Source organism: Poecile atricapillus, chromosome 4, assembly GCF_030490865.1.
Source record: "Poecile atricapillus isolate bPoeAtr1 chromosome 4, bPoeAtr1.hap1, whole genome shotgun sequence".
NCBI lineage: Eukaryota > Metazoa > Chordata > Aves > Passeriformes > Paridae > Poecile > Poecile atricapillus.
In genome coordinates, this window is record NC_081252.1 from 34,998,043 (window position 1) to 35,286,400 (window position 288,358).

At 37.8% G+C, this 288,358-nt stretch overlaps 3 protein-coding genes across 3 annotated transcripts in view; 2 read left to right on the forward strand and 1 right to left on the reverse strand.

Moving 5' to 3' along the window:
* Positions 1 to 11,761: 11,761 nt before the first annotated feature.
* Positions 11,762 to 132,219, reverse strand: PDGFC (platelet derived growth factor C). The gene is made up of 6 exons (XM_058838574.1): positions 131,856 to 132,219; positions 62,479 to 62,674; positions 44,021 to 44,201; positions 18,605 to 18,812; positions 13,037 to 13,254; positions 11,762 to 12,395 (listed from the first exon to the last, which is right to left on the reverse strand). The coding sequence occupies exons 1-6, from the start codon at positions 131,971 to 131,973 to the stop codon at positions 12,279 to 12,281; spliced, it is 1,038 nt and encodes a 345-aa protein (XP_058694557.1). The 5' UTR covers positions 131,974 to 132,219; the 3' UTR covers positions 11,762 to 12,278.
* A 188-nt stretch (positions 132,220 to 132,407) lies between these two features.
* Positions 132,408 to 225,794, forward strand: GLRB (glycine receptor beta). The gene is made up of 13 exons (XM_058838573.1): positions 132,408 to 132,778; positions 134,119 to 134,315; positions 160,328 to 160,484; positions 163,925 to 163,999; positions 178,366 to 178,519; positions 190,206 to 190,312; positions 192,554 to 192,621; positions 199,111 to 199,340; positions 202,629 to 202,711; positions 205,419 to 205,559; positions 208,821 to 208,973; positions 212,347 to 212,639; positions 223,095 to 225,794. The coding sequence occupies exons 5-13, from the start codon at positions 178,398 to 178,400 to the stop codon at positions 223,389 to 223,391; spliced, it is 1,494 nt and encodes a 497-aa protein (XP_058694556.1). The 5' UTR covers positions 132,408 to 132,778; positions 134,119 to 134,315; positions 160,328 to 160,484; positions 163,925 to 163,999; positions 178,366 to 178,397; the 3' UTR covers positions 223,392 to 225,794.
* Positions 225,795 to 242,895: 17,101 nt separating this feature from the next.
* Positions 242,896 to 288,358, forward strand: part of GRIA2 (glutamate ionotropic receptor AMPA type subunit 2) — an 86,408-nt gene continuing 40,945 nt past the window's right edge. The window contains exons 1-4 of the mRNA XM_058838680.1: positions 242,896 to 243,044; positions 243,367 to 243,507; positions 281,446 to 281,685; positions 285,822 to 286,018. Of these exons, the coding sequence (XP_058694663.1) occupies positions 242,957 to 243,044; positions 243,367 to 243,507; positions 281,446 to 281,685; positions 285,822 to 286,018 (666 nt within the window). The 5' untranslated portion in view covers positions 242,896 to 242,956. The remainder of the gene's footprint in view (positions 243,045 to 243,366; positions 243,508 to 281,445; positions 281,686 to 285,821; positions 286,019 to 288,358) is intronic.

Here is a 288,358-nt window from a genome sequence, read left to right on the forward strand (position 1 = left end):
AGCACCAAGAGCATAATGCTGTTTTCCAGCCTGAAAGGTTACCAGCTTGAAGGTAGAGGAAAAGAAGATGATGTTATTACATTAAGCCTGGAAGCACAATCTTTGCTTATAAAAGCACAGAATCTGTAGTTCATAATCACAGTCTCAATTTCTCTGTTTTCTTGTAGTTCAAGAAATGTTTTGTGTTCTGGCCTGGAAAAAAGAGAAACTTTCCCTTGCAAACTGAAAGGGCAATTCATTACTATGTAATCTGCCAGTTCATTAAATGTGCTTATGGAATATTGCAAGAGAGATAATAGGCATACAGTTTAGAATGTGTCTTTGTCATCAAAGAAAATTTGATTTTAAAATCACTTGGAGCTGATAACAGTCTAACTCCAACCTTGGCAGAGAGTACATTAAACAAAAATCAGCATTCATTTGGACATTTTTTCCTTTTTCATGCTAGTAAAAAAAAAGATTAAGAGGATCTCTCTGTAACAAATATTCAAACTGGTAGCCTTCCAGCATTTGTGCACATTCATTTGTGAAGGAGCTATAAAGGAGCACAGTGATCTGCTGTACACAACCTGTGTGTTTAGGTATTTACATGCATTCCTGCCTCAAAAGGGCCCTCCTGCTCTATACACTGTGCAGACAGAAGACCACGTAGAAAACAGGGCAGACTGTTTGATGGGCCCCTGTTCACTTCTTAAAAAAACCATGAAAATAAGATGGTTTCAGTATCTGCACATTAGGGGAAATGTCAATATAAAGACACAGCAAAAGCATTAAAAAAAAAATGGAGAAAGGTCTCCAGCCCAGCTCTCCCCAGCTGAAGGAGTGCATGGTAATAGGACTAAAATTTCACTTTGTTTCAGAGGTGTCATGCACCAGAGGTGAGGAGGCACTTAGGTCAGGCAGCTCTGTAAAACACACAGCCCTTCCCTCAGAGGCTCCCCAAAGCGTATTTGTGCCTGCCCAGCAGGAAAGAGGGTCTGTTTGTGCTTGTTATTGGGCAAATGAACCCATGGCCAGATGTCTGATACAACTAACTTGACAGCCACTAAATTGACAGGCAACAAATTTAGGAAATAGTTTTAAGCTCTCAGTTTCTTCCAAATGGTCAAATGTATTAGGAAAAAAAAATTGTACATCAAAAAGTTTTCTAACTTTAGGTAGAAAGCTGAATATCCCACTGCAAATAAAAAAAAAAAACAACCAAACTTTTGAAGATTTCTTGTAGAGTGAATGCATTATGTTATTTTCCCATGCTTCCCACATGAACCAATTTATTTCACTCATGGGAAACCCAGGAAAACATACTTCACAGTATGTACCTCTGGTAAACAATTTTGCTGGAGCTCTAGTAAAAAGAAAAGTTTGAAACAGCAGAAAATTAAACATAATACCTCTGATTACTGAAAATACTGTACCTACAGCAAAAATGAAATCAATCACAATAGGCTGAGGGAACACCAAGAAACTTCACACAGCAAACAGAAGACTAAACTTTCAAAGTAAAAAATTCTTGATTGCACAGTGGAAGCAAATTTCTAAGAGATGTATCCAAGCTAGTTTTTTAAAATTAATTTCCTACTTTCTAGACTTGAGTCTCAAAGTACTCATGTCACTTAAATAGAAATTGCAGCAACTCATTCCAGCTGCAAAGGTTTAGGATTTACTGAATTAAATGGTAATAGACTGAAGCCAAAGATTACATGCCCCAATAATTAGGAAAGAGCCAATACATTTAAACATTTCTTTTTCTGTTTAGAACTAAATATTAGCCAGTTGCTCAGTCACAGTAGACTTAAATCATAGGCCTGATCCTAAGTTTTTATGAATATTGAATATTTTAATCAAATTTCAGCCTCTTGAAATCTTCTTCAGCCATGTGCAACCACAATCTAGCTCTTGCCATTAGAGTCTTCAATGGCTTTTCAGCGAACAGCAGAAAACCTCTCCAAATCCCTGCTCCTTCCTCCTTGCAATGTTTCCACTATGCTTTGGAGAAAATGGGCAAAGCACAACATGAAATATGAACAGCTGAGCATTTGGCTCACCACTGGAAACTGCAGCTCAAAACAATGACATACTCTTATGGCAGAATGGCAAAGAGAGCAAAGCATTCAATGAAAAGAAGAAAAGGACAGGAAAACTTTCTGACAAAGCCTTTGTCGTTTATGACTTGACAAAGTAATGACAACCAGACAAAACCTTGGGAGAGGTTTCCTTCTATGAGTTTCCTTCTACAGCCCGAAAGATGCCACACCTCACAACACATCCAAAGAAACATCACCCACAACTGCACACTTGGTAGCCAGGTGTGAAGGCATGGCAGATCACTCCCAGACTAGCATTCCCTCTGCCTAGATGCTTTCTGTCCCTGAGGGCACATCCTTGCAAAACCAGTCAGGAGTGCTCCTGCCTTTGTGGCCTTGGAGAAGGCTTTTACGTAGGCACCAGTGACATCCCTTCAGCCTGCCAGTCAAGGTGCCCATTAACAGCTCTCTGGTGCTTGTTTTTGGCATCCTACGCTGCCAGGCAGGCTCAGAGCAGGGTAAAATACAACTCATCTTTCTGTGATGGAGATACCCTATCCCTTCAGAGCTCCTCAAACAATGAACACCACCAGTTCCCAAACACCACCAGCTTCTTTTGTAGACACCACCGTTTGCCTTGTGCTTAGTTTCTTCAGTCTTCCTACACCCCAGTCCCTTTTCAAAGATTAGTTTCTGATGCCAATTTTCTTTTGCTTGAAGGGGAGATTTTCAAAGGCAGTAATACTATCAAACCCTACAGCCCGCTGGCTCTCAAGAGATATTTATCTTCTATTTGTGTAAGAAGCTCCTCTGACTCTTCCGAGATACTGAGTTATAATTTTTTATTTATTTTTGGCATGGTCCAGCTGTTCTTCTCCACTTACAAATTCTACTGCTTAACTACACTGACACTGATCTCAAACATCCAAAAAAGACTGTTTCTACTTTCTGAGACCCATTAGCACAGCTTGTAGGCAGGAAGAATATGCACAGGCTCAGGCAGTCCTGATGCATTGCTTGCAATGCAGAAGGATGTACAAAAAGAATATATGAAAGCAAATAAAGTTAAATATTAGATCACAAGATTTCTATTTCAGTCTTGTTAACATTTTCCTATGAGAGGGAAGAAAATTTACTTTTTAAGAGACAAACCAATCCTAGCTCAGAAATTGGAGTCCCCTTTCTGCCAACAAGGAATGGTGTTTCAAGACATCTTCTTGAAACTTAATAATAAATCTGTACCTGACCTCTTCTCTTACATTTAAATAAGATTGCTGTCATGACCTCACTGTGTAAAACTGTCCCAAAGATCACAAAGTTTTCACTGCAGCCATCACTCAGCGTGACCTCCAAGGATTCTACAAGGGCAGCCAAAATTCTAAAATCCATTAAGGTTGCTTAAAAAAAGTTGTGAACTGTGCTACCATATTTAAGGCAACAATTTTAACCCACCACACAAAGTGTTTTTACACGGTTGGTTGTGGTTAGTATAGCAGTGATATGTTAATTCAGGTACTTTTATAGGGTAAATTAGTTATATAGGGAACCTTGTTCACTGTTTTCACACTGGGAAGAACACTGTCTTTACTAATCTAAATGCCACCTTGAGCATGGGCATGGGGAACTGCAGCATTGCTTCAAAGCTCTATTGTCTTTTCACATTCCCATGGGGCCAAAAGCATTTTTAAGTATTAGGAGAGTTTAACTAGCTCTTCATTTCTTTTTCCCTTCCAGGAAGGCTAGGATGATGTAACTTGCCTTTACATATTCTCAAGGAAAATCAAGGACAATTCAGCCTTGAAGAAGTGCATCCTTTCCATGGTTGACTCCCAGGGGTACTGGTCCCCAGCCATGCATCCTGTGGGTATTTACATAGCGGCCTATCTGTGAGCTGATGGTTATCAGCATCCTGTGTGGCACCATTCCTGGCATTGCTGTTCCTGGACAACACGCCATAAAATTGCTCTGATGTCATTTCCCAAATGACCAGAAACTCACAGTCTATTTGCTCCTGTGAGGTACCTTTTGCAAGGGCAAAGTACATAGCAAATATGAGGGGAAAATGTCTATGTTCTTATATGCTACCTTAAGCAAAACTAAAACACAGAGAAACTGTTAAGTAAGAAATTTGGTAAGAGTTCAAAGACTATTGCTTATACAAGAAACTTGATCTTACTTGAAAAATAAAGGTGTGATTTCACACAGGATATTGGCCTAGATATGGGCCATTTCCTATCACACAACGTACTATTATTTCACATCCTTATCTTCAGTTTTTATCTTGAAAGCAATGATTAACAAAGCAGATATAAACCCTTAGAAGCTTTTTCTGGGAGAAACTGAAGAATTTATCAGATCATAAACATTATGAAGCAATTTGATGCCTATGTATATCCTTTATAGCATAAGAAAATACTTGACTGCTTATTAATTTTTTTTTTTTCTATGATGAGTTGAATTTCTCAGTGTTAAGATGAAGATTTAATGTTTGTGGAAATTATATGTGTGCTACTCACAGAAAGGCTGAGGTTGGAAGGGACCCCTGGAAATCATGTGGTTTTAGTCCTTCGCTCAAACTGGGCCCCATGCAGCCAGTAGGCCACATACATGTCCAGGTGGCTTTTGAATATCCACAAGCAGGGAGATCCCAAAATCTCTTTGAAAACTCTGCCAGTGCTTTGTCACCCTCACAGTGAGCCTTTCCTGATGTTCAGAGGGCAGCTCCTGCTTTTCAGTTTGTGTCCATTGCCTCTGGTCCTGTCAATCACTGGGCAACACTGAAGAGAACCTGGCTCCATTGTCTTTGCACTTTCCTTTCAGGTATTTGTACAAATTGATGAGATTCTCTTGGGCATTTTCCTCTTCAGGCTGCACATTCATACCTCTCTTAGCCTTTTTTCATACAAGAAGTTCTCCAGTCCCTTATTATCTTGGTGGACTTTTGCTGCACTCTCCCCAGTACATCCACGTCCCTCCCGTACTGGGGAGCCCAGAACTGGACACAGCACTCCAGGTGTGCCCTCATCAGTGCTCAGTAGAGGGAAAGGCTTGGCTCCCTCACCCTGCTGACAACACCCTTCCTAATGCAGCCCAGGACACCATCAGCCTTCTTTGCCAGAGGTGCACATTGCTGGCTCATGTTCAGCTTGGTGTCCACCAGGAAGGACCTTCAGATCCTTTAATTCAAAGCAGCGTTCCAGCTGGGTGGCCCCGGCCTATATTGGTGCCTAGGGCTGTTCCTCTCCAGATGCAGCACTTCGCTGAACTTCATGAGGTTCCTGTAATCCCTTTCTCCAGCCTGTCAAAGACACAGCAGCACAGCTCTCTGGTGCATCAGTCACTCTTCCCAGTTAGGAGTCATCTACAAATTTGCTGAGGGTGCACTCCCAGTGCCCTGACATCCAGATCATCAATGAACACAACTGGACCCACTACTGACCCTGGGGGCACACATACTGCTCTCCTACTAGAGTTTCTTCTGGCTTGACCAGGTGTTCAGTTTTCAATCCACCTCATTGCCAGCTCATCCAGGCCACACTTTATTAGCTTCTCTAACGTAGCTGTCTAATTTAGTTTCATTGATTGCATAAAATAAATCCTTATTTTTACAGGTAGGAGAAAAGCTACATTACTTCAGCATTAACATGCCGCACTGCTAAACCACAGGAAACGTACAATTGCCAAGGTGACTGAAAGGAATTCCTCACAGCCACTGATTGTGGTTTAGGCCACAATTTTGTCTCTTTTGTTTAAGTTGTTAACACATATCTCTGTTTAGCAATGGCTATGCTTTTAAGTTTGCATCCAATATTTCTTGAATTATTGTTTTTGTTATAATTCAATTGTTATATAGTTATATATATTATTATATAGCAATAGTTAAAATTTCAGCACCATAAAAATGCTAATATTTTAATTTATCTGAAAGTTATGGGGGAAAAGAATGAATATACCAAATGTATGAGAAAAGACTGTTCAAGTCTGAGTGATGAAGTTCATGAAGTTCAAATCAAGACTGAGTGATGTCTTGGGTACAATGAACTGTACAGTTGGAAATATATATATTAACAGTGCTTTGTAAAAGAACATTTAGTAACTTTTTTTATCCCTCCTGAAACTAATTATTCTGTATGACACTTTTATTGCTTTTATTGAACACTTAACAATGCATGCAAGAAGTGTGCTGCATCTCCTGTGTAAAAGAGTTACTTCAAGATCCAGCTGCCTTTTTGGTAGTGAAACAGCTGATCTGTTCCTTTTGAACCTGTTCAGCTCAGGTGTGGCAAAGGAGATAAAGTTTAAGACACTTATGATAACCATCTTTCTGTGAGGCAGAACCTGTGCTGAATTTCAGCACTCTATGATCACATAAGGCAGAAGACACATCCATTTATTTAAATGGGCTGCGTTTTACAGCTGCTCCTGAGGATGTTATGGGCTGTAATTCAAACTCTGGCTAAAAGAATACTAAACTGCTGATTTATGGAATTTGGAAAGCATAGCATACATATGCTTTCATCAATGATCACCATGAGTAGAGAGACAAGAACACTGAACTAGATGAGCACTTGGTCTAAGGAAACACATGCCTTTTGCCTATTTTCTTATTCATAGACTCCTAATTCTTCATAATCAGTGACCAGTTTTCTAAGTGGAAGCCAGCCTGTCACCAAGGACCACATGCAAACCATATCTCACATGTACGTACAGACTGCTTCCTGAAGAGCCAGATGCCATAAAATTATCTGGAAAGGATGCCCTCTCACCCTGCTCCCCAGCCAAGAGGAGATTGTTTCTGACTGTTATCAGAAATTTGTGCTTAAGCTCCAAGATTTACCTATACAGCATAAGACATAGTAAGATTGTTGTTATACTTACTTGTTTAAGGCTCTGGATGGAAAAGCTTTTTATAGCTCAGATATACTTTGTCTTTCAACACTTCCCTTCAACATGAGACATGAAAAGTAACTAAAGTGAGTCACAGGTAAACAGATTTATTTTTGAGGCTTTGCATGTGGGGCATATCCTTCCTGGCACCTCCTCTCTACAAGTATATCAAAAGTCTGCTTAGCCTTCAAGCACTGAGATGCTACATGGTACACAGGTCACTGATTTCTCCTCACTGAAAAGTATATTAGTCACAATAAAAGAGATGTCATCCTGAAGGCTGAAAGAATCAGGGGGTCCAGCCTGTTAAAACCTCAGGAAAGAGAGACTTATGTGTTTGCTTTACTGTTTTTGAGGGTAATCGCTCAACTTATGACAAAAGAATACAGATTTAAAAAACTATTAATGAGGGTGAAAAGCAGCCTCTCTTCTGAAATTCTGGAAAACCTCTAACGGAGTGAAATCAAAGTTTAAACATTTTCTTCTCAGTCTCTAAATGAAGCCTTTTGAACAAAGTAATGAAGTTAATTTTACTATATTTTGAGTCTTAAAGTTGCTAATTGTTCTGATCACTGTGTGATGCTGTTTTTCAAAAAATAACCCTAAACATTATGGCCTTCACTCTTAAATAAGTTTCAGGTACTGTCTGAGACAAAGCCCACCTGACGGAGATGTGTGAAGCAAAGACAAAGACAGATACACAAATTTTCTTCCCCACCTTGCTAATTTACTGGGATTCTGCACAGTGAAAAGAAAGCAAGACTACTGAGATGTGGTTTATCACTCATACTACACAGGAAAGACACGGGATCCAAGTTGGCTTGGGTCTGTCTTCAATGAAGGAGAAAGCAATACGGGCTTGAGTCAAACTGGCACTTCTGTCTTTAGTTCATTAGGCAAAAAAAAGCTGGCCAAATCAGCTATATGAAAAGCCATTCCAGACTCAAAACTCCTTAAGACTCTTGGAGAAAGCAATGTTTTGTTCAGAAAACAGGCCTTTGTATGAAGTATTCCCACTGATGAACCTTATGCACCTAACAGAGCTGCCTCATCTGGGAGGGCCAGACTTTGCCTCTATACTTGATGAAGACAGACCAGCTCAATGAAGGCTGCCACAAGATTCGGAGCAGGAATACAGATTATGTACTATAACAACTTCAAAAAAAGCTGGCATCTTTCTCCCATGATTGTGCTGTAAACTTATCCTTCTTTCAACAGTCTTGAAGAATTCCAGTGAGGCAACAGGCAAACTGTCTTCTCCAAAAACTTTGCCCAATTTATGCTGAAATAAGCAGCCATACTTTCACATTGTGGTATTGTCAGACAAACAACGCCACTGTTCTTGGGTTTAAAAGGTGCATAAAAGGACTTTCAAAGGAAAACTGATAAAGCATCCCGTGCAAAAAGTGATATGAAGAGCAATCCTGCTAAATGCAATTTAAATAGCATATCACACAGAGTAGTCAGAAAGGCTGTTCTGCTTAGCTTCAGCACCTGTTTGAACAAGAATCTTGCAACTATGATTCTTTAGTATTTCTGCATGAGGCTTTGTGAGAGAGATTTGAATAGCAGCACTATTATTGTATCGTAAGAAGTCAAACAGAAAGTAAATGTTTAGAATTTTTATTTTCAGAGTTTGAGTAGTCAAAATGAGACTATTTAAGCAGCTAGCACCTGAATTGCAAATTTTTAAGAGTTTCAACACAGTTCTCTGTTAGAAAGGAAATCAGGTAACAGCTTGCATTAGCTGATGCACTAGCTAAAAAAACCAAATCTTTTGTGCTTCTATCTTTATTCTCCATACACTCTGTTGTATCATCTGCATTTTTTTTTCTCCTCTTTTGCTGAAAAGGAGCTGTAAGCCTGTTCAACCAGGCACATATAGAGCAAAAACACTTAAGCTCTTTTAAGAGCCAAGAGATCTGCAGTTAATGCCCTTGGTGAGTAAAAATTTGGTGCTTCTCCACGTGACTCCCGTGCTGGCCACAGCTGACAGGAGGGTTCCAGGAATGTGAATACCTACAAAATCCATAAAAACAAGGCTCAACATCAGTCATCAGCTCCCCCACCTATTCCTCTGGAGGTAACAATTGCTTTTGACTGAAGACATTTATTTGGCATAGGATAAAACCTACAAAATCCAGACTATGCTATTTGGATTTTGTCTGTTTACAGGAGCAACTTTATTCCACTTGGTTGTTTCCACTGTTTAGACCCACTAGAAAAAGCCATTATTGCCAAACACCGGTGCTTACATTAATGCAATTCAGGAATTCATGGATTAAAATACACAACAACATTAAAAAAAAAAAAATCTCCACTAAGATGTAAGATCAAAATTTGCAACTTTTATTCCACATTAGAAAATCACAGGCTTACTAGCCACTTTTGTCAGTCTTTTTCCACACATCCTTGGCCTTCAGCTGCCATTACCTGTAGCTGTGAAAGGCACCGTTAGTTGCTTGTTCATAATTCATTATTAATATCTTCAATCAGATTTTACCACACCTTTTGCTTGGATGTCCCCCATGGCCAGGGGCAGCTGCTCTGCCTGGCAGGACCCGAGATGCAGCACCAAGCAGGAGAACCACACCCTTCACTGCTCCTCTCAGCTGGTGCCTTTCCCCCTCCTGTAGGAGAAATGAGCCTGTCCAGAATCTTTCAGCCAGGGAAGAGGTGGCGTGCCAAAACTCCTGAATGTCTGAAGAAAGGTGGAAAAATGAAGTCCTGGCAGAGGTAGAGAGAAGACAAAGCCTGAACATGGAGCTGAGGGGGAGGCACAGAGCTCAATGATGCTTGGCAAGAGGGCGGCAAACAGAAGCGGTGCTGATTTTGGGACAGACGAGAGACAGCCCTGTGAAGGGGATACAAGGAGCAAAGGGGTAAGGAGCTCAGATGCAGGTCCATATCAAGCAGTTGGGAAGGAAACTGGTTCAAGAAATTGGCAAGGAAGAAAGTGAGCCAGAGGGGTGCAATAGAAAAAAAACTACTTGTGATATTTGGAAAACATTGCTCTCCATATCACACAAGGTTCCAGAAACTCCACATTCCTCTGCTGCCATCAAATACCTACTCCAAAATTCATGACCAGTCTTCTTCTCCTAGCAAGTCTACAGAGAGGTTGAGACCTCCTGCTTTTCCTACATTAAAATATTCTGTAATGGAATTACAGTTTTTTTCATTCTTCTGCTGAATTATGATGCCAGAGGCCATGATTTCTCTGTTAAGCTTGACTTGCTTTTCAAAAACTCTTAAAATAAAAAAAAAAAAAAAAAGGGATAACATTAATGCAAAACATCCCTGACATCCCTTCAAAACACTTCTGGTCAAAACTCAAGTAAACTTGAGTCATCATAATTCTGTATTCTGATACACGGTGAATAAATATTCAGACTGGACAATTATATGTCACATTTACACCAGATTTTTTTCTTACTGAGTAGGAGTTTGAGGGTGGGGACAAAATAAGAAGCCACCTGAGTGTTTTCCAGAACTGGTATCAGGAAGTCATACCAACTTACAAAACCCCCAAATTTTCATCAGAATCCGTTTTCACTATGGAAACAATAACATATGATGTTATTTCAGTCTGATGGCTTCATATCCACACGATTTTGAACATTTTGAATATTTATACAAATAGCATCACATTAATTCCTTTCCTTTTTCCTCTTACGGATTTACAGTAATGCAGAATTAATAAAGCAAGTGGAAGTCTTGGCAACAGAAGACTTTTGTTTTCAGAACTGACTTTCAAAATGGTAAGGAGAAAATCACCATCCTAACTTTTCCCATTAAATTGTATATTGACAAGTACAAATATGCAACCACACTGAAACATTTATTCTCCAAAAATTAGCAATATTACTTTATTTTGTGATTCATTACAATCTGAAAAACCAATAGTCAAAAAAAAATAAACTAGGCATAATGTTAAAGCATTTTACAAGCAAAATACTTTACTGTTTCCGTTTCAATTTGCATAGGGTGGGATAAGTGTATTGGTTAAAGAATATAACATACAGAAGAACGATACCATAGAGTTCATCAAACTGCACTGCAGAGTGTTACGTTCCTGTGAGTCAACAGTACTTAAACAGCTATTTCTGTCTGGGGAAAACCATACACTTCACCATTGACAAGGCTGCCTTCCCATGACCATGATGTGTCATGATGGCTGCAAGCCACTGGTTTCTTTTCTTACACTGTAGGTCATTCTCCTTTAAAGAAATTAGAGTTTAACAAGCCAGAATGCATCTATCTATGCCCATTTCTTTTCTACCTGAACAAAGGCCACTATGGAGAGAGGGAATTTTTAAAGTCAGCTTCTTTATACTAACCTCTGTCTCTCATATTTTCAGTCTCATGGAGCTAGCAAGCTTAGAGTTTCATCCACACATCTCTGTCTACTATTACTGTGCATCCAGGTAAAAAACTGTACTTTTCACTTTGTAGAAACAAACTGCAAAGAGATCACGCTTCTTTAGCACTGTAACCTCTGTTCCTCCAACTGTACCTGGCTTTAAAGTCTCACAAAACTAAAAAATAGTTGATCTAGGTTGTAATAAAAAAAAAAAAAAAAAAAAAGAATATTAAATACCTTTGGTAAAAATAGATATATTTAACAAGTTTAGAAAAGCAAATAGTTATATCGTCAAAAGGAGAGTATAAAAATGTACACGATAAAAAATAACAAACACACAAAAAAAATCATCAGCCATAGTAGTAAGAATAAAGGCGCTGTTCTTTTCAATGTTTGCTTCTTTAGCTCACTTTATTGTCCAGTCTTCCTTCTAAAAGGCAGGAGCTTTACTAGAGCATATGGAAAAATCCAGTCCTTCCTACCAGCATTAGACAAATTAAATTTAATTCAGGAAAAGACAGTCTGTTTTAACCCAAGTTTATACAACAGAGAACATTTTGATTTAGAGTACGTAGGAGTAGCTGAACACAGAAAGATTTCAGGTGTTTTCAACCAGAGGCCAGATGTACTTGAGCTGTAGAAATGAGACAGCCAGCAGGATCAAGTCTCCATGATGTCAGCCTTCTAAATCTATTATTTACTCCTAAATTATAAATCCATGTATTGCCAAGAAAATTGTGGGGAACAACAACAATACATATATTTTAAATCCCTCATTGATGCCTTTCTCCCATCCTTTCACTGGGCCTCCAAACAGAGCTGTCACACAACATATAATCCCAGTTTGGCTTCTCCTCTTTTTAGAGCTCACTGTAAATCTTCAAGATGGAAGATCCCCAAAGCAAACAACTGAGATTACAGAAGGAGATAATGCACAAGCCCCATAATAGAATCAGCCATTGATTGAATGTGCTTTGAAAGAAAACAGCACAAATAAATCATGTTTATCCTTCAGTATTCCCTTTGCACACACAGTCACACTCCTCGTGGTGTTCCAAGGGTACATCTGTCAATGATTTATGCAATCCTCGGACACCAATCCTTGGCTTCAGCTGAAGAACCTGAAGGAGAAAGAGCCAAGCATCAAGAAACCAGCAAGTGTTTCATCACGTACCTACACTACGAGGCGAGGTAAATTGCACTGGAAACCCACTGCATTACAGGAAGCATATTAAAACTGAATTTCTTAATTAATTCCACCCACTCGTTACTATTTTTGCTTTTACCTCAAGCCATTTACAAAATTGATTAAATCATGTTGAACATGATTAAATCATGTTGTTTTACCAAAGAAGAGTCTTGCAGTTTCAGATTTCCACTTAATTTTATTTAAGAGCAAACAGTAGAGTTAACCCAATTAGATAATTCTATAATAAATAATTTTAGCTATCAATTTATAGCAATGGAAATGAACAAACATTTCTTTCTTCATAAAGTTGATATCTACCACAAGAGAAAGAAGAACAAAAGGTATGGTTGTGATGTGTCTGAACTGCACCAGTCAATATCACAGAAACTAATTAATAGTTGCACAGGAAAGTATATTAACAAGGAACTTTTTTAAATGCAATACCTAATTAAAATGCTAAATAAAAGTGCAATACATAAAATATTAATATTGGTGTATTCATTTTATTATAAAATAAACACCTTAATTGGCTTTCAGTATTTCCAAACCTGCAAATGTAAAGCCAGTGCATACCTCATGGTATTTTTTGGTGACTTTTGTTGGCACACATTGGCACTCATTGCAGCTCTGCTGACAACAGGCACAGTTTCCACCACAACGTTTCACCAGCAGACACAGTGGCCAGAAGATGGTGTCCGTCCTTTTCAGCTCCTCCCTCAGCGACACCGAGAAGTTGCGCGGGGTGCAACTGTAGAGCCGCGCCTCCTCCTTCAGGAGGTTCAGGTCCACCACTGCAAAGAGACGGAGAGAACGGCGCGTTCCTGATTTGCAATCCGAGTTCATTTGTGGCAAATCAACTTCAGCCATGCAGAACCCATGGGGGAGGTTCACTTTTGTGCAGGAGCAGCACACAAGTATAATACTGCTGTTCCATGAATACCACGAAGCTTAAATGGAGTGATCCCTGCATAGTGATATTCACCAACTATTTAGTAACTCTGGCAAAGTTGATTCCAATTAAAGCAAGATTTGGCTACTCTGTTCCTGTACATGTTTTATCAAATCAATCCTGATGCAAGTCACTTTGTTCACAGTAATACTCTGACCTCCAGTGTTGCTATTCTACAGTCATTTTGGATTGGAGAAACACGCACAGAGCAATTAAGAACCCTACAAAATTTCAAAGACATTTTTAATTCACTTGCAATAAAGCATTCAAACTTATTCCTTGTTAAAATTTCAGCTACTGCTTCTTTGCTAGGGCACTATAATTATAAAAAAGATTGCAACTATTCATATCTAAGCAGAGGTCATTTTTATGGACTTCAAGAAGTTGTCATCAGGGAATTCTGCACAGAATAAATAAGTGCACAAGACTGTATATCTATGTAACTATTTTCTCCTCCTTCTTCATAGCAGCATATATATGAATTTCTGTTGTTTCTCTAGGTTTTCTTTTCTCCTGATGTGTCTTAAATAAAAGTTCCTCCTTGTAAGCAACTAAATTGAAGTGCAAGTTGAAGATATTAATATTTGGCGCCAGTTTTCCTATAAACTGGTTCCACTGTATTGTACTATACTTTCACTATGCTAATGGTTGAACAGCAAGTTCATGAAGATATCTGAAAGAGGAAAAGCTCCTTTATGCTCATCTTAGCTGCATAGTCAAGAACTAATAAGCTTTGAAAGAAGCAGTTAAAACTGGGAAAAAAAAAAATTATTAAGACTGGGGAAAAAGAGTGAGAAGCAACATAAACTACATTTACTACAGAAAAGTCAGACTATAATGATCATGATCTAGGATCTTTTGTCTGAACTGTTTTTTTCCACACCTACCATAAAGGAACAGATGTGATGTCTAATTCACAGGGATACTACTCTCTCTAGTAAGAAACAAAAAGATAAAGAGAAAACCCTGTGATAATGTGGCTGTTGGGATGACTGAAACAGAGGCCCTGAATAAAGTGGAAAAAACTTTTAACCAATTGGTTTTAAGCTAAATCAAGAAAAAAAATATGGGGGGGAAAAATCCCAATGCACTTATATTGCTTAAAAAATACTTTATTGTTACCCATTCATAAATAAAAATATATACAATATAGCTAAAATAAGTTTATGATCTGAATCACTCTCTAGAGAAATACCTTTTTTTTCCTCTCTACTATGTAAAAAGCCTGGAAAGGTCATCCAGGAGAACTTCAGCCTATTAAGGCAAGATAATGCCCCTTAATTCTATTTAAACACATAAGACATAAAAAAATTTAGAAGCTCATTTCTTTGGCGGAAATGCTCACTTGTACTCTCCCAGGAGCAGATCTTTGGGAAGGAATTTCAATCCATGTTCCTTCAAACATTTCTTTTGCAGGCCATATCCGTATACTGGCATCCATAAGTAAGGATTTATTGTTGTGAAAGGTCAGTTAAACACACTGAAGCCTTTTCTTTGCTTGCACTCACAGCGAATGCCAAGCTGGGGCACTTCATTCCATCACTATCGGCTTAACACAGGCTCCTAAATAAACAAACTGAATTTTAAGAGGGAGGAGTGTGTAATAACTCCAATAAAGTTACTGATAGGACACCAGCCTGCCTCCCACATTGCAAGAGCATTCCTTGGAGAAACTTGAGAAGGGAGCAGAGGAAAAGAGAGACAAAACTTCCAGGGGAGAGATTCACTGTGAGAAATCAGAAATTATTTAAGCTCTTCTGATCAGCTAATAGCTCTAGGCTGAGTCACTTTAAAGGTGGATGTGTCTACCTCCATTAATCAAGGACTGTGGACAGGAATGGAGTACTTCTTCCTTCTGTTACGTTTTCAAACATATAAGTGAGCTGTCTGAATGAGGATAAAATGCCTGAAGCACACTGTGAGAAGTGCTAGTTCTGCTAATACTTTCTGCTGGAAGATTGTTTCTGCAGAGACTGATATACTTGTTCCAGCAAATTTGAAGGAGCTAAGCTTATGTGCTGCTCAGCCCTTCAGCATGAGATATTGAAGGTGGAAACTGGGCACTGACACCTCTTCCAGCAGGCCCACGGAACAGTAGGAGAGATTCTTGTGTGGTGATGTCCTTCCCCATTGCCTCCTGCCTTCAGGCAGCAGCAGAAGAATGCATCAATTTCCATACCTACAGCTAGGTGTAGTTATAGAGAAAAGGGCAGTGCACTAAAATAAGCAGCATGTTACACATCTTGTCACAAAAAAGTAATTAATTTGATCTCAACCCCCCAGACCTGCAGACATTAATTTTAAAAGGGTTCTGTTGGAGAAAACACAGTCAGCTCTTGGGAGATATCTTTCAGTGTGCTATACTTTTACAGCAGGCTTCAGGAGAGATGAACAAATGTCATGTTTGATTTCCATGCTTTAAAATGTACTTAGGTATATTGCTATGATACCTCACAATGAACCCTTGCCCTACCTTATGTAATTCAATTTCATTAAAAGGTCTGTGGCAAATTTATCTAGTGCTTATATAATCACTTCTTTGAAGTGTGTGAATGAAGCTGTTATTTTTTCAAAGAGTAGCTGTCTGTTCAAAATTTATTTTAACACACTGTGGGCATGAAGCTAGATGAGAGAATGTATATATTCCCTTAAAAGTGTTTACTTAACCACAATAAAAGGTTATGTGGATTTCCCAAGTGCACTGAGTTACAGTACCTGCTATAATGTGAACATTTAAACACTCCTTCAACTTGGCTTCCACTCATGTATCATGTTTGACACAACAGTCAAGGTTCTTTTGTCTAGCACTAGCTCCAGAGGACTGAAAGGCTCTGCAGTAGCACATAAATGGGAAACACTAAAATAAAAATAAGTGAAGGAGAAAAAAAATGTAGACGCAGGTAGGCCTACAGTAAAGTGTATTTCAAGACACTGGCACACACAACTGAACTAATCCATGTTCACAGCAGCCTGAAATTAATTGTGTTATGCAACGGGCAATGCAATTTTCTGGCATCTTCTGGATGTGTATAGAGTACCACAGGGAAACTTCCTCCCCAGAACATTTTTCCAGCTGGATACCACTCTCAAAGTCAATGAAACAAATTAAATTCTGGTTGGGGCACTTGTGTGTGAGCACAGATAGCAGCAGAACTGTTTTCATTCCTAAGCACTTTGGAGATGTTCCTGGGAATGTAAGTTTCTTACTGGCTTCTGCAATAGGAGCTGTTACAAAGTCTCAGGCAAGAAGCGGGGTATAAAAAAAGAGAAGTCACATAACTGTACAAAAACCACAACTGCTAAGGACTATGCTTTGATTTTTTTTCTATCATGTAGAATATTTTTTCCTCCTTACGGAGATTTCAGAACATGATCTAATGATTATAACATAGATTTCAGTGGGAAGGAATGGGATAATTTTCTTTGCACAGCAAAATATATTTTATTTTTAAGCATGTTTAATAGTATAAAGGAATGTAGGACTATATTTAGACATCAAAGCTTCTGAACTTGGTGTTTCTCCTTTCCTGACTAGAAGTTTTTGGAAACATTTCATCCAGAGAAAACATCAGAGACAGAAGTTCTCTGGAATTTAGGTTGTCTAAATATAGTCTTTTTATACAAATTATTACGTAGGAGTAGAGGACATTTCTCTACATAAAATGAGATACAGTTTTAGTAACTTGTTTATGAAAACAGGACAGTAATTTAGCTTTTACAATGAAACACTGTAAAAGTTAAACTGATCTAATCATGAATCGAAAAGTTTGAATAAAACCAAAAATTTTAGGATAGGCACTACTGACAAACATTTCTTAAAAAGGTTTCAAAAGACAGCAAACATGCTGCTTGAGAGAGTAACATGGGAAAAAAAAAGAAAAAGGATGATAACGGTTTTGCTTCTCCTTTCTATAATTCAAGTGGACATATTTTCCACCTCAGGCTATTATATTACAGACTCAGAAATACAGTCTGAGGGTGGTCTCTAAGACAAAAGTAGCAATACCATGATATGTTTATTCAGTGAAAAAAATCTATTTCAGCATCTAATTAGAAGTCTTTAAAAGATTTACTCTGATAGTTTCTTTCTAAGATGAGTCTTGCAGGGAATTTCTTTTCTCTATGTTGATGTTATCCAACACCTGCATTTTGTTTTTCTCCCACTTACAGTGTGCTTATGGCATGCATTTGGCAAATACTAAATCTCTTTAATTAAGGAAGTGTTAAATGACTATTTGAGAGCTTCTAAGATATTTCCTCCTCTTTGGCTTATAATTTAGCTTCTCTATGCACAGCTATAGCAATGTGATAGGGTACAAAGGTTGATTTCTGGGCTCTGATCTAAGAATTAGCGGTCAAACCCTTAAATTTGAGCAATGAAAGGCTCTACTTCCTCCCTTTTCTTGTTGATCAGATGATAACCTTTTAGTTTACATTCACCAACAGGGAAGTCTGTTCAGTTATGCTCATGTTTTCCTTTCCATGCTGTATGGTGGGCAAGGAAGGTGGTATTGCCTTCACACAATCCATCCACGTGTTATCCATAAACATGAAATAGTGGGTAGCATCTGGATGGGATGTGGCAGGAAATTCATGAGTGTCAGATGTAGAAGGAAGAAAATGAGTTGCTGTTCAATAGATCTACAAATTTTGAAAACACAATCTACTTTACTTCTGATGAAGTTGACAACTGCATGATAACCCAGCCATGTACACATGGTATTTCCTAAGCTGTCATCAAACAGAAACGTTCGGGTAATTGCTCTCAATTCATTTCATGTAGAGTAAGACATTACCTACCTCAAAAATAAAGCTTTTGCCCTCCATAATAAAATAAACCCACAAATTTAAAATATTACCCCATCAAGATGTCCTGCTTTCGGGAAATAAAGATCTCCCAGATTCCCTACAGGAAACTAACTACTGTGTTTGCTGCTGCTTTTTTTTTTTTTTTTTTTTTTTTTTTTTTTATTCCCATTTGCTGCCCTATCCTGCTAAATTCCTTTACATTTGGAATTTAGCTATTGTCCTTTTTCAAATACTGCAATGGTGAGACAGCTAACAACCACAGTATCTGCTCTCTCTTCGTATTCCTTTCTTGGAATCAAAAATCAAGGTGAAGAACATTCTAAATTCTTTGTCAAGAAATCATACCCGTAAAAGCTGTAAGGCCAGACAGAAGAGTAAATTACCTCTTGACTTCCTTCCATGAATGTATGCTTTCCCAAGAAGTTGCCACGTTGGCCTGTACAAATCTTCCAAGTCCAGTTGCCATCGATCTGGTTCAAGATAGCGGATAAGGTCTTCCACAGTGCTAAATCCAGCCACGGCGTTGTTTAATACATCCAAGGGCAAGGCTGATGGGGGTAGCAGTGATGGGCTGGGGGCTTCTGTGTGGTGCTGCAATCAAACCCAAGAGAAGAGCACCAGTCAGAGGCTTAATGGATCTGCTTTGACAAAGTGCTGTACTTTACCAAGTTACATAGCTGGGAAAGTTTATAAGTGGATAGCTTGTTTCCAAAGTACAGTTTATCTAATAAGACAAATGACAAGAGTCAAAAAGTACCTAATTATTCTTTAGCAGTAATTGTAAACAAACTCCCACTGCAATTTGCCTACTTCTTATACTTCCAGCCTTACAGCCAGCATGCCACTACACCTGTCCTTTGAAGATGTTCACTGAGTGACAGATGGGACTTTAGAAATAGAACAAAGGGTGATTTAAAAATACGGCCCCATTTAATGGCATTTCCCAAAGCCCTCTAGAAATATGAAACATTTCACATTCTGCTTTTCCTCAGAAACTTAGCCATAATCTTTGTCTTCTTCTCCTTCAATGCAAAATATTAACACACCCCAGTATAAAGACAGCAAATATTCTTGCTCTCATCTATAGATAAAAAACCCCATTAGTTGTGTTTAATACAGTAGCAAGAATTATGTTTCTGGTTAAACAATAATGAACAGAGTAATAACAACATCTGGCATAACTAAAATTATTTCTCCCTTATGAAAAGAAAAAAATGTTCCAATTTAAATAAAAAGTATTTAAACATTAAAATTGAGTCCTGAAAAAGTACTTTTCCACAATGCAAACTCAGTGGACAGAAGTACTTAGTCAGACAATTCAAGCAAAGTGAGGCATCTGGTTTTGTTCACTCTACAATCTGTTTAAAAATTATGTATTGATTTATATTTAAAAAAAAATAAAGAAAGGCAAGAAGGTAAGCCTAAGTAGGAAGCTGCTTCTGAAGTTTAGGCTTTAGGCTTTTCTGCATGCAGACATTATCTCCACAGTACTGCACCAGAGCAATTCATCTGCATCATGAAAGGAAGATGAAGAAAAATTTGAACCTGCTGCCAATTTAGGGGATGGAAAGGACAACAATACGTGTTTATATAGATATTTATATTTAAAAATCTTCATACCACTTAGTGTCAAAATGGCACTCTCTGTACTGTAATGTGAAGTGTGAATATACTGTAATTTTTTCCATCAATGGTAGGTAGTCATTTACCTTTTCAAAATGATCAAGGAAATTGATGAGAAATGTAACATTTATGCTGGAAAAGAAGATTTAGTAAAATAATTCTTGCAACACTACTCACTCAGAAGAAGTTTTCAAAAATATATATTCCTGTGGTAGCTATATCCCATACCAATAATAATATTTTATTTTCTGTCCTCTAAACTCTATTAAATATGCAGTTTTGGTTTCAGCTAAATATGTGGTTGAAAGAGCAGAAAATGGGAGTAACCACCATGGCCTTCCTATTTTTTGCTTCAAGGCTTTCTCTCTCCACATCTTCAAGAAATGCAGCCACTAGAAGGATTTGTACTGCTTTTTAACTGGAAGTCTTGCAAAAATATTATAAAACATAGATTAAGTGTTCTGCTACTGTTAATTTTACAATATTTTCATCTTGCTACTCATTTCCAATAGAGTTGGTGAAACAGTTGTTTCCCATTCTGGATGAATGTGGTTTTCAAAATATTAAAATATTTCTTTGCTCCATTGCCTGCATTAAAAATAGTAACATGTTGATCCTTCTATTACATTATGATAATAAATCAACAGATTCTGGTCTATAATTTAAATAGTTTCTCTTAGCAAAATACGCTACTTAGCAAGGTTCGGACCAGTGCTGTGACTGTAATTCAGATGGTCAAAAAAATAAACATTCCAAAACTTTTCTTCCTGTTTTTCTCCACAATGCTGTAACAGCCACATTTCCCGGTTTGCAGGTGCAGAGTTTTACTAATGTGAAAAACAAAATAAGTGGTAGAACTAATAACTGAATTAAAAAAAAAACCAAAAAAAACCCCAACTATTTTGTTTCCAGCTGAAGAATTTACTTCAGTGTCTTACTTCTGCTGAGATTTTTGTTGCCAGAGAAACAGGTGGATTCTAGAAGAAAATGTATTGATCTAGAATCTATTCCCATAATTACAACTTATAACATACACACTAAACAATATATATATAGCAAGTAATCCATCAGTTTATGGTATTCTGGATTCAATAAGCATTTCCTTGAGTCCAAATGTTGTGAGGATATGGTGAAATCATTGCACTTAATGGGAATACAAAGTTGCCATCACTTTCTAGTCATTCTCACAGCCACCCAAAACAGAAAGAAAAAGTAATTAAAACAGCAACATTATACAACTTTGAATGTCTTAAAATGAAGTCATTAGGATCTCAGGATTAAGAATGATTTTTCCAATAATCTTTAATGTTAGCCAATTTATGTGACAGTTAAAATGTACCAAAGATTAAAGATAATTGATATCATAAAACTATAAATGCTGTATATTGAATTTGTGACATAATAACCTTTATGAAATCTCAATTCAATAAACTGTTCAAGATAAATGGTACTTCTAATTATACTTTACATTGTTTTTACTTGCTAGTGGACATTAATTATTTTATAATTTAAATCTTTTGGAAAGAACATCCAGGGCAGCATAAGTGGTACTCCTTCCAGTGACTAAAACTATATATTTGAATTCTATACAATTTATAATTTTACTTGACTTTCTCAAAGTTTGACATCTATAGGCAGAGTTTATACATGCAATAAGGTTTTACTCTCAGAGCAGAAAGCAGAGATTACTTGAAATTAAAGCAAGAAATTGAGACTTGACTTCATTGATGGTACACACTTTTTAGAGCAAGCAAATGTGGAACTTCAGCATAATTCTGAAAAGTAACACCAGAGCAGCAACTCAGAAATGCTGAAATGCTTCTTACTTGAAGTTTTCAGTCACTTTATAGTAAAGTCTATCACTGCTGCTGCAATTCAATGTGTATTTCTCTAGGCAGTCCTACAGGGGTGCCTCACCCCACCTGCACACCTGACACTCTCTGGTGTTCTCAAGGCACTCTCTGTGCAGAGCTGTGATATCAGCATTCAGTGGGTGTCAGGGAGAGATGCCATTGCACAGCAGAATGGGGGTGGGAAAGCCTCCCAGGAGGACCACTGATAATCTCTAGCTGTTTTACCGCTCAACATTGATGGAGATAATGATCTGATAATGAAGCAGCCATCTGTAAACTGGACATTTATCCTATAGATGGCATCACTTAATTTACTCAACAGAAATTTCTCATGTCTTCTCTAACAGGTCAGCTAAAAAATAATCAACCTTTGATTAACATAGATTTATTTATCTGACAGGGGAGATACAAGCCAAGACCACAGACACTTCTGCTGTCCAAATACTGCAGCTATCCAAAATATCTTCCTTGATGGAAACCATTTTCTGGGAAGTGATGTTCTCCAAGCTCTGCTATAATAAATACTAATTGACAGTAAACACTTTTTCTGCCATAGCAACACATTCTCAACTCATACCAATGTTTTAGGTTTGAGATCACCTTTCTTATTTTTCTCCTGAACATGAATAATTTGTCAAGATACAGTTGACAAATACATCAAGTTCTCTATATGATTCCTCTAGTTAAAAAAAACCAAACAAACTGTGGTTTGCTTCTGGAAACAATTTCAAATTACTTTAATAATCATAAATATGCTTAGAACCAAGACAGAGACAAACAGTTGCATATTTACTGCTAGTTAAAATGATTCAGGATGAAAATCAGAGCAGAAAATACTGAACTTCTGCTAGCCTGCACAACAGCCAAGAATGACAATTAGTGTTGGATCAAACAGAAATTTCTTCAGGTTTGTTTACACTGTATTTCTGTACATGCACTTAGCTCTGTCAAAACAAATACCACATGGAAATCCCCTAAATTGTTTACAAACATGCAGGACAGGACAATAGGCAAACTTTAGACAACAGTTAAAGATATGGGCTTGGAAAAAAGGATGGAAATTATACAGACTAATGTCACAAGACTATCTAGTCCGGAACATCCCACATAACAGTGCCCCAGAAAAGATTTAGGGACTAAAATGTGTCTTATGGTGTTTACAATATTAGTTGTGCCCTATTAAGGAATCAAAACTACTCCATCTAGCCTCTTTTTCAAAGGGAACAGAGACACTGTTGTAAGTGGAATAAGAAGTCAACCCTCACTGAAGCAGCAGATCTGAACAAAAATTTCAACAAACAAATTCAAAATTATCAAGTTGAAGTTCAAGCCTAAAGTATGATTTAGTATGTAGCCTAACTTGAAGACTTATGATTAATTTCTTGTTCTGACACACATTTCTTGTGTTATCCTGAGCACAGTATTTAGGCCAAACATTCATAATGTAAGGCATCTGAAAGTAGTATCTCCTTGCTATGCCAGCATGACTGAAAGTACAGTAGCTGCTAACACAAATACAGTTTTAGATTCACTCTGGCACCAGGAATTTCACAGCATACAGGTTTGTATCACAGCCTTATCAAATCTGTAAAATAAGCATAAAGGCAATTCCTTGATCTCACAAGTTCTGTGAGAGAATGAATACAACCAATGTTTTTAGATACTCATTACTGGTTTACCTGAAGAGCCCAGAAATGTGTTAGACAGATACCAGGTATAAAACTGGGTATGAGACTGGATGTTATAACCTTTCCTGTTTGCCAGTATCTGTCTGTTCTTCCCTTGCACTGTACCTGCTCCAAGGCTAAAAAATTCAGCACATAACAGCACTGATCTACAATCTACACAAGATCAGCTCTTAAGCACTATTATGATCTAAGAAAACCCTTTAATTTGTTCTTGTTTCTCAGGATAAGAGTCTCAAGGTACTAACACTACCCTCTTCCAGTTAAAGGAGAGGCAAAAAATAGTAACCTAATGCTGCCAGGAGTAAGGAATTTAATGTTTAATAATGCAAGCACTAAGACTGGAAAAACAAAAACAAGTGAGTCAAGTACTTGGCATGACAGGACACTTACAAGTACTGAATACTATGTCTAAAATAATTACCTCCCCACAAAAGAAATCCCCACTTTTTTTCCCTTTCTTGTCTTGAAGAAAATATTGTCAAGCAGTTTCTGAGTTATGACCCATTCAGTGGGCACAGTTCAGAGGTGTTAATAAAGATCAGTGTAGTTTAATCAAACTAGAAGGGACTCTATAAAGACCTCAAAGGAACCTAGTTTCCCCTGAAACCCAAGTAGGATCAGTAATTTGAAAGAAATAACATATTTCTTTTAATGAAATATCCTCAGAGTTTGTTGGAGTTTTTTTAATTATTATATAGGAACACTCCAAGTCCTGCTTAGATCTAAAGATATGCTTTTGAAACTTATAGTACATGCACATTCTTGTAACACGCACAATAAAGAGCCTGTTTTCTTCATTTACAATCACAGGCAACCCTCCTAGAAGCATCATTAGAAGCTAGGAGAGAAAGCAGATATCCAAATCCTTCCAGTTTGCCCTGAGGACACAAATTTCTCCGCATAACAATGGCTCTTTGTTTTCTCCCATAAGTACACGCAGTAATAGGTGTGAAAAGACTCCAGGAATCCTGACCTAGCTGAAAAAGCACACACTTTTACTTGCTTGCATCTATGCAGTACAAAAGAAAAAGCACTTGTCAAATTCTCTCATTTTATGAAGACATGTTCTCTGTGCAACATTAATGAGCACTGCTAAGAAAGTGTTAGTCCTTCCTGTTCAAGTTGCAAGGCAGAAGGAAGTGAGATGATCTGTAGCTGGGCCTGTGTGCAAACACCCAAGCAGAGAAATCAAGTTCCAGGATCCTCTTCTTATGCCTTAAGCAAAAGAACAGGGGGGAAAAAAAAAAAAAAAAAAAAAAAAAAAGGGAAAAAAAAGAAAGAAGCCACAGAGGCAGATAATCAATTTAGGCTGCCAAAACCAGGAATAAGGTAAGGATGTTTATTGCACGTGGCAGAGAAGGAAGTCAGGAAGGCTGCCACAGCTCCCATCCATTGCAGCACTTTTTACTGCTTCAGATGAAGTTACTATCACAGCAGCAAGAATGGCTGCATGGGAGGCACATCACCCTGGGGCTCTGAGCCGGTAGGTTTGGTGAAATAAGCTCCAGCAGCACTGAATTCAACAGCTCTCTCTTTCAGCTGGCCTCGCTTCAGGGATGCAGCCTCTGCCAGTCAAATGACACACAGATAGAGGGGTACCAGCCCTCCCCAATTTAATGCTTCTGCAAATGAGAACCAAACTGCAGGATTACAGCACCCCTCTTTCCTGGGCCTTCAGCTCTCTGCCTTCCACAGGCTCCCTAAATTCTCTGTTCCTAGAGTGTGCTGCAGCCTCTTATCAAAAGCTTGTTTAGGCTCTCCTCATGTGTGTGCACTTTCATCTCACTGAGGACCTCATTTGCTGATGAGTATCCATGCATGCCCTTGCACCAATTTACATCTTAAAGCCAGAGATGTCTTTCCAAACTCTACATCCATATTTTGGTAACTGCATTTTGAGGATTGCCTTCTGAATAATATGTAAACTCTACTCTCCATAATCATCAACAGGAGAAAGATCCCAGAGATCACAAGGGAAAATGAACACATTTGCGCCTTTCCGGTTTTGCTGTCATGGGTAAGAATAAAAGAATAAAGACATGCAAAAGTCTTTAGCATTGGATGCTAGCATTGGATAGTCTGCAGCATTGGATAACAGTCTTATAGCTTAACTAACATCATAACATTTCCTCAGGCTAAACGTGAGATAAAATGTTTTTTGAAAATGCTTAAATATTCCCCTAAACAGAGTTTCTGTGCAGTTCACAGAGAAGGCCTGGAATTCTAATTGGGCTGGAAACAACTGCAAGATGCTCCCAAGGAAGCATGGAAATAGCACAGGATGTCACTAACCATCAGCATTCCTCTGGCAAATTGCAGCTTTTTGCTTGAAGTCTATGCACACTGACACCTTTTGAAATAGACAGTATAGGTGTGAGAGACACTCTGTGAAGACAGAGCTGACACATTTAGAGTTAGCTCATTAACTCTCAGATGATGCCACCAGTAGGAATAATCTCTGGAAGCTGTTTTCAAAAAACTTTAGTGATTGGTCACTTATCATAAATATATATAATCATGTATGTGTACATAAATAGTTGTGTTTATATATGCATAAAATACAGTGTGATTTTTTTTCTGTGGTTGCATGTATCAGTAATAAATCACAGTAATTCAGTTTAAAGGCAAAAAGAAGAAAGCTGATGCTCAGCACTGTATTGTATGCATATTATTATCAATACACTCCATCATGATAGTTTAGGGGTTTCCATTCCTAAGAAATATATACACAGACACAACTATCTTGGATGCAGGTGCAGGTTATTCATTTTTTCAGTGCATCTGCTAAGTCTCATTGAAGCAGCCTGTGCTACTTTATGAGTATTTCATTAAGCACTACCAAATTACCTGCCTCTCCTTTACTGGAAGCATTTGTTTTTTTACAAAATGACCCAGTGATTCTTGTATTCTTTTTGGTAAGAACTTTCATTCACTGATTTATTCTTCCAGCTGATTAAGGAAAGAAGAATTGTATAAACAACTCTTTTTGATCAAGCAAAGCTGTGTTGCCAGCATCTCTGGCAACTGCAGAGATCTCAAGCCATGAATCATGTAACCTCTGCAAACCCCAGAATCCAGGAAGCTTGCAGATTCAATCAGATACTTGCAAGGGAAGTCAAATTCTGATGCCATTTTTCTACCTTTCTAATGGGTTTTTAATTGTGTTTGCTTGTACTCGGAATTTGTGGACATGGTAGTGAATAGGATTCCAGATAGAAGATTCAAACAAATGTAAGACATCTCATGACTTGGTCAGTTTTTGACTCAGTAGGCAAAGACCCAGCCTTACTATTCTGAAACCAAGACCTGATGAAGTTGAAATTCACTGAGTTGAACAAAAACCATTTAAAAGCAAACACTTAGCCTGTGATAATAGTATAGAACAAGTAATGGCACAGATTATGTCCAAGACAAGAAACTTCAAAGTCAGATCAGTATGTCAGTAATGTCATTAACTCAGTAATCCTGAATTACTTCCTGAAATAATTTGTCTTTTTTAATAATTTTCAAATTACTGTAGATATACAAACTATAGGTTTATTATCCCAGAGTCTGGGTTCCTATTAAGTGTGGCAGAGTAACATTTAAACCATAACTAATTCCAAAATCTTAATTTTAGTGAGCACTCTCTCCTTTTTATACATTTCTTTCTTCTAAATGAGACTTTAAAACAAAATTTAGAGTGAGCTCCCCCCACACCATATAACTATATATATATATAAATATATATATTTGCCATAAGAAAAAGTCTACCCTTTGTATCCTAGTAACGACTGCTAAATATTTTGATTTCTGAACTTCAGAGTAACTTTCATTATAACATTTGCAAACCAAATTTATGATATGCATTTAAAACTGGCTGTTCCTGTCTCATGCATGAGCACATGGGAGGGCTATACCTGCAACTTCAAAAAAGCTATAGCCCATAGATAATGCTATGTCTTGGACAATTTAAATTCTTAATAAAAATATTTAGTCTAATTCATACCATGGGCAATATTAACTTCTATATACACATTTTAAAGGGTATAAAGTGTGTTTGTGTGTATATACAGATAAAATACCTGCTGAAAATGACTGAAAGTAGGCTGTGTATAGGCAAAATGAAGTACCAAAATAATTTATTGAAGTCCAGTTTTTCTCATCACAATCTCACAAAATCTTTCTTTGGAGAAAGGTCTTGTTATGTGCTTACAGCAAGGTGCTAAAATAGGCAAATCCCCCAATGTCTAAAATTCATAACCTTCATATCTTAGCATTTCCTTTTTTATATTCACAGAACTGTCCTAAACAAATTAGCAGCTGCAGTGAATCCTTACAAGGTGTGGAACGTGTGAGGGGACGTGCAGGACAGGTGCTCAGCTATTCACATCTCATGGGACTGCTGCTGATTGCTGCAGGTTAAGTTTTGGAAACAGAAAATATTTTCCCAGGTAGTAACTCTGTCCTCCCTGTCTTAGTGCCTTCCTTTCAACTCTCCCTTATTAACTACTCATCACAGTATTTAAGGACATCTAAAGTTTATTCCCTGCTTAATCTAGCTCATTGTTAAGAGGTCATTGCAGTCTTGTACCCATTTGCAGGGCAAAACTCTATATTGGCTATTTGCTGACTTTTCCAAAAAATGTGATATTTTCTCCTCATATAGCTCCCACTGAAGAGTAGAAACTCTACAGATTTCAAGTCGAACTCTACAGAGACCCTTATAAAACCACACCAATATTTCATTGCTTGATGACTTTCTGAATATACCCACAATTACATTTTTATGTTTCAACCCTAAGCTCTTAAGGGAGCTTCCTTTTTGTTTTGTGCTTGAACTGTCCTTGTGATTAAAGCGATAGGGTATTTAGTGACTGCTTTAAATAGCAGTGACATCACTTTGCACTAGAATATTCCTTCATGGACATTCAAATGCATGTGTTGACAGCTAAATAAGAAGTGTTTTTTTCAAATGCTGCTATAAATAAACCCTTTACTTTCATTTTGGAAATATAAAGTTAAATGTAATTTTCTAGGTTGTCCTATTTTGATGAATGTTGTATTATACCTCCAATTCCCTTCTAAAAGGGAAACTTTATAAAGATTTATATATCAAATACAGGGAGCAAGAAAGAGAATATCTCTTCTCAATATTTCTAATGATATATTTTTAGTCTTTTTACAGTTTATATTTATTGTACAGAGACCCTGGATCCAAGATTTAGCTGAATTTTAGCAGAATAGGATTCTACCACAGCTTAGGATGGTCCCCTGAAACTTTGATACTATGCAAGTCCAGTATACACACCTGAAGGCTGAATTGCAGAACACCTTTTACTTCAGTCAGGAGAACAGGACAACCTGAGTTTTGTTTACAATATGAAATTATCATCAAAAAGGAGTAATAACATTGTAGTTGAACTGACAGCAAATAAAGTGGCCAAATGAACCAATGCAAAAAGAGATTCCTGCAATCAGATGGCAGGGGGCACGTAGATGTAATCTACATCTGATCTGTTTGCTCAGATCTTACTGCAAATAGGGTTACTGGGACTGTTAATCACTGCATGTATAGACACACCTAAAATTCAAGCAGGGAAAAGCTGTGTCTGCTATATTTATGACTTACAGAAGCCTTTCTTTTATATTCTGTACACAATGCTCTAGTTCTTAATTGACTGACAGCAGCTGACAAGGAATAAACAGTCATCATAAGTGCAGCTGTTCTGAACAGAAGTTTTTGTACACTCTTTCATAACAGGGGATATGGCCAGCCATATATTAGAGGACACCATGTCTGCAGACTTTTTTTTAAATTCCTCATTTTACTCAAAACACATACAACAGCTTAATGAAATTAAACAACAGTGTTTGGAGTTGGTGAATGAACCAGTCTTTAAGTTCCCTCTAGGAACTTCCCCACTGGAAATGGGTAGGTGTTCTAAAGAAAATGTTTACTTATCCCAGTATGCTCACAGGAGGTTCATCAAACATTAAATGGAATTGAAGGAATCAAACATTAAAGGAATGACCGTTTGTTACAACTGGAAAGTGTATTTGTGAATGTACAATGAAAATTACTTCTACAGTGAATGCTAATTTGACCCTTCAGTACACATGTAAAATTGCATTCCACAACAGCTTTCTTTTCATTTCATATCACAATAAAATGAACACACCCAACATTCCTGTATAGCAGACATTGCAAATCAGAGCTTGTCCTGCCTTAAGGTAAAAAAAGTCCTTGAACAAAGCATTACTTTGCAGGGAAAGAACCTCATCTCTGTCCCAATATATCCATTCTTAGTGTCATCAAGCATTTCATGTTACCTCATTATACTTTGATATTTAAGAAAAAATATTTTGAAATCCCTTGTGTTTAGGAGTAAAATATTAAAAGCTTAAATGCCAATTCATAAGTGGAGTCTGAAGCAGAATAAACAGTGTTACAGAGAAGACCAAAACCTGAATAAGAGAGGATGGGATCCATTCAGATATTTTCAGAACAACATCATAAAAACATATATCGAGCTCCTAGAGAGGTCTCAGCTGAAATGCAGTGTTCAGATTTATCTCCAGCACTTGTGAGACCCAGGCAGAGAGAAACAGGATATTCACATGAAAGAGCAAGATGAAAACAAAAGCGATAAAAGATTAAGTGATACAACTTTCTTTCATCTTGACAAGACCAGGCTGACAGGAGATAACAAACAAGCAAAAGAGCATCAGATGATCAGCTGTTCCCTAGTCCATCAATGGCAAGAATTATTTATGTTAAATGCTTGAAAAAAGTTTTACACAATGTAAAAGTGTGCAACAGATGATATGGGGGATCTCTGAAATCTTCATCCCTGGACTACAGGACCAGCACTAGAATCTAGCAAGAATGAGCTTAGTGTATCTGCTCCCTGCTTGGAGCAGGACAATTGCTCAGAAAAGGTCCAGTCCCACTGAGTTCCCTTCCAGCCTTGCATCTCTGTGACTGTCTTGCAAAACATCTACCTGGTAACCTTGATCTTTCTAGAAGATCTGTAAAGTTATGCTGAGGGACATGCTGAATTTTAGAAACAAATTGATGCTAAATACTTTTAAAATCTTTTTTCACTAACTATGCCAGGAGCTCTCCTGAATACATAACCAAATACTTTTTTTCCTCAGTAACTCTTCATCCATTTGAACATTTTAACCCTTTGGATTTAGTAAACTAATGGTACATATAAAAATAAATAACTGCATACCAGTATACCTAAATATAGAATAACTGGTAGAAAAATACATATTTTTTTTTAGCTGAATGTCAAACCACAAGCCCTCAATTAAAATGAAAATGAAACTACTCCAATTTTGGACTTTAATTTAGCTACTTTCTCTTGAAGAAAATTAGGGAGTCACAGACTTTTTAATAAAAGTTGTTTCCTTGGAGTAGCAGAAGATCCTTTGGCAATATCATTTACAATTTCTTTGAAACCTCAAAATAGCATGTAATATAACACACTTGAGAAGATGGTTTTAGTATCAGCTATAAAACAAAAGTAGATGCATTTCTGCCATGCTCTACTTTTTCAAAGCTATTTAAAATTGATCCTTCAAAGATGGTTTGAAAGCAGACTGCTTCATTCTATTTCTATTAGTCTCCCATGAAATTTGGTGCTGCTTACAGCATGAACAAATCCATTAAAATAGAACAGGCTGAATTTTAAGGCACCACTATAAACAACTGCCTCAACCTGATTCTTGGTGTTATTAAAAATGAAATAAATCTTTGAAACAGTCTAATTACTTTCACTATAATAAATAAATATATGTTTTCCTTTGTATATGCAATTCCTTTTCAGCCCTTTCCTTGACAAAAAAAGAAAAGAAGGAAAGAAGGCATCTGCCAAGTAGTAAACCCATAGTATCAATAAATCCAGTATTTTTTAGAGAAAATATCATTCTCCTGATGATTGCTAGTTAATCAGCTGTCTTCCATTAAGCCTGATATCTTCAGCTATAACAATGTCACTGTCCACAGATGTGACCAAATTCCCTAATAATCTCTAATTAATTTCATGGTCAACTAGATGAAGTATCTTGACATAGATAGACAGATAATTATATTCATTTGGGCTTGCTAACATAGTATGGGTGTGGTTACTCTTTCTAACAGAAATGATAAAAAATTATTCTGCTTAACGTTCTCAACCAGGCCATTAATCTTGCTTGTAACATTTTAAACGAGGCTATACAGGCATCGATCGTGGCCCCAGTCCTGCCACCAGACTGTTTACAGCAGCCACACTGACTTAAAGGGATGTCCCTGTGTGCACAGACCTTCATCTGGTTTCCTCCTTTCACACTACTCTGGTTTTGCACGCTCACTCTGCTGGAAAGCTGCGAAGTCAAAACACCTGCACAAGAAAGGAAGTGCTGCACACTAACACTGCACTAATCAGAATCCATTTACAAATCACTATCTGGCTATCTGCCATACCTTACTTTTTTTGAAAGAGCTGAAGGTTTTCTTCAATTTAGTATTTCAATAGCAGAATTTTAAAAGAGTTGCAAAGCCTTTTAAAGATGCACCTCTCATTGTATTCCCCTCATGTACCCTTTTTAACATCCATTTGAAAAATTAATATTTATGCTTTGAATTGCATATATGCTTAAAATATCCCCATGTCTCTTATTTTCCCTTTCACTGATTCAGCAATACTGTCAGCTTCTGATGATTTAACGTAGAATATATGGAGCTAATTACAGAACACAAGACATCAAAAACTGTGGTTTTCTAAACTTTATTTAATTGTGATTTCACAAGCTGCTATTCACTGCAATCTAGGAAGTGGTTAGATGTAGGGCTTATGATCAGTTTAAATAAAAAGCCAAAGTGTGAGGCACTGGTTGTACCTGAATTTTCCAGGTCATAAGAAATATGACTTTCTGTAAACTGCAGACGCTGGGTAAAGTGGGGTTCAACAGAAAGAAAACGAAGTGATTTGCTGCCTTACCCTACTGGACTGAAAGATACTGGCTAACCACAAGTTTCTGACCAAGTCAGAAAATGCTCTTCTGCATCCCCAACAAAGCACTATCTCAGAAATAAGCCAAATAAGATAATTTGAGATTATATTAAAAAGGCATTATTTACAACCAATGATCACTGAATATATATTGTGGTATGTTTTTTCCAGGGCATGATGGACAGACACTGCAAGAAGAGGGCAAAAACAGGGGAGGCAGGGGAGAGGGAAGTGACTTTGCAAGGACACTCAACCGAAGAGATCTCTGCATGGCTAATTCTGGTGAGATTTCTCCCACCTGCTCCCACAGGGAAGCCCCATGAGATTTTATTTTGTCTAAATAAAAACACATTCTGAAGGTTATCAATAACAAAAATGAAACATAATTGAGATTTTCTTCATGAATTACACTTTGTTAAACAAGTTAAGTGACTGTGGTCACTGCCCTGCTTTGCAGAAGGAAGACTCAGTCTTGTATTTGGAGAAAATATTTTCTGTTTTTGTAAATGTTTATACATTTGAGATACCTAAATGCCAAGAAGATAGTATTATCATGTTCTTAGCCTTCTTTCATTATTTACTACTTAATTTGAAGCTACTTTGCATCTTTCAGATTATCTGTGCAGTCCCAGTGGACCAACAAGGATTTGAATGAACAAATTAGGATGCGTGAGCACTAATCACTTGGGGAATGGGAGGGAAGACAAATTGTCATTTCCAGTACATCACCATAAACTTAATGTAAAATGCCTGAATTTAGATGAGTATAAATTACCTTTGTAAGGCTATATTTCAGTTAGGAAATTAGAAGAAGATATTTCGCTATGTAACAATTCAGGTTATATTCTCTTCTCAAACAATATACTAGTATTAGATATGGGTTACCTTAGCAACTATTAAGTTCTTAAAGAGAATTCTGAGAAACCAGGATACTTTAGTAAGCAACTAAAACATTGACAACTCTTTTATTTTCTTATCTCCTACAATTCAACTTCTCCCACAGAAAAGTAAACCAATTTTTTGGTATAACCACTGACTAATCTCAGAATGAGAGCATCAATACTGTTTTTAACCTCATTAGCATCAAAGCTTAATTCCTCCAAGCAATCTCTACTTCATTACTGAATCTGGTCCATGGTATATAGTTCACTTAATTAGGAGATTAGAGGAATACATAGATGCTGGGCAGAACATTAATCTCAGTGTAATAAATATGTATAGGGAAACAATTATTTATCAATTAATTAGCTAATACATTTAAAAAAAAAGAAAAGAAACAAAAACAAAAACCCCACCAAAATCTATTTAGGATCGAATAATGAGACCATTATTGTGATGGTATGGTATTGTTTTATTGTTTTTCAGACTCACAATACCTAATAGTTCCTGTTGAAGGCAATGGGAACAGCATGTTTAAAAATGTGTCACCAGTCACACTGTAAATGACAAAAGTACTAGAATCAAAACTTTCAAAGATTTCAAGCCTATAAATTGGAAAGTATATGATTATTATTGAAATTTCTGTAGCGTTGTATATGAATAGAAATAACATTAAAATGGCATGCAATAATAAGTTCAAGTTGGTGCATTGTTAAAATAACTTTAAAATACAATTATTCATCCAGTAAAGCCCGCAAGAACACCATTTGTAACCAAATGACCTAGCCATAACAGTTTGGTATTATAGCAACTGCCAGTTATCACCCCTTGGGTAACTTGACTATTATTTCTCTTTCTCCTCTGAACATCAATACTTGGCAGACTGTAACTGGGGACAGAACACTGTGCATGACAAAGTCAGAGCAGGGTATAAAAGATCTAAACCAAAAAATTCACATGCTGTACCCTATGCAAGATCCTTGCTCTCTTGGGGGATTCTCTAATTACTTGATTACTGACTCTCTAATTGCTCGATTAGGAGATTACCTTTTGTAAGTATTTAACCAAGGACAATGGAGAAGTCTTTCAAATGTAATTGTACTCTCATAATTTATTAGGGAATCAAATTTAGAAAAAATAAGAAAATAATGGTGTTATTAAAATTACTTTTCTCTGGTTTCAGATTTTCACGATGACTACACCTTAATTTTTTGTTACTCTTTCAAATATGAGCCACAAAATTTAGGCCAGTTCTATCTATGAAGTATTCAATAGCATTTTTGTATAGCACTGGTTTAGTAAATTGTGGCTTTGTATGACTTCTTTAATGATGCTCCTTAGAAGGATGTAAGTGTATGAAAAATATCAACAACTTTTTCGAAATGGCCTGCACAGAAAACTTGGTCCTGTTCATACTTTGATACCTTTTAATTGATTTGATTTTCCAAATTCCTTTGTAATTTATAGGTTTCAGGTGATTAAATATCAAACTTTATAATGGAAATTTTAAGGGTCTTTTTTTCTTCTTTAAAAGTAAGTCTCTTCTCCAATTTAAAGAATTGAAAAACTTCCTGAAAATTTTTAGTTGTCTTTATATTGTTAACTTGACTATGTATCTTTGATTTTTTGGTGAAGAAATGAGCTGTACTCTGAAATTCTTATACCAACAAACAGTTCCAAAACACGACACTTAAAATTTCTTATGCACCTTAATTCCACATTAATTTTGCATCAACGATATACTGCTATTTTAGGCACCTAACTGCAAAGGGGATTTTTCCTCCATGAAAGGTGCCTGTGACTTTCTTAAGCAAAAAGGCAAATAAACAAAGTAAATATAATATTTAAAGTTATAGACATTGACAGAGTACAAACAGAAGGAGGTCAATGACAGAATTTAAACTAAAAGATTAGAATTCCAAACCAAAAAGGCATTACACAGTAGACTTAACAAGAGGAAGTATTTTATAACTAACTTTTGATTTCCCAGAACACCTCACACTGAAAAGCCCAAAGACAAAATCTGAAGAGTTCAGCAGATCAGAACAATTTTAGAAGATAAGCAAAGGCAACCCTATAAACAGATTACACCTTAAAAGCTTACATGTATGTGGCTAACTGTCCTTCCAGTTAGAAAGTTGCAATTTATTTGGCATTTGATTGTTTCCCCTCAAGAAATATAGATGATGACTGAGAGGGTTTGATAATTTGGCTCAGCTAAGTTATCTTACTCTCCTTGGCTACCTAGTCATTTTGGTTCTGTCAGTCAGCAGGGAAGTTCAGGGTCAGTTGCAAGAGTTAATAAAAATTTGTTTTCAAATATATTTTAAATCTTAGGGGTTTTCAAGCTTCGAAGACAGTGGCCTTTTAAACATGCAGGCCCAGCAAGAAAACTAGTGAAAATAAAACACTTGAAAATTCAAATTCAGGAATTGCATTTACTATGCCAACCACTCACTAAACTATGAAGATACTGATTTCTAATAAAATTTCCTTAGCAGAGGATCTGTCTTTCTAAAGATAGGCATGATTTTTAAAGCGTGCTTGTCATACTATTAGAAAAATATTTAGAATAAGGGATGTCCACCGACAAACTCAGAAGCTAAGTGCTATCAAAAGACACCAGAGCTAGATACTGAACAACAAATCACCATATTGATTTAATTATCTACACCACTACACTGAAAATCCCCTATCCTCCTAACACACTCAGATGAGACCAGGAACTGCTGTAAGGGATGTCACGGTAGAGTTATTACAGAGTTCCCCCAAGAAACCCTTTTGCCGCTGAAAGGGAAAGGCTATTAGAATCTACCAATCTCCACAGTGCCTGTAGGATTATACACAGAATTTCTTGGAAAGGCTGTGACATCTGCTTTTACACCTCCACCTTTCAAGTGCCTTTAAACTGTCTTTCATGCATTAAAACATGCCCTTCAATATGAAGCCCAGCATTCTATTTCTCCTTGTAAATGATCTTTGCTATTTTTTTCCTTTGATTTATTGCTCAGCTCAAAAGCAGAGTGAAATTAATATCCAAGTCTCTGGAAATGTCTTTGGTCAAACAAACTGCCTTCCATTTCCACATGTAAGGTTTTTTAAATTTAGTTTTGTTTTTAAACAATTACAGTTCTTCAACAACATCAGCCAGCTAGGAGCAAACATGGAAGCAGCCTTCCTGAATTCCTTGTCTACTACCCCAGCCTGAGAAAATTGCAGGAACAGATGTGACAGCTTTTGATTTTCTAGACATTCCCATGAAAACAAAACTGAATGCTTTTCAACAACAATCCTGGCTTCTTCAGAAGAACCTTTCATCATCATCATTAAAAAGGTTTTGAGCACTTATAGAAGCTAACAAATGACAGCTCATAATCCCCATCTGTAACACCAGAGGCCAGGTACTGCAAAGACAAGACAGGTGCAAATTTTGGTATTCCCATAGCACTTATTATCTATCCCTTTTCAGAAACAAAAGGATTTGTCTTAACACCACTACCAGTATCCCACATTAATCTTCCCACAAGCAAACTTTAGCCTGAAGCTACTATACAGTGTTATTACTCTGTCAAGAATTTTTCTCCTGAATTTAAAGAGGTGCTTCTATCAACCTGTGGAGCTAGATTCTGCAGTAAACCATCCACAGAAGCTGCTCCACAGCTGGGTTCATCTCAAATGTTTACAGCTGCCCCCATCAGAGCTCTACCATGTGAAAAATAAATTGAGAAGTTGTACTCTTCTATCTCAACTTCTTTCATTTCTGCCTTTTGCCTACCAGAATCATAGTAAGAAAATTCAGCACGGTACAAACCACTCTAATTAGTTACTGCTTGTTTTGTTGGGGTGAGTCAATGGATGGGATTGTGGCATGACTAAGACACTAATAACACATAGGGACAGAGCAGGAAAGCACCTAGATGGCATAACTGAAAACTGTGGGGGTGCCTGAAACCTAGTATCAAATGTACATTTACGTACCTTTTTTTTTTTAGTTAACAACCTTGTCAGACACAACGTCTCAGTATTCAAAAGAACAAAAAAAATCAGGACTATGCCAGTTACATGGGGATTACTTTGAGAATGGGATAGAATCACTTCACTTTGGAATTTGTAGAGAAGACATCATCATGCTTTCTCAAAAATGTCAATCCTGAAAATTGGAGAAGGGATAGTCAACTAGATTATTCTGTAGTATTTAAAGTATAAAAAATAAGGGGTTCCTAAAAATATTTTGGGGAAGAGGAAGGTGGTGATGGGAATTCTTTGGGTTTTTTGTTTGGATTTTTATGTGGGATTTTTGTGTGTTTTTATTGCTTTTTTTTTGTTCAGTTGGGTTTTTTGGGGAGAGGATGGTTTGGGTTTTTTAAACCAAACATATCAAGTGAAAAGTAGCTATAAGTAAATATAAGATATTTAGTAACGGATTAAATAAAATTTACAAATAATTGAGACACTGCATTCTTTAGGATAGATATGATCAATTAGATTGAACAAATAAACTTGAACCATGACTACAGAATAATCTTGAAATACTAAAGGAACATTTGAACATCACTGAAATATTTCTGTTGAAGTAGCATCCAAAGCTCCATGACATCACTGAGTTTACATTTTTATATACATACAGGTTTCTCTTAAGTCATAGCCTTGCTTGAAGTGTTTTTTTGTTTGAGGACCTTCATAGAAAACCTTTAAATTTTTGAAAACAGCAGAGCACACAACATTAAAATTTACACTAGAACACTACAAAAAAAGTAAATGATAGACCATGTAAAACTCTTTTCCAAGTTAACTATGCATACATAAACTTTTCTGCTGAAATGCTATGAGACACTAATAAAGTTTTCAAATACTAAAAAAGAGTCCCTGACAATATAAATATTCATTACTAAATGGAAATGTTATTAAATCCTTTGGGTAATTTACAGAAAATGGAGAAAAGAGTATGTATGTATGAAAGGAAATGAGTATGTCTCATGTATTTGAACTACTTTTCCAATATGTTTTCTAAACTTTTTCACTTTTTAAGGCATTTAATTATTTCCATGGAATCATTCTATGGTCTGCTTTCATGTGGGAGGAGAGGGCTAATATGAGATCAAACACCTTATTTGGTACAATGAGCAATAAAGGTCGCCAGGTTATCCTGGACAGTTGCATTATCCCATCTCTTGCTTATGGTAATAATTTCTGCTTGAAACAAGTTGACAGAGAGTAATCTAGCTTGGACATAATGCTCTGGACAACTAAAAGGAGAGTAATTTTCATGAGCTCTTGTCCATATCATTTGTTGTGATTGCCCCTCAATACCTTCGTTCAAAAAAAAAGCTCCCAAACTCAAAATTAGGAGTTTTAAGATTTATCTCAATGTTCCATAAAAAAATCCCACTTTGATACTTGAACATTCCTGATTTTTTCAGAAAGAAAAATTGTATAGAACTTGTAAATAAAAAAACACCAAATCATGACATTTGCATTTAATTTTGAAATTACCATTATTTATTTAGAAATAAGAAAATTAGCTGGTTTTTTTATCTCTTGCCTCAGTGATACAGGACATGACACTCAATGAAGTTCCCAAATCAATGAATTTAAATCTTAGTCAAATATATGATAAATTTGTAAAAAGGTTTAATCCAAGGAAACTAAATTACTTTTTCCCACAAACAATGAAACAATTTGTGATTCTTTTCAGCCTGAGCCATTGCAAAACTAACATCACAGAAAAACACAAGGAACACAAAGGAAATGGTTTACACCACATGTAGTACATGAGAAACTCCATTCAGATTTTGGCCAAAGGGAAAGGAACATTGTCCTTCAAAGTGCAAAACTTGCTATCAGACAAGTATACTCATTCCTTTTAAGAACTAAATGACAGCACCAAAATGGTTCAAAATGTCATTCTTCCTTTTGGAGTCTCATAATATCCTCACTGACACCACAGCTTGTGAAGGTTAAGGATACACTTCCATGGACTTCTGTGGAGGTCCAAAAGCTTACTAGATTCCTGTCTAACCTTGTCTCTCTGCAAGACTGCTTCACACACAGAGATCTTTACACTCATGATGTCCCTGGCACAGCATGAGATACGGTCACAGGAAAAAAAGGCATTATGAATTAATTAGAAAGCATACTTCAGAGGTTCTTTTGCCTCGACGATTTTTTCCCCCCATCACTCATTTTAGTCCCACTCTCAGTTTGAACTTTCTGCATTTTTTTGGTTAACTGAAGCATTTCACTCCTATCTATGTACTTTGGGGTAATATTTAATGTCTCACCTAAGAAATTATCTCATCTAAGACATTAAACAAATATTGAATGCAAAATGGAGTCTCCAAGGAAAGAATTAGTTCCAAAACATATTGATTATTGATTTATTTGAACATATTGATATTTGATTTACAGTGAATTTTGCCACACATGGAATTTGCACTGAAGCATCTTTAGTAGACTCTTCAATTATCTAGACTAAGGTTTCACTGTACCTAATCAGTGGAAACCCTGAACACAGAGGTTTTGTTTTAAGAGTCCTTTCCACAACATGAAGGGTTTTCACAGTTCTTTTTCACTTCATGTAGCATTGCAAAGTGCTACATAACACTCATCTGCTCTGCTGATTCTTTGTACCACCTTGGCTTAAACAACCCTTAAATAATTTTATTTCTGAAACCTTTTGACCACTTCTAAAGAGACTGTAGAAAAAAACTTGTTTAGGAGATCAATAATGTCCTTTATGATGTTTCCAGATGGATTTCCAGGTATTGCAGACATAGTTAAGCATCTCTTGGGCTTCAGCACAAACATGTGAGAAACACACCTGATTGCTGTAAAATTGGTAGACTTGTGAGAGTTGTGAGAGGAAGTGCATACAGGGATGAGCTTTCCTCTCTGTTCTATTTTATGCACTTTTTCTATTAGTATTTTAATTTTATTTGCCTGTTTCAGTCAAGAAGCTCAATTTAAAAGATTGCACCCCCAAAAAAGTAAGATGCTCAATCTTTAAAGAGCAAAGCTTAGCCAATTTGGATGAAATAAAGGAAGAATTATTAGACAGTTCTAAATGAATATTTATTTAATTTTCATTACTGTTAAAAAGCAAGAGCAATACTAACAAAACCTCTACATCAAAAGAGGAAAAAGGAAAAGCAAATCAAACCAGACTACACTCTTGGATTGACACCCATGTAGCCAAACAGGTACTGCACCAAAATCCCAAACCACCTGCTAAGTCACTCTTAAACCAGGTCGGTCTTTAGACAGCTTCTTGAAGTTTCATCTTGCATAAAAGAGAGTTAAGTCTGTTCTTTTCAAAGATCTTTGGCATGATCTTTGATGACAAATGACATGCTCCCATATGCCAAAAAAGAAGGGGAATACAGTCACCCCCAGCTTCAACTTTAACTGGAGCTGCTTTGTTCTGAGTGCCCTGAATAATTAATAACTACTTTGGCAATCAGTCATGCATTCCTTAATGGCACCTCAGGCATCAAGTATCCCATTCACCCGCCCCCCAACTAACAATGGACTTTATTACATCAAGTTTTCTCTGCCAAACTTGTAACTGACATAGTTTAAACTAAACAAGTCACTAGGAAGACTGAGGCCCAAATGTGTAAGAGTTTATAAGATTTCCCTCAATTTCACGTGGCTACTACAGGGGGCATGTGAAAAGAAGGGAGAAAGGAATGAAACATGGATTGTTTTGCAATAGAGCTCTAGGAGGGTTTAGGTGGCACACTGCTGCTGCCAAAATCATGAGTTTTAATAAATGGATAGCTGGTCAAAATTGAGAACCATCACTAGGCAGCCCTTACTGAATAAAGCAGCTCACCAGTAAGCACAGAGTAAGTGACTGGGCAGAGCATAAAAGAGTGACAGAATAACAGCAGTGCTGAAGGGAGCACAATAATTTTAGAATAATATAAACGATGTTTGCTTAATAGGGGTAAGATTTTTCAACACTTGCTTCCACTTCATGGTATTCCAGACAAAATTAAATTTTAAGTATTAAATAGAGGAAAGGAACTGGGAATAAGACCAGAATTACAGAAAGTTCCAGATGCAATCACAGTACTCTATTTAAAATGGAAGAAATTCAAATTATTAAGCTCTAATTAGTTAGGACCCAAAGAAAAGTGTCATTTTTTCTCAGAGAACATTCTGCTTGTATACAGTATGTGCACTGCTTTTATGGAGTGCCTTCCAACCCCACATCAAACCTTTCTAGAGAATGATGTTGCACCCACTGACACTGGAATGGCTGTGGATCCTTTCTTTAGAGAGACTAAATCCTAGAAATAAAGTAATCAGATCAACAGCCATTCTCCTACTACTTATCATGTGAAAAGTTGGTTTGAAATATAATATACAAAGTAAAAAAACAAACTAAAAAAATTATATATATATATACATATACACACACAATAAATTACAGCAGATCTAAACAAAGCCATTTCTCTTGCTCTTTAAAAGACCTGAAAATGTGTCCAGTGCCCCTCTCTGTGTGTGGCCTTCAAATACAGAAACAAGCTTGCACTGTTTTATTTCAGTTTTGCTTCATTTCTCCCCAAACAATCTCTCACTGCTAGTCTACCAGGCATCTCCCCCTCCCCACAACTTGTCAAAAAAAAAAAAAAGAGGAAAAAAAAATTAACTGTTTAGGACCAATTCATTGAACTGAACCTCTTAGTGAGTCAGTTATGATTTTGCAAGAATTATTTAAAATTTAAACTCATTCTCCTAGCTGACATATTTTTTGTGGGGATGTGGGAGGGGGCCTGTAAATTTTATTTTCTCTTGAAAAGCTGGATGAGATAACTTTATAGTTGTAAAGAAATCTACTGTTTTTTTGGCACTGGTTTTCAACTGCTTTGGGTACCAGAAGCAGATTTAATCTTGGAACTAAGCAATATCTGTTTAATTTACAATCTGCTGTCTGAAATATGTAATTGTATTCTGCATGACTATTAGGACATATTTTGTTGAAAAAAAATCACAGCTCTTTTTAAAGGGAGATTTAGAAATTAACTGATAAGCAGTTTTGGGGCTCATTCCAAATTCTTATGACAGCAAGTGGGCTGCTCTTGTCCCTTGCATGTGTTAGGTGTAACTATTTTGAACATTAAACCATTGCTTTGTGAGTGCTGGTAATTTAAATTTTCTAAGTTGTTTTCCTCATCAAATATTAAGGAATAAATTCAGTCCATTTGTACAGCATGACACAAAAATAATTACACATATAATACTATTTTCAGGTGCCTTTGTTTAAGCAGTTCCACAGAAATGGGATCATACATAAGTTAGATACATCACAGGTAGGGCGTGATACTAGAGCTATGACAACTGAATTTGGCACCAGCCCCACAAATACATGTATTTAGTGATTTTCTTTCACTATTTTCTAAAAGTAAATATACTAATTACATCCTGCCCTCAGGTGTACTGAAGTTTAAACCTGGCCTTATTTCAAGTTTGGAGACTGACATTTTATTTAATTTTAAAGTTTACCATTTTCAGGTCATAGTATTCTACTAGCAAAAGTTATTCCAACTCATAAAAGAGTCAAATATGCAGATCAAACCTTTAGTCCCTTTAGAAGTAGTTCTTCCTTAGGCATAAGTAGTTAAAAATATTTATAGGAAAACAACCCACATAAATTATATATATATATATATACACACAAACATCCCACCCTCAGTGCACTGACACCATCATCAGCATGCTAAATATATTCTTCTCAATAACTGAAATTTTGCCAATGGACAGAAGGAGCAAAAATAGAAGAAAAATAAAGCCAGCCAAGTGCATTCTGAGTGAAGCACATGTCAGTGGAGTTACAACATGGATTCTTTTGATCAATTTTTCACTGACCTTCAAGATATTTTCCACCAAACAAATACCACAGACCACAAGACTACTTAAGAGATTCAAAGTGAATTATGAAGCATTTGACAAAAAAATACTCCTTACTTTCTTTAAATATGGAATACCTATAAGTCAATAATAAGTAATAAGTCAACTCCTATTTTCCTCCATTTTAATGTTTCAGGACATTATCTCATCCTTAAAATTTTGTAAACATTTTTTGCTGTCACAGGTCTTTCATTTCATGAAAATAGTAACAGAAAACTGTTGACAGTGCAATTAGTCACATTTTAGACAATGACTAGTTTAATATCTGTGATTTCCAAGCTTTAAGCAACATCCAAGAGAAGCCTAAAGTACAGTTTACAAGGAAAATGCAGTGAAAAATGAACATTATGGATTGTTTTCTTTGTCTCTATAATAAAACTATCTAGAATCAGAAGAACTCTTCTGTTTGGGAACTAAGTATAATCATCTGGTTGGGTATGTCTAATAGCAGCTGACTAATGAAAACATTAATCTCTTCAGTTTCTTTTTTGTAACTTGTCAGTCCTCTTTCAACATCACACTGCTGATTCATAAACTTATCTGTCTTTTTCTCAAAGCTGGATTTCTTTCTTTTTTTCCACAGTATAGTATTAGGAATGCAAACATTTTACTGAATTTTCCACACAAAACACCAAGCCCACAACTTCCTAGTCCAAAGCCATCCAAAAAGAACCACAGGAACACTCAGTTAAGAAACAGAAACAAAATGTACAATTCAGGAAGACAGATTGCACACTGTTGTTATTATTATTAAGAAATAAACAGTAATTAATCTTACCCTATTAAAAGATTCTTTTGAGCCACCACTTCAAAGATTTTGTATCCTGAAATATTTCGATCTGAAACATGTTACTTACTGGCATAAGAAGTGTATAATGGATGCAGAATCCAGGTTCAGAAGGAAAATATTCATCAGACACAAATCTTATTCTGATCTGGTTTCCTTTGGAGATTTGTCTGCTTGGCACACTACTGGAACCACACCAGCGCCCTAAAACAGTGCCATCACTGGGCTCTTCAACTTCTACAAAGTCATACCTGAACAGAAAAGACAATAAAATGTTTATTTACTTACAGAAATTCTACAAAATTCCTAATTTAACCAATAAACTGACTCTGCAATTTTTTATTATTTGAATGCTAAAAGTATGCAGCTAAAGCCAGCTATTTTAAACTTAGCTCTCAAGTTGCTACTGACTTACATACATAATAAAATCATGCAGTGAGGTTAAAAAAATAAAAGCAGAGTAAGCATTTTGAAGAGACCCAAGTGTATGGCTTTGCTTCTTGTACAGAAAGCAATTACCACATGTGTGACAGGGCAGAATAAAGTCAGAGGAAAAAAAGGCTGTAATTGCCTGAGTGGCACTGTACCTTGTACTGCAATTTCACCAGCATTACACTGCATGCCCCCAGTGAAAATCTGGGGGCTTTTTGGGATGGAAACTTCCCTCTCCTATAATGTCCATGGTGAATAACACATTAACTAATCCTAAAGGTTAAGTTAAGGCTCAACAAGACGTTTGTTGAGCAAAAACCTAGACCTCACCACATGTCAGAAAGAACCTGGTATTGTAGAAATACTGACAAGAGACATATGGGTAGGGAACTTTGAGAGAATGAAACATATGAAGTTTGATTTAGTTTCATTGCTTTTAACATGTGGTCTGGATATCCCTGTGGATCGGTGAACAACATGAAGGTAACTAAGACATGCCAGTCAATCATCAATAAGCTTCAGCATGGCATACAAATGTCTTCATTTTCACTGGAAATATTTAGGGGGTTCCCAAGTCATAAAAACACGAAAAGCCACTGCTCTAGAAGGTACATCTGGTTTCAGTGCTTTAACCTGCTTCATGTCAGCTGCCCAGCTGCCCAGTGACAGAATAAACACTCAGCCTTGCAGCTGCATTTTCCCTGCCCCAGCGTGAATCCCCCCGAGCCCCAGTGGCAGCAGAGCCCGGTGGTTTGGGAAGGTGAGTGTGTGCAGGGCAAACCCTCGGCTGTTCTCAGCTGCAGCCTCCCGAGCCAAGCTTTTACTTTTAAGCCACAATTTGTATCCGAAGCATGAGCATAACAAACCCCTGAGAAAGTTTTGAGGTTTCTGATATTTTTATGTTCTCTTGAATGCGAAGTCATATATTAAACACATCTCACATAAATCTAAATTTGTAAATAGCAGAGTCCTTTTCAACGGTACAAACAGTCCTAACTCTGATGATAGCAAAGGCTCATATTTTAAAAAACATGCACACACACACACACTCTACCAAATATGCCAAACTATATTTAATGTGAAAATTATTACCTCATAAACATTTTCTACTAAAGCTTTCTCTGGATTTTTTTTTTCAGTAAATCTAATCTTTATAATGATTCCCAGTTCCCTAGTTAGACAGCAGGCAATAAATTCTTGTGTTGCATGTTTGTGCAAGACTGACTTGCACATTTATTATCTCCATTTAAAGGACCACTATTTTTTCCACTTAATTAAAAATGAATGCAATGAATATGCTCATTAACTGTGCTCAAAATCCATTACTGCCATGTACCATAGTTTTAAATCTTTGTTGAACTTATGATACTAATTACTTTATCATTATCTTTTTTCCCCCAAACACAAACTAATTCCTTTAACAGATCCACCAGTGTTTTTACTTTATGATCGGGTATACAACCTATTACAAAGGCAATGTGTACATTAATTGTACTAAGGCCTCAGGGCTCAACACATTTATCAAATTTATTTGGAGTGCTGAGTTTTTTTTGCTTTTTAAGATCAGCTTATGAAATTTCTAAAGATAACTTTTTTTTATTTTTCAGTTTAGGATATGAAATCATTACCTACCTTTCTGATTTTTAAAGAGTGACATAAGCTAATATTTACATTTATTGACTTAGGTTTAAGATGTTGAGGGGAGTCAGGGGACTTAGTGCCTCTACCTAACTTGCAGTACTTTTTATTGCACCCTTTGGTCTTCTGGTACACCTGAAGTAAAAGAAAAACTCAAATTCCACAGTTTAAATCCTAGACCTTTCAAATAAAAGCTGATTAATTCCATTAGTAGAGAGGTAAACTCGAGGGAAACAAGTATGCTGGAAAACCAAACAAAATTCAGCTTGAATAATGACGTTTTTAGCCAATAGCTTTATTCCAGTAAGTTATCTAGGCTAAATGTGCTACAAGAGCCTGCCAAAAAGCCTTCTGTGTGACTAAAATTCCGCTCATCACATATCTGGACTGATGTCTGAACTTTCTGTAAAAATAACAAACCAAAGTTGTTCAGATGCTTTAGTATTTACATTATTGTGCTACGTAATTTTGCAGCTGATGTCACCGGGCTAAGGAGCAGCAGGGACAATAGCATGGCCATGGAAAATTATTTTCCAATGAAGAGAAGCTTGTACTTGAAACACAAGAGAACTATGATAAATAACCAAGAACTGAGATCCCATTTTACAACTTCAATGGAGAAAAAAATGTTAAAATGCATGTTGAACTTACCAATGCAGAAGCCTTATTTTCTTTGCAGCGTGCAAAGGAGCAAACAGAAGCCTATTTGAAAATGACTAAAGAAATGCTCTGGTGCTGTATCTGTAATATTTTTTAAATATTACTAAGTATAATTCATGCCAAAAGGGCAGTCCAATACACTTTCCAGGGACTAAAGATGCTCTGGCCTTTAGGCATGATGCCCACAATACCTTCTCTTATACCTGTTGCAGAAGATCTTCTCCCCCCAAAACCTGGGTGCCTGGGAACATGGATTGAATCAACAATCTGAACAAAGACAATTTACTGGAAAGGAGCAAGGAAGCAACATAAGCAGCTCAAAGCTTCAACATCATTCCAACCAGGAAATGTATTTTCCAAGGGTATATGTTTTCCTCTCCTTTCTATATGTTTTTCTGTGGTTTATACTGTCATTTCCTAAACATATTCTGGCAGGCTGTTTACCTTGGCTTGAAGTTTTGTGACCTTTCTATGGCTTCCCTCTGCCTCCAGAATTCCACAAATATATCAAAAAATGTAAGAAGCAAAAATCCACAAGGCAAAACCCTTTGTCATATCAGTGGTGTTGGACCTTTCCATCTGTATACAGATGCATGCTAGACAAAAATCTAGAAAGCCCGTTGAAACAGTTTGTGAGAGGTGAAATTTATTTTCCTTCCCCTTTTCATAAAAACATGTTTCTTTTTTTTTTAGTTAAGAAATAAGAAATTGTTAACAATCCCTATTGAATTTTTTTACAGCATTTTGTGGGGCAATGTAATATTTCTATTCCAACTTGTTTTAAAGCACATACAGTTCAGAGGTTTTCCTGGTGTTGACATAGCACACCCACCTGCAGACCCAAAGCATCCAAGCTCCTCTGGCAGTTCACCAAACTTGTAAAATAGCACTGAAATGGTTTGGACAGCTTCAATTTTGGAAACACTGCAAATTACTAGAAACTGTCATCATGAAAATATAACTCTAATATTTTACTAATCAGAATTTTAACACCATCATTCTAAAGGAAACTTTCCTTCCCTCTTCTACCTCTATCTGAAATAATTTTAACTTCTGCCATTGAAATATTTACATTTCTTATGGAACAAAAGTCGTGGTTTCCATCATATGACGTAACTGTGCTTTTGTATAGACAGAAGTGCAAGGTACTGGTGATACCTTACATAGTCTTCACTTCTTAGATCACTGTCAAATCACATTTGTAAGTAATAATATTGCTCTTTGTAAAATAAACATATTTGCCTGTAGATGAAATTAAGGCCAAACATTTAGCTTGACGACATTTTTTTCCAAAGCTTGGCAGATTCAGATTTATCTGAGTGGAAAAGGGAACACTGGAGCATGACAGAGGCACTCAAATCCATGGTATCTAATAGCAGCTTTGTTATTCCCTGCAGGCCAATATGCAGCAAAGATGTGTGCTAGGACAAGAGGAATGCAGAGTTTATGACAATGGGCAGAGGGAAAATGGGAGGACCCCAAGAAGGAAGAAAAGGACAGAGTGGCATGTTGAATTAAAGAAAAAAAATGTATTTCAGGAAAGCAACAAGCCTACAGACATCCCAACACAGTTGTAAAAAGAAAAGCACACACCATCATTCATTCAACAGGTGGAGAACTTTCTTTTTTACTACCAATATCGCCCCTCTCACTGAGACAAAATTAAGTTTTCCTCAAAGACAAAGGCATAGACACAAAAGATACATCATGTGAGATGAAAATCAAAATGACACAATATTTAAGTCATTGGTCATAACGAAACTGCAGGTACTTGGGCACTACTTTTCAGTTTATGTAAGATAAAATTTTAACTCAGGTATTACTTTTTTACTTTATAATGTGACCAGGTCAGGCAGCACAACAACAACCTATTCCCCAAGTTTGCAAGCTTCAGGTGAGCTGTTTAATTAATTCCATTGCAAATCCATTCATTTACACCATACTATTCTGCATTTGTTGCCAGACAGAAATATCTTTATGCATGTCAGACTGGTCCCCCATTCAGTACAGTAGATACAAGATTCCTGGAATTGAAACCCACTAGCAGTGCACATCAGTAAAAGTTACCTATTAATAATGTCACTTGCCAAATAGGCTGTAGAGAAAAGAACACAGAAAGAAGATTTCCTGGAGGTACAGAAGGGAAACTGCACCTTGACTGAAATGGTGGCTCTGTGACAGCACCAGCAAATACTCCATACAGGGTAAAAGTTCAGTAAAGATTATTCTGCTCAACATCATCAGAAATATTTAACTGGGGCTACACTGAGTCATAGCAAACTCAGGATACTAGGAGAAAATATTTTTCAAAAACTAGCCAATATAAAATTTTAATTATTTAAAATATTCCCTCTGGATTTTGTCTTTTCAATATGAATTTCCAAACAAAGTTACCCAGAGTCATTTGACTGCAGTTCCTGAGGCTCACAACATGGGTAATTTACCTCTAAGACTCACTCTTTAGGAGGATTTGGCAGTGTCTTCTCCTGCAAGAGGAAACTCCTTTGGATATCATTACAGATAATCCAAAAGTTGAGAAAAGACTTACGTTCTGTGATTTCTGTCAAGATATCATCATGCTTGATGTTTTAACGTATAAACAGATAAAAGATGATGGAACACCAGTGATTTGATGTGAAATAAATTTCCATAGTAGTTTCTGTATTTGCTGATCTTAAACACACTGTGTCATAACAGTCACTGGAAAGAAACAACAAACCTAGATATAATCCAAATAAATAACTCATGAGGTCAGTTTTTGTACTCAGAAAATTATGTTCAATTATATACAAACATCACTTCTAGCAGTAGACATCACTTCCAGCCAACGAATGAGCATAAAACCCCCAAGTATCCGCCATGTCTACATTTTCCATGAAATAAAGATACTCAAGGTATAAACAGAGAACATATCTAACCGCCATTCCCCAAATATGGATTGTAGTTTCTGCGCCAACCTACTTTGAATACATCTATTTTAGAATATGCAGTACTGTGCATTAGGAACTGCCTTATGGAAACACAGATTCATTCACAAATGTTACATGGTTGCCATGGTTCTGGCGTTTAATCTTTTCTCACACTGATTAATAACAGCCTGAGGCTTCAAACACAACCACACAGCTCTCTCTGTATTTCTACCTTGTTATTTAGGATACATGGGGAAAGAAAGTTTAATCCTCAGATTTCAATTATCTTCCCTTTCATTCACTGTAAGCCACTTTGATCATAACATAGCACTTACCACACTACAAGTGGAAAGGAAAAACAAGACAGAGATCAAACCCCCAAATTCTACTCTTCAAACAGTCAAACCCTTTTCATGAAAATGATGCGCTAGTTGTTTGAATTGGAAAAATTAACTGCTGCATTACCACACTATGGTCTACCAGAAAATATATTTCTATTTTCTGTGGATCAGTATCATATGAAGGTGCGACAAACACATTTTGAAAAGCAGCTTTTGTCCCTTGGTGATTGCGTTTTGGCACTGCATGCAAAGATAAGAAGCCCAAAGAAATGTGTCTCTATTCCCCAAAACTCCCATTTGTATCAAAAGTTTACTTCAGTGCCAGTTAATAAACTGTGTATTGCTGAAAACATTTCCCTGATGACTAGGAAGTTGGCACAGAACTTCATCTAGTAAATAAATCCTCATGACTGGTATCTAGGTGCACTGATGAACACTTACGTGTCTCCACCACAAGCAGATGGAAATCCCATAGCCTCTGAAATTGACATCTGCCTTGTGGGGATGAAGGGACAAGAATGAGAAATTGCAAACTAGATACATTGGTAAATGTACTTCAGGCTCTGAAACAAAAACAATTCTATGTTCGGACAGCAAGCTTTCAACTATTTAAGTGTATATTAAACTACAGATATGGACTAAGAACATAAGCAAGTAATTTCAGGAATACATAAGCACAGAATACAGCCTCTGCTACAAACTAATTTATACCCATACAACTCCTATTGATACAGCATTTCAAGCACTTGAATAAGAATCTTATAGGAAGAGACAGTATAATCCTGCAGATTGGAACTGGAGGTTCTGAAGATGGTCTCCCAAAATCTTCCCTTTAAAACACTGATTGTCAAATTTCTTAGAAGCTACCTATGCTTATCTTCATTGTATTACAGAATGACAGTATTCCCAATGCCAGTCAGAATAAGACATAAGTTTAGCTTTTTTAAAATACAGATTAAATTTGGTCCAGAAATGGCATGTTATATAAAGCATATAAAGACATATAACGCAAAAAGGCACATGATATTTCATGCCATCACTATTATATGTATTATATTATATGTATTACTACATATCAAAGAAGAAATTGGGAAAAAGAATGAGCTTGGAAAAAATGTACACATGCAAATAAGCCTGCAAATGATGCCCCAGTCCATGTACTAACTTTGGCCTTTATCTTTAAACAAAAAGAATGAAGTACTGTGTAGACAAAGGTTCCAAAGATTTCCGACACTCACAGTTAATATACTACACTTACTTTTTTCCTATCTGACTACAGATTCTCCTGTATTCATAAAAATACAGTAAATAAAGATTTTCCACAAAATAAGAAGTCACTTGGAAAGGTTATTTTTCAGGGACTAAAAAATGAGTAACATCTAAAGGAAATCTTTTCCTGTTCTGTTTTACATCCAATTCTCTACTTCATGCTATTCATTGCATATGTGGACCACAGATCTCTTTAGTATTCTGCACAAGTTATGAATTAAATAATAACATACACAACAAAAAATGGTAATAGGACAAAGTATTCTTACTGTTTTGTACAGTACTTCTATTATTTATTCTTGTCTTCTGCCGTGCAAGGCATTACCTGAATTGTAATTCTTACTACTGTTCTCTTACAATAGAACATCATGTGGAGATGACCACCAAAGTTCAGGGTCTTGCTGCAGTGGACATTACAGTCTCCAAAGCACTTTTGCCTTCATAAAGATGCAGCTGCTGTCTCTCCTCACAGAACAAATCAGCTTAATAAGTATCCTGCACTGTACAGGACTACACATTCCAGATTTTGGAGCACTAAATGCCTTACCAACTTTTTCCCAGGACTCCTCTCTACAGTCTGGTATATTTTATCTTGGGAATTACAGCCATCATAATAAATCTCATGTTCCTACTGTACAGATCAACATTTTGTATAAAACCAAAAACTCTAATGGACCTTAGATTTCACATTTACAGCTAAGGCTGTAAAGCACTATTCCTAATCCACTATAAAATATCTTCCTCTACTCACACTGTTCACAATGGTCAATGTATCTGTTCCAGCTTCTGTGAATCCACAAACACATTTTTTTTTTACCATTGTTTTTCAAGCAGCATTAGAAATATTTATCCTAGTATCCCAAAGAGTAATTTCTTCTTTATGCACTCTCCAAGATATTCTAGGATATAAATCCTGGAATGCAGCAATGACTCCAGCCAATGATGTGCAAACTGCCGGTTAAGCAATTTCCTAACAATATTCAAAAGTATCGTTTTGGGTGAAAAAAAAAACCATAAGGAGCAAAAGGGGCATTTTTTAGCAATGTGAAGATTCTGCCAGGGCAGTGCAGGCTGCTGCCCTTCCCCTCAAGCAGCCTCTGATATTCGAACACCATTACATGCCTGGATAAGTTTCTCTTTTTCCCTCCCCACCTGCTGCCTACTTCAGGGGAGGCTGAGATTCTATCTATGTTTATTTAAATGAAAACACCTTTATTTTCTTTAGCTCAGCAATACAGTAACATGTGGCCTTTTGACAGCTACAGCTGCACACAGGATTTACCAATCCAGGACAGACCAGTTGTCACAAACTGTCTGACATTCTGCTTCAGGACAGGCTAGTAATCACTACTCAAACAGAAGATGAAAAAGCCTGTAATGTAACAGAGCAGTCTGCATGAGCCAGAAAAAAAATGTATTCCCAATCCTAGCAGGAGATCACTTTTTAAGGAGTGTAAGAAATTTCCTCTCACTTCAGTTTTACTAGTTATAAATTGATGGCCATAAAATTATGCAAATCTATTTTTAGTCCAGCCACTGTATATGAATCAAAGGCTAGTCTGAAGAGATATGTCTTAATGATTGGTGCTACAGTGCTGGTCTCCCTCTTCACACGCTACTTTCAGAAAATGAGATGATCTAATAATTTTACCTTATTCTAATTATTTTACCTTAACCCCTATGATGCTCCCACATGACCTCCTAATACTTTTTTTACAATAATGCATCTTTCTTTCTGCAGTTTCTGATGCACGTGCATCTTCTCAGATGTCCTGATGATCAGATTGATGTAAATTGCATTACATTTTAACTTAATGGAGCAGCATTGAGTGCAAGACCAGATTGTTACTAACTTGTGTGACTGAAAATATTTGCTGGTACTGCTGTCTGACTACAATTGCACGTGAGAAACATCCTTTGTTAAAATGCTGATGATACACTTAAAGATGCAAGGACAGGGTTTAGTGAGAGGGAGAGAAGAATGGAAAGGACAAGTGGAGGAAGGTAAAAAGGAAAAGCTGCACAACAGGTGAACACACACACTTTCCATCTAGGAACAGGACACTGGAATGTCTGCTATTCCTGTTGAATCCTGCTTATATATGCGATGGTGAGCCTAATATCGTAACTGTACTTAGACCTTCAGTACTCAGAAAACATCAGGAAGGGAGAGTATGCTATGCTTAAACTGGCATATTTAGACACTACACAGGGTAACTTTAGATTATGTTGCTGGGCCTGACTCTGCAGCTTGCATTTGTCTTTTGCCTAAACTGAGCCACAGCAGAAACTACAGGTGGCTAAAGGGTCTGTCTGTGTCCCTGAGCTCAGGTGGTGATGACTCACAGTATGTTTTTCTGCACCTGAAAGTAGATATTTACTGCTATATTTTACTAAGTGGTAGGGTGAGAGCAGACGTCCATCAATAATAACTATTTCCAGAGCACCCTAGAAAGAAGCAAGACCCAGCAGTTCCACATTCACATTCAAAGAAAATAACTTCAGTCTCCACCGTTAGAAACACTGCCAACGATGGCAACATAAAACAATTTTAGAAGCAATAAATTAGGATTAGGACCGTTTACAAAAATATTTTGATAGGGGGGATACAGTTTACTTTATTCAAACAGTTTGCTTGAGATTGAGAGGACAAGGAAGAAATTTTAAGGGGTCTAAATTTTTTCTAAAGTCAATAACTGTAGTCTCTGGTGTGAAAAAGGAGTAAGGGATTAAGTCAACTTCCCACTTATCAGCAATCACTCTCCTACACACTCATCTGGGCTGTGAAAACAGGTGTCAAATTACTTCCAAAATAATTCCTATTATAGTGTCCTCTAGCAAGAGTGGATACTAAAGATGAACGCTGCATTTACTGAAATTGAGGGAAAAGTGGGTGGGCAGGAATGCAGTCTCTAGGTTTGTGCAGCGTGCCATTCTGATCACATCACCTGTGCTCTGCTGTCCTCCCTATCCGCTCAGAGAAGCATCTCCTTCACTTTTCCTTTCTTATGTTTCATTCTGATTTGCTCAGAGAATACAATCTTGCAGCTTTAAGACCTTTCTGTGCAATAGAGTTTACTCTTGAAGCCTAGGAAATGTGTGTTACAAAGTAGCCTAAGTTAGAATAATACTGAGCTTTGCTTTTCTGATTTGTTTTTAACGCCTTTTATTGCCTGTGCTATCTGCTTTGTCACACTTATAAATCTCTTATTGTGAGAATGGTATTAAGCAACTTCTAACAAGAAGTAGAGAACTCAAAAGAAAGGATATACTTCTGGACACACCTCTGCCATGCTGTGAACAGCAGACTGTAGCTAAACCAAAAGGACGCGACCACCTGAAAGATGAGTTTATGTTTCAATTAGATGGAAATTTTTTTCTGGAACCATGCAATATCCAAAAGAAAGATATTTCAAAAAAAAAAAAAAAAAATCCAAAAAACCAAACCACCAAAACCCAACAACAAAACAAAACAAAAAATCCCACTATAGTTTTGTTCAATAGAATCAGAATAGAGAAGAAACAGATCCAAACATTTCTTGTTATGCAAAAAATTCACTCTTTTTTTTTTTCTTCAAAACACTAGGAAAGCAGGAAGCATAAGTGTTGGATTCTTCATTAGAATTCTATTCATTAAATTGAAATAATATTGTTACATTTCAACTCAAATGACAGAAATAACCTTTGTAATATAAAACTATTTTCTTATATATAAAAAGGACAATTTTTAGATAATCAGTGGACTCTGCTGCTAAATCAATATAACTTCCTACAAATTTTCATCCCCATCCCCCACTCTCATCCTCCATTTATCTATTTAGCATCCAAACCTCTCTTGTACTGGCACTACTTTTCAGTTGTCATGAAAATGGATTGAACAGCTAAAAATCAAAACCATAAAAAAACCACTCCACAAACATCAGAAGAAATTACTCCATCAGCCTGTATAAACACAAGTTTATGTAATTTTCTACACACTGTTCCTAAAATGCCACCTTTCTGCCACCGATAAAACATCAATGCTGCTACAAAGGACTTTAGATTAAATTAGCTACTTCATACTAATTCTCTGCCATCAGTATTTCAATTAAACCAAGGCACTTGAATGCTAGAACTCATCCCAACCATTTAAATTATATGTCTCCCTTTCAGACTTTGAATAAAAATGATTAACAAGTTATTTAGTGTTGGGAAAAAATGAAATATTTTGTATTGAGGAATGAGAGTTATTATGCTTTTTATAACCCTGTGTATTAATGAATCATTCCTTTCTAAATAGATCTGAGTCACAGAACAGAGATATAATAAATTTTAATTCAGTTATGGTTTCATTTTTGCAGAAGTTACAGCCAATTATGAGACACTTCAATATCACTGAGATGTAGAGGCACCTAAGCAGACCTCAGCCCACACATGTGTCAAATCTCACAGAATTACAGAATATCCTGAGTTGGAAGGGTCCCACAAAGATCATCGACCCTGCACAGGACCATTCCCAGGAGCCACACCATGGGCCTAAGGTCGTTGCCCAAACGCTTCTTGAGCTCTGTCAGGCTTGGTGCTGTGACCACTGCCCTGCGGAGCTGTTCCAGTGCCCAAACACCCTCTAGGTGAAGAGCCTTTTCCTGAGATTCAATCTGAACCTGCCCTGACACAACCTCAGGCCATTCCCTGGGGTCCCATGGATGGTCACCACAGAGAGGCCAATGCCTGCACCTCCTCTGCCCATGAGGAGTTGTAACTGCAGTGAGGTCTCCTCCAGGCTGAGCGGACCAAGTGACCTCAGCTGCTCCTCACACAGCTTCCCCTCCAGAGCCTTTGCCATCCTTGTGGCCCTCCTCTGACACTCACTAACAGCTTAGTTGTTTGGGTTTTTTTTATATATATTGAGTCACCCAGAACTGCACACAATGTTCAAGATGAGGCTGCCTCAGAGCAAAGCAGAGTGGAACAATCCCCTCCCTTGCCCACTGGCCACGCTGTGCCTGATGCCCCCAGGACACGCTTGGCTCTCCTGGCTGCCAGGGCACAGTGACTCACGTTCAACTTGCCATCAACCAGGACCCCCAGGCCCCTTTCCACAGCACTGCTCTCCAGCCTCTCATTCCTCAGTCTGTCTGTACATCCAGAGTTGCCCCATCTCAGGTGCAGAATCCAGAACTTGCCCTTGTTGAACATCCTATCATTGGTGATTATCTCATAAAAAACAGGTGGTTAAAATGGAATATGCTGAAATTCTAAGGTAATAGCTGTAAGAAAAGAGTTTAAAGGATTAATCTTAACTATAGCTTTCATCTCTGCTTTCAAGATTCTGTAGGATTTGGTACTCAGTGTTTTGGGGTTTTTCCCAGTTTGAAGGGAAAATTTTTGGGGACTCTTCTGAATTCTCAAATAAAGATGGCACCAGCAACCTCTTCATCTTCAGAAGTATGTGGGGAAGCAGAAAAAATCTCAGCAGCCCAGCTACTTAGCAACATGACTCACCGTGAACATCGTCTGCACCAATTCCACTTTAAATACAGAGTTCACTTAAAGGTCCTTATCCAGCTATTCAAAGCCAACTGGAACTTTGTACTTGCTCAGGAGATAGCTTCATCCTCTGTAACCACAGTCAAGAAGAATTTAACACTGATAGTAAAGCCAGCCCATCAATTGTGTCCAGAAAACAATTTTCTTGGGAACTAGACCTTGATAAGGAACTTGTTGCCCTCAAAAGTCCCAGAAGTAATATTTATGTGAAGAGTTGTATTTCTTTCACAGATCTGTGCTTGGTATTAGTGTGGTCTTCACATATATACCAACATTGACTTTATAAAGGTAAAACAAGAAAAACAAACTTTTTTCTTCCCAAGGGAGCAGGGTGTGGGATGGAACTTCTTCTGAATAGCAGAAAATGATGCTGATATTATCCTTTCATGCATGCACTCTCTTGATGTTGCAAGGTGCTTCCATAAAAAGGAGCAAAACAGAAGCAAAATTTATGTTGTCTTTTTTTACTGAGGCATTAGAGAGTCACAGTTATGCATCTGTATTTTACTCCACATAGCTCTACATGGTACAAATAACTCATTGTGTCTTGTATTACACAGAAAGGTCTCTGGAAAATTATGTAACAAAATGTTTAGTCTTTTATCATGTTTACTATAAATTATCACTGCCTACCATCCATTTGAAACAAATTATGCAAAAAAAAAGAAAAAAAGACTGCTAAGCAAACATGCTCGTTCTTCATAGCCACAGAGAAAAGACAGTGTCTTTATGTTTCCTCTCTAATACAGTTTTTTCAGTATTATCAGCCTAAGCCAAATCTTCTAATTCTTTAATTCTTATCAACAATTTCCTAACAATACATTCATTAGGAACACATATGACTGTTGAAGCAGTCTGGATTTCAGCTTCTACCACAGAATCTTGGTGTTCCATGCATGGAAAGCAATAGCTTAGTCACAACAGATCTGCAGTGGAGGAAAGTAGCCTAAGGAAACATGGAAAGGGGAGGTAGTGAATTTAATACATGTGACACTGAATAATAAAGCATCATCCTAAGAATCCTCAGAGGAAGAATATTCCCAGGATTAAAAATTAAGTATTTAAGAATTAAATATATAAAATAAATATCAAATTAATATGACAAGTATAAATAAATAAATAATTATATTTATAATTAATATAAAATTATAAAATTATATATATAAAAATTAATTAAGAATTTGACAGGAAGAGGATCCACAAGTTGCATAGATTTTACCCGATGTTAGCACTGATGACTGCCTTCAGATGAATTTTCTTCATGAGAAAGTTCTACAGATTGCATGTATCAAGTAGAAAAGCTTTTAAATTTCTTTCAAAACATAGATTAATGCTTTACTTATACATGTAAATGAACAGATTCACATCTGCAGCTGCTAAGAGCCTCCCTCCCCCCCAAAACAAACAAACGAACTATAGCTGATAATTAAAATTATTAGGGGGCTAAAGAGAGTTGGAAATTAGTGTAACCATCCTAATATGAAAATGCTGGTAAAATCGTATTTATTATTCTACCATCAGTTTGTTCCACAGCCTTTTACTCATGTATTTTATCCTTATCACCTTATCTACAGTAATTGCACTTTGGATTTGTGACATATTTCTGTGTTTTATTATATATAATAAAAGTCAGACTGTAGTCATCAGATGATTAGAAAGAACAGCTGCAACCACAACTCAGATGAGCAACTAGAGCCACTCCAAGCACAGGGAGAGAGCAAGTTTAATACATGTTCTTGATGGAAATAAGATTCTTTGCTTTCCCTTTCCTATTTCAGCCTTGCACTGTAATGCTCCAACGTACAACCAACTCACATCATCAGACTTCCCTTCTAGGGCAATTGTAACATCTATGTTCTTGCTGGAAGAAAGCTAAATCTGTCTTCCTGTCACAGAGGAGTTCATCATAAAGCTGTTATCACTTTCTGTTCTTATTGACAGAAAGCAACAAACTTGAACAAGAAGCAACAGCTGAGCAAAAGTCAGTTTCTGGTCAAGAAGAGTTACGGCAGCTCCCTGGGAACAGGAGCTGTGTGGCACACAAGTCTAAAGGCTCTATGATTAAAAAAGGATTGAGGGGCTAGCATCATGAAAATAATCTGTCATATCAGCTACCTTATCAACAGCAGAAAAACTGCATTTTTATTTTGGCAGAAAGGGCAGACATACAATTCAAATTTGCAATGCCTCTGCTAGAAATTCACTGCCACTTCTATCATGTAAACAGTACTGCACAGAACACCCAAAAGTTGCATACTTCTCCTTTTTGTTTGGTTGGTTTGAAGGGGGATTTTTTTGCTTGTAACATTTTTCTTTTACAAGTCACAATTGAAATCAAACAAAGTGTATGAAACTGAAATTACCGTAATATTGCAGAGATTAATATATATCCCGACTGTCAACCAAATAATCTAAATCTTTTCTAGACATGTGCATGGATCTAGTTTTCAAATAAAGTGGAGTTTGTGCTCACTTTAGAAAGGACACAGTGGGATTCTTAATATTTTGTTCAGAGGAATGATGAACTGCAAATGAAGTAGAAGAATAAAAAAAAGGCAAAAAAACCCCCATTGACTGCTTTTAAAAGAATGCAAACATGATGTGCATGAATTTCAAGTACATCACAATTTTAAAACCAGGATAAAAATCACCTGGTTAAAAACAGGCAAAAAACCAGAATTTTATTCTAAAACCCCTGTAATTTAAACTTACACAGCACTCATACTTAAGACTGTTGAGAATTAGCAGAACACGCAAGTTAATACCATTACAGGTAAGGATAAGTCAGAAGGGCTGGCCTTAAACACAGAATTTGTTGTAATGGAAATTTGCTACATTAGTAAATACTGTAAGTTGAATGGCAAGTAAAAAACAGAGTGGGAAAAAAAAAAAAAAGCCATGTAGGATCACTTTGATTTGCATTTGGGAAAATATCTGAAGTAGAGGGTAGGCTGGTACCTGCAAAATATCTGTAAAATGTGATATTTGCTCTAGATGAAAAGACTTCACTGAATAGCTTGAAATGTCAGAACTGACTCTGAAGAAATCTGAATGTGGAGGTCAGATACAGGAAAAAACTTGCCATAGCTTCAGGATACATCTGCGACATTTTTTAAGTACCACTACTATGTATTCCTCTTATAGAGCTATGTTAAACAAAAAACACTTGTACAACTGGATATGTTTGAGTTTTATTTTTCTCCAAAGTATGAGCCATAGTTTGAATTACTATGAGATTTAAAAACTAAATCTAATTATATTATATTATTATAACTAAATCTAAAGCTAATTATCTTAAACTGATATACTCCAGATTATTCTCTCATTGGCCCTAGGAGCTGCCATTGCAGGGCACCATAGTCTACAGAGATGATGGAGAAAGTTCTGGCATTACCCAGACTGTGACAGTGACCACAGCAGGTAACTCATGAGGTTCCCTCATACACTACAGAAAGGAGAAAGTGATATCCTGATACACACTGTACACTGCAGAGAAAGTCTAATGTTTCCGGGCTGCAGTTTTTACTTAGTTTCGGTCATATTTCAGAGTTAAAGATAAAGAATTATAATAGATTAAACTTCATGTGATGTTTCACTCTGTCCTTTGTCATATAAACTTGGTTTTTGAGAAATCGTTGAGCACTCTACATCAACAATACTGATTTGTGTGTTTGAAGATGGCAGAAACCCAGTATAGTAATAAATACTGTGGGATGTAGTCAACAAAACCCCTTAATTTTTCTACAAAAAGTATTGGAAGAAGTGTAAATAATTTTATTGGGAACTTTAAGAGGTAAGAAATGCGAGACATAACTCATAAACAGATATTATTCAGGTAACTGGTAACTTATTTGACCTGTGTAGAATTATTTTACATATTTAATCTGTCTGTGTTTTAGTTATTTCTTCAACTTATTAGTTATTTATACTTCCTTTACATCAAACAAGGTGCAATTTCTCTTCCTTTACTGAACTTACTACTGCAATTAAAGTTCAGAGGAATCCTAGAGGAAACCTGCTTAAAATCAAAAATATAAATCTTTTTCACAAAGAAATATAACTCTCTTTTTAATCTCCCAAGACAAAAGGCCCAGTATTTTTTCAGTACGACATGTATAAGGAATTGCAGTCATACAACTTCCTGGTATCCCTGCACAAATATGGGCACGATAAGATTATAACTGAGTGAAGATTATGAGTGACTTATTACTGTTTCTTAATTTGTCAGTCCTCTTGTATTTAGCACATTGTTTACTTAAAATAAATGTACTCCAATTAAAATACTATTCTAGTTATAATATTATAAAATATTTTAACTTATCTTACTTCTCTTTTTGCAAGTGGTCGAATGAGTCACCCTACCTGGGTTTTCTTTCACTTGCCACTTCACTCTGCCATATGCAAAGAAAAGAAAAAGCAAGCTAAGTTTTTACTTAAAAAAAGACTTATTGTGCAAAGGGAGTGCACTCATTCAAGCAAACATACAGTTTTAGTGGTTAATACAGTACTGATATGGCCTTGGTAATTACTTCCTTTAGAATTATGAAAGAAAGGTATTTATCTGTCTGTTATGAACGTCTTCTCCCTAATCAAGGATAAGTGCAAAAATAACCCCTAAAAAATTCAAATTTGTTATCAAAAGTTGATACAAGATGTAAAACCAATGCAGTAACAGTTGATTAGAAAAACTGAAAACAAGAATCAAGTCAAGTGTGTATATGCTGTACACAAAAATAAAAATCAAACCAGAAAAACAAAAAAAAAACCCCAAAATTACTTTGAAACAATAATCTTGTGTGAAGTACGTGTCCAGGAATGCATCAAAGGAAAATATGCCATTTAAATGACATATTTTATCTGCTACCTAATTTACTGAAGAGTCTAGACAATGTACCACTATTCACACATCAGGACTTTTTATGATGTGTTGCTGTGACGACAGACAGATACAGGATACAGGAGTTTAGGATCCCTCCTCTTTCACCCTCCCACAGGAAATATACATGTCAGTCCCACTGCCTCACTAAACATCCAAAACTATCAACCACATGGCTTAGTTCAGAACTACATCTGTGCTTCTGCCTGTTATGTCACCACTGTTTTTCTCCTAAATTACAAAGCCTTCAGCTGACAAGCATGGAAGGAAACAGATTCCACAAGTCCTATGGAAACCTTTGCCAGTGACTGCGCACACAGATACTTACTGAAGTCAGGGGGAAAACAGTACCACTGAAGAATGTCAATTAGCACAGTACTTTAAGTGCTGTTTTTCACAGATAACTTGACAATTTAAGGCCATTAAAATTCTGTAGAGTAGAGTGTGTGGGTGTCCTAAACAGCAGTGTAGTACTTTGTGTCATGACCTGAATTCTGCTTCAGGTAACTTACTCACCAAAATTTACCCTGTAAATATTAGACATTCATAATCCTAACATTCTGTCAAGAATATTTTCCTAGATGTCAAAACTTTTACTTGAGAGGGAGATGAAATATATTACATTTTTGTGTTGCAATGTATCTATGGCCTAGATACTGAATGCAGAAATAAAAATGAGAGCACCCCAGAGCTTTCAAGCATGAAAACCTCCTCTAGTACTATAAAAGAAAATCATAAACCAAGACTTTAAAAGATGCATTTTATAAATAAATTAACATGCAAATGTTGATTTTTGCAAAACTCAAGCAATATTTTCCTTCATCTCAAATCACCTCCTTTCAGAATTTCCTAAGTGAAAGGGGAAGTAACTTACTTGCAAATATCATCTTCTGGGTCCTCAAGCCCAAATCTTTCATCGAAAGTAAGTTGTATCCACACGTTTTCATCCAGTGCCACTAATCTCCACACTAGCACAGTGTTGCGTGGGTATGTGTGTGGAAACTTGGGGCTGTGAATACTCCCATTAGTAGTCACAGTAATTATCTTCTCATGGTGAGGGTCCTGCACACCTACAGGAAGGACAGAAAAGAGAGGTATCAATACTCACTCCTCCTTTTCCCAGAGTGTTGGTATAGTATACACAGATAAAGAAGCTTTTGTTTTGTTTACTTTTCTTCATCTGGCAAGAATTTCTGCTTGAAAAGCCCATATAATAACAGTAACACTAAAGTTTTTCTAAAACCTGTATATTGTCAGATTGATATTTTACTCAGTAAATTACAGGAATTCTCAGAGGTAGCTATTAATAAAATTTGTAACAAGGTGGTAGCTTTATAATGGAGGTTTTATGTTACTTTCTTTTCAGCTATTAATTGTTTTTTTCAGGTAGATATTTTACCTTCTTTTTATGACTTTATAAGCAGCATTCTGATGAACATTCATTTGAATTTATAAAAGACATACATATTTCAGTCTACTATGAAAACACACACTACAACTGCACCTTAATATAGCCACATATAAAGGTCAACAGCTAAATGAATGTAGTGCAAGAAAAGAAGGCCACAGACACTGCACTGGTATTTTAAAATAATCAACCTATATTTAAATACAATTTAAAGTCTGACAAACTTTTGCCTTCTCTTCTTCTGGACTTGTGCCTTCAACTTGCAGTATGAAAATGGTAAATGTTCTTTTAAGTAGAATGGTTGCTTATATCAAACTAATGGAGTGTGGTCTTGCCAACATCCACACACACTTGCAAAGGACTGACTTCAGTAAGAGAGGACAGCATGCAGTAATAACAAAAAAAGGCACAAAACCAGAATTCCTAATTTAGATACTTCATTGGGTTTTTGTTAGCTGAGTCACAAACATTTTTCTATAATGTACAGTCTGTCAGCTGAGAGCTGCATGCTAAACACGGGAGCCAAAAATAATACAAATTACTTTCCCAGAGATTAGTGCACCAGAGTGTTATTTCCAAAGCGTTCAAAGGACCACCATTTCAGATAAATATGTCAAAGTGTGGTATCTTATAACACTATACTTAGTGGTATGTTTTGTCTTTAAAAACACTAAAAGGATTATGAACCATGATGTATTTCACAACATATTAAAAGGTGCTTTCTTTTGCATCATCAGGGCACTGATAATAGTAGCACTGCAAGTGCTATGTAAATAGTCCAGGCATATCAAATGAGAAGTCAATAAAAAGGGGAAAGGAATGAACTCACTACTTATTTACTGAACTGTATCTCCTGTACCTTCAAGTTCCCCCATTTTGAATGGAAAAATATCTATTTGCTTTACATACAACAGTGTTACATGAACATATCAAATTCCCACACAGACCACTCGCTCCATTTCAAATATTTGCTTTTGCACAGTGGAATTTCATCTCTAACAAAAGAATTATTTTGTATGACTACAAAGGCAAGTTATGGCTGTCATTGGAGAATGAAAATTGTTATTTCTCTTCAGAAAAGCTGCAATATTCCTTTTTATCTGTTCTACAGAATTTGTACCAGTGTACCTCAAAATTCTAGCCTTTTTCTACTGAGTTCATGCATGGTCTGAAAACTGCTTTTTTTGAGTGGCTGTGTGAAAACCACAGCTACCTGTGAATGGCTAAGATGAGACCACGGTTTTTGTTCTTTGTGAAATGACTTTGCAATTCCTGGCTTTATTTTAGGTATGAATGAGTCCAAGTTACACTAAAAAGGCACTAACAAGCTCACTCAGATTTACAGCAGTCATCTGTAGAACTCCAAATCTATATAGCTGCTGTGGGCTGTCTTTCTATGAACATCCATCCTCCCCACCCTCATCCTGATGTCCCTCCACTGTCCAAAAAAAAAAAAGGGGGGAAAATAGAAAAAAAATATTACTGTACAAACAGCTTTGAAAAACTCTGAAGCATCAGTTTAGGCAAGAACTGAGGTAGACAAAGTACCACCTCAGCCAGGAGACAACTGGGAAAATGGGGACAGACAAGTACCAAAACTATATATTTGTATCTTCAGTAAAAAGCTTCAACAGCTGAAGAGCAACTGAGATCATCTTCAGGAGAAAGTCCTGGAAATGAGTCAAACTAGACAGGGAAAATCCCTGAGTTGACCTAGAGATATGACACGGTTACACTTATTAGGAAAGGACGGCACACGCTTAACATAGCCTGAAGTTGAAGAATGAGTGGCCGCGGTCGTCTTTGATGTGGTACAAGATGCTATCACCAGATTTATATATCCTTCAGTGCAGAAAGTCTGGCCCTGAAAATTACAAGATTCCAGGCATTCTGAAAGCACAGCAGTGCCTAACCCTTCCACCGATGTAGTAAAGCAGATGAAAAACCACAGTATCACCAAACAGATCAGTAGATGCCACTGTAAACTGAAATTAAACCCACCAACTAGACAAGCTCATTCCTGCCTACTTCAAAGTAAGTCTCTTCCCCCATGGGCACAACACATTTCACAAAGATCAGTGCTGACACTTTTTAAATATAGCAAATACCTCTTTCTTAGTACATTGTAATCCCTACATTTTAGCAAGGGTCATGGCTAAAACTCAGACAAATTGCATGCAGTTCAGGAGACAGAAAAGGAACTGCAGAAGAAGAGAGGAGCACCACGGATGGAATAATGACCTCGGCACTGATTCACTTAAAAGGTCACACAGTACTGGAAAAATTATTTTTTAAATCCTTTTGCTAAAACTACACTTTTTCCACAACAGGACAACAATACTGCTAATCATGCAGTCTTAATATATATTATTTGGTTAACTTCATCTGATAGCCCTAAATTATGAAAAACAACTTTTAGGCCTTCAGAAAGAATATTAGCTAATGTGTGGCTATCACTGCTTCAAAAAAAATAAAGCCAAATCCAAAGATAAAAAAAGTCTGAACTCCAAATATTTACCAATAAACATTAGAAATTTTTCAGACATACAGCAGTGTTGCAGTTTGTGAATTTTCTGTTTTAAAACTGAGAAACAAAAGATGCCAGTAACTACTTGGTCATTACTGTAGAACTTGAGAGGCAAATAGGGTTTTTTGATTAATTGAAAGGATTTCCGGACACCATTCCCATATAATTTTTACAATGAACACATCTGTACAGACACCGAGACTTTGTGAAATAAATTCTTTGAAATGTAACATATGCTATTTCTTCCTCTTTCACCAGACTTTCAAGAAGCAGTAAGCCTGCATTCAAAAGCAGTTACTCAAGTCACTCCATACAGGAGTACCTCTTTCTGTCCTGTCTCTTTTTTTAGTTGCCTCCAGGCACTCTTAGCTATTATCTGAATACAACAGTCTAAAGAAGTTTAACCCTTTTTGCCAGGCACAGAAGAAAAACTGGAAAATCATCTGTTATTGGCAGAAAATTGAAGACAAATAACTCTGTTCTACATTGTTTGCACATAAATTGAAGAAATATCAAGGCAAAGTCACTCAAAGTCACACAAACACTGCAATGCAGAGACCACTGGAGACCTCCAGACCCAGCTCCTGCTTAGGTTCCAGTTCTGCTCACACCAGAGCAGCACAGTCACTGGAGGCTTGGCATTGTCTAGACAATGCTCAAAGCCCCTCACAGATGGAAACTCTGCAATGCCTTGGGACAGCTTGCTCTGTTGCTGTACCACCTCTCTAGGTAAGGTGTTTATTCCCAGTATTAAATTTGATCCTCACAAGCTGCAATTTTTAGCCATAATTATTTTGTTGTCTTTGTGAGGCTTGTTTGTTTATTTTTTTGGGTTTTTTTGGGGGGGAAAGGGGTTTTTTTTTTGAGTTTTGGGGATTTTGTTGTTGTTTTGAGGGTTGTTTTGGTTTTTTGTTTATTTTTTGTTTGAGTTTTGTTTGTTTGTGGTTTGTGTTTGTGATTTTTGTTTTCAGGATTTGTTCTGGTGTTACACTCTGTACCTTCTAACAGGAAGAGTTTAACCATTTTCCATCCCTTGTAACTGCTCTTCAGGCAATTGGAGGCGTTTTTTGACCGCCTCACATGATTCTCTTCCTCAGACAAAACAAGCCCAGACTCCTCGCTGTCCATCACGACCTGCTACCAGCTAGCCTGGCCATCCAGACCATTTTCAGCCTAACTAAGCAAGCAGTCTGTTCTTCCCAAACTTTTGCCTCAAGTCACACAAGAAATGTTTTGGAAGCTCATAGAGTTTGCTTTCACCATCCACTTTTCCAGTACTAAGAAAAGGAAAACTTAATACTGACTTGCTCTATTTCCTAAGAGAGCTTCCCTAAGCAGTACAGTCTGCAGCTTTTCTGGGATACATTTCTTGAGACAGATCTTCTGTGGATTTTCCATTTTCAGTTGCTTCTATGATACAGCTACCTATTTTAAGTCTTGACATGATTCTTCAAGTATTAGTAAGCAATTAGAGAGATGAGCACTACCCATAGTGCACACACAATATATACATGTGAGCTGTCAACATCACAGCACAAAAATCCAACCTCTAACTAGAACTCTGCTAATTTGCATAGTTACATATTAACCCAAATTAGAAAATGTAAGAAATACAATTTATAAAGTATCATATGGATATAAAGTAACAAAGTGGGAACATGTAAGATAAATATTACATTTTGTTTACATTACTCCTCCCTCTGACGCATACTTAACTCACACACTTGGAAAGACATGTGAAAAAATTCTAGTTCACAAAAGCTCAAGATGAATGTATAGAAGAACTGTATTTGTTGGGTTTTTTTTCATTCCTACAATTTAACCTATTCCTTTTTACTTCAGTTACTGTTTTGGGTTCAAGCTTGTACTGTTACCTTAGGCACGAATATTATACACTATTTGACTGCAGCCTAAAGGTCTTTCTGCCTTTCACATTATGTTTAAGACCGAACACAGAGGAAGTGAGCAGAGAAGAAAAAGTTTTCTAACGGATCTTCAGGAACCCTGAGTTTTGGCAGCTGGCCCAATGGGGAAGGACAAAAAGAAGGAAAAGAAAGGGAGGAGAGAGGGGTGGAAGGGGGAAGACATCAAAGGGCGACAGCATGGAACTGCAGTAACAAATTTAATAAAGTTTCCACACATCTATGTGACAAGGTCCTGCAGAAGATGATAATGACTAATCAGAAAGAAACAGACTTTTTATTCAGTTCCAAATTGCATCAAGAAACAAAAATGAATTTGTATTTTTACTTTACAAGCTCATACTTTATAACCTTCAAGTATTCTGCCAGCACTTTTCCTAGTACTCTGGCTTCTGCTCAAAGACGAGAATGGCAATTAAACAGGGGTGGTTTTTTTGGTGGAGCTTCTTTGGTAGTTTTTTTGGGTTGGTTGGTTGGTTGTTGTTGGGTTGTTTTTTTCCTGCAGTAAATCTTCTTGCATTAAAAGTAACCTCTATTGAGATCTGTTTTCAGACCAAATTCTTTTGGAAGGCAGTCTTGGTCCTGAACTTCTCAGTATCTTTTAAAACTAGATAAATACTACATTTTAGCCAAGATAAAGAATTCCTTTTGCTAAATGTTAGATGAGGTAACTTTTTGCTGTTATCACATACTCAAAGATCTAATTATTCTAGAGTGTTTCAATAAGCATTTATTCCAATGTCCCCAGGTAAAGCCTTGGCAACACAAGAATTGATATTAAAGCCCCTGATGACTTGAATATGAAAGGAATCTATGCTAATATATAAACCTGTTAGAATTATTTCATAACAGACTGATAATAATATGATATGCTTTAATCCTGAAAAAAATATGATTATTAGTACATTGCATATTCATTAGACAAATACATATTTCAGTCATTCAAAAATTAACAAAGTACTCTGTAATTTAAAAAGTAGCAGTTAAAGTTATTATACTAACATCCTTCTTTTCTCTTATGGATAAAATAAATATCAAGCTCATCCTTTTGTTTTTTGTTGGGGTGTTTTTATATTTTTTCTTGTCTCGGTGGGTTTTTCCCTAGTAAAATTATTATACTGTAAGTAACCATCACATAAAGTACAGTCTCTAGTCAAGTATTTCTCCCTGTCTCTGTCCTCTAGCTTGAGTGACTGGAGTCATCTCAAACAGAAGAGGTATCACTTAAGGAAAGAAAATTCTGGCCTCTTCCTACAACCAATGCTATTAATACACTTATCAAATTAATCCAGAACTATGATTTCTTTCTGGAGGAGCAAAGCCATAAAGAGAAACAGATATCAAATGTCCAGCAGATAGTGTTTTAGAAGTTTTAAAGGCACTATATTACAGTTAATTCCGTTCCCCAGTATACAGTTAATATCCACTGGCAGACAGTAAATAGCTGCATGATCAACAGCATGCAGGGCAGACATAAATCAGCCTAAATACCTGGCCTTCACTCATCAACACATGAGCTCTTCAGGACTTCCTCATCTTCCTGCAACAAGACCAATCTTAATATTTTTCTTTTCTGCTATATTCTGGAGTATCAACCTGCTATATAATATTCATTATGTTTTCTGTTTCCTATTTTCTCTTCCCCTGCTGAAGGGGGAAGCATTTTACGTAATGTCCACTCAGAAGTCCCTCTGTGCAAAATTATTTCAATTGAATATTGTTGAAGCTGAAGCAAAGCTTAGCAGTATACAGTGATGGATCCATTTTCCAGGTTCATCTCATGGAAGGCTAGAACATCAGACTCAGTCTTCTTTAATAATGAACAGGTAAAATGGGTGGTCCTGAATGATAAGAAAACTCAGGAAGGGAAAGGTTTTGAAAGTTATTCACCCAGGTTTTAACAAACACGTGATTAAATGGTGTGGGACCGAAGGAATTACAAGTCTCCTTGGAAAAGTACAACTTGCTCTACATCAAAAATGTCAGTAGAAAAGACACACAGGAACATTTAATGTTGAGAGGGCCGGAAGCAAACACAAACACAACAGTTAACCAGGAAACCAGGAAAAGGTTTGCCCAGCTGGAGATAAAAATATCTACCAAGAGATAGCAAAGTTATTTATTTACTTTATAAAGGAAAAAAAAAAAAAAAAAAAAAGCATTTTTAAAGTCTTATGCGTTTGGGAAGGTTGGGTGAAGAAATATTAGTACTTTCAAACCTGTAATCTTTCCATTACTATAAATAATTGTTTCTTTTTCCCTATGGGAACTGATTTAGAAAAGTTTTGAAAGACGTAATTCTGAAATGTAAACAAACATCAACAGGAAGTACAACTATAAATAGTATCTACAGCAACAACAGAAAAACTCAAGTAAATGTAAAAACCATCACATAAAAATGTTTAAGCCCAGTACTTCCAATTTGTTTTCAATTTTATTACAACAACACTTGGAAGCTACATCCAAAATTATCTTTGTTAGTACTGGAGACCACACACGTGCCCCACAGTCTGTCTTGAAAAGCTGTACATATCAACCAAGATAGGAAGGGACAGGAAAACAGAGCAGTATTACCCTGATTTTCCAGACTGTGGATGGCACAGAGTGGTTACAAGTGCGAGAAGATAACTTCAACAAAACAGAGAAATGAACCTGGATTTCCTTTCATCTCCATTAAAAGCATTAGTTTCAATGTCATATATTAAAACCTACTTGTAGCTCATTTCCTAAAGCTAGCTATTGCTCTTCATATGCTTTTAAATTCATGTGATTCATTTCCTTTATAGAAAAAATTATTTAAAATCCAAACCACTTGAAATTTGCACTTCTTGATCTTAAGTCAGGCTTTGCTGAAAAGGCTTAATTTTATTACGTGTCTTTTCTTTATGGTGCCTTCAGTTTATATTGTGCAGCACTTGTTAAGAGCAGATACTAGTAAACATTTGGGAAAAAGATTATCCATGGTCCATGTGGAATTCAGTCTGAATAAATAGACTCTATGGATACGGAATGTGTTAAACAGTTCTCTCTCTTTTTAGGTATTATTCACAATGAAAAAAATAACCCCAGACTGATCAAGTTTCAAGAGGTGGCAAGAAGAAAAAAAAAAAAAGTTAATACTACCACCATAATCTTTAGAAACACCAGCCCTGAAATGCTCTGGTTTGCTGTTTGCATTGTTTTGCTGTTTGTATGGATTTTATTTTTGTAATTCTTTACATAGTAAAGTATGTTATAAATATAGCAACTCATTTATGAAGATCATCAGTCATATTCTAAGCTCTAAAAAAACTGTGCTGCCCAAGACCATTTTGAAAAGTATTACTGCAAAGACTTTTACTCAGAAAATTAGTGATGAAGTCCTCTAAGAGGGGACATAAAAGGAAACCAGAGATTGAAGGGTTTGTGTGCTACAATTGAAGGCAGGAATGCAGCGCATGTAGGGCTAGTTTCACCTACACACACAGCAAGTGTAATTATAAGAATGAAGCACATGTGGCATTCAGTTCACTGTCAAAAGTGCAGAGGAACCCTAAGCAAAACTCTTAGTGCAGAAGTGACATTGCTACTGGAAACTCCAAAAACCAGCTGAAAGTTGTCTCAGGCTTACCTCACATACACACAACATGTATCTCCAGTATATTCTGGTGTAAAAAAGGCAAGATAAACAAAGAAGATATTATAAAGAAATCATTTGGTGTCTCTTTATGTATTTAATGTACTGGGCTACACTACTTCCAAACTCAGAGACATAAAAATGTTACATCTTTAATATCCATTTAAACAAAAAATATTTTAGCTGGTGTTAGCCTGTTAAAACAAAGCTTTTGGAAAAAAATGATGTCTTCACCTTATTAAAATTTTATTGCTAGAAGATGATTTTGCAGGAAGTAGTCATGTACTATGAATACAGATCTGCAAAGATGAATGCAATGCAACAGTTATTGATCTGGAAGACCTTCAGGCAGACAGAACTCAGCACAAAATCAAATTTGAAACATTCATTTCTAATATCTTCGAAAGGAAGGTTAAATCATGCAACACTTAACAGTATCTGTGTGTGTAGAAGAAATTTAGAAAGGAAGCACAAGTCCAGCTAGAGCAGACAGTCCTTTGTGCTGCAAGGACAAAATGAGAAAGTTTTGTACAGTATAGAAACACCACATGGAGAAATAATGCTTTTAAAAACTCAGTAATCATGCATCTCTGATCCTGCTGGCTATTAAATTCATGTGTACATGGAAACCAGGATCTGTTTTCACAGACAGACCACAATAACAAGAATCTGATGTTTAGACAAACTGATGAGAATTTTCTTAGGACAGAGATTTTTCTAGCTTCAGGGAGACACCTCTTGCCATTCTCTGTAAATAAGTAAAACACTTTCCATTTTCAGGTAATTGCCACTGGTGAATCTAACTGATCATTTTGTCCTTACTCTTCAGGGAAGTCAGGTGAACAACAATCTCACATTTGCAAACAATTTATCCTTATTTTCCTGCGACCTTTGTTTTTTTCCAAAGACAATAAAGGCGTAATGGAGCATCCATAAGAGACCTGTATCCTATAGGCTAATGTACTGTACATGCTATTTCATGTAAAAACACTTCCAAAGGACCCTTTTGCTAATCTAGTACAGCAGGTGTCTTTGAGGAGGACTGATAGAAGGGTCCAAGCACCATCAGTCACAATTTATGCCACCGAAAAAGTTATATGCAGTGCTGCAGTCTTCAGAAACTTATTGATACACTGATTTAGGCTTTGTTCTCCAGAGCTGCCAACGTTCACCTTATATCCCATGTTAACTTATGATTTTATTTGTTCACAAATAATTTAGAGGTTTTTTTTTTCTTCACACAATAAGCTCAAACTTTTATCACTAGATGATTTAATGTTTTTTTCTGCTGTCTTTGATATAAAAATCCTCTTAGAGAGTTATGTTTAATCCAATATTAAAAAAACTCTATATAGGTGCATCTGAAAAAAGCTTCATAGTTACAATATGAAAAATGACATTTGAAACTCTTAAGTCACTCCAATATCTCTAGTCTCAGATAAGTTTTCCATTTGTCAACCTTTCCAAAACTATAAAAGTTTTAAAGCTTTAAAACTTTTAAATCTGTCTGTGATCTCCCCAAGGATCTTGGCAATGCTATACAGAGCTATATTCCTTTAACATCATTCGCTCAATCAGCACTGCTTATTTTGAAATCCAGCATGAGAAATATGCTGCTTTCCACAATAGTCTTGTCCTCAGTGCCACTAAGGATCAGAATGAAGACAGATCTGTCACTTTACCTTTCTAGAAACTTTAACCCTTGCCAAACCACCTATATCACCCTTCAGTATTCTTCAAATTCTTTGGAAAGCACAGACTTCTGCCCATGTGGGAGGGTTGGGGGAAATCATTACTTAAAATTCATGTTGATTGCAGTGCCCCTGCAGTTCTGGAAAATATGAAAACAGTATAAAAGGAAAGTAGACCTTAGCAGGGAAGCTCAAAGACTGCCTGAATGGATCGGCTTCAGTCTGGACTAAAAGGCTTTGCCTTAAGAGTCAATGGTAGAACAAACACCGATGTGTGATGGAAACCCATCTGTACACCAATAGAGACCTGCTTTCCTGGTAACTTATCCTAGGTGAACAGTGAACTAGGTTAGGATACTTGGTGAAAACCACTTTCCAGTCTCTTCACCCACATTTTGGAAGGGGTTTTGGGTGCCAGATTTGGCTCAGTTTGTATTGTCATTTGAACTCCTTGGGGAGAAAAGTAGAACTATTAATTTCACAGGCACAGAACTGGATTTTTTAAGAGCAGTTTGGACAAGTGGAATTCAAAGTTCACATCACATCACATGAGTCTCAAGACAACAAGGAAACTGAATGCCAGAACTCTATTTACCAAAGAGATGTTAAATAGAAAGAATTTTCCCCTAGTTACACTTGGAGTCACTAGAGAACGACCCAAATGTTAATCCCCGTGCTGTAATTATAAGAATTTTTTGTATTTTAAAATAGAAGAAAATAATAGTAATTTCAATTAAATGCAATTGTGCCTTATATTAAGGCACAGCATTTGTCCAAGGCATAGCAGCAAGTTTCTATGAAAGACAACAGCTTTTATAAAGATTCACATCTTGATGCACACTTCATTTATAATTTTATGCCTAAGAATTCCAATGCATCCCCAACAGAAGGCATTTATCAACAGCTTTGACACTAGTGAAGCTAGTAATTCATTGCAAAACAAACAAGATAGGAATATCAAGCCCGCAAGCTTATGCTTTCACATAAATTAGAGGGAACAAAACAATTAATACATGCATAATCTATAATCTAGCACTGCAATTAACAGGATGTCTGAATCACTTGGTGATAAACGCTCTGCAATAACTAAACATATATATATATTACACATGATGGCTGAAGAAGAAAGTAAATATTTTTCATATTTAATCAGTTTTCCTCTGCAGAAATTTAGCAATATCAGTGCCTACAAACTTTGATGGTCCATAGTGCTGTTTACTCAGTCCACCACAGCACTGCATGAAAAAGAATTCTATACACATACAATGCTTAAGATGCATCTAAAGTTTGTTCATTAATGTCTTACTCAAATTTTTAGCCATTTTATTATTTTCTTCTTATTTCTAGGCACCTTAGCAGAAGTCTATTTTATTAAAATCTTGCACAATTAAAAAAAAAAATAAGTAAAAAGGTCCAATGTGCTATGGCAGATGTTTTGTTTGAAATTGAAAGCTTGAAGTTAAGATTATAATATGCCACAGGTAAAGTATTATCTGCACATCAAAGCATCACTGCTATAAAGAAAAATGAAGCACCAGATGCCAAATGTTGACTATCTCCACTATGAAGCTGAACAAGAACCAAAGACAGCTGAATGAAAATCAACTGAGAATGTTTAGGGGTTGAAGGGGGGGGGTTGGGTGGCCTTGTTGTTTCAGTTCCTGGTTATTTTAGAGGTTTTTGAAACATCAGACAAATTACACTGTCACACTGGCAAAACTGTCTTGATGATTGTTGATTTCACTCTTTTAGGACTCCTTCCTCACTGACTGGATTTGAGGGAAGTAATTGATTTGCCTCTTTCTGCTTGCACTTTAACACAATTTGGATTTGTAGTCACCAAATTAAGAAGTTTGCTTCTGAGAACATTATTCCCTCAGATTATTTTAAAACATGAGGATCATATACAATTTTTTTCAGGATGCTCAAAAAAACAAGGGTCAGGATTTTTTTTTTTTTTTTTTTTTTAAATCCAGAGAAGTTCATCTCACTTAGGTTTAGGTCTTCAGAAGAAGCAGAAAGAGGAGGACTGGTATTTCATGGTATCACCTATTTGCAGAGAACTGAATGTAACTGAAACAGATGATTTCACTGAAAGTTTAGTAGATCCTCTGCAGTCAGAAAAGTTTTCAAAATAGCGTTTAAGATGAGGTGTTACTGTTCAAAGAACAGTGCTGGACTGTGAGCACTAAAAATCCCACTTCAAAACACATCTTCTCTTTTAAATGTAACAAATACAGACTTACTAACAGATATCCATTCCTTCATAGGGCACTAACTTTATTCTGGTTTCAAATTCGTTATTTTGTACATTATAAAAAGAATTAAAGCTCACTCTATTAAAAATAATTAGACTAATTCTTTTTAGATTATCAGCAGGATACACACAATACAAAGAACTGGTGGTTTTAATTATTATTTTTTAAAAATACCTATGTACAGAACTTTCACTCAAACTATTTAAACATTCTTTACGAGTTATGATTATGAATTGCATTGCTGGAAAGGAAAAACACATGCATCCATATACAGGCATTTACTGAAGAACTGGTGAAAAAATAGAAATTCTTCCATCATTTAATACTATTTGTTATTTCACAGTTCAGAAGAAGTAGCTCTGTGATGTCTTTTCAGATTTCATGCTGTTGTTTACAATAAAAAAGTTTTCTTGGATGAGGATTTCATCCTAATCTTTTAATTTCTTATGGCATGTCTAATTACTTCTAAGTGCACTTCTGGAAGTAACATCAAATCTACTTGTAAGACCCAGGGAGTTCATAGCACAAGGGAAAGTGAGAAAATAATTAAAAGGAGTAACAACAAAATAAGCCATCATCTCATTTTGAAATCGGCCAAATCTGATGAAGGCTAAAGTGATCACATACTCTCAGCTCATGGGAATGCACATTTGCCTCTGGAAGATTCGTGTTGTACCAAATTGGAAGAGGAGAAACCGTTTCTGCTATCTTTGAAGCTGCAGGCCTAAAACTAATAAAGATGAAAGTCTTTGTGCCCACTTCAGAAGGGATGAATGTGAAATATATCAAATATCAGAGGCATACATGAAGTCAACAGTGCTAACAGATGTACTAAAACAAGTCCATGCCATTAGAATCATTGCTAGCAGAAAAACTAATTAAGGGTAGAAATTAAAAATGAGCCAGATTCAGACTAGCACAGTTCCAGGGATTTTTCAAATTACAACCCAAGGATGTCCTCACATCAGAACTAACCGGTCTTGGTATGGAAAGCTCCAGTTCAGCAGAGACTTGGAGAGATGTTAAACACACTTTAAGAGTAACAAAGAGAATGGGTAAAAATCTCACCACCAGCAGCCCGAGTGATTCCATACATCAGGAGAACAGAATGTGCCCCCTTCTCCTCCTGCAAGCTGGATTTCTCATTTGCTCCATTATTCTAGCACAGCTTTCTGCAGCTGTGAGGATCCCACAGCGGGGCCTTTCCGTGGGGCGCAGGAGGCGAGGCCAGCACTGCTCCTGCTGCTTCCTCTGCCATCCTCACTGGAGCCTGGCACCAGCTGCACTCCAGCAGAATTCGGGCTTTAAGGCAGCTCCCATCTCTCAGCAACAACACCTATGCACATCATCAGAGAGCCACTAACATTCTGGTCAATAGCTTCCTCTTCACACACTTAGAAGAAACACACATAGAAAGCACTTTGAGTTTGCTGGCTGGAGTTAGCAGAACCCCTCCTTGCTACAGGTACTCATTCTAGCGAGCTCAGAGTGTTTCAGCTGTTCTGGGTGCAGTTTTCCACATCATAATCATCTCATGCACTAGAAGAATGGTACCTAACTGTGAGAGAACAGATAGAAGATTGAAGATGTCTTAAGGCATTTCAATTTGCTGTATTGATATGGTTACCTTTAGGAGACTTCCCACAAGGACTAGAAGTTTCTACAAGGGTCTGCATTTGCACTTTGTCCAGTGCTGCTTCTTACTCTCACTACTTCTAGAGATTGGTCTAGGAAAATGTTAGGCAAAAGCCCAATTGAAACAAAGTAACTTTTGTAACGTAAAAATAGTATAGATTAATAAAGGGGCTGGAAGTACAGTTTCTTTCTTTATTTTGGCAATTCTTCATATACAACTCCCTCCAACCTCCAACAGCTGGAAGACTGGGTTTTCATTCTGTTTCCTGGTACATCCTGCAGACGACAGTAAACCCACATCATCCATTTGCAAAATCACTTGCTTTCCTTGTGACTGCTGTTAAAATTCAAGCTGATAACAAAACCACCTTTCTTCTCAAGGAGACACACAGCATTCCCCAGAACATACCCCTCAAGCGCTAACGCCTGGTGCAGAATGGGATTACCAGGGATCAGAAGTTGGCAAATCTGGGTATCTACTCACAGCTTAGCCCAAACAAAGTCATTCATAAAGACAATATTCTGAGTCTCACTGAAGGCACTGACTTATAACTGTTCTTGTTTCCAATTCTAATAATTCCCTTCATAGGACAATTTCTTTTGTTAGTGCTACTAAAAAAGTGCCACATAAATTTTAAGCAACATCAACACTTATCAGCGACTCCAAATTAAACATCCCAAGGACTTGTTTAATTCATCCCCTAAAGATTTTACAGTTACTGTATGAAGAGGAAAGCAAAAGCCACTTCCTTTTGTGTCATAAATTTCTCTTTAATAATATTTATTCAAATTATGGTTACAAGCCAAAGTAATTGTGTATCATTGTGAAAAGTTAGGAGTTAAAATAATAATTATAAATGAAAAAAGGCAACAAATGATAAATACTTACTGTGCCTGTCTACTCATGGAGATAAATCCTGAAAGATGATGAGAACCCCGTCCTCTTTTCCAGCAGAGCATGTAATTATCTTTTCACTCAGCTCATATTACCAACCAGTCTGGGCTAGAAGACCAGTCTTATATTGCTAACATAATAAATTCTTACACTTTTAGTACAATGGAATTTATCTTAAGCAAAAAAAGACAAAAAAAAACAACCAAAAACCAAAAAACCCAACCAACCAATAAAAAAAAAAATACACCAACAAAAAAAAAATCAACCTGAAAGTATTTCATTACCTCCAAAGCTAAAGAAAACAACTTTTTTATTTTCTTTAAGTGCACTTAAAAGTTCACAATTCATGTCTAGATTTTAATACTACCTTAACATGAGAACACCAGAACTTCATTTCATCCTCCTTGATCACTGTCATTTATTACTATCATTACAGGGGAGTGTAAACAGGTAGATGTTTCCTTTTTTTTTTTTTCTCTTTTAAATTCAGAGTACTGAACCACTATTAATACCTGGATGTTTAAATTAGTCATAGTCATTTGATGACACAATATACTGGAATCCTCCTCTTCTTTTTCCCTCTTTTATTCCATGTACATTACAGCTGGTAATGTGGATGAAATCCAGATGTTATGTAAAACAGCTGCAAATATGTGCTTCTATTTAAGCCTGCAGTACTTTTACTCATATACAGAAAATGCTTATGCACTCAATGTCTGTGAGATCAGTTCACTGGAAAAAAAAATATTAAGTCAGCTGCTATGCCTTGTTAACCTAAGTCAAAAAGAACCCTCAGTCAAACTCAGTTCTCAAAGCTGAATGCCACTTGGATTATGAACTTTTTCATTCAATGACAAAATAAACGATTTTTCGTATCATTTTTGTGCCTTTATTCTCCCTATGAACTCACTAGTCATCCTATTTTATTTTTTTATTATTTTATTTTTTATTATCATCCACATGTACATAACAGTATACCTGTTCTCTTCCAAGGTTTGGCAAAGTTTTACCTAAATCTGCAGTCCTAGTTCATTAAGGCAAGTGAAAACTAATTTTTCTCCCATTCAGTTTCTTTAACACAGAATCATATTGTTTCTATGCATAACATACTTTTTAGGTAAATTGAGGAAGGAAATACTGATTAATCACAGTATAAAAATAAAAAAAATCCAATAAAAGTCTAGCACTAATACATGCAGAGAATAACACTGCATTAAGAACATTTTAGAGGGAAAAAAATAAAACAAAGAAGAACACATTGATGAATTTTATTTTAGTCTCAGATTTGTGAAGTTCAGTGTAAAGTTATCAAGTATCAGTGTTTGTATACTTGCAATTACATCAGCAACAAAAGAAGGGCTATGGAGAATCTCCATTTTTATGGATGCATGGGGAAACATAATGAAAAAGCATAAAGAAACTTTAAATGTTAGTCATCATGCCAGACTGTTTCCCAAGACTGGCTTCTTTAACAAGGAACCAGGAAATAACCAGGAAATATTTGCTACCATTTACTATGCAGAACCCAACAAAATACTTTGGCCAAAATAAGATACATTGCTTTTTTTATCCATGCATACACACACACACACACACACAAAAACACACTATGCACAATTCTAAATAATCATGTTTGTGAGGATGCCTGTGGATATATACTCTGCAGAATGAGAAAAGCACACAGTTCTGTCCAAATAGCTCAGGAGGGATCACCTACCTGCCTGCAGCACACAGCCCCCAGAGGAGTGAGGTATCATGCAGGGACTCTGAATAACAAAGCAGCTTGCTACAGAGAAGTTCTGAATCCCCAGATCTGGTCTAACGTTACAGGAACAAACAAAACTACAAAAACAAACTTTTCTACAAGTTCAGTCCTGCAGTATCCTTCTCCTGTATGAGTGACCAAGATCAGACAGCGCATTAAAGAAAACTTTGATAGGTCACTATCCCCTGATTAGTGGGGATCTAACAAAAAAGAAACTCATCCAATGAATAGAGGAACAATGTGTGTCACAGCAGAGAAAGCAGTGTAACAGCATTACCCTAAGAGTGAAACAACCAGGACAGCAAACACCTACAGCCACCTTTCCCATTTCCACACTGCCACGCAGTAGGTCTGTGCAAAAAAAACAGATATAATCTGCCACAAGTTATTTATTTTTTTCCTTTGTCAGATCATAATTTTACTTTGTTTGGGTTTGCAAAGACAGTAGATTGCAAAGGTTTTCCAAGGAGAAAACTATTTCATGGGTAATGAGGGTTCTCAGTTTCGTCACTACAGCAGCAAAACTGGGCACTGGTTAACAAGTACTGACCGACAACACCGTTAGTTATAGACAGGATTATTATTATTATTATGAATTATTATTATGTTTTACATTGAAATGTAGGTGAGAATATCAAAATGGCCACCTGCTTAGTTTGTGTAGTAATGTCTTACTGACTGCTGTGTTCAGGAAAAACATGTAGAAGCGTGAAAATGTAACGCAACATTCATAACATTCTGAATTCATGATTGTTCACCGGTTTGAACTGTAAAAAACAACTTTCAATTTAATTCCATATTATCCTACGCTTTTTGGTTCTTACTTTTTTTAGAATAAAATACCATTTTTACATGACATAATTCATTATATCAGTCAGCACTACAGTCACTGACAGTAGTGGTGAAACTTTTCCATACATGAATTTTTAATAAAAGGCCTCTTTTCTCCCTGAATTATACTTTTTCATATCACATTACTCATTCTTTCCACTTCCATTTCCAAAAGCAGGAATTTAAATTTCTTACTTAACAAAGATGAAGCTTTACTCTTTCTCCTTATTTTATTGATTTACCTCCCCTTTCAATTTTGAAAAATGTTGAAGTGAATGGAATGGGAAAAAAAAAAAAAAAAGTAGGTTTGAAAAGAAAAAGTCCCTGCTTTCTCTTAGGGGGAAAAAAATAGTTTAGAAAATGTTTTCAACAAACACTTCTAATTCTTCCTTTCCTGTAAAATGAATAAGAAAATAAGTACAAATATTTTAATGAGTAATTTAAAATATGTACAAGTTGACAACATTTCTGGTTTATAAGGCCATAGCTTTAAAATATAGACTTAAAACTAATTTTCTGTTTTCCGCTTACATGTGCAATTATGTTTCAAGTTCCATACATGGGAAGAAACCATGGAAATCATGGATGCTCTCATTTAAGAACAGAAGTTAAAGGTTTGGTTTTTTTTTAGTTTAACCAAATTACACAGACAAAAGGAGAGCTCTACTACCCTACATTTTGCAAATTAACTCTGTTTTTCAAAATAGGACCTCCCTCAAGTAGCTTTCCATTGTTTTAGCAGATTCATTTAAGCTACTTTCATCTCTCTTGAAAGATAAAAATCTAGTCAACAGCAGAATATAGATCAAAAAGCCTTTGCCTTCAAAGGCAAACAACTTCAACTTATGGCTTATATAACAATAACACTCCAAGTTTATTCACTGCATCTTTGTTTCAGAAAGGTGTTTTTAGGTATTCTTCACACACGTTCACCTTCTTTTCTCCTTCTACACAACTACCCTTGTCACTAATAAGCCTAAAAATGCAGTGAAACCAAATTATTTCTGGGACTTGGAAATATCTGGATGGAGGATTACTACACACATGCAAGTGCACAGGTGTTCAATATTTCTTAATTTAAATTAGCACTCTCTGGGTGCTTCTTCAAACACCAAGAAGGTGCTTATATCTTTTTGAACAGATATAAGGATGAAACATTTCCATACCAGGTGCCTCCCTCCAGAAGGACATGTGTGTAGTTAGGAAGCAGGCAAGCTAAACAAACTATTTTTGCAGCTTATTCTTGCAGCTGTCTTCATTCTCCTAATACAGCTGTGAAAGCCATGAAAAGTCTACGTCATAATTAACTACCACGTTTTTACTTTTCATCTCCTCTATAAAAGGCACATAATCAGTCACTTTTATGCTGAAGCTTATAATACACATCAGTATAATTACTGCTATGGTATTTAAACAAAACTTAACAAGTGCTATTTTAGTCGGAATCATAGTGGCGCTTACAGTGTTAACTAATGGCTGCAGCTAGTGACAAATTACTCTCAGCAGATACTTTATACAGCAAATGTCCTTTCTCTTTTGGCTGCATTACTATCAGATAATGAGATTTCTTGTGCTTTTTAGGTTTGGTTTTTTGTTTGTTATTTAAATAACTCCCAGAAGAAAAACTCCTAAAATTTTAAGATTAATTATAGGATACTTATGTCCTGTATTGCTTTGGTGCTGTTCCTATGCTCTAACAAGGGTAATTTGGCAGGATTGTAACATCCTGCTGTTACCTAATTTTCTCTGTCAGACTATAGGTAAAAATTCATGTTTTTTGATAGCTGTATTATATAAATACACTTTTTTTAAGAAGTCTGTTTAAAATATCTGAGAGCTTTTCCAGTCTAAATATTTATTCTCTCTACTACTTTTGAGGTCTCCAGTTTCTGTAGTCACTCTCACAACTTTCACCAAGGTCCCACTGATGCACAGCCAACTTCTGCCATCTCCTTGGGGATTACTCTCAGACTAACACATTCTTCATAATGATTAAATCCAGTGGGATGCACTCCTCAGGAATATCAGGCAGTCTGAGTTAGCAGCATCTTCAAAGAAAAAAGGTCTTCAGGGTAAAACTATTTTTTCAGACTACATCTACCCAAAGCCCAGCAGACGTCTAACAAAATTTAATAGTTCTGTGTTTGTGAGGCTCACAAATGGCAAGAGCCAACCTTTGTCTCACAGAATCCAAATTGCAGTCAGGAACATTATTATGAGCACACTTGCCATCTGTACTCAAATGCTAATGGCGCAACTGGATTGACTGTATATGGACAGAAATGGTCTCAGAAAGATTTGGATTACAAAACAGATAAAATATAACAGATGTGCCCATCAGCAGGCAGGCTGGCATTCGCTCCGCAGCAGCTGAAGCTTCCAAGAGTGAGCATACTGGAGTAATTCATCTCTTTCAAGCTTTCAAGTCACAAAAAGCACAAGTTCAAAAGTACCCTAAATATATAAGAGAAGAAAAAAAACAAAAAACGGGAAAAAAAAGACGACGTGTTCCTTGAACCATGGATTGATGATAAACAAGCTCTAGCTCCAAGCCCTGTAGTACTATTCTGCTCTGGATCCAGCCTCAGCCAACCCATTCTGCAATTGCTGAGTGTGCCTCAGCTCCGTGGCGAGCTGGGCAGAGCGGCTCCCTGCCCACGGGGACTCTGGGCACATCAGAAATGGGGTAAAAGGTGCAAACGCGGCGGTGCCAGCCTGCAACAGGCACTCTGGCACTGCCCACTCGACTCGGGTAGGTTTGGGCACTGCAGTGGCCACAGTCTGCAGTACACCAGGGCTGAGCAGCAGACTGGAGAGCACAGCAGCTTGGAAGAGTTCTTCCCCACAGGGAGGGCACTGCCTGCAGCTTGCTGAGGGGGCACAGATTGCACCACTACGCAGCCAACTTTGGCCTTCTGCTTCAAATGAAGGTCAGCACTGCACATTTCCAGCAGCATCAAAGGGCCACCTTCCTCATGGGAAACTGGAGATGTTTGAAAATCCTGGGAAAACCTCTTCAGGCTAGGACCTGATCGGTTTCCCAAATCCCACGCAAGTTTGTTAAGGGAACAGCCACCATCTCTTCTTGTAATCATCTTGCTAAATTACTAAAGCCAGGGACAGATTTAGACTAAAATTTTTTTGACAGTATGTTCAGATGGTGTTCCACTTTCAAAGACTGTAATTTATTGTGTATGTCACCATGTTCAAGGGGGGGAAAAATTTAAAAACCCATCTTTCAATATTTGCCAAGCTTCTACCAGAGTGCAGGCACATCTGACAGTTTTATCCTGCTTTACTACTTTTGGGGAAAAAAAAAAAAAAAAAAAAGACAACACATAGAAATACTGTTTCCAAATTGAAAGACAGAATTTTGGAAGAATCCCAACTTTCTTCCACTCTACTGATCTGAAAATGACATAATGACCTGATGAAGTCAACTGCCAAATACTTCTGAGGCAGACTTCAGGAGCTCCAGATGGCATTATTCTGAAGTTCTTATAGCCCTCACCCTACCGGCTGGCTCAACAGCATTAAAAAATTGTCATTTTCCATATGAGATCCTCCTTCTGACCATAGTAATACTTCCACAACAAAAAGGATACACACTTAGAGATGACAAAAGGCAGATTGGATTTTGTCTAATACGTCTCCAGTCGTAAAGAAAATTAACATGTCATTAGATGGCATAATTAGTATTAAAATTAATATTGTATCTATATTAAAATTCTAAACAAGTACACAATTGAAAATCAGATGTTGCAGATTATATGCATTCCAGTCTTGTCTTGCCAGCTCCAGCTCTGGAAAATTCAAGTTCTCAGATTATTCAGGCTAATGCCAGCATAGCTTCTAGTTTTATATAAGAACACTTTATTATGCCTCTACAAAGGATTGTCCAAAGGTTATCAGAAGATCTGAATGTCAGGGTCTAAAGTCAGAATTCAAGTACTGTAGAAATTGGCACTAAAAGCAGTGCAGGTCTCAGTTTTCAAAAGATCAGCACATAACCAAACTGGTGTTAATATTTTATGTAAAGGAGGCACTTTCAAAGTTTTTCTTCTCTCTTCTCATACCAAATTAAATAGCAGCATAATTCACTTTACTGGAAGTGACACTGGGCTAGCAGAATGAATGCGAGGTAAAAGAGCTTCAGAGCTTGATTTTATGTGGTTTTCTTGTGAGGTCTGGCCATTTACTTGGAAAAAAAGTCAAAGGCTAAGAGGTAATAATGCTGTTGGCTACTACTATTCCACCCAAGGACTGATGTTCTGCTGGACATTATCTTTGAGAAACAATGCATAAATACACAGAATAAGAATGCAAGCAATTTACAAAAATAATGAATTAGCAGTTAATTTTAAATCAACTGTTTTGCAAAAAGAAAGAAAGGCTAATGACAATACTCTGGCTGTGAAATACTTTACCTCCTGTTCCTCTTTCTCTTCCCCCTTCAACGTGAGGGAAAATTTTAGTTTGACCTTCCAGCAACTCTAGTCTCATTGCTACAAAACCTGCTGATCTTATTTCAACATTCCTAACTTTTCTTTGCTCAGATCTCGAGTGGCCATTTGTGAAGCAGAGCAGATCGACAGTGCAGATGAGAATTAGCAAACTGGCTGAACAACATGAAAATACCTCTAGCATATGGTCTCCAGGAGGCTGCACGTGGGCGCAGCTGCCATTTCCCAGAGGGGCCAGTGGGACACAAGGCAGATTGCACTTCCATCAGCAGCCCAACATCAGACCCTCCAGGGGAAAATCAGAGGTGTAAGCACTCCACTGCAAGGTAACAATGACAAGGAGACCAAAACACCAACAGAGAGCAGTTTGACCCAGAATGTTCCTGGAAATATTTCAACCTATTTATATGAAATATCCAATAATGCTTTTGAAAGGTACTGAAATAAATTAATATTGAAGGCATGCAGTAGCTGGGGAAGTCTGGTATTTAGTAAGGGATCCTCATTTGCAGGTCTTATTTCTCTGAAGTCTGCATAAGCAAAAGTAGTGCAAGTTTTTGTTCTTTGAAGATTATTCTGTGCTCTTAATTTTGATCATTCTGAAACAAGAAAACACTGTTGCAATGCCTTGGCATGTTAATGGTGACCTTAATAAGGTATTTATGTGAACTGTAAATTTACAAAATCCTTCAAAACAAACAAACAAAAACCCACATCAATGAGACATATTTCTCCCTGTGAAACAGCTTATTATTTACAACCTCAACTTTGAAAACACTTACTCATGTGCTCAATGTTAAAGACTGCAGTTAGCACCACAAAGGTCAGTGAAATCGTGCAAGTAAATTTAGATCTTCACAAAGAGCAGGCACATAAATGAATAAAGTGGTTTTAATGGAATTTTTTGTTTTGATAGAATTGATGTAGAAATCTTTATTTTTTATTATTTTTTAGATGACATTTATAAGACTGCCTTAGGTCAGAAGTGGTTTCCCCAAACACTAATCACTGGCAAAACACAGAAAATGAAGGGTGGGTATTTGGGAGGTTTGGGAGGGATATTTTGTTATTTGTTTGGGGTTTCTTTCTTGTCTGTTTCTTAATTTAGAGACAACCATGTGGTCCCTCAAGAAACAGTGCTGAAACTACCATTGTTGGTCTATTAGTGAATTTTTTTAATAGACCAGGGCAGGCAGGGGCAGCCACTGAATAAGGCTGTGGCTCTGCAGTCCTGAGCATCGTGGTCAGCAGCAAAAATGAACAAGCAAAAATGAAAAATGAACAATGAACACCCCTGCAGCAATGAGGGCTGAACACCCACCTGGCTGCTCCTGAGGGTGGGACTGCTCAAAGCACTCCTGTGTTTGCAGCAAATGGTGCAGGAGGAAACACTGAAGGACCTGGGTTTGATAAGCTTGGAGAAAAGAAGGCAAAGGATGTACCTCACAGCAGTCTTCCACAATCTACACAAGGGTCACAGAGGTGTGACTTGGGACTCAAGTAACAGGACAAAAGCCAGGGGTGGTCAGCTGCAGAAAGACAAGGTCTGGCTGAACATGGGAACAATGAGGGTTTCACAGAAACCATCAAGCATTGGGATAGGTACCCACAAAGGCTGTGAATCTTCATCCTTAGAGACTTTGAAAACTCAGCTGCATAAGGTCCTGAGCTACTCATCTAACTTTCCCTTGGTTCAAGAAGGAGGGACAAGGACAAGGTGAACAGAGTTCCCCAGCTAAAACTTCAAAGTAACTGGCATGGAACAGATTGATTATGCTCCAGTGAAGCTGGAACACAGTCAAATTGCAAGACCAAAGACTACAAATGAACTTATTAAATCTATTACAGAGTGATTTCTTTAAACTCCAAATACTCCAAACAAAGAACCACAAGCATGATCACACTTGAAGTCTGTTCTTGGTCTACATTCTGCAGCACATCTTACCTGCACGCAGGCTGGCTCCTGACAGACTCAGGGGTCCAGGCACAGGGACAAAAACTGCAACAGTTGACTGCCAAGTAAACCTTAAGTCACACCACATATTTCTCATGTACTCCTTTAACTACCTGGAACACTGATCAGAACATAAAAAGAACCTTCAGAAATATTATTTTTGCATGTGTGCAGAACTACCAAGAAAGACAAGTTTAAGATTAACACAGAGCTTATAGAACTGGACATTATTCCTGAGAACTTTAAAATGGTTTCAACTTCAAATTATATAATTGCTTCACACAACATAGTAAGACAAGAAAGCAGAACTGCTTGAAAAGTTTTATGCTAACCTAAAACATCAAGAAAACCTCACTATAAAAAGAAAACATATTTTTATTAGGTGATTCTAAACCGCATGGGAAATTCGAGTAGTGAATCCCAAAAGCCAAGATACCAAGAAGAACATGCTCCATGGGTACCAATTACTCTATCCTTAACAGCAATATTAAGCTGTAATTGCTGCATATAAACAGAAAACATATGCCTATATATTAATGTATACACTAGAAACTATCAAATGCAATTTCTTTCCAGGAACATAGGTTCCAACTTCTCACTCCACAGGCAGACTGAGCAGAAGAGAAAGCAAAACATCTTCTGAAGTATGCAACAACATTAGTTACACGAAAAACAAAGTTATAAAAATCTCACAACCTGTGCCCGTACTAAAGGAAATGTGCAGGAATTATTATGTGATCATGAGTCTTTAACAATATTATGTGTTCATTTAAGTCTTTAACAGAGCTGTAGATATCATAAAACCTTATGTCCAGTTCTGGGGGGAAAAAAAAAAAAATCCACAACTTTATTTGGGGAGAGCAATATTAAAAAAAAAGAGTAAACAAAAAATTTTCCAAAATTCAAACCAAGTTCTCTCTCCATCTCTATTTTTGAACTCTATGCACCAATAATTTTTTTCATGTTTTGGAACTAAATTAAAGATAGGAAGGTTCTTTTGCTACATATATATATATTTATATAACTATACCTGTCCCCATAATAAGAAACGCAGGCACTGCATATGCTATGTGAAAGATAGTGGAATGAGTTCTTCTGCATTAATAGCCTTTTGCTCAATTGTTGTTGCCTTTAATTTTGCACAAACAGGATTTACAAAAGGACCAAATATTGAAAAAGGAAGAAAGATATGTAATAGAAAGAAAACTTTTAAAGCTGCAAGTACAAGACAGCTCTTCCCATTTAAGATATTTCATGCAGCAACATGCAGGATTGTCCTGCAAGATAATCTGTAAAGTTCTCTGGAATAGCAAAGAAACAGACAAAACTATTATTACTGAAAAAGCAACAGCTTTTAAATCTGCTTCAGAAACTGAAGAAGGCAGAAAAAACCTTAAACACAGAGAAGTAAAAGAAGAGTAAGAAAATGTTTCCCATGGAATTTCTCCTTTTAAAGCTCTAGAATACATTTCTGGAACTTCATACACAGGCTTTGCTGTGCACATTAAATAGTGAACAGAAGACTCATTATTAAACCTCACAGAATTTTTAATTAACCAACATTCTGTGATTCAGAATTATGACCAGTTCTGCCAACCAACACACTCATCAAGGTTACCTCAAAAACATGCCAAAAAAAAATCCTTTGAGAATACAACTCTTTCTCTGAAAATTATAGATTTACTATAATCTGTAATCTCGCAAGTTGCGAGAAATAACTGCGTTCCTTGCACCAGCAATGTCCTAGAGCAAGCTGATTAAAAATTAAAAAGGTACATTCATGAAACATTTACAGCCAGGACAAAGAGGAAATGTTCCACATCATATGGAATTCATAAATGAATGTGCTTTAGAAATGTTCCAGTGAAACAAAGGAACAAATAAAAAAAGCTGGTTCCACCAGTCAAAAGACTTGTACCTACACCACAATACTAAAACATTCCCTAAATATTGGTTTCTAAATGGGGATACAGTAAGACTTCAGAAGAGATAAACATCCCTCTCTTAACCTTACCTGCCACTGGTCCTACTTCACCCAAAAGAAGAAATGTGTGACTGATTTTATTTTTAACATGTAATGTGATCTAATTATCTTTTTTCTTTACTTTTAAGCTATTGTATTTTTGGATTCACTCAATACATGGCTTTTGCATTTAACTGGGCCTGAGTACAAAGATGGATCATTTCTCTGCATCCAAAACCATATGAGAGGAGACAGAATAGCTCTGTTTCTCTCTGTTTCCTCATTAAGCATGCCACTTCTTGAGCTGAAATGATGCAGGGGGAATCTTAATTTGCATAAGCTGTTCATCATTCTATGCTCAAATTTTTGTTGAGAATTTGGAAAGTCACATTACAGGGCAGATAATAACCTATTTCATATGGCCTCTAGCAATGACCAAAGTGTGTGTGTGCAATTTAGTAGATTCTAAGTGAAACATCTACAAAACTCAACTGCTCAATCAGTTTCTTGAACTTACCTTCTGTCTCATTCCATTTATCTTATATCCTCCAGTCACTGATACAGTATCTAATTTTACACCTACCACCACAAACATTTACTGCCAGCAATTGTCACAACATGATAAATCGTAAAGTAATTGTACACTGCCACAAACTTTATGACTCTCTAGGCAATGAATGTTAGGAAAGACCAATAAATAAATGAGTAATCACAAGACTTATCAAAGGCACTGAAAATACATAGAACTGGGTTGGAGAAAGATAAAAATGGCTATGATAATATCGAATAAAAAAGGTTCTCTTTGCTAATTCAGAGGACTTTATGTTGATGGTGGCTGGGGAAGTCCTTGAGATTGGCCATACTAAATTAAATCCTGTGCAATCCCAACCAGAAATTCTCTCTTCGGACTCATCTCTTTTCCTAAATAATGCCCAGCTAGTTGGCAGTAAAGCAGATTTATAGAATAAAAACAAACTGCTATTATTTCTTCCTGACTCTTGTTTTCTTCTGATTATCTTCTGAAAGCTTTGTAATAGAGTTAAAGGTAATTTATAGCCAAATTTAAATGAAGTGAATAACAAGCAACTGCAAAGTATTAGATTTCTTTACAGAGTAGCACTCCAAAGAGGAGACAAAACAAGCTGGCCTACGGAGGCAGCAATAGTAAATTACGCTTCATTAAACACATGAAGGCTTTATTTCTATTCAATAAGCTTTTGTTAAATTTCTGCTTCCTTGAAATCAAAATGGTCATAAAAAAGGCAAAGTGAGGTAACATTAAAGGATTATACCAGGAAGGCATCTATTGTCCCACAGACATTGAGTGCATTCTTACTCGATTAGTGAAAGGGCTGAGAGGATGATGGAAATCTCAATTCTGCAGCACTGCAAACTACAGAGCTCTTCAAACTGGCCTTCAGTGGGATGGTCAAAGGAGGTTTATGATTCTTTGAGCATGCTTCCCCAAAACCCATGCTGTGATCATTGCTCCTAGCATCAGGACAGCAAAAAAAACCTAAAAGCATTTCCACCAAATTTTATGCTATGAATGACTGAAGAAATGAACCTACCAACACGTCCACACAGTAGTCCAAAAAAAAACCTCACATTCCCCACTTTTTAATGCATTGTATTGCAAACAGGAATTTGCAAAATCACTGCTACAGTGCTTCAGTCATTCTCACTCAAGGTAAACATGAAGTTTCAAGGACATTTACTCCTGCACTTACCCTTTACAGCATTGCCATTTGCTATTCCACAAGTCAGATTTGTTACATGAATATATATTTTCACTAGCCTCACATTCCTTCCCAATGAGCCACAAAAAACATTCACTTATATCTTCAGGTGCAATCAGACTGACAAGTAAGAGTGGAGGGAAAAAAAAGCACATACACAGAAAAAATAAATAAGTAAAAAAAAGCTAAAAACAACACAAATGCAAAGGATTTTTTTTTTTCCCTCTTAAGGGCCACAATATTCACTTGTAAGCTAGAAGTGACACAAATTTTGCAGAGCAGGGCCAGGCACAGGAACACCCATAGGAACACTAAATTGGCAGCTAAGAGCACGGCAAGGTTTGTGTCTGTCAAGTATTTCCATTTCCTTAGGATAAGACTGGCATGTAAAATGGACAGGCTCCTGTCCAAGGCACAAGGTTCACAGAACAAGGTGAGGAGAGGTCCAGTCATTGAGAAACTGCAGACAGTAGGCTCAAAAAAACCAAAGAACAGAATTCTTTACAAAAATCCACGGCTAACCTGTAAACATCTTTACAGCAGAGTACTGTGGGTCCTGAAAAGATACCCAGAGTGAAGTAGACTGAAGGCTGGACATGTTACCAGGATGGAAGTTTACTGTGAACAGGAACTGCCTCTGATTCATGAGCTACAGCCTGGGAAAGAATTCATACATAGGTTATGCTTATTCTCTTTCATATTTACTGATCTGTTTACCTTTAGCCACTTCTCAGAGAGGACACATACAGGCCTCTGAACATGCCTATGCTCATGTTATAAAGAAAAGGAAGTTACACGTGTATTTGCAGATTTTTCTTTTGATTTCCTCCAATATTTCATATTTCTATAATAAAAAAAAATTATCCTGTGTGACAGACTAATGTAATGGATAACTGATTTTTACACTGTTAACTACTTTAGATCAAACTGAATTTAAAGAGTATCTTGTCCTTATTCAGTAAAATTTGGCACAATAACATGGAAAGATTCAGAAAAATAAAAGTTACTGAGTTAACAAACAATGACTTCTAAACTGCATCACTGTTAGACAAAGTGATCTAACCATGTTGCAGCTCCTCCACAGTACAAAAATCAACCTAGTCTAGAATTACGAAAATATCTCATTTTCCCAACCGGTGCATTTTTTTTAAAAAAACCCAAAACTATAGAATCACAGATAAGTTTGAGTTAGAAGGGACCTCCAAAATCATCTAGTTCCAACCCCTCTGCCATGGGTAGAGACACCTTTAACTAGACCAGAGACTCAGAGCCCCATCCAGCCTGGCCTTGAACACTGATGGGGAGGGGCAGTCACAGCTACTCTGAGGAGCCTGGTTCAGTGCCTCAACACTCACTGCAGAGAATTCATTAATTATATCTCATCTACATCTACTCTCAGTGTAAAGCCATTCCCCTTTGCCTCATCACAACACACCCTTGTGAGAAAGTCCCTCTCCATTTTTTTGTAGGCTCCCTTCAGGCACTGAAAGGCTGCAACAAGGTCCTGCTGGAGCCCCCTCCTCTCCAGCCCCTGCTCTCTGTGTCTGTCTCCACAGACCAGAGGTGCTCCAGTCCCCTGGTCATCTCGGTGATCCTTTGGACTGACAGATCCATGTCCCTCCTGTGTTGAGGACCCCAGAGCTGGATGCACTACTCCAGGGGTGAAGTAACTTAAATATTTAAAACACAACAAAACACTATGTTGCTATCAATAATAAACCAAGAATTTGTGATACTCTGCAGCTTAGCCTACCAAACCTGTATAATCAGACACCCTTCAACAATCCAAAAGAGTATTTTGAAAGAAATATCTTTCAAAGAAGCTTTCTAACATGAATATTGCATATATAATAACTGAGGAGGGCTCATCCCTCATACTAGGATGAATTCTCCTAATAGTAGAAAACCATGGTAAAATATGAGAGTCGGGACCACTTCCTCTTCCAGACTTCTCCCTTTCAGGTAGGAATAAGGTACTTTGCACATAAGGCTGCCTCACACCAAAGCAGGCATCCAACTATTGCTAAATTTTATATAGGATATGATTCTTAGAAGTTCAAGGAACTAGGTTTTTACTCGGGTGAGAGAGGAGATCAGGAAGAGTAAAGAAATAATTGTTTGGTCCTATTTTTACCCAGGCAGGCCAGACATTGTGCTTTCTCCTTTTCAGCTTGATAACTAACTACGTATTTTTTGCTGCCTATGATGAAAAAAATACATTATTTAACCACAAAAACACATTCAGTGTTGACAAGATATTGAGATACAATTCACAAATAAAATGCAATACACATGGCTGGCTTTCTTCACTGACATTTAGCTGCCATATATGAAAAGGGCCTAAAAACCAACTAGAGAAATTGTAGGCTAAGAAACATCTGTTTAAAGAACCACTTTATTTATAGTCTATTAATTTTAGGCAGATGTCCCCAAATCAATATTTATAGTATTTTTAACCAAGAGTTGTTAAAAATAAATTATTTTATTCAAAACCTATTAAAAATAAATCCCACAGGCTTGCAATCTCTGCAATTTTATTATGGCAGCTCTAAGCATTAATAGCAGTGTGAGGAATTCAGGTGTTGAAGAAGAGTGGAGATGAAAATACAGCCCTTCAGAGAGTTTGCCTCAAATCTGTTTCAAGCTTTGAAGATAAGAGTATTTCATTTCTCCTCCAAATGGGGGAAGGGGGACAACAAACAATCTTAACTCTTCTCTTTCAACAGGTGTTTGACTAATAGGGGTAGTGGTCTCCTGTGCAAACAATATTTGAGCCTGGGTTCAAAGTATTCTCAGGAATACATGGGCTCCTTTTATAGACGACAGACTAGGTCTGCTCTGTAGTTAAGCACACAGAGCCCTGTATTAACTTCTCAGAAGGGCAAACTAGACCATGCAGAAAAATCCTGGTCCTGAGATTCCTGGATAATACTGTACAGGGCAGAAAAAAAGCCCCTGCAACTCTACTGAAGCACACCATGGATTCACATCACTTTAAAACAAAACAAAGACCCCCCCAAATCTTTTCTGCTATCCAACTACACTTAACTCTGCCAACACACATGGGGAGTTGTGCTTTCTCAATTTTAATTTTCTCCTTAAAAGGAGATTTTGCCTCAAAGAACATTATCTCCATGTCCCCAAGAAGTCACAGAAACCAGAGCAAAATTCTATTTTGGATGTTAATAGATTATTTTACTTTCTAATTGAAACAGTTATAAGAAGCACCAAGTTCAGATTTGGTTTACATGCATCAGATGCTATTTAACAAAAACATCTTCCTTACATTCAATAAGGATTGCCATGTCATTTTTAAATGTATCTGGCCTGTGCACACTGACCACAGACAGTCATTCTTAGCCTGAACTACTGAAGTCCTTCTTTCCAATGTAGCAATGACTAAATTACCACACTCTCTTCAAACAGCAAGCTCGCCCATCTCAGATACTTCTAATTAGAGGACAAAACTAAGCTGCTGTCTAAATTTAACAAGGAAGGTCAGAGCTGGGGATCATAATTCTGGTCTCAAGGGCATTCCAGTCATGTCCACTGCCTCTAGCCAGAACCCACAACTCTCACATCCTCCAGCTAAGTCAGTAACGCAATTTTAGAAAGTTCCATCTCCTCTGTCTGCAAGGCACAATTCTGCAGAAAAACGGTTCTCATCAGCTCTAAGACAAGTAATAGAAAGTCAAGTCACTAGACCTCTTACCTGCAATTTTACTCATCATCCCAAATAATCTGTAAATTCCTGAGAGAATCCCTGCAGAAGGAATTCTCAAAGAGGGTGATTTGTTCTATCCACCACATACACACATATAATTCAGAAAACACTGAAAAAACAATGCAAAGCATTGTGCTCCATCCCTACTCCCTTTATCCTCAGATACAAAATATGGGTGGAACATATTTAAAAGAAAAAAAAAAAAAAAAAGAAGTCACCAAGAAAAGTAATTAGGTGCAATCCCTGCAGCATTACTTTAGATGATCTGCAACCTACCTGAAAAACAGAATTTCTCAGAAATGTTTGTTAGTGGGTATATGTTAAAACACTGAGCTTATGCCCCATCCATACAATTTGTGATACAGTTGTTAAGAGCTGTGGCCTAACTGCCACTGTATCACTCACCACGTATCAGACAAAGTATTACATAAAAAAAATAGAATTTATATAACAGAGCTTTCCAAAATGAGAAATAAAGAGAATATCTGCAAAACATTTAGGTCTGAGCAAAATACAAATATGCTTGAAAAAGACTGACTGCTTGAGTCAGGCAGGGCACTTGAAACATGGTTGTTACAGACAAATCAAAGAACAGAAGCACAGTCTCACCAGAAGATTTAGAGTTGGATTATCCATTTTGAACTGTGTACCATCACAAAGTCCTCAATTCACTGCCTTTCAAACTGCTTGTTTCCACAGTCTTCTTGATCTGCTTATAGTCCAGAATCATTTTGTTATCATTCACGTCATTTATCAACATTATTTCATCTACATTTGAAGAAGTGCTCCTCAAAATATGCAATTTTGCAAGAGAAAGGTGTATTATTCATTTGAATTAAAAGAAAAAAATGTAAAAAATTAGAATCACAAATATGTTGAGAGGGCAAAAATTTTCCTTACACTTCTTTGTTTTAAAGTCTCACATTTATTTTTCCAAATATTTTTTTTTTAAATTTGACGTATCCTAAAATAGAAGGAGCCATTCAGAATAACCCAGGGTTTGCCCAAACTGCACACAACCATAACACCCTTCTAAATGGAGAAGGCAAGAATAAGCAAGGTAAATTTCTTAAACTGAGTTGCATTGTAATTAAACATGGTGAGCAGTTGTGAGAAAAATATTGGAAAGAAAGACTGATTTATAGCTACTAACACCTGAGAGGAGGACAAAGGCTGTTCTTTGAAGCTTGAGGCAGGCAGGTATTATCGCAATGTTGACTTCAGTAACCCCTGCTTTGCAATTAGAAGTCATATTTCTTACATGTCAGTCTTAGCATATCTAAGCATTTTGCTGATAAAAGGTAGGATAACCTGAAATCATTCAAATTAAATTTGAACGGTCCACTGAACCTTTAATGACGTCTAATCCCTTCCTTTTTGAGATTGTGGATGTACTTCCAAAAGGCTGTTGAAAAGACTATCTTCAAATAAGCCTGAGAAGCTTCTTAAGTGTCAAAGAGATTCAGAACAAGACAGTAGGCAGAGCCAACGTACAACCAGGAAAAACTGGAGTGAATAAACCTACTTGAAGCTGGTATAAAACACAATAAATTGTATCATAAACAGTATGGTTTGCATACATGATTTAAATAATTACTTCACAACATTTTCCCCTGCAACAGCTGTATAATAATTAATTAGTTTTACCAGAATCTGAACATCTGGGATACGTATTAAAAATTGGTTTGGATTGCAAACTTTTGGAATACTTTTGCTGATTTTGGTGACTACTATGTCAAATAGTGACCAAACCCTCCTAGTTCTAGTCACAATTATCTTAGCATTATTTATTAACCAGCTTGTTTAGAAAACTTCAAACTTCAAAAAAGAGAACCGATAATTTGTAGAAATATTTGAATCCATGTTTGTGCTTGTATATGTAGCATAAGCAATAAACAAAACACAGCTTTAAAGGCAAACATTTTCTCCACCAGTTAACAGCTCATGAGACTAAAAAGCACACAACTCAATTAATCCAACATATGTGTTTTACTACTTAGTAATGTTACATGATAGCATCCAAGAAACTCCTGTTTTAGTGCTCTTGGAGAGACATTTAAAGGCAGAATTTCTCAGAAGAGGAAAATACTGTTATTCCCTGTGCATATTTGGGTGCTAGAATAATAAACACAAGAGAATATATTCCAAATGACCAGAAACTCAACAATTCCTGAAAAGCAAAAACAAAAAAAAAAGAAAAAAGAAACAATCTAAATATTGATGGTTGCTATTATAGGCACAGACCCCTCAGCGAAGTTCCCTACGAAGGAATCTTCACTAGGATACTGACACAAATCCCTTTACTGAAAGCTTCAGTTTACCTAGCAGACAGTAAAAGAATCATCTTGTACTTCAGGTAATTAAATTCTAATTCATACCTACCTACCTTAGCTTTTTATGATAACTACATTACTTAATACACTCTTTTTCAAATGACTGTGCTTTTAATAGCTATATGTAATGTTCTACATGCAATAATGCATATATTTATAATTTTATTTTTTGCTATAGGAAAAATGGCTAGTCAGATTTTAAACATGAAGTAATTTATCCTATGACTTTTGGAAATGTGTTTGCGTAAAACAGCTCAGTTACTGCTGAACTTTCACAAGATAAATTTGTTGATAAAGTATTGAGATTTCAAACATTGCTGAAAACATCTTACAGGCTAGAGAATGGGATTGTCAGTAGCCACGTTCTCTAGTGGAACACATTAGCCCAATTTTAGCATAATTACATTCTATAAGCAGTTCAAATACACCTTACATTTGGTTCAGTGCCACATGGAGAAAGGTTGGATGTACATCAATATATTCTCCCTGCTGCCAGTTACCCTAGGAAAGACAATGTCAGGCTTGCTCAGACCATGCCTAGTCCCAGCACTATCAGTAGGTGACTACTGAAATTGCAGCTACCATTACAATAGGTAAATCTTACATTACTTTTGTGAAAATTTGATGACTTATCATGGAACAGGAATGATTACCAAAAGCAGCAGCTCAGTATTACGCATTTTCTAACTAACTGTATTTTAACATCCAGAGTGGCATGGCCTTAAATAAAAAATAATTGCAATTCTTTATAAAGATTGAATTATAATATAATTGCAATTCTCATAGTGCCCTAGGGACCAAGGCCTCAACAGACATGATTTTTAATCCTGAAAGCTATGCTGGTTCTTCACATTTTATGCTTGTTGCTGCTCAATTTTTGGTTTTTATTTTTTTTTAAATATTTGGCCATCTTATATTCTACAACATCTTTTACTAGTCTCCAGAAGGCATGCTTAAACAGGTGCTCAGCTTCCAGTACTGCTTACACTGTACACACAAATACCATTCTGAACCATGTTTAATAAATGTGATATATTTCAGACTTTCCTCACTTTAGGAAGCAAATGCTTAAAACATCCACCTCAGAAGAGATTCTGCAATATTGCTGTTCAAAGAACTCAGAGTGATTGTGTATGGGTGTGCATTCACAAAGACCATCTCACACTCTGCATTTCAAAAAGTTACACCAGAGTAGAAAGCTAGGTAATTTCAACTGTTAAGGGGACTCTCAAGGGAATCACATAAATCAATAATCTCTCAGATGACATACCCCCATCCAGTTATTAGATCCTCAATTATCAGCAGCTTCACGGAAAGCACAGTTGATAAAAGGGGAAAGTTAATATCAAGTCATAAAATTTGCAACAGGAATAAATTCTCTCTGTTAAGTCACGTTACAATCTTCATTTTAAATCATTCCTGAGAAAAAAATGGCATTTGCAATTTTCATCATCAGCTTAATATTCTTTAATATTATTTTAAAAGAATTTTTAATAGAGCAGGACTTCCTAAACTTCCAAAGAATAAGAGGCAGCCCTGAGAAAATTGATAGTTTTCCCCTTTAAAATATATGTTTGTGTAAGCTTTCCTTATTGTTTACAACTCCCTTAATTCTCCTTCTCCTACTGCAGCTCCCCAGGAACTTTCAACAGTCAAAACCTGCAATGCTGACCAAAGGGGTCAAACCAAAGCTGACATTGGAAAACTGAAGTAAGAATTGTCTGTTGTACCTCTCGCTGCCTCAGGACCAGTTCTGAACAGCAGGAACAGAACGTGGCAGGAGAAAACAGAGTTATAGGAATGAACATGCACGTAGGGATGCTTAAAGCTTTCACAGAGCTACTGCTCTGCAGCTTGAAAAAAATATATGCAATTATTTGGCAGTCTTCTGAGTGAAGTGGAACGAGCATCTTCAACCCATCGCTCAAAAACCTCAGCTCTTCCAGGTGCATTCAGCAAACTAGCAGGACAATTTGTCACTTTTCAAGCTGCTGTACACTGACAGCATGAACTACATTTCTTTAAGAGCTCTCAAGTTCTCTAGGCCTTTTTAAATAGCTGTGAGTTACTCTGCAGACTTAGAAGGTGAAGTGCCAAGTATTAATAGATCATTACATTTTGAGATAAAGACAACTGAACTTTTCCCTCTGCAAGTTCAGTGGGCAGAACAACAGTTGCCCTCCTATTTCTTCTCAGGCAAAATGGAAACGAGAAAAAGCAGGAGAAGAAAAACATGTGCTGCTGCAAATTTCTCCAGTAAATAGATTTTCCACTTCACTCAGAAAACCACCACATAATTTCATGTATTTTTTCAAACTGCATTTTATTCCTCATAATAAGGTCTCATTTTTTTTCTTTCTTCCTGTCTGTCTAGCTACCATTTCTTCTCACACCCACCTAAATAAATTTCCTTTTTCCCTAGAACTGAAGCAATTTCAATTGTTTTCTAAGGTTTATTACATTTGCCTTAGGTATTTCTTAGCTAAAATACACATATTCAGCTCATAATTCACTATAAATAACTCTGCAACCTTCCTTTGAGCTTTATCCAAGTCATAACAGTATCTAGCTTCAAAACCAAGCTCATTGGAGTCCCATACTTTAGAGGAGGGAAATTAAAACTGCCCAGCATCTCTGGAAGTTGAAAAAGTCTGTCTTTGCTACCACATGGTTTCACAGTCCTCTCTGACACCGTTTTCACTAGGTCTTCCTCAGACTGAATTTCTGTGTTCCAGTGCTACCAAAGCAATGTCTTCATCGTCTATATTTGGTTCTTGGCTGTCAGGTACTCATTTTTCTTTATCTGTCTATGAAAAACTCTTCAGAGAAATTCTTCACTTTTGATTCTACTGTAAGTATTCCTTTTGTGGTCTTCACAGTTTGCAGCACACATTTTCCACCTCTTTTTTTCTGAAAACAATGCCAGGAAACCATAATGCAATCATATCACTGTGCTTCAGTCTTACCCTTCTCAGATCTACGTGAACTGAAGTCAGCACTTCTGAGTTTGAATTGCCTGCTAATTTGATATTGCATAAAGTAAACTCAGCAGCAAGCATCTACTCTGTTTCGTTATGTGCCTATTCACCTTCTCTACACTTTTCATCTCCCTCTGGTCTTCTAAAGGAATTTCAGAGACCAAAAAAACCCAGAATAAACCAAAAAACATTCTGGTGGTTTGAAAGATAGAGTTTGATTGATTTATCAAAAAGATTGTGCAATGTAAAAAAGAACAAGCTGAGGCATCAAATTCCTTACTTCTATAAAAATAAGCTACTTTTTAACTACTAAAACTTACAATGGTAGAATTTTCAACATAGAGACACAGAACATCCAGTCACAGTGATGGTGAGGAGCTGTCTGACTAAAAATACTTTTTCTACTGCTCTATACCACAATGAGAGTTAAGGATCAACCACTACACATTCAAAACTCAAGAACCCACAGCACACACAAGAAAAAAACTCATATTTTTTCTCTTTTGCCCTATTTCTATTCTCTCTTCCAGTCCACTATCTAAAATAGTCTCAACTTTTAAGGAGTAGGGATCTGTGGGGCTGTTTGACTTATCCTTCCATTATAGACCCACTGCAAAGTAACATGAAGATGCACACAGCATGGCATTAGGGCTGAGCAATACTTCAATGCCCACAGTTTTCAAACTGTGTATTTAAAACAACTGGATGTGACACTTAGTGCTATGGTCTAGTCACAGGAAGGTGACCCGGCAAGGGTGGGACTTAATCTTAGGGGTCTTTTCCAAACTATATGATTCTGTGATCGCTTCTTACACATAAGAAGCATACACATAATTTCTTCTTAGAAATATTGTATGAACATATAACAAAACATGACACCATTAATAGGAATTACTGCATTGAAAGAAAAGTCATCCTGTGGAAAAACAACATTTCTTAAGGAAGATTTTAGATATAAATACACACACATATATATGTAAAGTCTTCCAAATCCTTCTTTTGTATATAAATGTTTTAGCAAAATGCTTTGCCCTAGAACAGATGATTAATTTACATTAGATGAACCTTGGAGCCTTTCAAGACTGAAAACATACGTGAATGTAACTCTGAGGTAACATTTTGCCATAATCCAAGACGGAGACTTGGAAGATTCAATCTTTAATACCTCAGAAATTTGCTCCACAATTTCTCCACATTTTTACTTCAACTCCAGTAAAGTACTACTTCATTATAAATTGTCCTACTGTTGTTACTTATGTAATCTCTAAACTGTGGACCTAACCTGCAGAAAGAAAAATAATAATTAACAGTAGAAAAAAGCTAAATCACACAACCCCCTCACAATGAAATCATATTTGCAGGGTTTCCAAAAAGAGAAAAAAAACCTGTTGTTAAATTAATGTGAGCACTGGAAAAGAGCAGCTAACCTCACAAGAAATATCACTGCTACTTCAGTTTCTCTGTATCCTTATGTTTCTGGAGATGTCAAAAAAAATGCAGATTAATGCAAATGTTTTCAAAAAACAGCTGTGCCTCAAACAGCAGCCATGAAAGGAAGGAAGCTTAAGTTTACAAGGTCACACGATACAAACTACACAAACACATTTCCCCCACACACCAGGTATATCTAGCAAAAATACAGATACATCAGAACAGCAGGTGGTCTGCATCAGGGAAACTTTAACAGACACGTTCCAGTGCCAAAAAGCCACATTTTCTTACTACTGAGAATAACTGGTCTGTACTTTACATTCTGAGGAAATTATAAACTGTGTTTCATTTTAGAAATCTGTGTTATAAAGAAAATCTCTATGTATGTACCACAACTCTGAATAAATAATATTGTTTAAAAGTATTTACAACAATAATAATAATGTAACTGAAGTATAATGTCAAATCAGTTATAGTTCTTGACTGATATTTCATTTATGAAAAAGGGTCTAAGTAAAAGAAAAACCATTTTTAATTGTATCTGTAATATGAATACACTGAAATATTAAACAATGTCTAAAATGCCTTTTTTAGTACAGCAGTCTATTTCATCTTTTCAAAATGATCCCTGAAAATGGGCTGCTTTGCAGTATAGCAGCATATCTGCTTTTTCCAGATTAAATGTTTTGACCTACAGTAACCACAAGTTAAGTTGAATGACACCAAATTATTTCAATCAATTGCAATTTTATCCTAGTCATCCCAGCTTATCCAGTATTTTGCCTTTCCCAAGAAGGTGTATTTATCATCTTCTGCATCTGTGCTTCTTTATCTCCCATTTCTTTCATTTTGCCATTCCTCCACAGGAAAGGAACTGAAATATATTTTCTCATGCTCCCTGATTAGTTCTTACATTCCTTTTCATATCTGTTTCTCACATATTCCCTATCTGTCTATATCCTTCCATACAGGAAGTCATAGGGACCAAACTTAACCACCAGACAGCACCACTTGCTAACACATTTTTATCTAGAATTTTTCCTGCTGTGAATTCAGCCTAATTAATTTTAAACACTTCGGGATTCAGAACCAAACCTCACATAAGCAGCCTCATAAAATTCTTCAAGCGACTATGCCACTATATGCCAAAACTGCCTAGTACATTATTTGAGAAAAGTAATTGATGGGGTGAATTTCTTTTTTTTTTTTTTTTAACCTTCCTCTAGTAGAGCAAAAAGACAAGTGCTATTGGCTGCTGAAAAAAAGCAATGAGCAGCAGGAACAAGGGTGGATGAAAATACAGTGTTATGAAGAAACAGAAGACATTCTTTTAGAGCTCAACACTGGACTTGTGACCAGGCTAATGAGGAGCACCACAAAGATGCACCGCGCTGAGGCACAGTGAGAGAATCCTCTGTTTGCAGGAGGAGAGCACAGAGCTGGAGCTTAGCTGAAATGTTTATCTGCAGAACTTCAGATTTATTCAGAGATTAAATCCATTACTTCAGAGCACTCAACCACTGCTTCTCCACGGGGGGCCTGGTACCAAGATGTGCGTGGTGGGTCTCTGCTGCGGAAACAGCTGATTACAATACTCAGGTCAAAGAAGTCACCTCCAACACACTCAACAAGGCAGCTGAGCAGCACTACCTATCGAAGGCTACCCCATACATGCACAGATTAAATGCCAACTTTATCCTTTCAGCTCTGTTTAATAAGAAAGGACCCCTTAGGATTTTTAAGAGGAAAATGTTTTCAAGAAACAAATTCTTTGTCTCTGTTTCCTGAGGCGTACACAAGAAGGGACTCCTTGGTCAAAGCCATGTTCTGAGGTCCAAAGAAGTAAAATGAGGATCACTGGTTCACTGGGGTCAAGGAGAAGATTCCCAATGATTTCAGCAGGCACCAAATCCCATTTATTTGGTTTTTAAACTACTAGTCTGAGGTTACTTGTAGGTTAAAAAAAAACCCAAACAAAAAATGCACAACTAACCAAAAAAATGGGTCTTCCATAGGTGTGAGGTAAAAAAGAAAAGACACACCCAGTGAAGCAAAATGTAGTTTTTCAGGCCAACACATTCACAAGCTACTATATTTTCCAGTAAAAGAATTAACTTGAATTTCACACAAGCATGTGAACTAAAACAGGAAAGGCAGGCTGAAATCAAGAAGCCAGAAGTTTGTCATTAATACAATAGTCAAGTATACAGAATCTTATTAGAATTTTATCATTAGCAGGAGATACAGTACAGGCACATTTACTGTGAGTGACACCAAAATTGTTACTTTCAGGAGAAAGCAAAATTACAACCAAAAAAAAAGAAAAGAAAAACAAAGCACAGCAACTATGTCCTTATAACAAGCATGAAACTCTCACCAGGTTTAACTCTAATATGACCAAAGAAAAAAGAGAATCTTTAACGCAGGATACTCATGCCATGTTTTATTCTGCAAAGATGGTAAGGATGCTGTTTGTTCACTGCAAGTTCCTGAGACAGCAAGGCTAAGCCAGGTGTCCTAGACACTGCTTGTGGCCTTTGTCATGAAAGTCTCCAGAAAGGGCTGATGAAGAGCTAGAGCAGGCTACAAAAGTACCAGCTCAAAAAAGATAAATACCCATTATTATACCTGTAGTACTTTGCAGATTTTATGTCGCAGACGCTAATTAGGAGACTGATACTTTTCAAGGCATTTAATTAAGCCTGAAAATTAACAAGTCCACCATGATAATTATCGGACAATGAAGCAGGTATCCTGAAGCCATTAGGATAATTTTCATGCAGTTAAGACATCCTCACAGAACCCACATGTAATGCAACTGCAGCAACTACACGGCGTGGAAGATCTGACCACTGCAGCTATTGGCAAGAAAATTAGCTTTTTATATAATAGCTGGCACAGACCTGTAACTCTTTTCTTTCTTCCCACAGCTCGTGAGACTACTTGTGTCAGGTCAGGCAGAACCACAGAGCTACAGGATTCATCCAGGTAAATGTTGGAAAATGCTGCCTTGTGACTGCAACAATCTTACACAAGCATAGTAGACGACAAGAAAAAAAAAAACAACCTACATTTTGTTTCCTGGGAAAGAGTCATCTCTGTGTTTTCCACATCAGATCAGTATGGGATCTAAATCCTAAGTAATGGAGTACATAATGCAACAACAGCACTTTAGTGAAAGCTGAGATTAATACTGACATATAAAAATTTAAAACCAGTTCAAAATATTCTTAACAAACCTTTCACTATTCTGCTGGATTTTGTGGGTTTGGTGGGTTTTGTTTCCTTTTTTACCCTTAAAAAAAGGCCTCAGTAAGCCTTCTCATATATTAGCTTTTGGGAAAAACGTTTATGGGATTCAATGTTTGCTGTCCAGTGTGAAGTTTTGAATAGCGCAATGTTAAGCTGATAAATGTGTGACTAATTCATGGATTATTTAAATAGCATGCACAATATTATACTGACACTGCTCAGATTTCTAGTACTAAAGATTTGCCCATGTTCCTTCAGTAAATTCCTGCTTTTACAGGGCTAGAGATTAGTATTTTGTAACCAATCTGGAATGGAATGGTTTACAACATTTAATTTCAAAAGGATTGCTAATTTTGTGCATTTACATACATATAGGACCAAAGATTCAACTGTATGCATAAATATATGTATGCATCCCAAAATTTGTAGCACATTGTACATGAAAGTGCACATTGTGTCACTTCGCCACATTTATTTCTAAAAACTTTGCTTGATTCTAGACAAGTTCAAAAGCATCATCTAAACCCCAAGTTTTTCTGTTACAGCATTTCACATAAAAATATTTGATATACATACATATATATGCTTTTTTAAAAAAATATATATACAAACATGTATACACATATTTTCCCTCTCAAGGGAAAAAAAAATCCAGGCTTTCTCCTATTACATTTTTTTCCAAAACCCAAGTCTTATTTATAGTAACAAACTAAAAATAGATTTATTTATATTTTTTCAGGACAGTTGTACTTCAGAGTGTTTGATTTTATTTTTCATTGGGTTTTAGCTTAAAAACTACTCTGTATTTCTCAAGGCCTGCCATAATCACGCAACTATAACAGTGCCTCTGGATGGGCCAACAATCAAAACAAGAAGCTGTGCATAAAACAAAGTAGCAAGGTTTTGCAAAACCTTTTTTTCGGAAAAAGCAAACTTACTGTTGCCAGTGTCATGGACTTTCAGAGTCTGCAGACTACTATTTTTTGATTTTTCATTCATCCAACCTACTCTACATTGCAAGACAGTTGCATCAGAACAGTTTCTTAATTTCCCATTATTTTCAGCACTTATGAAGAACAATTTTTTCAGAACATGTCCATTTTAAAAAATACAAACTTCACTGACAGTAAAAAGTAGAAACACAAAAAAAACAGATTTTAACACAAACTCATGGGCCACAGAATATAGATATTATAAATTTGTCCCACACATTCACTTTAAACAGTTGATTTAATTAATAACATGCTTAACATATCTCAAGTTACTTTTTTTTTACTTTCAAGCCAGAAAAGCCATGGGCTGAAAACAGAACTCCATCAGCCACTGGTCACACGATCCTGAGGACTGTTCAACAAACTTTACCCCAAAAAATAATATGTAAAGTAAACTATCACCGTTATTAAGTGGTAAACAGGAAAGATTGATGAACCAATTTGCCAGATACCTTAGAAACATACAACTCATGGGAAAATTTTTGCTGCTGACTGATCTTGTATCCCATGTGTATCCCAGAATGTTTTACAAGTTACATATAATTTATTGCTCTCTTGCATAAATCCTGTGTAAGGGTTTCTGAGCAAAATCAGTCTTAAATGCAAAAAGCAGCATTATTCAGGCAGTCTCTTTATATTGGTCAAGCAACTACTTTTATAGCCTGACAGGACCACCTGTGTGAGCTTAAGTAATAAAAGTAGCATTAAAAAAGAGAGAAAGAAAAATAGGGAACGTGAAGAGGCGACAGGACAGACACAAGAGGGAGGATAAGAGTCCTAAGATTTATTTTGTAGATGCAAAAACTTTGTGCAATTTGTAATCAGCTCTACTTATTTAGTGGTTTCTCACCAAAGCAAGGGACAGAGTTTCAGGACTCCAGTCACACTGCGAAGCCTACTAACTTAGAAAAGGTAGTAAGTCAACAGCCCAAACATAACAATTCAGTTGTCTTCACCTTCCTGTGGAGAAAAAGAAACTCATCTCATAGTTAACATCACACCTTTTAAGTTATGCAGGTGTTATGAACTGTCTCTTCACGGAGCACAGCAGACAAGGTATCTTCTAGATTCACAGATCTAGAGCACCATCACAACTTACCAGCTCAGCAATTACATGTGAAGACCGATCCTATAAGCTCTCTGCCAGACATTTCACTGGGACTGGCTCCACAGGCCTTGAATGATCCCATTACTTGTGTAAAACTGTCTTCAAAAGATCAGAGGCTGGTGCTGCCGAGATGTGCATGCCCAACAGGGTCTCATTCCTCTTTTATTACAGAGGAGAGCAAAGACTGAAGGGAACAGTGCTCCACTGCTTCACATGCAGAGGGCCAACTTTCACTTTTCCTTCATGCCAATGCAACATTTTAATGCTGACAGCATGCCTTTGATGATAAATTAAAAAGCTTTTAAATTTTACACCTATCTCTCTGGTTTACCATCTCGATTTAAAGCAAAAGAACTCTCCTTTTATGATTTATACAATGGGTTTCTGTAGTGGATGGGTTCCGTGAGAATTCAGATGTAATGGCTTTCATCAAATTGATTATGTGAAAATCCAATTTTTTCATATACTTGTCAAGCAATTAGAATTTTGTGGACACTGAAAATCTACATATTAATCCATGCTCCAGTTCTTAATAGGACCACCACAGTAACAGTCTACTTTTCTATTTACAAAACAGACCAAACAAAACAAGAGTGTTGGTACAAACTTGTATGTTGAAAAAAAAAGGCCTATGTAAAATGTCTCAGAAGTCAGTGATATTTACATCAAAGGAACCTCAACAACATGAAAGCAACAACTGGAAATTGGAGCTACCCATCACCTTTATGAGAAGTTGCAAAACTCTCTTCTTTATATATACACTGAGCTTTCAAAATTTGTAGCAACTAAATTCAGTTTTAAATTGGGATAACACTATGATAGTCAACCCCAACCCTGAGTTCAGTTGAGCTGGGTACATTTCTAGCATCATATTAACTACAAAATTAGAATCTCAAAAGCCACAATTCAGAACTGCCTTAGTTGACTTCCTTCCCACTTAGGCCAAAAATGGGTTTTTTTCAGAATAAAAGCAGGGCACCAAAAAAGCCACCAAGTCACAACTTTCAAAGTATTTGTTTTATAGGCCTATTCACCAGCTGCTATGAATATTGAATGAAGCAAATAAGGTATAATCTGTTTATTCACATTTAAATTTTTGAGTTTGGAAGACTCACACTTAATATTACAGAAAAATAAGACTACATTTGTTGCTTTATTTGTTTAGATCTCTAAACAAGAGGGTTTCATTATTTTACATTCAAATCTATAATACATTTAAAAAAAAGTATCAATACATCCTAATAAGTACAGAACTATTATTTCACACTCTCACAGTATCATCCAAACTGTGATAAATACTCTGTTTCATAGATTTGTTTTGCTTGTTTGTTTCTAGAAACCAAAGCTGTATCAAATTCTTTGGAAAATTTCTTGAGTTCTTGAAACAAACACCAGAGTCTCTGAAGATAGTAAAATACTTCAAGCATTAAGCTGTAATTATATTTATTACCTGTTGCACAGGCAAAATTCTCTAAGTTTTGTATTTTAGCTTTACTCTTAATAAAGCACAAAGGGTCAGCTGCAAAACAGATTTCTGGAAATCTCACAGTCAATGGGCCTCAAGTTACACTTCACTGTAGGCTTTATGCAAACAAGAGGGGGGAGAAAAAAAGGCTGGAGGGGAATAGAATAATGGTGAAATGAAGTCTAGAAGCTAAAGTGACTGATGATCTCTGAAGAGAGTTTAGCTATTTTCTTAAGTTTGTATTTAGCAAACGGAATAAAATGACAACCAATGCATCTCACCAGCAGCAATACTTACTATCTAACAATATTGAAATGTGAATTAGCAAAGACTAATATTTTAAATACTATAAACCTATCAACATGACTGCATTTTTATAAGCTCCCTGAAAACTGAGATCTTAAAACCACATTTTGCAGATTTGTGCTTTTTTTCCCTCACTACAGACTATTCTTCCAACAGATTACATTCATTTATGTAACAATCTAAATCAAAAGTGTAAGTCTTACTTTTACCAAACATAATGCCAGACAAATGCATGTGCTTTGTTTTTTGGGGTGACAGGGTATGTTCATTGGTTTTGTTTGCTGATTGGCTTGGTTTTTTTTTTTAAAAAGGAAACTACTATCAATTTTTAGAAGAACAATATAAAAATTGTACATTCAAAGTATGAAAACATTAAAGTTACAAGAAAAAAAAATCTCATGTACATTGTCATTGTTTGGCACATGGTCTGGTTTCCAAACAAATCTGAAAACCTGTATTAGTCTGCTGGAAAGAAAAACTTTATTTAAAGAACAACAAACCACACACTCATCCCAGTTCAAATCAGTATGTGTACCATGAAAAGACTTAAAGCAAACTCAAGGAAAGTAAACATCGTGGTGGAGGAAGATGTGCTTTTTGGGAGTTTTGCTTTGAAAGAAACCCCTCTTCTTTCAAAGACGTCAGTGCACCAGTCAGAGCTGATCTACTCAGATCTGGAAGTCAAAAATCTCCTCCTGAACTTCCTAGGGTATTTAAACATCAGGACTATTTAAGTCATATTTTAATTTTACTCAGAGATGTGTTCAAATTTATGAAATTATATACTCCTGGAGGGATCCTGAAATGCCATGCTACAGCTTTTCTCCATGGAAATCAGACACAAGGTTTGAAATCCCTCTGATAAAGGAAAAGTCTTGTATCTGTCTCATCACATGCTAAGCCTGAGGAAAGAACAGCAGATTTCTTTACTGCAAGAAAGAGGCACTGGCACTGTAGTTTTCTAAGAGCATACATAACATGTATGTATGTATACATAACATGTATAACATGAATAAAGTACTCAATTAAAAGCCATCTGGGAAGTTCAGCAAAAAATGTCATCTGCATTTGGAGACAGCTCAGATGATGAAAAAGCATCACCTCAGCTTGCCAGGAGCAGAGTGTTTCTGGATATACACAGGAGTCAAACTTTTTAGGTAGTCAGAAACTACTAATAAGAAGAGTATCAAAACACATTAGCAAAGATAGGTCAGTCGTTTTGTAATGACATAGATGATATGCACAAATGACAATAATTACCTAGGCCAGAACTGCAGGATTAAAATCCTGGAAAACCTTGAGATTGAAGTAAACTTTCCAGCCAAGGTCAAATGCCTCAAAATACAAAAAAACTTACCTTTCCTCCTGCCTATTCTGTGAACTGCATGTACTTTAACAACAGAAGACAAAGAAAATGCCTCCATCAATTACTTCAACTTTGAATTATGTCATCTCCAAAATATTCTTCAGTTTCATTACAATTTTAATAAATGAATAACCTTAGTCCTGAACTTGAGCAGTAACTGAGGATACTATTACAAATATAAAATTGGTAATAAAATCAACTTTAGCTGAGTCTAACTTAGCACACTCAGTGTCACATTCCCTGCCTCATCAGTATAAAAACAGGACTTCAATTTTCCTGTCCAAAACCTTTAGAATCCTATTTCCATACAATTTTTCTGCATTCCATTAAAAACCCCACACATAGTAAGAAAAAGCCCACCCACACCACAAAAACCCAAACCAATCACTATCTGGTGGGAATGCAAAAAAGGTTGACTCTAAACAGACAAAACTGAAATGAATTGTGAAAGCAAAGGATGTAACAGCGCCAGTTTTGACCTTTAGAAGGACCCAGCTTTTCAGCAAACATGAATTCCTTTGTATTGGAGGTGAAATGGCAAATATTTCCTGTTATTAAGGAAAGTTTTGGATTACCTTCTCCTCACTCAAATACAAGTCTTCTGATAACTAGCCACAATGACAATAAAAAGACTTTTAAGACTATCCTGAAGCTGTACTTAAAAGCAGATCATGTTGCTATTGGGAAGAACAATAACACTGCATACATGGCCATCACAAAAATTGCATTAAGCTTTTTTGATGGTGAAAACAATTTCAGGGCTCTGACAGCTAGGAATTTTTCCTCTCCTAATTTCAGATATAAAACCAACAACCATAGAACATAAAAACTAATGACCTGCTGCTTTAAAGGTCAAAAGATCTGAAAATAAAGACTGAACTTTAACCCTTTGGTGCCATCACAACCACAGCCCCCACAAATATCCCAGGCTCACAAATGTAGCCTTCCTACCAGCTTAATTTGGAAAGAGCCACCAGAATTTTTAACAAGGCTTTGAATCACAGAAAGGTTTTGTCTTTGGAACTTTTCATTGATGATTCTACAACTGCAGAGTTTTGTTCCTTTATTCCCTCCATACCATGTTTTCAACTTCAGTGGTAACAGAGATACCATCTGCTTCAGTGTCATTCAAAGCAAGAGGCAGCCTTTAAGTAACCAAACAAATTTTTGTGTAGTTCAGAGCAAAAACTGATGTTATGCATACAAAGTCCACTAAAAAAGCAGAGATAAGATGCAAAACAACAGAGCTCTTCAGCTGAATATGAAATCTGATACTTTACATGGGTAGTCAGGTTCAAATTACTATTTTGCAGCCATATTTGAGTATGCAGCTACAATGCACAGGCTGCAATCTCAACACACCTTATTTTATCATACCTTTACAGTTTAACTATCTCTAGTCACCAGAGCAGAAGAAATAGATCTGAATCTACAAGATACTCCACACTTTGACCCCAATCTAGCATTGCACAGAAGCAGCAGCAGATCTTTCAGCACAGTCCCTCTGAAGAGTTTCCTGATCAGATCAAAGTATTCACATCGTACCTAGGGGAAGAGAATCAGCTCCTGTCTAAGTCATGCATGTGACTCACACCTAAAACATGAATTAGCTCCACGATATTGAGCATGGCTAACTGAGGAACAAGTTTGATGGGCAATCACAGGAAAGAGAGGTCAAGAAGACCTCTGAGAAATCACCTAGGTCATGCCTTCAGCAACGGCATCACTAACCAACATCAACTACAAAATCACACAGAGGAGACAACCCATACCATATAATGATACCAGTAACAATCATCAGCAGCTAGAAATGGAAAAAGAGTACAAAAGGTAATTAAATTGACATAAGGAAGCAGGAGAAACAAAAACTAAAGAAAAATGGAAAATAAAAAGATGGTGTCCTGGTTTCTAGAGTAATACCCCATAGAAGACATAGTTTAGTCTAATATCAAAAGGCAGCTTTAACTCAAAAATTTGTGGATTAGTTATTTGTAACTAACTCCAGCTAATTGCACATGGCATGCCCTGTGAATCGAGAGATAATTAAACACATTAAGTGACAACAATTGAATTCTAAGAATACACTTGATCCCCTTGAGGCCCAATTTTCTCTGTTTTAATCCTGCTCACTTATTTCCACTTAAATAATAGCTTTGCTTGCCTCTGGCTGAGCAAAGTTCAGGATTACACCACTAATTAACTAGTGGCACTGGGATTTCTAGGCCTACACAAAGTAGCAAAGACTTTAGTTCAGCAAGTACCCTAGAAACTCTGCTATGCCACTGACTGTTACTTCCTTGGAACAGGAATTACTTTCTTGGTTCGTCTGTGGTAGGGTTACATATTTTCAAAGACTACATAGCACCGGTTAATGCAAGAACATGACCTTGGAGAGAAAGCTTTCTGTATTATGAACATCTGCAAAGTAATCTTAATTGTCTGAATTCCTACTTGTATGGACTGATTCTGAAAACTTACACACAGCCCACTTGCAAATTTTTAAGCCTAATTCTTTGTGTCTCCACTGACTGCAAACTGAACTTAACTGTGGACTCAACTGCACCAAGTCTGCCTTTGCAGAACGGTACGACCAAAGGCAGCCTAAGTGAAAGGGAACTGGCTATTACATGCAATTCATCTTTTCTGACTAGAAAAAAAACTCGAGCTTCCCAAAGACTATCTTGATTTGAAACAGAATATTTTAAAACACCTAAAGGCACTATAACTGAAAATACATGCTTAGCAGGTATGACACATAGAGTTATTACAATGTTTTGCTTGTTGTCATTTTATTTAGACCAAATTAAACAGCCCTGAAATAAAAAAAACACTTCTATGGCAACTCTCACATCACACTGCACAAAGATACATGTGGTACAATGCACCTTTGGGAAACTAAGTGGAAATTTTGAAACCTATCCCTTTTAGTATTCAACAAATGATTATTCCTGTAGGCATTCTTCTTTTCCAGAAAGTATTAAAGGGTTTTTTTCTGATTAATCTGAAGACAGCAAGTAACCACTTTTAAGAAAATCTATTTAAAACTTTTTATTATAAAAAAAGCGTGGAGTAGCGTGTACATCATGGCATAAGAACTAAAAACTGTTTCAATACCTAAAAAATTCTCTAGCTCTTGTAGCATAGTTCAAGTGTTTCCAACTGTCCAGTTTCAGATTATTTGCAGTTTCCAAAACTGCTGATGTAAAATTAAATCCCACCTGGACACATTTTGTAGGGCACATTACAGGTTCCCTAAAACACTTTACCATTTCACGTAAAAGAAAGAACATACTTCTTATGCTTTCTGCAGCTAAATTGCTACACAAGTGAATTATTTCATTTGTGCCTTCTCAAGACAGTGATACTTTTTGACAGTGACATTTAAGTGTTCTACATTCATCTTACAGGGCTGGAGATAGCTCAAATTGAATCAAGATTTCTTTGATAAGTGAAATAGGCCTGCAAGCAACTATTTTTTAAATACTTCCATTTCGTCTAGGTGAATTTTTGTTCGTTTGTGAGGTTTTTCTCCCTAAGAATATTATTTCTCAATAGTATTGATCCATTATGATTAACTGAGTATCTAGAAAGAGTTTCAGATATTTTAAAAAAACATTATCAACTGAATCTCTTGATAAATAGACATTTTGGAAAGAAGACAGTCATGAGAGCTTGATCCAAGTGCTATATTTATAAGTAAACCTGAATGAGGCAATTTAGGCTAGCAAAAAAACATCAACTTGAAAACCTATTTGTTTATCTTAAAGTATTTTACTACTGGAAAAAGAAAAAAATCACTTTTTTTTGCCTTTAATCCCCCAAACTTCTTTATTTAAACTGAAGTTTACAACGTATTAGCTCTAAGTTTCTGAACTGCATACTTGGAAATGTGTAGTTCTCTGGGCAGCTCACAGACAGAGGGAAACACCCCTTCCTGACCATAAAAGGTCCGAGTGCATGTTCTCAAGCGGAAAATGTGTGGGATCTTATTTACAAACGTATAAATACATGCCATTCCTTTGCGCTCACAGGCACGGTTGAAAGCGAGCCAGAAAAGGAAGTACTAGCAACTTGATCTGAGATTTCTACTACATTTTGTCTGGCATGGTACCACTTCAGCCTGTATTTTCATAAATGTCTAATTATTGCAGTGAATAAGGTCAGAAAATACTGCCCAAATCTGAATCGTATTTTTCAGTTTGTGCTCCAAGCATCTATTTCCCTTTATTCCTCCCCCAACACCTTTACAGCCTCCTAAGGCAGCGGGAAAAGGCTCAGGAGAACAGTAGTGGATCCAGCAGCAACCCAGAAATGAATCTCACAGCAAGCAGTTTTTCCTTTGGAAAGGGTTTCCAAAGAGCCACTGGCAATCAGCATGGCACTGGCACTGTCCTCAGGGACACCAGTCCCTGCTCTCAGCACTGCCTACCAACAACCAGGCTTGGGTCACCGCAGGCTTGACTTAATAGGGTCATCCAAATTTCAGCAGAGCATGCATTAGGCTGTTCATGATTGCAGAATTCACTCATTCTCCCAAAACCCATTAGAGAGAAAAAAACAAAACAAATAATAGTTCAATTGCTAGGGTCTCCCTAAATAAGAAAGGCAATCTTGGAAATTATTCTTTAAATTATCTCAAATTAAATTACAAATAATTTTCTGGGGTGAATTTAAAGGTGACTTTCAATTAAACAATTTAAACAAAATAGTGCCGTGTTATCTTCTAGAACTGCTGAATTTAAAAATACTACTAGAAAATAAGTATCTAGTTCTTATCTTGCCATCTCTATCTGACAAAGTTAATGAGGATTATCATTTGAGTAGGTGTTACTTATTCCATGCATAAGAATTGGAACTTCAGAGCACAGAAGAAAGCAGAGGTAGACATGTTCTCTATTAATTTACTTTTCTAAGAATATTTGTTATTTTGGTTGCAGTCAAAAACCCCATTTCTAAATGCAGAATGGCATCCAAATGCTGGCACCAGAGACAATTGAAAGATAGTTAGGTGAAGCATCTGGTAATCTAAAATGTTTTTCTTCATGTAAAAAACCCTAGAAAACATTCTGTTTAAAGAGGAGGGCGGAGTGGAAATCAATCACAGTGCACACACAAGGTAGACAAAGGTGGGGTTACCTCATGAGAGAAACTCAACAGTAAACAAATAAAATTCAACTCTAAAATAGGGCAAGGAACAGGATGAGAAATGAGCAACTACTTTGCAATATCTTAATATCCCTGGCCACACTGAAGAACCTGCTTACCCCAGGGGCAGGTTCTCCTGCAAACTAGGATCTAAAATAATCAGCAAGGACTAAAAAAAACCCAAACCCTTAAATCTCTGCTCTTCTTAGGCAGAGGCATAATGGAGGAATAGATTCCAGCTATTAAGGTTTACAAATGAAAAAAATGTCCAAGGGAAGAAAACCAAGGCCAAAACAAACAAAACACCACTTGACACCACAACCTAATGCTAGGAAAGAACACTTGAGAAAGTTTACTTTCCATTTTTACAGTCACCACCTGATGTACAGCATCTTTTACCCATATTAACAATGATATACTTGAAGTGGAACATTGAAATGTCTTGATCCTGTGAAATTTATAGCTTTGACCCGCTGGAGTCTCTATCACCTCCAGATCTGAGCACAACACAAAGCAATTTCTGAGCATCTTCCCCATGTGAGGAGCTGCTGTCTGTCCTACTGGGACAGGACTACACAGCTGAGAGGAAAACCTGAATATTAAGAAGCTGAGGCAAAAGCATGGAAAATCAGAGAAAACACTATTACTGTGTAAAACCAGGGTCTACTTGTATCTTGAATACTACTTCTCAGTATTTTTGATACTCAAAATACATGAAACAACCAAAGTAAGATATTTACCAGTTATGTGGTTAAACTTTCTCACTAGAAATTGCAAATAGCAAAAGTTTACAAGATCTCAAAAGTCTCTTGGGCTACCAAACACTCAAATTCTGCCTGCAACTTCTAAAAATTTCTGACTCCTACAACACTGTAAGGCAGGAGAATAGTCCAGGGAATGATTGTTACATTCCATGCTGGGTACTGTCAAACAAAACACATTGAGCCAACTGTACCTTTAATTTGGCTGGGTATAGCTGCTATTACTTTCTAGAACTTTCTCGGGGAATTGCCTTGGCACACAGGTTTCATTACTAGCTTTCTTTTAATCTACAGTCTTGAGATCACAGCATTATATTTAACCTTATCTCTTCCTTTTGGCCTCATTACCATTTGATGATATTCAAAATTCACATTATTTCATATCTTTAATTACATTGCCTACCTTTAATAAAATTGTTTCATCTCAAATACAAAGCACTTCTTTCTGAGTACAGTCAACCATATTTTTTTATTGAATTCTCCTCAGCCTAATATCAATTATATAAGCTACCTACCACTAAGTTTTACTTCTTTAAAAGTATCCATGTTTACAAGGTAGATTGATAATTCTTATTATTTAATTTTTTCATGGTAAATAGGAGTCCTGTCTGAGTGAACTTCTCAATTTATCTGCCCATAACTCTGTTCCATTTCCCTTCTCTTTCTCAAAGACTTTAGCTCTGTTTTCAAGCCCTGGTTCCTATGGCTTCCCCAAGTTTAAAATGAAATTAACAAATGGACATTCAATCAGATCTTCTATGTGAGTATCTCAAAAAATACTAAAAAAGAATCAAAGTTGTATAAAGTTGGGCAACAGAATAGCAACTACATTCTTAACAGATGTAAATGGTAGATAAGAACCTCAAAGCAGTTAATAAAAGGTTGCTCTAACAGCAGACATTATTATAGAGCAAGAAAATTAAGTGTTTAGAAAGGAATTTATGGGGACCAAAAGCAATCCTCCAATTTGATTTTGGTCAAAACTGTGCTAACCTGCAGCAAGTGATAGGGGATGTCAATCTCCATCTCAACCCCCCAGCATGAATGGGGGGAGAGAAAGGTAAAAACATAACAAAACAAGCAACAAAACTCTCACAAACAATTAAAGAAGAGCCTTTGTGTCCCCTCCAGTATCAGTAAAACAGATGTAAGACAAGCACAGTCTTCAAACCTTCTTCATCTAACATTCTGTATTTATTTGAAAGCTGACTCAAGTAGTAGCTAAACCTAATTTCAGCCAAGATACAAGAATAGAACCTTAACCTTGTGCTTTCAACTGCAGGCTGCTCGTGCTTTGTTACTACATAAATGATAGTAAATGATGCTGTGATACAAAGAAATATAACTGAAGTTTTACACTGAGAGACTGTCATTAAATTAAGTCCCCGGCAGCATTTTTGCCTCAAGGCAGTAATAAAAAGGTCTTCATTATCCTGGAAGATTTCTGTAGGTGCTTCAAGAAAGTTGTTGACAGTACCTAATATAGAGCTACAGCTTGCTAAGTGTATATTTAAATTGCATATGAATACAATTGTTGGAGGTGGCATTGTCATCATTAGATAACCCTCTGCAGAGAGATGAAGATAGTAAAATTCTGAAGCAAATTATGAGAAAGCTATGAAAACAGAATTATATCTAACCTCAGAAATTAACAACATAGAAATATTTTATTTTACCTTAAAAAACACAAGTATCTGAACCTATTTAAAGCTATTTTCTGGACACAATCTCTTTGAATGTAATATTGCTTAGTTGAACCAGTATTTGTAAATAGAGGTTTGAAGAAGTAGGGAAAATATTGCACCTAGAACCAATGTACCAGATACTCTATTCATAAAGGAATAAAATTCAGAAAAGCTGAATTACATGCAGAAGGCTTCAGTTCTGAAGGAAATTTCTGAAGGAAATTTCAGAGCAGGAAGAATTTTAAAAACAAGGGTACCCACCTTAAAAATAAAACAGAAGCGTAATTTTCAGAGAATGAAAGCCATTTCTGTGAATTAGATCTTGTTTGCTTACATACATTCTTAAAATCTGCAAAGTATTACTATTTTTTTCTAGCTACTGTCCCTACTTCTTAAACACAGAATTTATGAAACTGCAAAAGACAGCATCTTAGCAGTATCTCTTTCTCTAGTGAAAAGAAAGCATTTATTCACATTACCTGGCTAAAAACCATCAACATTTTTCAAGGAAAAGATCTAGAGAAAAAATATTTACCAGATACAGCATTTTATTGGACCTTTTTTTTTTTTTTTTTAAACCATCTTTCTTTTGGTGTTTCTCTATTGTTTGCTGCCCAAAGTAACAGTAACAAACGTCTTGGTCCTTTGACCAAATAATCCCACTGTGTTTATGGGGTGTTCTCTGTTATCAAGTCATCTTGAACGGAGGGAGTGATGATTTTTTGTTTTGTTCAGTCCTCAGGAACTGTACCCCAGACAACTCCAGTAGGATGCCAGATCTTTCCCTCTTGCCATTCTCTGTGACAGAAAGCAGATGCTAGCCAAGCTCTCAAACCCTGATGCCGACCATTATAACTTATTTCTGTAAAAGGTGATTTCAGAGGCTCCAGGGCTGTTCACAGGCAGAGAAATTACCAAAGCTCCTCTTCCTCCTGTTTTCCTTATCCATATATAAATAAATATTTAACCATTTCTGATCAAAATCTTTTTGCCAGGTGCAAGCTGCTGACCTTTCTAATCAAAAAAACAACCCCTTAACCACTGTCTGGTTTGCACACCATTTTGTTAGGGCTCCGTTTATTTAAAAAAAACTTCCAAATCGCATGCATCCACACCAAAAAAAAAAAAAAAAAAAAAAAAAAAAAATCAGGAAGAAGAGAAGGGAAGCCTTGGATGCAATTTTATTTATCCTCAGAAACATTTCAGGAATTAAGAAATAATCCACTTAAAAAGTGCCAGGAATAACAAAATAAAAGCTTGCAGTGAATCCATCTTGGCACCAAGGTACCACTGAGCAGTTTGTTACATTCTCTCTGGCTTCAAGGACCAAGTTCCTAGTGGAAACATAAGCACGTGCCAGAAAAGTAAATATATTGATAACTTTCAGACAGAGATATGGTTTTCCAACTGCCATCAGGTTTCATTTCTTAAATGCTTTGGTCTTGATTTTTAGAAGTATTACAATTTCCTCTTGTTTAAACTATTATTGGTACAAAGCCATCCCTGAAAGCCACATTTACTTGCCACACAAAAGGCAAGCAATTTCAAAGGCCATGTCTGATATTTTAATTTTGGTGCACCACAAGAAAACCACAAGAAAATAGAGATTGCTTATGTTATGAATCCAATATTGATAAAAACCCCAAGCACCTGCTACTTTATCTGTAGTTCATCAGATATAAAAATGCTTACATGACACTGAAAAATGTTTTACCATGAAAAAACTGTAATAGCTGAAAGAATGTTTCTCTCTTCACTCCCTGGAATATGAGCCCTGATTACCTGTTCATACCACCACCAACACCATACACACACAACATACACTGTTTGGAGTGTACAGCCCATCAAAAAGATGTCACTAATGCTGAGGACAAACCAAGCCAGTATATTGCAGTGTTATGAATTGATCACCATCTTTTCTGTTTACAGCTTTATGTCCTGTACCAGTGAAAAGTCTTCCAAACTTCCCTTTTTAAATACTTCTACATGATGGAAGAATAAGGTGATACCAATCTAGCAGTATAAAGTAAGTTCTTCATGCACAACAGGATGAAAAAAATAATTAACCTCATTCAGTAATCATCAAAGAAGAGCTACTGTGCTGGAGCCCTTTTGTTCATTCTTCTACTACAGAAAGGAAAAAGATACAGAGAAAAATAATTTCTAAGCAGTGTTGTCACAGGATCTTGGTTTCTTCTGTTCTTAACTTTCAATGCAGACTTTTCATATTTCTGTCTTTACCTCTCAACATACACCACTTCCTTATGCTTTAATGCATTTGATGTCCAACTATTCTGAAAACTGCAAAAAAGAGCATTTCTCCCTTGCCATTAAGGCAGAAGCATGGGGAGTTTTGTTACAGCTTTTATCGAATTTTTATCAAGAGCACAGATATTCATGTCTGTCCATTAGTATTTTACTGTACATGGAGAAGAGATCCTGTTGTTCAGCATACAGCTTGGATTCCTCAGCTGAGTATAAGAGAGCTTAAAAGAAAATAAAACTCAAAATACAAAAGCATGATTAGCTTTTATCCTTCAAATACTATTTTACATAAATAAGCTTTAATATACTTTAACCATTATTAGTTGGGTTTGGTTTTTTTTCAGATAAGAAGAAATTCAGATGCAGTAAATGATTTTTATAGCTAGACAGGCACAGCCACCATAGCAAACATGATCACAACTCCTGCACTTTATTTCACACTTAATGGGCATAATCAAAAATCTGAAAAAGAAGTCAAGATATTTCCCTTTTCCAGGCTTTGAATTAATGCCAAGGTCTTGATCTTGCAAATGTGCATCATGTAATTTTTTCATTCTAACTAGATCAAATCACTTCCCAACTTCAGTGGAATTCCTCATACAAAAAGGTCAAGCCTTTTTATGTATCTTAGGGAACAACTCTGCAATGTATCTTTGCATCTTTTAATTCTATCCAATGCAAAGTATTGTCAGTGGGGAAGTTCAGCTGGTAACACACTATTTATAAAAAAAGTATACATGCTCAGTAGGCATAATAAATTGTTAGTAAATATAATAGCATGCTTTACAGTAATTAGCAAGTTTAGAACTGCTTTTATGCTAAGGATTTGACGAAAGCAGGGACAGAAATTAATATTTTTGATAACAGCTTGCTTTTAAGTATCTTACAAGATATCTTTTAAAGCAGACTTTGAGCTTCAAAGTAATGAATGTTCAGCAAATCAATGGAAAAAAAAATAAAAAACAGCTACCTTTGAAAAATATTATATTTTAGTTGACTCTGAAGTCTTAAGTCAGCCAAGGGAATGCAGTAGAGGCAAAAATAAAAACTTGTTTTTAATAAATTAGTTATTAATGAAGGATCATGCACTTTAAGAAAATCACAAAAACTTAAAAATCCAAACAAAAACTACGTATTTCAGAGCTATTTTTGAAGATCCTAAAGTAGGGCTGGGGAATCATGACTCAGAAACTAATAGCTCCTTTATTCTGTATTCAGTAGCAACATTTGTGTACACACAGATTCCAAAACCAGACAGTGTGAACCCTCTGCAGCCACACATTACCCCTCTGTGGAGTAGATAGCTCAATATGCAGCTTGGAGGTGGCTAATGATACACATGTTCAACAGCCACTATCGCCTGGAATTAAATGACTTTAAGAACAGATGACATGCAGAAGAGCAGAGAAGACTCTGTTCTTCCCAAACCCAAGAAAATGAAAATCAAATGTAATTATTGTCACATCACCTAGCATTAGTTGATGTCCATGTACATGTAAAAGATTACTATTTAAACTCTACACAATTTATTGAATGTTTAAGACCTGTTAACACACTGATAGCCCTTGAACTTAAATTCAGTCAAAATACTTCTTAGCTCCAATGTTCACCATTGCTTGCCCAAGCCAACTTAAGAGATTCTCAGATTCTCACTTTCTGAAAAACTACAGAGAACATATTCTCATCTGAAATGCAAATACTGAATGTAAAGTTACCAAAGATTTCCTAAAACTGAGAAAATCTGAACAGGTCAACCTAGCCCAAGAACAAACCTCAAGAAAAAGAATGAGAACAAACATATATTAAGCATCTACGTACATAAAAATGTCAGAATACACCACACAAGTGAACCATAAATTTGAATAATTAAAGACCATCTACTGAGCAGCTGCTGCTAGAAAGAAATGTTGGGCTGTTAAAACTGTCCCTGAGAAAATGAAGACTCCCTTCTATAGTGAAACCTTTTAAAGACTTTCAGATGAATCAGAACCATTAAAAAATGTGGGTGTTTTTTTCCCATACTGAGCAAGAGAAATCAACTTTATTCAAGGGCATTGATCCAACCTGCAAACAGCATTTTTAATATTAGATAGATCGCCAAACTTAAACTCAAGGAGAAGCTAAAAATCTTATAAACTCAATGGTCAGTGTTACATATACTACTAGCACATCATAGTTTCTTTCCCCAGTGAGAAAGTCTAACTGGGTCCCAATTTTGGTAATGTAACTATGATAAAAGCAATAACAATTTGGAAACATTTCTCTGCTACTTCCTTGAGTATTACCACTACATCAACCTCCAGATGCATCTTGACAAATGAGGCCAACCAGAGTTTTGTAAGATTATTGCTGATAAGGCCTGCACATGCTTTAGAAACATATTTATCTTTCTACCTGACAATTATACAAAACCATCTTTTTCCCCACAAGCAATATGAAAATTTTGCAAATCAGGCAGGTATTTAAGCAACAGAGCTCTCTTTACTGTCATACTCTGCCGAGGTGTGGCATTCTTGAGGTGTTAGGTAATACCAGAAACAATCTCAGTGGTCTCTCTTCAAATGAAAATTATTGAACTCAAACTCTGTGCCCATACTCTTTGGGCTCAGCCTGGGACACCCACTTCCCTACACACATACCAGTTCTTGCAGGTACTGGGAACAAGTACAGAATAAAGATGCCCAAGGAAGAAACAAAAGAAATGGCTGTTCTCAGCACCTTATGCCAATCTTTATAAAGGTAAGGATTGGTGAAAGACTTAACTGTCACAAATTCAATCTGCATTTCAAAAGGAGTAACTACAAGGCTGCATTAGCACTAAAGGCAAGTACTTTGTGACTTCTCATAACAGAAAGTACTGTGAGAAATATAGTGAGTGCTCAGCAGAAATTTTTGAGTATTTAGAGTTTCAGGCTCCAGTCTGCCTAAAAATATGCAGCACACCTTGGGCCTGGGAGTTTTAAATGACACAAAGAAAGCAAGGCCATCAAGAATCATTAGCCATATTTTAAAATAGCAGGCAAGGTCATATCCAACAGTTTAATCTCCTTTTATAGAGATAATGTTTGTTTTGGAACCATTACTTGTTAGCTGACAATTAAAAGGTTTTACCTCACTTTCAGATCCACTATAATTTCACATGCAAAAGAAATTTTGGCAGGTATGAACCTCCCTGTGTAACAACAGACCAACTAAGTAGTAAGACATGGAAGCCTTGAAATATTAAGATAGAACACTTCCCCAAAAATTATTTTTGAAACGCAAATTGGCAACAATATACATACAAGCCTTTTACACTTGACACTGTCTGATGCAACATTCATTCAAATCCCTTTCTGAAGAACTTCTTCAAACGCTGCACAGAGATATACACTTTCCAGGTAACAACTGCTAGTTTCACAGGCACATTATCAAGCATTCAAGAGATACATCAACAGTTCTTTACTTAGCACTGTACATACAAATACAGAGCTTCACCCATGTACAGTTAATCACGACTAACTCCAAACTTGTGCTTAGCAAAATTATTTTCTCTCTGAAACAATATGCAGATTTTAGTGCATGAAGAGTTATGAAAGGCAACTGAAGTTGCTTTGGTAGTAAGAAAGCAAGCATATCTCATGAGAAGGGAATGCATCTTAACATTCAGAAATCTTCGGTATCATATTTTTCACTCCACTTTTTCACTCCTCTCCAACAAGTGATGAAGTGAGTTGGGAGGGCCTTGTGAGGTGACACACCATAGATACGATGTTCAGTGCTTCAATGAGATACAACACACATTTCTGTGACTAACACAGCATAGTTTGGATCACAGTCGCTGCTGTTCTGTGCAAACCTATTTATACTAACAGAGCAGAGGGCCAAAACGTTTGTTTTGTAATTGGTCCAGGCATGTTTGAATCCAGAAGGGAAACTCTTTTAGTTGATTTTCCCTGGGAATACTACAAAGTTCCACTATGGCGTCACAGTGTAACCATGAAGATCAAGAAAGGCTCCTCATTCACATAGAAAAATAACACATCATAGTACTGAATTGTTCTCCTGCATCTTGGTTTTACTTTGAATGCACTGAAATGTTCAAAAACACTTTTTCTGAAAATTTGTCATCTGTAGTGTCAAAGGCATTCCTGGCAGAGGAAGAAAATCTCGTTGAGGGCAAAATTCAGTCAAGATGACTATAAAAACCTAATACACACCTTTGAATTCGGACTGAATATCCATCACTTAAACATCTTGTAAATGACCCAATTTGTTTACACGCCCCTGTAGCTTTTTATGACTTTTCCATAAAGAAGTTATTACATCCATTCCTTTTATTTTGTTTTAGAGCATTTGAATGAGCCCCAGAACCACAAGCAAGTGAAACAGATTCTCTGCAGATGGAAGTGGCCTCATATAACTCCCCACTACCGGTGAAACAGTCAGAACACTTTCAATTTGGAAATGCCGTACCTTCACACACAGCAGAAGAATTTCCTGGGCCATATGTCTTTTTTAATGTTTAACAATTGCATAGAATGAGTGCTGGTTTCCTTGTCAATCCAAGGAGGAACTTGGAGCCTCTAGGACTAATGCCTTGGATTGTTTGGAACAAAGGTGAGCACAGTTGGATGGTTGCACAGAGAATAACACTGGCAGAGAAAAAGTAATAAAATAGAAAATAATAATAATCAAACTTAGATATTCTAGCTGCTTTCATACAATAGCTCATCCAGTGAAGCTGCCTAGATAACAGTTTAGTAAGAGACTGGACAACTAAGCCGTGTGAAAAAGACTATAACAAGATCACAATTGAAACAAAAGCTATACTGTGCATTAGTTCAGAAATAAGTACTTCTTCCAGCAAAGTCACTCTCTCACTTCATGTGCTTTTAAACAAATAATGCTGAAAAAAAGGCATAGAGAAATTAGGAGCTACAGATTAACAGGGAAGGTGTGCTAAGAGCATTTCCAAAATCATTTTTCCAGTATAAACTACTCCTCAAACATGACACTCACTGGTATCTTGCACACAAAAACTTAGAACTTTGCTGATATGTGCCAATGGTTTATAGGCGTAGAATATTGAAACTACAAAAAGGGCACCACTCCTTTATCTTTTACTGCCTGAACCTAGCTTGAAGCCCATTTATCAGATTACAGGACCAACTCCCTAATTAACTGAACCATCTAATTCCTTGCCCCCCCACCTTCTTACATGATTTATTGCCAATTCATAATAAGAATACTACAGCAGCAGCAATGTAAAAAGGAATTAAATGTACAGAAAACACAAGCAGCATTGTTTCCTCTTCCCAAGACATTCTTTGCTCTTCAGAGACAGACAGATTAAGGTTTCAAGAAATTCACATAAGGGTGATAAGTGATCCAGCACTCAAAATTATCACTGACTATGCCAGACATTTACTGAAGTTAGGAAGACCCCCCTGCTTTCCTTTAGTAGTACTGTAATATCATAGGGAACATATTAGGATAGGTACCCAACCAAAAGCACTTTTCATCTAGAAAACCAAGCCCTAAAAAATTAAAACCAAAGACTTTTAATTCCAGCTACAATGCCGGCAAAGTGCATGACCAAAGTAAAGCCCCAGCCTGCCTCCCTTTACCAAGCTTTATTCAGGATCGGTGGTACCCTCCCCTTCATGTGGAGAAATCAGCATGACAGTGATCAAACTGAGCCATGCCTGCATGCTGTTTTAATGCAGCTAATAACCAGTCTTGATTAATTCAAGGAGAAATTTCAGTGTTTTGGGCTTCCAGGGAGGTAGGAACAGAGGTGACCTTTAGCCTAGAAGAATTTCCTTAAAATGTCCATTTGAAAATGGTACCTTGAATTTACCACAAAATGCCAAGTTTAATGAATAATTAATGACGATTAATTCACTAATAGGCACATTGCCACAGGAAAAAGAAGTGTTATTGATTATTCCCTTGCAATTCTTATTCTCAACAGTATAAAAGGATGCAACTTCATGGGAAATTTTCTTATTTCATTTCTCCTTCTGCTCGTATTGTATTAGATTCATTCATATCCTCTTTCCCCAGCTCCAAACACCTGTATATAAAAATGGCAGAAAGAAAATAAAATTCCAAAACCAAAAGCAGCAACCATCACTGTGAAGATCCTCACTGCAGAGTTAACATGCATAGTCTTAAATTAGCTCACAAGAATGAGAATAACCACACAGTGAAATAATGATCCAGTGGCTCAAAGAGACTTAGCTAAACAGCTGAGGAGTTCTTTCAACTTCAGCTGAAGACAGCTCACATGAGGGTCTGGTCAGCAAAGGTGAAAGCACATTGCCATGGCTTGGGGTGGACTCAGGACTTGTGAGTTCCACAGTGGCAAGAAGCCAAGTGGGCTCCAAGCCCAGGGCAAACATAAGGTCATGCCTACACAAGGTGAACGCCAAAGTCCAAAACTGAGGGCACACTCAACAAAGATAGAATAGTTGGAAGAGAACTAATTAAACCCAGAATAATAACCAGTACTTGCAAACCCTAACGCAGATGGTTTGCGGGAGATTAAGGAATTAGCTAGGCTCTCTCTTTTGTTTATATTAGTTTTTAGTATTTCTTATACTCTCTGTGTGTAAGACTTTCTCCCAGAGCATCCAGAGTCCTGCCTTTTGTCACCCAGCCAGCCAACTGCTGTGGAAACTGATTAAGTTACAGAAATGTAGTGAAATGTGTTAATGTACACACACTTTGTAAAGATGAGGTGCCTTCACACATAAGACTGCTTAGCATGCTGTAGAATCATGAAATTAAACACAAACAGACCAGTGTAACACTAAAGATTTGTTTGAAAAAATCTCAGTGGAATTATGTCAAGAAGAGGTGATCAGAAGACAGATGAACCTTAAGACTAGGATGTCTATGGATGGAGCCAGGAACAAATTTTCCAGGCATTGTCGCCTTAAAATAGCATCCTACAGTCTAAGAAAGCCCCTTCAAAACACGAATTTATATTTCAGCTTCACAATAACACATTATGAATTTTCACTTACCTACTAGAATAAAAGCATTTCACATTCAAACACAAGCTGAAAAAGTTCTCCCCAAAAGGGAATGGCAGGGCTGGGTTGGTTTTAACATGCAATTAATTTCTCAGAAACACTAAAACAACAAAGCACTCATATAGACACTTAAGTGCTACTAAAATAACTATGTTTCTATGTTTAAGCCCTACTTCCTTTCTGTTCCAGTAACTTTTTCTAAGTCACACTGGTTTCTGCTAAAGGGCTACATCTGTACAGGCCAATTCTTAACTTGCTTACACACCAAGAAGTCTATTTCCCATGGCATGCACTTTGTGGCTAAAAAGCAAAGGCATGGCTCTCTGGCAAAGCCAAGAGCTATCTATAAAGCAACTGAGGAGGCTCATTTCTCGATAAGGGAAGTGGGCTTGCTCAGCACATCCTCTTTCTAGCAATCAGGAACTGCCAGACACGACAAAAAGCAAAAGCAGCAACCATCCAACAGAGACAGAAACCCCCCAAACCACTGCTATAATGCACAACCACTGCCATACGATGTAAACCAGTACATAGCTATTACATGTTGCCTATGTAATAATTAAGACTCGAAGGGTTTGGATAAACTTAAAATATATAAAAGCTATTATATTTATGTGAAGACAAAGTTCAACATAAGCTCTTTGGCAATATAGCTGTCCCTGACTCAAGGTATGCCTCATGCTTCTTCTCCATTATAAAACTCTATCTGACTGACAGACAAAACCCCCCAAACAACATGACATAAAGCTTTGAAGTCCAATCTGAAAACTTAGTAAGAACTAGTTAATGCAAAAATAAGATTTTACACTAAATTCCATTCAAGATCCCATTTTAAACTAAATTCCATTTTACACTAAATTCCATTCCAACCCTAAAAAATGCATGGACAGGTTGGAATGACTACATATTTGGGAGAGGAAGTAAAAGTTCTGTGCTTTTAAAACCCTTATTTCACCTAACAGAAGAAACTGAGAGAAGCAACAGGACTAAGGCGAAGTCCCATGCATCACTATGCTGGATGACAAACAATATGCCAGAAGTCAACTACAAACACATAAAAAAACCAGTTTTAGAAACTTTCTTCCTCTGAAATTTATTGTAGTGTTGAACTGCTTCTCTAATTTGTTACAATCTTCTGCTTAAAGTCAAAAGAAGATGTGCTGAAACTCATCACTTTCCAGGAAAACAGCTTTAAAACATTTCAAAGCAAGACTTGAACTAGGCAGAAATAGATTTAACTTGAGAAAAATTGCATCAGTAGCAAGTTTCCCTTTAGGTGACACAACTTATCTATTATATTTCCTTATCTTCTCAAAACTAAGACAATTTCTGCTACCCAGCTGTACTCATTGGGCTGTGCTGGCACTCTTCAATTCAACATGAGCCAGTGGAAGTGGCAAAACACCACGATAAAGTATCTTCAGTTATAAAAGATAATTTTGCAGTCAAATGATTACCTTCAGGCAAAAGCACTGACATGCCTGTCTGTAAGGATTACATGTGCTGCATCACTTGGACATCCACACGTTTTTCTGATGTTCAGCCCAAATTAAAGGAACTTAATCAGAAACTCTTTGTTGTGATGCTGTTCCTCTCCCTGAATTAACTGGGAGCTCTCTTTGGAGACACACAAATCAGGGAATCCTCTGTGTGGTTTAGAGTAGGTGTGGCAGGGCACACACACTTTGAGGTGATGGGACAATCTTCCTCTGGCACTTCAGCTACTCCCTCAGTTCCAGCTGCATCCATCAACTTTTCCCAAGGATGGCCTGAAATATGCAAGTTTCAAACTCTCTCTCAAGGACACACTTATGCGTTTGGTTGTTTTAAGCTACATAAATCTTTCCCATTTCAGAAGATTTAAGAAATAGATTATGAAGTGTTCAGTTAGTGCAACTTATTATTAGGAGTTTCTATTCATGTGTAGGAAGAAGAAAACCAAGCTAATTTCTTTTCAGATCTGTGAAAAGACAGATCATGACTGACACGTTACCTGTGCTGCGGAATTGAGAGAAAACAAGTAAGAGCTTCAGTTTTCTAAGATTTACTTCAGCAACTCTATTTACTGCAGTTCATTAATTCACTTGAAACTGACTACTGGAAAATGAGTCTTTTTAGTTGGTCCTGGTGATTTTCTAACTGACCTAAGGTTCTCAGCCTTCTGAAGTCATTCAGTACTACACTTGAAATGTGCACACCACATAAGCTGTACGCATGGCTTCCAAGAATAGTTTTTACATTATGTTCTGTAGATACACTCGTATTTCTCATAGAAAATGTAACAGCTGATAGCTTAGCAAAAATTACTTTAAACATTTACTGCATCCTGTTCTAAGGCAGCCAAGAAAATAGATCTTAGATTCTCCTGCCATCCCATGTTGTAACCAAATCCAGATTAAGCTCATAACACCACATAAGCAGGTGCACTCAAGGCTACCAGAGTTGAGTCACTAGAATTAAGTCATTCACAGTACTCAACCTACCAATAGTTCCCTCAGACATTTCTGAAGCTACAGAAACAGCATGAAGACACTATGTCAAAAACTGCAGTCAAAAGTAGACAGAAATGAAGCAAGAAAGTAGAAGTGAACCATCCAATTAATCAAATTCAATATACAAGACATTCAGTTTTGTGATTTAAAAGAAATTGAGCATTCAATATTTTTTTCACTCCTTGCTTCAATATGGAAAAATGGTAGTAAATATATCAAAGAACCATAAGAGAAATGATAAAGCCACCTAAGCATGAAAAACCCTTCAAAGCATAATCTGACAAAGAACTGTATAAATGATATCCACCTAGATAAATGGGAGCCCTCACTACATGCACTATTTACTACTACTTTACTTTCCAGAAAACTGTTGCATAAACTTCTTTGATCCTCCAGATGATTATTTACTAAGTGGAATAAAATAAAAGCATTAAATATAAATAGGATTTTTTTTTCATAGAAATCATATAAAACCCCTTACTGTCAAGCAGAATTACAAATAAAACCCGTTCATAAAGAAAACCTCACTATAACAGAGGGCAGGCAAATAAAAACATGGTGATAGTTTTAAGTGGTTTCAAATGGAGCTACACTGGCCCCACAACAACCAACACACTGGATTTCCAGGAGGTACCAGCAAAACACTGTGTTCTAACATATTTAATTTACAATTGCAAAAATACATTTTCACTAGGAAATTGCCACATAAAATAATATTCACTGTGCAGCCAAAACAAGAGAGCTCGTTATGCAAACAATTAGCAAATAAATTGAGTCAAATTGTAATTCTGAAGTTAATATAATTCAGTTATTAAATAAGTGAATATTAGTTAATCCCTAAGCACATGCTTACCCTTTGAAACACAAGTAGTCCCACTGAATTAATAACTGGTCACAGGCATCTTCAGCATCACCTTGAAGCAATAGCTATAGCACCCATGCGTGCAGCTGAGTAACACTGTAATCCATTCTACTGCAAAACTTCTTGGCCACTTAGCAGTTTTACAAGTTGAGGACAGAATTTTTATTTGTAGACTGCGTGAGTAAAAAATCTCCCTCTCTCTCCTGACCAGAGATTATTTGGCACATGAACAGCAATATCTCATTCTCATACTCCAGGGAGTTTTAACCTGCCTCTAGCTAAAAGCTATACAATCTTTAGATTGCAGCAGAGTGTAAAAATCACTCTAATTAAATCAAGTAAGAACTGGTTTGACTAGTGTTACTGATCCCCCAAATAATTAAAATCAGTTAAGAAAAGTCAGAGGTTGGTACTTAGCTATACTTAAACTTGTGCTAATTTTTAAAAGTAAGTTTTGCAAGTGAACAACTATAAAGCAAACCTAAAGTAAGCTGCAAGAGGAACCTGCACTGTTTCAGAGGTTTTCACACAATAGTTTCAGAGCTATTTTTTAAATAAAATTTCTCCTGGCTTTGCATTTGTTCTAAGATGTAGTGACTGTATCTTAGAGCATGCCAAATTTCATTACAAACCATCTGAAACCTGACCTAAGGCAGCCGCATTTCTGATATATGTGAACAGAATCTAGTTTGTACTGTCACCTATACTTACACCTATTTACACTAGTTTTGCTTCCGTGCTGTATGATCTACCTTTTACACCATTGTGCTCCCATTGTTGCACCCTGGAGGCCTTTCAGGGCCCAGCTGCATTATCCTGGAACAAACCTTTTAGAGGAGACTGACAGCATAGCAGGTTACTTTCCAGTCCTGACAAAGTTAAAGCAAAGCAATGACAATAATCTGTGTGTTGATAAGCTCCATATGCACACCATGAATTGAGAGAAGGCAGCTTAACAGCATAAGACATCTCAATATAAAATTGCCAAGCCCATTTTGTCACAAACTGGTGCCCTAAAGCCTCTAAACACCAGGTAGGATGGGAAGGGGTAGAAAGTGAGTGATTTCTCACACAGAGCAGATAATTTCCTGTACTGTGCACAAAGTCTGATTGGTTTCCTGTCAGAATAGCCTGGTCTCCAAGTCTTTTGATCACTTTCCTCTGGCCCTTCACAGTTGCTCTGATTAGAGATTGATCCCCATGCTGCTCTTTGATCAGCAGCTCCAGCAGTCTGCAGGTGCCATATATCATCACATTAACAGGCCACAGCAGTATTAATCTCCCCCTTTTAAATTTATTAGTCCACTGCATATTCTACCCACTCACAGAGCACTGGCAGAGGTCTCTGAAACTTTGCTTTCTATTAGAAGATATGACGTAGAATAGTTTTATCTGGGGAGTCCCAAGTTCAAAGTTGAGAGAATTGAATTAGCCTCGAATCTGAGTTTCTGCTTTATTTCATTACAGTTCAGAGAGTTTTGAGAGCTCCCAGCTTGGCCTTTTGTGTTGGTTTGTGCCCAGGGAGAAAGCCTGTTCTAGCTGACATGCTAAGTACTAAGTTTTTCAAACACACCCCCCTGCCCCGTACATTAAACACCAGGGCTTCCACGAATGCATGCTAACAGCATTAATTTTAGATATTCTACAGTAAGTGTGGTTTCATGCAGTATATAACATTACAGTTTGTAAAGTATTCTTTAAAATGACTTCATAATAGCAGATCAAGAGGAAAGGCGCTTAAAAATCTGAATAATGTAAATCATATGGAGTTCAGAGGCTAAGCAAATTACACACCCCGAAGCTGCCCTTGCTGTATGAAAGGAGTCTTTCTCCAGCTCTGCGCAGCCCCAGCCCAGGGGAACTTGCATTTGAGAGTTTTCTAAACATTTCAGGTACACTTGAAAGTTGAAAGTAATTCTCATTTCCTATGCAGGATTAGCTCGTTTCCAGCCCGTACAAAATACCACTCATTCACGCGCAGACACAAAAACCCACCCCCCGAGAGCGAAGCATTTTAGGGTACAAAGGTGCGGGATCCCTGTCGGGTTTAGCTTGTTCTCTAGTTTGTTTGTTTGTTTGTTTTAGCAGGGCGAGGCGGCGGACGGGAAGGGGACACATTTTGCACCTCAAGTACCGCAGAAGAGGGAGCCGCCGGGCTCCCCCCGCGGCCGCCGAGCCGCCGCTGCCCTTTTACCCGGAGCCGGCGGGCAGAGCAGCGCTGCCCCCGCGCCCACCACCCGCGGCGGGAGGAGAGGAGAGGAGCCCAGAGGGGAGAGGAGCCCAGAGGAGAGGAGAGGAGCCGAGAGCAGAGGAGCCGAGAGCTCCGCTCCGCGCCGGCCGGGCGCCCGCCCCCGCCCTGCCCCGGGCTGCGCAGCGGCGGGCGCTGCGGCTCCTTACCGTTCTGCTCCTTGGCGCCGGAGAAGGCGAACTTGCTGCTGAGATCGGACTCGGCGACGGCCCCCTGCCTCCGGCCGGCCAGGGCAGCTGTCAGCAGGAGCAGCCCGAGGAGGAGCATTGGGCCGGCGGGGCGAGGGGCTCCGGCACAGCAGGCACTGGCGGCGCGGCACCGAGGCCCGGGCGTCTCTCAGCAGCGCCCGGCGCGGGCTGCGCCGCTGGGGAGAAGGCAGCACTGAGCCTGCTCTGGCAGCGGAGAATTGCAGGGTAGTTTCCACATAATCCCATCCAAAACTTTTTCCTAGAGCCCTTTTCTGTGTCTCCAAGTTTTGTTTCCCTTTAGCTTCTTTTTTTTTTTTTTTTTTCCTCTCTCTCTCTTAAAAAGAAAAAGAAAAAAAAAAAAAGGATCAAAGGAAACTCTGGACCTAGACCAGCTTCCCAAGGACTAAACAATCCGTGGCCGTGGCGGGCGGGGGTCGGAGGAGCCGGGGCTGGCGCGGGGCCGCAGTGCCGCCGCGGAGCAGCGCGCACCTGTCAGGCGGAGCGGGGCGGGCGGGGGGCGGGCAGCCCGCGCTCACACACCAGCGCTTCCCTCGCCCGCAGCTCGGCGGCCGTGCTGCCGGCGCGGGCCCTGCCTGCCGGCTCCCCCCTCCCTCCCACGCCCGCCGTCCCATCACGGCGAGGGCGGCACCTGGCGCGGCCGTTTACGCCCCGGGAAGTTGTCGGGGGGAAGAAGGAGGCTGGCGGGCGGCCCCCACTGCTGCCCCTCTCCTGCGGCCAAGTGGCGGCGCAACAGGTGCTGGGAAGGGAACCGGGGCGGGCTCCCCCAGCACCGTCTGCCCCGCGGCTCCCTCCGCCGTCCCCCGAGGAGGACCCGAGGTCACCGCGGTCCGCAGTCGGTTTGTGTATTTGGTAATTAGGGCGAGGTGCTGACTTACCACTATTTGTTTACTGGGTTGTTATGATGGTAATTGGGTTTGTGCTTGAAAACTTGATGCTTGGGTAAACGTTTCATCTAAAGGATGCCCTTAAAAATTGCAGTTTTCAAAACACTGAGAGGTTTTAAAAAGTCTCTGAATATTTTTTGTTTTTTCTTTGCTTGTTTGGGTTTGTTTGGTTTGGGGTTTTTTGTACTAGAAGTTGTTTTGGTTACCCTGAACTGGGACATCTAATAGTTACATAAGCAGATGAAAACGTAGGTTCAACTCTGTAAATGTCCAATTTGTTCCAATGCTGTGTGATACGAGGTGAGGTAAAGCAGACAGGATTGGGCTCCTTTTTGCTGTTTCACCAGAAACCAGAACTGAGATTATGCCAAGGATTATTCCCCTGTTGATGCTGGTGAGGACTAAAAGGACTGATGATATTCAGCACCCATGTAGATCTTTGCTAGAGATGGCATTTTTAGTTTCCTGGAGGACTCAAACTGTGGCTGTGTGGTGGATCTGGGTAACGAGGCCAAAAACTAACTGGATACCAGGAAGGCAGAGGAAGCAATAAGGACAAATCTCTTTGTCTTGATTGAGAAGTTTTGGGAGGGTTTCTTAAATTTTTAACTTCAGCCCCTGAAGTTCTAAAGTTGTTTCGGGGCTGGATGGGGGACCCATACAGCCTTAAATATTTTGGGGGGGCCTATATAGCCATGATACGTGCAAGACGTACAAGAGAGAAACTGAGTCTGCGTTGCCAGAGTCTCAAGCACGTACTAAATAAATTTCTTATCCTTTGACCTGGCTCTTTCCATTATATAACTGAGCTGTTTCTTTGCCTCAGCCAGAGTAACCCTTGAGACAGTGATAAACAACCCCTCTGTTCCTAATAAGTGACATATTTCCAGTAGCAACTGAAAGCTGTCCAGCCAAGCTGGGCTGTCTTCTGAAAAGCAGACTTGGAGCATACCGTAAATAGCAACCCTTCACTTAGAGAGCATGAAGACAGAAATGTACTGCGCAAAGCAGACTATGTAGTTACTTTTGTTATTGTTATCCTTATAATTTTTTTGGCTTAACTGTTGTTATTTTTAAATGGAAATAAAAATAACATGTACAACTTTCCAAGTCTCCTACCCTGATGATTACAAGCAGTGTTTTGGGGTTTTTTTAATCAAATAAATCAAGTATTACACTGTAGCTTAACCTTCATTGCCTGCAGATTTTGTGGGATTCTTTGTATTTTGGAGTACTGATGGCAAGGTCACTCTGAAAATCATGAACCTAATGTCTTACGCTGAGAACATGAAAAATAAACTATCCATTGAAAAATCTAGGCTGCGTCAGACCAGGGTTTCATCTGGAGGTGCTGGGGCATGCCCGGAGAAGGGCAATGGAGCTGGTGAAGGATCTGGAACACAAGCCTTATGAGGAGTGGCTGAGAGATCTAGGGTTGTTTAGCCTGGAGAAAAGGAGCCTCAGGGGAGAGACTCTATTGCTCTCTTCAGCTGCCTGTAAAGGAGGCCGTAACAAGGTAGGGGTTGCTCTCTTCTCCCAACTAGTAAGCAACAGAACGAGATGAAACAGCCTCAAGTTAGGTCAGGGGAGGTTTAGATTGGATATTAAGGAAAACCTCTTCACAGAAAGGGTTGTGACAATTGGAACAAGCTGCCTGGGGAAATGGTGATCATGATTCCTAGAGGTGTTTAAAAGATATCTACATATGTCACATAGGAACATAGTTTAGTGGTGGACTTGGCAGTGCTGGGTTTGTGGTTGTACCTGGTCATCTTGGTCTTTTCCAACCTAAATGATTCTACAGTTCTGTGGTCCTGGCTCAGGCTTTTCAAAGGAAGATGCAAGAACCCACGTAGTGGATGAATATGGAATAACAGTGCCTAGGGAGGAAGCTTCCATTCTAAACCTCTTGTAATTAAAGGTCAGGGTATATTTTTGATCATTAAAGCTTTACTTCTCTAGAAAAACGCTTTTGTTGCAAATTCCACCCAAAGTATCACATGCGGTAATCTGTATCCTTAAATATGTCCTCTGAAATTCATGCTAAGCATTTATCACCAGCTATGTTTATTTTTAATGTTACTGCTCTCCAGTTTCATCAGGTATATATATGTGCTTGAGTTATGAAAATAGATAATTTATGTTTGCTTTCTTTAACCTCTTCATCTTCTGTGTCACTGCTGTATCACGTCTTTCCCAGCTTGGCATTTTTACTATGGTTTTCACATGAACACCTCTATACTTTTAAGGCTTCTCAAGTGCCATCTGTTTTTGTTGTGTTTTATTTGGGGTGGGACAAACAAAACATGACATTCCAAGGGAAGGCCTAATCTAGCATTACATAGTGAATGAAAATAGAATGTTTAATTGTATATATTATCCATGTTCATGCCTTCAGCTTTTTACATTATCCACTCATGTAATAACCCCCAGAAGTATTGGCATTAAAAAAGTAAATGTCTAGGTAATTATGACAAACTAATGTATATGTAGTTCAGATAATTCCTGCCAGTGCATATTGCATTGCCCATACTTAATTTCACTGGCGATCACAGTGCCAATACAGCTAAAAGTTCTGGTGACTCAATGCCCAGTACAAATTTCTTTGGATATAATTTTTTTCTACATACATTATAAATATTTTTAACTAGAGCTTTAAATAGAGCTTTATGTTCCTAGGCTTTCTCCATTATTAGATTTTCACTTCAGGTTTTTTCTTTTTTATCAGTTACCTCATCATAACTCAACTCACAATTATTTAGTTGGCACTCCATAGTCTTTCAAAGGCTTTTTTTCCCCAAAAGTTTTGTACTGTAGTCTATAAAGTGTGCCTCAAGTATTTTTCAACTTAAATATTGCAACAGATGTTTCTCTGTTTTTGAATATTGCAATATTCAAATTGTCTGAGATGCCAGCTTTGCTCTGTAGAATAGCCTCACTGATTTGACATATTTTCAGATTGTTTTATGACTGTTTTTTATCATCCTCATTTAGAACTATCTTTGAAGGAGTATATCTTTTACTTGAATAAAATTTGAACTATCTGGATTATCCCATGGGAATTTATTGTGTTGAGACTTAGCACCATAGAAGGGAACAGAAATTTGGCCTGTTAGGATATCAGAGACTTAGTATGATGCTATATAGCCTTCCTGAACTATAAATATCCTTGAAATGAAAAGGCATTCTCTCTATTATTAACTGAAAGGGTTACCATTAAAAATCACATTCATTCATCACGCAATCTTCAAAACCTTCACTTACATCAGAAAATAGATTTCCTCACACCAAAGTCAAAATAATATGGTCATAGTGCTAACAGAGGTGGACAGTCACATGTGCTCCACACCTTGTCCCTTCACCACTTTGCACAAAGAAAGGTTCCCCATTACATTTGGAAGTGGGCTGGAACTGGCAAGGTGCATAGATGCACTTGAAGACTACCCTTTATGGTTTGAGCTGATGCCAAGAGATATGGACTGATTTCAGGGAGCTCTAAATACCCAAGTTCTGTGAGGAAGTGTACTATTTCCTTTTCCTAATATGCTGTTTCAGAAATACCCTTTTCCCCTCCAAAAGCTTTGCAATGACATAAGCATTTCTCTCATGAGAAGGAATAGGATGAGAAATACAGAGTTTGGGGGGAAAATAGCAAAAGGCTGAGATATAAACCCATGTCTCACAAGAGTTAGAGCTAAACATTTATGTAGCTTTGCAAGACTACAACCCACTGTTGGGAAAAGAAGATGGATTGATTTACTTTTCTCTCCAAAGCTTGTTTCACTTCTTAATAAGGATAGAGAAAAAAATGAATCAATATATATGTACTTCTATATTCCCATATATTCCAAATCTACCTGTATAATCCTTGTCTGTTCATACTAAAGGAAAAACAGTATTTTGCAAAACTTAGAATGTAAGTTAGTGTTGCACTGTATTAGGAATGGCAATAGTGATGACACAGGTTAGTTGCAAAAGAGAGCTAGTTTTTTTCTTCAGGATCCTTTTTTTATAGGCAATTCCAAAAAGGGGTCTGAAGGGGTAAAACTTTCTTTGGGCATCAAACCAACACATCACCATCATTGGACAGTTAGCAACAACACCCCTTGCCCGTTTCTTGCAATTAAACAAGGAGACAAACAACACCTGCAAAGGTTGTTTTCCTTCTCCAAGGACTGTTTGAGTTCCTCCTCACAATTTCTCAAGCCACACTTTCTCAGGCCAGTGGGAGAAAGTTATGTGACTCAGTTTCACACAGACACTGTGCTACCTGTCTGATCTCTCGCATTCAGCATCCACAAATTTAGAGCCAGTTTAGAGCTTAGAGCTGCTCATCCAGACACACAGGCAAGTATCCACTTTTGTGCAAAGTGCAACTGATTTCAGTGTAGTTATACATAAATTTGCTGGTATTAAAGGGCTGAGCCTTAAATGCTTATATTCATGTTATGGAATTTTTTTAATTATTAAAGTAGTTATTAAATATTATGTTTTGTTAAAATATTTTTATGGATGAGTGATAAATATGAAAACAGAAATTGTGTCACATTGATTACCTTTCAGAAAAGCAATAATAAAATGTTCTGCTCTCATGATCATCGAGCAATTGGAAAAGAGGCATTTGTACAAATAAACATGACTCTTCTAATCTTCCTCATGTGTAGTGCGAAAGCTGTGTATGGAATTGAATAGAACATCATTCCTGTGTTAGAAAGTACTCCTGTAAATAAGGTAATGATAAATTTAAGTGGTTTAGTCTTATTGTCTGTTTCTACTGAAATTGTAAATGAGCTGATTTGTTGTCCCATTTCCATGCTGCATTTGAAAATATAATAAAGAAAAATGTGAAGTCCAAAGATGCTTCAAAGTTATTGATGCTTGTGTGGTGTGGACTGCTCAGACATGAAGAGAGGAGAAGGAGCTCCAAACGTAGTTTGGTCACTTGAATCACACCTCTAAATAAAAGGTGCCATTTCTATTTTGCAAGTCCTAAAATACGACAGGTCTTAAAAATACACCTACGAATAAGCCTTTGAAAAGAGATTTCTAAGCATATCAGTGTTGTTCTGCTCGATGGTGCATAGCTTAGCCATTTTTCAAAATGTCTCAAACATTTGAGATCAAAGTCCTTATTCTACTTTTGTGTGGTTTCCACTTATAAGCATTGTTTTAGAGCAGTCACATATAAGAATTCCAATGATTCAGTCAATTACATACACATATATAATCCAATGCAACTTTGCTTTATGTAGGCTGTGGGAGCTACACCAGGAGACAAGGAAGGAGGCCCACTAGAGGTCTCCCAAACTGTGTAAAAGAACCCTACCCCCTTCTGGCACCTGCTAGCTCATTTGGGTCTTGATGGGCTTCCAAAGTCAGCATGTAACATGTGGGATGTGGAGGTCACTTATGCTTCGTAACGTGTTTGCCGAACTTCAGCATGGACTACATCCAGCCTGAAAGGGTGGCAGTTGCCAGTCTGAAGGTCAGTGTTTCCTCATGGGGATATGTAGGAGTGTTCTGGGTGTGAAGGGGTCTCTCTCAAAGCATTCACTTTGTTCATTTTATTCATCTGTATGCTTTCAGAGTAGAAACTCCTGTCATTTTACACCCCCGTTCAGATGCACCTCTGTTCAAATGCTGGACATTTATGCAAGTTTGTAAGGACTTGAGTTAAGTGCCCAGAGAACAGGCTTGCTCAGGTACTCATAGATGTTTATCTATTTATGACTATGTGTGTGATGACTTTGGTTATTTATGTAACCAGAAGTAAGCTTTCTGGCTCCTTTTCAATCAGATGACATCACTTACTGATCACTAACATCTTTGGTTCTATCAACATGCATGAAATCCTGACATGAGCAATACTGAAAAATACAACTCTTTAGAGTTGTGTCAGCTCTAAAGAAATATTGAATTGTGGATAACTATTGGTCTTCCTGCCTGTCTGCTGTAACTGAGCTTTGCAAGATACAGATATGCAATCAGAATACAAATTCTGGTTAGTATTTCTAAGCATTACTAGTCACTGGTATTAGAAAAAATATGTGTCATGTAGTTATAGTCACATCACTATATCCAGATTCAGTAAAATTAAGGGTAAACTGTATTATTCAAAACACATATAGATATAAAGAGATTATTTCAAACACTGATAAAACCCACTTATAGCATTACAAGATTTTTTTTTTACACTGAAATAATTCTAAGCTATTTATATATAAATATTCAATGGCTTTGAAACTGCTCTTCAGAGAAATGAAACTCATCTGAAAGTATTTGTGGCACAGCAGCCTAATTTTGCTACCAGTATTTGCATTTGTCAAGAACTTAGCAGCCTGAATGCAGATTGTCTATCAAATAGTTATACTAAGATCTGTCATATTTATTTGAATGGAATATTTATATCTATTGAGTTTGAAGCAGAAAAATAACATGTCTTGATTTACTTTATGTTGCAGGAATTTTATGTTTATAATATTTAGAATAGTATTAAGAATTTTGGTTGTTGAACATGTTTAATTGAACCAGATTTTTTTGTGTAGCTGTTGAACTTCAGCTTTAGTCTTCTGGTACTTCAGTCCACACAGAGCAGGAGTAATGATGAGACAATTACATAGCTATGAGCCTTCATTTAAGTACTAATTCAGCTGAAGAGAACAGGAACTGTATTGAAGACATCATCTTCCAAACAGCATTGTTTAAAGGCTGAACTGAATTACAGTTTAATTGGTTAATGAGATACATCCAAGAAGATATGGCAAACAAATCCATAGGTTAGAGAAAATCAGGAATCTAACAGGAGTAGGGGAGTAAAGGTGAACTGAAGAGCAGAAACAACCACCCAGGAATGATGAGACACTGAAGCAAAACTTCTACTACATTTGGAGTGTCTGTCTTCCCTAACCCTTGCCACTTCACATTTCCTCTCATTTGTCGTTTCACTGTCTCTTCCCTAATCTTCCTCTCTTTCACCTCCTCCTTTTCATCCTTCTCAATTAATTAGTTACTACTTCTACTGCACTCATTATTTAATTAAAGTTGTCTTCCTAATCTTATCTCTCCGCACTTAAGTCCTGTCTTTCCTAATCCACCTCCTTTCCTTCATAACCAGTCCACCGACACTCCCTAGCACTCAGATTTGTTTCCTCATTGTAGTTTGCCCTGTTTTATTTCCTGTTCATCTCCAGGCCAGATTTGCTTACCACAGCAAACCTTTTTATCCCCATTTTCATCTCACACAATGACTTTTACACACTTTTATTCAGGCCTTCATTGCATTGATCGTTCAAGATAGGCTAGTGGAGTGAATCAATTGGTGCTGCAGACCCAGCACCCACACCACTGATATGTTGGAGGTCTCCCAGTACACCTCCATGGGAAAGTTATAATTCTGCAAGATGGCTATGAGGTGATCATCAGTGGTAAGATTTCTTTCAGAAGGTGTCTTTCTTCTCAAAACTAAACTCCTGTGTAAATATCCCCGCTATTCTGTCTGCCCTAACTCTTATGACACCCTTCCGAAATCCCTCTTATTTTAACTTACAGTACATACATCTCCTTATGGATGGAGTATCTCTGCCTCTGAACAGCTTCCCTGTTCCACACTGCACAGAGTCAAATGGAGAGAATGTGTTGTAGCCATTCACCTGAATCTAGGCTTGGAATCATCTACAGAAGCACACCAGAGTTTTATTTAGGCCATCTGGGACTTTTCCAGAGAAGAGATGAAAAGCTTCCAAGGAACTGATCTGTAATATTTAAGAATGTACAGATCAGATTCAAATTTTCCACGTTTCTTAAAATTGATTAATTTATGTTTAAAAAAAAAAGGCATCAGGCTCATATACAAAGTAGTTGCTAACACTTCCTAAAACTTTAACTCATCAGAAATTTTTAAAAAGCTTTAACATGGGGGATGTAAAAAATCATAAACTCTGAGTTTCTCATCAGTTGCTTCATTCACAGAACTATCTAAGTTATTTTGGCAGAAATAAAGTTCAAAATGGAATATGAAGGCTTTCATCCCATGTATTTTTCCAAAGTCAGAAATAGTAAAAGACTTTTAAAATATCAGGTCACTTTAGTAAAAAGCAACAGTCTTTATATTTTCAGAATTTTAAAAATTATATTATTTAACCCCTTCATTCAATAATATGTTTTAAAAGCAGACATAAATACTACAATTTTTTTTTTTTTCCCATAAGATAAAATGTTATGGGTAAGGGCTGAGCAGCTTAATTCTAACAATTTTTTTCTAACTCTTCCTACATAAATATAGGTTAAATTTCTGCATATTATAAATATATTAGAATAATCTGAAATACTGAGGAGCAGTTAAATTATTACTTAGCTATACTGCAAAAGAATGTAGAGTAAAGCCTACTTCAGTATTATTATTTCAAAGCATACATTGGTTTTTGTATCTGGAAATCCAGGTAATGCTGCAGCAACTGGACTGCCAGCTGGACAAGAATATGAAGATGATGTATGATGAAGTATGATATAAATGATGCATTATTCATACCAATATATTCTCATTGTTATTTCCTTGCCAATTCACTGACTGGAAATACACTACAAAGGAAAATAATTTTAAAGCTTTTTCCAGTAATATTTCAAAGCTATCCCATGATGAACCACTGGAGTTCATGTCATCCAGTTAAGAATGCACAATATTCCAGAGTATTGCCAACATTTTTCTTTATTGGTTACACACTAGTCTCTCATTCCCACAGCACCATAAAAAATTAGAACTTCAGCTTCACAGCCATGTGGATCACAGATCATCCTATAAAATATGTTTAGGTTGACACTAGGTTTTTGAACTATGTATTTCATGTTATGTTTCTAATACTGTTGTATGTTGTGCCCTGTCACAATATATTTTGAAAAGAATACCACTCCATTAATGTTCAAATTTGTAAAAAATACTCTTTTCTCCTTAGACTCCTTAGTCTAGTTAGATATTTTGAGTGGATTTGTAGATGTAAACAGTGATATTGTCATTCCCTAGTGCTCCCTCAGCCTGCCAGTTACTGTCAATAGCCCAGAATTTAACATGGACTAAAGGAGATAGAGGAGCTGAAGATGCTGAGATTGTCAATATCTTTTTGGGTGGAGCTCAGTACCTCACAGGATCATTCCTTCCTTCAGAAAGCAAATCAGCAATGCCCAGTATGAATGGTGTGAATAGGGGTGGACCTGAAGCAGCTCTTAATCAATGCAAATTATGAATATTATTACAAGGACATATTCTGAAAGAGTAAACCGGTTTTGAGATGATAGTTCTTAATTTACACAAGGGCTAATCCTGATCTAAATGGATTTGTAGGACCAGATTCTTAGTCCTTGCCCCTACACTGTTGGACAAGAGCCTAAAAACTCTTCTGCACGAGGAGTCCTATCACACACATAGAAAGAGTAAGCCTGTTCATGCCTGAATAAAGCAAATATGACTTGATCCTTTGTAGCTCAACACATTTCTGCTCAATCCTGTGAACCACTGAACTGAGTAATGTTAATTCCATTCATTAAAAAATCAAAAACAAAGCTAAGAAAGAGTGCTCAGTCCCTCATGTAATTGGAAATTAATGAGAAAGATACTTCAGTAGTGGTTCCCTGCATTCAATTCAGCTGTCCTGTTTACAGCCTGATGAATGGATTTTGATCTTTTATTCGTGCAGGAAATAATGAAAGCTCTTATTTTCAGTGCCATACCTGGTCATGACCAGCTAAGTCATACTAAAGCAAAATGGTCACTGAGATCAGGTAAAGCTACAGAAGCTGATTTATTACCTTTTTGATTGTCCAGTTGGTATTCTCCTCCTCAGTTTTCAAGCCTCTGGCATTTCTATTTTTTTCCACTCATTTTATTATTAATTGCTTGTGTACTTACTGCGACCTACAAAAATATTTTGTCACATAGAATTAGTTGTTATGGTTGTATATTTCAAGCAGAAAATTTCTGTGTGCAGTAAGTTTTAACAAGTGATTATAGTAATAGCTTTCTTGTGCCTGTTTTATATCTTACAAAGGCATAAGGAATTTTATTTTGGCAGAGACAGGAGATGATGGCAAATAGACTGTCCTTTTTTCTTCTGTTGTAATGCAGCAGAATTCTGCTTATGGGAAGATAAATCAGTGCTGGTTTTGTAGTGGAGGCTAGTTATTATTTTAAGGGCATTATAAATCTCTTCTATCAAATTTATAGTCATGGACCGTATTTATTCTTCCAATAATTTCCAGGAAAGCTGTTTGTGAGGATCTTTCAATCAAACTGGGACTACTCTAGCTACTGAAAGATCACTCAGTCACCATGTCCCTTCACCCTGCAAACTATGGGCAGACAAAGACCTTGTAGTCAGAAGTACCACACTATTGTAAATGTACCTTTAACATCTGCAGTTTTTGTTAAAACTAATATATAGCTTTATGTAACTTAGAGAAATTAATGCTAATTGAATAGATGAGAAGAATGTTATTCATTGCACAGACTAATTCAAAACTGCTAATGCAGTTATCAGATGGAAGTCAGATTTCTCATATCAGTTAATTCTTATATGAATATTATGGCACTAAGAATAGCTGCTACATGTTGAGACAGTGGAAAACTCTAAATGCTTTTTGCATTCCTGTTCCATTTCTTTTTCCAAGGTTGTTAGCTTTGATTTGTAGTTCTTTATCTTATACTGAGTGAATTTTTTTTCATGCAGGACCAAGTGCATTAATAGCTTAGGGCAATATAATGAGTTATTTTAGGTAAATCTGCCCATAGAACAATGTTTACAGCTGCTAAATAATACCATTTTGGTTTTCAAGGTTATTAAATCGGGTTCTAACTTGTAATGACACTATAAAAGGAAAATAAACTATAATAAAATATATAATATTTTGAAAATTAAAGAGTTTAAGAATCTGTCAAGTATTCAGTGTATAAAATAAACATTTATGCGTCACTTTGCAGATGTGAACTTGTTCATTTTAATGTATAGCAGATTACAACATCCAGAAGGAAAAAAGAAAAAAAAAAACCCAAAGCCTTCCAGCAACACATTCCCTTTTCTATAGTCACTCATCACTCATCTCTGGTGTATCAGGGACAGAAAGCAAAAGGAGTAAAGTATAGGAATCACCAAGTGACATCTGACATTTATTCACTTGGAACTGCTGAAACAGCTACAAAAAAAATGAAAGCAGAATGGAAAATTTCACTACAGAGAAATCACTATGGGGATTAAGCAAAGTCTAACTCATTTGCATGCAAAGTTGTGCTAGCATGATCGTGCTACTTTTCGAATGTCAGCTTGTGTATTTTTGCAGTGCTGCATTCTGCCTTCAGGAGGTATCAGCCTCTAAAATAGCTGGAGTTTTTTCATCTTGCCCAGATCAACTTAAATCCAGGCTAATCTTGTTCCTCCCCATGACAGGTTTGTCTGGATCCTCAGTTTGACAGCACCATTGTGGGGCAGTCTGCAGGCACCCCTGGTACCTGGCAGCACTATGTGGGCAGGTAACAGCTTATCTGTTACAGCTACTAAACTGCAATTAGGAAAAGTGTATGTAGCCAGGTAGAACCTTCCAAAAAGGATCTGTCTGTCCAGACCCAGTCCTGTGCAATGTGTTTGGGCTTATCAGTGGTACCAGGGACATTGCAGAAGTAGCCTGCCTGCAGTGTGAACCACCTTTTGCTGGTGGCTGAGCTTAGGGAGGAGGTTGAAAGACTAAGGAATATTAGGGAAAGCAAAAGGGAAATAGATTGGTGGAGTTCCACCCTTCCATCCTTGAGGGAGGCCCACCAGGAGCCAGAGGACTCCCATGCCTCCCACTGTCAGGCAATAGGAGGACACCTGGTGGATGAAGGGGAGTGGAAATGGATCCTTACTCAGGGAGGTAATAAAAATTCCTCCTGACCCCCATCACCTACCCAGGTGCCACTTCAGAACAGGTATGAGGCCCTGGATTTAGAGGATGAGCCAGATGACATAAAAAGAAATTATCTGCCCAGTGGGCCTCCCAATTACACTTCATCTGTAGGATGGATCACCACCTCTGACATTAAAAAGGCAAAGAAGGGTAGTTGTAGTAGGTGACTCCTTCCTGAGGGGAACAGAGGGCCCCAAATATTGGCAGGACCCATCCCACAGAGAGGTCTGTGCCTCCCTGGGACCTGGGTACGGGATATTACCGAGAGACTGCCTGGGCTGATTCAGCCTTCTGATTATTATTCACTGCTCCAGGCTGGCAGTTATGAGATTGAAAAGAGGAGTGTCAAGACAATTAGAAGGGATTTCAGGGCACTGGATCAAGTGTTTCATAGGGCAGGAGCACAGGTAGTGTTCTGCTCAGTCCCTTTGGACTCGATGATCTTGGAGGTCTTTTCCAGCCTAGTGATTGTGTGATTCTGTGATCTGAAACAAACTTAAACACAGGATTTTGAAGCGTTATGCTAAGATATTACCTAAAATTCTGGGGAAAATAGACTTGGGCCAACTCAGCACTTTGCTTGCTTCCTGCACTGAGACCATTGTGCTCATAGGATGCAGCTGGTAATTTGTGTAGCTGACTTCCTTGGCTCTAGTTTAGGCTTTCCTACATGACGCTCTGTTAACGGGATTTTAGAATCATACATTTTGCCCGTTCAATTGTAAGTTTACCGTCACCTAAGTTATGCTTTAGAATACTTATATTCCAGCCTAGTAAATTCTCCTGATATTCACACCAGATGAAAAATAAATGCTTCTGCAGGTATGGAAAAGTCTGTGTTAGTACAGCATCTCCAGTGAACACACTACACACTTTCTATTCCCAAAGTAACTGAGGAGACTGGTAAGCAGCAGCTACTAAAAATAACCATCTAAATCTTACTGACTGGTGCCCAACCCAAGAAATTTCCTTGTCTCAAGGGAATTTCCATACTTGTGTTGCTTTTGCTTAAGCCTGGACTAAGAGAGGAGATTTATAAAACTAGAAAAAGCAAGTGGTTATAGTTCCACCTTGATGGGAGCGGGATATAACATAACCATTGCCACATAATGACCTGTGACAAATTAAAGTCTGAAGTTATCTGTAAATCTCAAGTTCCTTAAAAAGGGGATGAGTGGAAAGAATGATCCAACTCAGAAGAGATGCATTAACTTGACTGTGATAAATTAATAGAGAACTAAGGTTGATTATATTTTTATCCATTGAAATCATTCAACACTGTTTATGGCAGAAAGAATTTGATGCCTTTTTATTTTTTAGTAAGAAATACACACTTTGTTGCTAAAAGTAATAGTGTTATTAGTGTTGATGTAAAATGCCTCATAGAAATTTAAGCGTATGATGTGGTACAACACAACATCTTGATTACAAGACTGGAATGTAAAATCAACAAGGAGTGGAAGAGCTTTTTGGAGCCCTAAGGGCTGAAGGCAAGAACAGTATCTTAGAATAAGTTCTCAGCTTCATGATTCAGCTCAGGAAAGCAATGCTTCATGATGCTGTTGAAATTCTCAGCCAAGACACGTGACCTAAACTGACCAAAGGGATATTCCAGACCAAATGGCATCATGCTTGGTATATAAGGCTGGGAAAGATGAAGGAGGAAAGATTTGGAGTGATGACATTCATCTTCCCTACTCACCATCACGTGATGGGGCCCTGCTCTCCTGGAGACGACTGAACATGTGCCTGTAGGAAGCAGTGAATTGATTCCTACTTTTGCTCTGCTTGTGTCCATGACTTTTGCTTTCCTTATTAAACTGTCTCTATATCTTAACCTATGATCTCTCTCGCTTTTGCCCTTACAGTTCTCTCCCCAGTCCCAGTGGTGGGAGAGTAAGCAAGGGGCTGTGTGGGACTTGGTGGCTGGCTAGGATTAAACCATGGCACTGAGCTGTGAAGACCTCCAGAGGACAGAATGCTTAAATAAGATGCTGCAATTCTCAATTCTGTTATGAATCTTCTAAAAATAGTCCTTTCTTTGATTACCAGGTCATTTTAAGTTACATCACAATGTGACCATGGAGATCAGACATCATGTACTTATTAAACCTGACATCTGAAGGCTTTTCCAAAAATAAATTCTCCCTTTGCAGAGAGGATTTCTCAATCACCTTAATCTTTTGTGGTATTTGAGGATAAAAAGGCTCTCCAATGACTGGAAAATTTCCAAAAGGATGTCTGGAAATTTTCAAAATAAAGACCTATATATGATTCATGAATTGACCATTCATTCATGAGATTATCCTATCATACTTCCTAGCTGAGGACTGAGGGAAAGAGGCACTGCATTATTCAACTTTTAGGTTCTATGTCCCCATATATTAGATCCTTCCCTGATATATCAAGAGATATTCTTGATCTTGATCTTGTTTCTACCATGTGAATCACCCATAAAGGATGTGCCTGCTCTGCCTGCCCCATAGGAAACCCCCTCCACTGCTGGCTTAGTGGTTTGAGTACTTAGGAAACAGAAAATCTAGGTTTATTTACCTTTTCAACCTGATGGTGGCCTAATCACCCCTATTCCTCTGAGAGGCTTTGAGGAAAGTAAGAGATGTTCTCTAAGTGACCAGGTAAAGTGATGTTTGTGTTCAGTAGCAGATCCCAGTTTCACTGGATGACAGGAAGAAAACATTGGCTGCCTAAGTCCAGCTAATATTGCTTAGTGTGAGCGAGAGAATGCTGAACCCTTACTTGCATATTTCTTTTTAGAGTTTAGTGGAAACTACAAAAACCAAACTAGGATTTCCCAACTCTGTTTTCTCTTTTCAGTGCTGTAACAAGTAGATAATAGAATCATTTTCCTGGCTGTTGTTTGGGTTTTTTTCTCTCTCTTCTAATCTTGTATCCTTTGCACAGTAATATATATTCAACAGGAAAGACTTTAGATATTTCTGTTGTTTTGTACTGGAAAGGACTCATATTTTGTGTATAGAATGGGAATTCCAGGAAACTCTGCTATGTCCTCTGCTCTTTCCAGTTTTGCTTAAGAAACACTTAATCTCCTGACTGTTCTGGAAGCCCAGGAATCTTCCCAGTCCACATTGGTTCTGAACAGAAACAGTGCACTGAGCATCTGAAGAAATTCAAGAGCTCATAAAAGGACACAACTGTAAGTTTAGGTGCTGCTAGTGTCTACATTAAAGCTACATGGTTTTATTTTCTGTAGCTGTAGTAGCAAGTAGGGTCATAAGCTGTGGTATTGGACAGAGACAGAGCAAAGTGTTTCATTAACCATTCAGGCTGATGAGTATTTAATTAGCTTAATTATGTTTATAAAACTGGGTAAGCAACTTCATTGTTTCTCAAATGGGGAAGTTGATGCATAAGGAAAATAAGGACCTTTTTTATTTTAACTGTTCCCTGCTCTGAGTTCAAATCAAAGACCAAATGTATTTTTCCCAGCTTTTTCTAGTCAGGCTTTTAGTGAATATTACATAATAAAATTATACAGTGAAGTTTGCAAAGAGGCACAGAAATTAATACCTAGAAGAGACTTCCAGCACTACCTCCCTTACCTGATATCGTTATTTTAGAAGTGTTTTCCTAGAACATTGCATACAGTATTCCAGATGAGATTTCCACATGCTTTAATACTTCTCCATCACTACTTGAAATACTACATCTAGTTGGAAACCACTCAATGCCACTGATGTATTCCAATCTTTTCCACATTGCAAATCCTAATAGGCCTAATTCTTAAAATTTCTGCTTTAGCAGAAATTCTTATTCGTATCTTTTCCTCTGAGTTTAAATTAATATTATTTTCTATTTCACTGTTATTTTGCTAAACCTCATGATCATTCCTCATGTATAATAAACTATTCTCCCCTTCCTTCATAATTCCCCTCATCTTCAGTGTCATAATTTTTTTCTAACACAAAGCCATTAAGGAAATAAACATCACTTAAGGGAAACATAAATTAAAAATATAAATAAAACACACCTCCAAAGTTAGTTTAAGACAGTGAAGAGGAAATCATTATTTCTTTAACCTTTTGCCTCTCAGAGGAATATATTCCAATTGTGGGATGGATTTAATCAGGATGTTTACAACCATAACTTGGAATCTTGAAATAAACTACATACAATCAATATTTCAGAAGCTCCATGCTGCTGTATACTTCTTGTTTGGGGAAACAAGACAACAGCATATAACAGATTATTGTTATGTAAAAATCCCACTTATAACTCAAAATACAGAAGAAGAAAATGTTGGTCCTAAAGTGCCATCATTTTAATAGGAAGCAAAATTGGGTTTGAAAAAGTCTGGAAAAGTAGCATCATAACTACTGCATGATACAGTCATTCTTAAAAAACCAAGCCAATAATGAGCTCATCTGCCAAACTAACTGCTCACTGTTTATGCTACTGAAAAGATGTTTCAGAGAAAACTGAAAGAAGCTGAGGGAAAGGTTCTGAGACCACTTTTTTTTTTTTTTTTACCCCAGTATTTTGAAGAAAGGCGCAAACATGATTTAGGTACTTAACTTTCATTTAAGATGGGTTGATATTTTCTCACCCAAACAAATGAATTTTTCTAACTTCTTTATGATGAAACTATACACCATTTATTGAAATTTAATCAAGTAGTGGAGTTAATTGAGCTCCAACAGGGCTTGCCAGGCAGGCAGATTGGCAGCAGCAATAGCTATCCCTGATGTTTTCACAAAGGGTTTGGGTTTTCATTGCCCAGAGATCCGAAGCAGATCTGGCCAGGCTGTGTTTATGTGCTGCAGAGCCATAAAACCTGACCACATCTATTAACTTTTTAGCTTCAAAGGGAGAACTGGAAAGCTGTGTCTCACCAATGCAGGCAGGTTACATTGCAAACCAGTGCCAGCTTGGGTTTGCCTTCAGTTTTCATCTGCAGCAGGTCAGAAGCAACTCAGCATTAAGGTTCAGCCTCTCTGCCTGCTGTGGAACTGAGGGGTAGTTGGACACGTTAGGAGAAAGAGACTCTTTTATCTCTTTAATCCCTGTAGCAGCCATTGTGGAAGCTCAATTCTACGTGTGGGCTCAGGGAACAAAAAATGGAAGGAGTGCAGCTGGCTCACCATGCATAGTGTTTACTCAAACGCTGCCAATGCAGTTTCTAGTAGGGAACTTGCCTGGAATTTTTGGTTGCAGGTCCCTGGAATGACATTAAAGTTACAAAATATTGGAATTTCCCACTTTTACTCACAGTATGAGTCAGAAGCAGATCCCAGAATTAATTGCAGTTTGAAAGAAACCCCTTTTGCAGGAATTGTTAGTAGGAGATAACTTTCCACCCCACAGCCCCAAGAATGTCAGTAAATAAAAATGCTGTACAGAGACCTGGAGCTTAAAGTTTAGTGAGAGTCAGGGCCTCACATTGGCATCTACATGTCAATTTGACCAAGCTCAGCCGTGAAATGGCATTGCCTCATGTAAGATCAATCTCCATTTCTTCTTTCCTCAACACAACCCTTGATATTTTCAATGTTTCTTATTTCTCTAAACTAAAAGAGGTTTGGTTTGATTTGGTTTGGTTTGATTTGGTCCGGATAATGTGAAATACAACTGATAACCCCATAGAATACATAATTTAAGTTTATTTGATGACATTGTGAGGTAATGTGTTTGAGGATGTTACCTGCATTTCTACATCTGTTCTCATCACACACTTTCACGGTTATTTCAGAATGACTAAAAGCAAAAGATAAATGATTGATAGATAGATAGATAGATAGATAGATAGATAGATAGATAGATGGATAGATGCATACATACATACGTACATACATAGCTAGATAGATAATGTATGTCCAAAACTAAATTTGCTTAATAATGCTTATCTCTCCCTGCTCTTAGAAGCGTTTTTTTCTGCCTTTTTTTCCTCTTATTAAACATATCTGTGTTTCCACTTCCTTTTGAACTGAGATCCAAGTTAGAGATCCAAGTTACCAGAGCTGCAAACAGTATACAGAAATCCTATATGTTGTTTTGGTGGTGCTGTAGCCAGGAAAAAAAAACCAAAAACACAGTAATTGATTAAACAGACATATGTTGGTAATCATATCTTAAACTCTGGACTCTAAACAGTAAGGCTAGAAGGATATACTTTAAATAAAATACTTTTAAAATATTTTCTGTTTTTCTCTCTTATTGAGACCTTTCCTAAGTTTTTTTAAAGATTGCAGACAAGAGACAATAATTGGATTCCCAGACCTGTCTTTATTACTTGAACTATAAAAGAGAGGTCCAGAATGAATGGTCTAACTTTTTGCCAGAATGGATTCATAACTTGTATGAACTGACTCTGGTTTTGCTCATCTAGGAAAAGCACCCTATCACACTTATGTATTTAAAGGCAGTCTGCTGCTCAGAGAGCTCAGAGAGTTGTCTTTAGAGATGTAACAAGCAAAATAGTAGTTTTAATAGCTTACAGATCTGCAACATTTATGTAGATGCTCATTCAAAATTCAAAAAAACAAACCAGTAAATCAAAAATAGAAAAGGAGAAAGACTGAGAATAAAACAATAATTAATAGCTTTAAAAATGCGTAATTTTTTTTGTTGTTTTTAAAATTATGTCTTTCTAAGCTAGAAATGTTTTCTCTAAAAGCATACTCAGTCTGACACTCTGGTACATTATTTCTTAGCAAACGTGCTGCTGTCTCAATGTAGCAGAAATCTGTCTTGTTCATTTTCCATCAGAGGTTTCTTGAGTTATTCCTAAGAATGAGGGATTCATTTTGGACAGAAAACACCAGCTCCTTTACAAAAAACATTTAAAAATTAAAAGGATGAAGAAGCATTCTTTTCTATGTATACAAAATTAATTACTTCCTTAGATTTCCAGTAGACTTGACTGATATATATATAAGTGATTTTTAACAATGCACTGCTGAATGTTATAGGTTCCTTTCTGTACTGAGAACAAAACATCTTTTCAGATTGAGCTTGTATTCCTAGCTCAGAGAATTTCCATTATGTCCACTATAGTCCACGTACCCTCAAGGGGAATGGCTCTGACATTTCCCTGATTCTGTAGAGCTGGACACCTGAATGGACCCCAAAATATGTCAGTGAAGTGTTATGTCAGTGGCTTCACATTCAAACTCTTGGCTAATATCAGAATTTCCCAATTCAGCCTCTCATCAGATCCATCAAGGACTGAAGTTGAGTGGTAATTTTGGTTCAGACATCATCATTAGAGCATGACACAGAAACATCTCCTTGTTTAAAATGTTAGTAAATATGATTATACTGTTAATCTAATTCTATGCATGTAATAGGTGTCTGAGGGAAAACTAATTTACTCACTCTACTCTACTCTACTCTACTCTACTCTACTCTACTCTACTCTACTCTAATTTACTGGTTATACTAACCAGATTAACATGCAGATAGAAAAGTAAACATGTTTTAATTCTGATTGCACTGGGGTTATATCTTCATACTACATAGTGCCAACTTTATATGACTGGAAATACCCTCTGAAATTACAGATGGGCATAATATTGGTTTCAAATCTTTTTTTTTTTTTTTTTACACATTCTTTATAGCTTTTTCATATCCAGCCTTAGATTAGAAATGTAATTTTTAACCCTGAAAAGCATTAGGAAAGACATACTCTTAATTGTGGCCACAAAATGTGGCATACATGCTGGACAGATAATGAAAAGTTTTCACATGTTTCTAGCCCACATCAGTTTGATGGTCTTTGACTAATTCAAGTAAGCTTCAAACAAACCCCCTTCTTCAAATTAAATGTAAACTTCAAACCTCCTTAAATTTGCCTAGAAAAAAATATCCTGGAAATTAATATTACATGAACTTCTATGTGATGATATTATTTGCATTGACCAATGTCCAGGGCAATTACTTTTAATCTGCTTTGCTCCAAATCAAACATAACTGCATTGAGAGAATTGCACTCACAGCAACTTGAAGTTATCATGGTAGATTAAAAATATCTTAAGACTTCCTTCCTTTTTCCACCTGCAGCTAGGAACTTGATTATAGTGTCCTTAAATTCCATCTGAATCTCTGATAATTTTGCCAGAAGTACTGATTATAAAGCAGCTGTTACATATAGGCACAATAGTGCCTATCTCTTGGTGAAAGAATATGGTCATATACAAAATATAAAACGGTATCAAAACTTAAAAAATAATGCACTAAAAGAAACAGAGGTGGCAATAATTGTTTCTTTCTTGGATCACAATGTTCAAATTACTAGAAAATACATTTTCTTTTCTTTGGAGTGTGTCTGAATGGTACTTGCAAATCAATTGTACTGGGAAAGAGAAACTTGGCTGGGATATCACAATCTTCAGATAGTTTACGTAATTTAAGTATAAATTTATAAACTATCTTGATGATGCCTTTAATCTCTTTCATCTCTTGAACTAGTTTCGTTTTTAATCTTTCCGATTTTCCAGCTTCATTAGGTGAAGAGTCACTTTGCATTATAGAATAATTTAGTCTATCCAGAATGAATGCTTCTGGGGACAGGTGCAGCCAGGTCCATCTACAGAAAAAACTCTCTGCTGACCATAAGTGGTTTGGTATCAGATCTCAGCCCAAGTGCCCTGTTTTCAGTTGTCCAAAAAGGAGAATCTATGCCAAAAAAAAAAAATTAAAGGAAAAGAACGATGTTTTTGACTCAGCAGATATTAACACACCTTGTAGGAATTCCTGGTTAAGGAACCAAACCTGTTCATTCTTTGTCATGTCCTTGAACCGAAAGAAAAAAGAAGAGGGATGTGTATCAGTATGAAGCCTTACATTTCTAATACCAGGCCTGAACTGAAATTCTCTAAGCAGGAACAGGGTTCTTTCATATGAGAGAATGATTATGACTCCTCAGCTTACATACTGGCATTTGTTCTTCTATATTTGAAGATCATTTTATTCTTTCTGCAGTGTTTTATTGTACTCTGTCAGTTTTTTTAATTCAAATCCTCAAAGGGTCTTAAGTCTGCAATGGAAAAATGTAAAACTACAGAAAATTATTTTCCTGACTAATTAGAACTTCTGCAGGAAATGTTTTACCTCATTATAGAACAACACTTGCCATTCAGTCCGTCACTGTTAAAAGAAAGTCCTGGTCTTTCTCTAATTCATTGCTTGCAATGCACACCAGGACCCTTCTTTTTGGAATTGATTGGATTTTTTGTCCCCTTTTGCTTCTTGTGTACTCAGAAATCACCTTGAACAAATCTCCCCAAGGAAGAGACCTGTGTGACAGCAACCTGAAATTGACCCCTGGAATGAAATAACATTTAAAATTAAATTATGTATTTGTTTACAAAAATGTTGACTGACTAAATGCCTTAGGACTGCCAAGGTTCTCCTGTATTACTAAAATGATTTTAGAAAAATTGTGGTCGTGTAACATCTGCTTTCTCCTGCTCATTCATGTCCAGTCTGGTCTACCTGGAAATCCCTCCATGACCCTCTGCAGCCAGTGCTGCCCCTCTGACTTTGTCAGCTCCTTTATCTGTTGAGGATGCCCTGGTTCAGAATAAACACACAAGGCATTTATCATGAAAGGAGCATGGCTGCTGGCCACAGACATGGCACCAGAGGAATCTGTGTGGTTCTTGGCTACAGTCAATTCCAGCCAGGAGAAAATATTTTTTCTTCCTTCATCTTACAACTCCCAGTTTTCAGGGCAGGAATTTCATTATAATTTTGATGGGTGGAAAAGCTACAAACAAATACCTGTTTTAGGCTGCAGGTAGACAGGAAGGGTGCTATAGGCTGTCAAAGCAGAAGAAACAAATAAACAACCTAAATGTTTCAAGAGAAACAAAAATTTTTCTAAGTGTGTTTTATGGAGCAGCACCTATTCTAGCTCACTCAGCACTGTCAGGGTTGATGACTCTGCAGCCATCCCTGCTGTCAGGAGAGAAATGAGAAGTCAGAAAGAGTCACTAGCTGTGTCTATTGTGAAACACTAGGAATAAATTGCTTTGTATTTTGAAGCCACAATGCCAAATATTTGTTTAAATGAAAATTTAGAAAAAGTGAGTGGAGGACTTGCCTCTCTTAAATAATCTACTTACCTAATTAAGAACTTCCAATCAAAACAGGACTTGCACTTTAATAGAAATGCACATATTAGACTTCAGTTTGGTCTGAAAGCTGTTGGTAGGGTCTAACCTTATGTTTATCTTAATTAATATTTCCTATCCTTACAAACATCCTAACTTTTCCCTCATCAAAATAAGAGGCAACAAACTTGAGTTGTGAAACAAAAAGGGAAAAAAAAAACCAAACCAAACACAACAGCAATTGGGAACGTGTGGTTGAAAGTGAGTATTTCTGCACTTGCTCATGTGTGGCTTTGAGCAGGGAGCCAAGAGCAGGACTGATGCTTTTTCACATCAGCATTCTCACAGATAAGAAGTTCTGCATCATGCCCTGTCAGCTTTCCATGAATCCCACTAGGGAGTTACTGGCTCTTCTTCAATCCCTCCAAAATCCTCCTAAAATAGAAAAAGACCAAACAAAAGACACTTGGTCTTCATTAGACCTTCAGTACAGTATGACAGGGCATTTTCTATCCCATTCCTATGCAGCATTGTGGAGGATTCCTCCATGACTGGAAGTCTGTAAGCCTCTGCTGAAAGAAAATAATGCTCTTGTAGATATTTTGGATAACAAGCACTTCTAATGGCAAGTTTTATTGTATGTGTCTATATATATATATATGTATATATATATTTAAGTTCAGATTTCAGTTGGTTGAGCTTATAGTTTTGAAATCTTAAAACCAGAACATGTAAGTTGTCAGCTTTCATTAAAAAATGGGAAAACTTCTAAATGTAACTCGCATATTCTAACCTAAAGGTAACTTCTCTGTCTTGTTCTATATAGACACTGTGCCTCATAAGACCTAGGTCTGAAATTATAGATATAATTTTTATCACATGCTTTAAAGCACGTAAGATAGACTGTAGCCAGACCAGTTGTCCAAGTTTCTATGTAAACAAAAATATAACAGCAACGTTATTAAGATGAGAGCCAAACTTTCTCATTTAATCCTTAACAATCCTATGGAAAATTCTTTGTTAATTTTTGTCTCTCCTTGAAATCTGAATCACTAATTATAAGTAGGAGTGAGATGGGGTTGTGTTTCTTACAGACTCATAGAACAGCCTAGTGCTGATGTGTTTGTGAACTGGTTCATATAAGGAGTCCCACCAAGGTCACTACTGAGGACAGAAATATGCACAGCAGTAAATGCAGAGCAAAATATTCTCACAAAATACCTTCCTTCTCTGATTTGAGTACAGTTGCTAAAAACACGCTTCATGCTTTTACATAGAGAATCACTTTTACAAGTTTGGAGTCACAACTGTAAATATATTATTCAGTTAGAGAAAGAATAACCATGACCCAAATTTCATGAAGAAATAACCATTTTAGTCTGAAATCTTACTCCTACTTTATACCCTTGAGCTTCTCTAAAGTTTGTACTTAAAAAAAATAAGACAATGCATTGCAATACTTTTCTTCCAATACAGAAAAACAAATATTCAAAGAATATCTGAATATTCTTTCAAGGTGGCAGTCTAAAAAGGTAGTTTGCAACAAGTCTTGTTGTCTGTTTATTTGCCTTTATTGCTCTAAGGTGATAAACTGGTTTACTTTTAGTAACTTTTACAATTGTTTAGTCTGACTTATTATGAGGTAATTTAGTCTTCAGGAAATTAATTTAAACCAATGGAGTTTTTTGTTTTGGTTGGTTTGTTTTTTCTATAAAGCTTCCGAAAAATCTTGTTGACCAGGAAATTTCTAAAGGGTTGGGTAAGGTTATGAAGTCAATAGCCTAAAGAGGAAACGGCAGCTGGCAGTTTTGGGTATATTGAGCAATTGCATTTTCAAGAAATCCTTGTTTGTTTTTAGCCTTTATGGTAACCATTCATGAGGCTTCATGTGGCTGGTGTTTCTTGTGTAAGGGAAAAACCTGCCTGAGAGATTTATTTTAGATGTTTTCTTTTTTGTAACTGGAAAGTAAATAATAATTACTTTTGTAAACACAAAAATGCAGAGTTTCAATACTAAGAGTAGGGAGGGGTAGAATACTCATGTGCATGGATATCAGAAATATATGCAATTAAATAAAGTAGTTATGGGAATTTGGCAAATACTTTCCATTTTTCTCACATCCTTCTCTTTTCATGATATTCCTTTGGGACTTGCTCATAAAGAACCCCAGGCAAAATTTCCCTGAAGCCCCTCTGGGACTTTCTCAGCATTTTGGTTCAGAATAAAACTTGTGCTAGACACCAAGGAAGCAAGGGACTGGACAGCAGCTCTGCAGAAAGGGAGCTGGGGCCATGCTGATGGCAAGTTGAATATAAACCCTTGTGCCCTGGCAGCCAGGAGGGCAAAGTGTGTCCTGGGGGGCATCAGGCACAGCATGACCAGCTGAGAAAGGGAGGGGATTGACCCCCTCTGCTCTGCACTGAGCTGGGGCGGTCTCACCTCGAGTCCTGTGAGCAGTTTTGGGTGCACAACATTAGGAAGATATAAAGATTTTAGAGTGTCCAAAGGAGGGCAATAAAGATGGTGAAGGGCCCTGAGGAGCAGCTGAGGTCACTTGGTCTGTTCAGCCTGGAGGAGAGGAGACTGAGGGGAGACCTCATTGCAGTCTGCAACTTCCTCAGGAGAGGTAGGCACTGATCTCTTCTCTTTAGTGACCTGTGACACGAGCTGAGGGAATGGTTGAAGCTGTGTCAGGGCAGGTTTAGGTTGGATACCACGAAAAGTTTCTTCACCCACAGGCTCCTGAGGAAAGTGGTCAGAGCACTTGAGTGACCACAGAGTTCAAGAAGCGTTTGGACAATGCTCTCAGGCTCATGGTGTGATTCTTGAGGCTGTGCTGTGCAGAGGCAGGAGCTGAACTTCAGTGATCCATGTGGGTTCTTTCCAACTCAGCATATTCTGTGATACTGTGGTCAAGACCAATAATGAACACTAGGATGGACTGCTCTACAGACACTGCTATTTATCAAAGTCAGCTAGGCTCTAATATAAGAAAAATCTGAGATTGTGCTTTCATCTACCAGTTTCAATTAATATAAATTCATAGATTATGGCAAGGATGATCTCTAAAATGAATGTGTGAGAGAAGTGACCTTGTTTTTTTATTTAAAAAATAACTAATTTTAATAGAATATAAGCATCTAATAGTCATTCTAATTTTATTCTTTTTTTTGTGGGTGTGATCTAAACAGAAGATAATCTAGAAAATATATATAAAAAGACACTTTGAGCTCCCATATCAATAGAATCCATTGTTCAGAATTCTTAAGCTTTTGAATAAAGAAAATAATCAAGGGATGTTAAAGAAAAATACCATATCGTAAGGTATATGTCAAAATGCAATCTTTAAAAAAATCAAAAATATCTAGCCAAATTAATTGTGTGCCTTTTAAAATGTTACCTCATATCTTAGAAAGCACTGGAACAAGTTAGTATTTCCATATGGAAAAGTTCTGTCGCTGGTGGGGCCTTGCATCATTCATCACTTTCTTTTTTTTTCCATTGAAAGCAAGAGGTAAGGAGGGTTAATTATGAGGAAAGGATAAGTGTAATGCTCCAAATAAGAAAGAGGTATAGCACATGTTGATAAAATCTGTACTCTGTATTAAACATGTGCAGCCAAACTCAGGTCTAGAAGCAAGCAAAATATTTTCAGCTTTGAGCAAAAGAAATAGGTTAAAAATCCAGTTAGTGAGTAAAAAAAAAAACCCTCAACTCAAAAACAAACAAAGAAACCTACTAAAAAGTGTATTAAGTTAAATGTGTTAAGTTATCACTGGAAGAATCAAGCTAGCTGATTAAACATAACTCCTGTATGTGAGAAAACCCATCAGCCAGCATGACAGCCCAAACAATAGTGCTTTCTACCGAAGTAGGACTTATCTCTAATTAGGGTCTAGTTTCTCTCAAATTCCATTCAAGATAGAAGTTAGAATATTTGGTAACTTGAACTGGTAAACTCTCATTTTGGAGGTCAATGACATATCACCATCATGACAACTGCCTGAGAATGTCTCCTTCAGCCTGCAGTCCTGTAAATAGGTATTCTGGAAAATATTTCTAAACTGTGTTTCTGTCAAAGCATTTTCTCATTTTCTTCCTGGGAAAGGTATGTATTCTGTACTTCTTAAGGTTTATCTAACTAGAGATTAATACCCAATTTAATATTATTATTAGATTGGGGAAAATAATCCTGTAGCTGATTTCATACTGACCATATACTGATGTTTGATTTGTGTTGTTTATTAGAATATTATAGCCTTTGGAACAGAACTCAAAAAAATATTTCCAGGAACTTCATCAAACATACTCTGACCCTAAAAGTCTCTACCAAGCTTTCCAGCAGAGCATCTTGCACAGTCACATTTTCCAAACTATTAACATGTGTCTGTGTTTGTCTTTGAAATTATTCACTTGTGTCCACTGGAGCCTGGAAGTTTTGAACTGAACCTAAGCAGAAAACAGGGACTGCACACTGGCCATAGTCAGTGCCAGGTGTCACCAGTGAATGGCATTGTGAGCAGGCATGGATTTCTTTAACAATGTCTGTTCTTCTAAAAGGGTGGCTAAGGTTGTAAAAAGTTTTACAGAACAGGTCTCTGTGTATACTCTTTCTCATTGCTCTACTAATACAACTCCTATGGACATCAACAGGAGTTATGTCTTGGCTCAAAAGCAGGAAATGGAAGAATTAGGGGCTTCTTTTCTTAGTATTTAATTAGTTCCTGCTTGAAAATTGGACTTTACCTTTTTTTTCTCTGAGCACACATTAACAGATAAATACAGAACAATACAGGTAGAATCTGTTGGTGGTCATATGTCCTTAAAGATGGAAGGAAGTATTTGCTTGTGCTGTTTGCCAAGTGAAAGGATTGCAAGATTAATCAGTGTCTTCTGCCTTGGAGGCCTGCTCTTCTCTGTCTGCTCATCTGCCACACCAGTTTGCATTTAACTGTGATTTCTACCATATTCTTCCTGCAGACGGTGGTTTCTTTAAACTCTTGACCATTCCTCTTTGTATACATTGCACATTATTCAAGACACAGGCAAGAAGGCTCTGTCTTTCTTCATATATGGTAGAGACTTAACAAAACAGAGTACATAAGTGCCATTATTTTACTGTGAGGCATTAGATTGTTTTTTTATGGAAACGACCCTCCTTTTCAAAGAGAAACTCAGAGAATGAAGGAGAGCTATTGAAACGACATCTTATCTGTCTGCTGTGAGTGATTTAATCTCATAAAGTTTATAAAGCAGGGAAAGTTATTATTAAGCTTTCCAGATCTAAAACATGAGAGCTAAACATTTCATAAGTATGAGAAGCAATTTTGGCAGAGGAGAAAGGAAATGTTACCAGGTGCTGCACTGTCTTCTCCTATTTTTTGAGGTAGCTGTTGTGATGTCATTGGTAACCATGTTCTCAACCACACAGGGTTTTCTGCCATTTTCATGCATGAGGAATTGTTTAGAAAACTGCCATTATTTGACCAGACTGTCGTTCTTTCTTTTAAGGCTCTCGGCTGCTTAAGCCATTGTCATAATCCACCTGTGTGTCAAATTCAGGGATTGTGTTATAATATCATTACATACATGGAGATGCCAGAGACTCTGGAAAAATCTCTTTACTTTGCCAAAGCAAATAAATGAAGAAAGTCTCCAAGGACAAGAGGTAAGTAGAACAGATGGGATAGCTTTACTTTAGATTTGCCTGCCTCAGACATAGGTGCCACTTCAGAAATGTTGTTTGAGTGTTGTTATACTCAGCCAATAGTCAGCAATAGAAAAGGCTCTTTTAGTATGTGGACAGCCACATTTAAGTCATGTCAACCCTAACACTGCTGCAAATAATTCAAGATGCTGAAATTTGGATAATTTGCAAATCTCCTTCTGAGCCGAGGCATACAGATCAAGTATTACATCACTTGAAAGGGGAATTGAATTTTTATCCTTGTAATCTTGTGCTTCTACCTTTTTCACCCTAATAAAGTGGGATTTTTTTTTTTCCTGTTGCAAAACACAAAAGAGAATGAAAGAAAAAAGAAGTTGCCAACTGGCTGATTTCCAGTTTGCATGGGTATAACTGAATACAGAACCAGCCCAGTATTTGGCTTTATTTAGAAACACGGGCCCTTTTCCAGATCCCATTAAGACTGATGAAAAATGCACTTCATTGATTTTGCTGACAGTGGATTGAGTCCATTAAGAAAAATGAGTTTGGTGTCAGGATAGTGAGAGTTTCTGTGTAAAACAGAAAGAATGTAATCATTTGTAGACCAAAAGAACGTATTTTCACAACTTTAATACGAATTCCAAACAAAATTTTTTAAAGTTAATTCAAAATTAAGCTAGTGCCATTGCACAGCTTGGTTTTTCTTACTGAGAAACACTGCTGGAGGAATGTAATGTGTCTCTTGGTTATCTATCAAGAAGACAAATATTCATAAAGATTATCTTCCCAACATAGCATTCACTGTGGCTGCAGTAACATTAAAGAGAAAACCATTAGCCGTGGTACACTTCATAGAACATTTAGGTTGGGAAGGACCTCTGAGATTATTGAATCCAACCATAAACTTAGCACTCCCAAGTTCACCACTGAACATCCATGTGTCTTTTCAGTGCCTCCAGGGATGGTAACTCACCCATTCCCTGGGCAATTTCACAACCTTTCCTGTGAAGAAAATTTCCTAATTTCCAATCTAAACCTCCCCTGGCACAACCTGAGGCTGTTTCTTCTTCTCCTGTTGTTTGTTATTTGGAGAAGAGACTGACCCTCACCTTGCTACAGCCTCCTTTCAGGTGGTTATAGAGGGTGATAAGGTCACCCCTGAGCCTCCTTTTCTCTGGGCTAAACATCTCTGGCTCCCTCAGTTGCTCTTCACAGGACTTGTGCCCCAAACCCTTCACCAGCTCCATCGCCCTTCTCTAGATACACTCCAGCACCTCCAAGTCCTTCCTGTAGTGAGCAGCCCAAAGCTGGGCACAGGACTTAAAGTGTGGCCTCACCAATGCTGAGGGGAACAGCCACTGCCCTGGTCCTGCTGGCCACACTTTTGGTGATCTAAGTCAGATGGCATTGGAAATTCTTGGCATCCTGGGCACACCCTGGTTCATGTTCAGCTGCTGTTGACCAGCGGCCCCAGAGTCCTTTTCCACTGGCCATCTTTCCAGCTACTCTGCACCCAGTCTGTAGCCCTGCACAGAGTTGTTGTGACTCAGGTGCAGGACCTAGAACTTGGCCTTGTTGAATCTCATAAAATTGGCCTTGGCCCATGATCCATCTTCACACAGAATTCACACAGAATGACTAGGTTGGAAGAGACCTCCAAGATCATCGAGTCCAACCCAGCCATAACACCTCAAGTAAACCATGGCCCCGAGTGCCACACCCAGTCTTTTTTTTAAAGACATCCAGGGATGGTGACTCCACCACCTCCCCAGGCAAACCATTCTAGTACTTTATCACTTTTCCTGTGAAAAACATTTTCCTAATATCCAACCTATATTTCCCTTTGTGCAGCTTGAGACTCTGTCCTCTCATTCTGTGAGTCGCTGCCTGGTGAAAGAGACCAATCCCCACCTGCCTACAGCCACCTTTCAGAGAGTTGTAGAGAGTGATAAGACCACCTGTGAGTCTCCTTTTCTCCAGGCTAAACAACCCCAGCTCCCTCAGCCATTCCTCACAGGGCTTGTGTTCCAAGCCCCTCACCAGCCTCGTTGCCTCCTCTGGATGCACTCAAGTGTCTCAACGTCCTTCCCAAACTGAGGGCCAAAACTGGACACAGCACTCCAGGTGTACAGGTGTGCAGTACAGGGGGAGAATGACCTCCCTGTTCCTGCTGGCCACACTATTCCTGATCCAGGCCAGGATGCTGTTGGCCTTTTCGCACACTGCTGGCTCATGTTCAGCTGGCTGTCACCAGCACCCCCAGGTCCCTTTCTGCCTGGGCACTGTCCAGCCACACTGTTCCTAGACTATAATGCTGCAGGGGCTTGTCCATATCCTTCTGCATCCCTCTGCAGGTGCTTCTCACCTTCCAGCAGATGAACACTCCGACCCAGCTTGGTGTCATCTGTGCACTGACAGAGGGTGCACTCAGTCCCCTTGTCCGGGTCATTGATGAAGACCCTACACAGGGCTGGCCCCAATACTGAGCCCTGGGGAACACCACTGGTGATCAGCTGCCAGCTGCATGGAACTCTGTTCACCACCACTCTCTGGGGCTGGCCACCCAGCCAGTTTTTTACCTAGAGAACAGTGCACCCATCCAAGCTGTAAGCAGGCAGATTCTCCAGGAGAATGCTGCGGGAAATAGCATCAAGCTTTACTGAATTTCAGGTAAACAACATTTAGAGCCTTTCTCTCATCCAGCAAGTGGGTCACTTTGCCAGAGGAGGAGATCAGGGTGGTCAAGCAAGACCTGCCTTTCATAAATCCATGCTGTTTGGATGCTAATAGGTTACTTGTATCCCACAGTCTTGGGAGAAACAGATAAAGAACTGGTATTTTCTTTTACTGACACTAAATGGCTAATGTGAAGTTAACTCAAAATGACTGTTTTGCTCTGGGGGAAGAATAGCTGCACATTTGTTATTTAGAGTACCAGAGGGGTTGAATATGCCTTGCACTTATGATTGGAGTCTTGCAGGATGTGCCGGAGTGTGTGACTGCCGTGTTGGGAAATGGTTTCTCCCCTGGTGGAACCAAGGTCGAAGCCACTTATCAGAGTGCCCTTGGCTCACCTCACTTGCAACATTACCTCTTCACGCATGTGCAGTGTGTGCCTACAGCCAGAGGTTTGCACAAATATAATTTTTCTTAAAAGGACATATCCAGTCCTAGGACCATACAGCAAATCTGCACCACTTAGTAATGTCAGTTCAACACCTTAGTGTCCCTTAAAATAGGATTTTCACTTCAGCCACCAGACATGTACAAAGAATGTCTCCAATTTTCAGCAGCCTAATGGTGAAATCAAAAATCACAAATCACAGCCCATGATCTATACTTTGTCAGAATCAAAGAAATGCCTGAGTTTCTTAAAGAGAACAAGAACATATAGACAGATGTATTATAGGAAAGGTAATATATTAACTTTTTTTCTCCAGCAACACAATTTTCTTATGGCACAAGGATAATAATAATTTTGAAGACTTGATGCTCACCAAGACACTGAAAACAAGGTGAGTCTCACAGAAGTCCTGAAGAGATTTTAGTAAAGAAAATGCTAATAGGAACTTCACTGCTAACTCATCTCAGAAAACAAACAAACAAACAGGTTTGGGGAGCCTCTCTCCCCACTGATGTGGATTGCCCTAGCTATCAAGTCAAGGGGAAAAGGTCATGTATAGGGGGTCCATTTATATTTCAGGGTCTTATCTGGGAAGACTGTTTTTGTTTTCCTTTTCCCTTTTCCCCTTCATTTCCATTTTTCTTTTTTTTCTCCTTTTTTTTTTTTCTCCTTTTATGTACTCCCCTCTTCCTCCCCCAACACCCTGTAATTGCTTTTTTTTTTTGTTTGGTCTTTTTCTTTTTTCTTTACTGTCTAAATCAGATCCCAGGCAGAGTTTGAGCTCATTCAGGAAATGACAAAAACTAACCCCACTTCTGAGCTGAAATCACTGGGAGCTGAAATGAGCTGGGATATATGAGGATTGCAACTCTGTCCCAAGGCAAAGTCAAACAGCTTAGCTCTGTGTGGGTTTCCCCTTTGACAGAGGAAGAAAGCAGTGCTTTCAGAGCTGGAAATCATCCCTTGCTAAACATCAGTGGCCAGTAGAACTATCTCCCAGCAGATCTGGATGGGAGATCCCTGGGTGGTCAGAGTTGGGTCTGCTTTGGATAGTTGGATCTCCTTCCACACAACTGCCCTGTGGTCAGAGCAGGCCAAGTTGGGAGCCATGCTTGGGTGCTCTGTCAATCAAATTGCACATGCAACTCATATTTGGACTGAACCATCAGTAAAGATCAGTGTCTAGTTTTACAGAAAAGGTAATTTTTTTAAATTAAGATTTTTTATGTTGCCTTTTTTTCTGGCTAAGTTAATAAAAGGTTTTAGTTGTATTCCCTTACACTTTAATGGTTACATCTGTTTATTTTCCACCACTTTAATAACAAAACTGTTGCTCTGAACTTGTGCTGTAAATATTTGACAGGCAACAAAGCTGTTTTGAAAGACAAGAAAAACAATAAAAAAAATCCTTTAATCTACACCCACTAAGATATTCCATAACTAGAGCACAAAATCCTGGTTTGCATGTACCAAAAGGGTTTTTTTTTACTAACTGTGTCTGAGCAAGGGCTGTCCATACTTTTGAACAAGCTGTCAGGTCTCTTTTTTTGTTTGGTTTGTTCAAAAAGTTCACTGGAGCATTTCAGAGATAATGATAATGTGTCACATAGAGTGATATCAGTTATATATGGTTTTTTAATTCTTAGTAAATCGAAAATCATGTGAGCATCTCAAGATTTCAATGTTTTGCTGTGATCTGTATCTCTGCAAAGCTCCAAGCCAAGGTACTTATTAAAGGGAACTGTTCAGTTAATTTTGATATATTTAATAAAATAAACAATGGAGTTATGCATTAAGTGTCCTTATATCCCCTTTATGCAAAGGGTCCAGTACTCAAAGCAGATTTAATAAGACAATAAAAAAAGTAATTTTCATTTTTGGAGTGACTAACCTAGCTACTGTTCTGAAAATTCAGAGAATTGGTATTAATCTGACTATTAGTATTTGTGAAGGTAGATGCATATTTAAAGACAGGAAATTAACGTTGCTAGAACTGTGAACCTGGTGCTGGTTCAATTCTATTCAACTATCATGAGAAGAGAGCAAAAGAGGAATGTGAAATTCTAGAAAGGAAATGGCATACCATATTTGTTTCATCAAATTGTATATACCTAAAAGATGAGGTGCTAAGAAGCATACAATATGGGCTTGTCAAAACACACCTCAGCAACCATCCGCTGGCAGCACACTAGCCTGCACTGTAAGTGAATAAAGGAGTGAAATCATTTGACATTATGTCTGGGCTGTGTTTTGTATCTCAGCATAAGCAAACAAGGAAATGTGGTCTAGTACGAACCTTATTAGTGCTAATTCAATCTCCTCTCCATCACGTCCTGCCTCAGCATAAGGCCACAATTTGTTCCCTCTCCCCATTCTAATGCCCAGTGCTGTCCACTCACCATTCAACTGGAGACCTTCCTAGCTTGTGACTGCCAGCCTAAACATCTAATTTAGGCAGTGCAACTCATCTCCTTTATGCCAGTCATCTAAAACTGTTTTTATCTAGAGGTCTTTAATTCCAACCAAGGCTTCACTGATGAGCCCACCCAGGCAGTTTGGAACTGAGTCCTCCATGCTGACAATGGGTGACAGAGCCCTGATATCTCCCACATGCTCTGTGTTAGTGTTCAGGCCCTCAAGCAAGACTCAGAGAGTGGGATTGGATAGGTTGACAGTAGTCATTAAGATTAGATTAGATTAGAGTGGGTGCTGAGAGGCTGGACTGGGAAACCCCATAATAGGAATTGAGGGAGGAATATAGTGACTGATAGAGAGTAAAGCAAGGACATCTTGTGTGGTAGACAAGGTCTAAGCAATCTGAGGTCAGACAGCTTGGGATGTATGCCTCAGATCTGCAGATGGAAAGGCTGGAAACAGCTCTGGACAGCAAGCTGCTGTGTTTGCATCACACCATATTGCAGCATGCCACTGCAGCATGGCAAAACATTCAAAAGTAGGCTGAATGGCAGCAAAATGTCTCTTGTAATCTATTTTTCCTGAGTTTCATAGCTGAGGAGTGCAACTGCAACACTGATCATATTTATTCCTTGTGTGATTTTGAAACCATCAGCCTTGGATGCATTTTATTTATGTTATCATTTTTCCAGCAGAAAACATCACCCTCAGCATCTAGGCCATTAAGTAACTAGTAAATAATGTCAGTAATTAAGAGCTTCCAGATGGTCACTGACTGTAAGGAGCTCGATGAGATGAGCCACCAGAAAAGAGGCCTCCCTGGATATTAGAGAATGTAGATGGGACTCATAAATGTTGCAAAACCCATTAGAGATACACTTCTGCTATCCTTGCTGCTGACAGCTATATATAGCTACTAAAGTGGTTGTCCCTAAAGTCACTGTCCAGTTTTCTGACTTCTTTACAGGTTCATTATGTTGGTAGACAGTACCATGACTCAGTCTCAGCTTTTGGTTCACATTCCAGTCATAAAAAAGTTGACCAGGTCCTTTGTTGGTGTGGTCTCAGCAGACTCTGTGGCCTTTTGCTGGCCAGCTGCACTTCCAGAAGCAAGGGACTCTAATAAAATGGAGAGCAGCTTCTGGAAGCTTCTCTCTGGGATGTGCTCAGGGCAAGTTCAGAGACATATTCTCCCAGTCACTGGGCTGGAAATCAGAATAGTTATTGCTTGGTCTGTCTTCACTCGAAATCTATATGTTTGGATCTAGATGCTGGCATGCTAACCTGAGATCTTTCTTCACAAACTTATTGGTCAGACCACAGAAGAAGCAGGCAAGGATCAGAATGAAGATTGAAAACCACTTCTGTTTGTGAATCTGAGTTGTGTCTGGGTTAATAAACAAGAAAAATGGGGAAGAAATAGAAAAACTGGGGCAAATAGTTATGCACACATACTGTGAATTAAACAAAAACAATATCATAAAGACCCTGGGGTTTCTGGCTCTTAATTACACAGTTTTTCTGCCCTGTGGGAATTTATTTCTTGGAGCAGAGCCATAATGCTGGACTGGACAGTTGCAACAGCCAGTCTCAGACTATTTCTCTGCAATCTGACAGTTCCTCTGTGCACCCAGGCTTCCCCATATTCTTCTTTCCCTAATCTTGGAGTGGCAGGGCAGCAGTGCCCCTTGTTCTAATATGCTAAGGTCTATTTACTTGCACAATGGTATTAAGAAATCCCCTGAGTAGAAAATGGTTGGAGTTTGGAAAGATATTTGGGTAAAAAGTAACATCTTCTGGTCCTGTTCATACCCTTCTCTAGGCACATGGCTGCCGCCACTGGTGCAGACAAAATGTTGTTTCATGGGGTCCAGTGGTCTAAAGTAGCATGGCTGCTTCTATGAAGTCATTTGATAATCTTCATCAAATATTTAATGACTGCATGGTCTTTGTATGAACACTATTGAATTCAAACTGCATACAGAATAACTTAATGCTACTTTGACAAAATTGATCAGTCTGGGCAGACAAACCCCAGTATTAATCTTTTAAGTGTTCCAAACTTAATCTTTCCATTCAGTTTGGCATTTAAAATCACTGCAGGATCTATGTTTTTAACTACTATGTTCAAGAAAATTGCTAACATAAAACCCAGACTTTTAATCCAAAAAAGCATTTCAACACACACTTAAGGATGTGAGTAACTACACTAAAGGTAATGGCTCTGCTGGCTGGCCTAGGCTGATATTAAAGTAACCTATGTAATAGCAGAAATATAACAATAATCAGATGTAATCTGAAAATGAGAATGTATTTTTTCTAGCATGAAAATCATTCTCCCCAGCAACACTGATGTCAGATCCATTAGCATGTATGAGTCTCTCCTAGTTCAAGACAGGAAGGATAATGTCTTAGACAAGAGAAAATTATGTTAAGAATGCTTTAAGAGGTCAGTATGTTCTTTAATACTGAATGACCACCCATCCTCTAGCACCTACGTTTACAGTCAGATATTTAAAAAAAAAAAAAAAAATTAGCAGTACAAGAACTTTTGCCACATTTTCTTGAAGTTTCAGTGCTAGATTTATTTTTAATGTTGATGTAAGGTATGTAATTTACCCTGTACATTTCAGGCATAATGTGTAAAATACTTGTTCCCATAACAAACTGTCATTTTAGAATGAATGGGATTTCTACAGGGACTTCTGGGTAGCATATTTTTGGAAGTTTCTATTTTGGAAATTATTAGTTGCTATTATAATTTCTGAGAAATCATGTAGTGTAATAACTAGGCACCAAGCATATCATTATTATTACTCTAAAGTGTGCTTTTCAAACTAGAAGGACATGGACTTTCTTGCATACTTAATTGTATTCAAGCCTCTGAGAAGTATGCTCAGTCAAGAGGGTTCATATAATGGTTTTTGTTCCAACCCCTAATTTTGTCCAACATACTTATACTTGAAAAATATCTCCCTAAATAGTGTCCCACATACCTGCATTGGTGCCTCAGGCAGCTGTTCTTCTTTTTGAGTTCATTCATTCTTCAGGACTTCCATTGCTGTATAGGTAATGATTCCACTGCATTTCACAGTCTTCACTTCACTCCTTACCCAAACAATCAGCATCCAGGCATTGCTAGTTCTCCCGGTGTTCTGAAAAATAAAAAAAAAAAAAGAGAAAATAGCAGAGCTTTAATTTCAGGATAAATTTAATAGTGTCTTTTAGGATCTCCTAAGGCAGATCTTTTAACATGCATGGATCCTTCATGCTGGTGTGAAAACCCAGATGTTCTCTCAATTATTATGAATTACCAAATCTGGATGACAGGAGAGATTCTAAAGTTCAGACATATATATTAACAAATATATAGAGAATATCAATTTTTTAGACTAAGAACCAAACTAAGACCTTAGAGTGAGATTCTGCTGAAATAGCTCTGCTAAAGGCAGAAAGGATCTGTTTTCTTTAGGTAAATATTTGGGGCCCAGGTCCAGTTTGGGACTGGAGCCTGGGATAGGCGCAATTCATTATAACACCGTGCCAGTGTGCTAAAAGTGTTCCAAAGACTGCAACTGAGCATCTTGTGGGTTGTAAGAAATTTGCCCTATGGGCCTTTGGCACCATATGTCTAGCAGGTAGCTGACAGCTGTTCAGACTGAGTGCAAATCAAGAAGAATTTAAGTAAAGAGAAACTACTACAGTAAAGCACATCAGCAGTGTGATTTAGGTATAAATACATATGCTATGGTGGGCAAAAAGGAAATTTGTATGTGATATTTCATGCTGTCTTCACTTTTGTCCTCAGGAACATCTAGATACCTTTCCAAAATAGTCAGCCAGGAGGAATATTGAATCATGTTTAAAATCCTTATTAGATGGCATTGCCTTGACTTGTCCAACAAGGCATCTGTCTCTTCTTTTTTTATTATGTTAAGTACAGGAAATAAAGACAGGTACTTAATTCTGTACAGCACTTTGCACACAATAAGTGCCTTTAGAAAGTGTTTATGTGGCAGAAAGTATAGAAGGTGTTATTAAATGACATCTCAACAATAACTGTCTTCCTGATTCTTTTCAAGGTTAAGCATATCAATTTATAAAGATATAGTTGTGGCACAGTTATTCATGAGACATGAAGTTCATGCCTGTAGCTTGCTGATAACAATTACTAAGCATGCATTAACTCTTCACAAGTCATTTACATCTACCATTTATGCATGAACAAACACTGCCTTTAAGAACTTTGAAGCTGACAGGCTAATCCTTTTCACCACTAACTTGTATCTTAATTCCTCAATGACAGTATAATCCACAAAAGAATCCAAAATAGCACTAAATGTATTCAGCTAATTAATTACCCCATTTTGTTGAGACATAGGGGTTAAATGAGAGCATACGTGGATGCAGACAAATAGGTATCTTCTTATTTAATTATAATTTTTTTCTCACAAAACTGGTGTGACAATATTTCATATTTCCTAAAATATGATCTTACAGGAAGAAAATGAACCTCTGTAATTTTCAAGAGACATTTAGTTTTTGGCTTTTTTAAATTATTACAGGTATATGATTGTGTTCAAAACTTTTTTTGAAGGTATTAACACTGTGAATGTTATAATGTGCAACACTGTGAGTGTTGTAATTTGCAACAAGAGTTTAAAGTCTTTAAATGTTAAAGTTTAGGGAAGGTGGTCGGGCAGGAAAAGGATAGAAAAACGCAAGGGTAAAGAAGAATATAGAAGACCCTACTGTTGAGTCACAAGGTTCAGAGTAGACCCTTGTGCTAAACTGAGTCTGACCTTTACCAAGAGTTTATGCCTGAAAGCTCAACAGCTATTAACCTTTACAACACTTAATAGCACTTAATCCATAATTCAGGACCAACAGTTTAGCAAAGGATTCATATAGAATTTGCTGTAGCACAACAGTTACTCATGTACAGGCCTAACTTACTTTCAAATATAAAGTACTTAAGAATCTAGGAGAGAGACATTCCTAGAAATTTGCTGTAGTGTATTCACACTTGCTCACAGAGACCTAAACAGTTTATACAAGCTACCAGTGAAAAATTTCCCTTGAGTTCAGTGAACTGCTCACTTTAGGCGCCTTTGCATCTTCTCATCAGGCACAGGGCTGAGCCTCAAGTTGTTGGGGTATCAGCCTTGGATCCATCATTATCATTCAGCAATCCTCCTGGCAGAGCAAACTCGAGACTTCCCTGGCTGAGTGAACTGGCTGAGAGATACCCCAGGCAGAGGAAGGTTGCTGGTCACAGCTGCAGTGGTCTGGGAGAGCTCAGAGGGTCTCTGGGCTGCTGTTTTTGGAATCACAAGAGAGGTGGCCTTAGTCATAGTAATCTTCCATCCCGGCCACAATTCAGGTCAGAGACTAACTTTGAAAATTTGATAATGAAAATATTATTTCTCTTGGGTTTTCAGACAAGAAAAATGAGTTTCTAAGGCTGTTAAAGTCCAGGTGGTCATTAGACCGTACTAGCTCCTGGGAACAGACAGTGGTCCTGATAAGCTCCAGATGCACCTTCTCAAGGCTGAGGCCTAGGGCATGTTTGTCCCTAGAAATTGTAGTGATTGTAGTGTGGCCAGGGCTGGGGGAGTGGTGTGTGCACCACTGCATGGGGCAAAAAACCACGAGGTCATACAAACAACTTGACTGTGGCTTGCACATGGAGATCTGTCAGCAAAGGCATAGCTACATAGTAAATGTAAACAATAAAATGCATAAGGCTGCAAGGAACATATGTTTTCAGCGTCTTGTATGATCTCAATTTTCTATAAATACATGACAGCAATTAAACATGCGTCTGCTTCCTGTGAAGCATGAGGGCATTATGAATATAGTCATGTCTATTATGGTCAATGTATGCCATTGCTGTTTTGACAAGCTCTTTATCTATCAGATACATAAAGCTTAACATATATATATATATATACATATTTACTAGCATTAACATGTTTGAAGAGGTGCAGGTTTCTAATAATTTTCTCATTTAATTTTAATAAATGAGACACTTCATTGTGTGTGCAGCTCTCTCAAAAGTCTCAATTTTAGAGCCTCCACCAAGGCATAATAGTCTGAATTTTCCAGTCAGATTTGCCAGATCGACCCTGTAAGGATCATCTGTCACACTCAGTATCTGTAAAGGAGAGGGAGATGAGGGAACTGGAACATTAAGGAGGACAGGCTATAATTTTCTTCATCTGATGGCTCATCTGTTTGCTATTTTTTTTGCTGCTGGGTTTGCTACTTCAAATTTCTGTATTTCAAAAAGAAAGGAAAATCATTAGTCTTCATTTTGAAGAAACAAAATGAGGCTACTTCCAAAGTTCTGGTCATTTGTACCAGACAGGAGAAACCTTGTATACCAAGTACCTATTTTATCCCTAGTTCCTACAATGAGCTTTACAATAGTAGAGAAGGAAAGAAGAAGAAAGAGCTTCCATCATCCTTCGGAAATCGGTCTTAGGTGCTCTGTAAATCTCTAAATCTTCTGGATGAGCACAATAGCCATCAGGATATGACAGGTGATTGAAAAAAACCCATTCATAATTACAAAGGAAAACATGAAATCCTTTCTAAAACTGTTTTTTTTTCCAATTTTGTGAATTAAATCAACTAAATTTATAAGAAAAACAACTTTGGTGAGCACTGAAACTAATGAAATATGATTTTCATCTGATTTGAGTCTTCTGTCTGCCTGGCTTTTTAACTGAATTAGTCTGAAAGCCAAGACATGGGTCCTTGTGTTAATAAAAATTAAAAAATATGTATTTGCTTTCCTGAAAAAGGCTTGTTATAGGCTTTAATAACATTTGGTCAGCTATTTGACATTAAAAATTTTGTTTTTCAGTCATAATTCATCCTCTAGTCAAGTAGATGCTTCATGAATTATATAAGTTTGTGAATGAAGAACTTTTAATCTCTTTTTCCTAGGTGGTTTTTCTGATTTCTAGTGACCACTCATGCCAGTCTGCTTGCTGTTTTACTTTTCTTCCTTCTGCAGGAACATTAGCTTAATCTGTATTTTAATCCAGGTGTCTTTACAGAACACACAGGACTACTCTCTGAGTTGGGACTACTCTCCGAGTCCTCCCTTTTTTCTTTTTTTTTAAGTTATTGTTATTATTTTAAATGTGGTATAAATCACTTGAAAAAAATCAAAAGCTTGAAGCAAGCTGTTTGAAATACACACATACAGAGTTATTACACAAAATTCAATTGGAGGAAGAAGTTGGAGTTTCCTAAGAGAAAATAATTCTGAATTTAATCATCAGCCTTGTCCACTTCCATCTGCTTCCTGCTGACATGTTCCCCTCTTCAGGAGTGTGGGTGAGGGATGGATATGCAGCTGGGAGCCGGTGTGGGGGCTTTTGGTGTCTCAGTTCTGCATGGGCAGTTCTGCCCCAGAGCCAATCCAGGCATGTGGCTTAACTGCAGCCTGCCTGGCTGAGGAGATGGGGGTTGTGAAGGGTGAAAGATTGGAAATGGTCATCCCAGCTGAAAGCAGAGCCAGGAAGGAGCTGCCATTCTCCTTCATGTGCCTAATATTGTGGCAGGCACAGAGAAGCTGCCAGAGTGATTGCTCCTCTCTTCCAGGCGCTCCCCAGCTTGCTGCTGAATTCTCACCTGGAAGTGGTGCCGAGCCCAGCACATGTGGAACAGGACAGCAAAACTGAGACAGAGGGAGGGGAGGAGGTTTCCTTGGGGTGTGAGCTGGTGGGTGCTGTGGGCTGGCAGAGGCTGGGGAGCTGGCAGGGACCCCAGGGGCTGCTGCCCACAGCTGGTCCCTGCCTTGCCCCAGCATCAGATGTTATAACATGCACTGCTTCAAAGGAGCTGCAATAGAAAAATGCTTTTGCTAATCTCTTCCCAGGTAAAAGAAACTGTCTTTGAACTAATTCATAGAAGAAATGTTACTGGCAAGTGTGGGATAGAGCCCTGTCTGTCCCTTGGGGAAGATTTTGTTTTGGAAAAGCAACACTTCCAGAGGAGAGGATGAACTGTGGCAACTGCTAAGATTTTCAGGTTGCTGCTATTTTACTTGATGGGTTTGTACCTAGAAAAAAAAGACCTTGCCTGTGAGTTCAGCTGTGTTGGGACTTGTAGGCACTCTAATGTGGACACAGCAGCACATACTTTGTCTTAGGACATACACTGTCTTAGGACATACCCAGTCTTAGGAGTCCAGGACAGAGGCTAACCTTCCCATACTCAGCAGCCAAAAAACAATCAGGTGGAGTGCCCGTTCTGGTCCTCCTGGGACTGCTGTTTTTTGTCCCCAGACAGCTGGAGCCAAACCTGTGTGCTCAGCTTAACATTTGTGGGTAGGGAGCTCATTTGAATCAGCTCAAAACCAGCTGCTTCTTCACATCTCACTGACAGCTCAGGAATGTGAGGAGAGGGAATGAGCAGAGAAGAAAGAAAGGGACTGAGCAGAGAAGCCATAAACTGCAAAAGGGGAATGAAGCCATGGTGTTGGAGGGAGGCCCAGGCTGTTGCTGGGGTCTGTTAGGTGCTTCATTACCTGTCTGGCTTCCTGAGTTTGAGCTACAGTTCCCACCATCCCTCAGGTTTCACCTTCTCTCTTTTCATCATGAGCTCCTGGCTTTAGCTGCCCAATGGACGTTCCCCGCACTGAGGAAATCCCACTGTCTCTTTTTACTGTCACAGGGACCACAAATGTAGCAAGTGTTAGTGATGGAGCTCTGTCATACAGGATGCACTTTTCTGCCCAAATCATGCCTTTCTTCCCCCTGTCCACTTTAAAGCTCCATTGGCTTTCACATAAGCCAGTCCCATGCAGAGCTGTGCCATGGTCCTACTGTGCAGCAGCTGGGTGTGGGGGGGAAGAATCAACTCTCAGATGGGGGCTGCAACCTCCCTGCTTTTCTTCAGGGGTCTCTGAAGGCAGGAATCCCCATCCCCATTGGATGGGAGCTCCACATGCCTTGCCCTGGGCTTTTGGGAGAGGGTGATGGTGAAGGTTTGCCATGGGGTTCACAGGCTGTTAAACATGGCTGGTGACAATGCTCTCCCCAGCTTGGCAAAGTGCTGCTCACTGTCATCTTGGGACAACAAGCAGGAGATGGCAGCAGGGAAGCACACCAAGACAGGGACAAGGGACAGGCTTCCAGACCAGAGGAAGTATGGTTGGCTGCAAGCACCCAGCCTTAGGTTCAAGGTGCTGAGAGATGCCCAGCATGGTGCTGAGGACAAGACAGAGCTGTCTTCTCCACAGCCTGCTAGCCCTGCAGCAGGGCCTGCTTGGTTTTCTTCCTCTGCAAGAGCTGCAGGAAGTTGCTGCCATTGGGAGAACCCTTTGCCTTTCCAGGGAATCCTGGCTGTGAGATCAGGACATTGGCTTCCAAAGCTGGTTCCCTGGGGGTGCAGCTGCCATCACTCCCCTCATCTGCCTCTGTGGCATATGCACTTCCTGGCATTTCTTTCCACCACCCCAAAAACCACCAGTCACTGGCCTGAGTCACCACAGCCACATCCCAGGGTAAAAGGTGTCTGGGGAAGCCTGGGAAAGTTGGAAGGGAGGGTGAGCTTCTAGTAGTAGGAAAATGCTGGCAGTGATGGAGAAGTGCTGCTGCATGCACAAAGTGTGCATACAAATGTCTGTGTTCAACCTTCTGAAATTTTAAAAATTTAAACTAGGTAGTCCTCCCTACATTCTGAAGGCAGCACATCTTGTCCTTTCTATGTGTGCTGTGTGAAGGTTCTTACATGGGCTCATACTGAGACATGCACATGGCAACTCAGCCATGTCCTACCGTCACCTGCATCCAGATGTCAGGAATGAATTCCACCCTTACGGCTATATCTGAGCTGGAGAGCATCAGCAATGCTCATCTTTCATGGCTGCTTGTGGGGCAATAGACAAGCAAAGGGGGTGTCCTCACCCCAGGAGCTGGGCCAGTGCCCTGGCCCTACCTCAGTTTGAACCTGGTTGTTGCATCTGTGCTGTTGCCAAGATGAATTTGTGGGGAGGGGAAGTGGGCTGGCAAGTTCTCCCTGCCCACCCTGGTGTCCTGGGCTGCCTCCTGCCCTTGCTCCAGCCAGGCCCAGCAAGGGACTGCTGGAAGAAGAACCGATCCCCACCTTTATACAACCTCTTTTCAGTTGTAGAGAGCAGTAAAGTCTTGTCCAAGCCTTCTTTTCTCCAGGATAAACATGCCCATCTCTCAGCTGCTCCTCATAGGTCTTACTATCCAGACCCTCCACCAGCTTTATTGCCCTTCTCTGGACTCTCTAGCACCTCAATGTCCTTCCTGTAGTGAGGGACCCAAAACTGAACACAGGATTTGAGGTGCAGCCTCAGCAGTGCTGAGTACAGGGGGATGATCACTGCCCTGCTCCTGCTTGGCCACACCATTGCTGATACAGGCCAGGATGCCACTGGCTGTCTTGATCACCTGGGCACTGCTGGCTCATGTTCAGCTGCTGTGGATCAGCAGCCCCAGAGTCCTCTGAACAGCTTTGCAGTCACTCTCCCCCAGCCTGTAGCCCTGCATGGGGTTGTTGTGACCCAAGGGCAGGATGCTGCACTTTGCCTTGTTGAACCTCACGCAATCGGCCTCGGCCCACTGATCCACCATTCCACTAATCTGTGCAACACTGCACCCCCTCTTCCTCTCATCCTACTCAGTCCCTCTCCGCTAATATTCTCTTGCTCCTGCCAACTCCGTTAGGTATCTCCCAACAGCCCCGTCAAACGCGCTCTCCTCGCACAAGAGACCAGAGGATGCTTCGCTCCGCCAGCCCTTCTCCCCCTCCCACCGCCTCTCCGGTGCCCGTGTCCAGCGGCGGGAGGGCCGGGGTGCCCGGGGGTCGGCCCCGCTGTCCCCTCCCGGCGCGCAGTGCCCGTGTGTGGGCGGGCTCCGGGACGTGCTCGCTGGGGAGCGCCGCGGCGCCGCACATGCTCACTGGCCGCGGAGGCACCGCCGGAGGTAGGGGCTCGCTCCGCCGCCGGAGGAGCCGCGCTGTCGCTGCGGCCGGGCCGCGGCATGGCCCGCCCGCTCCCGGGCCGCCGCCGCCGCTGAGCGCGGGGGGATCGCAGCGTCCGGCGGTGAGCGCGGGGCGCGGCCGGGGCGGCGGCGGGGCCGCGTGTGCGGGCGGGAGTCGAGGGTCCGGCCCGAGGGCCCCGTTCCGCCGGGCGGCACGAACGAGCCCCGTCAGCACCTCGGCCAGCGCCGGTGGGGCGGCGGTGGGGCACGGCCCGGGGGTGCTGCCGGGGGCAGCCCCGCTCGTCTCCAGCTCCCGCTCCCCGCGGAGCGCCGGCAGCGCTCGGCAGCGCCGAGGCCGCTCCCTTGCCGCTGCCGGGGCCGGTGCGAGGCCTCGGGCCGGGGGGCCGGGAGAGGGGCCGGTGGCGGCAGGGGCAGATCCGCGACCCTTCCCGGCCGGGCCGGGGGAGGGTGGCGAGGCTGCGGCTCTCGGGGAAGGGGGAACTGAAGCGTCCCGGTGACTCTCGGAGGTGAGGAAAAAGAGAGAGAGGCACAGCTCTTTAAAAACAGTGGAGGGAAAAAAAATCCAAATGAATACGAGTGAAAAATGCAGCAGGCATCTGCGAGGTTTCTGTCGGCCCAAGGAAGTGCTTGGGAATTAACTGTGGGATGGCAAACAAATGGAAAATGCCTTGGGTGCCGCAGTGCTGTGGCCAGGGGCAGGTGGGGCGGCCTCTGGCTGAACACAAACTCATCTCCTGGCCTTTGGGGTACCTGCTTTTGCCCCAGAGAAGTTTAAATATTAAACTGAGCGAGATGCAATAAAGCAGAATATTACAGGTTGTGTTTAGTCATCTTTGCAAGGCCCTGTCAGTGTTGGCTCTGCAGTGGAAATGCCTCATGCAAAATAGCTGTGTTTAAATTCTGTACATAAAATTATATTTATAACCTCTTCTCGTAACCAGCGCAAGGTCACAGAGAGCTTGCAGTTCTTTGCCTTGCTACATGACTGGTTGATACTGTATTTAATACAGTTGATACATTTCTGGTGAGGAAGCTTGTTTCCAAGCTTCTGTGGTTTTTGGGTTAGACAGTCTTTGAAGGACATCACATATCTTAAACACACTGAAGCAAACCTGCATTTAGATCTGTTCCTCACTGTCAGTCTTGACTTTAGGAAGATACTTGACTCTCTGGAAGTTGCCTAAGTCAGGTTCATGTTAGGGTTACATGTGAATGGACTCTCTCTCTCCCAGGACAACAAGGAACAACAAAAAACCCAACACCCATGAAATATTTGTTTACTTTTTGCAGGTATGTGTTTCCTTTTGCCATATCCAGCCCTGCTAACATAAACCACTTTCCTTTACCACAGACTGAAGATTTCTCTGAAGCGTAATCTTCAAGATGAAGTTCTTACTAGCGATTTTATGTTTCATCTCATTCTCCTTATGGGTTGAAGAAGTCTATTCCAAAGAGAAGTCTTCAAAGAAAGGAAAAGGGAAAAAGAAGCAGTATCTATGTCCATCGTATGTTCCTGCTTTCTTTAATGCTTTTGTATGATGGTGATCCTGCCCTGTTTTTAACAGTGGAAATTATGTGGCAGTTGAAGTGGAAGGAGGTGATGCTTTCTTCTGAAAGGATGGGGTCTGTGGTGGGAATGGGTTTGACCAGAATCATAGCTAAGTTCTGTCACTGTGTTCCTTCTGCAGCAAGTCTTCTATTTTAGCCTGTTTTAGTGCAAGGGAAAATCTAAGCCACAGTAATTGTTCCTTTCCTTGTGGAGGATTTCAACCCAGTGCCATGCTATTTATGGGGACACAGTAGCACGGTCCCATAGTGCTGTGCTGTCCAGCATCGTGTTTGCAGGTGTATTGGGGAAAGCAAGGAGGGTGCAAAACTGTCGTGATGAAATTCAGCTTCTGGTTAGCTAGTTCTGTAAGAGAAGGCTTGTCCTACAGATATTCTTATTCCAGGTTGAATAGAACTAAGGTCTTCAGCATCTTTCATCAATCATGTGCAGTTCTGTAAGTTTTATGGAGGTGGATATATTGATTGTTGCTATAAAGTATGCCCTTATGGAATAGTTTCCCTGTAAAAATACAGGAATTATGATCTGGTGATTGCCCAGTTGAATAGAGGATGTGTTCTGGACACCTATGATTAATTGATAAAGTTAAAAATACTCCCTCTTTCTGATGCCTACTACACTTTAGGTTGTGATCCATAGGAAAATGCAAAAATTTTTATTTGTGAGTGATTATTTTATCATTTTCTTTGCCAGCCTTGCTCATTTTTTAGTGTTATGTTGTAAATATCTGAGCAAAAGATTGATGGACTATCATAAGTTGCCAGTAAGTGTAGAAAATCACTATGACTGAAATAATAAAATTGTTTGGACAAATTTAAAACATATTTCTTCTTTGACCAAAAAAAGAGGTACAGAATGTTAGACTAGATATTTAACATTTATAAAATTTTTCCAAAGAAAAAACAAAGTAAAATAAAAAGTGGAATAATCAGACAGAAGCACTGTTTGAGTAATACTTTTTAAAGTTTTCACTCTTTTCAAATATTGACAGTGATGTTCATTTCTAACCCCAAATTTTAGAATGTTTCTACATATGGTGCATGTTTTCCTTCTCTTCTTTTATATCAAACTAAAAAATGCTATATGTCATTAGATTTGAATACATTAAGGTATGTCTCAAATGTGATCATGACTCATCTGAAATGACCCCTACCCATTCTTTCCCCTTTAAAAGTTGAGTCCTGGATGAGGCTTTTGGTCTGAGCTACTTTGAGATGTTATAGCAAGGAGAGAAATGTCAGGGCTCCCAGGACAGGTAGCAGAACAGAAGCCCTTGGAAAGTGAATTAGGCATCTGGGAACTGAATCCAGATCTTCCATGGTCTTGTTTAAACAGCCAGCATTTCCTCCTGTTCTTGACTTAGTAGAATTCAAAACAGCAATGTCATTTTTCCTTTGTAAGTGAGTGGATTTTTCTTGTTTGTTTTTACTTTAAGTCCTGTTGGTTCTCGGTACCATCAAATATGATGTCATTTGTCACCAATACACTTGAAAAAATATTGAATACATGCTATCATTTTTGAAGTGACATGTTTCCAGTTGAAGCTGTTAGCAAATATAAAATAAATAAAATAAATAAAGATATATAAATATAATATACATAATATATATAAATATATAAATAAATATAATTAAAAATACTGGTGGAATCCAGTACTTGTTGATCCCTTGTGCAGTGTTGCCAGATAGACTTGCTGTAGCAATGAGTCCTGTTAGATCTCCTGAATAATGACCAAGTTGTCTTTACCTTACTTGGCTGAAGTTCACAGCTTTAGAAACAACCGCTTGTAATAGTGGGGTTGCTGTTTCTGTGGCTGGCATCTAGAAAATCTGTCATGTGAGTGAGGAATGAAAATCAACTCTGTCTGGCAGAGAAATTGCCCAATGCTCTCGTAACTCAGTCTGCTGTTGGCAAACTTCCAATCATCAGCATTTTTTAAATGATCTTTTCTCACAAAACTTCTTGATGTGGTGACACTCTGTGTTATAAAAGAGGTTGCTTACTAGTAATAATTTTTTCTTTGTGAAAAAAGAAAAAAATCTTTCATTGGAATCAAACCAGAACACAATGCAGCGGAAAGGGAATCAAGTGACACTATAAGGGCTGACTAAAACTACTCAAGGAGGTGTCTCAATGAAAAATTTCCTAGTAATGCATGAAACAAATATTTTAAAATGCATTTTATTTTTTTAACAATAAAAAATAGGATTTTGCATAGTTTATAAAATTGAATGGTGCAAATTTCTAATGTAAATGTACATTTATAATTTAAACTCTTGATCCACCTTTAATTTGCATTGGTTACTGGTGCAATAAAATTTAAATCTTAATTGTAACAAATTATTACCTATTATTTCCTTGCAACATGTAAAAGCTAAATTTTACTACTTCAAGAGAACAAAAACCGGAATTAGTTGTATATGAAGCAGTCTTGTCTTGCAAACTTCATAATGAAATTCAAATCCATGCAAATCATTATTCAGGAAAAACTTATATTGAATCTTATATTACTGCCTGAGTTCCTTAATTTGATGTTAAGAAATGGATGGCTACAAGACTCATTTGGGACTTTAGCATGAATTTGTTTGGATAAAAATTAAGCATACTTGCACTTTTCCTTTTATGGCTCTCCAGAATACAAGCCTTTCACCAAAGATGCCCCTCTGGCATGAAATTAACTAATAATAGGATGAGATGAAAACAAGCTGATTAAAACCCCATAAAAAGTTCATTATTGTCTCATAAACAGATATTTAGTTCCCTAAATTAGGAAAATTCTATTTTGTATCTTAGAGCAAACCCTTGTGATTATTCATGATGCTGTACTTCTCAGTGCATTGTGTGATAGGGGCTTAATTTGACATCTTATTTTCGTTTATTCCTGAAACTGTTTTTCCCAGGTTTTTATTGAAGGGTTTCTTGAAGCTGATGCTTAATCATTTGGTTCTTACTTTGATTTAATGTTTTCTCAGAACAGATGTAAGATTTCACATCTTACATTTAGATCATTTTCCTTCTTACCTCAGGCTTACCAATGAAACATAGAGTAATTATACTTCTGTCTGATTCCTGAATCTTTGTTGTTTAACAAAGGAATTGACATATTGGGCCTAAAATGTTGTAGTAGAGAGTTTTGTACCATAAATCTGAGAAACTGGGTTCCATAGATACGTAGCACAATGAAATATAAACCTTTAGTAATGAAATTTTTGCCTTTTGTTTTAATGGAAATTTAAAAAAAAAAAAAATCAGGCCCACCCCTTCAAGAAAACAAAAAAAAGTGTATTATTGTTTACAAAGCTTATTTTGAAATTTCATATACTTAATACAGATGGTTTTTATACAGCTACAGATGGATTAAGTCACTTGATCTCTGCTCACAGGCTGCTCATACTTGCATGACCTTTGTTACTTAGTTCTTATTAACTTCTTCATAATTTCTCATAATACCTTGCTTCTCTTAACCATGTGGGACAGTTAGCTGTGACAGAGCACTGCTGAAACATGTTTTTCCTTTTGTTACACCATAATAAATACTTCAGTTATGTTGTTTGAGCTGCTGCTGTTATCCCCAAAATCCTTAGTAGCCTATAAGGTCTCTACTCAAAACTATTCACAAGATCTCTAGACAAAAGAAATTATAAGGAAAGGGAAGTTTGGTTATTACACTGTTAGAGAGGGAATAGAGAAGTAAGACTGTCACATAGCAGCTAACAAAACCAGCAATTACTGTGGTCATTGTCAGAGCTATCCCTGTTAATTATAGTTTTAGGATGACTCAGCTGTTCACTTGCACAGCATTCACTTCTGAAGATCTCTCAGCATCCCTAATGCCACAGCAATGCTGAGAGCAAAACCTCAGCCACTAAATCTCGTCCTTTTGTCTGGATAGCAGGACTCTGCTTTGAAAACAGCATCTTTCTTCACCTGTATGCATTTGTCCACATGGAGATTTATATCCTTGTAGATGATTTACTAAATACTGTATAATATCTATAGAGACCTTTTTTACCCAAAAAGCAGGAGTACAAATCATATTTGGCTTGTATTCAATAAAGCATATCAGCTACTTCAGAAACTGTGAAATGGCCCTCTAAGCCCTCCAGAAAACATGGCTTGTGCCATCTGCCAGGGCAGAAGCTTAGAAAGGTCACAGATGCGAAGGTTCAATAAACAGCTTCCTTTAGAAAACAACAACAAAAGACAGTGGAACTAGGGAAAAAAAGGCTTTGATGTGTTTAAAGCATAGAGTTGTATGAAACTCTGCCCTAAAATTCCTCTTGGTTAACTTTAAGCTTCTGACATGCTCTTCCTATTAAGACTAAAGTAAAAGTTCAAAATATATTTTATACTTTGGGTCTTCTCCACTTCATGGACCAGAACTCTTTTTATCAAGTGTTTGGGTGTACATCACCTCTCTATCTGTAGTCTGTGATCAACCCCAAAATGTAAATGGTGGGAAAATGGCATCATGTCTGTCTTCATTCCCCTCTAAAAGACACTGTTGATAGTCTGTGAACATTTTTATTTGTAGGTGTGGTGGAAGGGTTGATACAGTTTGAGGAGGAGGTGGAATAAAGTTGAAAGAAAAGCCTGAATTTGGTTGTGGAATAGATACATCTCACAGTCATTCCAATGATAAGTACTTTGCAGAGCCCAGGTCTTGTTCTTATAAAAATTCTTCTGCCCTGTAGATAATAGCATTTGGTCAATCCTTTTGTTATTCTGTATCATGTAACTCTCATGGGAAGCTGTGATCCCAGACAGATAGGGCCACATTCCAGGAGGTTTGTGAATTTGCTTTCAAAGTGGTTAAATGTGGCAGGCAGTAAAAGATAAAGCTATATAAGCAAAACCTAAGCTGTCTTGTAAAACAGTAATTAAGCATGATAGACTGGATCTCATTCAGTAACTTTCCCTCTCAGTGAGCGGCGTTTGTTCTGTTCTCAACACCAGACTGATGAGACACTGTAGTTGTGTGGAAAAGTTACAGACTTTGTATTTCATACACAACCTCCAGACTGAGAAAAAACTTGGATCTGTGGGTTAAATTGCACCACCTTTACCTAAGCCCAAGGAAAACCATAGGTCTAAGTTCTGTTGTCAAGACAAATTATATAGAATGTATCTCAGCTTACACTTTCCTCTTATATCACCACTTATACCACCATGCAGGTGGTTAGAATTTACCAAGGTCCTTCTATTGTCTCCATACTTACAGCATTTTGAAAAAAAATACTGGGGTACGGAACAGATACAGATAAATTGCTTCCAAAATGTTGCTTAAACATTTGGGTGCTTATCATGTTTTACATCTGTGTGCTATGTCAGGATACAATAGGACACCATTATGCACAAGGGTCGCAGGTGGTGACTTTGGTGGGATGCAGAGAGGCCTAAGCTGGGAGCAAGCAAGGTAACTTCAGAGAAAAACCAACATTGCTGAGAGCAGTACTAGTTCAGGCTGGGTGAAATACCGTGCTAACCTGCTTCTGTTGGTTTGGGGGCTGTTGGCTCTGTGGCAGGCAGATGAACCAGCTTGCTTTTCTCGAGTTTAATGAATAATAAGGCACTTCAGATTCCCATATAAACACTCCTTAAGGTGTCTAACCCTGGGAATGTTGAATGTGAAACCAGAGCTGGATTTAAGAGGTTTCTGCTAGACAAGGACTGAAGTAGTGACACTAACAGGTATTGACACTACCTAACTGCAGGAAGGTTATCTGTGTGTCCACATTAAGAGACTGTTCTCTTTGGTGTGTCTACAACATGAGATGAAAGATGAGCTGTTTCATCCCCTCGACTCACAGTTTACAATTCAGGGTGCCTAATTTCGGTTTCTGTTTCAAAATTACCTATGAAGGAACCTTTCCCTTTTTTTCACCCTAATTTACCTCCAAATTTGCATTACTTCCAAATTTAGGTACTGAAGCTACATATCCCATTTTAGGTGTTAAGCTGTCAACTGCATTCATCAAGACATGTAAATGGTGGCTCAGAGATCCATGGTTTTAATGTAATTAGTGATACCACTTGTCATTGGAGTAATTGTAATTGATCTCCTTAAGAATAGATATGTCACCTTGCACAGTTTGAAAATGTAGCTATTAAACATACTAGAGATAAGAGAGATCACTCAGAAGAGTTATATAGTATGTTATTGATATGTATTAACTTGTTTTATGCTTAGAGTTATTGCACTCAAAAAATCAAATGCTTGCAAATCAGAACACTGATAGTTTATATCACAGAAATTGTACTAAAATATGTGGTGAGATAACAGATATTATGTTTCCCAAAACTTATTTTGGCCTTTCTCACATGTAGACATATTATATGACTAAAATGTCAGTTTCCATCATGTAGATAAAATAAATTGCACTGAAATCTGTGGTTTCAACATCATATAGGTAATTTTACTGAAGATAACAGTATGAGTTGGAATACATATTTTTGGCTGTCAGTAATCTAGAATTATGAGGAAGTTTTCCTTCCTGTTTGTGCAGAATATTGTTTATATTCTTTCCTCCTGTAGCACTGCTTGTGGAAAGGACTCCTTATAATTTCTGTGAGCTCTGAGAGAATAAATGTCACGATGACCTATAGAGATATAATGTCTTCTGACACATTTGCCTAACACAAATGTAAACCTATATAAATTTCAAACCAAGTGTAATACAGTTGTTATATCTGCTTATCTAAAATTCTGGATTTTGATTAGTAAATTATGAAAATAATTACCTGTTGCCATCAACTTAAATTGTTGATCATGATCTTCAAAGGCAGTGATAAAATGTGTAGAGCTGCAGTGGAAGAGGAGATGAAGACCTTACTGCATATCCCATGAAATACAGTCTGTAAAGAAATTCTTTCATTCATCAGTGATACCAGATGTAACCGGCTTAAGACCAGGCCTTTCACACATTTAGCTTTTGTTACAGCAAAAGACTAACTGTACATTGCTTTTTCTCTGGATTGTGAGGACACTGTTTGTAGAAGTACAGATACTTCTGTGCATGCAAGAATACTGTTTTTTCCCCCTTTATTTATTCAGAAAGATCACTTTGGGTTTGGGTATTTTGTGTGTTGGTTGGGGGGTTAATTGTTACTTAAATAAAATTTTTGGTAGGGAAAGTTCTAGCTTTACTATTACTTGCTTTTAAGTTTTTTTCATAGCAACTGTGAGGCTTCTGTTGCCTTATCCTTTGGTACTCAATGTATCTTGCTTAGAACTCATCAGTTACTGTGAAGAGTACTGCATTCCTGTCTCTTAATTCTTTCCATCAGCTCCATGTGCATTCAACACAGGTTGAAATAAATGCATAAAAATTAAAATGCATGCTGCAACTGGTGGAAATCTAACTTACGAGCTCTTTACAAGTGGGAAAATTGTAGGCTGAATTAGAAAAAATGGTAAGTAATTTCTCAGTTGATATGAGTGTTATGTGGAACTCAGCCTTCAGCACACTGAAGTAAGATTCTTCTAGAAAGGCTAATCTCAGCTCAAATCCTTTTTGTCTTATGTAATATACAAATATGCCTATCATTAATTCATTCTATAATGGCCAATTAAGCAGGGGTGGTTGTGGCTCTAGGTAAATGTCTCACGTTAATAGTCCCAGTCTCTTTATCCAAGCATCTAACACAAACTATTAACTGTCTCATTAAGTCTTTTTGCTCATCTGTCACTCCAAAAGAGTTGCTAACTCCTTAACTCACCCCAAGGAACTTATCCAGTGTATTGATTTGCAGGTGAAATTTAGGCATTTTGGTCATCAAGGCTCTCAGAAGGAAATCCAGTCACTGTGATGAAGTTCCCTTGTGTGCTGTTCAATGATGGTAGCTTAATGACAGCACACTCTAAAAGAACCGGAGTGAAAATATGACTGATACTCATCAGGGCATTTTTTTCTCAGTAGCTATTTCAACCACTTCATTCAAAGTGACCTTTCAAAGTAGCAATTACTGAATCTCAATGCTTCTCCTCCTAACTCAAAGCAGCCAATGTCATTGTATTTCACTTGGTTCTCAGATAAGCAAGGACAAATGTGCTTATACACTTGTGTAAGTTCAAAACACATCCCAACAACTTGTGGAAGATGTAATTGTGGTGTTCTTTACCAGCAAGCTATGTTGCCATTGTTCTTCCCATCACTGTCTTCCCAATGTAATAAATCTCCTTTGCCCAGTTTTTGGATGGCTTTTGAACAAGCAGCCTGAACAGACAGTAATATTAACATACTTCTGCAGTGCAGCTCAGATCTCACAAAAGTACTGCTTTATTCCTCTTACTCAAAGAGATTAATAAACCTGTCAGCTGTATTTGGCTTTCTTTTGCAGTTTGTTGCTCACTCATTTAATTTCTCAAACTTTTTCCTCTTTTCCTCATTATTTTTTATGAGCACTTGTATTTTATTTATGTCCGCGTTATCCCATGTAGTTCAGATTACCGTTTTCACTATTTAACAAACTTCTTTGTGCAACTCATGACAAAAATTAAAACAAGGTATTTAAGTTTGTTCATTAGTTGTTGCTTGGATTTGTTTTCATATTCCATCATAATGGACATACTTAACTTAGAAAGAAATCTTATTTCAGTCAGTATTAAGGAGATTCTTTTATGAATGTAGTTTTTGTAGGCGTGATGCAGATGTTTAAAATGTTAATATTTGTGACTTGCAAGGAAGCAGTTCCATGAACCTTTCTGTATCAGTTAAATTGTGGCATACAGAGTGTTTGCCTGCCTTTTTAATAGCTAAATGAGCATTCTTTTCTGAATTGCTTTTTCTAGAAAATGGAAAATAATCTTAACCTTTTGTTTTTCTTTGGTCCAGCTAGTAGTAACAGCAAAAAAAGCATACAAAGCTGGTTTATGATATTTCTATAGCAAACTCTGCATTGGTAAAGGTCATTGCTGAAAACTGAACATGTCTCAAAATTACAGAATTGGAATGGAATGGAATGGAATGGAATGGAATGGAATGGAATGGAATGGAATGGAATGGGTTAGAATAGAATAGAATAGAATAGAATAGAATAGAATAGAATAGAATAGAATAGAATAGAATAGAATAGAATAGAATAGAATAGAATAGAATAGAATAGAATAGAATAGAATAGAATAGAATAGAATAGAATAGAATAGAATAGAATAGAATAGAATAGAATAGAATAGAATAGAACATAACATTTCAGCTGGAAGGGACTTACAATGATCATCCAGTCCAGCTGCCTGACCAAATGAGGAAATAAATTAATTATTTAGCATAATGATACAATTCTAGGTAAAATATAAAAACGTGTAAACTCAGCCCTGGAAGTATTGTTTGAAAGTATTGTCAATTTTTAGGAAAGGAATAAGAACAGATATTCCTTTTTTAATTGCTCTAATTAAAAATTAGCAGAGGCTTATTTTATACAGGACATATAGTTCTGTATACATAACAGCAAGTTAGCATATGTTGCTAAAAGTAAACACTTCTTTGTTTTATTAGAAGACCAATTATCTCTGGAGAAATTCTGCTGGAACAATTAGTTCACCTCTGTGGTTGTTACAGATCACAGAGGTTTTAGCGTGTTTACTGCAAGAGGTGGGTGGGGAATTATTTACTTCAGCCACTTAATGCTGCTCCACAATTCTTTTATTTTCCTGTAGTTTAAGCGATCCTCCTGAATGCATATTTCTTGGTAGGTACGTCTCTGTGTAGTCTTTGGAATGCATACTTATCCTGCTAATTACTGTTGAGTAGTCCAAAATTTCAAGGAGGATTTAGTGCCATTTTATTGCCATATTTTTTCCTCATTTATAACATCAAGCAAATACAAGAAAATAGCTAAGCTGATATGAAGCTTTAGGTTTCAGAAATATCCTGAATTCAACAGAGAAAACAGAAATCTGGGGGTTTTTTTCTGAATGATAAAATGCTCAAAGGGTGTCAAGGAGACTATGATATAATAAAATGAAGTTATGTTGTCATAAATGCTGGACATGTTTTTAATAATACGGAGCTCCTTCATAGTTTTATTTATAAGTGTTTTAGTTGTTAAATGTTAACTGAGGAGATTAAATCTATTTGGGAAGTCATAGTGAGTGCTACCAAGTCAGCAGAGCTGATTCTCTTTTCCCTTACTGTTTGAGTAAAACAAGTTGTTTTTAAAGGTGAGGTTATTACTAAATAATAAGTTAAATAAATAAATAAATAAATAAATTCAAGGGCTAGGATTTGATTTCATCTCCAGTTTTCAATCAAATACTGATGTCATTACTATGCTGAAATTTATGAATTAATTGCTTTCCCAGTAATTAATAAGGAAAATGCTGAAAAGGAGCTACCATAATTGGACATTTTAAAATCAGGAGGTCTAATAAATTCATGCTGTTTCATTTTGGTTTTTTTAACTGGTCAAAAACCTTCTGTAGAGTTAATGTTTTCTTCAACAAATGTTTGAATAAGTCAGAAATCCCAGAGGACATGAAGGAAACTGAAGGATGAGAGGAAAAAAAGCAATGAACTGAGATGTTATACAGAATAACCTGTAGGTCTGTCAAACTGACATTGGTATAGGAAAGAATAACGAAAAAAAGAAATTACAGGGTGAAGAAGGCAACAGCAGCTGATGCTGATTATGGAAAACATTTAGGAAATAAACTTGATCATTTTTTAAAATACATTCATGCATTAGTTTGGAAGAGGTGATAAATTTGATGCATATGACTTATACCTCTGTAAGGTGTTTGTCTTATCGTTACATGGTATCCTGTTCACTGAATTATAATAGCAGAAAGACAGCAAAGTAGTCATTAAAGGGATGGAAAAGTGATTATGAGACAGAGTTCAAAACTGGAAACAGGCACTGAACAGGTTCTGGAAACATACAAATTAATTTACATACCATTACAAGCCTGCTTGGCATTTAAAATACCTGGGGAGGGCACTGATGCACCCGTATTGCTTTTTATTACACTCAATTTTGTGTACTCTTGTAGCTACATTTACCTGTCACAGGTTCTTTTTGATTGTAGGAATGGTTTTCATTTAACATCCAGCGCAATAATGGCAAGGTAATGAAGATGTTTAAATTCCCCCTGCAAAACCAGAGTCCAAAGCCTTGTTTTCTGTAGCAAAGCTTTTATTAGCACTTGACAATGAGATTATGCAATCCTCCAGCTCTGGGTGGAATAGCTGGCGCTGGCATGTGAGAGCAGGAGACTGCCAAAAGCCTCTGCATGGTTTGGCACCTACAAAGTGGCTGTCAATTTGCTAAGGTTCCTAATCAGACAGTCACTAAAAATAGTTCAGGTGGCTGCTTTCTACTGATGAAGAAATCATGTCCCTCCACATATTTTTGTTAGGAGGGAAGGGAACAATTAATGAATTGCAGTTTATTTGCTTCCAAGGTTACAGTTAGGAGTGTGTCAGAGAGCATTTGTGTTTATTACACAAATAGTTTCTTGAAAAATACTGGAACTTCTCAAGGAAAGGGAGACTATATAGTATTGCACTTGAAAATAATAGATATTTTTTGCTTGTGAAATGGCATTTATGGCATTACTTTGAAATCACTTCAGTTTAAGCATGCAGTTGTTTCTGTCTTGATAGTAACTAATGAACTTTTTTTTACAGGCAGCAATCAGCAGAAGACCTTGCAAGAGTACCTGCTAATTCTACCAGCAATATCTTGAATAGACTATTGCTCAGCTATGATCCCAGAATAAGGCCTAATTTCAAAGGTTAGTCAAATATTTCAGCCTTTTTTTTAAATATTTGGATTTTAATGTTTAATTTTATTTTTTTTTTGTCTCCTTTAAGATAAGTAAAAAAACTTGGGGTCAGCAGTATCACTATTAGAAAACAATACAATTGTTAAATCCTTTAAAGATATTTTAGATACAAAGCTTACACACTTTGGGAATTCATAGGGAATTTATAGGGAATGCATTGAAATACATTTTCTGCTATTAAAACATCTCCCTGGTAGTCAGATGTTGCAGGATTTTTCTGAGTAGGCAAGTGTGAATCCTTACATATGCAGAAAAAGTTGGAATACATATTCTCTGCAAAACCTCTAAGAATTTACACAAGTTGGGCTGTAAATCAGACTTTCCAGGAATTAGGTTATTTACCTTCTGAAAAAAGATGTAGACAATGTTATTACATGTAGGCAATGCAGTTTACATAAAACAGCTCTTTCATTTTAAAACTCCCCATAATTATATGAGCATTAAGAGATATTTTAACATAAATATCACTAGAATGAAAAATTTGGAAATCTTAAATGTTTATTATGCTTTTGAAGAGGCTATTTGCAGTTCTATTTAGCAGTTTTATAAACATATTAAACTCAGTTCTCAGCAAGTGTTCTGCTTCTTTCTTACTCTCTGTAGAACCATATTTATGTTTCCAGCACTGAGTCTTGTCACAAAGAATATATGTCCAGCCTCTTCTCTACCTGTTCCTCAGCATAATCAGCTTGTAATCACAAAGCATGTTGCAGATTTCTTTATATTTTTGATAACCCTTCTGGCAGTCTGGTAAGAGTCAAGACAGAAGGGAAAGGGAGGACATGTACTGTTAACTCAGAGGGAGGTGGAAGAAAAAGAACATTTTCTGACAAGTGGTTTGCCCATGTTAAAATGTTCCTCACACATGGGTGATTTTCTTGGATGGCACTTCCTATTCAAATCTGGAAGAGAGAGAGTACACTCTTGGCTACTTGTGATGTGATGGGTGCTCTGTCACATGCATCAGACATTAAAAGAAATATTGTACCTATTGCATAACCAAAAGCATCACACTTAAGTAGTCTGATTAAAAAAGCAAACCAAACAAATTGGTTTAACTGAAAAAGTGAAATTTTATCTTCATGAATTTCTGGTAACCAAGAGAATGAATTTGAATTTCTGTATTAAATGTACATAAAATATTTTATGCAGACAAACAAGCTGTTTGAAGAGGCATATATTACTTTGTACTATATTTAGTACTGTATTAGTCTGTCAAAACAGTATTCATATATTCTTTTGTCTCTTTTATTACTGAAAGTAGGAAGAAACCTGCCAAGAGTTTTTAACAGCACACATGAGATCAGATACCTGCATCTAGTGGACATCCTGACACTCACACCATAGAGACACTAAATAAAAGTAGTGATCTATAATTAGTTCTCTCAACTATCAGGCCACTTCTCCTTGCTCTGTGATAACTCTCTGTTAACACCAGATTAAATGACTGTCAATCAAATCCCACAGGGTGACAGAGGGCAGATGTAGCAGCTGTCATACCATCCCTCTTCAACTACAGGAATCCTGGCTGTGGAAAAGAGAAAAAAATCCAGGCCATCTTAATATCTTCACAGCTGCTGACATCTAGAAATTTTTCTTGGCTAATTAGTAACCATTGTAAAATTGAGAAGCTTTCCAGTTCTGTCATACCAAAGCTAGATAGCTGCGAAAGATGCATGCAGTAATTTTTACCTGCCTGTGTTTGTACTTTACATATGTATGTACTTTACTTGCACAAAGAGGTATCCTCTTAAAGCATAAGGAAATATCTCATCATAAATCATAAACAGGTAATTTGGGATGATAGATTGTCATTATGACCTTGACAGTTGAAAGTGTCTGCTGCTAGAAATGTTAATTTCTTCTATCCATTATACTGTGTGAAAAAGTAATCCTGGCTTATTCATTCTGAGATAACAGAAAACCATGGAATTCAAAAACTATTAATTTAGATATATGGTCAGTGGAATTCTGTAAGATTAGCTCTCTGGACTAAGGACTTTTATTTTTCCCTTTTTCTTACCACTAGGATAAAAAGCGTTTTAGTGATTTCTAATGACTTTGAAAACTGTATATATGCAAACTTAAAGTTACATTGTGACATTGTGATACTGGTATAAAGGAGCTTTAAATGAAGGATAATGTATCTTTACTGGGTTGTGTAGCTCACTAGAATTATTTTTTTTAAAGGAATTCCAGTCGATGTTGCAGTTAACATCTTCATTAACAGCTTTGGGTCAATTCAAGAGACAACTATGGTAAGAGTGAAATTAAATTTGTGTAGTACACATGGAGATTTTCTTACTATATTTAACTTCAGACTGACGATTATGAACTATAAAATAGAAATAATTGTTGTGGGTGCAGACACTGAGAATTAAGTTAATGGGGTTAGTGATTGACTGACTGTGTTTTATGCTATAGACCTAAACCTATTTATGTATTTCACTTTTTATATGTCCACAGATTATTGTGGCTTTAGAATCTGATTTACATGAAAGGAAATCCATGGTTTTTAAGATGTAAGAGATAGAACAATATCCATAAGTTATTAAGTTCATCGGAAGAACCCATTTGATCATATGAGTTAAAGATCTTCCTGAGAGTTATTACAGATGTTACTTGGAGTGCTATTCAAAAACCCCAAACCACTAAGACTGTATGTGAGGAAAAAAAGAACAGACACACATAAGGATGAAACTTACAGGTTCTTTGTTTTATGGGGATCTGAAGATGGAAATAAATTGTGGAGGAATAGAAGGAGCGGTAGTAAAGGAATAGACTATCAATGACCATAGCCTTACTGCTGTTTATTTACTGCATGGGAAAGATAAACTGGGGAATGAAGTTTGAAGTAAAAATGTGTTTCCAGTTCAGCCAGAAAATTTAAACATAATCCTCATTATAATTTTGACTTCTTTTGTTTCTTTGGGAAATAAAATCCATTTCCAATGATGAGTTGCTTCAGCAAAGCCCTTTCTGGTATTTTGGGACTCGCAGATCTCTTTTTGTCCAGGTGTTTCCAATAAATAATATCAAAAATATTGCCAAAAAAATGCATTTAGTTATTGAAGATGTTCTGACCTGATCAGGTTTTACTTTTGTGTAAAAAAGAGGGGAATGCACCATGTTGAGCCAGTACATGGAAAGCCACAGCCAAGACATGCACTGAGTGGGAGTTCTGAGGCATTCCCTGATTGCTTTGGTGATCTGCTGCATCTAAAGCATTGAAGCAGTTCCAAAAATCAAATTGCCTTTTCTAATGCTGTGACTAAGGCAGCATTCTGACTCATAATGGCAGAGAAGCAATAAACCACAATACCACTAATAAGCAATAAAACACATTTTTTTGTTGTTGGATGTAAGTGCCCACTTAAAATTCAGAACCAGCTTACATGTTGCCCTAATGAAGTTTCAATAGGACTGCAGAGCCACTCCAAGTTGAAAATAAATGGCGGCTGGAACAGTTTTGAACAGCTTGGCCAGAAATTTCTGTTTCTTTAGCTAGCAGAGATTTATGTTTGATTGCAAATGATACTAAGTCAACTAATGGCATTAGTGGGAAGTGATATTAAAACAAAAAAAAAAAAAGTAATTTTGCCCAAAAGGCCATGAGATTCATTTCTGAAAACAAAAGGAGGACTCAAATTTAAAGAAGGGCAGGGAGGAAGAGCAGGAAGGTAGAACTGAGATAAGTGTCTTAAGATGCCAAGCATCTTGATGGTCCTTTCAAGTTTCTGAAGTTAATTGCATGCTTTAAAAAGTGACTTTTAAAAGGCTTTTTTACAATTCACCCAGATTCAGATAGTAACAAAACATGAATGTGAGAGATTTGCTTCCCCCCAGCAGCTCCAAAAAAAAAAAAGAAGTACACTCTTTGCAGCCATGTACGTATGCCTGTCTGTGCCTTCCTGATATGGTCTCTCACAAATTTACTAGGACGTGCTGTATGATAAATCATGCTCTCCTCCATAATTCAGAACTTCAGACACTATCCTTACATTGTTTTATGTTTTTATTTTGATTTCTATGTCTAGTTGGTCACTATGATAGCTAAGCATGTTTATGTGAAATTTGGATTACTTCTTGATTGACTTAATGTAATACAGGAAGCACTGACGAAATTAACAATCTGTTCTTCCATGTATTACTTAGAAAATTCTTCCTGCTGCAGTGGTCATTGGATATTCAGGAATCATTGCTCTCTTGGAGATGGGTTTGTACTTGTCTTCAAATGGTCTGGGTAACACACCAGACAGTAGAATCTAATCCCTTAGAATAGGACAAGACTTATACTTCCAGAATCACAGGAAAAATATTCCCTGGAGGTGAGGCACCAAGCCTGTGATCAGAAGGATCAGAGGGGTATCAGAACTACTAAGTTCTGAAAAGGAGACATTTGCAAAAGTACCAGGACTGCTGAAAATATTCCTTGGCTTGGTGTTGGAGAATGGAGTGGCTAGCTACATCTCTACTGTCTCTGGTGTTGGTGAGAATCATGAGGAGTATTGATTTATAGACTGTCTCTAAAATTACCAGAAGCTACTAAACTGCTTGGAGTGATATCAAAATTTGTGAAATAATATATTCCTAAGTATTTCAGTCAATGAATTATTGTGATGATGCTTTGCTCTCTAGCCACTGCTGCCTGTAATAATTGAACTCATAAATTTTTGCAAAGTCTATGTGGGGGTAAAGCCATGCTAAAGCAATGATTCCTTCTTTTGTGTGATGGAAGTGTGGGGAAAAATAACAATGGGTACCAGATGACTGGAAGAGAGGTCATGATAGAAGGCCCAACAAACAAATGTGTAGAGTGCCAGTGAGAAAAGGCCTTGCTTGCTGACATTCTGGTCCTGTGATTATTATATTCTTAGCTATGCAGCTGTCTCATCCTCAACAAAGAGTTGAGATTAGCTCCTTCTGAGGTAGAATCCATTAGATTTAAGAAAGGAGGGAAGTTCTTTATAGAAACACAGCTACATGTTTGAAGTAACTATTTTAAAGCAAGAGTTCCCATTTTGTGGATTCTATGCCCAGAATCCTGTATCACTTTAATCAAGCCCTTGTGAAGAGTCTGAAGGGCACATGTTTGCTCTGTGTCTAGAAAGGATACTGTTCATGTTGTGTTGTTTAATATTGAAGAGAATTGCAGTACTTCCACATCCTTAGCAAGCAAGTCTCCTGGAAAAAAAAAAAAAAAGCAAAAGAACCAGTGAACTGCGGAGACAATCAGAATTTGTACAGATAAAAAGGAGAAGAGCTTACACCAGAGCTGCTGCCTTCCAGTTAGCTCTCTTTATCATGACTCCTGTAACTTGTTTCCTTCTATATCATTGGAGCACTTGTCAAGGACCCCATGTTAGCTCTACTTCTGAGTTTGCACACATTTTTTTTCAGACTGCAGATTTGTGGCATAATATGGTGATAATGTCACATTTAGAAGCTGTTTTAAACTGGATGACCAGTCAAGGATTCCTAGGTATAGGGAGTTTCTGGTATAAACACCCATAGTACTAGGATATTCTTTTCTGTGATGATGATCTTTCTGTCTACAGAATCTATGTTCAAGGTTTTTGCTTGCAGTGTGACCTTTCTTCACTGACCAAATGACAAAACACCACTTCTTCCTTCTCCTCTATTTAAAAATCTCTCAGAAATGTATTTTTAATATTTGTGACTATAAAAACTATTCGGGTTCTGTATTTTAATCTTAAAAATGTCATTTTCTACTTCATTGAAAGGAAGCAGTATTATGTTGCCTTTCTTTGTATGAGTGCAGCTTATGTAGTAAGTCTTTCATGATCTTCTGTGTGCTCTATTTTGCAGAGAGATGTATAGGCCATGCTTGCTTTCTGACCTGAGGTGGTTTTCTGGCCACATGCTGATTATTTAGTAGACTTCTGAAATATTTCCTAGAATGCCTCCCAACCTCCCTGAGAACAGCTTGCCTTCTGTTGGAGTTGCATGGGAAAACAAAGCCCTGTAAAATATTTCTATGTTTCTACCTGACAGGTTCTCCTAGCTCTGATGCTGATGAATATCTCTCCCATCCTCTTCCCCGAGATTCAGGCTTGTTAGTTTCTATTTGATTCTCCTTTTCTATAAAATGCCAATCACTCTACAAATTCAAAAAACATTTGTAAAATGTACACCAGGAAGACCATGTTCTCCATGCATAGTTCTTCTTCAACCCCTGTTCAACCTAATTGTAATATACTTACTGAATCTTAAATTTCGTTGTGCAAATTTGAGAGGACTGGTTACAGACTTCTTTCAAGATAGATTGATACCAGAGCTTTGTCTTTACTGCTGCCAGATGCTGTAAGGGTACATGCTCTTCTAAAAAGCAACTCTTTTGCACATTGTTGTCTGGCTAGCCAGTTTTGTATTGTGACATCTCTTTGCTTCCTTCTACATTTTCTGTATTGCCTCAAGTATGTGGTGGCCTTCCTCTCCAATTATCAACATCTCTACTTTGGGCCTGAATCTCCCCATTTTAGATTAATGGGATTTTATTTTCTCTGAGTTAAACAGGAACAGACTCAAATTCTTAAAATGTTGAAACATCTGATTGTTTGGCGTTTAAGATAATTTGTAGTAGAGCAAGGAAGGAAATAAAACAGCATTCACCTGATCTTACTTCCAATTCTTATTAAACCAGTGCATTCTGCTTTTCAGTGATGTAAGCATCTCCTTCTACTGAATGGGTAATCTGAAGGCAAGTGTTGGACAGTGCTTATCATTTGGCTTTGGGAAGGCATCTTATTTTGTTTAAAATTAGGGTAACACACTTGTTTATGGGGAAATTAAATTCAGTGTAACCAATAGTGTAATGCTTGTGAGCATGAATGGTATGCAGTATTTATCTCATATGGTTTAAAGTAATTTTTTTCACTGAGAGAAGTGCATATGGAATGGGAGCTTCAGCAAGAAGCAAGTAAAGGAAATTTTCAATTATACACATACAATTGAAAAGATGCTTTTTGAGATAATGACCTGAATTCCCTCCAATTATGAAGCTTCTCTATGAGAGCCTTCCAGTACAAATTCACTTCATATTAACCATTACTTTTTGCTTTTTTACTTTGGCAAGACATCATAGGTCTTTGTATAAATAAGAATCAGACTACATATATTTTTTCCAAAACCAGCTTCCAACAAGTAACAAGTACTTGGTTTTGATGCTTTGCTATTCCTTACAATGCAGTAAGGAAAGATATTACGCAGTATAGTGTCATAAAAAAATACTTGGACTAATTTGACTGGTGGACTGGACATGGGAAAGTGTATTTAAATATACAGAGCAAATCAACAGAATAAATTATTCTTCATGAGGTCTTAGCCAAGAAGACTCCTTCTGGTTGAAGTTAGCATGGCTGTCTCAACATGGCACCTGCTTTGGACTGTAAATGTAGCAAGTTCAACAAAAGATAATTCAGTTGTATAAAAAAAATGTGTAAGAGTCATTGACATGTAGAATCAAAAACTTTAAAAAATTAGTTTGTAGGCAGAATCCACTGACAAACCAAAAATATGTTGAAAGCCTTCACTCACACATTTTTAGAATTTTGCTATAATTGTAGAGCAGTAGCAGTGTTTTCACTGCTCTGAAAGGCACAGCCCTCTCAGAAGGCTTTGTATGTACTAGACAATTATGAAAAAACAAAGCACACTATAGAAGGAAACTAGGAAGACTGGAGATAGAAATAATCTTGCATACAGAATTTTCATTAATTTGTTTGGGTTTGTTTAACTTCTTTTTAATAATAACTTTATTCTTTCTCTGCATATGATCTGCGTAGTTTACTTATACATCAAAAAGGAGTGCTGCCTTAATGTAAGTGTAAAAAACAAAAAGACATAAGAGATAAGACTGAAAAATCATAGCTGACATTCTAAGTCAGATTCTTCCTTCAGATGCACACCGCTTTCACTAAGGACAGAACATGTGCAGGGTATCATTTTGCCTTGAGACACATGATACTCCAATTCCCAAAAGCAAAATTAGGTTCTCATTGAGAATGGCTCTACTACTGTCCCTTCTTCAGCCTGAGTCCTACTGATTTCAGAAGATTTCCTCTGTAATGCCTTGATTTTGTCTCTTTGAGACTGATTCTGTTTCTCCTTTCATACTTGTTACATCAGTACGTATGTTGCAAGCTGACATTGGTTTTCCTTTTACCAAGATAGTCCCAGATCACTGATAGAAGGTCTGAGGCTGTATTCTAAGTGTGTAGTATAAAATCTGTTACCTGGCTGGTCTGTTTCCTGCTTTTATATTGTGATATTTTGCCAGCAGTGTGCCACTTAATCAAATGGAGAGTAAACTGGAATTGGCACTCACAGGATATCCTGATAGAAGTGATATCATGCCTGCTGCCTGCAGCCATTTAGTGTAGTCAAGCTATGGACTTTCTCTGCCCTCCTGCATGCTTTTCTCTATGCCTGGGTGACAGGAGGCTGTTACTGAGGGAATACAAAAATTACTGTGGAGTGGCAATTTGATCCGTTGTTTAAGGAAAGTTGCTATATTCAAAATCATGAGTGAGATGTAATCTGTTTGTAGTAAAGCCTGTTAAACATAACATTTCATAATGTAATTTGAATAGTGATTACTGTCTTTGTGATAGAAAAATCAGGGCCTAAGTTTTTTCTCTTATGAATCTGATAGAATGATTTTGTTTCTCTGTGGGTTTTTTGCTAGACTTTTGGCTAGTCAAATATTTATTTATTCTTCCCATCAGGATTATAGAGTCAACATCTTTCTAAGACAGAAGTGGAATGACCCCAGACTCAAACTGCCCAATGACTGGAGAGGTTCAGATACACTGACAGTGGACCCAACTATGTTTAAGTGTCTTTGGAAGCCAGACTTATTCTTTGCAAATGAAAAAAATGCTAACTTCCATGATGTCACACAAGAAAATATCCTCCTTTTTATATTTCGGGATGGAGACGTCCTAGTCAGCATGAGGTATTTTATTTATATGCTTCCACGATTTTTTTAAGTGATTTTATATAAAATATATATTCTGTGTTAGCCTTAGCAATGTAATGCAATTTATTATTAATGTTTAAATTTATAAGACAGTCTCTAAACAATGCTGCAATAAATCAAGTATGTGTAAAGAAATCAGATGGAAGTGTTTTAAAGTATGTCTGTTGATAGCACTGAAGGTGTGAGAAATTTGAAGTGTATATATATGTTAAGCTAACACACTGAACTAACTAAATTTAAACCCTTTTGATGATTTCTTAGGTTCCTAGAAGCATAATGGAGTGGATAATATATCTGAAATACAGCCTTTAGAAAAACAGTATATGTCGCACACTACTTGAATTTTTATAGCAACTAAAGTAAACCATGATTACTGGCTAAAGATATAGGGAAAGGCAGAAATTACAAAATTTGTGAATATGTATGTGAAAAAATCCTGATTAAGGTCTATGCCTTACTGGATATGATTTTTTTCAGAACATCAAATTGCTGTTCAATTTAATTGCAATTGGCATATCCTTTTTTGGTGGTTTATCAAAGGTATACATGATTCCACAAAAATAGTCATCCATTGGAACCAGCAAATTAGTTGATTAAAAAGGAGGTCATAGTGAATTACAGATCTGGAGAGTTTATAGTTTGTAGAGATTAGGCTAAATTTCCTAAAAGGAAGTGAATTTTCTTCTGGTGTGCTCTGTAACATATTGCCTTGATAGATGCAGAAATGATTATCTGAATATACTGCAACATTACTTTTAAGAGGGAACCACTCAAGAAGCTAGGTTCACATGAGCTATTTCTTTCTGGAGTAGAAATGGATAGAAAAAAGAAGAAACTATATGAAAGAGTTGGGGTTCTATTTTTCCCATTTAAAAACAGGATGAGAAAAATCAGTGTCAAGACTATTGCTGGCAGTGATGAGAAAAGAAAATACATTGGGCAATCAAAGAATTTAATTTGGCTTGCTCAGAAGGTCTTGGTTTTGATTTCAACAACTCCCATAGTTTTGAAGTGTGTAGGAATTAATATTTCAAAGTAGAAAATAACTTCCAGCTACGAAAGAAGTTTCCCATTTGAAAGAGCAGATGTTAAATGAAACCTTGAAATATTTTTCAAATATTTTTTCTGGGTTGCAGGTATTTATAGATGAGATCAATAGCTATGGTTAATGATTAGTGAATATTGAATGAATACTAATGGAAGTGTTTCTGATGGAAAAATTATTCTTTGAAAACTTGAAAATAAGAAAACCAGGTTTCATAAAGTTAGAAATTATTGTCATCCTCTAAAAATACTGTTTATTTTAATAGCACACTATGTTCTTACTTGATATATATATAGGTAAGATGAATTTTTAGGGACTGTGGTTTGGTGGCATTTTTAAAATATATAATTTCTATGTCTTGTGTTTCTAGTTTACAGAAATATTATCTCATATAAATGAGAGACTCTCCAAAATACCAATATGGAAAAATGTGTATGAGAGAAAGATCTTGCACAAATAGTTAAGAGTTCGGAAACTGAATGCAGAAATAATGCTACTGCTTACATCAGTAAAGTAAACAGTAGACTCCCACAAAAAAAATCTATTCTGTGCTTTTCAACAAAAACCATCTGAAAAACTCTGAATTTGCAAGTGTGTTTGATGATACCAAAATATGCAGAACAGTAAAGATAAGAAACAACAGTGAGAGCCACAAATCAATCTAATGTCTAGACAAAACAGTATGGGATGAAGTTCAATGTAAACAACTGTAAATGATGCATGAGGGAAAAAAAATTACTTTAACTTTGCATAAAACCTGATTGATCTAGAGTTGGTTATTACCAGCCAAAAAAACTGAATAGAAATGGATAGTTCTCTGAAAATGTCACCCAATAGCTCAGTACTATCTGAGAAAGTGAGTTGCATTCTTGGAAGTATTAGGGATTAAAGTTATGCCACAGCATAAAAGTATGCTATACTTACATCTTGCATGCAGTTCTGGTCTTCCAGCTGTAGGAAGGGAGGCAGAGATAGTCAAAGGTATGGAACAGTTGAGCAAGGCTGAACTTTTCACACTGGAAAAAGCAAAATAATTGAGGTCTCTAAATTGAAAACAGTCTCTAAATAGAGACCTCTGCCATAGAGGTGTCTAAATTACAAATGGCACAGAGAGAATGGATAGACATTGATTTTTTGCCTTCTTTTACAGTGAAAGAACTATGAGACAGACTGAGGATAGATAAAAGGTGATTAAAGTGAGTGCAGCTTAGCTATGGCGTTCTTTGCTGCAAGATGCTGTGCATGTTAAGGTTTATGTGGTGTTGGGGTTTAATCCCAGCTGGCAACTAAGTACCATTTGCTCATGTCCTCCTGGCCCCAATGGGATGGGGAGGAGAAGCAGGAAAATAAAGGGCATAGAAGTTGTGGGTCAAGAACCACTTAAAAATTGCTGCAAAGTAAAACAAAGTAAAAGTATTAATGCTAATTGTAATAAAAAGGACAGGGGGAGAGAGACATAAAACCAAGAGAAACAAGTGATGCAAAATACCTGCTTACAGATGCCCATCTCTTCCCTGCTGCCTCCCATCTCCTTGTGTACCTGCTCACTGGCAGAGTACGGGAAACTGAAAAGTCCTTGATTTAGGGTAAGCACTACTCAGCAATGCCCAGAAAGATCAGTGTGTTATCCATGTTATCCTCATACTGAATCCAGACCATAGCACTGTGCCAGGTACTAGGAAAAAAAATTAACTGTCTCAGCTGAAACCAGGACACCTAGATTCAAGAAAGCAGCTGAAAGCAAAACAACTTCTGGGAGACAAAAAAATCTGTTGATGTCCCTTAAATACAGAATAATCCCTTCTGGTTTGGAAAGCCCTTGAGGTGCAACTTTTGGATGCTGCTGGATATCTGGCAAAATAGCACTTCCAGTTTGCTGTAGTTATTCTTCTTTAGAAGTCTGTCATTAGCCAATGGTGGAGACAGGACTGTTCTGTATGGACATTTGATTTGGTTATTCCGTGACCTATATGTATGTTGTCTTGTATTAGTAGTTCTCTATTTTGTTAGCTTCTGTGTGTTTAAACCCTCTCTAAATTTTATTGTCTTGTTTTATACTAGAGAGATCTCCATTGCAAACTGCTAATTATAACTTCTAAACTTTCTTTCTGTTCTTTCAGAAGATGAAAATCAAATACCTGTGATTTATTCTTTTTCATAGCCATCTACTACTTACCTGACAGCTCACACTGTTTTAAATACCATTTCTGTATTTTCAGATTGTCTATTACACTGTCATGCCCTTTGGACTTGACCTTGTTTCCTATGGATACACAGCGCTGCAAGATGCAATTGGAAAGCTGTATGTAAATCACTCTGTCCATAAAAGCAGTTCTCTTCTAGGCATGCATGAGAGTCAAACAAAAATTATTCTGTTTGCTTCATCTCAATGTTTTTAATGAATCATGAAAATGTTTTTAATGAATCATGAAATTTTTGCTCACTGGCTCCTACCAATGTACATTTCCCTATCAAAGATGTTTCTTACTGTTATGGCAGTCTTAGTTTTAGCTTTTGCTATCAACCAGAATGATAACTGATGCCTTTTATAAATTCATTTACAATAAACTGAGATAAATGGAAACATACCATTTAGAAAAAAGAATGATTTTGCCTGGTAGCTTTAACTTCCCCAACCTGTGCTTCTTTGTAGGTTGTTGGGACCCAATTTATCCTCTTGCATGGATAATACATTGGTATTGTTTGGAACTCCTTTGATACAGTACCAAAGGAAAAGTGTTTGATGCCAAAGCAGTGAGATCATTTAGTATCAAACCTTTTGAAATTAGTTTCAGGATGTGTTGTGGATGTAGTCAGGCATCTATTCCTGGTCTCCAGGTGATTTAATCTTACAACAGGGCACACAGGTCACATCTCTGAAGGGCTTCATGCCATGCTGGCAGTTGCAGACAAAATGTTTCTGAAATCAATCTTCCTTCCCATGCCCCAAGTACACAGGTGTCTACTCAACTACAGATTTTTCCAACACTTTGATCCTTGGTGATCCCACTTTCATGGTAATTCTGTTTTCCTGAATAAGGATGAGCATGAAGCAGAGAGAAGGACTGTGACTTGTTCCAGTCTGTTCCTGCTGTAACATAAAAACTCATTCAGCTCCTGCTCCAGCAGGTCTGGTGGGAAAGGTGAGGTTAGGGAACAGAAGTCACATGTGAAGAAAAAGTAAGATTAACCAAAACTGGGCAGGGTATCACAATGGGGACAAGGATGGTAATAATAATAACAACAACAACAACAACAACAACAACAACAATAATAATAATAATAATAATAATAATAATAATAATAATAATAATAATAATAATAATAATAATAATAATAATAGAGTTTTAAAGTTTAGGTTTTGATTGTCAGCATTTATCTTTAGAATTTTAGTATGTCCACAGTAATTTTGTTCATCACTACTGTGTATGTACATTAGCTGAAGTAAACTCTCATGGAAAACCCAAATCAGTTTAGTTTAGTAATATGAATAGAAGTTCACTCAACATTTCTCAGTCCAGAAAGTCCACTTGCTTTGCAAGTGTTCAAAGGTATAGTCATACACAGATAAACTACTCATTAAAAAAATCATGCTAATTTGATATACTCAAATTTAGTGAATTTACTTCTTTGAAAAGATTGTGCACTAAATTTTCTTCTACCTTTTAATTCAGTTATAAGTAAGAAAGGTACCCCTGACTTCCTATCTGTCCTTTCAATTTTTTCCCTGTTAACCACTGGCAGTTTTATTCTTAGGTTATTTTCAAATCAATGTTTTGTTTTTACTTGCTAAACTTAAAATCAAAGAAGGCCATCAGTTGTTACAAAGATGTTCTCCTATATGCAGTTATAATCCTCAGTTCTACGTATTCTCTATAAACACAATTTTCACTCTCCAGTAATTACTATCAAAAATGATCTTGGCAGTTTTGTGATATTCTGTGTGTTGGAATGGGGTGAAAACAATTTTACAAATGAAACATTAAAACAAAATTTTGTAATAGTATAATATATTGTGGAGCTTTGAAACATTGTGATTTTTATTAAATTATTGTGAATTGTAGAGACATCATTTATTAAGTTTCACTTTCTTAATCACAGCTATTTTTCAAAAATTAAAAAGAGTAATCAGATGCCTCCAGAAAAAGAATGGCTCTTTAAATATTTTTCTCAGGCTTTGAACTGCTAAATGATGCATTCCAACTTCATCTTTTTTATGTTTTCTCATCTCTGTTTCAATCTAATACACATTATCTCTGTTTGAATTAAGTTAATCTTTAGTGAACAGAAGGTAGCAGAAAATTACATGTAAAATCATGATTCTGATTATGCATATTTAATCAATATTGCTTTATTCTTTAATATTGTGAGTCTAACTTGCACTGCCTCTCACTTGGTGGTGGTGTATATATTATGATTTGGGCACTCAGAGGTTTGCTGAGGTCTGTCTATACTCATTAGGTCATGAAGGCACTGAGCTGATTTCTGTAGACTGCACATCTGCTCTCATTCCTGGTCAAGTATTTCCTGAATGGCAATGCTTTCATGAATCAGGACTTTTAGTCTGAGCAAATAAGCAGTGCGGTTGTCTTACACAAACACCAAGATTCATCATGGTAATTGAGTTGTTAAATTCTTTTGAAGTTACTCAGACTCATAAGTGCTGTTTAAAATTCAGCTTTTTCATATTTTGCTGAAGTAGAGTATGAATGAATATGGAGGCTTGAAAGCTTTGGAAAATACAGCTTTGCTTTCTTTGTTTGCAAAGTACACACTGTAACGAATACCTCTTACTCATCCTAATATTGCTGATAATGTAACGTTTCACCCTCTAACTTCGGCCTACATAAAAATGCAGCTGCAAAATATTTAATTTTTCTATTTATTTATTTGAACAGGAAATGAAAAGACTGAAAGATATGCAATATATATATACACTAGGTTTTGTTGCAGAGTTTACTGTGATTAAGGTGGTTCTTTAAACAACTGTTATTATTTTGTTCTTGTAGTTGGTTACACAACTGATGACTTACGGTTTATCTGGCAGTCTGGAGATCCTGTACAGCTAGAGAAAATTGCGCTGCCTCAGTTTGATATTAAAAAGGAGGATATTGAATATGGTAACTGTACCAAGTATTACAAAGGCACAGGTAGGTAATATAAGTTATTTCCTTGGTAAAAAACTCTAAGCCTCCTTCAATTACTGTTTATAGTTAATATTCCAGTCCACATCTTACATTTAAAAAAATGTATAAAATAGATTACTTGTAACTAATGAGTGGTTCATATAATGGTAAGTTTAATATGTGATCATTACAAACTAGTTCAAATATAGAAATATCCAAGTTGAAGAAGAGATTAAATGTTTTTCTTGGCTTTGCTTACATATATTGTGATCGTATTATCACCATTTTATTTCTATGGTGCTAATACCTGTTTATGCTTGTAAATGTCAAACTTCTCTGAAAGAATGTTTACGTGGAATCATACCAGTTGCAGCAAAGTGGGTAAATTTTGGTTTTCTGGTTAGACTTTTGTTTCATAAGTGGATATTACTAGAGTGTAATTCCAAATGCTTCACCCTGCAGGTTCTTCCTTTCTCTAAAGGTTCTGGAAATTATGTCATTTTTGAAAGCTGCTTGCAATCCTCAGCCTTCTATTTATTTATTCCTATGATTATTTTCTAATGTAGGCACAAATCTTTCCAATGCTTTCTGTACTCTGGCTTTTAATGATTTACCCTTTTCACCTTGATTGATTCCTGCCTACAAATATAGCTAAACTACTCACACTATGACAGCCACAAGTCTTTCTATAAGAACAGCTGTATTTTAGTCAGTGTTTCTGCATCATGGGAATAAATATTCCATTAAAACTCGATTGGGAAGTCTGTGGTGCTGCAGCTTCTGAAGACCCTCTGCAAGTTTCTTGTTGCCTGTTCAGCTGAAGTGGAGGCTCTGTTACTTGCAGTTGCTCCTGTGGTAGATTCCAAGCCTGGAAAGGTCTCAAGGAACCTTAGCAGATCTTAGAGTTAAGAATTTAATTTGAGAATATAATGAAAATAAAAGTAGGCTTTGTTTTTTAACTGCAAAGTGAGTGAGATGTCAGCCCAAGAACATAATTCAGCCTCTCATGTGATTTATAGTTTGCAAAAAATGAGAAATTACCTCTCTTCAGGAAAATTCTGATTTTTTGAAAGCACATCCAGCATCTAGCAGTGATTGTATTCAGGATATGGTAAAACCTTACTTAGCAGGGAGAAAAATATTTTGTTCTTAATTAAAAAATGAAATTTTTTAACTGAAAAAAATAATCCATAAAGTAGTGGAAAACTAAAGGAATGGATTTTGCATTTCCCAAATGAAATTCCTACAAATGGGAAAATTGTAAAATTTATATTCTATTGTGATTATTTTTAGGTGTCCCTTAAATCTGAAATTATATGTCAAAAAAAAACCTTAGATATTTCAGGTATTTTTAGGAACCTTAAAGAAAAATGTTTAAGGACTATATACAAAGAAAACCAGTGGTGTTCTCTGAAGTTTCAGCAACTTTGACCACAAATGACGTGGTGCAAAATGTTCAGTAAAATATTCACATTCTGTTTGTGTGTATGCTTTGAACATTAAAGAAAGAACAGGAGAGAACCATTTTGAAAAGTTTTCACAATTCTCTTATTGCAAATCCATTCTGTTAAGATCTTCTGTTTAATCTCATAACCAAAACAAGAATTAATATTTCAGTAATGTGAGTCAAATATTTAATACTTTTAAATACTTAGAAGTATTTTTAAAGGCTGTTTTCAATACTCCATTTTTTTATTTACTTGAAAGTTCTTTTGCTGAAAGGTATTTTTTAAAAGCAGATTTCACACACAGAGCTAAGTAATTTTGTCAGATAATCAAGAGAAGTTTTGCATCAAGGAACAGATTCTCAAAATTATGGCTTATGTAGGAGTTCCCTGACAACTGCAAGAACTCTTAATCTTTACTGCCTATTTCTGTCAACTGATGTTTTATCATACCTGCCTAAGTTGAAAGAGGGTCAGCAAATATGGTCTGCTTTTGTAGCAATACATTGAATATTTATGTTTGCAAATTTCCTGTTATTCATCAATTTTATGGCAGATCAAATAGGTCCTATTGAGCTGAATGGTGAAGGCAGTAGATATTCTACTCTGTCTAATGAAATATTATTCAAATGAAGGCATGCAGAATCCATTTCCTACATAACACAAACAAATAATGACTTTGAAGGTCATCGCTCATTTGAAAACAAAACCTAAAAGTGTCTGGAATCCTTTCATAAATTATAGAGGGAAAATTTTTCAGCCAACTGATCACTGAAGATGATAGAATGAACTATAAAATACAGTATAGTGTCTTCTACACAAGGATGTTTGTCCTTAATGTTTTATTGTTTTGTTGTTATGGTGTTTGTATGCCCAAACAGCACTTTTGTGATGACGTATCATTATACAGCACTTAACTGATACAATATAGAAGATAAATAGAGAACTTTTTGACACATTCTATCTTCTAAATAAGTTTCTCACCAACTGGATTTATAAATACAGTCTGATTTGAATTTTGAAGTTGTTGTAATATAGGAATGCCTTTTTCTTGTGATAGAATAGTTTTTGAAGTTTTCTGGGTTTTTCCCAACACTGTTGTGTTGGAATTAATATAAAAAAATCCAGTTCTTCCAACTGAGTGAAAATATGGACAGAAATTATATTCTGGTTATCAAACTTGATACGTTTGTTATCTCCAGAAAAACATCTAGTAACTACAACTTTGTATTGTGTTGAATTCATCTTAAGCATCTTCTGAAGTTTTTATGCTTTAGATCTTCATTTTAAAAGATTTGATACATTATTCCTTGTTTACAAAATTTGCAGCTTTTCTGGAGTCTTTTTTAAAATGTCTGTACAAATTTCAGAAGTTATTTGTACCAGCTTTCAGTACTGGGGAAATCTCTGGTTACAGTCACATTCAGAACACTTCTTTCCATTCTAAACCTGATAGACTAATATTTCTTAATTCATCCTTTGCACAAATTAGTGCTAAGTAGGATTTTCAGATGAGCTTAAGCTAGTAGGACTGCTGGACTCCATTGGTTTTAGCTGGACTTAATCTTGAAGCCAGCATCAAGCTGGGAGTCACTTCAGCCTCCTGTTGCTTTGAAAAGTGGAAGGGTTCCTTACAGAGCACCGAGTACCACAGCCTTACCACATTTGGTGCTTAAGTAGACCTGTGTTTTGATTTTTTTTTTCAAATTAAATTCTTTACCTTTATAAAGAAAATCAAAGCATTGAATTTTTGCTCTTAAACAGAAAAAGACCTGGAAGATATGGATCAGAAGTTCACCTGCAAAGTACATTAAACATTAATGCGTTTATTCCTTTAAAGGTTATTACACTTGTGTAGAAGTAATCTTCACTTTAAGAAGACAAGTTGGATTTTACATGATGGGTGTTTATGCTCCTACACTGCTAATTGTTGTTCTATCCTGGCTGTCATTTTGGATCAATCCTGATGCAAGTGCTGCAAGAGTCCCACTGGGTAACCTGCGTTTTCACGTACTGTCACACTCCACTGTACCACCATTGAGCCATTCTCAGTTGCTTTGGCTACATGACACTGGACCCTGAAAGCAACTTCACTTCCATTATCTGCTTATCATTTTCACTGAAATTTGCTCATTCCAAGTCCTGTGAACTCCACCTCAGCATTAAGACTTCATTTGATAGTAGTTCCAGCATTTGGGTGACAAACACACTGTCTCTGCTCCTCTCAGCCTGGACAAGTCTGACCCATCTATGCACAGGTGATGCTGCAAACACTGGCAATATGCAGTTTACAGGAATTTCAACATTTGAATAATCATTAAGAAAGCAGGGTGATAAGGAAGAATCTAAATAGCTACCTATTGGAGAAGTCTTTCTGAAGATTAATAGAAACTATATTTGGAAAAGAGCTAGCATTCCTGTTACCTGACTGGCTTTATTTCATTACTCACTTCACGAGAGTACTTGAAGCTCGTGCAGTCATGCTGCTCAGCACAGCACAGTAGGCAGACCCTTCATTTGTTATGAAATAGCAGGACACAGACTTAATAGTAACAATATTATCCTGACTAATTGGTTGTACACAGGACATCAGCTCTGGTATGGCCAAACCTGCTGACCCCAAGAGCTCAGTGACATGCAGAGTCAGGCTCCTGCATCCTGACACTTCTCCTATTTGGATTCCATTTCCCATGCTCTAGCCCCACAAGGCTCCTATTTTCCCTAGCACTGTCCCCTCTCCAAGTCCATACTTTCCTAATCTTTGCCATGTCCCAGGAGGTTTAGTGCACCTGTTTCTAATAACCCAATGGTGCAGTTGCAGAATCCCTCCAGCTGCCTGCCTGGCTCAGAAACCTCTTACCCACACTGGAATTGCCACACCCTCACAAGATATGACTCCTGTGAAGCTTTTTTTTTTTTTAACCTTTAAAAATTATTAATTGGGAAGAAGTCTCAATTTGTATTAGTTTCATGGCAAGTAACAGATATAATATTTTACCTTGAAAAATTGCAATGTTGCATTACATAATGCAAAACTTTAAGAGAACATTTGAAGACAAAAAGGGTGGGGAAAATGTATCATGTATTAAATTAAAGAGAATGAAAGATGAACTGGAAAACTAGAATCAAAACCAAGCTGTATTGCCAGTTTTATATTCCCATGATTCAAATAGTGAACCAGCTGAGCTTATTAAAGTTATATAACATTTTTAAGAATCTTAGCATAGATTTAAGTAACATGGATGTCTTTGTAACTAAATATGCATGCTTATTTTTTGTTTATTTATTTTGTTCATTGTAGCTGTTTATTGGCTTCTTTTATGTATTACCATTTCTGAAATAATGAATTTTCAAAGATGCTAACCATTGGCCTGGCTATGTGACTTTTCCTTAATTCCCAGAAAAGCAAAAAAAACCTCTAAATCTGACACCCCCTTAGTTGAGTCAGTATTTAGTATGATAGTTATTAATGCTGTCACTGGGGTAAGATTTATCTTTCTTTGGTGTCAGGAGAGCAACAAACTAACTCTTCTAGTGACATCCTTGAAATCCTTGACCTTGAAATAGAACAAGATTAACATTTATGTGTCAAGTAAATGACATCTAGCCCCAAGAAAGTGCACCAGTGGCTAGTTACAGTTCTTATTAGATGAGAAGCTACTTCAGATCTTTCAGTTTATTTATTCGTATTCCTAGCTCACATTTGAGCCTTAAGCTTTGGATTGTGATAAGCAGCAGCCTAGTGCAGCTGCTGCCAGAAGTGCAGCTTACACCTCTGGAACTAGGGTCTCTGAGGCCATGCCAACATTCATCAGGCAGCAAATGGTTGCTGAATATAATATTTCTGTGCTTCTGTCTCACTTTATTTTTACCTTCAAAACCTAGAAGTTTCTTAGACTCTGAGTGAACCTTTCATTGTAGGAATCCATATAAAAGGAAATTAGCTGCTGGTCACCAGTTGCCCTACTGAACATGTTAATAAAACCTCCACAAAAATCCTTTCAGCTAGAATTTATAAGTTAATTCTGTAGAATTCAGTCCAAGATTGTAAGGTATGGTATTTTAAGGTTTAAAAAGTGGGTTTACAAATGTTTTTGGCAGTAACAGTAGCTGAAGAATGTGTTGTTTGTGATCAAGTAGAAGTGAATATTTTCATACACCAATACAGATAGTTTCATTTTAATTTACGTTTTCACATCCTCAGTTACTTAAAATGAAGGAAATCATCTCTCTATGAATGAAAAAAATTTCCATGCAATATAACAAACATTGTTGAGACTAACTGAATATCTCCTTTTGGCCAACATTTTTTATAGATATCAATTCTATTTCATTAAGCTTCCCACTCATAAATAAAGATTTTTATCATTAGCATTCACAAAACCTAAATGTGACATTCTGAACTTGGAGATTGAACCAAGTTTTTCCTATATGACAGCCATTTCTAAATTTAGCTTTCTGCAAATGTAGCTGTTCATGCTACTATTTTCACAGGAGCCTGTGAGAAATCTTTCTTTGGGGTCAAGCTTGTATTTTGTCTCTTGTGATACGAATCCTGTGCTGATGGTGATATTTGGAAGCCTTATTAGGGGAAATGCTTGGTGAAATCCGTGATGAGCGTGACCTTTCAACAGCCTTTGTACATGTGGGCTGTTTTCATTATAAGGGCTTCATGAAATGCCCTTTATCTAGAAAGCTTCCTCTAGAGCCTGGAAGTTCAAATAGGGAATGATTGTAGATCCTCAGTCACCTCCACGTTTTCATCTTCTCAGTGAATTGGGAACAAAGGCTTTTTGATTTTCTCATACAGCTTTGCTCTTCAGCAAAAACTTCCCTTTCACCTAAGGTCTGAATTTCACACTTGTGAACAGGTCATTCAGAGAACTGCTCCTGCTACAGCAACGTTTTGATTTCTGGTACAATGCTAGTCTAATTTAAAGGACTTGGAGTTTAATAAACTTTGGTTTAATATTATATATAATATATATTTATCTTCTACCTTCCCAGAATTAGATGTACATTGTAAGATAAGTCTTTGGAAAGCCCATTTCTCAATTGTGTGACGTATGATGGCACAGGGAAACCATAACAACCACTTTAGCCTCACTTATTCATGTCTCTGTTTATAAAATGAAGGTAATCATTATTAATAATTCATCATTAACTGCATTATTCTACCTAAGTGTTTAACTTGTTCATTAGCTGGAGGCATATGCACTTTGTACACCTGCTGCACCAACCACATTGTGAAGTCCCATTCACTGTTGCAAAACATCATTCACTGTTGTCTGTTTCAGAGGAAGAACACAGCCAGTGTCATTAAAGGGAAGTTTTCTTACTAGATATATTGTTTTCTCTTTTTATAGGTATTTTCTCAGTGCTCAGCTTGGCATCTGAATGTACCACTCTTGCTGCTGAACTTCCCAAAGTGTCTTATGTGAAGGCCTTAGATGTCTGGCTGATTGTTTGCCTTCTCTTTGGGTTTGCATCCCTGGTGGAATATGCTGTGGTTCAGGTAATGCTAAATAATCCAAAGAGAATTGAAGCTGAAAAAGCAAAGATTGCCAAGGCAGAGCAAGCAGAAGGGAAGGGTGGAAATGCTGCCAAGAAGAACACTGTGAATGGCACAGGGACTCCTGTTCACATCAGCACTTTACAGGTAGGAGCTGCAAAGCTTTGTATGCAAAATCAGCATTCTTCTCTATTAACCCAATTCCAGGAATATACTGTTTGTAATAATTTTGAATAGTGCTTAATCTTGGAAGGGGCGAGGACATAAAGAACATGGTGATAACTAATGGCTAGCAATCTGACCAATTGGTCCCTAGTGTTTTGGGGTCAGAAGTTCTAAGTGAAAAATTTGTCTTTTAGTATCATAGCACCGTGGTTGCTTCTTAGCTTTAGGTAAATAAAGTAGCAAGCAGCTTTACAGTTGCTGTTTTTCTCATAATAAATAGCAGCTGTCAAACTGTAACTATTCAGAGGATAGCACTCTCAGGCAGTATTTGCTGAGAGCATACTCAAATAACACCCAACTCATTGCTTTCCTCGGGATGACCACAGCTGCACTGCATTGCATACCTAGGAAGCCAGGAACCCAGAAGTCGTGGCATTTGTAGACAAAAGTCCAGTCTGTTTGTGTCAAACAGTTCCTGCATTTCTTGTGTTGCCAGATGGAGTTTATGTGTAAATCAGTCAGATTTCACTATATGGTTAAAGATGACGTGTACATCTTCACTCAGGACGAAGTTTTCCATTATGTTGCTGATATTTTAGAAGTCCCTGTTTGTGCTCCAAGAGTTATGAGACATCCCAGTCCAACTGCCTTCAGTCCTAAGTGATATTTACTTGACATTTATTCTGCAGGAGAAAATACTTTTTTCTACAACACGTCTAATATGAATTTGGCTTTTCCTTTTCAATGACTCAGCAATTCTGTTGTATAAAATACAGCTATTAGGCTAGATCCAAGTGGTAATATTGGTACACTGTGACTCCAATCTTTCTTTAAGGAAGGAGTAGTTTATGCAAGAATGGCTGAAATCTTGTTTTAGTATCAAGCTGGGATTGCCTCATAACTAATTGCCCCCAGTCCAGAAGAGCCACAGGTATTGCAGAACAGTGCACTTAACCACCATAATTCTCATCTGATAGAAGAATCTTTGGGAAATATAGACAACTACTTTTGGTAGACAAGTAGTCTGAGCTTAGAGTAACCCCATGACTGCTTTGACTTGTGTCACGAGTAATTCCCCAAACCCAGGCAACATGAGAACTGAGTAGAAAAAAAATGGCTCTGCTGCGGTTTTGCTTCCCCTGAGCTGAATGTGATAATTTTGTGTTCAGCAACCTGCAGGTCCCAAATTCAGCTGTTTCTTCTGACAAAACAGTTGCAAAAAATCCAACAGAGCAGCATATAATATATTTTTCCTATTTCCAGTACTTAAAATATGTTGTGTTTAGCTTGATAAGTTACAAGTTTAACAAAAATTACAGTTTTTCAGTAGTGTGAACAAAACTAATTGCTAAATTACTGATTCTTCTTGGTATGCTCACCCTCTAAGGTACATGCCATTGTCATATTCATGTGGAAAACAAAATTGTGTATGTACAATCACCTATGCTGTGCTTTCATCTTTTAATTTTTTTTCAAGAAGGCATTGGTATACAGTATGTTTTAAGACTTAGAAGGGGAATAATTATTCACAGAAGTTCAGTAATGTTCCCCATGAATGGTATCTAGCAGTAGGCTGAAGGTTTTTAGAATTCAAAGTTCAGTTTGCCCTCCTCTCATAGCACCTCCCCTCCATGAACTTGAAATGTCAGCCTCAGTTTCTCATGTTTGACTTGCACTTTTCAGGGTCTTTCCAGTTTGTTATGAGAAATCTTTAATATTCTAGTAGCTTCTGATGACTTCTATACAGACATTTACAAAAAATTTATTTGCCAAGACATAGTGGAAATAAGTATTCCATGCTGTAAAAGTTTATAATGTGGCTGAGTGGCTCATGGCTAATGATCCAGCTTGAATTAATCCACCTGCTTTGAAACACAACCTACCAGAGGAAATGTATCCTGGGCTGGTAATTTCTGGGAAGATGACCAGGCTGAGATAGAGAAAGGTCCCAGACCAATGAATCATTTGACATCAGGATGTGGTAGGACAGAGATACTAGATTTTATATATTTGAAAGTTATAAATCTGCCTCTCTGAACCTGCTGCTGCATTGGAGTACTTTGAAAATTCTCAGCCCTGGAAAAGCCTGTACTGAAGTCCTAAATCAGAACAGCTGTAAATCTTTTGGTAGCTCTGACTTCTAATCCAAAACTAGGCCTGCCCCACAAAATTTGGATTGCTCCCATGCAGTAATGGTAAATAGTAGTAAATGCATACCAGTAATGATCAAGTAGAGAATGCATTCGTCATATGGAAAATATGTGAGGGAGAGAAACATTAAAGAAGCAGGTAATGGAAAAAAACTGGATGTTGAAAGGCATAAAGAATACAAAACAAAAAGAGGCCAGAGTGCTGTCCCAGAACTTCAGGAGCTGTTTCTCACTGGGGTCATGGAGGATTGTGTGGGAGGCAAGAGCAAATACTGTGCTAAATGTCTGAAAAGACTTAGGTGGCCCAGTGTATAACTTTAGGAGAAAAGGATGACTTATAACTGCAGCCCTGAAATAAGTATATGTCCTATAGAAATGTTTAAGGATGTTCTTTTTCCACATAGGAGGTGATATTCAGGCAAAAGTGACTGAGGGTGTAGCTGGAAATGTCAGCATAGCTAGGCTTGAAACAGTGGATAGAGCAGATGGGACTTGAAGGTAAAGCCAAGGGAAAATCCAGGGAAGCAGAACACTCCAAGTGGGGAAAAACAGAGGGCATGAGTAATTCCATTTATAAGTGTTTCTCCTGTTTAAATTAAGCTCTTACATATTATGAAACGTTAACTGAATGGTGCTGATACATATCTGTAAGTTATTAGAAGGGAATAAAATTTTAAAACAGAAGTTACTTTCTGTCACTTTAAAATGCTCCTGATCCTGATGCTGTGGCAGTTTGTGTTCCCTGAGCAGCAAGCTGTGCACCTGCTGCTTTTGCAGTGTTGCAGCAGTGATGTCTCTGCAGGAGATTTGGGGAAAGGGTCTGCATGTAAGGTACAGGGGAGTTGCTGGGTTGAGAAGATCCTTGGTGAGAGGAGGATCAGAGGGAAGCAAGTGGGACAATCAGGCATCTCTGGTTCCAGTCTTCATGGAACAACTTGCTTGTTGTGTGCTTGCTCCATTTGTGAAACTTAAATGGCATCTGGAGATTTGGCATATTTGATTTTAGTAAAAAACAACTGTAACAAAACCTCATGATAATCCCTAAAAATACAAGCAGCTATTGTTCCATTTTTAGGAATAAAGGCATTAGCTTTTCAGTGTATCCTAAATATTAAAAGCTTAATGTAATTCATAAATGCAGGCTAGGAGAATAGATCCTCTGTAACAGAACCTGCAAGGGTCAACTGAAAGTTTTCAGCAGAAAGCACTTTTGTCACTGTGTCAAACAGTTTGTGATCACGACCAATAATCACCAATGGTGACAGTGAAAATGGCAAGGTGAAAAGAGTGCTCACAACTTGCCGATCACCCAAAGATGGAGAAAGGCTTCCACAGATGTATAGCTACTTTACCAGATCCTGGAAACTGGCTGATGTAAAAGCTGCATGTTGCTAGCATACGCCAGCCCCTCAAGTCCAAGCTTTATGAGTCATGCTCCCTCCAACAAAAACCCTTGAAATGTCAGTGCCATTTTAAACCCAGAGGTTTATCAATATGACTGTCTGATTTAAGTCAAGTGGTCTGTCTGTCAAGATCACCCTGAATCTGTAGGGAAAAGAAGAGAAAATAAGCACTTCTGATGTGTATTTCTAGGAGAAGCAGTGGCTATGCACTTAGAGGCAAAAAGCCATGAGAAAATACAGCTTGGCTCCCTTAGCTCATAGTGGCTGAGACTAGATGCTGTTCTAAGCAGAGGAGAAAATTATGCAGTCTGGTGATAACTGCTTGTACTGGCTTTTTATTGGGAATCCTCAGCAGGAGTTTGCATGTGTTTCCTAGCAATGAAACATCATACAGTGAGAAAAACAAGAAAAAAGGGAAATGTTTTGAAGATGAATAATTTCTTTTTTTCTTGCTTTCATTGCTGACGTGATTACAGTGAGAGATTGCACTGTTAACTATAACAACACCCCTCCGTTTGAAAAGCCACATTTTCATCACGTCCATTTATAGAAACTGTCCCCCACAGATAATGTGCTAATGACTGGAGAGAACATTTGCTAAAAGAATGGTTCTGGCAGATGATGAATAGCACTAGGCAAGTTGTGGTAATAGCTCTAATACCAGTTATTTTTAAAAAGAAGTGGTGCTACTGCTTGCTTTATCTTGTCAGAGCCAAATCTAGGCTCTGAAACGTGAGATGGGTTATGTTCATCTCTACTGAGTTATAATGTACTTGGCCACTGGTGGTGACCTGTGGTGACCTAATCTTCCCAGGGTTTTTCCCCCTCAAGTGGCTCTCCAGACTCAACTTTTTTATTGTAGAACCACCAAAAACCCAGCTTACATTTTGCCTTGTACGTAAAACCACAGGCTGCAGCCTATTTTAATCGTTCCTGACAGCATTTCAGGTACAGAGTAGGTACTTTCTGCTCCAGTGACTCTCACATTCATCCTTGGAGATAATTCAAAACATGACTGTAAAAAGGCCCCGAGCAGTCTGCTTTGAGCAGGGGGTTGGACTAGATGATCTTCAGAGGTCCCTGCCAACCTTAGCCATAATACTGTGACATTTTATGTATTAATATTTTTTGTCCTGTACTTGGCATGGAATATTTGGAATGTGGTAACATATTCCTGCTGAGCTGCATCAGAAAATATACTGAGTGTGAATACAGACTGATGCTAAACAATAATTACTTTATTGATGATCTACTATCTATCATTATGGAAAGAGCAAGAGAAGAGCAAGAGAAGAGCACAAAACAAGTGCAAGAGAGATGAATAACAGAGCTTGTTAAAAAACTCCTCCTTTGTTTTGTGTGGAAGCCCCTTGCAGAAGTGGCAGCACTGGGGACAGATCTGCATGCCAACAGGAGGCTGGGGGCACAGCAGCACAGGCAAGGAGGATGTGCTGTGCAGGGCAGGGAGGGCAGCACTACACTGGGGAAGCTCTTCAGCCTGAGGGACACGTGCTGAGCTTGAGAAGCTGCCAGTGCTGTGGCACGTTTGAAGCCTTGCTAGGTGTTATGGACAATACATTTCTGCTCTCAAAAATGGTGGCTTTTGTATTACACTTCATCCTGATAGAGAAAGAGGACTTGATCACAGGATGAACAGTCAGTTGAAAAGGATCTTTATTCTATTTGCACAAAATAAATTGAATCAAGTCAAGGGAATTTTTGGTGCTGTGAAAGGTCAGATTTCACAAATTTGAGAACTGTCTAATCTGGATGGAAGAATTTAAACAAAATGTATGAATGCTGCTGGTGAGCTAGTAGTGTTCAAACCAGATGTAAAGGTACACTAATTTAAGAAAAACCCCGAAACTTAACAAACAGCACAATTGAAGGCAAACTACCCAAAGATTTAAAACTAACTCAGCTTCAAGCATTTCTCTTTTCTTCTCACTGGCAAGTGGGAGGTGAGAGTAATAAATATAAGCTGAATTCAATAAAATAATTGTGTAAGTAAGAAAAGAGATATATGCATAGCATAACTGAGGGAAATAGGAAGTTACTTTTCATATACAGCAAGAAGATAAAACCTTGTGAGAAGAGTAATGGTACTATACTAGGTAGAGGTGCTGTAAGTATCAGGAATTAACAGAGAAAAGCATTGAACAAATATTCAGCTCTATGTCTGGGGAAAAGCCACATATATTCAAACTGTGGATAAAGTAGTTCTCATTCACAGTAGCTGATGAGAATGTTAAACAGTAACTATTAGACATTTTACAATCAAGATTTCAGCTTAAGTTGCGTCTAGAATTTTTTACAGTGCTGGTCTATGAGTGCTGTGGAACATTAATATTGATTTTTTAATAAATCCTTTAAATCTGGGAGATTTCCAAAATACAGCAAGAAGCTAAGTTTATGCCAGTACTTTTAAAAGCTAAGTGGCATAACATGAATAATTATAAGCCTGACATCGATCAGCGGAGAATATTGCATAGCTTACAGGGGCTGACTAATAATTATTGTTTGTAAGTATTAATTATCTTTATTATTACTCATCATTCACCCCCATGTTAGCTAATAAATGGGTCAGTGAAATTAAAGTTGATCTGTGTGTTTATTGTTTCAATCAAACAGAATATAACTTTTTAAAGTACGATCAATTCGGTTGGCAGATGTAATGATCAGAAAGTAAGAAACTCTTCAAGAACATTTTTCTTGGCTTCATATTTCAGCCCGGTTACATCATCTGAATTATGCAAAATCAAGGTTAGATTTGTTACCATATCTATGTACCAGCAGTTAATCAGACTAGCTATAGTCATGCCTCATGTGTGAATATTGAAGCCAAATAAATTCAGATTAGAAATAAGGTACATATGTTTCTGAGGAAAAAGGTCATGGAAAAAATTCTCCATCCTGGATGTTTTTAAAGGAAAATCTAGTGTAACTAGTTTGGGCAGTAAATGTGGAAAGTGAGGAGGAGCACCAGAAGCAGCAGAGGCAGAGTTGAGGAGTTAATTGCTCCTCCCTGCCAGTATGCATGCATGAGCAGCACTTGTTCTTTCATCTCTTTCTCCATTTTCTTCTCACATTATTCCCCTGATTCTGCAACTAAAGGCATTCTGAAGAGGCACACTTGCTGCAGCTCTGGAGCAGCAGCAGGTGCTGAGCTTGGCAGCAAGCACCAGTCTGCCCAAATTTTTTTAAAGGTGAGAAACCATCATCACAAGGGGTCTTATAGATTCTCAGAGGTGTTTTTAGGTACTACTGAGCTGTTCTTCAAAAGACAGGTGTTCTGTCCATCCTACCAAACCTAGACAAAGTGGTCCAGTTCTGGAAGAAACAGGGAACTAGGTCTGTGTTTTGGGCCAAGCCCCAAGAGCCATCACCTTCCCGTGTTCTCCTTCCCCCTCCCCTCCCACCAAATCCATGCCAGAGGGACAAGATGTGGCTGCTCAGCTCTCCCTTGGGAATGCAGGGTGTCCCCACACTATCCCAGAAGCCTTCCCTTCCCAAACAGCTGCTCCCCATCCCCTGCTGGGGAAAAGCCGTAAATCTGGTGGAAGCATCCTGTGGGTTGGGTCTGGCCCCCACAGGTCATGATGCTGGGACAGGATAAGGCAAGTGATATCAAATATTTTCTGTGTCAGGATGAGGTCAAAAGGACATAACATTTAACATTTTACTATTCTTTACACATCTTCAATGTAGTACAATAAAATCAAGTCCTATGATTTTTTTTTGTACAGAAAAGATTCTTGTAGCCTTTGGTAATTTTTTTGTCCAGTAAATGTGGAAAGTGAGGAGGAACAGAGGTATTTTTAAGATTATTGTTGGGCTTCTAGCACAAACCAAGACAAAATTAAAAAAAAAAGCAGATAATAATATATTTTATATTGGTACATTGACACACACTATATTAGCTCACATTGTTTAGGGAAAGCTGTAAGTCGACCGGAGTGAATTTAGATTAAAACAACAGAAGCATTGGAGAGTTGAAGAGAAATATGAGAAAAAATTTAAAAATATGTTTAGGCAGCAGCTGAGTGTAGTAAATAGAAGAATGTCAGATTTGTAAAGCTGAGGAAATAGATGAAATTATTTTCAAAAGTAGTATATACTTATTAAAGAAAAATTTGGGCCAGGTTGCTCATACAAGGAAAATTGTGTCACCCTGATAAATCAGTACTCCAGCTGACACTGAACTAAGCAGAGCTCTGTGTGAACATGCTGTGAACAGTTCTCTGCTTATAAGGCAGAGGTGACCTAGAATCCGCTCTCAGTCCTGAATGGGAATGAGAACCGACTTGTAACAGCCTTTAGGGGAGCACTCTAGATACTGCAGTTGGAACAGGAATATTCTGTGCTATAAATGAGAGAACTTAGGCCACAATTAGTGTCACTGAATTTTACAACATATTGCTGGTAGTATGAGGAATGGACTACAAGTTTTCAAATCCAAAAGGAGGCCTATGATTTCATACAAGATTCTATTTCTTGTAGTGACCTTACTAAATCTTGCTAGGTTTGACCATGGAAAAAATCTAATATTCCTGTGACTCTTCAGTTAACATGCACCCCAGTCTTGCAAGTTCATTTTTCATTGCACAAGGGTCTGCTTTATGTCTTTATTACCTGTGTCACTGGGTATGATCTGATTGGAAGGAATGTCTCAGATTGGTGAATAATAGCATCCTGTCACCCAGGGTCACACAATCATGTTTATCTGTGTCTTAGTCACCACCATACTAGACAGCGTGCCCCTGCTATTCCAGTAATGAACACTGTCCTATGCTGTCAGGTCTTTGAGGACTTGGAGACAGTTGCAAGAAATTTGTACGTATAGTTTTGTCCTACCTATCTTGTTTTTCTTCTTTATAACATGGAATCTTGATTTTGTGGTGGTTTAGGAATGGTATTCTCCAATTTAATTCTCTAATTTAGTGCTCCCACTAAAACCACGCACTCCTCCACACACTCCACCTCCTTGCTCCAAGTGGAGGCACAAAAGGTAAAGATCATGGTTTGAGATGAGAAAAATTCACTGAAAATGGCAATGAACTAAGAAAATGAGCAGTTGACAGCAATAATATTAATAACAAAAGGTGTAAGAAAATAAATGATTCACACAGAAAAATTCTCTGACAACAGACAATATTGGATGGCTCTCTGCACATTTTGTCGACCAGAAGGAACATCTTTGTGCCAGAAGAGAATTTCTTTCCTCAGCGCTGGCAATGACATGAGGTGATACAGAGTAACCTCTGTGCCCTGGCCATGCCTCCTCCTGGCTACTGCAAAAATTAACCCTCTCCTGGCTGGAACCAGGACAAACCTACACCTCTGTTTAATGCACTGGTTTCAAAATGTACTGCTTTCATGAGAAATAGAACTCTTGAAAATTTGGGAAGGTGTATCGACTTTTTTCAGAAGGAATAGTGCCATGCTTCTCTTCCACCTTGCATTAGAATCAGCTTTGTCAAAAATAGGAGTAAAAGCCCCAATCAAAGTTTAAGTTTCTTCCGGACTGCCTCAGTTCTTTCCATGCAGGATAAGTTGTCACTGTCATAGAGAAGCTAACAGTATTCTTCAGAATATTTTTCATTCATTCATAAACCTGGTACTTTTTTATGACACTATTATTATTATTTTAGTAGTTACAAAATATGACCATGCAAATATCCCAAATTATCAGCCAAAAACTGCAGAAAAGCAGAGGTGGAGACAGGTTATGGTAAAACACCTGGGAGTATTGTGAAGGAGAGACAGGCTAATGGGTAGAAGGAACAGGCAGCTTTTGGAATAACTGAGTTTTATTGTACCAGTGGCTTCAAGAAGCCTTAGTAAAACTTACATTTATGTCAGTTGCCCATGGGTACAGCCTGATTTGTGACCTAGCATTTTCTCGACTAACACTCAGGTTATATATGTGAACAAATTCACTGTCTGTATTCTTTTTTCTTCTTTTTTTTTTTTTTTTTTTTTTTCCCTCTGCTTTCCTGAAAAGTCCAATTGAAGTGAAAGTTTGGGAGGGGTTTACCCAAGTCACAAAGCACAGTGCCTTGCAAGTAGGCTCTAAATCACTTCAAGCTCCCTGAATAGGGTTGGTTCTCCTAGAGATGTGTTGAATCTGAAATAAAAACTTAATAAAATCCAATCAAGAGAATAAAGGAACCTTTTTTCACTGCAGAAAAGGGTATTGCTTGATCCCCAAGAGCACTAAAGGAGCTATAGGAAACACAGGAGTTCTGTTGTTGTATTTAGATTTCCCAGTTAAACGCTTCTGCAGTGCTGAGAGCAGTGTTACACCTGTGTTACCTGTCTTTACAGAGGCACTAAGCTCCACAGGTACAAACAAAATGCTTCTCACCATGCAAGTTGGTCACCATAGGATGTGGTGTAGGATCCTGACCTGATGACCTCTTTAGAACCAGAACAAACTGAAATTAATTGCATCAAACATTGAATTTCAGGGCTAATTCTGACTATGGGTTTCAGAGATCAGAAAAATGCAAGTATTGAATAATATCAGGCCTGCAGGTTCATCAGTACAGAATCAATATCCAAAATACTCCCCACAAAAGTTTTCTCTCCCCTTCTACCATCTTAAAATGAAGGAGTCTAGCTATAGCAGATTGCAGAGCATGAGGCACCTTGTGCATGAAAAATGACACAATTATGAATGTTTGGATTATGTTGATATGATTGACTGATCATCCTTAAGTACTTTATAACATAACCATTCCACAAATTAGTCTGATGTAATGTATCCCTATCAACAAGTAATTTCCTATGTGTTTGTTTGCAGTGTTCTTTAGCAGCTGCATGAAGTTTGCTAATGAGATGTGGTGAGTCGATCATCATTCCCCTCATTCTTTATTTCATAGGTTGGTGAGACCAGATGCAAAAAAGTTTGCACTTCGAAATCTGATCTGAGATCCAATGATTTCAGCATCGTTGGAAGCTTGCCAAGGGATTTTGAATTATCAAATTATGACTGTTACGGGAAGCCCATTGAAGTCAACAATGGGCTCGGGAAATCTCAAGCCAAGAACAACAAGAAGCCTCCTCCTCCCAAGCCTGTCATTCCATCAGCAGCAAAGAGAATCGATCTTTATGCAAGAGCACTGTTTCCTTTTTGCTTCTTGTTCTTCAACGTCATATACTGGTCCATATATTTATGATAAATCTTTTATTTTTTTTCATATGTGTAAAATATAGCCCATTTCATTATCCCTTCCCAGTCATGAAGGCCACTGTGTGAAATTATTTGCATTTGCAAAGCAATATGTTGCATCTTGATGCCGTGCGATTGTACTGAACATATGGCATCTGAAATTTGAATGAAAGCATGACACTGCAATGTCTGTGCTCTGACCAACTTTGTATATAAATGTACAGCATACATCCTGCTTTAGGAATATATATGAAGGACGATGCCTACTACATTATAAAGCTGAATAATGCTCTTCAGTTATTAGTAACATACAGAAATTTAAAGTGTTTCTGACAATGAAACTGATGTGCACGTTGAGTATTATTAAAATCGTATTATAGTATATGTAGTATTTAACAGCTTTTCTGCTGACTTCCAGAGGAAAAAGAAACACCCATCAAACATCTTGTTCTTGTATAATTTCAGCTGGCACTGTTGAAGAAAAAGCTAAGGTGTAATTATTATTATTTAGACTTTGTAAGTGAAGGTAGCATCAAGTAAGCGGATCTTGTCTATGTGGAAAAATAAAGATCAGAGAACTACTAATTTTGTAGAATCAGCTCATTTAGGAAACATACCCCAACAACTGTGTCCATGAAGCAGGCCCAGTTAAGTGTGTTAGAATATGCTGGCAATAAAACATTGGGGAAAATTTTAACTGCTGTTTCTTTAGCTACCTACTAGTACATAAAAAACAAATGGGCCACTTTCTAGACTAAAGATATCAAGAGTTTTGGAGAGGCATCACAAGATGCGGCTCCGTATCAGTTTTGTTATATATTTTTACATCAGTTTGTCCCCTGGCTCAGCTTCTGTAGCACCTGGCAAGCCTGCAGTATGTAAGTCATAATTTCTTTGTTGCTGTATTGGACAATTCTTACTTGATTTGTTTTGTTTATCCCCTTGAAAGCTTTCATTTTTAACAAACCAGTTGTCAAGACAAAATCCCATTTTCACCAATAATTATACCTTTTCTGTTTGCGTGCTAGCTAGCACACAGCCACCAGTAGGTGTGAAAACGTGTCCTAAGGTCTAAGAGGCTGAGACTCTCGGGCCCTGGTGTGCCTATGTGTTAATTAATGGCTGCCCTCACCAACTCATTGATCTGGCTGCTATGTTTTGGAGAATAAGGTCCTATGCACTAAATAGTTCTGATAGGAGCCTGCTTTCCATTTCCCAGAGGAAAATGCATGGAGACTACCTTAACATGAGCTCCTTGGTATGCATAGGGCAGGAGCTGTGGTCTCCTGTGGATGCCAGGGTGCATCCCTTCGTAAGGGTGAGTCATGAGAAGAAATGTGGCCAAAAGAAAGCTGCATGTAGGTAGGCATGTGAGTAGTGTGTTTCCTGAGAGCAGGGATTTGACCTCAGCCCATGAGAGCATGCCATACACATCTCTGCTGGTAGAGATGGGGCACCAGAGATAGTTAAAACATGAAAATAAGCCACCTCTCACTAACTTTGAAATTGATTAAAGGAAATCTGGACTGTTGGCTTCTCATAGGCTAGGAAGGGACTGGTTTAAATACATGAAACCTTCCACAGTGTGGAAACAGACAATCCTGCTTGTTGTGCTACACTTCTGGCACGTCCAGGATGTGTTGAGCTGATGTAGACCACAAGTGGACTGTTGGATCACTTGGGACTTGCCCACAACAAGAATGTTGTCCACCTACAGCAATCCTGTGCAAGCAAAAGGTCAAAAGTGGGAATGTAAGAAGAGGAATGGCATTCCACACTGGCTTTACTGGACATCTGGGGAACCTGCATGGCCAGAGCTTTTTCAAACCACTGCCACTTTGTGATCAACAGGCTGGCTGCAGCAACTCACATTTGGGTGGAAGAGATCTGCTCTTCACAGTATGGTCACATGAGTTCCACCAGCTTCCTGGCCACTGTCTGATAAAGGTTTCAGGCAGCCACTCTACCAAGTGGCTACAGTTTGTCTTTTGGATTTCTTTATGATCCAAAGTGGAAGGTGAATCCCAGATGTTATTGAAGTGTGTTGAACGGGGGCTGAGGGAAATTATATCTTTAAGGTCTAGTTCAAAGTTTTAATATTTCTGTTAGTTGAAGGTAATTGCAGAATTGTCAGAGACTCTAAGAAGCAATAAGGATAAAAGAAAGAGAGAAAGGATGGGAGGGGGAACTTTTATACATACAGAATGGTATATTTATAGACATTATTTATTCTCATACTTGTATTTTTTCTTACAGTACTGGAAGGCAAAAAATAATTACCTTGTGTTGGAAATTATATGAATTTTGGAAGATAATTTTCTTGTTAGAACTGTTATTAAATGATTTATCTGTAATTAATGTCCACATTCTATCTGTAAAATCTCAATTATAGATTTTATTGTTAAATTAATCTTTGTTCCTTCTTGCTTTCCTGCTTACTTGATGGCTTTTGTGTTTTATCATAAAACACTTAATCAATAATACACTGTAATTGCTTTCCAACTCACACAAAGGGAAGCAAGAGGAATGCATATTGTTCAGATAAAGGTGTTTTTGTTCATTACAGCACAAAAACTAAGGCCAGAAGCAAAGTTTAACATCAAATTTGAAACTAAATTTAAAATGAAACCAAGCATCAGCTATAAAGTATTAATTTTCTTTTTACTTACACTAGATAATATTGCAGTGTTGGTATTACCTTGGAATATATTAGCTTGTCCTACTGAGCAGTAATAATTGATTTCTTTTATTTTTCTTCTTTCTACTAAAGGTCATCAAGAGTTTTGCATACTATCTCACACTATGGTCCACCAGCACCCTCTAGTTGTAAAATTCAGCCTGCGGACTGATTTCCAAAATAATGTGCAAATACAAAACTGTATACAAAATAGGATCCTAACTGGTAATTATAACATGAAAGAACAAATATTATTAAATTAAAAATATATGGGCACAAAATCAATATACAGCTCTAGAAATTTTCCATGCAGTTAAAATTTAGAAGTATAGAAATGAAGGCATTCAAGTAGTTGCAAATATGAGGTTCATGAAGTGCAGCTTAGTAACTCAATTAACTAGTCATGATGTCTAAACAAACCACATGACAGCAAAATCTGGTTTTGTGGGAGAGCCCATCTGTGTTTCAGCTGACATTTACTTCAAGTTCTGCTCTTAACTGGTAGGAGAGTTAAAAATTTTTGTTCTACCCTTAAGATAAACCTTGGTATTTTCTTAGTTCTTAAGTATTGAGGAGTAGTATTCAAGTAGCTAATTCTGTTCTTTTATAATATCATCACCCTTTAGATATATTTCTACAATTTTTCAGGATTTTAGAACACGTTCAAACACTGTGTCAGGAATTTCCTTAGAGATTATATAATTCATTTCTCAACTGCATCTACAAATTTAAGGTAGGCAATAAGTGAGGATGTAATTTGAAAAGCTTATCAGCTGCTATGCATTGATTCCCTGTAGTACACAGCTCATATTTGATACTCAGTTTTAGGAGCAGTTCTTCAGTGTGCAATGGCACCTCCTCTTTTCTCCACTTAATTCTAGCTGAGATGATGTATGTGAGCAGTTGGTCTTTTGAGGAAAGGAGTTTATTTTTGTATGTGCAGTGTAAAGAAGATTGACCACTTGGAAACGCTGCCAAGCAGCTTTCATTCTTCAGAGTCTTCAGATTAATTTGGACTTGTTAACAGGGTAAAGGAAGATGTCTTTGGTGCCCTATTACCCATTAAAGAGAAAGCAGCAGCACTGTCTTCTGGGTTTGTGTCACTGGGCATGACCACAGTGATTGACCTGTCTGTATAATCTTTTAAAGGAAATGCACTTACAAGTAATCTTTATTTAAAAATATTTTTCTCTGAAGAGAGACAATACCTTACTTAAGCAGTCTGTTATAGCTGTTAAGGGAATCTCTTAAGAGATGTTACAATACAGTTATAGTACAGACCATGGTCTCTACTTCAATTAAAGCAGCTTATCCTTATGGTTACTGGGGGATTGTGATGGGGGTGTTTATAGAACAGGTAACATTGAATTATTTATTTCCAACGGAGTGCAACCTGAATATATGCAGTGTCAAGTGATTTTTCAGGCTATTGAGATATCGTTGTGCTGCAGTGAGTACAAATGAGGTGTGTAGCAGATAAGGGAATGAGAGGACACTGTTACTTGACTCGTGTACTAATTCCAGGATTACAGAAGGTAATGTGGAAAGAAATTCAGATACAGATAAATCAAATAATAGTCATTTTTTTCTGTCAACTGTTTAATATGTGTCTAGGCATTTGCTTTGTATATAAATGAGTTACATTCTTTTTATATTACTATAAGGAATTAATAAAAAAACAGGAAAATTAAGCTCATCTGTGGTGCCCAAAAGATAAGGAAACTAATTCTTTTCATATGAAGCTCTACACCTAAGTAAACGGTGGAATATAAAGAAAAATTTCATTGTGGTTTTGTCTGTGCCATTGTATCAAATCACTCACAAGCAATCTGGGCTGCTTGCAGCACTCCCTTGCATTTTGCCTTACACAAGAAAGTTACCCTCCCCTGTACTCCTCCTGCACCTGTCCTCCTTCCGTCAGTGGGTATGGTTTCAGCAGACATTTAAAATAAAGATTACCTGGCTATTTTGAAATCCTTCTGAAAGCTCTTCATTGCTATGAGTATGTCTATGCTGCAGTCGTTAAAATGTCTGCAGCTAGTGCAGGCTTATCCACATTACCCTTAAACTGGCTGTTTTGGGGAGGGCTGGAAGCATCACCATGGTGACACTGAGCTGTGGCTGGGAAGCCTACCTGCTGGCTGGGGCAGGAAGAAATATCCTTGGAGTTCACCCCCACAAAGCTTTGTGCTGCCTTGGCTGTTGTGCTCAAGCAGTTGGTTTAAAGTTAGCTCGTGTGGGTGTTGTCAGCCCGTGCCTGTGAACTGTAGGTGTGTGCTGGGTGACGCACTGTGTGCTAGCACAGAGAGATCCTTCCTACGGCTGATGGGAAAGATGGCACCATAAAATATTTCTCTCCACAGCTCTTGATCACCTACAGGATTTCTGACATTTTTAATTTTGTGCACTGACAGGAGCATTCAGTTGGCAGTGACAAAAAAATGCCAGTTTGCTTTTTTCCTGAACCAATGCACGTGTAAATGAATGAGTTGGATTCATCCACCTAAGCATGAATGAGGTTTCCTCCTGAGTCTATCCCTCTTATGAGCCATTCTGTCTAAAGTCCCTACCTCTAACAGTGGATATTAGATCACAGTCTTTCAAATGAATAATGAGACTAAAAAAAATAGTGAGACTAGCAAGAACGAGACTTAAACATCTTTTTGGCTTCCTGGTTGTCCATGCAGGTCAACCCTAATTTTGAGGGGCACTGATTACTGTTTAGCATGGGATTTCTCAATATGTCGGTGCCTGACAGGTTCTGAGACCAGCATCCACTGATTCCCTCCTAGCAGGGGAGGTATTTGAAGTACCTTCAAGTTTGTTAGTCAACTCATCTTCTGAGTATTGAGATAAAACCAAAGCTGCCTGGCACCATTACCTGTCACACAGAGGCAGCAGGTACATTAAGCACATGTCTTTCAGTACAAGAAAATTAATGGCCTTTCATCTTATTGCATGAAAATATGGTTTACTGTGACAGAGACCAACCAATAAGATAACATGGAGTAATGTCTTGTTACTAGGGATTTTTGTTCCATCAGGCAGTTCCTTAGGCCACATAATGTGCTTTGACAGGAAGAAATATGAGGATTGTGGAGTATAAAGGATAAAGTATTGTATTACTGTTTTCAGCCTGATGAGTTCTTTGGGCTGTGGCAGTGGGAAGTGTGGGGTTTTTCATATATATCTGTGTCAGTCCGTTACTTTCTATGAATATTCACAGTAGGAGTCATTTTTTTACTTGAAGCAAGCTCAAGAGGTTTTTGGGCCAAGGAACCCTCCCGAGTATAGCAGGTCAAGCAGTTGTACTGTTGCCCCCTGCAAAAGCCTTTCAGCTCAGGGGAAACCTTCTCTAGCAGCACAAACTGCAAGAAAAACCTCTGCTGAAACTGCAGCTGCTTCTGAGAGGAAAGTCTGTATGGAGGCAGCCCCTGTGCTTCCACCTTCTTCTGTGGCATACATCATGATAATCAATAGTACTGTTTAGCTTTTCTGTTCTGCAAAGCACTCTTTTTATCTAGCCTGAGTTATTTCCTTGGCAATATTCTTTAGATATCCTACCTTTCATCTCTGTGCAGTCAGAGCAAAGATCATGTGTGTGACTCTATCAGAGTTTATGAAGGCAAGCCAGTGCTGATGTTCAAGAGAGCTTGAATGGGAATACAGGAGAAGACCTAGGACCTACTTGTTTCTTTATTTTTAACATTATGTGTGTTATGCCATTTGAATTATGTCCCTATAACTAAAAATACTCTGATATTTGGATAAAATTTCACTACATGCATTATGTATTTGAGTTAAGTTTATGAATTTCCTGTGAAAAGCAGAACACAAAAAAAAAAGTAGTCCATGTGACATTTTTTTAAATGTTGATTTCCTCTATTAACCTTAAAAGTTGCATTTGACCCAGAGGCTAGGGAAATAATGTTTCTTAGTGTTTAATAAGCCTTATATTGTCATAACAGATTTATCAGTGTCTCAGGCAGGCTCATTCTTCCAGATTAATTTGTTTGTTTCTTTGACTCTCAAAAGCCAGCTCACTGGAAAACATTAATTTGGAGACTGGCTATTTCAAAGGCATTACACTGACAGGAGCTGACTGTAAAGAATTAAGGTTCTGACCAGTACCACTTCAGCATCAGCTTCTGCTTTTGACAAAGCCTGTCTTGATACCTGCTCCTGCTTCTGACAAATCCTGTTTAGCCTCAGCCTACTGGAGGGAGTAAAATCTTTGTAGGCTTTTTAAAATATTTGTCTGATTGTGTCAGCTTCTGAGGCAGCCCTGCTTCCATTCCCCTTCTGGATGTGTTTCAGGACCAGACTATTACAGAGGCTATCTTTTTTCAAGCAAATACAAATGATATACTGCATCCACCATGAGATATCATCTTTGCAGAATTAAACCTCAAGTTTTATTAGTAATATTTTTCTAGTTGTTTCCCCGAGGTGTTTTTTTTTGTTCTTACATGAATAAAACCAAATGTGCATGATGGCAGGAGAGGATCACACTGGCCTTGTTTGTTTTCTCTGGACTTAACAGCTCTTACCTTGCTGTGTTCTTTAAGCCAAGGAGGTTTTGGAGGATGTGCTGCAGCTGAAGTCATTTTGGCTGCCCCACAGAAGGCTGGACAAGACCCCTCCCTGCATTGGACCTGCCCTGTATTCAAAGCTGCATTCAAAGCAAACCAGCCAGAACAAAACACAGCTATGTTTCCCAAGCCCTGTGCCGCTGCAATAACACGTTCATCACATTCAACACTTGACGAGTTTCCTTTCAAGAGAGAAGAACTTTCTTGAGAAAAATAACAATGCTGATGCCATAATAATATTCCCAGGCACTGCATATTCTTGGGAGTATTTTGGACCACTACTGTAGAATGCCAAATGTTACAAACTTTACCATGGGAGATTTTAAACATCAAGTGCATATCTAAGCTGGCAGTGCTTTATTATCTGTTACCCATAAGCATGATTTTATTGTTTTATTTGTCATATACCTCCATATTCTTCCTATTTCAGGAACAGCATTTTAAAATGGACATTTTTCTAAGTGTACTAATTATTAAAATATATGGTGGTTTACCCTATTCTTTCACATAGGAACATAAGGAAGAGATACTGTATTTTACATTACAGTGCTCTTGCAGAAAGTTTGCTAGTGTCTGTGAAGAAATTTTGATGAAATTAAATAGGCAGAAAAAAATTTCATGGAGTGTGCAAATGAAACAGCCAGGAATAAACCCATTTATGCAAGACTCACACTGAGAGTCTGATGAGCTTTGACAATTGGAATAAATTATTTTGTCTGAAAGGAGATTCCAGTTTAAAAGATAGGACAGCATTTAATCTTTCAACAGTTTTCATTTCTCAGATGAAAATGAAAACCAAACCTTTATGAAATAGACCAGGTAGTCTTGTCCATATTGACATCCTATCTGCACACAGCCATCATGCTCTCTTTTAGTATGGTCTTTCTGCCAGTTCCTGCTGCAAGAATTCAATCACTGGAATTATTTCTTCTCTGACCAAGCAGTAGGAGGACTGCTGTTGGCTGAGTGTACATGGGCCCCGCTGGGGGCGCGGCTCTGTGCACAGCCTGAGTCTGAACATCACATATAAGTTATGCTCTGTAGCTAAACACAATACCTGGTCAGCAGAGGCAAGTATCCCTTCCTCAGGTCTCCAATGCAAATTTGGCACATTATTTCCTCTATTTTCTTTCATTCCTCTGCACCAAGTGACAGAGGACAATAAGGTGGCTTTCTGTTGTGCCAAGGGCCTTTTGTTTCGATAGGATGTGCCTGGGGCAAAAAATATTATCTTGCTATATGTTGTACAATGCCTTTAGGCACTACTGTAATGCACACAAGTAGTAATAAAAAATATTGCAGTCACTATTAATCATAGATTCAGTGGCATAAAGTGGTGATATGTCTATTTGTCTTCCCCCAGTCTTAACATTTCTGGAAGTTGTCTGACTGATTTCAAGTGCCTGATCTTCCCCCTCATCTGCATTGTCTTTCCACTGTAGTTCTTTCTGATTTATTGTCAGAGGAGAATCCACTGCAGGCATGCATGCATGCATTCTTTCTTTTAATATTACTTCTTTTTGATATCTAAAGCAGATTCTTAAAATAACCTCATAGTTCCTCACTTGGACTCAAATTCCCCAGAAGACTTTGCAGAGAAACAAAGGAAGAAGTTGTAGCTTTTAAAATAATATATTTATCTATTTATAATTTAATACGCATAAGCATCAATATCTATATTTAATATAATGGCATTCCTAGGACTAAGCCTTCTTGAAAATGGTGTGTCAGGGTTTAATAAATTACTAGTATTTTCCCCTTCCATTATTAATATTATTTTGTTTAGCAAGTATTTGCAAAGTGCATCCATATCAAACCATGCATTTTTTCCAGTTCTTTGTGAAATAAATCATCCCCTGCCATGGCACAGAGTGAGCTATGCAGGCCATGGGATATTAAATCATGACAGAATCATAGAATATTCTGCGTTGGAAGGAACCCACAAATATGATAGAGTCCAACTCTGGCCCCTACACAGGACACCCCAAGAGTCACACCATGTGCCCTGAGTGCATTGTCCAAACCCTTCTGGAACTCCATGAGGCTTGGTGCTGTGACCACTTCCCTGGGAGCCTGTTCCAGTGCCCAAACACCCTCTGGGTGAAGAACCAGTTCTTGGTATCCAACCTAAACCTTCCCTGACTCAGCTTCAGGCCATTCCCTTGGGTCCTGTCACTGGGCACCAGAAAGAGGAGATCAGTGCCTGCCCTCCTCTTCCCCTCACAAGAACTGCAGTGAGGTCTTCCCTCAGTTGTTGACTCACCCACTCCTCATGGCTTCCCCCTCAAGGCCCTTCATCATCCTCCTCGCCCTCCTTTGGACACTCTCTAAAAATGTTTTTTGTATTGTGGTGCCCCAACCTGCCCCCAGCACTCGAGGTGAGGCTGCCCCAGAGCAGAGCAGAGTGGAACAATCCCCTCCCTTGCCCGGCTGGCCATGCTGTGCCTGATGCCCCCAGGACACACTTTGCCCTCCTGGCTGCCAGGGCACAGTGACTCACGTTCAACTTGCCATCAACCAGGACCCCCAGGCCCCTTTCCATAGCACTGTCCCCCAGCATTTCACTCTAACTTTCACTGTCTACACAAATGACCATGGTTAGCCTATCCCAGGTGCAGAATCCAGCACTTGCCCTTATTAAACTTCATACGGTTGGTGATTGCTCATCTCTAATTTTTCAATGTCTCTTTGCAGGGCCTCTCTGTCCTCAAGAGCATTAACAGCTCCTCCCAGTTTAGTGCCTTCAACAAACTTAGTATTTCTTCGAGTCCTGTGTCCAAGTGGTTAATTAACATGTTCAGGAGAACTGAGCTTACAGTGGAGCCCTGCAGAACCCCACTAGTGACAAGTTGCCAGCCTGATGTCACCCCGCTCACTGTAACTCTTTGTGCCTGACCCGTGAGCCAGTTGCTCACCCATCACATGATGTCTTGATCCAGCTGAATGCTGGATGTTTTGTCCAGAAGGATCCTGTGAGAGACAGTATCAAAACCTTTGTTAAGTCCAAAAGATTACATCAGCTGGCTTCCTTTCATCACCTAGGTGATCATCACCTTCATCACAAGCAAGACTGTCCCATCATGAAGCCATTCTGGCTGTGACTGGTGACTGCCTTGTCCTACAGGCCTTGTTTTCAATGTTGCTGTCCTTGTTTTTCAATACCTCCCAAAATAATCTTTTCCAGGATTTTACTGGACACTGAAGTCACATACTGGACCAGTTCCTTCAATTGCAAATTCAAAGCAAGTGCTGTCACATAGAATGTACAGTAAGTACTTTCCTTTAAACAAAAGGTGTGATTAGATGGTATCCAGTATTTTATTAGTTCATCAGTGCTAGTAATGATCAACAGTAATTGATAGGTATATTGAGTGAATACTAGTAAATGAATTAATAGAAGGAGTGCAGTAAAGTATGGATATGTTTTGGGGAGTTTGTTTTCTAAATCCTTGAGGTGGGAAGTTCCTGTCAGGAAATGCTCTCTGTAATTTAAAGGATGTAATCCAAAAGCAGTGTAGATAAAATCACCTGGGGATTGGTTCATACACAGTGTGTGCCACACATCTGTCTGACCCATGGATTGCTTACTGCTGGCTTGTCTTTCATGGTTGACATTCAAAAGGAAAAGATTGCAGGAGCAATCTCAAGGGTGGTATTTTCAATCCATTTAACTTCTCTGTCATTTCATGGAGTATTACTGTAATTGATTATTCATATGTATCACACAATCGTTTGTCAATAACACCAAATCGTCTGTTCATCTAATGAGGCACTGAATTGAGATGAGCTATAATTAATAAAATTATAAAATAATCAGATGATGAATAGAGAAAATTCCATTCTGAAGCATAACATTAACAGACTTTTATGTGCAGAGCTGCAAGAAGCAAGCAGAGAAGCAATATTGCAATCTGCTATCTTGTTCAGCAGTAGTGTTTGGAGTGCTGGTGTGATCTGTGATTTTTCTTAACTGCCTCAAATAGCTGAATGCTTCTTGCTGTGAAGAAAATCTGAACTATTGCTACTGTTCTAGTATGAAAACATCAGTAAGAACTGGATGATTCTGGATACATGTTTGAGGAGAGAAGCTTCTGATCTCTTTATGTTTCCCTAGCTTTTTCAAAAGGCCTTGTGTGTTTTGTGTAAGCCCATTTCATTGCCTTTGACGTTTATTTGCTACAGCTGACCAACCTCTAAAATTAAGGTCCTATTTTGTTAGTGCCACTAAAACCACAGGGAGCCCAGCAGAATGAAGGCAAATGCTGGTGAGGGTTCTCCTGCAGAAAATGCCTTTCTGTGCTCTTATTTACGTCAGATACTATCAGCAAAGGCATTTTTATAGTTTTAGTTATAGAAAGTGAATTCATTAGACCACATCAGAAGATCTGCTTAATTTAAACAGCAAGGCATTAATGCTATTTTCACATACACAGCTACAGCTGGTACTGACGGGTCAGGTACAGCCAGGGTTTGGGAGAAAAGAGTCATTGCTTCACATATTCCTAGCTGTGCCATAAATTGTCTCTCTGCCCATGTTTTCCTTTGTAGCTTGTTTAGACTTATGACAGTGACATTTCCAAGTTCAAGGTTAGGTTCTTGTTGTTAACAACCATTTTTGAACTGCCCTTGAGACCCACCAGCTCATCCCTTTCCTTTGGAGTCCTTCATGCACTCCTTCATTCGTTGTGCTGTGTTTGTGTGCCTGGAAGCCAGAAATTCAGAATTGTTCAGAGCCCAGTCACGTGTGCACATCACCTCCGTGCACACGTCTCATTAAGGGCAATGCAATTAGTAAGGAGCAAGGCCAATCTCAGGCTAAATGGCAACTCCACAGACCACAATAATGACTAGCAGTTAATATGTGTAAGATAACAGTGCAGCACAGTTTCAGTAAAGACAAGCAAGCATTGTTTAAGTTGTCTTTAATGCCACAAATTTCTATAAGCAGAAACTTTTCTAATATAAGGTCATCTATTAAACCCTATATTAAAATCAATTATGCAGTTAGCAGAATGTTATTTTCTGCATATTTACTATGAAGTAGATGTATTTCTAGGCCAAAGTATGAAATTAAGAGCCTCATAAGAATTCTTTGGTTTTCTTTTACATTTCTGGTTTGGGATTTTTTGTCCTATTGTAAAATCTTGCCAATAACACCACACTATCACAACTAATCTCTGGGAAGATATGCCAATGCAGAGGTGAAAGTAAAAATATCTGTGCTGTGAACTAGTTCTGGGGCTGAACAACTGAAGCGGTTTTTCAGAACTAAAAATAAATTTCTGTTGAGCACAATGCTGCATATTCCTGTGCTAACTTGAGCAAGCTGTTTCTTGACGCAAAAAGACAATTTAAAATAAAAATTATGGATGTCAAACAGGTAAATGGTGAACCCAAAAGAAATTTATGTTGTGGAATGATCATAATGATAAGGTTAGGAGTGCTGATGTTTCAAATCACAGAAATACTTTTAATCTTACATCCTATTTCTGATGTGGTTTTTCAAAGTATAGTGTAAAATGTCTGCAATGGGTATTTGGACAAAACAAAAACTTTCTGTCTTTTGGATGTTTCCTAAAGAAAGGAATTACTATCTTGTCTTGCACAATTCTATCTATTCTTCCAACTTAATTTATTGTTAATGTTGCTAAGTGCTTGTACTTCATAATATAATTTCTGAAACAATTTGTCTCTTACCTATTTGTGTAAAAAAATAAATTATTTTAACATTTTCTTGATGCTTTTTTTATTATTGATTTTTTTTAATGGAAAACATAATAGAAACCATTTGACTGATAGGTGTTTAAACTCTTACTCTCTATAACTTAAATTTTACTCTTTTTTCCCAGTGACAGAAGCCCTGAAAAAATTATAAATCTATTAAAGTGATCTAAATAAAATGCACTGCAATAACAGAACCATTTTTAAACTAAATTCTTATCATGAGCATCTTTCTTTTCAAAAGAAGATTTGTGAATATTTTTTACTTTTAAAAGCAAAACTAAGAAAATTTAAAAGAATAAAGAAAAGCAGATTAGCACAATGTGCTTATAAATGAATCTATGCCCTAATTCTCAGTTACATGTGGACACACTAAAACCTGCTACACTGCAGTCTGGTGTACAGCCATTGTGACTGTGGCCAGTGGCTTTGGGGCAAGTGGAACCTGCTGCCTGCGTGCCTTCTGATACTGCTGTAAGGCTCAAAAGGGAAACACCCCCACGGAAGAAATAAAACAGGAATTTCATTTACTCCCTTGGTGACTGCAGTGAATTTCGTTCCACTTTACTGTGGAGGGAGCAGCAAAGCAGCCTCTTTTCTTTCCATCATACATCTCCCCACGCTGACAGCTGGCCAAATTGTGTGTGCTCCACTGAGCAGCCTGGAATGGGGCTCCCCAGCTCCAAGGGGTGGAAGGAGGTGACACACTGCCCTTCCTCCTCCCCTGCTTTGGCCCTGACCACCGTGGTCCCCAGCCCAAAAGCAGGATTGGCACTGGTGTTATCATTGCAGCTTTCCTGCTTGTTCAAAAAGCCCTTGGCTCAAAGATTTGTGCAAAGGGTATGAACAAGATCCTAAGGAAACTATTCCAGACAAGAAGGAGAGAATCACTCCTGCAATGTGGAATGTTATGAGAAGCTGTCTTCCCTGGATTAAGGAGTTTAGCAGTTAGTTCTGCTGTGGTAGGAAGCATCTTTGCAAAGCTTATATGAACACTGTCCTGAATTTTCTGCAAGGTCATAAAGCAAATTATAGTGTTGATTAACATGGAAAACCACTGTGAGAATTTCCATTCACTGTGAGAGTACAGTGTTCATGAACTAATTTTGCCTGTTGGGTTACAAAAAGAAATCAAGTCTCTGATGCTCATCAGCTTTGCAACAGGTTCAAATTTTAAAAAGGTCAGCTGATTTCTCCAGGTTTCTAAGGTAAATGGAGTAAGTATATAGGTTATGAATAGTTTTTATATATGAATAAAACATTAAACCGAGAAGATGTCTTCTCCATGCTGAGAATGATCATTACACAGCCCATTTCCCATGGGCTGGTATTTGTCCCATGTCCTTGTTCAAATATTGCTTCTGCATGCTCACTACAATGACACAGTCAACTTCCTACAGTAGTCATAAATTTGAGTGCAGAGCAATATGTGACCAAGCTTGTATAGAGGTTTTACTGTCACTGGCACATATTAGCCTTGGGTTTCAACCTGTTTGTAGTTTGTAGTTCCAGAGCTGCTTCTTAGCATTACTGCTCGGGATTCTGAAGATGTGGGATTGCCACATGGTTCAGTGGTTGCTGAGGGAAAAAACACCTAGTTTTAAAAGAAAAAAGTCCAAGTCACAAGTTAGTAGAAATTAGAGACTTACATTAAAAGTGTACCCCAGATATGTCAATAGAGAGCAGACTATAACATTCTTGTCAGCTCATATTTGCCTTTTAACATTTTAGCGTGTTGTTTATGAATGCAGGTAAGTGAGACGAAGAGGTGATTTGACAAGTACTGGGGATTTGACAAGTACCATACCTCAGCAGGGAACAGTCCACTGGTATACGAGATCTGATGTCTTCATCATCTCCAAAGGGCTTTTCATTCTGAATAACGAGTAACACATTTCTCACAGGTGACAGAAAAGGTGCAACGCTAAAGAGGAATTTCAGTGATTAAGAGCTGACCTGAAAAATGGATGTGGAGTTGATACTTTGAATATAGAAGCCGGCATGAAAAAAAGGAATAGGAACACCATGAGAATAAAAAAAACCACTGAACTCAAGGCTGGCATTGCCTGTGGAACAGATGGAAGAGGTGGTAGAGGAAAAGAGAGAGGATCAAGGCTGGCTATTATAGTCTAAAGCAACAGTCCAACACATTTGAATTAGCTGTGTTTCACAGAGAGAATGGGGAGTAAGATATGAAGGAAAATAACTGTGGAGAGAAGGAGATTCTGATGGCAATGCATTTGAAAACCAGAAGGAAATCAGCCAGGAAAAGCAACAGCAAAGAAGAGGAGAAGTAGAAGGTAGGCAGGGGAAAAATTAGGACAGGAATAAGAAATGTATCCCTTGGATCTGAAGCAAAGCCGTGGAAGTTTTTTATACCACTGGAAGAGAAAGAAAGATATTGCCAAACAAGAATCAGGGATTTAGCATGCATAGTCTAATCTGAAAGTGTTCCTTTTATGTTTTTCCAGAGGCTTAACAATGTAATTTGCGATAATCTCAGCAGAAAAATATTGAAGTAATCTATAGCAGATTTTCCACACACATGATTTATTTAGCATATGCTTAAGTGATTTTATTGGCAAAATAAATATAAAATTTTCTGCAAATAGGAAGAATACAAGTAGCTCAATAAAAAAAGTAAATCCCAAATTGCTATAAATTTCTCATAACAGTTAGCTAACATGGTAACAAACTGCACTGTCACAGCTAGTACATAGCAAAGGGAAGTGAAAGCTCTCTGATTATTACCAATTATTTTACATCAGTTACACCAGAAGGGTCATGATGTTGCTTTTTTCATCATCAAAATGATGAAATAGAAGGTAGCTTAAGCTACTCCTTAGAATGTGTCCTCCCCGGGTGTGTGTGCAGTTAATGGGAACAGTACGTGTTTGCTAATCAGAACAGGAAGCAGAACGAGCATGGAAGATCAGGACATACTTTTTATTTTTAAAAAGACTCTTGAGATCCAGAGTGAACATATGGGACTACCCACTTCAAAATAGATTTGAAACTTTCATTTCTATTTCCTCTTTATTTACACTTGCTGGTATTTGAAAATGTTCTGTAGGTTTCAAAAATCAAAAGACAATAATCTTTATTGAAGGGAAGTATTTATTGATCAGCCATGGAATCAAAGGATTCATATGTTGGTACAGCATTTTTGCATCCTAATTATTCTGCACGTTTTAAGATTTTTTTTTTCATTGAAGAAGATACAGAAAATAATAGTGAATATAAACCCCAAATATTGATAGGATAGAAGTCCAGAAGGCCTACTATAAACATTTAGTCTGAGCTCTTGCCAAAGGCCTTCTCAGAATTTAACTTTTTTCAACTAGGATTTTTAGATGAGTCTGGTTTTAACTGTGCATTTTGCAGGGCTAAGGAATTCATTACACTGCTCAGCATATGACTGCATGGTCAATGATACATTATTAAAACAGCAAAACAAAAGATAAACTTTATTTCTAATTTGAATGTGATGAATATCAGCATTGAACAACTGAGTTTTTTACTCCATCCATCTCCTCAAGTGTTTTATATTGTCTAAGTTACTTTCCTGAAGCATGTAGTCCGTGTCATCCAGTCATTCCTGAATTATTTTTTGGTAAATATATGGGGAGTGATTGCTAAATGTTTCTGGGCACAAGGCAAAAATTCTCTGTTCCTCAGTCTTTTCCAAGTTTCTTTCTGCATCTCATATTCAGCTGATGAAACATATGAACATTTAGTTGAACTGCAGCCACTGTCTCAACCGGGATTGTGCCAGGATGAATTGCAAAGGAAATGTATTCCTGATAAATTTTACTTCTGATTAGCACATATATCAGCTCTTTTTTAGCTTCCTCACCACCTTCTGCCTAACATTCAGAATAACCATTGGACAATATTAAATTGTTAAATCAAGTATAGCTGTGATTCTTTGCAGTAAGTAGCAAACCTCTCTTGGAGTTCTATGGAATCAAGATTAAGCACTTTGGCTTTTCAGGGGTCTGACATCTTATTATTTGATATCTGGACTTCTATCATCTGCCATTGTTTTCGTTATTATTGCACTGCTATGTTCCTTTCAACAAGTGATGGATGCTTATTATTAACAGTCTTCCCATTGATGCTTTGTTCACATTCTGAACTAATGCATTTTTATACGAGCTCCTTTCAGAAGAATGCATATACGAATATAATCTTCTGCTTTCAAGAATACAGCCCTTACTTACCTCTCACAAGATTCTTTTCCCTTAAGAAATAAGTATTGAATGTGATTCCCAGTAATGTAGTCTGGTTTTCTCATGCATAGTGTTAATGAGTATGTCTATTCTTAGTACATGGTCATAAATTACTATCACCTATAAATTGCTTTTTTCGCCTTTGCCTGCTTGCATCTTTTCGATTAACATAGGATTGTTATAAAAAGTAGAGAGTTGAAGAAAACTTTTTTTTGTATTATTGACATTTTTCACTATTACTAAATTCTGATTGAACTGTTTCCTTGCTGATTGATCCACCCATGCTGTCCTTTTGTACTTAGTCATTTCAGTTGAAATCTTGTATTTTTCCCTAGCACATCAACAGTGGAATAAGGCCACATAGTTTGACTTTTTTTTCCTGCATATTCTTATGTGATGATACAAATTTGGAATAGTACATGCACATATGTACACACACACATATTGTACATGATGTATAGCTATGCATACTTACAATTCTGCAGTGGAAAAATATGCATTAGAAAATCAACAACCATTATTTCATTTTTATGCTTTACATCACCCAAATAATTTTTATATTTTAGTTCATTATGCAGCTATAATGTATATTGGCAAATATGATTTTTTGTTTTGTTTTAACATGTTAAAATACAACCTTAAAACTGAGATCTTTGTATAATTTTAACCTTATTTGTTATACATGAAGGGATGGTTTGGTTCTCAGTGGAAAAAAAAAAAAGTATACAATTTATCTGTGCTTCTGTTAAAGATTGGCAGTTTTACACTGAAAAATTTATTAAAAGTTAATGTCTATACATCTCGTTGTCTGGGATGTAGTGGGGACTACCTGGATACAAGCTTTCCCCTGACAGCTTAATGTGTTGATTCTCACAGTGACGCTGCCTGCCCCTTTCACAGAATTCAATAGTAGTCTTTACCATGCAGTACAAAACGTGGCTTCTGGGAGAGACTGGGCTGGGGGGAGAGAGATAGAAAGGGCTCTAGCAACTCTGCCATTCCACACAGATAAGCCCATGGGGGCTTTATGCTTAGGTTGTTAAAGCTTGCTCTCTTTGTCAGGCTCATCTCATTTTGTGGGTGAGAGAGAGAAGATGAGACAAGTACAGAAAAAAAGCTTGTACAGGATTTCCTGGTGAAATGACTCAAATGAAACAAAACTCATCATGAATTAGTGATGAGTAAAGGGCCTCAAATTATCAACTTCCTATGTGTTCAGAATATGTACTCATATTGACATCTGGATACCTGAAGCTTCGACTACCTCCTCCTGGAAAGGAGAATTAAAACAATTTAATCATAATAATAAGAAAAATAAAAATAAAAAAAAAGAAGAAAAAAGGGGAAAGGTAATTCATTGCAAGATGAGTATCCTTTTCTATGTGGATACTTCCCATCATTGTTAACTAAATATAAATTAATAAAAAATATGCCAGAAAATGATTGCTTAATAGCAAATTCATTTTCATGGTCACAGGAATGCTACACTGCCTTTTCTTCTATAAAAGTGTGTGTGTGGTGCACAGCAACAGACTTCATGCCAAACTGAGAAATGTTAAATTTAGCTTGCAGTAAATAGCATGTCTAGCTAAAACAGCCGGAACCCATCTTGGAAAGGGGGAAAAAAAAATTAAAAAAAAAAAAAATCAGAATAGCTTTAACTCTTCCTGCATATTAACTTCTACGGTTTTGGTGGTACAGCAGCTAAAAAAAAATAAAAAAAAAATATAAAAAAAAAGGAAAACGGAATAAAAATGCTTTTCAGGTGTATTTTCACGGCGGCTCCACACTGGGGAAGGCCGGTGAAATAAGTCAATAGATAGATAGATAGGTGAGTAGATAAATAAATAAAGAAATAACGAAGCGGTCTCTCAGAAGCGAGGCCGCTGTCCGCGGTGCTGGAGGGGCGGGGCGCGGCGCGCAGGGGGCGCGGCGGGCGCGCTCCCGCCGGGGCCGGTTCCGCGCAGGCGCCGCCGCCTCGCCGGGAGCGCCGCCCGCCCGTTGAGTGCGAGGAGCGCGGGCGAGCGCGTGCGAGGGCAGGGCAGGGCCGGGCCGGGCGGCGGGAGCGCAGCGGGCACCGCCGGCATCCCCATCCCGCTCAGCGCCGGAGCCGCCAGCAGCACCGGAGCGGCGGCGGCGGCGGCTCGGACAGCGGCTTCTCCCGCACCCGCCGCGGGGCTCTTCTCGTTCCTTCCCTCCCGTGGCTCGCTTGCTCCCGCCGGCCGCTCGCCCGGAGCGCACGGGATCTAATTTGCTGACGAGCGCGCTCCGCGGAGGAGAAGGAGGAGGAGGAGGAAGAAGAAGAAAGGGCTGTTTCCGTGGCTTTGTGGATGCTCTACTTTTCCTGGAAATGCAAAAGATTATGCATATTTCTGTCTTCCTGGCTCCTGTGTTGTGGGGACTGATCTGGGGGGTCAATTCTAACAGCATACAGATCGGTAGGTGCCCGCATTTGGGGGGACCCCGCTCTCCTCCCGGCGGATCTCCCGAGCCCTCATCCCCGCCGGTGTCACTCGGGCATTCCTGTCATGTCGCCGCGCGGCCAGTCCCACCGCGGTGCCCGCCAGGCGCCAGCGAGGTCCCCTCGCCTTTTCCCCGGCCACGGCGCCCGGCCCCCGCGCTCCCCGGCACGGGACGGAGCCGCGGCCGGGAGCGCTCCGGCACCCGCGCCCAGCCCGGCCCCGCGGCGGGCAGAGACCTGGCCCCGGCGCCGCTCCGCCGGTGCCCCCGCCCGCCTGACGCGTGTGTGTTTCCCTGCAGGGGGGCTGTTCCCGAGGGGCGCCGATCAGGAGTACAGCGCGTTTCGGGTAGGGATGGTTCAGTATTCCACCTCGGAGTTCAGGCTGACTCCCCACATCGACAACCTGGAGGTGGCCAACAGCTTCGCCGTCACCAACGCCTGTGAGTAGCGGGCGCTGCCAGCCTGCCGTGGCGGCGGGGGCGGGGCGGCTGCGAGCGGTGCGGCGGGGGTGTGTGTGTGTGTGTGTGTGTGTGTGTGCGGGGGTGTGCGGGGTACGCGTGTCTGTGTGTGTGTGTGTGTGTGCGGGGTACGGCTGTGTGCGGGGGCGTGTGCGGGGTGCGGTGCCGCCCCGCCGCCGAGCAGCTGCGGGAGCGCCCGGCCCCGTGTGAACGGGGCTCGGGGTCTCCGTGCGCCCCCCCAGCCCTCCGGGAGGTGTAAAATGGTTCCCGGCGGCTCCCCCCGCGCGTTACGTAAGGCTGCGCTGCCCCGGGGCTGCCCGCAGCGCGCCCCCGCCGCCCCGGGGCTGCCCGCGGGCTGCGGAGCACCTCGCTAGCGGTGCGGGCTAGCCGGGGCCCCCTCTGGCCAGCAGCCGAGAGGTGCGGGGCGGGCGGCGGGGGGCGATCAGCCATTTTACGCCGCGCGGTGCTGCGGGCTCCATCTCTCCATCTCGCCGCCCGTTCGCCCCCCGCCCGGCGCGCTCATGGGCGGCCGCGCTCGCCGCCCGCTCTGCCCCGCCGGGAGCCCGCCGCCCCCGCGGTTCTCCCGGCGGGGCCACGGCCGGCTCCGCCCTCGGCTCGGCAGGGCCCGGCCGCACGCGTGCCGCGGGCGCGGAGCACACGCGTTGCGCGGCAGGCGACGGGGAAGGCGGGGCGGGCCAGCGCGGTCGTGGTAGCGGGAAGAGAGGAGCCCCCCCGGGCGGGGCGGCGAGTCCCGCAGCGGTGTGCGCTTCTGTCTCCTGTCGCTCGGCCCGTGTGACCCCCACGGGTGTCGTGTGACCCCGCGGAGCGGCGGGGCGCAGCTGGCACTGCCCGTGCCGGGCTGAGAGCGGGGAGCCGCGGCCGGCGTTCCCAGGGCGGTGAGCCGTGCCCGCCTTGGCCCCGCTGCCCTCCCTGCCTCCTGTGCCCGCTTCAGGCGGACCCGGGCTCTCCGCAGCGGAGCGGGCGGCAGAGATGCAGAGCGCGCTCGGTGTCGTGCCGGGCGCTCCCGCCCCGCGCCGCGCTCCCCCCAGGCGTTTCGCCGTCCCTCCTGGGAAAAAGACCTAAGGGACTCTGGATCTGGAGGTCAGCGGGAGCAGTTTCCCTCCGTTGGTGACCGTTTTTTCTCCCCCCGATTCCGCTGCCCTGTGCGGTGGTGCTGAAGAGGGGCGGCTTGGCACAGGCGCTGGGATAGGTGGTGCAAGAGCTCAACTGAAGGAGCTTCCAGTGGCACGTGCGAGGGTAGGAGGGTATGGCATCCATAGCTGAAGGAAAAAAAGGTCAGAGCATGTAATCAGACACAGTAATGCTAAATTGTTAATCTTTGCAAACTGCTTAGATAGTTCTTCCTTTCTTAGATAATGGGGGTTTGTATCAACCAGAACCGCATGGGGTCTTTATTTGCAGATGATGTTACTTGGACTGTTGATGAAGTAAGTGTAGCAGTTCATATAGCGTTCTGCAAAAATGTGACCGGTTTTTCTGCGTTCCTCAATTCTGTGAAGTTAACGAAAACCTGAAAACAGGCTTTGCAAAACACCAGGGTTTTTTTCCTACTAGCAGTAGAGACAAGCATAGTCACCTTGTCTTCGAGAAACTAAAGGTTACATATTTTTCTCCAAGACCATCAAGTGCTTTTGACTGGCCTTTGAGTGCATATATTAGCTTTGCTCTTGTCTCTTGTGGAGAACTTTTACAATACTCAGATGCTATGTGTAGGCTGTAGACTGCAGTGGCGGACTTTGAGGCTTCCAGCAGAAAGGAGATGGATGACATCCATGTGTTGGATTTTCCTTTGTCTGAACCCTATCCAAGGCTTCAATTTTCAAGCAGTTTGAAGAGCTCCAAATTAAGACATGAACATGTACTTGTTTTTCATCACCTCAGTTACCACTGATGTTTCAGTTATCTTATGCATTGGATTTGACTAGTGAAGCATATGCTAAAAATATGTATCTTCAATTACCTTCCTAGAAGGGTTTGATTGGAGAACAAGGAGTTCCAAAGACAAATATTTGGTGTACAAGAAGTAGAATTTAGGATCTGATTGCAGAGCACTTCATGCACAAATGGTTAAGAAGAATCCATCTCTTTTTGTCTCCTCTATGTTTATTCTCATCTGAAATACTGAACATTCTGCAGATTGGTTTTGTTAGGGGTTTTTGAGTTTTTTGTTTTGTTTTGTGGGGCTTTTTTGGGTGGAGAGTGTTGTTTTGATTTTTTTTTTAATTTATTTATTTCTGGAATAATGTTCAAAGTGCTTGTGCCCAAAACCAGCACTATGAAACAATGCAGGTGTAAAAGAAAGTCACAGAAATGTAGGATGATATGAATCTGAAAATGCTTCAGTATTTATCCAGGTGTTTCACTCAAACAAGGCAATTGTCCTGAATGGAAATATAGTGGCAGGCTTATGCCATAATAGAAATGATGACCTTTTTCTGCCCCAAGTCGGCCACGATAATATTTTGGCTCTTGATTTAAACCCCTGAGCCAGCCGTGTTTCAGGCTGCAGAAGCTCTGGCTGGTGTGGCAGAGGTGGGGTGCAGCTCTGCTCGCTGGTCCCAACCTGGCACCTGCAGGTGGCAGCTGGCAGTGCCTGGGGTCCTCTGCACTGCCCCACCAGGGCTCAGCCTGCCTCTCTCCCACCCCTGGTAGCCTCAGGGCAACAGCACACTACTCCATCTGCTTTAAAAACAAACAAGCAAACAAAAAGCCCACTGTAAAAATATGTAAAAGTCTTCAAACTAATTTTCAGCACTTCCTCAGAATTTGTTGATGGAGGAAATGTTTTTTATTCAAACCAGTGGTTTAGGAACCATTGGGCTCCTAAACTTCAGAAAGGAGGAGATGGTCACTTACCCCTGATGAATGCTCCAAGCAGTGATACTACTCAGTCATTTGAAGGTGGCCAGAAAATGGGTGTAGAAGTGGAGTGGACGCTCTGTGAGCAGGTAGCCTTAACTTCATGTAAATACTTCAGTGGATGTTTCACCTCAACACCGAGAGATCATGTCTGATGTGTGCCATGACAGCAAATAGGGCCACAATTCTACTGATTTTGAAGGTGGATGGGCCACCTTCACATAACCTGGGGAAGGAACACAAGTCAATTATGTTAAAAAGTAGCCATAAAAAATAGTCACGTTAGTCTGTTGGACTGCTGCATCTCTGCAAAGCTGTGTTGACAGATCACTGGGAGTAGCTGCTGGAATCTAATTGCAGTTTGACACTTGGTAAATCAGCATCACTAGGAAGTCTAGTGGTTTGGATTGAGGGCAGTGCACATTTTTTTCTGAGTAATGGCACAATTAAGAGCAGGTTTACTGCCATGACTGCAGTTGTAGCTTTCAAGAGAAATAGGCTGGGCTTAGCACTGTGTGATAATTCTTAATTCATTCTAACGGAAATTCCTTGGTTCTGTTTGGTTTAACAGCTGGAGCAAAGGTACAGCATTGGAGGTGATTCATAGGGCAGAATGGAACATATCCAAACCACTGGACTTCGTTGTCCTTCAGCACAGTGTAATTGAGTCTAGTCTAATTGAAGGCGTGTGGACCATCAGTGACACCAGATTTCTTAAAAGCTTTTAATTCTGTCAAAATAAGAAAGAGGGAAAGTGATGAAGATGAAGTTCTTCCTCTTAAATCTCCCTACCCAACAGCTTCAGGGGTAGCTGAATTGTGCTCTCACATATTTTAGAATTGAAAGGATATTGGAGTCTCTTAAAGAGAGGTTTCCTATGGAGCACTATAAAACTGCCATAACCATAACAAGTTTTTTGTAAAGTAGTTTTAGCACAGAGGTAATATATGTACAATCTTGGATGTTTAATCCTGCTGGCTCAAGAGTCAGTTTTGAGCTTTACTGTTTTAAATCAAGTCTTACAGCTCTGCAGGGATCACTGCACCATGACATTGTGACAAGGGGATGCTGATTCATGCATAAACCTTAGATCCTTTCATTATATCTTCAACCAGCAGCCTTGAAAACCTGTAAATATCTGGCATGTTGCAACTTGAGAGTCATGGCAAAGGTTTCCTCAACCATTTTGGAATATAATGCTACAGCTTTCATTCTTAAAGAAATAGCATTGAGCAGATTGCTGCCAAAATGCTTAAAGAATAAGCAAAAATGAATAATATCCTTTAATGGGAAGGATGGGAACAATTTAGACGTGTTTATTTGAATTAAAATTACTGTGGATCAAGCCTAAATGTATTTCACAATAAATTATTAGAACTGATTTTAAGGAATGGAGGGATTTATTAGCTGATTGTGTTTCAGTTCATTTGTATTCTTGGTCCTTCTCATTTCCTTTTCGCTATAAGACATTTCTGAGGCTCAGCCAGGAGATGTGAAATAGGTTCTGTGCCTCCTTGTAATTAAAATAGTGAGGATCAGATGAGTTTCTGCAGTAAAATGATACAATATAACCAGGATGTTGCCTCCCGTGACTTTTCTTCCCTCAAAACATTTCTCCTCTCAAAATTGATCTCCGTAGCAAACTTTAAACGTTCTTCTAGTCCCAAGAGTTCTGCATAAGGAAACCTGGGGTATTTATTGTGTGACAGGGCTGTCCCTGCTGTGCCTCTTTGTGCCTGGCTCACAGACCATATTCACACAGCAATGATCCAGAATATGGACAGATACAAACCCAACAGTTTTCTCTTGCCTGCTTGATTTTCCACATCCTTCTTATGTGATTATGGCAATCATTTTGTCCATAATATCTGAAATAATTTACCATGCAGTTTTGAATACAGTATATAAATATATATTTTACTCTTAGAAATCTGAAAGTGAGTTATGGTTAATAGTAGTCTGTGAGTAGTTTGGCAGTCAAGCCTTAAATATGTCAATCAAGCTTGAAAATAAACCAATATTTTATCAGTCAATCTCTTCAGTATATGTGTTTATATGTAATTTTATTCATATATACTATATGAAAATATATTCATTTCTTTCTGTTTATGCTAATGAAAATTTTAATTTACACTGACTTCAATAGGTGTGATTGCACATAGTTGGGGATGTACTTAACTCTTTGTGTACATAAAACTTCCTTTACTATCCTGTATGTGTTATGCACCCAAACCAAGCACCACTGCACTGAGTGATGCTGTTACTGCTGGTTTCATTAGTTCTTTTCTTCAAGCTTCTCATGCTTAAAATATTTTTGAGAATTAAGGCATATTTAGCAGATAAATAATTCATTTTGGACAGTTGATAATTACTAGGAAAGTATATAATACCTGGGAACATATTAGTTTAAAAATGCATTAAACAGGTAAAGACTGTTCTATCTTCTATTATCATTATTTTGAGTATTCAGATGGCTTAATTTGTCAGGCATCTTCTGTGGAGACATGATTAAATTTTTAAAACTATTTTCTTAAGGAAAATATGATTTTAAATTAAATAACTAAAATTAAAATCCTACATGCTGATAGGACTGATTTTCAGGAAACTAAAAAGAGGCCATAACCCACAGTAAACATAAATGCGTATAAGTACATATATAGATAGACATGTGTGTATACATACATGTATATGTTAGTGTATGCACATATATATTTAACAGAGTAAACAGCAGTTTGTTTTGGATGTCAGATAAATCAAAAGCAGGACATTGGTTAAACTCTACAATCCATTTTCTGAAGCGGATTATCTGAGAGCACTTACTAGCAAGCTAATTTATCTCTTTAAGTCATGTTCTCATGCCTGTGAGCCAGGGGTATAAATTACAAATTTTTTCTACTGGAGGCTTGTGCCCATATTCTGGAAGCAATGTTGCAACAATTCAAGCTAAGGAATGTCAGGTCAGACTGAAAATAACAATGAAGAGATACCTAAATGGGGAAAAAAAAATGCAGTTGTATAGATCATACTCTCTCTATAGTGTATGTGAATGGGTTTTTTGTCTGACACTTGACTGGAAGTTTTGTTTCTGAAATGAACAAGATTTGTCCCATTATTTTTTAACTGATCATTACATTTATTGGAACACGAATACAGTGGCATCTGTGTTTAGAAGACTGTGGACAAGGGATTGATTTCTCTTGCCAAACAGGTTTCTGAACAGGTATAGGGCAGAAGTCTCTATGTTTTTATACAAAATATATAGGTTTGTGGAGCATCATTGTTATTTTGTCTTGAAACCTTAATGTTTTCCTTTGGTAAGTTCGTAAAAAGAATTTGCATTGACTACAAATGCATATAAAGTGTAGCCTTGTTAAAACTGAAAAAGGAGCTTTTATTTAAATCAGTAAATAATTTCAATAATGATTTTTGTATGACTAAGCAATAAGGAGTGAATAAAAATAATCAGATAAACATAGTGAAGGCATACTGTGAACCAGCTCAACAGTAAGGAGTGCAAGCAGGTTTTAAATAACCACATGTTGAACAATTTTGTACTGAACCTTCTAAAATCAATAACTGTGCTTGAAATACAGCTATTGTCTTTATTTGGGTGCGCTTACAGAGTGGCATAGCTGTCTTTTGAAATACTGTTGATTTTTCTTTATCTATCTGTATGTAGGACTACCACAGAACATTTTTTAGTTTTTAATGCAGCAATACTGTGCCTCCTTGCTTAACAATTATTCCACCACAGATATTTGATTATTTTCTTTTTTTTTTTTTTAATTGTTTTAAGAAAATTCTCAAATTGCTCAGTTTATGGGGAGTTTATTTTCCCACCCACGAAGTCCCCATTTGGACAATGAATATAAACAGTTAGCATTCCTGTCCTGAACCCGATTTAATGCACAGATACCTAATGCATTTTCCAATGGCTAGTCACTTTATGAAAGTGTGAAAAAAATTTTACAAGACAGAGATATTCACTGTGATTCTACAGCAAGGTGTGGTTCAGCTCCTGCTATTACAATTTCCTGCCACGTGCTCCCCAACCTGGCTCGGATAAATTAATGGGATTTTTTGAGGGTTGAAATGTCACGTACAGTTCAACTAAAGATACAGACTCAAGATTAAGAAATACCTTACTTCATCTCTAGTCTACTGTTTTATTCAATATCAGAGGAAAACCATTCACTTCTGTATTCATTATCTGGAATCATGTGGTTGATTTGTATATTTGGGATGCTGGCTCTGTAATTGAATTGCCAGTCACTTCAGTTAGTCCATGAACAACTTACTGGGTTTTATTGCACATGGAAATAGCATCTTCATTACTTAACTACAGAAGATAAGTGTGTTTGCATTTCACTGTTAATAAAAAAAATAAAAGAGTTGTTTGCCATTTGTGTTTTAAAATGGGCATATTTTTCACCAAGGATTCTTCCAGTGAACAAGAGTAGGGAAAAATTCTGTAAAATGTTGAAATGTCCTGACTCCTGAATGCATAGTCATACAACTGTTAGAAGGGTTTCAGAGCTATGTAAGGAACAGAAGCTAATATTATAAAATGTTCAAAATAGGTATATGAATTATATATTTTGTTTTTACTATGCTATATCACCTATTCAATTTAATCTCAATTTCACGTAGTTAATATTGGAAAAAAACATAATTGATTTGATGCTGCATTTTTTCAGCCTTCTGTGGTTAAGGCTGTCATACCACTGTAATTTCTTCTCAGTGTAAATGAGTTTAGAAGTTTGGAAACATGGCTTGGGCTGGAAAAAATGCCTCTGTTTTTTACATGAAGTGTGAACTGACTTTCTTTCACACACTTTGAAGATTACAAACAACAGATTGTTTCTAAGTACATGGTATGATAGAAAATTTAAATAGCAGTCTGATAGGTAATGCAGAGATTTTTCTCATCATCTGTATGGGGAAGACTGCTTTCAGGGCTCATGTCAGCAACAGGGCGAGAGAGCTCAGCAGAGCAGCTTTGCAACTGCTTTGCAGCATGGAGAAGGGATTTGTTTTCTTAGGTTTTCTGCCTTTTATGAATATATTTGGAAGCTGTAGGACTCTGGTTTAAATCCATAAAATTAAAATGCTAATATGCTTTACCATCCCATGTAATGTGGATCTAAATTATTTGAATGTGTTGTATTTCCTTGTATATGTGTGAACTATCTCAGAATGTCTGCAAATGTATGCTGATGAAAGAGATTGTGCAGCTCTGAGCAAGTCAGATTAATTTGTTCAATAATCTCATAAATCTTTGAAATTGGGGTTGTTGAGGGTTAGCTTGCTCAAAATGTTTCTTCCCGATACTAGTTATGAGTTGTTTTTGACAAAATGTCTTCCAAGCCAAAAAGCTGATTTTTTTTTTTTTTCCCCCTCTATGAAAGTCACAAATTCCATTACACTGTGCTATTACAGTCTCAGAGGGGGTTCTTTGTACAAATGTGAGTTCTGGCAAGCAGCAAAACGTTTCTGCGTGACTGTACCTTGGGCAGAGACCTACTGATATTTGTGAGTTTATTCCAGGTGTAATATTTGTAAAGCAGGGTGAATAATTTGCATGGTTAGTGAATACCAGGCAGATGCTTAAATCAGCTACACCAATGCTACTTACAGCAAAAGCAGAACTGATCCACAGTGGAATTACCAGAAGTGGTTAGGAGAATCATACAGGATGTCACTTAATTATTTTATTTCTCTTGTCCATGTCAGGGAGAAGACCTGAATTTTAACCCATTGTCTTTCAATTTCAAGTGGAATGCCCTTAACTCTTGTTTTGATGTCAGAATCTCTCACTGTTTCTTACTCTTTATTTTTCCTGCCTTGATTAATTTTGATTAAAAAAACTTTAGCAATCCTTTATTTTGCCTGATGCAGGGAGGAAAAAGTAACTTCAAGATTTTGGGAGCAGGAAGACAATTTCTTGTCCTTTGTTGTTATGATAAAGCATAGAGGAAAAAAACTTGGTAGGAAAATTCAGTTATATTAATTTAACCAATTGCTCAACCAACAAATATTAATGGGCCAGATTTATACACAGATTTAAACTTTTGAAGCCATTTTAACTGAACAGTTGGAAATTTAATCATATAATTTTATTATATTGAAAGGCTAGATGGATTTGAGGGATCAGGAAAATGAGAATATGAACCACTATATATTATATATTGCAGTATAAGTGTGGTTTTAATTTCACTCACATCTGCTTCATCTGAAGGTGCTTTTATTTGGTGAGAGCGGAACATGCTGAAATTCTGCAGAGTCGTGACTGAAAAGTCATTCAGTGCTTTTTACCCACTAATCAGATTTGTTGATGTATTCAGCAGCCTGATCCAGTGATCTGGAATCCAGACCAATAACAACAGGCTATTTTCACCCAACCAAATAAATGCTCAACCCGCTGCTAATGGTAGTAGGAACACAACCTTATCAAAAAAATTATATTACTTATTTTTTTCTGTGTAAATGCAGAAAATGGCTTTAGTTCTTTTGTATAAGGAAAGAGGCAGGGGTTAAACAATTCCTAAAAAAGGCAATAATGCTTGAGAACCTATCCAACCTACACAATATTTCTTGCAAACTTTCTGGAACATGCTCATATAAAACCCTGTGGTTGATTGATTGGGGTTTCTTACTTATTTTACACTTTCCTTAAGTTCTTTGTCAGGTTTCAGTATGACAATCTCAGAAAAATTATTAAACTGTTTCAACTTAGTTTAAGTGTTATAAATAAAACTGCTATCTAGAAACGGAAGAGTTTGGCCTATGCATGCTTGTGTAAGTAAAGGGAAAAAACATAATGCTTATTCCTCTCCATTTTTTTTTTTTATTGGGTCTTGGATGTTATTATTTAATGAAACCTTTGCATAAACTTGAAATTTAAATTTTCTCTTAACTCCTTTTTTTGCTTTTAGTAAAATGTGCTTTACTTTGACTGTATAAAACCAAGAAGCATACTTCTGCTGTAGAAGTAAGCGAGCATCTGTGGGCTGCAAATACTGATTTTGTTAGTTTAGTGGAGCACTTATTGTTTCTTTGAGCTTATCTCCTTACTTCTATTTCAAAATGATAAAACCAGAATATATACTTTGAGGTTTCTATTTGTGGAGGCACTTCTAATTTACCTGCAGTTAAAATTCCTGAAGACCTGGTTTGTGATACTCACACTATTTTGTGTGATCTCAAGGGGCAGCTCTAGAAAATGGGGGTGTCAAAAGTTCTGTGGCACATCTGGCAGCCTATGAACGTCCCTCAGGTACTCCAGCGTTTGAAATGGTGCTTGGAGTGTGTACTTTGTAACGTCAGTAATTTCCTCAGTTTCATAAGAAAGAGCAAGTCTGCAAACACCCAGATGACTTTTAGGAGCTCTGACATTTTTGTAAGTACTGTTGCAATTAGTTGGTTTTTGTAGAGGAAAACACAGATCATATTAAGTCATGATTTAGACATTCAAAATAAATACAGATTCAAGGATGGTATGTGCCTGTTCCAAACACTCTGAAGAACATCCAGAGTTATTACATCTAGTTTTGTTCTTCTGGGAATGCAAAAAAATATTACTTCAAGATTATTGTTTGCCTTTCTGTATGGAAGGGTTTTTGGCTTCCTATTGAATCCATGACTATAGAGGTTCTGTCAGTGTTGTGACTCCTGGCATTACTTTTTATTTTCTGGTACACAGAATCCTGGTTTCCTGTGCCAGTGTTTCTGGCTTGATTTTGCATTCCAGGAGCTTACAATGTTCAATTTGTGCAGTATTTCATTGTTACATGACATCTTGAGATGTGTATGTTGTAATACATGGAAGCCATTTTAAAGCTAAGTATCGACTGCCTTAAAAAACAAATGTGTTAGGAAAAATGTTCACTTGGTTTGTTCCTCTCTTCATACTGGTCATAAATTCAACAATATCGATTTATTTAATTCTGAAGTTTCTTTATTTCTTCTTTTGTTTGTTTGACAGGGTGTTTCTTCTGTCCTCAGTGCTTAAAGCAATTCACCAAGACTAGTGTTGCTACTACTGGATTATTAAAAAGACTGTGAAAATAATTGTTGTTCTGATTATTTAACTGTGACACATCGGTCGCTTCATAGCAAGAAATTTGCGTCTTTAAATTTGTTAAGACATTTTAGTAAATGTCCTTTGAAATTCCCCAATGCAGCTAGCAATGTTCACATGGTTAACTTAGTCATATCACTACAGATTGCTTAGCAACTTCTGGTTTGTGCGCTGCAATTGAAAAGTATTTTCTTTTAATCCATTTTTTCCCCTTCAAGAAAAATTATGGCTTTTTTTTTTTGGTAGGGTTGTCTTTTTCTTCTTTCATTTTTGCCAACTAGCTAAATGTACCAAAAGTAGCTTTTTCAGCTGTTTCAACCCTAGTCCATGTCATTAGGGTTGTCTTCTGATTTTGGGGCTTGATTTTAAGAGCTCCTTGCTCAGTGATTGATTCTACTTAGGACATAGATCCTTTGGGTGATAGATGTAAAGTGGGGTTTTTGTTTGTTTCTCTGAATGCTCTAAGTTCTTGAACTCAAGACATCTCATCTTGTTAAAAAGCATTTTTTTAATTGTGTATGACAGAGCAAAGGAGAGTCTGTAATTTGACAGGCCAGGAAGAGGTGTGCCTCACTAGCTGATATGCTGGAGGAGAGTTTTGACCAAAGAAACCTCATACAGTTCAGATTTGTCCTATACATCCTTTAAGACAGGGCAGATGTGCACATTTCAATGTTGCTTCTGGTGTTTCTGGGGATTTCTCATTCTGTAATCCTTGGTGGCTTTATGTACTTTTTGATGAGTCCTTACTAGCTGTGGTGAGTCTCCAGTTCTCTTCCAGCATGGCAGGACTGAGCAGTTCTCCAAGGGTTCTGGAAGCTGTGGTGTGTAACACTGTCACGTTACATGTGTCAAACTGGGAACATTCAAGAGTCCAGGTGTAGGTCAGAGACGGAGCATCTGTGTTACCCAGTCTCAGAGGTGTGAATCAGTTGCCTCTCAGTGAAATTGGCTACAGCACCTAATGGAACAGACATCAAGTCAGCCTAAGTGACAGAAAGCTCCTATTTAGAAGCTTCCAGATGAAAGGGTCAAAGTGAAATCTGCTGCTCTCTCCTCTTGGGTGACCAACTGCAGCTCTGAGGCAAAGGCAGTGGCATGAGTGACCAGAAGCTAATTTCTGAGCTGTAATGGGCTGAAGCACGCTGGGTGTAATGCTGCTTTGGGTGCTGTGCTGATCTGCCACCTTTAACTTGGAGTAGTCCAATGATGTAGAAACAAGTGAGAGAGTCTGGGAGCTCAGAGGGTGGTAGAGAAGAGGAGCTGACTTTTTGCCTTATCTTTGAAACAAGTTTGGGCCAGGGTTAGAAGGGTATTTTTAAACATGTAAAAAGACAAACAGTTATACTGTCAGGTCTCCTTTTCTCTGGGATGTACTAACCTTAGGGTGTCTCATTAGACTGAAGTGCTTAATTTTAATTTGTACTAGTTGACCTGTAGTTTTGAACCTGCTATTGTAGCAGAAAATATGGGTTGTTGCCTCCCTTCGGAGGAATTGCCATGTAGTTTTGGGGTTTTTTTAATTAGTTCTATGTTATGCTGGAGGTTCATTCAGTTGGTAAGATTTGCTTGATATTTTAGGTGGCTGTTAAGTCTGTTTTTTAAGTTGCACTGGCTATGTTCAACATGGTACTTGTTCTTCCCATGGGTCTCGTCACTTGTTTCTAGATTACATTCAAGGTAGGGAGTTTAATCTCCAGAGGTCTGCATATATTTAGTTCTGGCTATGTGGGTAAAGATTTCTTCTTGTTTAGCTGTCAGGACAGCTACATTTATGGACACTTAAGATAACAGACACTAGATTTAAGGATTAAAAACTGTTGACAGGGTGTTTTCTATGACGGATGCTGAGCTTTCAATATGCTTTTCATGATGTGTCAGACAGCCTGTTTTATCCAAAGTATTTACTGAAGGAGCTTGTCAAAAACAAAGAGAAAATTAACTATTTTTTTTGAGTTTTATTTTCTTTTTGGACATCAGGTAAAATAAGATTACCTTGCTTTTTCCTGTATAATCTTCAAGCAGGGAATGATTAATTCATATCATGGTCCAGTTCTCTGAAAGAGAAAGTAGGAGATAGCAGTAAAGCACTCAGAAATTTTTTTTCTTTCCCTTTTCTGGATTACTGAGCACAAAGAATGGATGCTCAATTTAGAGTAAAGTTTATAAGAAAAATACGTTCCTGTTGCCCTTTAGAGGCACACAATATGTGTTATATACTACGCTGATTTTTCATTTCCTGTAAAAACAGGAAGGAGCATTTCAAGGAAAAACATTTCAAGCAAGTTTGTGCTTACAAACAAAACAGTCTTGTCAAGGTCTGAATTATTCATACATCGGATAAAAAGTGAGCAATTTAAACCTGCAAGTCTGAATAAGAGCATGAATAATTGTAGTGCTATGCTGTTAAGTAGCAAACAAGGGCATCAAAAGATAAATGAATAGAACAGCCTTGTTCTGGTGTGCCTATACCTTTTTACAGGCAATGAAATAACAAGGATCACAAAATATTATGCAGCTCTCAGGAATAGCTTTACTAGATTTTTCTTGAAAATCTCTATTCAACTGATGTAACTTGCTCTGACAGCTATTATAGGGCTGGATCCTGAAAGGTCCAGTGTGGCTGAGCATGCCAGCAGTAGTTATCTAGAGTTGCAAAAGGTCAGCAGCGTGGCGATTTGCTGGACTTGTGCTAGACTTTCCCTTGCATCTGACTAGTTCATCCCATTTGTAGCTCAGCCAGGTAAGTATGAAAAACAAAATAGGTGGAAAATATTTGGTATTTGAGATTAATAATAGGCATTATACAGAGTTCACACATGGCTGAATTAAACAGTGAGTTTTCTATTTCTGAATTACTACAGCTGATGTCAGGTAGAGGCTGTAGTTCTAAATCTTTGGTGGTCTCCACTGGATGCCAGTGCACACAACCATTTTGTCTTCTGTGTATCTGGATTTCCTTCCCATGCAGAATGGTGTTTTTGAAGGGACTGTCAGTGCTCTGTCACCCTCCCAAATGTCAACAAGAGCTTGTGTCCAGTCCAGGAGTGCAGTCTGGGGTTCCTGGGGCTGCTGAGCACAGGTACTCAAAACTGAGTAGAATGCACAGTTCTTATTAAAAGCATGCTGTTTGCTTAGGTGGCAGTACTAGCAGCTCTGAATGATTAATTTGGAATACATCAACTGCTTAGCCTTGAGGAACTATAAATAGTGAAAAAATATAGAAATTCTGACAATTTTCCTGATGGAAATTCTGTTGAACCATTGCTCGCTCTTCAAGGCAAATATTCTTCTGCAGATTATTTGAAAACATGAAGAGAAGTGTCATTGAACAGAATAGTCTAGAGTGAAGGTCTGCAAATGCACCCTTCCCTGTCCCAAAAATTATTCCTCCTCAGATTCATTATCTTTGAATCTTTAGCCATATATCTTCCCACATTGTGAATGTCATGGAGTTTTTCTTTTTTTTTTGAGAAATGGTTAATTTTAATTACATCTAGTTCTAATTCATAGTGAGCTGTAATTACATTTTTTAAAAAGGAATAATTTCAATTAAATCATCAGCATTTTGCTGAGTTTTCTGATAAAATGGTAGGTAGCAGGTAGTGATTCTTCTAAAATACCACCTTGATGGTATTTCTTTCAAGCTTTTAAATTATTTTCACAAACATTTTAACAGCAAGTGAAGCAAACCAAACCAAAATGTCTCTCTCCAGAAAATATGTAGGTGCATACCATCCTGGTGTGATGATAATCTATCATATTTTAAGATTCAAGCAACACACAGAGTACAGAGTGGCTTTTTTGTTCACCCTTTGTGCATGGTCAAGAAAATGTGCACAAGAAGGAATTTTTTTTCAATGACAATTGAAGCTCATAATGTAGTGGTTTGCTTTTTCTGTAATTTCTTTAATTTCTAATTTCATGTTTTTTGGGAAGGTAGTCATTTTGTGACTGAAAACTAGATTGTGACAGAGAAGAGAGAGAAGAGAGCTCTTTTTCTTGCTACCATGACCTTAGACTTCCTTCTTGTAGGTAGACGTTGCAAGTGGTTGAATTAAAAGTAGGGAGATGTGTCAATTTAAAAAAAATAATTAATGTGATGTATGTTGTGAAGGGATTCAGGAGATTTATTGTAACTCTTGATGTGTTTTTGAAATCCTTCAAAATAGAAGTTATTTTTAAAAGTGTAAGAAAAAACCAAACAATTCAGCTTGAAAATTTGTGAAGCCACATTTCAAGGGCACATAGAAGAATATTTGTTACAAAGCAATATGTCATGGTGATTAAAAAATTCTTATTACTTTATATGGTATAAAGTAATAAGAATGATTAGTGAATAGTGAATAGAATTATTAGTGAATAATAGTGTAGCATGAGTTCTTTCAGCTTTAAATAAACTTTCTGAGTATTTATTTTACAACCTGCAAGTAGTCTTCTCTGACTTCTGATAATGCCCTATAGCTTGCTGTCATCTGGTGAGTTTATATCCTTGGTTACTCCAGCTGTAGCAGCACTCCAGGTTTGGATCTGTGCCAGTTGGGCAGAGACAATGCCCAGGTGAGGCTTAGGGAAAGTGGAGTCCAGGACCTGTTTGCAGCAGGAAATTGGATTTGGTCTCTGTGTTTCTAAGGGAAGGGTGACTGGCTGTTTGAATGGAAGTTTCCCAGCCAGAGGCAGTGGGGATAGGGAATGCCTAGGGGCTCATCTTGTTTGCTGTATCACTCTTGTAGTCACTATTTTGGGACATCAGGGACTTGCCTGGCATATTTTAGGTGACTTCCAATCTGCCTTTCTGCTTTATGTCCTGCTGCTGTGATTTTGCATATCCCCCCAGCAGAAGAGATGATCTGTCAGAGGTCCATCCCAGGCAGGAGTGAATGGGGGCCATGTGTTAGGAGTGCATCAGTTTGAAATTCTTCTTTGCATCAGAGAGCCAGAGGGGAAAGCATTGCCAGCATGTCAGAATTAAGGGCAGGCTTGAGCTCATGCCAGTGTTCCAGATTTCCTGCCATTCACTCCAGGACTTATGAATGCCCAAGAGAGCTGTCAGAAGTGTCTTTTTTTACCATTCTCCTTGTATGACTTAGCCTTTGCTCTGGAATATTTGATAGCAGGAACAATTATGCTTCTACATGCATGTTTTGGTAATGCAGAAGATGACTTATTTTGTGCAAAAGAATATGCAAAACACAAAGCAGATATTACTGTCTTGCTTTACATTTATCTTACTAGAAGGAAATCTCCAGAGAAAGGTGTAACATTGCTTTCCTAGTAATATACTAAATTCTTTTACTCTGGTTGCAAGAGTCTGTGATTTCATGTTGCATTAATACTCAGGTTTGCTAGTTTGTAAAAAAACTGACTAAAATGAAGAAGAAAAAAAATGCAGTTGGGCTATCAAGAAAACTCCATGCACATTTCTGACAAAAGATTCTGAATGTACTGTGGTGTATCCTTCAGGGAAAGTGGGTGCAGTTTTTCCTATGCTTTTTTTTGTAATTCTTATTAATATTAACTTTGAGCAATGCATTAGAGTGGCATTACAAACCCCAGAGCCTGTTTCAGATCCTTGTGCTGCCAAGTTCAATCCATGTGTGAGTTATAGACATGATAGTTTTTCTAGGAGAAAAATACATTGCTATTTTAAGAGCACTCTTGTGTTGTTTGCTTTGCTGTGTTTCTCACCTCATGAAGCATTAACAGAAGTGAAACGTTTGGTATAAGAAATTGATTGTTTTGCTGGGTCTAATTTAGTCCTGAATGTGAACAGCAGTGTTTGCATTATTCTGAAGTTCTGTTGAAACTGTCCCAGTGGTGTGTAATTCTAGTCTGGGATTTGATATTTCCCCCTTAAGAAGAAATATAGATTGGACTGAAGAGTGGCTTTTTGCTACCAAGCTACAGTTTGAGGGCTTTCTAGTATCAGTCCTTCATTTATAATAGAGTTTGGTAGGTTTCAAAAGGCCTTGCACTTCTTTGAAGAATGACCCTTTTTTCAAACTGTAGGCAAGGATTCCACTAGGCTTTGAAAAGGAACTGATTTTTGAAATGGACTTGTCTTCGAGCCTCAGGGATTCTGAGGGATTATTTTGTGGTTTTATTTTCTGTGTGTGGTTTTGGGGATTTTTTTTCATTAAATTGTTCCTTTTAAATTATTTTCTGAAACATTTAGTTCACATTATGCTTAAATTGAACAGAATATATATGCTCTGGAATAAATGGTTTAAATATTAATCCTTAGGGAAGACAATGGAAAGGGAAATGCCTCTGCCACTCAATTTGCAGCATAGCATGAAACAGGTGAAGATCCTGACTTCAAATACAAGCTATTATCAGTCAGATGTAAGTTGTGTATAATCATCTCCTATAAATCCCACCATTACAACTCATGCCATTGTAAGTCAGTGTACAGAAGACTTGCAATCTGTTTGTGAATCAGTGCATTTTCTCAAGTCCTACTATTCATTTCAGATTATTTAATTTTCCTCAAGGGTACCATACTCTTATGCCAAAGGGAATGTCGAAGATGGTAATAGAGAGTAACAGTTTTTGTAGTATTGCATTTAGCCTGATGTCTTATCTGTCAGTAGTTTTGGAGGATTTAAACTCTATAACCTTTTTATAAATTACTTTTTTCATCAGATGCTATAGTATGAGCTTTCTAATCTGTGATGACTTTGTTTAGAGCTCCAAAAGACTATAAGCCGGTACTGAAAGTGATGGCTGTACATTTGGTAACTGTTGTGATAAAGCCCCTCAGCAGCTGACTAAAAACTACCTTGTACTGCAGAGCATCATCTGCATTTATTTGCATTACCTTTGTGTCTGGATGTCCCTGAATGTATTGCAGGGGTATTATATTGGGCATTGCACAGCTCTGTAGTAAGTGTTCTTGGCCCAAAAAGCCCAGAACTGAAGTGTTCAAGAGAGACTAAAGAACTTTTTTGCTCTTATCACATACAGTGTGAAAGAGGATTGGAGGGAGATTAATTTACTCAAGGTCACAATGTTGTCTACAACAGAGCTGGAAATGAATCTAGATTTCCTCAGGGCTGGTGAGAAAGTAAGAATGCTGTTTGACAGAAAAATTCATTGTTTTGACATTAGTTTCCTTTGTAATGAGTGAGGGAAAACAATAGATCAGAGATGTCTTATGGGTGAGGAAAAAAGACAAAGTTGAAGATTGGGAGAAACATAATAAGGTAAAATAAGCAGGAAAAAGCGAGAGAAGCATGTCAGAGGTTTTTTATGAAAGAGGGAAAAATCAAAGTGATTTTTCCTCTGCATGATTTAGGTCCTTGATGTATTGTTTTAAATAAATTCCAATTAGGGAACACTTGTCTTTTCTTTATGCTTGTGATCCAGAACTCAGATTTTAGAACTTTTTGTTTTTCTTTTCTTTTTTTTTTTTTTTTTTTTTTTTTTGACATGAGAGGGAAAGGGAAATGAGGAAAGGATAGACTTCGGTAAAAAGTTTCAGTTGAGCAAAAACAGATGTCTTCCCAAAATGTTCCTGACTACCTCCATTCAAGAATCTTAGGTCATCTCAGTTCTGTTCATTACTGCATTACACTGCTTTTGGACAGGAATCATTATATTCCAGAAGGTGCATAGGTGCAGAATGAAGATCTAGCTCTTATGTGTCCTCTAGGTTGGAGAAGAGTCTCATTAAGATGCACAAAAAGTAGAAAAATCCGGGGTGTTCCAGGCATATAGGCTTTAAAGCAGGTGCAAAATTACATTTTCCAAGTATATTTATTATTACCATTTAATACTAAATTTCCAGGTGATGATACTAAAAAGGCTTACATTTTAATGATAAAGTTACTGTTTATTTTATAATTAATGGAAGGAGTTCTTTATAATCCTTCCCTTGCTGGCATCAGTAACTTTGATATTTTACTGGTGGCTACACAGTAGTTATGAACATAAGGGAATAAGTTTTAGGGATATGTTACAAGTTACAAGATTCTGGTTCCATTTCTTATTATCTAAGAGGAACTCATATTGGTTTTGGAATGTTCATAATCTTCTTCCATATACCTCTGACTAGGTTAGCATTAGTCTTTGATTGACCCAGTAAAATTTATGCTACTAACCTTGACTAATGAAGGTAAAGGAGAAAGTCACAGGTCTTAGCCTGTCCCTGTGTCAGCAACTTGTCAGTAGTAGGAGATTTATGTTCTCAACTTTGTTACTTCAGCTACCAGATTATGCTCACTCCAAAAGAAGGTTGGTTCCCTAAATGGTGAAATAATTCTTCCTGCTATTTGTTACTATTTTGTATCACTGGTGTTAATTGCAGAAAGCTTGATTAAATTATGTGCATCTGGTCTTGGGGGAAACAGAATATTCTTTAGACAATATCATGTAGGCTTTTATCAGACTGAGATGGTCTTAAAGGACCAGAAGCTTAAAATACAGTAATTCCTTCTAGTTCAAGCTGTGTTTCTGGACTCAACAAACCAAATGTTAAACTTCCACCAATAATAACTCTGTCTTAGTGAAATTTAATTTTACTTCCTCCTTTTCACAGGGATCAGAGCAGGCTTTAAAACAAGAGTGTAATGAAGAAGACCAATCCTATCCTCTTAGCATTACTATTTGTAATTGGACTTAAATTAAATGTGTCAAAATCTGTGTTCCTGGGTATCACATCAGTAATAGCTACTTCAGCTGCTGTACTACTCTCCTAAAGCTAAAAATATAATCCAAATAATCTTGACTCAATGGTCACAATTCACCCTGTGATGCTGACATGTGAAAAGGAGCAGAAGGTGCATCTGTAAATCACTTTAATCATCTATCTAAATCACCAGTCATTGATTTCCTCTAGGTCTAAACAGGTTGCTTGCCCATATCTTTCAAAATATTTGGTCATGTTTTTCCTGGGATTCGTTTAATCTTTTCCCATTAGCTCAGCCTCTGCTCTCAATCCTTTTCTTACATTTGAAGTACCTCAATAGCCTGGAAATGTGTTGTTTTTATTTATCACATCATTATTCTCTTCAAAGGGCTGTTTGCCTCCAGTCTCATTTATCCTGATTTTCTGCTAGTTTATTTTCAGATGCCAGCAGGTATTTTGTAATAGCAAGTACACATCTCTATAGCTGGCTTTCCTTTATATTTGGTCTGTCTAGAAAGTGGAATGACTGAACATCTCAGACAGAAATTTCTCTCCAGAATATATTTCACTTTAAGGGAATCTATTTGTATCTCTAAAATCATCTACCTAAAATCTTGGCACTGAAGAAACTAGTGGTTTGCCAAGAAGGTGATCAGTAGAAATGTTGCAGAGCTGCTGTGTGCATATTAATGGAACAGCAGAATTTTGCCAGACAGCAAAGCAGCGGATATTTCTGGTTTGTAATATAATGTTGCACTGGTGTCAGTTTTTGCTGTGTATCAGTGGCACTTCCATCTGTAAGTATGCTGCCCTAAGTCCTTCTAGCATTTGATGCTGTTTCTTACTGTCATTTTAATACCTTACTTTGATTTAAAGGCTGATATAGTTTTTATATTTTGAAAATCCCTGGTAGAAAAGCACTATTTCAGACTAGTCATCATTGCCCCTTTCCTTTTGCCTGGTTTGTAATTTTCATAGACTCATTGCACATTTCTGCTAATGTAAATAAGAACACTGACGTTTCTTATGCCACTTAAGAGGGTTGGTGGTCTCAGCTGCTCTCCTGTTTCATATTGCTTGTATCTGACCTAATAGTCTCTTTTTGTGATCTGCATTTTGCTGTTATTTGGAAAAAACTGGTGTTCACTGCCAACTCACAACCTGTGTGCTGGGATTTAAAGGGCTTTGATAGGTTCCTTTCTGAGACTGCCATGCACTGGACTATAATTCACAGTGACTTCCTCTTCCGTAGGTCCTTCCAGTATTTAATACTCTTCCCTGGAATGTAGACAATATACCAGAAAGTACCAAATTTCACTGCAAGCCCTGTCTTCCCAAAGGACCATTAAAAAAGACTGCTTTTCTCCTCAGACTGATCTGCCAGTATTTGGATCGAGTATTTAGGACCTCAAGTGAACCTGTTAGAAGGGATCTCATCACGGGCAGTATCCCAGGATTTCCTGAAAGCCTTGCTTCTTTGGATACTAATTCTATTTGGTTACACTTAAGGATGTTTTTTCACTGAAGACACTCAACAGTGCCTCCACTCTTATAAAATGAAACTGTAATGTGCATCATGAGGCTGGATCCCCACTAAAGGTTATATGGGTAATTGTAATAATGGTGGCTCACTACTGCAGTTACATTTGTAAATGAGTTGATTTTCCAAAGATATTCCAGGCCTTTGAACACAAAAGGATGTTTGTCTTTTGCAAGAATTACTGCTAGGAGGACTTCTGTTAATTTTGATGATTTCTAAGGTGTTAGCCCTGTTGCTGGTTTCAGTGCTGTTAAAGAATCTAAAACAGCAGATTGTACTCTCTTCTTTGTGCTCTCATTGCCCCCTGTCTGCTTTGGGGGCCCTGGTGACTCTGCCAGTGTGACTCATTTGGGATCATCCAATCGTGCACACTCTCAGGTACTGCCAAATGCCACTTGCCAAGGAGCATAACCATTCACTGGGCAAAGAGATGTAGGGCTGGGCAACTTCAGGTGCTGAAACTGAGGGTGGTTGAGGCCATGCCATATTAAAGTGAGGCAGAAAATCAGTTTAAACTTACAGCTGGGCACCTCTGAGAATAACAGCTTGTCAGCAATGACACAGCAATCTGTCTAGCTGTAGTACAGAAAGAGGAAAGGGACACCTTCAGTGGTTAAGCTCTTTGGCATGGGAAAGCAGCAAGGAATGTACAACAAAATACTTTAGCTGGATAAATTGCACCTATCCAGTGATAATTTTGCAGTTGCTTTTTCTTGTCTTTGCCTTTACTTTTCACAGAATTTTTTTTTTTTTTTAATAATAATGATAATTGTTTTGTCTGCCTCCCTCTTTCTATCTACAATTAACAATTTTGCCTTTCATTTCTGGCTTCTCCTTCTTTGCTTATAGAAAGTTGTATGAGGCCATTCAGTCTTGTCATAAACATTCTCATACTGTGGGGATCAGTATAAGTATATCTAAAGGTACAGAAAAACCCCACAAAAACAGAGGTTTATACAGTCTGCTGTGAGAACATTAGGGCACAAGTCATCTTTGATCTATGTTGTGCTGTATTGATTTTACTTTTAGTCCACTAATTAATATTATAACTGTTCAGCCTTTAGTACATAGGCTTTGAAATCAAGTCTACTATTTCAGCTATTTTTTTTTTATTTTTTTATTTTTTTAAATTTATAGCAAAGGCTTTGTTTCTTAAGGAATATTCCAGAGGAAGAGCATCCACAGTGGAGTTATGCTGTCATAATCAAAAGTGTCATTAATTCTGGTACAGTTTGTGCTGGTAACACGTCTAGAAATAAAAGCTTTTAGATTTTATTTTTTTTATCTTTAAATGTAACCATTGTTTGAAACATTGAAGAGCTGGTGTTTTACTCCCACAAAATACCTCTCTCTGAAATGTTACTGAGGGTTTCAGTGTAAAAACCCACCCTGTAAGGTGTGCTGCTGATACTGTGCAGTAGCTGCAGCTTAGCAAGTAGTGATGATGCCATGGGTTAAATGGAATTCCTTCTGCAGTGTTGGAAACTCTGAGACTGTCTACACGTGGACACACAGACCCATCATGTAGCTCTTTGATCAGCAGTGGAATGCTGGGGCATGCTCTCCCAGAATTTCTGTGGTAGAATGGTTTTCTCCCCCTGTGAAGAACGAGACTTCACTTTTCCCTGCGCAGAGCCATTCTGTATGTTACAATGGTACCTTGAATTAACCAAGCGCTGTTTGCACAATGGTGAGTGAGCTTGGATTATTAAGCTTCTCATGTTTGATCTGTTTCCTTTTTCAGTAAATAGCAAAACTTCCAACGACTCCAGTGAGAATAAGATTAAGCTGCTACTGTATTTCACATGTTTGCATTATAAAATGGTGGTCCTTGCAAATATTTTCAATGGCAATTTCAGGTACTGAAACATCAGCTCTGCTCAGTGCAATGCTGAAACTGACTTTAGCTGTTTTCCATGTTTTTTAGAGCATGAACTGAGGCACTTGTAGTTTTCAAGGCAAGGCATTTCACAGTGTCCCCAAAAAAGTATGCTCAATGATAATTAAAAAAAATACTGGGGTGAAAGGGGGAAAATCCCAGTACTGTTTTATGTAATAGATTCAGCCAGGTGATCAACAATGTTTTAGTCTGACTTAATATAGAGAGCAGCAAAAAAAAAATCTTTCTAGGTTTCAGCCTTTTCTGATTTACCTAGAATTAAAGGGTGCCAAACTGGCAGTGTTTGAATGCAGAAGCCTCCCTGTCTGTTTGTGGTCCTTTAGGGGATGAAGCCTAATAATAAGCTCAGAGGACTTCTTGAAACAGATTTCTTAGAATCAGGTGGAATGCAAGGGAGAAAGACTACAGTAATGGTGAGGATCAGAGGCAGAGGAGTTGTGAAATAAGAACCTTGGACTGGGAAGAACCAAAATGCTAAAATGTTCAGGTTTGCCTCACTGGCAGTTGGGCCAGAATTAATAAGATTTTGATTCCATGCTGATGGCTTTGCTTCAGAGCAAGTTGGGGCAGCCATTTGCTGTTGGTCAGACACTAGACATTTTTCTTTTAAATGCATCCTTGTTCTGTGGTTTATATAACTCCCAGTGGGTTTTAGATTAGGCTTTGTTCTCCAGAGGGAAATATTTTTAAACAGTAGCCAATGTAATTAAGTATTTTGCAGGTGTTATGCACAATTTCTGTTTGCTTATTGTAGTAAACCCAATGTAAATTTATACAACAGAAGTGACACTGAATGTGGGATTAGATGAGCTGAGTTCAGCATTGTCAGCCGGGTCATGAATTCAAGTGAAAGAATACACACCTGTGTTTTAGTGGGGCCTTGCCACCTAGGACGTGCCATATGGTTAAATAAATGTTATGGAACAAACTAGGTGGCATGGCACAGCTGAGAGCTAGGCTTGCCCTTCACTGCTTTGTGTGCCATATGCTACAAAATGCTGTATTTTGTTGCATTACAATGCTGATCAGGTGTATTTATAGAAGCTGCTTTAAAAGCCTGAGGCATTAGAATGCTGTATGAGCAAAAACTAATTATTCCAGGCAAACAGTGTGAGGTACTAGATTACTCTGAACAAAGTTACCATAATGGAGGTTACATTTCAGTTAAATGCAGGAAGTGTGACTTAGAAAGATAAATAGCATTTTTAGTGATCATCACTTAGAGTAATCTAAATGTTGTTTCTTGGTCAAACTATGGAAAATTGCTAAACCGACCAAGCATACAGCACCCCCCTGACCACATCACCCAAAATTTGAAACAGCTACTGACTGTCAAGTAGGGGAAACACTAAAAAGCATATTCTTTGCTTCATTATTAGGATAGATAAAAAATATTAGCTGTTTCTCTTGAACTTCAGCAATTGATCAAACTGTTGTTTCTTAGCTATGAAAACTGTGGTCTGATTTTCCAAAAGCAATGGAGAGTGTTAGAGCTGTGACAGAATTGCTTTTTAACTGTAGGAGCTCAATTGTGTTTTATAACTCTGAAGTCTAATTATTCAAGAATGGACTACTCTTCCTGCAGTGCACAGCAACCTCTCCAGCTGGCTAGTGCTAGAAATTTTAAGCAGCCACTTATAAGTATAAAAAATCAGTCTACAAGATCTACAACAAGATTTATTGTATTCTGCCAATGCCTGGTGTTTACTTCATGAAACAGATACCCAAATCATGACACTTGTTTGAAAGTCATGAGATTTTAAAAATAATAGGAGAGAAGAGAGGTAATACTTCTTTGGGAAGTGACACATTTAGCATTTTTTTCAATGAATTAGGACATCAAACAAACCACCTAGCCAGATAGGGCTATGCAAGATGTCAACATGCGTTTTAATTTTTATCTGTGGGAGCTGGTGCATTCTGAACATATGTGATTGTGACAAATCAAGTACCCCTTAAAAACAAGAAGTTAAAGAAGACTGGAAGCTTTATACTTCTGTTCTTGGTGTCAACTCCTTTTTAGCAAGTTGTCAGTGAAAAACTGAAATACTGAAGGGACACTACATTTATACAGCCTAGTGAAACCAGTTCTGGTGCTATCCCATCATATCAAATTTTGCTTATGCTCAAATGGAAATATGTTTTTCATACCATGGGAATCCATGGGTGTCTCCACCTGAACAATTCAGTTTGGCTGAAGAGTAGAATATTTCAAGGAAGTTTCCTAATCAGCCCTGGCTCTTCTGCTTGTTTCTTATTCTGGAGTGGTTTAGGAGCCCAAGGAACACATTATTTTTGAGTTAACTGAACTGTTAACTGAAACTGGATGTGTTTCTGGAATTCCACCAATGCAATCAAACTGCTAGTGGACATTTAGTCCACAGGGATAACCTGAAGTCAGCCAAGGTAAAACCCCTGAAACCAATATATTCAATCTTCAATAGCAACTCTCCGCTCTGAGGGCAGTGCACTGCTTGCTACCAAACCCACAGTTACAGTTCTGAATGAACAGAGTGCAGTACGTGCTGTGAGTAGTCTCCAACTGGCTGGAACTTTCAGACTAGATCCTTAGTCTGACCTTTTGATGTGCAGTACAGGTGGTAATATTTTCTTTCTAGTGCCAGTGATCTATCTTTAGAGGGCTTATCACCAGCTGCTTGATGTGTATCCTTGAACCAACATTTTCTGGAAGGACTCTATATTTAATTTTTTTTTCTGATATTTGGTACAAAGGAGAAGTGGATTTTCATTTCTGTGATGTCAGTGTGCCTGGAAAAGATCATTTTTCTGACCTAATATGTGCTTAGAAGCTCTTAATAAACAAGGTCAATTTGAGGTAACTATTTGCAAGGAAAGCTGAAAAGTTTATTTGCTTTACTAGAGGAGAAATACTAAATAGTGTTGGTAAATATTTTAATGATCATTTGTCTTAGGTAAATTATGGTAAAGTTTTAAAACATAAGAACTTGTGGTTCAAAGATCATTTTCCAGAGGAGTTACTGATCTTATATGCACATCATAGAATTCCCTGACATTAAGATATGCTTTGCTCAAATAAAAGAAGTAGTATGGTTTGAAACTGTAAGGCCATAAAATGTTTTTTGTTTTGTGAGGGAGTTTGTTTGTTTGTATGCTTTTTTTTTTTGGGCTGGTGGAGTGTCTTATTGTTTCAGGTTTTTTTTATTGTGGTGACTTAGGCTCACCACTAAAATGGCACTGAGGATGGATGAATGGGATATTTTTATAAAGCCAAATCTAGTAATCCTGTAAGCCTCTGCAGAACATATATTTAGAACATACACAATTCATACATAAAGATAGAACATGCATAATATAGCAGGAGGTTTGCAGCAGAGGACTTAAAGGCCCAGGTAGTGTGACTCTCTGACACTATTTCAGTGCTGAGTGGGAATGTTTTTTCGTGCTGTTTTAGACTTGGCACAAGTTTCCTCTAGAAATGATTTTATTTTTAGTTTGATGTAGTGTATAGGCATGTCTATACATAGTGTGCAGTACAATGTAAGTGCTCAAATTAGCTCAGGTAATATAGGCAAAACATAGAGGTTAAACAGTGTAAAACGTCATTAAACTAATTAGCCCCACTTCTGTGAGATCTGAACACAGGAAGAAAAAATCTGGAAGTATAATCTCAGTCACAGTGAAGCATAAGGATGAATCAGTGCTTTGTTAAAGTAAGTGGGAATGATGTGCTGTATCACATCTTTGCAAGTTTCATTAATGAGTTAATCAGCTAACCCTAAATAAAACAAAAAAAGTTTGAAACTTTTAATGCATTTTGAAATGCTTCAAGTTATCAAAGATTAAGGCAATTGACAAAAGAGAGGCAAGGAGTGTTCTTACTATGTTTGCAATGTGTGCTCATTTTACTTTATCATTTTAAAGCTCTCCTCACTGCTTTATTATTGAATAAGTTCTTCTCTTAATTAAATAAGTCATATAATCAGGAAAAACAGCTGTTCACTAGAGTGACCTAATTAAGAGGATCTTACTGCTTTTCTGATTTGTACTACTAATAATGTTTATTAAATGTGCTTTGAATACTTCCCAAATAAATGATGTTTCTCTTACTTCTACAGTCATTGGAAAATAGGGCATGCAGATAGGAGGGTCTGTGGTGTAAGTACTGGACCATTTCTAAATACAAATAAAGCCTGACAAATTAGGTTAACAGCTGATTATCCCAGTGAGTGCCATAAATCTGCAAGATGTTGCAGGAAGTTAGACTATGGCTGGAAGTACTGCTGAAATGTCACCAAAAGAATCACATGAAGCCATCCTTTGCTGTAGGTCAGTGGTTTAGGCTGGAACAATGCTGGGTGGAAGCTGTTACAGGTGGCAGAGATCCATCGTTATTCCTATGAGGAGAAGAAGCTGTTAGACCCGTGACAGCGTAGGAAATTGTCTTTATTACTGTTACATTTAGTCATGAGTTTGTGTGAGATATTCCTCTCAGCACAGTTAGGCTAACTAAAATTTTTAGTTAGATAATTTACTTGCAAATCAGGTTCAGCTGTCTGGAGAGAGGGGAGCTTAGGCTGGGGATGAGAAGCTGCAGTACAGCTGTGTGCTGCAGTGCCGGCTGCGCTGGAGTGACAAGGTGTAGGCTGGCCTGTGCAGGGTGAAGGAAATATGCTCCCAGATGCATCATTTCAGACAGAGATATGTAAGCAATAAAAAGGACTAAACAGCTGACTTTCTGAGAATAAGATGTTTGGCAGGTCAGCGGTGACCAGTTGGAAAATCAGTTTATTCCTTTAAAAATGTAATATGGAGTATTCAGAAGTAATAGAATACTTTCCTATCTTCTGCTGTACTTTCTCTGCCTCATGAAATCCTCTTTATTCTTTACAGCAGTTTCCTTAAGATTTGTTCCAGGTTTATTTTTTTTTTTATCCTTACAAGGTAACCTCAGAGTCTTTTGTCATAACTATTCCCATCCTTCTAACAGAGGAACTCCCTGCTGAAACTACTTTTCCTTTTAGATGGTGTTAGACAATCTGTTCAGGATTGATGGTTGATCCTTCTTGCTCAATTAAAGACAAACAAGCTGATAAATTGAATCCAAATCTGTCAACATATTAACAAAAAATACTTTTGCCTACCAAGTTAATTTTATCTCCTTCAAAATCCTTTTACAATTTTTCAAAGACAGTTTTACACAATGACATTTTCTTGGGAACAGGAATATGATTAGTTTAATGAAATGTAGAAATGGGATGCTTCCAGCAATGCTGATTAAGGGGAAGAGGAGATGATGAGTATTCTGTTGTATATAACATTTCTGGTCTGAAAATATATGTGAAAATGGTTACGCTAAAAATGGAGAATTACATTTTTAGTTACGTTGGCTCTGTTAAATTCAGTAGAGTTATGCTGATTGAACAAAACAAGCCTAGCCCTGAAATAGATGACTTCTCCATGACTTGCACTGTGGCTCCAAAAGCAAGTAGCCTGTTCCTAGGTTTGACTATCTGTTTCTACACCTAGAAGGTAATGGACAATCTAAATTTTGTGTTACTGCAAGGTATTAATTGTTGGGAAACAGTCAGAAGCAGTCAGAAAGCCAGCAAGGCATATTTGCAAGGTGAGTTCTTAGATTTAAATGAAATTGACTTAAAGTTTGTGTAATCAAATGGAAACAGAATGGTTTTTATTTGGGGTGGCAGGAGGAGAGAAAGAAATGAGGCAGGGGAGAGAAGCTTCCTGAAGGATATCTGGATTTTGGAGACAAGATAAAGGTATATTTCTGTTGTTTAATGGAGCTGCCAGGTCGCTATATTTAGGGTTCAGGAAATATTAAATCTCTTTCAGCTAGAGAAAATGGAGATTTGGACAAATACACTAGGATTCTAACAGTGAGGAACTGTGTAAGAATTTTGTGGAATGTGAACTTTTTTTCCTTTCATGGGGAGATTTGCATTTTAATTTTATTCCAGGAATCTTATTTGATTCGTAAAAACATAATAGTTTTAACATGATTCTTTCCAACAGTGTTTTTAATGATTTCTTTTGCATCATGGTAATTGTCCTAGCAATGAAAAAGATTTTCAGATGCTTTACAGTGCACAGCCAAACAACGTGTAATTGAGTGCAACTGTCATTGAAACAGACTGTTTTTCTGACCTGTTGTTTCATTGTGGACATGATGTTTATTTACCACCTTCATTATTGCAGCATTAGCATATAGAGAAGCTATGCCTATCATCATGTAATTTTCTAACAGATGGCTACTAACTTCTTGAAGGCTTTTTTGTGCTTGCTTAAAATATCCCATGTTGGCACAAAGTTTTTGTCCTCAGTGTGAAGTATGATTGACCAGTTGAAATAGATTAATCTGCCTCTCCTCTGGCTTTTGAGCTTGTTTTGTACTTCAGCAAACCAGGTTTTGAGTCTAATTTTACAAAATGATCAAAGCTGCTTTTGCTAATAACAAGGTGTGGAAAGTTCCATTCAGTTGCATAATCTCTGAGCAAACAGTTCAGGTTGTAGCAATAACTGAAGATGGCATTTCTGCCAGGAAAGGTAAAAAAAAAAAAATTCCTTTGCATCTGCTCCACCAAAATTGTCCTCTACAGACATTCCAGCCTTGGGATTTAAATTCTTCCATTTCCAGTCTCTGAGGCTGTGAGAATTTCCCTAGTCAGCTGGGTTAAAAACTGAGCCCCCTGTTCTGATACAGAGCGATGGCTTGCGAGCTCCCTGTCTGCTGCTGCGAGTCACGTTTTGTGCATTAATGCTGAGTGTACAGGTGAGGAGGATCATTACTGAAGTGTTGACCATCTCCACATCCTTCGTGGTGTGTGAGCTCAATATCCAATGATCACCTTTCCCAATGAGGTCTGCTTTGTTTTGGGGATTTTTTTTTAGCTGTAAGATATATGTATATGAACAATCTGCAAAGAGGAAAATACACACATTAGGTCAGTACTGAATGGCTATAATTTTGGGCAGATTTTCTTAAATGCTTAAAATAAGATAAAACTCCACATTTACCAGGGCTAGAATTAAAATTTGCCAAGATAAAAGGGAAGGTCTTTTCAGTGTAATTCAGTATTTTGTTATCCAGAAGTATAGTGTATTTTTAGTTCTGATTGCCATTGATTTTTTTAATTGGCATTGATTGCCTCTCAGCTTTGGTGAAGGGTGTCTTGGAATTTTAAAATACCAGCCTTTATTTGGTTTCTGTGCCCTGTGTTTTATTGAATATTATGATGAAGCTTCGGTCTATTGTCTTTCAGTTATTATGCCTTTCTTTGAGCCTTGGGGAACTGTTTCCTTCCCAATTTCAGTTAGCCTAACATGGCCTTTAGAAAAATGCATTTCTATCTCAGGTTGTTTCACTTAAAATGTACTTTTTCATTGTTCTAAGTATCGCTCTGGATGGACTTGGATGATTCCTTATGCCTTATCAATCTTCCTGATGGAAATTGATTATATCTAGGAGGTAATCATGGAATCTGAATGGGTAAAATAGACCATGCAGACTATATCTATAATATTAGCTGAAAAAAAATTATTTAGTCTAGGAAAGCTTATGTAATATGCTGTCTGCTGTGCTGCAGTTTTTGTAATTACTTTGGAAGCAATCCATACTGGTTTTTATTTTCATGAGGATTTTCTGATAGTTTCAATCATACATGAATTCTTTCTTTTATCTGTGGTTCCTGCTTATTTTCTGTTCCGTCTATTGTTCCTTTCCACTGTCTGCTTATTCATTATGTGGTCTTTCAGAAGCTGAAATGATTGTGTAAACTGGCCACTCAGTTTCTACATCTTGCTTCTGGCTACTTCCAACTCATCTATCAACTTTTCCAACCAATGAGTGTTTCCTTTGTGTTTTGGTCTCTTTTGGAGAGGCAGCGCTTGACTCTTTCTTTATACTTATGCTATAGTTCCCTTCTTATAGAAGTAAGGGAATGATTATTCCATTGTGTGTGATTAAATAATTGCACTGAATACTTATTTCCCTATGCTAATATTAAAACAGTTTTGTTAGCACTAATAATAAACCAAGGTATTAAAATAAAATAATATATAAAGCCATGTTAATACTGGACAGCATTTGAATTCTAAGCACCAAATGGCAAATACTTTCTCATTTTAAATTTTCATCTTTGGACAGAAACCAAGTGTCAAAATTCTCATCAATAAAAATTCAGATGTCAATAGTCATCATACCAGTGTTTGGAAATTTACCTGTAAGCAGGTACTATTAGACATTTGTTTCAGTAAGTAATTAGCACTTTGCTAATCTTCTTTTCCTAATTTAATTGTCTCTGAATGTAAACAATTATAGGGTTCATTACTTTCCCTTAATACTGAAGTAAGGAAATCTTGGCTTAGGAGGACTTAATCAGAAAGAGTTTCTAAGCATATGTATTCAAATCCAACTGTTTCTATGTGATTTATGATTCAGTTCTCCAGTCATGCAAACAAACTATCATTCCTTCACTGGAGTCACTTCACTGTGTAAAGCTTAATGTATTTGTAATATGTTTGTATTTGCAATTTTCAAGTGTACTCTTCAGTAGGCACTTCCTGAGCTTTGGGTTTAGGATGATATGCATCACAGAAATATGCTCTGTATGATGAGAGACAAAGAGTGTATAGTGCTGTATTTCTTTGTTTCTGAGGAACCAGTTATGACCACAGTGGTGAATATCAGGTTATCCTGCTTGTAGAGTTCATTGACAAAACAGAATTGTGACATGGAGTAAGTGGGAAAGAGAGAAAGGTATGAGTGCACTGCAGCAAAAAGGAGTTTTAAGAAGAAGCAGATACGTTCACAATGGAAGAGTTAATAATGGAGCAAGCAGTTTTGGCTGCTGTCTGATAGGGAGCCTATTTCTCTTTGCGGGCTTGCAACATTTTGAACAAATGAACAAATCTGGCTTTTAGCTTTTGGAATAAAAGTTTAGGACACCTTTTTAGTGCTTTGGAAAACAAAGGCAGGCTAGGTGTGTGCCTGGCTATGTTTGTAGAACAAGAAGTCAAATATAAAATACTTAAACCTTAACTACAACAAAACCTTCTGGTAACTGTCCCTTCTCAAGAATCTTTGTTTACCCTGTTTCTTGGAATTCACAGCTATTTGCCATTCTAGGAGAATCTCTTTGAAAAAGTGATCACAAAATGAGCTTACTATATTCTTCCCCTCTTGTTGCTAAGTAAGCCATAGGCTATTTCTAGAAATGACCCCATAAACCAGAAAAAAACCCAATTCATATAGGAGAGCTTGAAGGAAATGAATCCTGGCAGTTGGTTCTAATGTCATTAATGAAATAGGTCTTTCCTATATCAATGGCTTATGAGTCCTAATCATCATGATTTTTTTTTCTTACTCTGATAATCGTGAACAGCTTGTGGTTCACCGTTATAAAACTAATGTCTTCCAGCAATAGCAACGTGACTGTAGACTTAGTCTGAGGTGGGAATCCTGCCAAAAACAATTGCAGTTTCTGCATTATCTGCAGGGTCACCATTATATTTGCAAATACCGTCCTTTCTTTTCCCTTCTGCTCCTAAAAGACAAAAAAAAACAAAAAACATAAGAATTGCAAGAATTTGTCTTTAGACAAAGTCTGAATGCTTATTTGTAGCATGTTTTATTACATAGTGTAGGTGCCTGCACATTTGCCTTTAGTGGAATTTCACACAGAGAAGCACAACACTGGGGTTCTTCTGTGTGACATTGTAGCACTGATCACTGCTGTCGAAAATTTATTTTTACCCGGGTTATAGTTGATCCTGATTTTTTTGTCTGACCCAGATGTGAGTTATCTCCATACTTGAAGATTTGTGTTAGATTTTATCTCACATTAAGGGAGCCTTGGTTGAATTAAATGAGACATTGTATCACTTTGGCAGGTTTTATAATAATTTGAAAAATATAAAATGTTTTTGCTTTTACCATGTTATTTGTTGGGATTGTTTACCTGTGTGTGTCTGTGACTTAGCTTTTAAGCCACAGCTCCTATATTCTTGTCTTGACTTTCCCACCTGGAGGTGGTGCTTTTTACTTGTCTTTCACTTTGTGCAGGAGAGTAGATTAAAATTCCAGTTTTACCAGCCTTCCCCAGAAGAAGACACGTGTATGTAAGGAGAGATGATTTATCAGGTGCAGAGGCTATTAAGCAGAGTTTTTCACTGTGTTAATCCAGGAGAGCTGTATTTAAGTTGTGATGAGAGGTGTTATGAGTTTGTGGCCTGTCAGGGAGGATGTTCAGTTTGAAAGAACAGCAGCTGTCTTCTGAAGAGAGTAGAGTGGGTACATGTTTGTGTCACTGAAGAGGTACAGTGGAGCACAGGCCAGTGGTATTTACAGGTCTCTCCTGTGGGTGGAAGGAGGAATAACACCTTTTACCCTGTCGTGGGTTAACCCTGCCAGCTGCAAAGCACTCACAGCCACTCACTCTCCTCTCTGTCCCCAGCGTACAGAGGAGAAGATAGGAAGAGCAAAAGTGAGAAAACTCATGGGTCGAGGTAAAGGTCTCCAGTGTCAGGAAGATGAGGAGAGGATAGGTGGTGATTCTGAAAAGTCATCACCTATGGTTTTCAAATTTTCTGGTTGTTTGGTGCTGTAGGGAGCATTGTTCCATCTATGCCTAAAATCGCTGACTGGTGGTGGAAGAAAAGCAATGTGACAGGAGAAATGCATCCCAGGTGTTGGCAGTGATGACATAAAACATTTTTATTTTTCAGTGTCCTCTGATGAGACTGTTGTTGTCTTTGTCACCTTATTTGCAGTATTAAAATTGTTTCATACAGAAGGTCACAGTAGTGTACAAGTAACAGTCTTTGCAAGATTCTCATCCAGAAGTTCAGAAGTTAACTGATGCTCTATTTTTTGGGGGAATTTTTGAAGGTGAGTTATGAGGCATTAATGCCTTTATTGTAGCAAGTTCAGACGGTATTTAGCCTTTGCTGCTCATGGGAAACAATTATTCATGATTGTGTGGGGAGGTAGTGAGTTGGTTTTGCCTCAGCGAGAGCATAATGATGTGGAATAGAACAAGGAGTTCCAGTAACTTAAACAGTAAAGCTATTCAGAAAATTCACAGCCTTTTTCAGGAATCTTAGTTCAACATGACACAGCTGCCCACAGACAGGGCTCTGATGGGAACACACTGCCACACAGGTGTTGGGCTGGAGCCTGCTCTGACCAGTACTGACCAGCAGCAGGGAGCACTCCTGTGGGAGGTGTGCCTGGGTAGGGGAACTCCTCTGTGCTCAGTCACAGAGTTCTGGGAGGTGAGTGGCTGGAGGAGTAGCAGGGAGAGACTAAAAGCTACCTGCTTTCCCTGACACAGGCTGGACAGGCAGACTGGATACATGACACAGAGGATTCCCTTTCCTCTGCCTGGTGAACACAGTGACTTAAGGGGCTGGGGGCAATGGTGATGGGTTCCTGCCTGGTGTAGCTGGTGTGTCTCTGTGACTGCCACACCTTCTCAGGTACCCTCCCATAACAGGTATGAGGCTCTGCAGGAGAGACTGAGCAAGGACAATGGTTCATCCAGCATGGCAGTATTGCTGAGGTTGGCCTACACTCTGCATCAAAACTGCTTCCATAAAGAAAAGAGATGGGTTGTTTCCATAGGAGAGTCCCCTCTGAAGGGAACAGAAGGCACCTTATGCCAACCAGCCCTGCCTCCCTGGGGCTTGAGTTTAAGATGTGAAGAAAAAACTTCCTGCCCTGAATGCTGCCTTTGATTAATTATCCTTGATTGATTTTTATTTTTTTTTTCCCCCCACGTAGGCAGTAATGAAGTCTGAGCAAGTCTCTGAAAGACTGTCCCAAGTCCCTGAAATCTTTCTGAGAGCAACCAAGAGACTTGAGGGACTTGGGACAACTAATTGAGGGATCAGGAGCACAAGTGGGGTTTTCCTCTATCCTTCCAGGTGCAGAGAAAATGAGGGAAGAAACAGAAAAAAACCAGCAAGCCAGCAGATCAATACCTGCCTCTAAGCCTAATATCACCAGTAGAATTTTGATTTTGGGGGTTTTTTTGGTCATGGGTCAGTTGACTTGACATCAAGTCTGCTGGGACTGTGGAAGTCCTGTTGTCTAGAAATTAGCAAAGATGACAAGAGTTGGAAGGATAACCTGTTTGTCAGCCAACCTTGGTGCTGGGGAAGGTCATCTTGAATGCTGTTACGAGGCACATGCAGGTCAAACAGGTGATCAGGCCCAGCCAGCACAGATTGGTGAAAGGCAGGTTCTGCTTGTCCAGCCTGATCTCCTTCTATGGCAAGACAGCCCACTTGGTGGATGCAAAAGCTGTGAATCTTGTCTACTGGCTATGGTAAAGCCTTTGACAGCGTTTTCCACAGCATTCTCCTGGAGAAACTGACTGCTTGTGGCTTGGAGGAGTAAAAGGCTGACTGGATGGACAGGCCCAGAGAGCAGTGATGAATGAAGTTCCATCCAGCTGGCAGCCAGTCACAAGTGGAGTCTCCCAGGACACAGCATTGGGGCCAGCCCTGTTTGATGTATTTATCAACCATCTGGATGAGAGGATCAAGTGGACCCTTGGTCAGTTTGCAGAGGACACCAAGCTGTGTGGGTGTGTTGATCTGCTGGAGGGCTGGAAGGCTCCACAGAGGGGTCTGGACAGGCTGGATTGATGGACTGGGGCCAACTGTATGAGGCTCAAACGGGAGCCAAATGCCAGGTCCTGTACTTGGGTCACAACAACCCATGCAGCTCTACAGGCTGGAGGAAGAGCAGCTGGAAAGCTGCTCCATGGAAAAGGACCTGGAGGTGCTGGTCAACAGCCAGCTGAACACAAGCCAGTGTGTGCCCAGGTGGCCAAGAAGGCCAGTGGCATCCTGGTCTGGATCAGCACTGGTGTGGCCAGAAGGAGCAGGGCAGGGACTCCCTCTGTACTCAGCACTGGTGAGGCCAAACCACAAATTCTGTGCTCAGTTCTGTGCCCCTCAATACAGAAAGGATATGGAGGTGCTGGAGCATGTCCAGAAAAGGGCAACAGAGCTGGGGAAGGGTCTGGAGCTCAGGTCTTGCGAGGGCCAACTGGAGGAGCTGGGGATATTTAGCATGGAGCAAAGGAGGCTCAGGGGAGACCCTATCTCTCTACAACTGCCAGGAAGGAGGGTGTAGCAGTGTGGAAGTTGGTCTCCTCTCAGATAACAAGCAAGAGAAGAGGAAATGGCCTCAGATTAGGGTAGGGGATATTTAGACTGCGTATTAGGAAAAGTTTCTTCATGGGAGGGGTTAGGAGGCATTGGAACAATTGTCCCAGGGAAGTTGTTGAGTAGCTATCATGGATGTCTTTAAAAGATGTTGAGATGTGGCCCTTGGGGACATGATTTAGTGACAGACTTGGCAGTGCTGAGTTAACAGTTGGACTCTGATCTTAAAGGTCTTTTCCATTCAAAACAGTTCTATGATTCTGTAATGATTTGTACTTAGAATGGAAGAGGCTTGAACATCTTGTACTCTAGCCCTGTAAGACCTGCAGCATCCTTTTATAAAGAGGTGTTACTCATCAAGTTTTTTAATCACTTGTATTTTCTCACCTGAGGCAAAATTCTGACCTAATTAAAGTTAATAGGTGAAAACTTAAAACTGGCAGACTTGGAATTTCACTCATTCTGTTTAGGTGCTTTTAATCTGAGTATAGGAATAATTAGGGCATGAGAGATGAGTGGTAGCATAGATACATAGGCACGGCCATGAAAAGAAGATAGCAATGAGTAGTAACAGGCATAAAGGGATAATATTTCTTCTAAAATAAGAAGCACAATTTTAAAAATAAAGATAGAATAACTTTGAAAGATAGAAATATATTATTAGTTCAAATCTAGGAAAATCTAAAAATAAGCAAATTTGTGTCCTTATATGAATTATATTCAAGGATTAGTGCACTAGATGGCTGGGCAAAATTAGCATCAGTTACACTGTGATTTCTATCTATAAGCAGGTCAGGTGTCTCTAGAAGGATGTGTCTTGTTCAAGGTGACTCTGCAAACCAAAGAGTGCATAAGGGTGAATTAATCAGAGATTAATATTTCCTTATTGTACCCTGGGTATAGAATTTGGGCACTAGTATACCCTTCAGTCTCAGAGAAAAGAATACCCCAGAAGAACCAGCTCTTTTGTACAGGCTGTCGTGGTCAGTCACACTCATCAACTGGCTTGAATTGTCTCCAGTGATAAAAAGTGAATGATCAGCATGTTATTTACACCTGTGAGGTTATTCTTCCTGCAACATGACCGCAAGTGTCATCCAGAAGGACCAGCTTTTGCTGAGTCCTGCAAAGCAGGAATTAAAATAATGCTCTGATACAGGAGGGTTTTAAAGCAAATGGACTTCTTGCTGCTCTTGATAGATTTGGATTTAGTTTTGGCTTTGTGTTTCCACAAATGGAAAGTTATTTAAAGTATTTTGCAAAAAGCTCAGTGAGTCTTGACCTCAGAGGCAGTTTATTTTAAACATGACAAAGTATTATCTATTTCCATAATGCTATGTGTGGTCATAATATCTCATTTTTTGAATTGCAACTACCACTGATGTCTGTCATCACTGTTCTTTACAACAGAAATTGAATTTAAGAATAAGTTGGTGAGTTTTATTTCTGAATTGATCATCTAGGAGTGATCTGATCTGATATACGCATCTGATACTTCTGATACTTTCTTTTCTCTTGTTTTTCTAGTGTAAGTTTTATATTACTGGTTGATAATACTAACAGATTATCTCCATAGCAGAGTATTAATTTTTTGTCTGGTATTTATGTGATCAGACACTTTTCAGACACACATTTCTCATGAATATATACATTATAGAGTTTTCAATATTTTTTTAAAATAAATTCTCCCACTAATTTTTTTTCTTTCTTATTTCTAGTCTGCTCCCAGTTTTCAAGAGGAGTCTTTGCTATTTTTGGATTCTATGACAAGAAGTCTGTAAATACCATAACATCATTCTGTGGGACTCTTCATGTCTCCTTCATAACTCCCAGCTTCCCAACAGATGGAACACATCCCTTTGTCATTCAGATGAGACCTGACCTCAAGGGAGCTCTTCTTAGCTTGATCGAATACTATCAGTGGACCAAGTTTGCATATTTGTATGACAGTGACAGAGGTAAGGAGTGGTACTTTTTACCTGTACCCTGTTTGGCAGGTGTATCTCATTGAAATCTGGAATTCATATTAGATAAATAAATAACAGAAGAAATATTTACCTCCAAGTCTAAGTGTAATGAATCAAATGTTTCTTGCATTTTGAAATTAGCTTTTGGGACAGAAACAAAATTGTTTAAATGAGAATGAAATTATTACAGTATGCATTAATAGAATTGAAACTGTTAGGAAATGTGAGATTAGTTACCTGCTGTAAAACAGTTTCTGGGTAAAGTTTTTTTCTTTTTTTGTTAAAGAAACATCTAAGGAGAGAAAAAATCTGAGCATGGAGGGCTAGCTGCTACCACAGATTCACTCCACATTTGCAAAATCTGTAGCTGGGCATCGAGCAAGCAATAAATCTTGGATGCAGTCAGTCCCTACTAGCTTGAGGACTGCTATTGGTATTGAGTCCCTCTCCTCTGTTGCGCTTAGATTTTATTGTTGATGTTGATAAACCCAAATCCGTTACTTGGGATCAATTAACTCCACCATATGACCTTCTCATGCCCTTTTATAGCTGTAGTAGTAATAATATAACAGGTTATGTACTTGAAAATGTCATTGGCAAGTTGTGGTGTATAAGTTAGTTTTCTGAAAAGAAGCCGCTTTATCCAGAAAGGGTGAGGTTTTTGATTGCTTTTTCTGGAATTCCATTATTATCATTCCAATTTCAGGTTTTCGTCACCTAGTCTTTGGCTAACTTTCTTCTATTCTTAGCTGCTCCTGTTCTCTTTAAAAAGGCTATTTTGTGGCTTGCCTGCATGTTCATTGGTCAGAGTTAAATAATAAATGCATTTTGAATTATAAAATGCTAATAGATTTAAAGCACGGTTATACCACTCCATGGTTTGTTGAGTAATTGGGTGACATTAAATTTCCTGCATTCTGATGCCATTTTACACATGATGTTCAGAAGCTGAAGGGGTCTCCTCAAGAGAGTGCTTTATCATTTGTTAGAAGAACTAATCCTGGTCTGTGTCTTCCAAAGGAAATGCCACATGGAACAATGAATGCTAAGCTCATTTCTCTGGAAGTTCCTTTTCAAATTCACATTAGAATCAGAAACATTCACTGCCTTTTTAGAAAGGACAGATGAAAAACTACTTTCTTAGCCAGTATTCTGTCGATCATCTAGCAGTGGGCAGAATGTGACCTGCATGTGATTTATATTCAGGAAATACTGAAAAAAACCTTAGTTCTTGTGAGGTGCACTGTCTGGGTCTGACTGGGAATAACAGTATGAGATTGTTCTTTCTAGCCACCCTTTGGCTCTTCCTTTTTTTCTTACCTGTTGGTTTTAATTGTGGCAAGGCACCCCGGTGACAACAAGCTCCAAGGCATGAAGCTCCTACCTTATGTGGAGTAAATCGTTGCTCCCCACAGATTACATGAGATCAACCTGCGGAGTCGAGCAGTTTGTAGCCAGCTACATTGATATCAGATCCTGGATACACAAGTCCACAGTTCCTTTAAGCACTTTTGCCTGTTAATGTAGTGACAGTGATGTATATTTAAGGAATGATACAAAATTAAAGATATTTCCACCTTCAGGAGTGAGATAAAAAAAGACTGAGACTAACTCTTCATGGAAACTATGAAGGCTAATAAGAATTAGTTTGATGACTCATTCCCTAAAGAATCATTTATTGCTGATGTTAGATCACTTTAGTGGCTGAGGTACAGGGCAATTTCCTTTCATTTCTGTCCATAAGGAGTGAGGCCATTCAGTATATGTGTGCCCAAGCCATTGCTCTCTTAATACAGTAGTTATTCTCATGTCATGTGGACCAGTGTCCTTTACCATCCTTACCTCCTCTCTGCCTTTACTAACAGTGAGTTGTGGAAAAAGTAGTAGAATTATTGTAAAATTCTAGCTGTAAAAGAATTGCTAAGTTATTCTGCCTCTCTTCTGTCTTCCTTTTCAAGGGTCACTGCTTTAAAAGTTTGTCTCATGATAACCAGAAGAGGTTCAGGGCATGAGTTTCCCTAGCAGAAGTGCTCCTGCAGCTTGAAAAATAGCAACTGAAGTTGCTATAGTTTTCTTCTCTGCAGAGTCTCCCACTTTTGTTACTACTCTCCAGCAAATTTCACCATCACAGAAGTATTTCTGCAAATTCTTTCAGTTTGGTTGTTTTGGTTTTGGAGGGTTTTTTTGTGATTTTGCAACGTGTTATAGCTATCAGAATAAACTAAGCTGTATGGGAATGACAAATCTGCCACACAAAAAACCCAAAAAAAACCAAAACAAGCAATCCAGGCAGCCATTTGATATCTCTGCAGAGAGTACCTCAAGAAAAGAGAAACCCTAGGGAAAACAGAAGATCAGAGTAAACTAGGGGAACCCTTTGCAATGGGAGGTATTAGCATTAATAGTCCTTATTAATTTGTGCCTAGTTGAGATTGTTTAACTCAGAGGAAATTGAGACCTTAGGTTGGAGGACCTCAAATCTGCTAAATGAGATTTGAAACAATTATTCAGAATAAATGTGTTTCAGTTTGGCTGATTTTTCATTCTTTAAAATTTTAATTCATCATTTCAAGCAGTATTTTGAGGTTTAAACATACCTTAGTGATTTTTAGTGTTTTAATGTGCTCCCTGCATCTCTCAGTTTGCTTACATTACTAATCTTTCCTTATTAACACAAGTTAGCCAGATTAATCTTTAACATTTGAAATAGTTTATATGTACCGGTGGCCTGCAGGTATCTGTGAGTTTAAAATAAATATTCTTTGCATGACATGCAAAGCTTACTATCAGTATTTCTTAAGGAGACTTGGAAAACCAGAATTATATAAGATAATAATTCAATTTATGCTTTTGGAAGCCTGCCATTTTCTACCTTTGCTGATGACCCGTCTTGTGTAGTGCTGTATGACATTGCCATTTTCATGGATGAAGCTGGATTGCTATACACTGACCAATCTTAATTTAATATTATACCTACAGACTGTGAGACAAATTAGTTCTTAGTGCTCTCCTTCTAAATTTATGGGCATAACCACTATTGTTTCTCATGAGAGTTATACCTGAAGCTCCCTTTATATACCACATCAGAATTTGTCTCAGAGAAATTACTCCCGATGTTTGATGGTCTCAGGAGAGAAGAATGTGCAAAAAATGTCAATTCACAAATAAGAAAGTCTAATTTATATTTTTTTTCCCTATAGTAGTATCTGGTATCCCTAAAACTGCTCTCTAGAATCATGTAGGAATTGAAACATAGTAAGTCTCATTCTTGTACTGCTGGAAATCATTAAAATTGTCCTTTTTGTATAGCAGGAATTAATTTCCAGCAGTAATTTTCATGTTTCTCTACTACATTAGTTCATCCCTAAAAAAGTAAAATCTGTCAAGTAAAGTCTTCACTGGTTTTACAGCATATTGTAGCAATCTGCATCTATACAAATGTTACAGCTTCCTATCTGGAACATGCCAAAAGTACAAGATTGAGGCAAACTTTTCTACACTGCTTGTAGGTGTTAGCATTGAGCCTGCTTACCTATATGGAAAAAATATCTCAGCACATCCTTCATAATCAAGGACATGACTGTAGGCAACAGAAATAGTAAATCCATCACCATCACTGCAGAACATGGGAATTCTGCCATAGACTTCAGTGAGGTCTGGGTTTAAATACAGTACTGCTAAAGTGCTGGGAACAAAAGCTGTTCAATAGCTTTTGTTTAAGCAGATGATCCTTTAATAAGGTTGATCCCTTTTTTAATAAGCTGCTGATCCTTTTGCTCTAATTGGATCACTCCTCTCCTAGAAGATCTCTTTCCCACTATGTGGAATTTCAGCAGTGGATCAGTGAAACCAGCAAAATCCAATTCTGCAGAGGGTTGAGTCAAACCCAAAGGTTGTACTGAAGAGGCTTTACCTTGATGCCTTGCAGTGGTGCAAATGGAAATTTCATGCAATACTAATTGATTGGCCCCACATATATCTTAGTTTCTGACTTCTACCTACTTGTGACAGGCCAAACAAGTTACAGGAGATATTTAATAAGTGATCTCACAACTCACATTGTAGAAGCTTGTTAATTCCTGAAGCTTTTTCAGTCATATCTTCTGTTTTCTCCTGTGCTTCACTAGGCTTATCAACATTGCAAGCTGTGCTGGATTCTGCTGCTGAAAAGAAATGGCAAGTGACTGCTATCAATGTAGGAAATATTAACAATGAGAGAAAAGATGAAACTTACCGTTCACTGTTTCAAGATCTAGAGGTAAAAAAGGAAAGACGAGTGATTTTGGACTGTGAACGCGATAAAGTCAACGACATTGTTGATCAGGTTTGCTATTCTCCTTCCTTCAGTGACAGCAGTTAGCAGTATTCTATAAGTAAATGTAATGAGTTCATTTGTTTTGTTGGCATTTTTGTGATTATTATGAATCATTTGACAGTGGCTAGTTTGTATTGAGGACCACATTATGTGCCAGGCAGAAAGTGAACATTCAAATCCTATAATCCCTCCCTTTGCTCAAAGGCAAGATAATTCTATCTGGATGATCCTGTTTTCTATCCCGGGTTTTTAAAATAAAAGCAGCAATTTATGAAATACCTTGTTCAGACTATTTCACAACCAAAGTAGTATACTGTATTATACATAGTTGATACACTGTTATACCTGGTCCAGTATAGGTAGTCATGCCTAAGGGTTAGTTCTTTTTACACCTAGAAAGTATTTTCTCTCTAATGCATTTTCTGAGAACCTTTTATGTCTTGGGAAGACTGTATCACAGCTTCTCTTTCTCATTTAATGCCCTTTGAAATTCGTGTTTTGAAGTTCTTTGTCGTTTGTACTTTCCTTGCTTGTCTCTTCATTTTGTGTCACTCGTAAAGTGTGTTAACCAAAATTGGATGCTGTTTTTCATAGCTAAAGGCCTCCAGAGCTTTAAAAAGAACAGCAAAATCTGTCTTTTCTCCACCCATGCAAATTATTTGCCAAAATTATTTTTTTTTCTAAATTTTCTTTTTAGCAACATTATCACGGTGCTCTGATTCAAATTACTGCTTTACTTTGAAATCCACCACTTCAGTCCTAGTGTCTAGGAAGGTCTTACTGGCCCTGTACCTTACTACTTTTCATGCATGCAGAGCAAAATGGAAAATTGTAAGGACAGTTCCCTGTTGGCTTGAGCTTCATCATGTGAGACTGTGCAGCATCAGTAAGGATGTATCATCAGGGTATGAATGTATTTGTTTGAAGGTTTCTTGAAGGGCTTGTTATTTTGGTCTCTGTTTTGAAGGTCGTTATATTTTGAAGAGAGTCAGACAATGAGCAGTGTCCTTAACAGAGTACATTCTATGTTTATTGTTTTATTTGGAATTCATATCCACAAAGTGTTTTTCTAATTTTCAAGATAAATTTGAATTTGATCCTGTTCTCAAGAGCATTTGATCTCTGAGAGTGTGATCTTTCTGTCATCTGCTGTTTTTCAAAATAATTTTTTTTTGACTTATCAATGTCAAGAAATTTACAGTGTAGAGCAATGTTTGACATAAGGAGTCCTTATAGGTCCTCTTCAATTGGTTCTGTGTGGCTTTTCAGACAGTTATCAACTTACCTTACAGTGACTTTTTGTCTTGTCCATGTTTCTTGTGAGTTTTTAATGATGCACTACAGAGCAAACACCTTTTTAGACTCAAGTTATGTCACATCTGCTGTTTCCTGATTATCAGGCCAGAGAAAAGAAAGATACTGCTTTGACATATTTTGATCTTGGCAAGACTATTTTTACCATGTATCTTGCTATCCTATACATTCTTTTTAAAATAAGTATGAAATATTCATGATAATTTCTGATATGAAACTTTGTCTGACTGTAATTTTCAGTTTCACCTTTTAGCCACTTTTTATAGACAAGAACCCTCTTTACCCTTCAGTTACCACTCACTTTTGCAGTCTTTGTTTCATAATAGACCTATTTTTGTCATTGTCTGCTTCTTATTTTGATTGCAGTTCTGAGATATTTTTCTTGCATTTTACACTTTGATTGATTCCCCCTTTTTTTAGATGCTTAGAGTTTCAAATCTTATCCCCACAGACTTGTGCTACTCCTTAAGCACACAGATAGCTAAGCTTTTGTTTCTGCTGTTTTGATTTGTAAGTCACTGAAGAATCCTTGATAACTGAACCAGCCTCACAGGTCAGTTCATCTAACTCTATTTCATTGTTCTCTGAATAGTTTACTGCTATGCCCTGGAATATGCTCTCTTAAGCTGTTCTCAGCTGTCCCATATGGGTTTAGTCTTGGAATTCTTTTCACAAGATAGCCTAGTTGTTTCTGGACTTTGGGCTCTTTTTTAAGCCCTACACTATCTTTATCCTTACAGTCAGTAACTCAGTACACTGAGTAACTTCCCATCCTTACATTTAAATGTAAACTCATTTTCAATTTTTCAAATAGCCTATAAAAAAGTCTAAATAACTGATTCTCTATTAATTTTCTCCATCTCTCAAAATGAAGTGCTGAACAATGGATTTCTTGGCCTGTGAGCATCCTTTGAGTGTGTTCTTCTGATTTTTTTTTTTTCTGATAGCTGCGTACTTCAGGCCTTGCTTTGCTACCAGATTTATTTTTGAAAAATTATTTTAATTCCTGCCCTGAAAAAAAAAAACCCTCAGAAA

Coding starts and splice junctions, on each gene's coding strand:
- GLRB (XM_058838573.1), top strand. CDS start 178,398: ATGAAGTTCTTACTAGCGATTTTATGTTTCATCTCATTCTCCTTATGG. Junction 190,313..192,553: donor AATAAGGCCTAATTTCAAAG/GTTAGTCAAATA, acceptor TTTTTTTTAAAG/GAATTCCAGTCGATGTTGCA. Junction 202,712..205,418: donor CAAGATGCAATTGGAAAGCT/GTATGTAAATCA, acceptor TTGTTCTTGTAG/TTGGTTACACAACTGATGAC.
- PDGFC (XM_058838574.1), bottom strand. CDS start 131,973: ATGCTCCTCCTCGGGCTGCTCCTGCTGACAGCTGCCCTGGCCGGCCGG. Junction 13,255..18,604: donor TCATGGAAGGAAGTCAAGAG/GTAATTTACTCT, acceptor GTCTCTTTGCAG/TGGTGGACCTGAACCTCCTG. Junction 12,396..13,036: donor TCACCAAAAAATACCATGAG/GTATGCACTGGC, acceptor TTTCTCCTTCAG/GTTCTTCAGCTGAAGCCAAG.